Below are 205,624 nucleotides of genomic sequence, written 5' to 3'. Positions count from 1 at the left end.
TTTTCAGGTGGGGAAGTGTTCCGGGCCCGGGAGGGGAACACTGACCCCTGGATCTTCAAAAGTGACTGTTCTCCATAACTCGCTGTGGGGAGGCGCCCTCCCGCGGGAAGTCTGGGGTTGAAGGAGTCCTGCCGGGTTCATTCCGCCTCTGCGGGGGGGTGGAGGGGTGACGCTGCTGAGTGGGGAGATGTGCCCAGGGAGACACAGTGCTTTGTCCCCTCCGGGCCACTCTGAACCCTCACCCCCAACTTTTCTTGGAGTTGAGAGTGTGGCCCTGGGGTGGGGGGGGTCTCCATACTGGGCATGCCCAGGAGGGGCTGCTGCCTGCCTGAACCATAAGCGAATGGGACGCTGCGCGGGACTCACAGACCCGCGGGCCAAGGGTCTGAGTCGACCTGGAAAGGAAAGCAGGGTGGAGGTCGAAGGGCGGGGGCCCGGGCCGAGGAGGAGGTGGGCTGGGGTGGGGGGAGGAGCCAACCCCAGCCCCGGGATTCGTTGGGATCCTCCAGGGCTTTGTTTGGTTCTCCTGCGCCCCGCGAAGCTCGCCCCAGGCCCAAGGGGGCCTTGGCGGGGAAGAAGTTGGGTGAATGGACAGATGAATGAGAGCGAAAGGGGCCGCGGGCGGGGCGGAGCACGCGGGGTGGGGGAGGGGCGGCGGCCACTGGCGGGAGACTCGGAGGAGGGAGCCAGCAGGCTGGCCGGGCCTGCCGGTCTAGGATCCGGCACGGAGGCGGCGGGGAGGGGCCGAGCGGCCGCCCACCCCGACAGCCTGCCTTAGTCCCCGTTCCTCTCTGCACACGGTCTCCATCCAGGTCTCTCCACCTGGCGAGCCCTGGGGGCCGTAGGTCCTCCGAGGCCTAGTCCTCGCTGTGAATTGGTGGCCAGCTTCTTTTGCTTCCTTTCTTTATTACTTCCCAGCCACTAGAGGTCAGCGGCCTTGCCCTGCAGGACTTGAATTATCTGAGTGGCCCCGAGGGGGTGGGCATCTTCCCTCTGTTGGCAAACCCAGGCTTGAACCCTCCCTCACTCCCCTCCCCCCACTGTCGCCTTATCTCTGAGGCCTGGATGGTGGGACTGGCTCCTGGGATCAGGGCGGCAGGGATAAGTCTCTAGGCCTAGAGAAGTGAGCCCCTGAGCAGAGAAAACCTAAAGGCCTGCCTTGCTGGTAGCTGCCAGGGACTCCTGCCGAAAGCAGTGGAGCCCAGTGTGGGCAGTGCCAGGCAGGAGCTGCTGACAGCCAGGTTTCTGGGTCACCATCCAGGGTGCCCTGCCAGTTCCCAGGCTTTGGGGGTGGAGTGGCGTGAGGGCAGGTCTGCATCCGGAGCCCAGACCCTACTGCCTCCTTCCGGCACTTCTGGGCCCTGCTCCCATCCCCTGCTTCCAGCCCCACTGGGGCCTCAGCAGCCCTAGAGGTCCCCAGGGAGGGGCTGATTGTTGATCCTCAAGCTCCCTTTGGGCCTGGGGGTCTGCTCTCTTGGAGGAAGGGTATAAAGGTGATCCAGGACCCCTCCCGCCCACTCTCCACCCCTGTTCCCTGGGCTCTGTCCACAGTGCCTATGCATCCCCCTTTCTGGCAGTTTTGCTTTTCGTCAGACTTTGGCGGCAGGATGGCTTTCGTGGGCAGAAATCCTTCTAGTTTCTAAAGAAGGAAGTCATCTTCTCAGTATGGTAAGGTTGGCACCTGGTGCCCCACCATCTGGGCACTACCCTGGTTCAGGTTAAGGTGGTGGCTTGGTTCCCTGGAAGTCTTACAATACTTTACTCTCAAGAACTCAAGTACCCATCACAGAGTGAAATTGAGGTTGAAAGAGATTTCTGTGGCAAGGGGTAGAAATGGATAAAAGATGGAAGGTCTGGGGGTGGGGGGTGGGGGGTGGGGGGCTAGGAGGTCTTTGTAGCCATTAGGTGTTGGGAATGGAGGGGATGTGACTGGGATTGGGAGGCTCTGTGCTGGCCACTGTTACAGACGGCTGAGGGAGGCGGGGGACAAAAGTAATCTAAAGAATGTACATTACTCCAGTCCACACAGGAGGAATCATGTCCCCGTTTCATAGGTAAGGAAACAGGCCCATCCATGAGGTCAGGAGACTTGCCAAGGCCAGTGCAGAGCCAGGATTCAGAATATCTGCTATCTCACTTTTCTGAATCCTGCTCCACCCCGCCGGGCTCTCCCTGCTACCCTGCTCTACTTTTAAAACATTGAAAGGCCTTATCTGACATCTCGATTCTGCTGCCCACCATGTTACCAGTTGATACAGGTGGCAGCTGAGCACTTGATATATGATGAGTCCGAATTCAGATGTGATGGAAATATTATGAAGTCGTCACTGGCTTTCCAAGCCTAAGTATTTTTTAAAATGTAGAAATAGTAGTATTCTGTATATGGTAATATTTGGGTGTATTGGCTTAAAGGAAATCTATCATTAAAATTAATTTCATATGTTTCTTTTTACCATTGTAGTATCTTGCATTGTATGTGTGCCTCTCATTCTGTTTCTGTTGGACTGTGCTGGGCTAGATCATTTACTTATTTATTGTCTTCCTACCTCCCCAGAATGTCAGTTCTTGGAAGGCAGGAGTCCACATATTTTTGCTCACTGTTTTGTTCAGGGTTGTATTTCAGGTTTTCAGAGCCTGGCACTGGTTTTCTTTTTATTACAGGTGTTCAATAAGTATTTGTTTAATTGAATGGAACCGATCTAATTCCAGGTCAGTCTTGGAGGGTTAGTAGGGGAGCCTAAGGGAGGGGATCTTTCATCCTTGCAGGACCCCCCAGATTGCCCACCTCCCGTCTCCTTCTGCCACCCCAAGGGCTTCCACAAAAGGATCTGGTCGAGCCCGAAGGGGTCCTTCTTGACCCCGTGCCTCCCACTGCGTGTGGACAAATGAGTCTGGGGTCTGGCAGCAGACCAGCGGTGCTGGAAGCTAGGAGAGGGTCTGCCCAGTGGAGTAAACAGACCGAAAGGGCCCCTGGGACCCTAGATGCAGAGTCCCAGCCCGGAGCCGCGGGCCGGGCCCTCCCCTCGGTGGGCTGGGGGTGTGCGTGTTGTCGTCTGCGGAGAGGGTGTGTGGGTGTGTACAAACCGGGCTCACACAAGGTCACTGTGTCAGAGGCGCGTTCCGAACACTTTCTCTTTCCCCGGGATTCGACTGCGGCTCCGAAAGCCCCTTCCGTAGGGACTTCCCTCTGCGCCTGACTCACGCTGCCTCATGCGTGTGACTCAGGCCGGGCGCCGCGCCAGCCGCGCTCTCCCCGCCCCTCCCGCCGGCCCGGCCCCCGCGCCTGCCGCAGGGGCGGGCGGAGCGCCGGCGGCGGCAGCGCGGTGCGTCGGGGGCAGGGCCCGCCCGGAGAGCGGGGGACTGAGGCTCGGGCAGAGGTGGGGCGGAGGGACACTGAGGTGCGTCTGGAGGGGATGGTGGTGCAGAAACTAAGCTGGGGAAATGGGTGAGAGTCAGACTCCGCTGTAGGAGAGGCTGCCGGAGGGAGACCGAATAAATGGGAGGAGAGAGAGAGAAAGTGGAGAAGGTCAGAGACAGGATAGAGAGCGCCGAAAGCCTTCCCGTGGCCCAGGCCGACCGAAGGTGGGAGCATGGACAAGTGAGAGGAAGGGAGGGGAAAAGGAAGGGAGGGGAAAAGGGAGGGACCCAGAAGCGGTGGGAGCTGCCGCCCCGGGTCCTGGTAACCACCTGGGGGCCAGCGGCCTGTCCTGGGTGGCTGGGCCGAGGGACCACAGCCTTAGAGCCTCACTCTTCTCTCCCAGCCCCGCCTTCCCAGCTCTGTGCCAGCAGGCACGTTACTTCCTGTCTCTGGGCCTCCATCTTCTCATCCGCAAAATGGGAGGCGGTAGTGGAGCATAATCCTGCCTGTTACTCTCCTTCATCCACCCCTGCTCCGACCAGCCCAGTGCCTCGGAGGCTGACCGCTTGACCCTTGTCCCTGGGCCCCCTCCTCAGTTGGCTTTCTGTTAGGCAGTGCCCACTAGCAGGAGATGGAGAAGAAGAGAAGTTGGGGGTCCTTCTTCCTCTTCTTTGTCCCTGGTCTGGCTGCCCCTGTGTCTCTGAATAACCACAGCTCCAGGAAGTAGCATCTAGCCTTGCCCTTTCAGCCTTGGGAAGCGTAGGAATTCCTGCCATTGCTGGTCCCAGTGCCACATCCCCCTTCTCTGATCCCTTTCACCCGACAGCACCCTTGTAAAGAGCCCCTCTGCTGAAGTCTTGAAGCCCTTGGGTTGGGGTCCCCTTTCCTGCCAGGGCCCCAGCTACAGCATTGGAGGGTGAGCACTCAGTGAAGCCGCACCGTGCTTACTGTGCTTAGTCGCTTAGTTGTGTCGGACTCTCTGCGACCCCATGGACTGCAGCCCACCAGGCTCCTCTGTCCGTGGGATTCTCCAGGCGAGAATACTGGAGTGGGTTGCCATGCCCTCCGCCAGGGATCTTCCCAACCCAGGGGTCAAACCCAGGTCTCCTGCATTGCAGGCAGATTCTTTACCTTGTGAGCCACCAGGGAAGCCCCCAGTAAATCATAGCTCTTACCTTTTTCTGTTCCTTCCACAGTGGGGGCAGCCAGAGATGATAACCCTCAACAGAGTGGTGTGTGTGTGTGTGTGAGAGAGAGAGAGAGATTCACTCAGGCATGTCCAGGTCTTTTCAACCCCATGGACCGTAGCCCACCAGGCTCCACTGTCCATGGGATTCTCCAGACAAGAATACAGCAGTGGTTGCCATTCCTCTCTCCAGGGATCTTCCCAACCCAGGGGTTGAACCCAGGCCTCCCACATTGCAGACAGATTCTTTACCGTCTGAGCCACAGGGGAAGCAGAGTGATACACCCAATATTAAAAAACACTCAGCAAGAGGGAGGGGATATATGTATACATATAGCTGATTCACTTCATTGTACAGCAGAAACACAAATTTGTAAAGCAATTACACTGTAGTAATAAAATTTTTAAAAACTAAAAGAAAAAAATAGCACTCAGGGGACTTCTCTGGTGGTCCAGCAGTTAAGACTCTGTGCTTCCCCTGCAGGGGGCATGGGTTTGAGCCCTGGTCGGGGAACTATTATAATAGGATTTCACATACCTGAGGTGCGGCCAAAAGGTGAAAAAAAAAGCACTCAGATACCTCTTAGCTCTTTAAATCATCACCGTGAGTCTGTGAAACAGGGGTGAGGTTATTAGCTTCATTTAGGTGAGAAACATGCAGTTCATGCATTTAAGAAGCAACACAATGGAATAAGACTAGTGGCAGTGAGCTGTTTCCCATGGATGATAGACCAGGTTAGGGAGGGGGCAGCTATCCATAACAATAACAACAGTAGTAGCTAAGAGGTAGTAATACTTACCAAACCCCAGGTACAGTTGATGTACTCTTAATGAACTCATAATCCTTGCAGCAACCCTATGAGGTAGCTGCCTTCCTTACTGCCATTTTACTGTTGTGGTAATTGAGGCACAGAGAGGTTAAGTAACTTTCCATAGGTCACACAGCAGAGCTAGGCTGGAACACAGTCTGGTTCCAGATCCCCACTCTAAACTTCTTCTAGGTACCCCCTTGGTGAGGGGTAGGCTGGGCAAGCACACCTGCATTCCAGGCTGAGAAGACAACATGGGCAGGGCATTGGCGGGGAAAGAGCTTTTGTTGTGGGTTCTGGAAATAACCAGCCAAGTTGTAGTGCTTGGGGTAGAAGGAAGCAGTGAAATTTGACAATGGAGGGAGTGAATTGGAGCTAATTTGGGGAATCCACCTGTCAGCCTGGGGCATGGACTTTATTCTGAAGGTACTAGGGAGCCATGGAGGATTTTGAGCAGGGATGGTACAGGTGGGCATTTTAGAAAGGATTATTTTAAAATGCAAGGGAGATACTGTTTTTCTCCTGTCAAATGGCAGTGAGCTTTAAAGTGATAATTCCCGAAGTTGGCAATGTTTCAGAGCATTGAGTGCTCACAGGTGTAGCTGATGGGAAGCAGTTGGCTTGACCTTCCTGGAAAGCAGCTGAGCCCTACATATGCTTGAGGAGGGTTCAGCCCTTTGACCTGCTAATTCTATTTCTAGGAGTCTCACTCTGACATAATTAGAAAAGAGTGTTAGAGATTTATGTCCCAGAATCTGAAATTCATTCCATCGTTGATAATAATAGTAATAATAAAAGGAAACAATATAAATGTCCAACAGGAGGGAATTGCTAAAATAAATTAAGAATGAAGTATCACCGAATGTTTTATAGTCATTAATATAAATTTTTGAAGAGAGTAAGCACATCAGAAATGCTACAGATTTCTAGAACTCTTAGAAATAATAGCTGAGTTCATTGTGGCTGCAGGGTACAAGATTAATACACAAAAATCGATCGTATTTCTATATGCTAGCAGTGAACAACTGGAAACAAAAAGACAGTAAATACTATTTATAATGGCTCCAAAAAGAAAAAACAACAATAAAGAAATACTTGGGTATAAATCTAACAAAACATATGCAGGATGTCTATGCTGAAAACTGTAAAATGTTGATGACATAAATCAAAGATGATCTAAATACACGGAGAAACATACTGTGTTCATGGATTGGAAGATTCAGCAGAGTAAGGATGTCATTTCTGCCCAAACTAATATTTGCTGTAACAAAGTACTACAAACTGGGTAGCTTAAAACAATGGAAATTTATTGTCTCACAGCCCTGGAAGCTGGAGGTCTAAAATCAAGGTGTCAAGGGGATCATGCTGTCTTTGAAGCCTCCAGGGGAGGATCTTTCCCTGCAATCCTGAGTGTCCCTCAGCTGGCAGCTGCAGCACTTAAACATCTGCCTCTGTGGTCAACATAGTGTTCACCCTGTGTCTGTCTCTCTTATGGGGGCCTCAGACTGAGGACTCACCCTCCTCCACTGTGACCTCATCTTAATTATTTACATCTACAATGATTGTATCCAAATGAATTCACATTCTGAGATGATGTGTTGGGCTCCAGTTAGGACTTCAGTAGATCTTTTTGGAGGACACAATTCATAAAACTGATCTATAGACTTAACACAGTTCCCATCAGATCCCAGCAGGAATTCTTATAGATACAGACAAGCTGATTCTAAAGTTTACATGGAAAGGCCAAGAAACTAGAATAGCTAGAAACAATTCTGAAAAAGAATGAAGTTGGAGGAACAACATGATCTGATTTTAGGACAGAACAGGGCTTGCAGCATTAACCGAGAGTGTAGTGTGGTCAGAGGAGAGGACGCAGAGATCAGTAAAACAGAATAGAGAGCCCAGAAATAGATCCACGCAAATACAGCCAGTGGATTTTGACAAAGGTGCAGAGCAATTCACTGGAGAAAGGACAATCTTTTCAACAAATGGTGCTGGAACAGCTGGAGTTTTATATGAGAGAAAAGGGAATCTTGTCCTAAACTTCACACAGTATACTAAAATCAACTTAGAATGAGTTATAGATCTAAATCTGAAACTATAAAATGTCTAGAAGAAAACAGGAGAAAATCTTCATGACCTGGGATTAGTCAATGAGTTCCTAAAGCATGTCACTAAAACCGAAATCCATGAACGAAAAAAACTGATAAATTGGACTTTATCAGCTTATCAAAAGTGTCTGTAAAAGACACTGTTAAAAAGAACGAAAAGACAAAATTATTAAAGAGAACTAAAAGACAAGTTACAGGCTGAGAGACAATATCTGTAAATCATATTTGATGAAAGACGTATTCAAAATTCATTAAACACTCTTAGAACCGAACAGTAAGAACACAACCAATCAGTTTTAAACAGGCTAAAGATCTGAACAGACACTTCACCCGAGGGGGTATACAGATGGCAAATAAGCACACACAAAGATACTTAATGTCATTGAGAGGGTAACAGGTAGGAAGGCCAAGAGGTCCCCAAGTGGCAGGAGGAAATAAACTGCCAGTGACAGACATTCTTTTCCTTCTCTACACAAAATTAAAAGAGGCTTCTTTTAATTCTGTGTTGACAAAACCAGTTCTGCCTAAGACTAACCTTTATTTTTTCTTTTCTCAAACCTTGGACTGATAATGGCTCAACAAACCAGTATTTATGTTCATTGTTTTATGGCTGGGGATGATACACCTGTGCCACCCTATCTCAAAAATGCATAAGGTGGGAGAGGGGCCTGGTGAAACTCACTCAGCCTTGAGGTGTCTCTCTTATCTGATTAATAAGCTTGCTAACAAGACATAAAACACCTTGCTAAAAGCTAGCAAGGGGGCACTCTTCCTGTCCCCTTCAGATGTCTATGTCAGAAGCTTTCCCTATCTCTATTATATTTTAATAAAACTTTGCTGCATAAAGGCTCCAAGTGGTCAAGTCTCGTCTCTAGCTCCAGATCAAATTCTTCTCCTCTGGAGACCATGAATCCCGGTGTAGCACATGCCCAGCATAGCACAAGTCTCACAGCAGCAACCTTTCATCATTAGCCATTGGGTAGGTGCAAATTGAAACATCAATGACCCAGCAATTCCACTTCTAGATACTTACCCAGGACAAACAAAAACTTACATTCACACAAACACCTATACAAGAATGTTGAGGACTTCCCTGGTGGTCCAGTGGTTAAGAATCCACCTGCCAACGCAGGGGAAATGAGTTGGATCCCTGGTCCAGGAAGATTCCACATGCCAAGGGGCAACTAAGCCTGTGTACCACAACAACTGAGCCCATGCGCCTAGAGCCCAAGCCCCGCATCAAGAAAAGCCACCGCCATGAGAAGTCTGTGCACCGCAACTAGAGAGGAGCCCCCTCTAGCCACAATTAGAGAACACCCACAAGCAGCAACGAAGAACCAGTGCAGCCAAAAATAAATAAATTAAATTAAAAAAAAAAAAGAATGTTGATAGCAGCTGTATTCATAATCACCCAAAACGGGAAGCAACCCAAATTGGGAGAGTGGCTACATGAGCTATGGTTCATTTAGGGAACCCAGCAGTAAGAAGGAACAAAGTCTTGCTATACATAATAACGTGGGTGAAACCAATTTATGTGATGTTCTAGAAAAGACAAAACAATGGTGATGAGAATAGATCAGTGGTTCCCAGGCTAGGGTTGGGGAAAGGTGTGCCTACTTAGGGATGGCAAGAGGGAGTGTATTGGGGATGATGGCGCTGCTCTGAATCCTGATTGTGGTGGTGACATGCGTCTGTACATCTGAGATTCATAGACACGTGCACCAAAAGAGGTCTTTGTTTGAAAAGATAATTTGAAAAACTATATCTAGACGGATATTTTATATGATGATTTTTATGTGGTAAAGCAAGTATAGTACACTGTCAGTGGGAGAATCTGGGTGGTGGGTATGGGTTTTTGCTGAACAATTCATCTAGCTTTGCTGTCTGTTTGAAAATTTTCATAATACAATCTTGGAAAAAACTATATTCAGAGTGATCCTAAGTTTGTTTTTAGAATGTGTCTACCTATCTGTCTATCTCACATATACAAATATAGGAAAAAGATTGACGGCGTCATTTCAAACTATTAATGAGGATCTTTCTGAAGAGTAAAATCGTGAGTGATTAAACTGGTCTTTAGTTATTGGAAATTCCCTGGTGGTCCAGTGGTTGGGAGTAGAGTCTTTCATTGCCGGGAGCCTGGGTTCGATCCCTGGTCAGGGAACTAAGATCCCACAAGCTGCACAGTGTAGCCAAAAAAAATTTTTTTTAATTGTCTGTATAGTTCTGAGCACATACTGTTTTATTCAGGGAGAGTATAGACTATATTTATTTTAAATGCTTTTTTTTCAATTATGTGTGCAACTCTGACTTATTGTAAAGTTCAAATGGTACAGAAATATGTAACCCCACAGGGAAAGTCCCTCATACTCACTCCCAGCACTGCTAACATTCTGTGTATATCCAAAAGGCTAAATCTTAAATTCAAGTTCATTTTTTTCAGATTATGTCATCTTTAAAAAAATAAGCAACTCTATGGTTGCCAGGGAGAAGGGTAGGGGGAAGGGATAGTTAGGGAGTTTGGGATGGACAGTTACACACTGCTATATTTAAAATGGATAACAACAAGGACCTTCTATAGCACATGGAACTCTGCTCAATGTTATGTGGCAGCCTGGATGGGAGAGGAGTTTAAGGGAGAACGTGTACATGTGTATGTATCTTTGAGTCCCTTTGCTGTTCACCTGAAACTATCACAACATTATCAATCAGCTATACCTCAATAGAAAATAAAAAGTGACACTTCCAAAGTCGCCCAGTGGCTAAGAATCCTCCTGCCAATGCAGGGGACAGGGGTTCAATCCCTGGCGCAGGAAGATTCCACAAGTCAAAGATTAACTAAGTCTGTGGGCCATAATTACTGAGCCTGAGTGGTGCAACTACTGAGCCCACGCCTAGAGCCTGTGCTCCACAACAAGAGAAGCCACCACAATGAGATGTTCACGCATCACAATCCCCCGCCTGAGCACAGCAACGAAGACCCAGCGCAGCCAAAATAAATAAATACTTTTTAAAAGTCATAGTAAAACCTTATTACTAGGCGGCAGGGTGGAGAGTGCTGCAGAGACTGCTGGTTGTCTCACATGCCTGATCTCCCCTTCTTCCTTAGGATTAAACTTTTATGTTTTTAGCAGAGCACATGGTTACCCTCAGAAGAGACTGTTTCCTTGTTTTCCTTGCTAGATGTGATCAATAGAAAATAAGCAAAATGTCTTTAAAGAGAAGGGATGTTTTCTTTGTCTCCAATTACTCCTTTCTAATGACTGGAATGTGGACATGATGGCTGGAGCACAGCAGCTATTTTAGACCATGAATGAAAGCCACACACTGAGGAGCAACCAGGTAGAAAGAGGCCGGGTTCCTGGCACTGCGGTGCTCCATGCTAGCTTTCCACGACCTGCACTGGACTTCCTGAGTGTGAGAGAGAAATGGGCTTCTGTCTAGGAGAATTCACTGGTATCTTTTTTAATTGAATTGTAATTGACAAACAATATTATGTTAGTTTCAGGTGTACTACATAGTGATTCACTATTTTCATATATTATAATTACCACTGTAAGTCTAGTTACCATTTGTCATCATACAGAGTTATCACAGTATTACTGACTGTATTCCCCATGTTGTACATTACATCTCAGTGATTTATTTTATAGCTAGAAATTTGTACCTTTTAATCCCCTTCACCTGTTTCACCTGTGTGCCTAACTTACCTCCCATCCATTGGTATTGGGATTTTGTTATTTGCAGCCTTATACGCACAAGACAGGAGAATCAGGGAGGAGAATTTCTAGTTATTGAAGGGAGAGACAATGAGGACCTGAAGCATGGTGGGAAGTGGATTTAAGAGACATTTGTCAGACTTCCCTGGTGGTCCAATGGATAAGAATCTGCCTGCCAATGCAGGGGACATGGGTTGGACCCTGGTCAGAGAAGATCCCACATGCTTTGGAGCCACTAAGCCTGTGTGCCACAACTACTGAAGCTACTGTTGTGCTCAGCAACAAGAGAAGCCACTGCAATGAGAAGCCTATGCACCGCAACAAAGTGTAGCCCTCACTCACCGCAACTAGAGCAAGCCATACAGAGAAAGCCCATGCAGTGAAGACCCAGCGCAGCCAAAAATTTTTTTAAATTAAAAAAAATTTTTTTTTAAAGATACTCATCTAGGACATGCCCAAGTTCATGTGGCAAATTTTGGGATGGTGAGGGACAGGGAAGCCTGGCGTGCTGCAGTCCACGGGGTCACAAAGAGTTGGACATGACTTGGCAACTGAACAGCAATAACTGGGACATGCCAAGTTCCCATGCCTGAGAGAGGGAGCATTTAAAGGAGGCTGGACTGCACTGATCTAGAGTTGAGCAGAAAAGTGTAGCTGGAGGAAACTTAGAGAGATGAAGATGCCCAAGTCACACGGTTGGGAGGACCCTGAGCAGAGTGTGTACTAGTTATCTATGGGTGAGTGAAAAGCCACTCCATAGCTTAACAAGAGGGAGACGGGGGTCTGGGAGCTGGGTGGTTCTAGCTTGGGGTCTGTCTCCTTTGAGACTGCAGTTAAGTCACTGACCAGGGCTGCCGTCCCCTGAGGGCTTGATGGGGCTGGCAGAGCCATTTCCAAAGTGGCTGGCCCGTGCTGAGGGTCTGCCCAGTGCCTACCCTGTGTGGGAATATGACCTGAACAAAGATCACTTTTCGGGGTGGGAGAGAGAGGCAGTGTGACAGAGTGGTGGTCTCTGCTAAGTTCCAGCAAGGGCAGAGGGTATGAATAAGAGACATGCTGTCTCGAGGCTTATGGCCGTAGCAAGAGCTCATTACACCTTCGCTCCTGGAGGGTCTGGGGCCAGAAAAACTGCGATTCAAGTCCCAGCTCCGCCACCTAGTAGCTGTGGTCCCTAGAGTCCTCAGCCCTCAAATGGGACACTGATACCCTACAGAGGATTGTCATGAGGACTGGAGCTAAAGCCCGGCACATCATAATTGCTCAAATAAAGCTTTACGATGGCTAATTTCACTGCTCAGAATTCTCCCAGGGCTCGCCCATGCCACAGCACCAAAGCCGCTCAGAGCCTCTTCCATCAAGCCTTGCCAGCTGAGTTTCAGCCCCACCCCCAGGGTCTGGCCTCTGTCTTCCTTCACCCCTGACACCCCGTGCCTCCACATGCCACCACCCTGCCCAGCCCTTTCCTTCTGTTCATCTCCCTGTTTCTTCCTTCCTCAAGTCTTTCCTGGCAGAAGCTCCCAGACGGGCCTCGCCCTCCCCTGTGCTTTGCAGGGCACACCCCCTGCCTTGATCCCTGTGCCTGACATTATGCTGGGCACAGCCTGGGTGGGGAAAGATCCGCACTGCAACAGTTTCGTGAGAGGGGTGGCCAACTCAGCTGAGATGGAGGGTGTCCAGGGGGCCGACTGATGGGAAGCAGGGGGGACCAGGGGGTGGGCAGTGGGGAGGATGCTCTGAGCTGAGAGGGCTGCCACCTCCAGGAGGTCAGGCCCCTGTGGGTGGCGGTTGTGGCTTTATCATTTGCACACTCTAGGTGCTAAGAGTCGCTTTTAGACTTAACTGGAAGGAGCACCATCTGAGGACTTGAAAGGTGATAAAATCCCTGTTTCCCCCAAACACCTTCTATCAGTTTGTTCAAGGTACCTGAGAGCTTCCCACTAGAGTCATGTTTGACTTGAAAGGCAGTGACTCCAGGAGCTCCCGCTGAAATCTGCATCCTGCGTGTTCCGTGGGCGGGCAACAGAGTGGCCCATGAGTCCTGGTGAACCAATCTGACAGACCATCTGTCACCCGCACCCTTGAGCTACACTGTGAAACCACCGAATGTGTCACCCCAATTTGCTCTTCCTCATGGCTCCCCCTAATGCCCAAGTCACCCCCTGGTGGTCTGGACTCCCTCTGAGTAACCCCATCGCCCAAGGTTGTACAGGGGCCTTCATCAAAGCTTCCTCTGAGACCAGGCTCAGATCCTTGCTGGTCTTCCCTTGGTGAGGAATGTGAGGTAGACTAAGCTCCCAGGGGAGCCTGCAGGGGAGGTGGCCCCTGCCTCCCTCCCTCTCCCCATGGGAGGGTCCCTCCCTCGAGCCTTTTCCACGGAGTGTAGGAGCAGCTGTGCTGGGGCGGAGTGAGATGGCATCACACAGTCGCAGAGCTCAGGGCTGGCAGGGACCCCAGTGAGCCACCTGGTCCAGTCCTCTGTTGGTAGGCAGGCAAGGTACTGCTCTCCATGGTTTTAGATACAGAGAACTCCTAACAGCTATTTCACCCCATCCGCTGTTCTCCATGGTTTTAGATACAGAGAACTCCTAACTGAACTATTTCACCCCATCCACTGGATCTGGCCAGCTCTGTCTCTCATGGGGAAGCACTTTCCATCTGTGTTTTTGCACAGGACAATCTCACAACACTTCTAAGAGGGAGAGGTGTACCGTGCTGGAGCAAGATTCAGGATGCCTTAACCTGACACCTCCTTCAAATGGCTTCAACAATGAGGACATTTTTGCTGTCAGTAACAAGGTGACCAAAGGTGAAGTGGTTCCAGTGCTGGCTAACTGAGTGGCTCAGCAGTGTCACCCACCACAGAGGTTGGTTTCAACCTTCATCTCTCTGCCATTGCCAACGGGTTGGCCATGTTTTTCCTCATTGTCACAAGATGGCTGCCTATCACCAAGCATCATGTCTAGACATGACAAATGTACAGTCAAAGAAGAGAACTTTCCTGGAAGGTGCCAACAATTACTCTTTGTATCTCAGTGGCCATAATTACACCATTGCTCATTCAAAATCCAATATTAGTGCAACGTTGGGAGACAGTTCACGGGCCACTCGTGTTTCTTCACAGCTCTCAAAGATGCTTATGTAGTGAACAGCCTTTAAAAACAGAGCTTCCTCCAGATCAAAGGGCAGATTTGTTTAGTTCCTACTGAAAAAATTCAGGTTCCTTAAGCTCAGGGTTCCTCTCAGTAACACAGGTCATGCAGTCACACAACCACACCTTGCTGCAAAGGAGGCTGGGAAATGTAGTCTTTAGCCAGATAGTCAAGTGCTCAGCTGAAATTTCCATTTCTGCGGAAGAAGGGAGAATAGATACTGGGCAGTTGGCAGACTCTGCCATAGTGACTCCAATAAACTGAAGTTCTTTTAGGAAATTGGGAGGAAAGTGCTGGAGAAGTGATAATACTAGCATTGTAAGTGATGTCTTGGTCCTATTTTACAAACGAGGAATTGAGCTCCCATAAGGGAGGTGTCAGCACCTTCAGGGGTTCCCATCCTTTTCCTCCCTCTGCATCTGTACAGATCAGGTTAGGGTGGGGGCCTTCTCTTTCTTCTCAGTCACTCAGTTCCCCTGGCTTCCATAATCCTCTCCTTCCTGCTGTTTGTCTCTGGTCTTTCTGTCTCCTCCTCCACCTTCTCCTCTTCCCAGCCCATCATGGCCGAGTTCCCAGGCTCAGCTTTCTCATTTGTGCATGCGTGTGTCCACCTGGCCCATGGCATTAAATAGTGGCTCCTCGCCAAGACACTCTCACTCTGTCTGCATTTTGGACTGCTCTTTGTGATTTCTTTTTTTTTTTAATTATTTATTTGGCCGCTTTCTCATTGCAGTGCACAGGCTTAGCTGCCCCACGGCATATGGGATCTCAGTTCCTAAACCAGGGATCGAACCTGTGTCCCCTGCATTGGAAGGCAGATTCTTAACCACTGGACCTCCAGGGACATACAAGTGCTTTGGACTTGTTTATCCAACTGCCCGCCAACACTCCCATTTGAGAGTCTTGCAGGCACCTCCAACATCACAATCCAAAACTGAACTCATGACGTCACCCACAGGCTTGCTTCTCTTACATTCTGGCCAATCTCAGTAACTGTCCTGCACGCCAGCCAGCACTCTTGGCTTCTTTGCGACCTTCTTCTACTTCTTCTGCACACATTCCCCCTGCAATAACCATGCCTGGATCATTGCTGGAGCCTCCTCCTGCCGCCCTCAAGACACCTCGGCTCATTCTAGCCATTTCTTACATCTTGAAACGGAGGTGTATACTCACACCATTCTCGTTCTTAAAAACTTCAGTGGCTCACCATTGCTTTTAGGATAAAGACCAAAATTGTTTTCTAGTGAGGAGGAGGTTCTTGCCCCTCCCCCAATATCCATTATTTTCTTCTTTAGAAAGACAACTCTCTATTTGTAGCTGGGCACTTAAATCCTGGTCAGTTGGATGCAGATAGGTGTTGTGTTGTGTTGTGTTTTTATGTGGAGGTGGGGTGGAGCTTTCCTTGCTTTTCCTCATTTCTGCTGACAAGAATGCAGACGTGACACTCAGGCAGCCATCTTGGGAGGCAGCCATCTTGGGCCATGAGGAGGAAGCCCCTGCAGAGTTCGGTGGAGCAAGGAGACAGAATGGGCTTGGTCACTGACACTGATGCACACATCTGCTTGCCTTTGGACTTTTCTTATGGGAAACAGAAATAAACTGTGATCTAGTTTGTTACTACTTCTGCATTTTCTCACAGTCCAACCAAATTCCACCCTAATCACATGACTCCTGCTGCCTCTGGAGTCTCAGCTTGTGGTCCTTATTTGTGCTCATTCCACTGGAGCCACAATATTACTCTTGAGTTACTCTTACATCCCAAGCTCAGCCCTGACTCAGGGCCTTTGCATGTGCTGTCCTCTGCTTGGAGCACCTTTTTCCTGCCTTCCTACCTAGAGTATTCAATACCCAGGGAAAACAGTTATTTTTTTTAAAAAATACTCCTCCTCTACACATTGCTTTCAATAATAATCATGAGTCACCATAGTAATAGTAACCAATAAAATATACAGTGAAAAATTTTTTATTGAATTTCATATATATAATCATTATGGTAAAAAATAAAGTAAAACAAATACTATGGTGAAAAAAGAAATGGGTGGAGCCAGGTCTTGGTGCCAGAATAGTGGCTTCCAGGAGAGCTCATGCTGATGAATATTCCCCAGTACCTCTGCCACTGGTGTCCTTGTCCCCACAGTGAGCCACAGCTGTCCGCCCCCACTCCTCAGGAGACCCTTCAAGACCAGCAAATGCTACTGAACGAATGTGCCTGAGCCAGGGAACAGCTGAAGCACTGAATGCAGTTCATGGGTTCACTGCAGAAGAAATTTGAGAAATGCCCCCAAAATGTGGCCAAGACAACCATTCTAGAAGCTCAGATCACCATTAACCCAGATCGGATCAAAGAAACATTGCCATCTTCCCTAGCTACTACCAAGTCTTCTCCATCTGACCCCATGATCACTTCCAGAGCCAATCAGGTCCAGTGTCATTCCGTTATCTACACCACACTTTTCACGAGTGATTGCCAGCACACCGGAGAGAGAGAAACTGGTTGATTAAGGGTGTATTCATTCATTCACATATATGCACCATCAAAAGGCTCCTGAGAAAGAAGTATCAATTATTCCTAAAAATGTATATGCATTTTTACCTTTAGATAACAAAAATATATTCAGATGGTAGACTACTAGAATTTTGGATTTTCCCCTTAAAATTATGACTTTGTAGAGCTTTGAGGGTTATTTGTTGAGTTGATGTTTATAATTTCCCTTATTGTTTTTCCTCTAGGATTCTTTGTATGTAAGTTAAGGATATCATATATGTAAAAAATGTATAAATATGACTTACTAAGCAAAGGTATACCTTTAAATGTGAATACAGTTTTCTTTGCTTTTTTATTTCAAATATGCCTTATTGTGTAACAATTGTAAACATTTGATGAAGAACATTTCTAGCAATCTTAAAGTAACTGGAAATTGCTATCTGTGATAATTTTAATGCTGTTTAACAACTCAGGAAATGGTACTTCCTTAGAATTTAATATCATTTTCGTTGCTGGAGAGGCAAACTTTGCAATTAGAAATATGTCTTAGTTTGAGTTGATTGTTTTGGTACTGAATATTTGTAAGACATTCTTCAAAAATGCAGCTATTTTTGGCACATTTAAGGAAATAATCTAAAATATTTTGTGTAATTCACAGCCTTATGGTACTTTAACATGACAAATGTTGAAAAGTATATTTATTAAAATGATTAAACACACAAAAAAGAAAAGAGTCAAAGATTAATATTTTTAAATTATGTTACATACATTTTTTTTGACAAAAGAGAAAAATGCATGCTTACGTCGATGGCAGTAATGAATAACGTTATACTTTCTGTTTTCCAGCCTTCTGCACGTCTGTCAATGACTTTGTCAAAATTATCTTTGCATATGTTTAAGAAATATCTTAGGCAGATTTGTTAATTTATCTTTGATCATAACTGACCAATAAATATTTTTATTTGGAAATTTTTTTCTTGAATGAAGAAACAGATGCACAAATAGGGAAAGCCTTAACCATAAGGATAAATTTGGCAGAAATTTTGAAAAAATCCATTTCACAATAAATGGGAACCACAGTCCAGTTGACACACATTTCTTCAGGACTGATTCTAGCAGCTTTCAAATATCTTCTCAGTTGAAAAATTTTCGATAAATAAAAAGCCCAAATGATCACATAGAACTAGGCTATCTATGTTTATTTCAAACCCACAGTTTAAATGAAGGACAGTACAACAGGTATTCCAGACACAGCTTTCCTCCGAAGTGAATACGAACCATTCTGAGTCCACATGACCGTGGGTAGCTGGGTTCCCGTGTGTTGGGCATGGTGCTGAACAACTGGGAATTCTCCCGAGTAACTTCCAAATGGAATACAATGCTCCTTAAAGGATAAGTTATAAAAATGTGCTAATTTGAAACTTACACATATATTATGAAAAGTCAACAGCAACTGAAGCAATGGTTGAGGTCTTAAACCACAAGAAGAATTTTGGGGGAGGGTATCGCTTAGAATTGCTGGTACTCAGTGATAATGAAAAGCAGAGGGACTTTTAGTGGTTTCTGATTGTTTTACAGTTTGTTACTGAGGATACCCCGTCTTGCTTACATCAGGGCACATGCTCCTTCTGCCCCACCCTCAGCACGCCCTCCTTGCTACCAACTCCGCATATGTCCCCTGAGGCTCTTACCTTGATGACAGGTGTATCTGTGTCGTGACTTCTTTGTCGTCTTTCCCCCACTGACGTGTCTGCTCTCTGTGGTGGTCACTGCTCTGCTCACGCTGTGCACCCCAGCTCCCAGCAGAGTATCCAGCACCTACTAGGTCCACAGTATGTATCTGCTGAACAAGTGTAGGTGAAGAACTTGGCACACAGTATGCACTCACTAAAGGGGAGCTGTCATCACTGTTATCTGCAGCATGTTTATAGTCTGGAATGTAAGGAACATTGGAATGCCTCCACATTTAAATCAGCAAAATGCTGCCTGAATTTTGAAGCATGAATTTTTATCTTCCCCAAAGATCATTCCTGAAGGTCAGTAGTCTCATCTCGTTCATCTCTGGGGTCCCTTGAGCCCCAACAGAGGACCTGGCACAAAATGGGGGCCAGTAAATATTCGATAACCAGAGTTTACTGAGCATCCATTACCCACCAGGAATTTTCTTTCGCGTACATGGTTCCTCCAGGGTGAGTATGAGCACATTCATTTTACAGATGAGGAAAGTGAAACCCAGAAAGACTCGATGACTTGCCCAAGATAGATCACAGAATCTGTCAGTGTAGACAGCTTTTTATTTTTTTTTGGTCTGCCCCAGGGCATGGCATGTTACTGAGGATATCCCTCTTGGGGTTTCAGTTCCCAGATCAGAGATGGAACCCAAGTCCCCTGCATTGAAAGTGAGGAGTCGTAACCACTGGACCACCAGGGAAGCCCTCAGATGAGCTTTAATCCAGGTCTGCAGGGTTCCAAAGCCCCTCAGATCTTTCCAGGACTCCATGCTGCTCTCCCATGTGGGGTGTTGGGGAGATGACTCCAGTTCAGGGTGGGACTGGGTGGGGCTGGGGGTGGGGAGCCTGTCCTTGGGCCCCAGTTTCCTTAGGCTGGAGGAACCTGGGCTTGCGGTTAGGCACGTGTCAGGCTCCTGGGCTGACGCAGAGTGGTCAGCACCTGTGCACTTGCATGGGGTTGAAGCGCCCAGGTGTGGAGGGGGAGGCCTGGGGTTGGGGGTGTCAGACATGAGTTTCAGGGCAGGCAAGCTGCCGCCACCAAGAGCCGTGCAGTCTGCAAGGCACAGAACCTCTCCAGGCGGCGGAGAACGCCTTGTGACGAGAGCATCCTCATGCGGATGAGAGACAGTGACGGGGGCTGGCACAGGAGGTGCTCTGCCAGCGGCAACTTCTATTCCTCCTTCAAGTTCTCTTCCCGGCCGCTCCCTCTTGCAGTCCGGGAGGAGCACAGTTCACTGCGGGGGGCCTTGCAGGGAGGGGGCGCTGCACAGCCGCAGGGCACCTCCAGGACCCCGATGATGCTACCGCGGTCCAGCCTCCAGGTCGCGCTGGATGCAAGCGCTCCCGAGGCTCCTTCCAGAAGGATGTCGCGGCGGCCGCACCGCTGCGCTGATCGCTCTCCGGGCAGCCGCCCACAGCCTGCTCCCCTGTGAACCAGGGCCCCGCGCGGGCAGGGGCCTGTGCGGGGCCGGGCCTGCGGCCGCGGGCGGCTGAAAAGAGGAGGCTGGATGGGGGGCCCGGGCGGTCTGGGTCTGGCTGTCTCGGGCGGTGACCGGGCGCCGCCACGCGGTTGTGCCGGGCCTTGCCGCGCCTGCTCCGAAAGGGGCTGCGGGCGAGGGCGCGGGGGCTGGGGGCTGGGCCAGTTTGGACCCCTGGGCTGTGACGGTGCGACGACCCTCCCGCCCTTGTTCCTGTCTTTGGAGGGAAAACCAAGACTTGAGGGACCCTGAGGCCTAGGGCAGCGGGAAAGGCGGGGAAGGACGTGCCGAGAGGGACCCGTCCAGGGAGGTCGGAATGAAGGTGAGGACACCTCCCGAAGCTCAGGAAGAGAAAACCCCTCCAGTCTCCACACCGCGGCTTTCTTTACGCCGCCCGAGTCCCGCGGCCGTTCCAGATGTTCACCCGTGGTCAGAAGTGCCCATAGCATCATCCCCTCTCTCCTGATTATCGAGGACAGACGGCGCCAGCTGACAGTCGGGGGGACCTGCAACCTGAGTGCCTGTCGAAGAGAGGAGCTCCTCGGGCCAGCCCTGCTCACCCTGGGGCCTCCGGCTTCCGGGCAGCTCACCTGTGAGCCGTGCGGTGTCTGTCCATCTCCCTGAGACCTCTCCGGGCCAGTCAACAAGGGCAGCAGACAGCGGCATGGGGGACTCTGGGCCCCTCGGGATCCCCCGGGAGGCCCCAGGACCCTCATGATGGGAGGGGCCGCCATGTGGGATGTGAATCCAATAAGAGTATGCGGAGGGCAGGGGAGAGGGGGTGTGGCAAGGAAGTAGGTGTTTCAGCAGGAAACCAGAAGCAGGTGACCTCCAGGGATCCAGGCGGTGCCAACAAGGCCTATGGTCAGGTGGGGGCGGGGGGGCGGCTGAGGCCTCGGGACACTTCGCTGGGGTGGGGTGGGAGAGGGGTGTATCAGGGAGATAGAAGTCCAGGCAGGGATGCAAACAGTTACCTTTCACTGCCATTCAGCCCCCTCCCTGGCATCACTACACTATCATAGCACTCTTTTTGTTTTGCTCTAATTGCACGTAGTGCTTCCCTGGTGGCTCAGTCAGTAAAGAGTCTGTGTGCAATGCAGTAGACCCAGGTTCAATTCCTGGGTCAGGAAGATCCCCTGGAGAAGGGAATGGCAACCCACTCCAGTACTCTTGCCTGGAGAACCCCCATGGACAGAGGAGCCTGGTGGACTACAGTCCGTGGGGTCCCAAAGTGTTGGACACAACTGAGCAACTAACACACACATAACACACATTTAAAACTATTTGAAGCACACAGAAAAGTGCAGAAAATGATATAACAATTACCTATAACCCTCCGACAAGTTTATTTTGTTTGAAATATTTTATTTTTTTCAAAATATATATAATTTTTTTTCACCCTTGGCCTCCCTCTTTCTCCCTTCCCGGAAGTCTTTTTTCACTCCTGAACACATTTTAAAGTTTTTACCTAATAGCTATCTATCCATAAATAATAAATGGTATATTTTGTGTTCTAAAATTTTACATAAATGGTATCATAACATTAAATATCATTTTGCAAATTGCTCTATCTCAACATTATGCTTTTGAGATCTATCAGGGCTGATCTATGCAGATCTAATCCACTCATTGTAACCTCTGCATGTCTTTTATCTGCCAACGACAATTTATCACCCCTCCTGCTAAGAATAATATTTCATGATTATGATCCATAGGCACACAGAACTTTCTTGAACATGTCTCCTTGGACATGATCAGAAGAGTTTCTCGGCAGTTGTCAGCCAGAATGGAAATTCTGGGTCATAATGTTTACACATCTTCAGCTTTACTAAGTACTGTCAAATCTTTCTCTAAAGTGGTAGCACCGATTCACAGTCCCACGAACAAACCATACAAACAACTCAAGTTTCAGGTGTTCTGTTGAGGCCTATTACTTCTTGCCAATCTGTTGAATGTGAAATGGTTTTCCATTCTTGTTTGAATTTGCATTTCCCTACTTGTGAGACTAAACAGCTTCTCTTGGCCACGGGCAGCTGCTCTTCTTTAAAAGGTCAGTTTATCTTTTTCTTCCTAATTGTTGGTTGCACTGATTGCAAACACTGTCACAGCATTTTGGCTGTCTGATCCTGGACAGGGATTGAGGACTAATGCTGGGATGGATTAGTGATGTCTGCCACAGGTGTTTGGGCAGCCCCGGGGCTTTGTTAAGGCTACAATACTGGGGTTGCAGTAGGGAGGCCCAGTAATAAGACTGGGGCCAGTGAGGAAACTCCATGACAGGCACAAAGTTCAGTAATGAGGCCACAGCAGGTCTAGGCAAGTCAGGTCAGCAGGTGAGACCTGGTCCCCAAATTAGACCTCTGAAAATTGTTCTGAGAGGCCTCTGAGAAGCCCAGGGGGGGGTTGGCCCTGCTTGGATTTCTCTAGTTGAATTGTGGAATTATGTGTATCGCTAGTGAGGGACACTGCAGGAGACGGTCATTACATGCTGTGTGTTCAGCACCCACCTGGGCCCAGGTTCAATCCCTGGTGGCCGTGGCCACCTGGGACCTGTCGGACAAGAGGAAAAATGCAAACTCATGTGGCTCACAGAGCTTCGAGTACTAAATTCTTCTCTCTGACAAAAGCTCTCGTCTCTTCTGCCGAAACCTGTGAAATGGTGACCAGGTAGCTTGTTAGCTTTCAAGTAAGGCAAAACCTGGGACTCTTCACAGCCTTTCCCAGGGTCCTTATTAATACCATCTGTAGTGGCCCTTTGACATGTCTTGTGGCTGCTACAGCATTAAAAATAGTTTAAAATTGTGGCTAAAAAAATAATCCATGTTTTCTATGATAGGGTTTGTTTGAGTCTTCTCACACCTTCACCATTTAGTTTGCTCGCTATTCCTTCAGGCGTTTCAGACTTAACTTCTGTGATCTTTTGCCTTCCGCCTGAAGCTCGTCTTCTAGTGCAGGACTGATAGTGGTATGCACCTCCAGCTTTGTTTTATTTGCAACTTGTAAATAATTATAAACTATAACACATGTATTGAAAAGTGTGTAAGACACAAATAAATGGAATGAAGGACTTCCCTGGAGATGCGATGGTTAAGACTGAGCTTTCAGGGCAGAGGGCATGATCTCTGGTCTGGGAATGAAGACCCTGCATGCCACACTTCGTGATCAAAAATTAAAAATAAAAATGGACAGAGTTATTATGAAATGGACGCTAGACCCCCAAACCATTCCTTTTTCAATTATGCCTCAGGAACTATCCTTTTATGTTAATTACATCCTTGCTTCTTTTTTAATTCTACCTATATCTTTTTCAAATTCTTAATTTCCCCGTCAGTACTATTTGCCAGGTAATTTGAATATAGCTTGAGCTCACTAATTTTCTCTTCTACTGTGTCTAATGCGCCTTCATAAGGTTTTTAATTTTTCAAGAAATTTTTTATTTCTTGAATCCTATTTTATTTATTTTTGGCTGTGTGGATGGTGGGAACTTAGTTCCCTGACCAGGGATCAAAACTGTGTCCTCTGCAGTGAAAGTGCAGAGTCCTAGTCACTGGATGGCCAGGGAATTCTCTTGAATTCTATTTTAAAATCTATCTGTTCATTCTTAATAGCCTTTTGTTGAGTGGTTTCTTTATGACTGCACCTTTTATTTAAGTATTTCATAAATATATGTTCTATATTTTGTATCTGAAACCCTCCAATCTTCTGTCCTTAGGGATTTAAACCTGCAGTTCATTTTTTCCGCTGCCTCACAGACACAGGGGCTGCCTCCTATGTGCTGGCGATCTCTGTGTGTTCACTGGTTAAAATCGGTAGGAGTCTTGTGGGCCTTGGGTGGGTCTTGGGGAAGCAGTACTGCAGGCAGCCTTTGCTTTTCCACTTCTGCTTGTATCAGAAGCACCGCTGAGCTGAAGTAACTTCATCTCACCTTGAATGAGGGCCCCCAAGACTGCCCTTTCCCCATTTGGCCTGGCTTGAGCGTCAATTTCCCAGGGCATGTGTGTGTGCTAAGTCGGTTCAGTCGTGTCCGACTCTTTGTGACCCCCTGGACTGTAGCCCGCCAGGCTCCTCTGTCCATGGGATTCTCCAGGCAAGAGTACTGGAGTGGGTTGTCCTGCCCTCCTCCAGGGGATCCTCCCAAACCAGGGATTGAACCTTCATCTCTTGTGTCCCGGCATTGGCAGGCAGGCTCTTCCCTAGCACCACCCGGAAAGTCCTCAGTGTCCCAGTAATGGAGGGGAATGTATCAGCTGCTACTGCCCCAGCCCTGCCAGGCCCCTTCCAGGATGGGCTCTCCTTGGGGACATCCTGTATCTTTTGTCAGATCAGCCACATCACAAGTAAATATGTTTTTCAGAGTTTGTCTGCTCTCCTCAGGCATGATGCCTTAATTCCTGAAGCAGGAGACCATTTATATTTTCTAATCATTTCCTTCCTACTTAAGCCATCTTGCTTGGGTTCAGTTGCTTGCAGTAAAGACCAAATGTGAGGGTGGGGGTGTGTGTGGAAAGGGGGGCTGGGATCTCATTTCCCGGCTAGGCTGATCTCCCCGATGGCCACCAGAGCAGGGGAGAGGAGAGGAGGGAAGGTGGGGCGGGGGCATCAGGGGCCTCACTTGAGGGTTAATGGCAAATAGATGGGGAAACAATGAGACAGTGACAGACTTTATTTTTTGGGCTCCAAAATCACTGCAGATGGTGACTGTAGCCATGAAATTAAAAGTCGCTTGCTCCTTGGAAGAAAAGCTATGACCAATCTAGGCAGCATGTTAAAAAGCACAGACGTTACTTTGCCAACAAAGGTCCATCTAGTCAAGGCTATGGTTTTTCCAGTGGTCATGTATGGATGAGAGAGTTGGACTATAAAGACAGCCAAGCACCGAAGAATTGATGCTTTTGAACTGTGGTGTTGGAGAAGACTCTTGAGAGTCCCTTGGACTGCAAGGAGATCCTACCAGTCCATCCTAAAGGAGATCAGTCCTGAATATTCATTGGAAGGACTGATGCTGAAGCTGAAGCTCCTATACTTTGGCCACCTGATGCGAAGAACTGACTCATTAGAAAACACCCTGATGCTGGGAAAGATTGAAGGCAGGAGAAGGGGACAACAGAGGATGAGATGGTTGGATGGCATCACCAACTCAATGGACATGAGTTTGAGCAAGCTCCTGGAGTTGGTGATGGACAGGGAGGCCTGGCGTGCTGCAGTCCATGGGGTCGAAAGAGTTGGACATAACTGAGTGACTGAACTGAATTGAACTAGGGGTTCCCAGGGGAAGGGCTGGCTACTGGGCAAGGGACCTCAGCAATAGCAAAGGTGGGGTGGACCCTGGGGAGGGCGCTGAGGGGTGGTGGGATGGGTGGAGTCGCACAGGGCGCTGAACAGGCAGCGGACCCCGCCTGCCCACTGCCCACCCCGTGCGACGTCATTCGCAGCTGACACCCCAGGGAGGTGACGCGGGCAGCTCATCTCTGCCTCCCTCCTGCAGCCTGCTTGGCAGGGACGAGAGGTTAATGAGCAGGGAGCGACCCCTGTGAGGTGAGCTCCAGTTGGCTCTGGGCTTGTTTGTACCTGAACACCGCCAGGAAGCTGAGATGGTGGGAAGGAATGGGCAGGAGGGACAAAAGCTGGATTTGGGGGAGAGAAACAGAACGACTTGCGATAGAGCCGCCCCGAACTGAGCCGTCCTGGGGCCCAGGGACTAGTGCAGCCTCCTGGCAGGCACCCACTCAGTGCCCCGGTGGCCTGCTCCAGGGGCCCCTGGAGTGAGTGGCCCTGCTGTTGCCAGGCACGGTGTGGCCACCGCTGGTTTCCGGGGGAGGGGGCTCTCCCGGGTTGTCAGTCCCAGCCAGGGGCCAGTAGACTGAACCCCCACTGTCTAGGGAGCAGGCTCAGGCCAGGATCTGCTGACAACACAGGGCCCTGGAGGCCCAGAGGAGTGAAGTCCCTGGACGTTGGGCGCAGGCTGAGACCCCGGCTGGGGCTGTGAGACATGGCGGGGCTCCTGGTGTCCCTGAGCCCAGGCCTGGCTGTGGGCTTGGTCAGGGGGCAGCGGTAGGTGGGCCGCCTTGGGCCCTGCTGCCCCAAGAGGACAAAGCTGGAAGGACTAGGACCCAGCCTGGTCTGGGACCAGCTGACAGTGGGTTAGAGTGAAGGGGGTCCCAGACCTGGTTTCCTCGTTTCCAGCTCTTTGGTTGGGGCGGTTCCCTTACCACTGAGTTTGTAAGGAAGGCCTTTAGTTTAAGCCTCCAGTTTGCTGAGTGAACGAAGGTGGGCCCAGGTGTGTCCACCTGGTGGAAAATGCTTCCAAACGTAACCTTTCGGAGCCTCAGCTCCCTCCCCTGTAAAGGGGGTGATGCTATTTACCTGGAGGGGTCGTCGTGAGGGATCCGCAGGGCCCGGCCGCAGCAGGTGCTCGGTCAATGGCCGGTGGTTATTCCAGCTCCCTTCACGCCTGCCCGGGCCCCAGCGCGCTTAGGAAGGGGAAGCAGGTGCAAAGGAGAAATGCACAAAAGGGGTGTCGGCGCGCCCTCTGCTGGCCAACATCGGCCAGCGGCCGAGCTGGAAACGAAGGCCAGAAGAGGGGCCGCGCCGCCAGGGCCCCGCGTGGGGGCCGGCGGAGGACAGGGCTGCCCGGTGCGCTGTCCTGAGACCCCCTCACGGAGAGGAGGGGGCAGCTTCCGTTCCTGGAGATAACTGTGTGCATCTGCGTCGGCGGGGACACCCAGCCCCCAAACCTGATCCTGAGGGTCTCCTGGCTGCCAGCACTCACTGCGCTGTGGCTGGAGGGAGGGGCATCTGCGCAGGCCTGGAGCTCCCGGTCCCCTGTCTCAGGCCCACGGCTTCCCTCTCAGGTCGCTTCCTGCCCCGCGGGCCAAACGCTGCCAGCGCCACGTGAGGAGCAAAGTTTACCCTCAGCCTCTCGCTCCGTTCTTGGCAGCCAAGTGAGAGATTTTGGTTGCTGCCCAATGGCCACTTTTCAGAGAGCTCAAGTGACCGGGCCAAAGCCAGCTTTGTGGGGGAGTCCGGGATATCCGGTCCCGGTTCCAGCGTCACCTCTCACGGAGACCTGCCCCTGCGCCCACCGCCCGCTAACCACCCTGGTCTTGAACCCTCCTGAGTCCCTCCTCCCAGGTGCTCAGTTTGGCTTTGCCCTCTTTGCTCTGCAAAGGTGAAGACCTGGGCTGGAAGGAACAGAGCCCCCTTCAGCGGGAACAAAGGGGCACTGTGGTGAGCAGCAGGGAGGGACCTGGCCAGGCTGCAGAAAGCCTCATTTTCTTCCTCGCATCTGTGGCTGGGGGATTTTCCTTCTCACTCAGGCCAGGGGCAGTTTGTGATTTTTCTAAAAAAAAAAAATTTTTTTTTTTTTTTGCCATGGCACATAGCATGTGGGATCCTAGCTCCCCAACCAGGGGGGAACCTGTACCCCTGCACTGGAAGCATGGAGCTTTAACCACTGACGTCCTCCGGTTTGTGATTTTCCATCCAGGCACATTGTCATCTCTCTTTTTCTCTTGTGCAAGATCCTGGGGGGAAAAACCATCCAGCTGGGTGTGCACGCTGCTGTGTGGGGCAGGGGTGAGGCGCAGCAGCCCCGGAGCACCCACCACCATAGGCTTCTCTGAGACCTGGAGCTGCCTGCCTCGCTGTCTGTCTGGGCAACTCCCCCCTTCCTCCAGCTTCCAGCTCCCAGCTTCCCTGACTTACTGGGGTCAAGCCTGGTTCTTTTCCTCCAGGGCCCCTAGGTATTCTTGAGTTCACCCTGTGCAGTGGTCAAGGTCGACTTGGAACCCCCTTCTCTAGGAATTCCCCCCATAACGTATATAGCAACCATATTCTTGTATGGCCTCAGGTCCTTGGCCATGGCTGATCGGATGAGGAGGAGTCATGTGATTGGGATGGGGCCAATTGTGTTACCACAACCCTGGCCAGAGCCAACTGGATCAAGGAAAAGAGAATTAATCCCTTCCCTGCAGATTTTTCGAAAATGGGATCCAAGGAGTAGTGGCCAATTCTTTTCTCATGTGGAAAGCAGCATGATTTCAAATTCAGAGACTCTGGAGGCCCTGGAGGTAGAACATTTGTGCTTTTTCCCCCTCATCCCTGAATGATAGCCTCCTGATTTTTTGGGGGATGCTCCCTCCTCCCTGTGGTCTGATAGGGTGGACAGACAAAGGGGTGGGCCCATCAACTGGGCTGGACCAGTGGGATTCTCTCCTTGGATTTGGACCTTGTGCAGAAGCTCGCAGGGAGGTGAGATGGTTGAGGCTCGGCTTCCACAGCAAGTCCCGGAAGACGAAGATCGCTGAAGCTCCACTTCCTCTCTTGTCCTCCCTGAGACCTGGTTAGTATTTGGTGTTAGTCGCTCAGTCGTGTCTGAGACTTTGCGACCTGGTTAGTCAAGTGTGTTTTTTCCCAGTTCTATAAGCTGGGCGTTTCCAGTAAAGTCTGCCTCTCTTTCTGTTCTCCAATGCCCCCAGCCCACCATGTGCCTACTGGAAATTCTAGAAAGTTGCAAGGTTGGAAGAATAGTGCAGTGAAATTCTTACTGCCTTCACTTAGGTTCACATATTTCGCCACTTTGTTCACATACATCCTCAAACTTTTTTCTTTTTCTTTTCTTTTTGTCTGCATCATGCAGCCTGCCGGGTCTTAGTTCTCCAATGAGGGATGGAACCTGTGCCCCCTGCAGTGAAAGTGTGGACCCCTAACCACTAGCCCCATTTCTTGATTGGAGGAATGTCTAGGAGTTTGGGGGAATATTTTAAAAACTAACACACAAGCACATAATCCACTTCCCTGGTTCTTTTCCTCTAGGTCTCCCTCGTGGTCCAGTGGTTAAGAATTCGCCTTCCAGCACTGGAGATGCAGGTTTGAATCCTGGTGAGGGGACTAAGATCCCACATGCCACAGGGCAACTAACTCTGAGCACCACAATTACTGAGCCCAAATGCTCTAAAGGCCATGCGTCACAACTAGAGAGAAGCCTGCATGCCCCAACTAAGACCCGGCATAGCCAAATAAATAAATTAATGAGTTAAAAAACACACAAACAGAAAAAGCTAACACACAACCCCATAAATTCAGTGCTGACACAATGTTGTTCAGTCGCTTAGTTGTGTCCAGCTCTTTGCGACCCCATGGACTGCAGCATACCAGGCCTCCCTGTCCATCACCAACCCCCAGAGCTTGCTCAAAGTCATGTCCATTGAGTTGGTGATGCTATCCAACCATCTCATCCTCTGCCATCCCCTTCTCCTCCCACCTTCAATCTTTCCCAGCATCAGGGTCTTTTCTAATGAGTCATCTCTTTGCATCAGGTGGCTGAAGTATAGGAGCTTCAGCTTCAGCATCAGTCCTTCCAATGAATTTTCAGGATTGATTTCCTTTAGGATTGACACAGACACAATAATATTATCTAAAACACAGTCAACACTTAAACTTGTCCCAGTGATGTCCTTGATACCTATTTAAACAAATCCAGGATTCAATCCAAGTTATACACTGCATTTAATTGTCATGATTCTTCAGTATCCTAGAACAATCCCCCTGAATGTTGTCTTTCAGGACATTGCCATCTTTAATGGAATCCAGTTGTCTTGCAGAATATCCTACAATTCATATTTGCCTGGTAGTGTCTGCATGATTTCTTTCAACATTTTTGGCAAGAATACTACTGAGATGGCATTGTATACTTTCTGCAGCACATTTGGGCCACATATCATTAAATCAAAAGACATATAAACTCTCTCCCCAGAAAACATGTCATTCATTGATTTATTAAAAGCTTCACCGCTCTACCAATAGAACAGGGTGCTCTAGATCTAAGAACTCTAATAAGTCACCCAAACCTCTCATCCTATCCACCAACGCCTATTATTGCTGGTCAAGGGAAACAGAAGATAGTTCAAAATAAATTAAAAAAATCAGACAATGTACATTCAAAGAAAAAAAAAAGGAAGATAAGAATCAAAACATTTCAGCTGATGAAGATTCTCCTCCAGAAGAACACTACCAGGCAGAGGAAAAGTTGAACACAACACTCCAAACTGCACTAAATATTCTTAAACAAGCTTTTGTAGGTATGAAAAAAAACCACTGTAAATCAGAAATTTTAAGATATCATACAGAAATGGACCTAAAAATGAGAAACGGGAAATGAGAGTTAGCAAAAATCAAGAAAGAAATAGAAGAAAAAGTCAACATCATCTCACAAGCAAAGATTAAATTGCAATGTACTCAACTGAAAATATCATGAGAGGCATTCACATCATAAAAGGAATGAAAAAAATCCAAGAGAACAAAAAATCAATATCAAAGTAAAAATGTGTCAGAGAGAAAGAGATGGTTAAAGATAAGCAAAGAGGGACTTCCCTGGTGGTCCAGGGGCTAAGCCTCTGCACTCCCAATGCAGCGGGGCCTGGGTTCAATCCCTGGTCAGAGAGCTAGAGCCCATGCACGCTGCAATGAAGAGCAAAGATCTCACGTGCTGCAACTTAGAACCAACACAGCCACATAAATAAATATTTTTTAAAAAGATAAGTAACGATGATCCAATATACCCATAATTGGAGTGCCCAGAGACCAAAAAAACAAAAGAATAGAGAAGAACTGAGATCACACAAAAGTGTAACTTTCCACAGAAAAAAGAAACTTTCCAGGAATAAACAATATGAACATGAAAGGCCCTATCAAGTACGTAGAAAAACTGTCCTGGAACGGTCAACTCTGGAAAATTTTGATAAACCTAGGAAAAATAGAAGGGTGTCCTGGTCATGCTGATGGTGGGGGTGGGGCAGGGGGCATGGTAATGTTTACTCTCCCTGTTGTTCTGAATGGCTTTGGGAGGATGTGTGGAGAGATTTGGATTTTGGCAGCTGCCGTTATCTTAAGGGAACCTGGAACCCAGCTTGCGTCCTTTTGATGACCTGGCAGAGACCACTGGGAAGTTACACGTGAGTTGTCAATTCAGTTCCTGTTACTTTTTAAAAATGTTTTGCTTCAGTCGGGCAGAGTCATCTTGTTGCTTGCAACCAAAGGTTCCCAGCTGTAGCATCACGTTTCCTGCCTTCTGGATGAGCTGGGTGGCAGAGAGAAGCAGATGTGAGCTGGAGAGAAAGGTGAAGGAGCTTTGGAGCCCTCATTTCAACCCACTCAGAATTCTGTGTATTTATTGAAATTTTTGCTGCAGAAAAAACTGACTCTGACAGAATGAACACAGCCATATTGTTAGTGTCCAGATAAAAGGGGGAACATACAAACCCGAGAGGCCTCTCACACTCCTTTAGGTCGCTGCCCCCTCAAGGGCAGCCAATATTGACTTCTGTCACTACAGGTTACTGTGACCTGTTCTTATACTCTGCGTGAATGGAATCACAGAGTCACCCAACATGTATATTTGGTCTGGTTTCTTTTGCTCAGTATGACATCTGTGCATTTCATCCATGTTGTTGTAGATTTAGGATTCATTTTGGAGGTGGAACAGACAGGACTTGCGGATTCATTTGTCCAGTGCCCTTGGACAAAGCATATCACCCTTTTGAACTCAGTCCTCTCATCTGTCAAATGGGACCGAAATGCTAATTTACAGCTGTTAGTGATTCGCTTTCCTCACTGAGCTCCTTCAAAGGGTCTGGAATAGAGCAAAGGTCCCAGGAGCCTTCTCCCTCCTCTCGTCTGAAAGAGTGTAGCTGGGATGTCGGTGGGAAGGTAAGTTGGTGGAGCCACTGTGGCAAATAGTCTCAGGATTCCTCAGAAAACTAAAAATAGAGTTACCATATGATCCAGCAATCCCACTCCTGGGCATATATCCAGACAAAACTATAATTCAAATAGATACATGCACCCCTCTGTTTATAGCAGCAACCCTCATAATAGCCAAAACATGGAAACAACCGAAGTGTCTGCCGACAGAGGAATGGATAAAGCAGATGTGGCACATATATGCAATGGAATACTATTCAGCCATAAAAGGAAGGAAATAATGGCATTTGCAGCAACATGGATGCAACTACAGACTATCATACTAAGTATGTCAGAAAGAGAAAAACAAATACCATGTGATATCACTTATATGTGGAATCTAAAATATGACACCGATGGACTTGTATACAAGACAGACACAGAATTAGGGACATGGAGAACAGATTGGTGGTTTCCAAGGGGGAGGGATTTGGGGGAGGGCTGGGTGGGGGTGGGGTCAGCAGATGTAAGCTTTATATGCAGAATGGATAAACAGTAAGTCCTACTGTATAATAACACAAGGAACTGTATTCAGTATCCTGTGATAAACCATAATGGAAAAGAATGTATATATAAAAAGAATGTATATGTGTGTGTGTGTGTGAGTGTGTATAACTGAATCACTTCATTGTACAGCAGTAATTAACACAGCATTGTAAATCAACTATACTTCAATTAAGAAAAAAAGTCTAGCTGTGGCTGCCAGCACTGAGGCTCGGTGGGGTCCCAGTGGGCACTGCCCTCCCCCCCACCCTCCCCCACTGCACTTTCCACCCTCCCCCACTGCACTTTCCAATTTGGAAAAAGCTCTTTCCCTGGGTTTCCCGCTCGTCCCATCTCTCTGCTCTGTCCTCAGTCCCCAGCCCGTGGGCGGAGGCGGCTGTACTCTCAGTAAACATGCTGGCCCAGTGCCGATGCCTGTTGGGGCTGACTTTCAGTTGAGGAAGCCTCAGTTTGCACAGGCTTGTCTAGGGAGCTGAATGCTTGCTCAGCTCCAGGAGTCTCTGTGATGAGCAGCCCTGTACCTCTCAGGGCTGTGATGAGGGTGACAGGGTGACCCCGGGACAGAGCCCTCCGACCCTGCACCTGTCATGCCGGCCCCGCGGGATCTGATGCAGCTGCAAGATGCATCCCCGGGTGACCGCCCCTGGTGGTCCCACAGGTTCTAGTTTGACTGGTTTGAGGTGCGGAGTTTTGAAAGCTCCCTAGGTGACTCTTAATGAGCTATGAAGTTGGCGACCAGGGCCAGGCGCACAGTAGGAGCACAAAAATGTTGACCTGGGGAGAGAAGCCAGAGCTGGTTGGGAAGGCTGGAGGGGGCGGCTTCAGCTGCAGGGTTCTCCTCACTGCAGCCCACCCCCTTCACTCGGCCTTCCTTGAACCCGGGAATCTAGGACACCCCTCACCTGATACCTCCTGTCCCTCTGCACTTGGGAGAAGTGCCTCCCCCACCCCTCTCTGCCTTCAGCGCAGGTGAGCCCCGCCGCCTCAGGAATCCGAATCCGAGGCGGCGGTGGCCCAGCCAGGAGGGAGCCCCGAAATAGACCTCATCCCCCACCGCCCCCGCTGCCTCCTCCCAGGATCTGTTCCAGCGAAAAACAGCCCTCTAGATCCGAGTGTTTCTCCAGGCGTCGGAGCGCGGAGGGCTCCGAGTCCTGGGCAGCGTAGAACCGGGCCCGGGTCGGGCTCAGACGCGCGGACCCTCCCGGGCCGGGCCGGCGCGCAGTGCGGGCGCTCGGCCACCCGGCGGCGCTGCTGGTCCGCGATGGGAGCCGCGTGGCGGCGGAGGCTCCGCGCGCGCCGGTTCGGGAGGGGGCCGGCGCCCGGCCTCTCAGAGAGCAGGCCCCTCAGGACCCTTCGCGGCCCGGGGGCGTCCCTGTATTTCGGGGGTGGGGCGTGGCCGACGGGGTTCCTCATCCTGAGGAGGTCGGGGCGGGGTTGCTGGCGCTCCACCCCCCTGGGATAGAAACCGGGCCACCATCTCCATTCTCCGCATTCTTTCATTTTTTTTGGTCTCACATTTCCCACGTGCTTCCTGAGGACTGAACTTTGGGAGGAGGGGCCGGGGGAGGTCAGGACCGTCAATCCATCTAACTAGTCATTCGGCTGGGTGTCCCTCTCGCTGGTACCCGAGTCTCTAAACCAACTTGCTGTTCAGTCGCTCAGTCGAGTCCGACTCTTTGCAACCCCATGGGAGGCAGCACGCCAGGCTTCCCTGTCTTTCACCATCTCCAGGAGTTTGCTCAAACTCATGTCCATCCAACCATCTCATCCTCTGTCATCCCCTTCTCCTCCTGCCTTCTATCTTTCCCAGCATCAGGGTCTTTTCCAATGAGTCAGCTCTTTGCACTAGGTGGCCAAAGTATTGGAGCTTCAGCTTCAGCATAATTCCTTCCAATGAATATTCTGGGTTGATTTCCTTTAGGATTGACTGGTTTGATCTCCTTGCTGTCCAAGGGACTCTCAAGAGTCTTCTCCAACACCACAGACTGAAGCAATGGGAGCTGGGAAGAAGACCCTCCCCCCGCCAGTCTGGGGAACTGGGTGTCCTGGAATTCTGGACCCGGGGTGACGGTGAAGCTGGGCCTTGAAGGTCAAGGAGGGGTTTCTGGGTGAGAAGAGTAGGTGATTCAGCCACAGAGCTGAGAGGGACCTTGGAGGACGCAGGGTCTCTGGCTGGAGGGAGCCAGGAGCTGCATACATGATCTCCCCTGGCCATCCACTGGGACCACCCTGGTGGGGAGGCCTCCTCCTGATCAGTGAGGAAATGAGGCTGCAGAGGTCAAGGGGCTGACCGTGGCCCCTCTGGTGGTGAGTGTTCAGTTGGGGATGAATGCAGGTGTATTAGGCTCAAGTGGAGAAAGAACTGGACTTTAACCACAGAGCACGTTAACCGGGTGCGGGGGCTGGGGTCGGGCCTCCCAGGGGGTGTCAGTGGTGGAGAACCCTCCTGCCAGCGCAGGAGACGCAGGAGACGTAAGAAATGCAGGTTTGCTCCCTCGATCGCGGAGATCCCCTGGAGGAGGACACGGCAACCCACTCCAGTATTCTTGCCTGGAGAATCCCACAGACAGAGGAGCCTGGCGGGCTATGGCCATAGGGTCCCAAAGAGTTGGACACGACTGAAGGGACTTAGCGTGCACGCGCGCACAGGCCAGGTCAGCCCTGGTCAGCTCGCGGTCCTCAACACCCCGACACCGGCCTCCTGGGAACACAGTGGGCCTCTCCTGCTCCCGGCTTCCACTCTGCGCCCCGGAGGTTTCTCCTCCTCTGCTCTCCTCCCTACTCACCTCCTGCTCTTGGAGGGGTCTGTCTGCCATCAGCTGTGACCTCTGCAGTTGTGGGCAAAGTCTTTGCCCCTGGGAAGGCAATTCAGGCCCTGCCAGCAGGTTGGGGACGCTGGGTGGGGTGGAGCCAATGCTTCAGGAGCCCTGCTCCTCCTGTAACCACCATGCGCTGGGGCCAGAGAAACCGTGGGCCGAGCGACCTTGGGCTCGGAGCTGGGGCCGTGCAGAACGGGGGCCAGGGGCAGGGGTCAGACTGAGCGCTGAAGTGATGTTGCTGTGCAACCCTGGCCTGTGGCTCCCCCTCTCTGGGCCTCAGTTCCTCATCTGTACCCTCATGGGCTGGTACAGGTCTCTGAGGTGGGGAGGGCGGGGTGCCCCAGGTCTGGGATGTGGGTGGGTGGGGGGCAGGTGGAGTGGGGCAGGAGGCCCTGGTCCTCTGGGCTGGGCGTGGCCCATCCTCCATCTGGCCCTCTCCCACCTTTCTCCTGCTGGTCCTCCGTGTCTCCAGGTGTGGGGGGCCTCATATCCCACTCCAGCCGGTTGGAGTTCTATTAATATTTCAGTTGGATGAATTAAAGATTCTTTCTCCCCTCCTCCTTCTGATGTCCCAGGAGGGAATTAAAAGCACATCCGATCCAATCAAATGCCATTACAATGCAGCCCATAAGAGTAGGAGCTGGTGGGTGGGTGAGGGCTTTTCCTTCTTGGCACCCCTTCGTCCCCCTTGGGGTGTCTAGGTGATGGTTGGTCTTCGTGGGTACAGGAGGCAAGAGCAAGCTGAGGTGGAGGAAGGTGAGGGGTGGCTAGCTAACTATTGCTGCCTTAGAGGGAGCAGAGCCCCTGAGTGTGTGGCTCAGCTTTCCTGGATAAGTGAGGCTGTGGGGATGGGCAGGGCAGTGACCTGACCATGACTCCCCCCCGCCCCCCGCCGCCATGCAGTATTTTCTGGGTCAGCCCCGCTGCCCTGACTCTGCGTGAGGGGTGCTGTGGGCAGCCGGCTGTGAGGATGAAAGCCCTGGAGACAGCAGGGCTTGGGGATCCACCCTCCTTGAGGCGCCACTAACAGAAGGGCCTGGGAGTCCTTTCCAGCTTTCTGTCCTGTTCGCTGTCTGACTCCACCTTAGGAAGCAAACGCTGGGCCTTCCTTCCCTGCTGCCCAGGGGGTCCCTGAGGAGGAGGGCCGAGGCTGGGGTGTGTGTGTGTTGTGGGGGGCGGTTGATGGAGGGGCCTGCCAGGGATTCCCAGCCCTGCCGTCAGTCGGCCAGCTGGGCGGTGGGGCCTTTGCCCCAACCCAAGGACCTGGGGCCTGTTTGGAGGACAAGCTAAAGCTTCGATCATAGGGATCGCTTAGACCTGAAAAGTTCTTCTCAGCCCCATCCTTTCCTTTCATCCCGGAAGAGCCCCGAGTGGCCGCAGCATCATGGTCCATATTTGCTGGAGGAGGGAGCAGAGGCTCAAAGGAGGGGCGCGTCATAGGACACGTGCCCTCTAGCACAGGTGCTGGGAACAGTGTTTGAGGCGGGGCTGCTCTGTGTGTGATGATCAAGGAGGTGTGGTGGGCTAGAGGGAAGGGATTGGGAGGATGTGGGGAAGGCAGGGCGCAGAGAGGGGTGCAGCCAGGAGGAGAGGCATCCCCCTTCCGGGCTGCCTGCCCCCCACCCCCCTGCCCTGTTCCCTCCCCCGCTTCCTGCCAGCCTCCTCTCTAGGTCTGCTGGGTGGCAGCCCCTCCTGCCCTGGCCCCTGGCTGCTCTCCTGACGCTCAGAGCCCCGCCATCAGGGGGAGGTGCAGGCCAGCCACAGGCCCAGGGCGGGGCGGGAGGGGCTTTTCAACGTTAATTGTATTTTGACATCCTGGCTGTGACATTCATCCTAATGACACTGGGCTCACAGCTGACAGCCCCCGGAGGACGCGTGGAGCGAGAGGGATGATAAGTAGTTTTAAATTGCAGCCTGGCAAAGAGGCCGGAAAATCCAGAGTCTTAAGAAAAAGGAGGCAGAGGGAGGAGGAGGAGAGAGTGAAAATCAAGGAGGAGGGAACTCCTGCGATGGTCCAGTGGCTAAGACTCCACGCTCCCTAAGCAGGGGGCCTGGGTTTGGTCACTGGGCGGTCAGGAAGCTAGATCTAGAATGCCACAGCTAAGACTGAAGATCCTGCGTGCCACATCTAAGACCCAGCATGGCCAAACAAATAAAAAAATAAAGATTAAAAAATCTAGGAGGAGGAAGCGTCCTTCTCTCTGGGGCGGGGATCAATCATTCGTTTAACAAGTGCACATTTACTGGGGACCCACTGCATGCTTGGCACAGGCTCAGCCCATGGAGGGTCAGGTGCCCAGTCAGGCTGTGTACCCCATTCCTCCACAACCTGGGTGCTCAGCCCTTCCAAAGCCTAATCCTCTTTCAGGGTCTAAGAGATGCCTCCTCTGGGGCCCTGAGCCCCAGGCCTCCCTTCCCGGGCACTGAAGAGCTTGGGGCGGCCGCAGAGCACCCCCCTGCTCTTCCTTTTCCATGTCTCCTCTCTCTGTGGCTGACTGTCCCCTCAGTCCTCACCTGCCAGGTCAGGTCCCCTGCGCTGGGGTTTAGCAGAACCGTGTTCAGAACCTGCTCTCTGCTCCCTCTGGTCTCTTTCCTCTTTCCATATGTCCGGGTCGGGGGTGGTGGGTGGGAGGGTGTAGACAGAGCTGTGCTGCGGACCTTGGAGAGTCTTTGGTCCAAATGGGATGATTCCAGCTGCATAGGTCCCGGGGGGCTGGGTGGTTTTGGAATTGAGAGAGATAATATGGCACAAATATGATGTAGTGTGCAACATCCCCAGGGGGCCTGGGGTAGGACCCCCAAAACAAATATGCTGGCCCGGGTGCCCGAGGTAAAAGAGACTCTCCCACCAAGGCAGCAAGAGAGGGAACAATGACTCAATTTCACATCAGGTTTTGCAGCCAAATGAGTATGCTGAAAATTTATGGACAAACTGCTTTACAGAGCCTGTGGGATTTTGGAATTGTGGAAAGGGTTAGCTTTAGCCAGCTCATTAGTCCAAGTCAAAGACCTGAGAAAGTTCCAGGGGGTGTGGGAAGATTCCTGAGGTTGGACCCATCCCAGCCTCAAGGGTTGGGCGTGGTCACTCCCCGGCCTGTCCGGGAGCCTGGCCTGGGGGAATTTCCAGGTACCCCATGCCCTTGAGACTCAGTATCTCTGTGGGGCAGAGGGGGAGGGCTGGGCTGGCCTGGAGGCACAGCAGGGATTTCTTACCCCAAGATACTTGACCCAGGGCCTCCCCTCTGACCCCAGCTCTCCTCAACCCCGTTGAGCCTGCAGGGTGACTCAGGACTCTCTGCAGAGCCTGGGGCTGGGCCTTCTCTTGCAGTCAGCTCTTCATCCTGAAAATGACCTACCAGGGCACAGTGATTGTTTAAATAACACCCGCCCCCCCAGCAGGGACATCTCCATCTCATGGCCTGGTTGTGGGGAAACCAAGATTGAAATCCGTCAGACACGGTGGGTGAGGTGATGGCTCAGTCCACTCCACAGGAGATCATTTCTCAGGTGTTCCAGGCCTGCCAGTCTCTCCACAGACCCCTGCACCCTCAAGCTCACTTTGATCTATTTCAACAAATTCTAAACTTCAGGATTTTCCAAGACAATTGTTCTCTTAAAAAAGTTTTTTTTGGGGGGGGACATACTATACAGCATGTGGGGTCTCCGTTGCCTGATCAGGGATCAAATGTGCACTCTCTGCATTGGCAGGCAGAGTCTTAACCACTGATCACCCGGGAAGTCCCAAGATTCTTCTGAAATGGAGAGGTCCTAGAGCAGCTTGGTGAGTTTGAGTTGCCAACCCAGTGGGTGGGAAAAGGCAGTCAAGGTGTTTTCCCTTGCCTGGGAGGCCAGAGTGAGAGCAGGAAGAACGAGTCTGCTGCAGCAGGAGGGAGTGAGGTCAGACCTCGGGAAGAACTTCCAGGGCATAATGTGCAGAACTTTGTGTGATTCTTTCCTCTAGGACTACCTTCCCCTTTCTCTCCCCTCTAAGCTGCCTGTCCTTCGTGCTGAGATGGTGTCTCCTCTTCCCTAGGGAGGCCTGTGCATGCAGGACTGGTGGATTAGAATGCCCCCCACCCCCACCAAGGACCCCACCAGTGTGAGTCAGGTCAGCTTTCTTTAGAGGTTTCAGAATAAGACCCAACACCAAATCCCAGCATCTTAGAGAGACCGTGGCCCAGCGCGTCATGTCACTGATGAGGAAACCAATGCCCAGAGAGGTTGGGCAGCTCCCCCAGGTCACATAGCCTTAGCACGGGGAACCTGCCCTCCTGCTTTCAGCCCTGTGCCCCGCTCCCAGTTAGAGCACAGCTCTGAGGAATGGGATGACTCGCTGAAGAGCAGTTTGGAATTCACGCCCTCGTGGCTGGCCCAGGCCAGGGCCTTGCCACGCGATTTGAGGTCACTTGTACTCACCCTTCTCCTGGCTCTGTAGTTCCTTTTTCTCCAGAAAGGAGATCCCACATGACATTCCTAGAGGTATGCATGATGGTTTCTGTATGTGTGTCTGAGGGTCTGTCTGTGTGTCTGTGTCACTTTGTGGCAGGGGTGTGTCTGTGTGTTTGTGTGTGTGAGTCTGTGTGTCTCTGTGTGTCTGTAGTTATGATACGTCAAGTCAGCCATGAGGCAGCATGAAGGTGGTGTCCCCGCTGGACCAGGCTGGGGGTCCCAGGTGAGGGCTGGCTGGCTGACCACATGCGGTGGGGCTGGAGACCTGGAAGCCTGCGATGGCCCAGGACAGCTGCCCGGAGCGCTAGGCCTCAGGCTGGGAAACTTCAAACTGGACGAGTCCACAAACTCAGCCATCTGCCAGCCAACAGCGTTTCTTTTTTTAACCCCTGAAAAATATAGCCTGCCCAGCCTTCCGCGACACAGCTGGTGGGGGGTTGGGGGTGGGATAATTATGACCGGAGTCCAGGCAACGCTGAGGGCCAGGGGGTGGGGAGACCGACTGAGTTCCTTTGGTTCTCAATAAACCACGGCCCATTTATGTTCAGTTTCATTCATTCATTCATTCAACAAAAGGATATTGAGAACTATATTCTATGTTAACAATGGCAGTGGCTTCCATTTCTGGGCACCTAAATACAGGACTGGGTGCCCTGCATCCACTGTTTTATTCTTTCTTCATGATGGCCTTGCCAGTAGGGCCTGGGCGCTGGCCTTTGTGGACCTTGAAAGGAATCAGAAAAATAACTCCCATCTTTTCTGCAGACTTAGGCTCAAGACAGGATGTGTCATGTGTCAAGCCCAAAGCAGGTTGAACTTGAACCTCCCAGCACCCCTCCCTGGGTGCAGAGCATCCCAGCAGTCCTGCTGTGAGGCCAGCATTGTGGTCCTTGTTGTACAGGTAGGAAACTGAGGGAGCCTGGGCAGGAGGACCCAGCTACGCCTGGGGCTCGGTTGGAACCCATGCAGGCTGTTCCCATGGTTGTGGCCTCTCCTGGGGTGACTTGAGTTTCCTCCAACCCCAGAGCAGTGTACACTTGGCTGGGCAGAGCTGCCGGACAGTACAAGCTGTGGTGGCCTTAGCTCATTTGTGCCTCTGAAATGCGTCAGGCCGAGGTGCATGTGGCCATGGGTGCAGGCTTCAAGGGCAGCTTGCGGCGCTGTTCTCTGTGTATTTCTGGGACTGGGAATGGGGCAAAAAAAAAGGCATGAATGAGTCCATGATCTTGGCCCTTCCATCAGAGACTTCAGTCTGACTGGGTAAATGAGACATGTATTTAGGGCTATCACATGCGAGATTTACAAAGACAGTTCATGCTTTGCCAACATGTATTCATTCACCAGACATTCATTGAGCTTTCTCTATGGGCCAGGCACAGTGCCAGGCCCTGGATGAACCATGGTGAGCAAGATGTGGTTCTGGCCGGGTGGTGTCTGGAATTCTGGAGGAGGGGGTGCCTGAGTGGGTCTTTGGGGAGACACAGGGGTATTGGATGGGGAGCAGGGAGGGAGAAAGAGCAGACCCGTGGGGCAGAGTCAGGCCCTCCCAGACATTCCCCTGATCTAGAAGAAGAAATCAGCTGTGGAAATGAGGGGTGGGGCTGTGGGGGCACCGAGTCCCCCAGGTCTGGGCACGCTGGAGCCCAGTGGCACCACGCAGGTCAGCCAGAATGACTGAGGCACCGACATCGGGGAGGGAGGAGGCTGGTCAGCTGCTCCCCGCTCTGCATGCACCCCCAGCTCCCCGGCACTGTGCTTAGCACCCTCCCTGGGACAAGGACAGTCACACACGTCACAGCTCTAATTGAAGACACTTCTGCAGTCTGGGACGAGATGCTCTTGCAATCCTAAGAGGCTGCAAGGCTCCCTCCTGCTCTTCCTCCCCTGCCTGTCTCTAAGGCCAGCCTTCTCCTGGCATTTTTCACAGCCCCCCCACCACCCGGGGCCGAGGGGTTGGAGGGGTGGGTGGAGCGGAAGGAGAACTAGGGCTCCAGCTTCTCCCTGCCTGAGGGCTTCTTCCCCAGGCTCCCTCCTGCCGGCTGGCCGGCCCACCTGTTACACTTTGCAGGCCAGTGCTGGACAGAGACCAGTGGGCTGTGGGCCACGGGGTTCTCCTAGGCTGGTGGAGTTCTGGGGTGGGGCCGGCCTCAGTAGGAAGGCGCCCCTGAAGGCTGTGTGACCAGAGTCAAATGGAATCCCCGCCCCCTCCCGTCCTGTGTCATTTGCTCAAACCAGGAGCAGTGGGGTGTGCAAATGAACATGCCACTTGGGGGCACACGCCACGTGTGTGGTGCAGATGCTTGAGAAGCTGGCCCAAGGTGGGGGGTCTCAGTGATGCTCTCAGGGGGTGGGAGTGGGGAGCAGTGTGACCCCGTGGCATCAGTGTGTTTGTTGTACTTCTCAGGGAGTGTGTCAGGAGGCTCTGTTCCTTGACCCTCGACCTTTGGGGTCAGGAGGGGTCCCTGCCAGGTCCTCCGAGTCGAGGTGCAGACATCCGCCCCTGGGGGGAGGCGGGAGAAGGGGGCTTCCAGGAGAGGGCGCCAGTGGGGCGAGGTGGGAGAGGGAGCAGAAGGAGGGGCGGGTGCTGAGGGGCGGCAGGGCGCGAGGTAAGCCCCAGCCTTGCGGCGGAGAGGTGCGCGGTCGGGGGTGGGCCCCAGGCAGCTCTCTCTTTAAAAGGCCGGCGGAAGCCGCGCACTCGGTCCCCACTGCCGCGCAAACTTGGCGGGCCGGGCCCGCGCCTTCCCCAGCGCGGCCGCGGCCGTGGGCGCGGGGCTGAGCCGCCGCGGCCCCCTCGGCCCTCGAGCTCCCGGAGCCCGCCCCTCTCGCGTCTTCCTTGCTCTCCGGTCTCCCGCTCCCTCTCTCGCTCGCTCGCTCGCTCGCTCTCCAGCGCGCTCTCTCGCTCGCTCTCCTTTTTCTCCTGCTGCCGTGCGGCTGCCGCGGCGCCGCCGGGCGCCCGCATCTCGGCCGGCGGCGCTCGCGGCTCGGCTCCCGCTCCACTGCCTTCCCAGCGCGAAGCCCTCGGCCGGACGCCGCTCCCGGAGCCGCTCCCTCTCTCCCTCGCGCTCGGACGCCGGGCTCCGCGGCGGACGGAGCCGAGCTGCCCGCCGCTCCCTAGCTCGCCGGCTCGCTCTCGCCGGAGAAGCAGCCGCCCGCCGCGCGCTCGGAGGCAGCCCGGGCCGGGCGGCCGCCAGCTCCTCCGCTCTGCGTCCCGGACTCCGGGCGGCTCCTCGCCGGGCTCGGTTCGCAGCGTCAGAGCCGCCCGCCGCGGCCCGGGCTCCGGCCACCGCAAGCCGCCAGCCTCCAGCCGCCGCCTCCCTGCGCCCCCGAACGCTCGCCCGCGCGCGGTGAGTTGTGGCCCGCGGGGAACGGGCGGAGGGGACTGCGCCCTCCGGCCTCGGGGGCGCGAGCTGCGGCGGGGACTCCGGGGCTCCGGGAGGTGGCCTCTGGCTGGCTCCCGCGTTCGGCGCTGCCCAGAGAAGGGCCGGTGGACCGGAGCTCTCGGGGCTGGAGGACGCGGGACCCAGGTTAGAGGGTCTCCCCTCGGGGCAGGGACGGGGAGCGGGGCAACGGCTCTTCCGCGGGTCCGGGGGAAAGTAGCCCTGAGCCTGGGGTTGTGTCGGGTTTCCCCGGCTGGGGGGTCGAGCCCGCGCTCAGGTGGGGACGGTGGCGTCAGTGCGCCCCCTCTGTGGAGAGGCAGGGCCGGCGGGGGCGCGGGCCGTTCTGTTCCCCGGTCCCCGCGGTCTCCGGGCGGGAGGGCAGCGCCAGCCGTGCGAGCTCCTTCCCGCGGGCCGGCCCCCGGTGCCCGCTGGCGCTCGGCGGAGGCGGGATGGGACGGCACCCCAGGGTCTGGGGTCTCCCCAGGGCCCCGGGACTTCAGGGTCAGGTGCTTCTCAGACACCCGGGACCGACCCTCTCTCGGACACTGATGAACCTTTGCTTCTACGCGACCGCCCGGCGGGCAGCCGGCCGAGTTGTGTGTGTGTGTGTGTGTGTGTGTGTGTGTGTGTTGGGGGGTCCCCTCCGGGGTCGGGTCGAGTGTGTGTGTGTGTGTGTTGGGGGGGTCCCCTCCGGGTCGGGCCGAATGTGTGTGTGTGTTGGGGGGTCTCTTCCGGGGTCGGGCCGAGTGTGTGTGTGTGTGTTGGGGGGTCCCCTCCGGGGTCGGGCTTCCCGGTCGCCCTGGAGCTGGAGGCGTCCCCTCCCCGCGCGGGGGCGGGGCTGGAGGTGGAGGCCCGACAGCGCGAGGCGCCCCCGCACCGGGGCGGTCTGAGGCTGTTTGTGCTGAAATGGGGCGGCAGTGGCGGCGCAGGGAGTCCTGAGGCCCAACCTGGGAGCGCCCCTCCCCCAGGCCGCGAGTGACACCCCTGCCTTCAGACTTTCGGCCCTTGTTGAGGAGGCTCCTTGTTTCTTTCCGCACTCTGGCCACCCTCCTTGCCCTGGTGCGGGAGAAAGCTGCTTTGCGGGACTGCGCCGGGCTCGCCTAACGGGGTGCCCCGAGCCACGTGTCTGTTGGAGCCTTGGTGAGTCTGTCTGCTCCTCTGTCAGTCTGGCAGAAAGCCCGATGATGGTGGAGGGAGGATCGTGTGTATTTGTGATCCTCATATTCCTCCCCACTCCATTCCAGGGTGAGGGTGCAGGCTGAGGGCTGCCGGGGAGGGGAGGGGGGGCAGCTCTGTACCTACGGGTCTCCATACAGGGCACCCCATTCCCACAGCCTCCCTTCGCTTGGCCAGCTCATGGTGGAAGTGAGGAATATTCTAGTCCCCACCTCCCCTTCCCTAGGAGACGCCCTGGTCCCCACTTTCTCCGTGGCTCCACTTGGGGTCCTGGGCGTCATGCTCTGGGTGGGCGCCTCTGCTCTTCAAAGCCTCAGGGCCTGAGGTGGGGGGAGAACTTCCATGAGAAGGTGAGGACTTGCAGGAGCTTTTCTAGGGCCTCTCCTGATGTTGCAGAGAAGTCCCACAGAACAGTCTGGAGGCCCCTGGGTGTGGTCACCCGCCGGTCAGGGCAGGGGCTTATTTCCTCTCCTGGGCAGGCCCTGGGGCTAGTGGCAAGGAGGCTACAGTGGGGAGTAGGGATCAGAGTCCCTGCCCCTGCCCTGGGCCGGAGGAGGACCGCTTCCCGGAGGGCCTTCCCAGTGCCTCGAGTCCTGGCTTTGGGGTGGGTGGAACCTTTGGTGATGGTGCCTCTGAGCCTCTGCCCACCCACCTGTGAATTTGGTGACCGCGGCCTTCATCTCCCCCCAACTTCTGTCATTCTAGCCCTCAGTCTCCCCGTAGCTGTCAACACCTTCACCCCTGTCAGGGACAAAAATATCAAAAAGTTCTCCTCTTCTGAGGTCTGAGTCGCTTCTAGGGCTCCCCTCCCAGGGGCATTTGGTTTTCAAGAGTCCAGAGGAGGAAGGCAGTGCTTAACCCACTGGAGTGCTCTACCGGTGGTGGATTTCTAGGAGAGCGGTGAATGGGGTGTTCGAGGGGGGCTTGCAGTACATCCCGTAAAACAGGGCCTGAGCTGGCCAAGGGGGAGGAGGGCGCGTGCCAGGGGTTGTGCTAGTCTCTTGGCCTCTACTCCCACCTGCCTCCTCCTCTCGCCTTCCTCTGTGTGGCTTCCTCCTCTCAGAGGCTGGGTATCTCCAGGAGGGAGCCTTGGCAAGCAAGCCTGTGAGAGAGCAGTGTGCTGGCCGGGAGGGTCAGGGGGCAGCCCCCACCTGCTTCCTGAGGGGTCCTCTGCCCAGCTTATGGGGTGCTCGGACACACGCAGACCCGCCCCGCTGCAGGGGGACAGCTGGCAGGAAACGGTGGGACCAGGACCAGCCTTTATAAAGGCTTCTGAGCTTTATAATTACAGCCCCTAGACATATCCTCTTCCCCAGATCAGTGTGGAGCCAGCAGCCCCTAATTACCACCCACCCCAAGACATCTGCCCACCCCGGCTGTCCTCCTCTGCTCAGCCTAGCACCCCATTTTCCAGTGGGCAGGCCCCGCTGGCAGCCTGGGCAGCTGGGCCCGCCGGCCGCCGGCTGGAAGGTTATCTCACTCCTGCAGAGTGCGGCTGCCTGTGCCACCCGGAGGAGGCGTGGGGGCGCTGGCATCTGGGCGCTGGCCCAGCTCGCTGGGGCTGGCGGAGCTGCCAACGGCCTAGGCTGACCTGAGGGAGGAGGCCGGGGGGCTTCCCCTGGTGGGCAGCGGGCCCGAGCGGAGGGCACCAGCTTCCAGTGTCTCCTGCCCCCGCCCCCCCCCCCCCCAGCTCCCCCAGCCTGGTGCTGGCTCCTGGAAAGAGCAGGGAGGTCCACTCTGCCCTAGTTAGCAGGGGACTATCAAAAATTAATTTCGAGATCTCACTGCCTTTTGGCCTTGGCTCCTGGGCACTCTGCTTCTTTCCCTGCTGTGCAGCTTCTGGCTTCCCTCTGTCTTCTGCCAAACCCCGGGCTGCAGCTCTGCTTTCCCAATGCACTTCCTTCTCCCCACCAGGCCTGGAGTCAAGCTCTGGTCTTCTGTCTCGAGCCCACCCCTCTCTTTCCTGCCAGAGCCTTATAGGAAGGCTTAGGAACTTAGGGACTTGCTCAGGGAAGGACGCAGCCCGCACCCCCCAGCCGCCAGCCCGCAGGCCTGTCTGAGTTTCTGTTGGCTTCTTCGGAAAAAACGAGCACCAGAAGAATAGTGAAAATCACCCTTTAAATTAAAGCTGATGACTCCCTTCGAAATGTTTTATTAGCAGGCTCACCATTGAGCAATCTCATGGCAGCAGCGAGGCATAAATATATGTGTACACACATATATTAAATAAATTGGGGAATGTGGTGCATAATGACATTATCTGGACCCCATTCAATTAAGGCAGATATTATCTGTGGTAACTGGGAAATGCCAGCCTATGATGACAGTCGGGCCATTCTGGGCCTAGCCTGGCTGACGGGCAGGAGCCTCCCTCTTCTCCTGGAGAAAGCCTCGGCCACCTGGGGGCTCTGATGTCACCCCCAGAGAACTCAGCTGGCTGCTCATCCCAGGCTGGGCCACCCGCGTGGGGATCAGGAGGTTTGGGTCCTGCCCCGTCCCCCACACTCAACCCGCCCAGCCGCCACCTTGTCCCTCAGGGGGACAGAAACTAGCCTGTGGACCTGCTTCCTGGCTGGGCCGTGACTTCTAGTAAACACATTTCATCACTACTGGGTTATTTTTAGATTTGGATATAGAAATAAAGACTGGGGACTTGACCTGGATTCTGACGTTTCTGGCGGGTGATCACTGCTCAGATGTCATGGCCCCTTCTTCGTGCCCGGCCTCAGGGTGGCTTAGGATGGGAAGTCTCCCCCACAACTGTGGTTCTGCTCGTGGCTGTGCAAGGCAGGAGGAGTTGGATGTGGACTCACCAAGCTCGTGGGCCCCAGCTTCCCAGGACAGTGCTGGGGTTCAGGAGCAGGGACAGGAAGGAGGAGGAGAGAGGAAGAAACAGCTTTAGCTGGAAGCCCTCGATAGCAACAGCTGCAAACAAAGCCACTTGCTCCTTTGGGCGCTGGGCTAGAAAGCTGCATGGTCCTGGCAAGAGGAGGTGGGGTGAGTTGAGGTGGGAAGGAGAGGTCTGAGGGCTTGCATGGAGGTGGGGGCCACTGCAGTAGGAGACACTGAGCCAGCAGGAGCTGGTGGTTAGCCCCTCTGCCCTGGGAGAGGGGGACGGCCAAGGCTGGGCATTTTCTGGGGCCTCCCAGGGTGGTCCAGTGGTTAAGACTCTGCATTTTTAAAGCAGGAGGTGCAGGTTCGATTCCTGGTCGGGAAACTGAGATCCCACATGCTGCACAGCATAGCCAAAAATATTTTCTAAAAAAGATTGGGCATATTCTGGGCTGAACTGGTGGTCCCCAGTGCCAAAGAGATATGCTTGCTTAGCCCTCCAGCTGATGCGAACCGCTGTGGCCTTAGCAGGGGGCTGGCGTGGAGCCTCTGGTTTCTCGTGTCCCGAGTCCCTGCCTGCTGTGCTCAAAGTGGGCCCTGCTTCCTGCATCCATACCGTGGCCCACCAGGCCTTGCTTGGTTTTGTGCTTGGAGCCCCCCGACCTCCTCTCCTGCTTCTCTCCCTTCCTACTGCCCTCCAGTCATACTGACCTCCTTGCTGTTCCTTGAACAATGATTGCTAATTGTATGCCCACCTCAGGGCCTTTGCACTTGCTGTACTCTACGTGGGATCCTTTTCTCCCAGAAACATGACTCATGCCCTTCCTGTTTTTAATCTCCACTCGAATGCCACCTCCTCTGAGAAGCCTTCCCTGACTATCTTTTCCTTCACAAAGCCCCCGCCCCGCCATCCCCTTTCTTCTCACCTGCTTTGTGTCTCTTCCAAAGCCCTTGGTCCCCATCTGTGTGTAGATGTATCTGTTGTCTCTCCTGCACCGCCCCTGGGATGTGGGCTTCCCAGGGCAGGAGTCTGTATCTGTTGTCACTCCCAGCATTTCCCCGGTTCCCAGAGCAGAGTCAGGCACACAGCGGGAACTCAGTACACACTCGGATGGCACGTCGTGTAACTGAAGGGTCAGGGATTATGTTTCACGCCCGATCATATAAGCGAGTTGCAAGAATTCAGTGCAAGGTCTGAGCCCGCTCTGTGGACCTGGAGTGCTGCTGCCGCCCCCGCCCCCTGCCCTGGGTCCTCAGTGGTGAGGGTGACGCTACGCTGGCTCAGGGCAGGGACCTCCCTTTGGTTGTTGATGGAGAATTGCCTGTGTTCTGAGCCTTGAGCCAGGCCCTGGGGATGCAGAGATGAGGGTGATGCTGTCCACGTGGCCCCAGACGGGCTCCCAGGCTCATCAGTGCCAGATAACCGCGTACAGAGAGAGGTTTTACGGCATTAATCGTGGAGGAAAAGGGCCCCCGCCCCACTGTGGCCTCCTTCTTGCTCTTAGAACATGGCTCAGGCTGGGCGAGTGCCTGCGAGCAGGGCTACCCTTTCTATTCATCTAGAAATAGATCACCTGGGAGAGGAGGGTGGGCAGGGCCCAGGGATCATCAGTTCATGTCCCCACACCCTGGTGGGGGACGCCAGGCGTGGTGCAGGCCGGGGTGCAGAGACATCAAGGTGAGGATGACATGGTCCCCCCAGATGTGGTCCAGGTGGGGAGAGGGTTGTGCTGCTGGGGTTTGAGGATGCTAACAGAGCATCCCCCTCTCCCAGGGACACAAACAGGTGGAGGTTTGTTGCTGGTGCCGCTGGGGTGGAACGGACTTCTGATGACCTGCTCCCTGGGTCTAGGCGTTGTTCATTTGAGAGGAGACTGTCTGGCAAACCTCACCTCTGCCCAGCTATTGCAGCTCCCCGGGGAGACAGGAGAGAGGGGGGCCTCAGAGGTGGCCTGCAGTGCAGTGTTTTGGGCCGGACACCCTGGAGGTGGGGCTGCAGGTGGTGGAGGAAGGAGGGGGAGGCCTCAGGTTCCCTGGAGGTGGGGCTGCGGGTGGTGGAGGAAGGAGGGGGAGGCCTCAGGTTCTCTCGCGGTTGCCCCAGCCCCTCCTTCCATGGAAATGTGAGATGTGGGTGACAAGGCATCTAAACTTCAAACCCAATCCCACATATCCATTCACAGCCCCTGAGTTCTCCAGGCACCTGGGCTGGGCCAGGCACTGCAGAGATCAAGGTGAATACAGCCCAGGCAGGTGCTGGAGGGAACTGGGGCAATCGGAGAGCGAGTGGCCGCCGCAGGTCCGGAGGTTCAGGAAGGTGAAGAGGGGGCACTGGGGGCCCAGGGGAGCCTGCGGGACCCTCTCTGGACCTTGCTCTCCTGGCTCTCCGAACTCAACGCTGGGGGCTGGTCTGCTGGCCTGCAGACCAGAAGCCTGAGCGTGTCGGGGAGGAGCGGGGAGGGAGGAAGATGCTCCCCACCCCTGGGAGCCAAGTGCAGGGCCCTTCCCTGCGCTGCTGTCCTTTATTTCATGTTTGGGAGAAGTCTGTTTCTTCTTTTGCTTCGGGAGAAGCAGAAGCAGCTTGGTGAAAACCAAATTGGAGTTGAGTAAATCGCAGCAGCTCTTTGGTTGTCGGTTTGAGGTTTGTGGTTCTTTCTGGCCCAGGCCCTGGCTGGAGATGGACTGAGGCTAGGCAGGAGAAAAGCCTGGAGTCCTGCTTGCTGAGGTCTGGAAGAGGTGGGGGTGGCCAGTTCCTCAGATGTCTGAGAGACCCTCGGGTTGTGGGGTGGCTGGGCTGGAGTGGGGTAGACTACAACCATCTGCCGAGCACCCCCCACGCCCCTTTCACTGGAGAGAATGTTCTGGAAAATGCCCACTGGCCAGAGAACTATTGCTTTACCCTGCGCCCCTCCTCCCTCCCTGCCTGGTTCTGTCCTCCCTGCAGAATCCAGCAGGTGCCACAGAAGGAGGTGCTCCAGCGGTTGGGGAGGGGGAGTGAGACTGAGCCCCCAGAGGAGGCTCACCTGGGGGTGGGCGGTGCACCTGCCCATCCTGGTGATTTCACCTGGGAGGACCCTCCCAGCTGCCCCAGAGGTGAGCTTTCCTGGCTGTTTTGGACCTGGTTAGGGGGGTGGTCTGAGGGCTCCCCCCTCCCCTGCGGAGGGAAGCGCCTGGCCCTGGGGGGGAGGGCGGATCAGCCTGGCTCCCCGCCCACCCGGCCTCTGTTCTGGCTCCTTTCACTCAGGTATTTTTACTTTTCCCTGGTGCCTGTTATGCAGGATCAAAGGAAGGAGGGCAGGCTGACAGGCGATGGTGTGCCGGGTCTTGGAAAAGCTCAGAAAAGGCAGGCCTGGTGGGACAGAGGGCCTGCTGCAGGCGGCCTGGGGCTTCTGACCAGCCGGGCGCCGGGCCTGGGGCCTCAACTCTCATCTCGCAAGGATTTGCCTTTCTCCTCACTGAGGCCTCCATTCCGCGTGTGCCTCCTTTCTCCTGCCTGTGGGGTGTGTGTGTGTGTCTATTTGCTTATGTTTGGGCTCTGCTCAGCCCAGAAGTGCTCGGGTTTCAAGAAGAAGCCAGTGTTGATCCCTCATGAAGGATCTGGAAGCCTGAGAAGGCCCGACCGGCAGAAGATGTTGTGCACTGGATCTTGCAGCCTGAATCTGCCCTGCTGCAGCCTCGTTCACTGCCTGTCCCTATGCCCCAAATCCCTCTATTGAAATTAAAGAAAACCACCCCTGACCTCCCAGGATGCCAGAACTGAGAGACCCTCTGGCAGGCCAGCGTGGTGGGGCGGTCAGGGCTGGATGCTACACAAGCTCTGTGTCTCTGGGCTGTGTCACCACGTGAGGCTTGGTGCCTCAGCTTCAGCATCTGCAATGGGGATAAAAGTCCCACCTGCTCAAAGGGATGTGTTACCTGAGACGATGTAGGCAGAGTGCTTGCCCAGTGCCTGGCGTACGGTGCTGTGTTGTCCTTTGCTGTTATTTCTCCGTGGGGCACCCTTGGCGTTTGGACAAGACCGTGTTTCATTGTGGGCTGTCCCGCCCACGTTCCTGCCTAGATGCAGGCTAGTAGGTGACTCCCTCCCTTCATGGTGATGACTGAAATGCCCCCACAGGGCCAGGATGGCCTCTGGACTGCGTCTTTCTCCAGCCTGTCCATTTTACAGATGTTGAAACTGAGGACTCCCTGGGGGACAAGCATGGCCTCCAGCAGGGCAGCAGTAGGACTGTAGGGTGGTCCGGGACTCCTGCTCTTTCTCGTCTGAATTGCCTAGAACCGGCCTTGGCAGCCAGCACCCCACACCACCCCTCACTCCTCCGAGCCTCCTGGGAGAGACCTCAGATTACTGACACAGAGGTGTGAGTGCTCTTGAGGGGTCCACACACGTGTAGCTCCCCCTCACCTGTACATTAACAGCTCTTCAGCCCTCCCCAAAGCGCTGACCCCCAGCCCTAGATCACTGGGTCCCGGCTTCCTGCTGGCCTCCCCAGGCGCTCTCGGCGTGACCAGTGCTGGATTTGAGTCCTCACTCGCCTTGAGTGGAGAGTCACCTGGTCCCTCCGGGTGACCGCTTCACCGGCAGAAGGCTGCTGAGGAGAATTACGAGCCGTCCTCTTGGCCTCTGAGGAGCTAATGGAGGGGGCAGCATTTGGATGAGGGGTGAGATGTGAGGTGAGCGTCCAGAAGGCGCTCACTGGAGAAGCCCAGGAGCCAAGGCTGGATCCTGGGGCACGGGCCCCCCACGCCCCCCTGCCCCTTCCAGAGACCTGGAAGCCTCTGGGGGGTATGGTGGCTCTGAGCCCTCCCACTTAGTCTTCTTGGAGGGACCAGGTCTCCAGAGAAGCCTCCCAACCCAAACACAAGCTCCTTCACATGGTCAGGGAGACCGAGGCACAGATCGGGAGAGTGGCTGCTGGTCTTCATTTGACGGGTGCACAGGGAAGGGGGCCTTGAGGTCGCCCCCCTCGGACCCGCCCTGACTCCGCTTTCAGCCTGTCTCCCTGGGGCCTCCTAAGTCGAGGGGAGGGAAATTGCTGGCACTGAGGGAAGGCTGGGCCCGGGGAAGGAAGCCCTGGGGAAATTAGCCCAGATTAGCAATGAGAATGAGGAAGAGCTGGTGTTCTCTCCTCTCCCCTCACAGATAAATATTTAATCACAACAACAATAATAATGACGGTCATCATAATAATGTGCACTAGCTCAGGCCAGAACCTGAGCCCGCTCTCCGAGGAAGTGGCAAAGAGAGAAGGAGCAAAGAGAAATGGAGAGATAAAGACCCCTGAGGTGGGGCGGGGCACCCAGCAAGGGCAAAGGAGCCCCCGCTGGGTTGACCCTCTGGTGGGGTAGCAGGGTGGCTGGGGTGGAAATGGAGGGTCCACCCGGCCCTCCCCAACTCCGCCAGCCCCACCTTCTCTTGGCCTTCAGACCGATTGGCTCCCAGCCTGACTTCTTCTGAGGCCCTGTTTTCTTTCCTCATCTCCGAGTCCTCAAGGAGCCTAAGTGTGTCTGGTTCCAGAACTGGGGTCCGGGCATTGGGTTCCAGGCGGCGTTCTGCTGTTCACCCCCTCTGTGACGTGGGGCAAGTGCTCTCCTGCTCTGGGCCTCAGTGTCCTCATCTCTGAAATGGGTTGTGTCCAGTGGGGCCGGTTCTTGCCCGCTTGCTCCTTCCTGTGGGTGACTTTTGAGAGGAGACCCCTCTTCTTCCTGAGCCTCCAGGGGTTCCCTGGGGAGTGCATTCTCTGAGGCCTCTGGTCTGACAGCAGTGGGCACCAGGAACCTTCAGACATGACCCAGTTTCTGCCTTAAGTTCTCTCATTTGCACCAAAGTCGAGTGGCAGCGGAGAGGAAGCCAAATTCAGGAGGTCTGTGGCATCTTTGACCACAACCTCCAGCATCTCCTGCTCCCAGGCTCCTGATGAGAGATGCGATTAGCTAATGTCTTCTCAGACTTCTCTGATTCTCTCTCTCTCTTTCTCAGGTTGGTAAAAGGAGAGCACTGGAGCTGTTTTCTCCTTGATGCCAAGATCTGCCCAGCTAGGAGCACTCTCCACCTTTCACCGTCATCCACCGAGAACAGGCCTGTGGGGACCAAGACCAGAGCTTTGCTGCACCCCAGCTACTCCCTGCTGTCTGAGTGCAGCCTGTTCTGCAACTGAGCGTCGCCGGAGCCGAGGAGCACCAGCATGGTTCTGCCCGTTGGCTGCCCTCAGCCACCCTGCTGCTGAAGCTGCCCTGAAGAGACTGGTGGGGGCCGCTGTGCCCATGCTTGTCCCAGCCGTGGGGCCTGGGGCCCGCCAAGGCTAGGAGCCTGCCGTTCATGGGTCTCTAGGGATTTCCGAGATGCCTGGGAAGAGGAGCTGGGGCTGGTGGTGGGCCCAGCTGCCCCTTTGCCTGTTCCTCAGCCTTTCCGGGCCCTGGGTGACTTCCTCCCTGGGGAAGCCCAAAGGCCACCCCCACATGAATTCCATCCGCATAGATGGGGACATCACTCTGGGAGGCCTGTTCCCAGTGCACGGCCGGGGCTCGGAGGGCAAGGCCTGCGGAGAACTCAAGAAGGAGAAGGGCATCCACCGGCTGGAGGCCATGCTGTTTGCTCTGGATCGCATCAACAATGACCCGGACCTGCTGCCCAACATCACGCTGGGCGCCCGCATTCTGGACACCTGCTCCAGGGACACCCATGCCCTGGAGCAGTCGCTGACCTTTGTGCAGGCGCTCATCGAGAAGGACGGCACGGAGGTCCGCTGTGGCAGTGGCGGCCCGCCCATCATCACCAAACCGGAGCGCGTGGTGGGCGTCATTGGTGCTTCCGGGAGTTCCGTCTCCATCATGGTGGCCAACATCCTTCGCCTCTTCAAGGTTAGTGCCTGCTCAGCTCCTTTCTCCTCTTCTCTTCCCGAATCCCAGGGAGAAAGTGTGTTCCCCCCCCCCAATACCCACAGTGGTGTGTGAGAATTTGGGGCTGACCTGAGTGTGGTCAGAGAGAAGGTCCCAGCTCCGTGGTGCTGACCGTGGTGCTGAAACAGCACCTGCTGCAGGCAGCTTTTTGATCAACTCTGCTCCTCTGCGGGGAATTCTGAACCAGGAGGGAAACGAAGTGCTGGTGAACAACAGGAAGGAGGAGGAGATGGGCGGACAGAGATATAAAAAAGACCCAGACAGATGGATGGACAGAAATATAGGTAGACAGAAAGGTACACAGGTTAAAAGATAGACATAGACTGGAAATGTGGATGTTGGAGATTGCCAGGGAGAAAAAGTAAGACTTTTGTTTTGACATTGTTTTCCAATAATTGCAGTTCCCAAGAAAGATCTGTTTTTTTCTTCTGGGTAGTTGAGAAAGCCCCGTGTGGCCCTCCCGCTCCACCTCAGGATTATAGTTAGAAAGTGTGTCCTGGTTTTTTTGCATGAGGCATTAGCTCCTCAGCTCACAGCGACTGGAACTGTGGACGAGAAGGCCTGGAGGAGCGGGTGGTCCCTGTCTCTGGTGCCCTGGGTCCCCAACGGAGCTTCCCCGGCTCATTATTTTTCTTCTGCCCCTCTTCCTCGCACACCTTTCTCGCTTCTGGAGTCCCTCCCTGCCCCCTCTCTGCCGCCCCCCTTCCTCTCTTCCTGGGGCAGGAGCTGCTGATTTGCAATTCAATTGGAGCCAAGTGCTTCGCTAAGCTGCTAAAACAACTGAAAGCTACCGGGTAGAGAGAAAAACATTACAAGCATTTTACCAATAATTATATGCCCGCTCCTCTCTGGGAGCCTCCTCGTTTGCTCTGTGTGTGTGTGAGAGAGAGAGAGAGAGACAGAGAGAGAGAGTGAGACAAAGAGAGAGAGACAGAGAGAGAGAGAAAGAGAGGGAAAGAGGACAGGGTGAGGGAGGAGGAAGGGAGGCGCAAAGGGAGCCTCTGTGTCCCTCCTCCACCCTCATGTTAGATTCTTGGCCTCTGGAGTTGGCTCATTGTCTCCTCAAAGTCTCCAGAGTTAGGGAGTTGACAGAAAGGCTGCTTGGCCTCATTGCAGGGTGGGAAGTGCTGAGTCTGGAACCCTCTCTCCTGGGCCTTTTCTGGAACCCATTTGCCCAGTCCCATGATGCATTAGTATTTGGGGGCATTTCTGGGGAGGCCGGGGTAAAAGTGGGGGTGAATGGTGTGAGTGTCCCCGTGTTGGCTGTCCTGTCTAATGGGGCGGGGTTGGAACTTTGCCATGGGCTGGTCTGGGCCACGGGTGCTGTGCAGCCCTTGACTTTGGGCCTTCTTCCTAGAGTGCTGGTTTTGCTTAATGATCCGGATGAAAACACTATTTTAATTTTAAAAACAAATGCATCATGAAGGATGCAAAATCACGATGCAGTAGGAGACTTGAAGGAAACTTTGCCTTGGCAGTGGACAGTTTGAACAACCCCTGGGGAGCAGTGTTGCCCGTGGTCATTTGTTGGTGGAGAGGGGTGGGGAATGGGAACCTGGTCCAGCCCCTCTGCCCAATTCTGTAGTGGGGAGGACAGACCCGGGGGGGGGGGGCAGGGCCCTGTGGTCCCAGCCCTGGGCCTACTGATGGTTTGGGCCAGCTGAGTCATCATTTCAGCCTGCCTACCGTGGGGTTGGGAGGGGAGATGACCTGGGCCAGCAGATGTCATGGAGCAGAGTTCTGCCTATCTGAGGGGGCATGACCCCCCTGCCTATGAGAAGGCCAGACCACAGGCGGGGCTGCTGCAGTGTCCTCTTCTGAGCTTTTTACTAAACACCTTGGTGACTCTGGGTGTTTTAGAATGTGTTTTATAAGGACTTCCCTGGTGGTCCAGTGGCTAAGACTCTGAGTTCTCTATGCAGGGGGCCTGAGTTTCATCCCTGGTCAGGGAACTAGATCCCATATGCTACAACTAAGAGTTCACAAGTTGAAACTGAAGATCCTGCATGCTGCAAAGACGATGGAAGATTCCATGTGCCGCAACCCAAACCTGGCGCAGCCAAATGAAATAAAAGATAAAAATAAATATTAAAAAGCGTTTTGTAAAAATGTTAAAACAACGTGATCAGGCCCTTGGAGCTAGGACATTGGTGAGGGTCCCTCCCCACCGTCTCCCGGAGGGGAGCCAGTATCCACTTTGTAGGGAGATGGGAGAGACCAAAGGAGCTGAGAGGTGTCACTGGACAAAGGCTCTAAGAAGGGCTGCTGTCAGCATCAGGCCTGGAAATGGGTTCTGGGAGGTCCCCTGCGGGAGTGGGCTGCGGCTTCTGAGCTGACCCCTCTCAGAATGGAAAGGTCTCGGTGAGGAGGCCTGGGGCCAAAGGGCCTCACCTGCCGAGGGACCTCGGGTGTTCGTTTTCCCTGGCCCACATGGTCACACATGAGTGTGACTGTGGCCTTGGTTTTCTCTGTACCTCCTGAGATCACAGGGAGATGAGCGGGTGGGGGTGGGAGTCAGGAGACCCCCAGGCTCACAGAGAATGAGATGGGACTGGGAGGGAGAGGCTTGGAGACGGGAGAAGGAAGGGGGTGGAACAGAAGGGGGCTCTTGGGAAAGGAAAGTGGGGGAGTGGTGGGGGGGGATGGCTAGAGAGCCAGAAGGAGACAGCTGGCTGTGGTCTGAAGTCCCTGGGTCCCTTTTAACAGCGTTAATGTTCCAGGCTGGCGACAAGAGGGCTCCTCAATAATTAAACTGATAGAAATGAGAGGCTGGGCGAGAAACTGAAAAGCCATTTACAGAGGCAAAAAGATTGAACTCTGGGGAGGGGGGTCAGGAGCAGAGCCTCAAGCAGGAAAGGGTGAGGGAGGGGCCTCTCGGGGCTGGGGAAGCTGCGGGCTCGGGTGTCCGTTTCAGAGGGCAGCACCGTGCCCAGCCAGCTCCGCCAAGGCTGTTAGTGGGGCCTGCTGGGACCTCCCCGAGGCTGTAGTTACAGCTCTCTCCTTCCTCCACCAGGTAGGCTTCTGGTGCACAGCTCAGAGAGGGTGATTTCCTGCTGGGAGAATGCTAATGGGGTTCCATCAAGGCCAGGATATGAACAAAACTCACACCTGCCAAAGCTTGGAAGGGCAACCTCCGTCCGACGGCAGTGGACACGGAGCCCTGATTGAGTGACAGGCCAGGGCTGGGGGTCAGGTCCCAGACCGCCTGTGCAGAGCCACAGGGTTGGACGTGGGCCTCAAACCTAGGCCTTCATTCGGGATCAGAAGCCCTGACGTTGGGGAGTTGTGGGTCTGACATCTTGTATCCTTTACCCTCCTATTCCCACCCCCTCCTTCATCTTCATTTTGGCTCCATTCTCTTAGGACAGGGAATATTGACGGAGGTAAGGAATACATTTTAGAGGAGAGCCTAACCCAGAGGAAGTGGCTTGTGTGGTATAATGTTGTGGGGACAGCCCAGGTTCTGAAAGCAGTCAGGTCTGGGTTTGAATCTCTGTGCCACCAGAGTTACCTCACCATGTCCACCACACCTAATCACTGTATCAGTCATTTACACCATAGTATGAACTAGCCAATCTGGTCTTTTCCTGAAAGGAATATTTCTGTGGGTAGAAAGAACATAGGAAGTGCCCTGGAAGAAAGCAGTTTTCAAATCCTTGCCCTATAAGAGCTCAGAAGGATCCAGAAATAATTGCACTGAGTCCCTCATTTTTGAAGTGGAGAAAAACAAACAAACCGAGGCTTGAAGATGGGAATATGAGCTAGCATGGTGATTAAGAAATTGGACACTGGAGGGACTTCCCCGGTGGTCCAGTGGCTAAGACTCTGCACCCCTCATGTGGGAGCCCCGGTTTGATCCCTGGTTGTGGCCCTAGATACTGAGTGCTGCAACTAAGATCTAGCATAGCCAAATAAGTGAATAAATTTAAGAAAAAGAATTTGGACACTGGGACCAGACAACTTTTGCTACCTTGGCAAATCATTTAGCCTGTTTTTGCCTCAATTTCCTCCTTTGTAAAATTGGGGTGATAGTGGTCTCCTCTTCCAGGTGTGGGAATTAAGGGTTAATGTCTAGAAAAGCCTTGCCTGGTTGGTACCTGGCACACAGTCAGCCCGCAGGAAATGTCACTGCACAGCTTGTAGCCGGACTTTAAGTCAGCATGAGGGACTCCATCGATGTGGAAGAGGCTGGACCGGGTGGGCAGGGACAGACGGTGACCTTTGAGGCTGGTCCTGGAGAGGCCCCACCATCTGCCAGGCCTCGTGCAGTGTGGAGACTGAGTGGCCAACTTAACTTGCAGATAATGAAGGTTTTCTGCTGTCACCACAGGGGGGCCTGAGCACTAGGGATGGGCTGGAGTGGAGGGAGGGCAGGAAGGGGCCGGCAGGAGAGAGGGTGGAGGGGATGCCAGCCAGCAGGTGGGGGCAGGTGCCCGGCTTCCTAGGAGAGGCCGGGCCAGGATCACTGACGCGAGTCGTTGGCTCTCTGTGTGCCTCGACAGCCTGGCCTGCAAGGGCCTGTCCCTCTTGGGGATGGAAGTGCTGTGAGGGTTTGGGGTGCTTGGGCTTCCCAGGTGGCACAGTGGTAAAGAATCTACTCACCGACATAGGAGACGTGGGTTCAACCCCTGAGTTGGGAAGATCCCTTGGAGGAGGAAATGGCAACCCACTCCAGTATTCTTGCCTGGAAAATCCCCGGACCGAGGAGCCCGGTGGGCTACAGTGCATGGGGTCGCGAAAGAGTCGGACACGACTGAGATACAACACAACAGTGTGTTAGAGAAAGCGACCTGCCTGGTACTTGGCTGAGCAGGTCAGCCAAGGGGAAACGTGGCTCAGCTGATACCGATGTTCTGCTGAGGACGCGGCTTTTGTGTTTTCAAAATGTTTTCAGTGCACAAGCAGGAGTAACTTTGGACAGGGCCCACCCCCTCTCCCATGGCCTGCCTGTCTGCTGTGAAGACAGCTTCATCTTTCTGGGGCCCAGGCAGAAACCCTGATGGCGTGTTGACCTCCTTCTGTTTGCTTGTCAGCACACCCTGCGGGCTCTCCTTTTGAACGTGTCCTGGGGACTCCCCGCCACCGTGGCCTGTGCTCTCTCCCCTGGACCCTGCTGAAACCTCTCTCTCCTTTCCCTGCTTCCAAACAGGTCTTTCCACAGCCAAACCTTTGCTCAGTGGCCAGAATGATCTTCCTCAAGGTCAAATCCAGCCAGCTCACCCCCCAGCTACACTTTTTCTTGGCTTTGTGTTGCTCTTTGATTAAAAGGCAAACTCCCACACTGCTGGCCACTCTGAGAGACCTGTGATACCTGGTGCCCTGACCACATCTTTTAGCCTCTCCTGGGTGCACTCTGCACCAGTCCTACTGATTTCTTTATGTTCCTTCAAAACACCATGCTGTTTTCCCACCACAGGGCCTTTGCACCTGCTTTCCCCTCTACAGCGGGACATTGGAATGTCCTCCTCCTACTCTGATGCTGGATCCTTCTTCTTCAACCTAAAGTTTAAATGGACTGTCTTCATAGGAACACCCTCCACTCCCCATTTATTCTATCTTATTTTCACATCTTCCCCTTCATGACCCTCACCAGTTTGTAGTCATGTCCGTATTTCTTTGTTTTTTTGTTTCTCTTGGCTTCTCCTCTGGCCTGCTGCCTGTTTTTGTATGACCCATGAGCTGAGCATGGTTTCCGTGTTTCAAATGGTTGAAAAAAAAAAATAAAAGCAATATGTCATGACACAAGAAAATTATGTGAAATTCAAATTTCAGTGTCCGTAAAGTTTTATGGACGCATAGCCGTGCCTGTTGATGTACGCAATGTCTAGGACTGCTCTCAAGCTACACCCTCGGAACTGAGTAGATGCGACAGATGCCATCAGCTGAGCCCTGCTGGCCTGTAAGCAGCACCTGTGGACCCCAGTGGAGGCCAGGCCCGTGGGGGGCCCTCGGGAAATCTTAGCTGAATGGACTCATGGAGAGCAGGGCACATGCAGCCCCCAGGTCTCGCCAGACTCTGCGATGACAGCAGGGTGGCCCGGGCTGCAGAGCCTGCATGAGCCTCTGGCTGTGGGGGTGAGTGCAGCTGAGCTCACCTTGCCGTGGGGTCCAGTCACTGCCCACCCTTGCCTACCAGTGCCCACCACTATGGTGACCCCTGGGCCACCTAGATGTGTTTGTTATTGTTCAGTCACTCAGTTGTGTCCGACTCTTTGCGACCCCATGGACCGCAGCACGCCAGGCCTCCCTGTCCTTCACCAACTCCCGGAGCTTGCTCAAACTCATGTCCATCGTGTCAGTGATGCCATCCAACCATCTCATCCTCTGCCATCCCCTTCTCCTCCTGCCTTCAGTCTTTTCCAGCATCAGGGGCTTTTCCACCCTCCAAATACCTCCAGCTCCTCTATGGAATCCCTTTCACTTAAGGTTTTGTTCCCTGTTAAAAGGCACCTCCATGTTCTACTGTTGGCTGTTATTAGAGATTTGTCCCAAGAAGTCTCGTTCAGCAAATGTGTGAGGAGTGAATGAGGGGTTCTCCTGAAGAGGTTGTTGGGGTACCGTAATCCCAGCATACACACGGCACATTTCCTGCATCAGGATGTGCCCCAGTCCTCACAGCACGTACCCAGGGTAGGCCTGTGGTGGAGGTCTGAGGCACAGAGAAACTAAGCGGCTTCCCCGAGGTCACCCGTCTGGTCAGTGGGGGAGCTGGGAGAGGAGCCCCCGCGGCTGCATCTTTTTACCACTTTTACCTTTTTACCGCTCTGCTCTCCTTTCTCTTGGCCATCAGGTAGGCTGGGTGAGACCTGGCCCCATGCTCTCTGTGCAGCCTTTGCTGAGCCTCAGTCTATGCGTCTGTAAAGGAGTCTGCCAGTCCTCCTCTGGCAGCAGGGATCCTGTGGACAAAGCCTTTAGCAGGTGCTTAGGGGGTGCTGGTGTTCCCAGAGCAGGTGGGACGACACTGAGGGGTGAGACGTGGAGGCGGGGTGGGAAGTGGTATTGCTGAGGGTGACCGTCAGGGGTTGTTCCCCTGGGGAAGGACCAGCCCTCCCACTGCTGTTACAGACTCTCCTTCCCCCAAACCCTAGGTGTCCCTTTGTGGTGGGAGTCTGGGGAGGGGGCCTCAAGACCCAGGCTCAGGCCCAGGCCTGAACCGAGCCGGGGGGCTGGGTGAGGAAGGGAAACGTGGCCCCGGGGAGCGGGTTAGTTCCGCCAGTTCTCTCGCCCCGTGGCGGGGGCGGGGGGGGGGTCACTGCGGTCCAAGGTGCGTTGCCCTGGTAGCGCTCGAGCACAGGACTCCTGGGCCTCCAGCTGGTGAGGAGCCCGGGGCCCGGTCTGCATCTGCAGACCTGTTGGGAGGCTCGGCAGGCTGCTGGACAGACGCTCTGAGCCCTGCTCAGTGTCCAGGATTCCTGTCCTGTCTGGCTTCTCCAGGGAGCTCTCCCGCCCACCCCGCAGTCCTCTGGAGCCCACTTCCTCCCCGGTGCGCCCTTGAGTTGCAAAACCTGTCTGAATACAGGAAGTTTGGGGGTGGAAGCAGGACGGTTTCAGCCTGGTCACTGGACCAGCAAACAGGCTCATTACAAGGACTAGAAAGGAGGAGGTGGGGGCTTTTCAGGGCATCTGGGTCGACTTCCTGGAGATGGGCTGGAAGGCGGTGAGTGACTCTGTGGAGGGGCTGAACCTGGGGACACTCGAGTTGATGACCGCCGGTTTCTGGCTCCCTGCTCCTGACCTGGACCTTGGTTGACCCACGTGTGAGAGTCCATTCACTGGGGACTTCCCTGGTGGTCCAGGGTCAAAGACTCCTTGCTCCCAATGCAGGGGGCCTGGGATGATCCCTGGGCAGAGAACTAGATCCCACATGCCACAACTACAGATTCCTCATGCCACGACTGAAAAAAAAGATTCTGCATGCCCCAGCGAAGAGTGAAGATCCTGAGTGCTGCAGCTAAGACCTGGCATGGCTAAATAAATAAATAATGCATATTTTTTAAAAAAGAATCCATTCATTCACTCATTCATTCATTGACTCACTCACTGAATCTGTACTGAACATCTCCTCTGGGCCTCGCTCTGCTGGTCTCCATCTGGCTGCACGTTGGAATCAGCCGGGGAGTGTGAAATACCCGGGTATCCGAGCCTCACTGGAGGAATTCACATTTAATTGATTTGAGGTGGGGCCTGGGCTCCCCAGCTGATGCTCATGTGCAACCCAGGTGGAGAACCACCACGCTAAGCAACTTGATCCACCAGGAAACAAAGCAGATGAGGTCTGGCCCTTGAGGGTTTCCATGTTTGAAGGGAAGGCAGGCAGTGAACAGGTAAAACACGTACATGTGTAACTGTCATAGGGGAGCAGTTCCCTGCAGGACAAAGCCAGGAAGTGGCTAGAGAGCCATGGCGGGTGGGAGTGCCCATTGAGAGAGGATGGCTGGAGGTGAACTTTTTTTTTCTTTAAACTTTTTATTTTGTATTGGGGTATAGCTGATTAACAATGTTGTGATAGTTTCAGATGAACGGCAAAGAGATTCAGTCATTCTCCCCAAACCCTCCCTCCCATCCAAGCTGCCACATATCATTAAGCAGAGTTCCATGTGCTATACAGTAGGTCCTTGTTGGTTATCCATTTTAAATATAGCAGTGTGTACATGAGGAGGTGGACTTTTTGAAGAGGGAACATTTGTGCATACACTGGAGTGAAGAGGGTTGTCCTCTGGCTATCTGGAGAAAGAGTGGTGCAGGGAACAGCAAGTGCAAAGGCCCTGGGGCCAGATGTGCTTTGTTGTTGACCCAGGAGCTCAAGCAGGAGGACCCAGTGAGCCAGGGGGCACGGAGGGGAGGACCAAGGGGTCTCCAAAACCCACATCCTGTTTCTTCTATTTACAAAGGGTATTGTGGGAGGCGGGGCACCAGGATTTTGGTGACGACCTTGGCAAGTTACTGGTTTTCTCAGGAATTCAGTTCCCTTACCTGTAAAATAGGAAGGTGGTTCCTGACCAGTCCTTGTGAAGCTGCAGAGGCGATGAGGAGGAGACCTAAGGACAGGGCCCTCTGTGTGAGAGGTATGTCTTCCCTGGGGCTCTCCCTGGCTGGCCTCTGGCCACCCACTGCCAAGTCCCCGGCACCTCTTCCAACTTCTCCCCCTTCATTTCCCTGCTCTCCCCACCCACCCCCTGCTGGCCTGAGGGGGAACAGAGCTGGAGACTAGAGGGAGGAGGTGGGGACCCTCAGGGGAAGTAGCAGTGGTTAAAGCCTGTGCCTGGGCCGGATGGCCTGGTTCATACTCCTGCCCTGCCATTCATTACGTGAGAGGCCCCTCTTTGTGCATCAGTTTCCTTGTCTCTAAGGTGGAGACCCTTGTTGCCCCCACCTCATAGGGCCTTGTGAGGGCTACACAAGGAATACACAGAAAGTGTTCAGGGAGGTGCCTGGCACGGAGACTCTGGATACTAGCTGAGTCTCTGGTCATGAGGGGCAGCCCACAGCAACGGCCTTAGAGGGAGCCACACAGTAGGTCCCTCAGATCCTGGCCCCCAGATCACTCAGCCTCTCTGGACCTCACCATCCATCTGTAAAATGGGTAGAGTCACTACCTTTCAGGGTGCACATGTTGAGTGATAAGAACAGGCAGCTGAAAGCATGGTGGGCGCATAGTAGGGTCAATAATTTTGTTCTCTTCTGCTGTCAGCATCCAAGGGGCCTTTGGTGGGTGTGTGGTCTGAGCCACAGCAGGGTGGGGGCTCCGTGGGGTGGAGGGGTGGGTCACTGGCTTTTGGCTGAGGAATGACTGGTGAGTGCACCCAGGTCTCCCCACGAGATGGTCCTGGGGTCCTCCCGATTCCCACACTGTTAGGTGAGGGGGATGGTAGGGCGTCTCTGGCTCCTCCCTTGTGGGAGGGCGGAGGGTCCCCTTACCAGAAGCCTTCCACGGCTCAGGGGCCTGCGTCCTGGGCCTGGCTCTGCTGCTGACTCACTGTGTGACCTTGGGTGGCTGGCTGCCCTCTGTGAGCCGAGGGCGTGTGATTAAGTGGGCTCCGACCCTGGTCCCTTACCTGGAGCCTTCCCTGCAGGTGCCCTCAGCTTACTCCCCAGGGTCCAGGCTGCCACCCTGGGCCTTCCTGGATCGTGGGCCAGGCTTTCCAAAACCCACCTCTGTGACTATGCCTGGACCTGGGCCCTCCTCCTCAAATGCCCTTCTTGAGGTCTGATGGGCAGAGTCGGACACCTCCAAGCCCTGACTCAACATTCAAGACTTTCCTGATTCCCCCAAGGGCTGAAATCCTGGGGTACACGGGGGGATCTCTCGTGTGGCACTTGTGGTCTCCCCGAAGTTCACCAGCATGTTGAGGGCAGGATTAGGGTGGTTCTCTCTTGGTCATCCCCTCATCCCCAGCGCCTGGCCTGAAGAGAGACAGACAGACAGACAAATTACGGAGTCTGCCATTCTTGGGACCAGGTGTTGGGGAACTGACCCTGCCCCAGGGGCAGGGGCGGGGCTCACAGGGCTGGGGGTTAAATCTGCCACACTTCACCCTTCCTATCCTGGAATGAACTGTGTGCTTTTGTTCCCCCCAGTTTATTAAACTAGCATTTTTATGACTGAGACATGTTGGAAATGAAAAGAAGGCAAATTCTACTTTATATTCCCATTGACCTTTACGCTTGCCCCTGGCTCAGAGGCCCTGGGCTGGGCGGCATGCAGGCCCCGTGGTCGCCGGGAAAGGAGCAGGGGCGCCCTTAGTCTGAGGCCCTCTCCCTGTCCCTGTGTGCGGCTCTCTGCCTCATTCTGTCTGTCCTTCTGTTTTCCTCCCATGTCCTCCTCCTCTCCCTCCGGGTCCCTTCTGGACTCTCTTTGGCTCTGTCTGGCTCTCTAACCAGGGGACCTGGGGCGGCCTCCTTCCGGGCCGTGTGGGTCAGGCAGGAGCTGGAAGCGGCTGCCAAGCCCACCTCCTGGCCGCGCGCCCCCCAGCCTTGCGCCCACCCTGGACGCCCGCCCACCTCACGCCGGACCCACGCAGGCGCCCCTCCCCTGACGCAGAGCGCCCCCGACAGAGCTCCAGAAAGTCCCTTGGAAGTAGGCCTGGCCACGGTCAGGGTTCCACTTCGCCCGCCTGCGGCGACTAGGGCTGCCTCGGCGTCCTTCCCAGGGCTGTGCGGAGACCAGGCCAGGCACAGGCGTGTGGGCCTGCTTCCGAAGGGGAATATCCCGGCTCGGCCACAGACCGCTCTGTGACCTTTGGCAGGGCACATAACCTCTCCGAGCCTAGTTTCCGGTCTGTGCGATGAGTTGGAAGGCTGTAGGGCGGCCAGCACGGGGCCTTGTACCCAGAGGTGCTGGAAGGACGGTAGCCGTTGGGAGGGTGCCCTGTGCGCATGCGTGAGGCGGAGGCCGGCGGCTCTCCCAGCCCCTCCCCCTCCCCTCCCCTCCCCCCTCCCCCCCTCCCTGGGCTAGGCCTTCTCCCTGCGGTGCCAAGAAGGGCCCCAGGGTGCTCTGCTCAGCGCCGTCCCAGCGCAGGGGCAGTGATAGGGCCACAAGGCCAGGACCCAGGGAGGTGTAAACCATCACAGCTGAGCTGTATGGAGGGCGGGAGCCCTGTGAGCCCCACCCCCGCCCGGGGCAGAGCGAGGAGGGCCCCGACGGTCCTCCGCGCCTCCTGTCAGGGCTGCGGAGTCAAGACAGGCGACCTCGTCCTCTGTGCCCCCCACACCCCGGCCTGTGGCAGGACTGAGGGGCGATAAGGGTGCCTGCGGTCAGTGCCTTCCCCCCGCTAGGCCGAGCAGCGCCCCCGCTCCGGAGTCAGGTCCTGGAAGCTGCCGGAGTATCCAGGGTGGTCCCTCCCTCAGAGGGGCAGGAAGATGGCAATGCTTAACCCTTAGGAGTGAATTCAAGGTGGGAGATTTGAGGTTTAGGCTTGGGCGGTGGGGCTCTGAGGGATGTGGCTTTCTGGGTTAGCTCAGTTCAGAGAGGAGACCTGCGGAAAGTGGGGTGCAGGGAAGTGGGGTGCCCCCAGCTCTCACAAAGAGCCCCGTTTATTTCATTAAACATGAATGGCATCCTTCATGTGGGTCTGACAGGAAGGGATTTCCTTCTTTCACCAGGCATCATATATTTTAATAATGTACTCTTTCAAGCATATGGGAAATTATAGAGAATAAAATAAGGAACTGCCCCTGGCTTGGTCAAATATTGATATTTTACTCTAATTGTGTCAAAACGTTTCTTTTTAAGAAAGAAAACATTGCAAATATAATCAGAGGCCCCACGCTTACGCCTCCTCCCACTCCTCTTCTTTCTCCTCAGAGATAGCCCCCAACCTTCTCCTGGATGAGTTGTTCTTAATTCCTTTAATTCCTGTGCACTTGAAAAAATATATATATACACATGTGTGCTTAGTCACTCAGTCGTGTCTGACTCTACAGCCCATGGACTGTAGCCCACAGGCTCCTTTGTCTGTGGGGATTCTCCAGGCCCGAATATTGGAGTGGGTAGCCTTTCCCTTCTCCAGGGGATCTTCCCAACCCAGAGGTTGAACCCACGTCTCCCGCTTTGCAGGCAGATTCTTTACCGTCTGAGCCATCAGGGAAACCCATGAATACTAGAGTGGGTAGCCTATCCCTTCTCCAGGGGATCTTCCCAACCCAGGAATCGAACCAGGGTCTCCTGCATTGCAGGCAGATTCTTGACCAGCTGAGCCACCAGGGAAGCCCATATATACGTATGTGAAGTGAAGTGAAGTTGCTCAGTCACATCCCACTCTTTGCAACCCCATGGACTGTAGCCTACCAGGCTCCTCCATCCATGGGATTTTCCAGGCAAGAGTACTGGAGTGGGTTGCCATTTCCTTCTCCAGGGGATCTTCCCGACCCAGGGATCGTGACCCAGGGATCGAACCCGGATCTCCGGCATTATAGGCAGATGCTTTACAGTCTGAGCTACCAGGGAAGCCCATATATATATATATATATATATCTCTCCATAAATGATACTTGGTTCTGTTTTGCATGTGGTAAGGATGATGGATACAGGATCATACTGTGTGTGTTCTGTGGGTGAGTAATGTCACACTGCTCCACGGTTTACCTGTTTTTAAAAATGTTTATTTGGCTGTGTCCTGCAGGGTCTTTTGTTGAGGCACACGGACTCTCTAGTTGTGGTTCAAGGGCTCTAGAGCACACAGGCTCAGTCGCCCCTGACATGTGGGGTCTTAGTTCTCTGACCGGGGATCGAACCTGCGTCCCCTGCATTGGAAGACAGATTCTTAACCACTGGACCACCAGGGAAGACCCTCTGAGGTTTGCTTTGTTCTCCTTTGCCCCGTAGCTCTCCACTGTGACAGTGCCCACTGTCTGTTCCGTGTGGTCACCTCGGCAAGTTCCCTGATGGTCTCTCTGTGTGACTGTCTTTGCCAGTGTCTCCTTGTGCTCTTGGAGAGTTTCTCGTGGGTCTCACCCAGGAGCGGAATTACAGATTCATGGGTAACGCGCTGTCACATTGCTCCCCACATTCTGTGCCAGGACACTGGTTTCCTTACCTGTCTCACCACTGGGATCCCCAGGGCCTTGTTAGCACAGGTGTTCCCAGGGTGCCTGGGCCTGAGCCAGCCCTGTTAGGAGACACTCAGGGTGTGGAGTCTTAGTTTATCAAGTCCCTGGGGGCTTCCTGGACCTGCATTTAGAGCTGCCCTTCCTGGGTCTGCCGTATTCTCACTGTGTGACTTTGGGCCAGTTGCTGGATCTCTCTGAGCTGGGGTACCCTCATGTATAAAATGGGGGTGACGGTGACGGTGAGGAATCAGTCAGGCTGGCCCTTTCCCCCTAGGGTGCAGCCTGTGGTGTTTCCAGGGTGGCCGCAGCCCGGCTGGGCTCCGGCTTCATCCAGAGGAGGAGTGTCCCCTCTGATGCCACCTGTGAAGTCATGCTTGGATTCATTGTTTTGCTCAGCAAACATCAGCCCTCCCCCCTGCTTTGTGCAGACTGTGCCATGCTCTAGAAACACGAAGTCTGGGCAGAGAACCCTGAGCTTGGGAGTTAAATGGGCAATGACTCAATGACAGACTCAAGTGCTCTAATGGGGGCGGGCTAGGTCCCCTGAGGGTGGGTGAGAGGGGCCCCTTGACTGGCCTGGGGGGAGGAATCAGGGAAGGCTTCCTGTAGGAGGACAACTAGCTGAGGCGCACCAGCCAGGACTCAATTAGCTAGGTTGAGGGGCGTGCTCGTGGGCAGGGGAGGGCATTCCAAACAGAGGCATCTGTGTCCAGAGACCTGGTGGTGAGACTGAGAGGTGGGGCGGGGGAGCCCGGCGTGCCTGTCGGGGGTCGGCTGTCCTGCCCCCCTGGGCTGCGGGGCTGGGGCCTGACCAGGCATCTGCCTTCCCTGCAGGGGCCACTCTTGACTGCGGGGTTGGGGGGGGCGGCCCTTGGTCGCAGCTGGAAGGGGTTTATGGGAAGCCTGAAGTGTGAGGAAATGTTAAGTGCCTTCTAAGTACTTTGATTATTTTAAATTGCTTAAGTGGTTTCTAAGAAAGTCCTAAGTACCCTGGTGACACAGACACAAAATCAATTAGGAGAGCACACCACACTCACGGCAGCGGGGTTGGGGGGGAAGATCCCCTCCCCGGCCTCCCCCCTCCCCTGGGCCTGGACCCAGACCCCTCCTCTCTCCTCCCAGCACCAGACCAGGGACCCCCGCCCCCCAGTGCTGGGCTCCCCTGACTTTGAGTCCTGGCCTCTTTCCCAAGCATCTCAGGTGGGGTGAGCAGGGTGGAGGAGGGGAGAGGGGGTGCAGGGGGTCCTGAGAGGGTCTCCTGTAAAGATGCTTCTCTCTCCTGAGTGAGGCTTTGTCTGGCTGTGGGGCACCTGAAGCACCCTCGGGGTGGCCTCCTTGTCAGCGAGTGCATCACTGTGTGAGCGCGTCCAGTCTCCCCTCGGTGCCCAAGCTGGACCCCAGCCCCGGCCTCTCCCGGGGGCCCCACCCCTCCCTGTGAGCCTCCCAGAGAGCGCTCAGCCTGGGCGTGGCTGCCCTGTCAGCCTGTTCCGGGCACCGTTCACCAACGTGCGGGGTGTGTGTGCACACACATGTTCTCCCCTCCATTTTCACGCCCCCACAGCCCCCACTGGGTGAGCTCATGGCGTGTGGCTCCCAGGACTGACTGCCTGCTTCCCGTCTCCTCAAGCCTGACCCTTGGTAGTCTCTGATCTTGTACTTTTATTAAACAGCCTCGATGGGGGACTTCGTGATTGGCCCCTTCGCACATCTCTGTAGGGGGATTCCTGCTAACGAGTGCTGGGCCAGAGGGCAAGTGTGTGTGTAACTTCTTGCACTCTTGTCAGCAAGGGGTGAGGGCTGGACTCAGCTGTGCCCGTGGCCAGGAGCGTGGCCCCAGAGGCGGCCCTGTGGCCGGTTCTGACTTGGCATCCACACAGCCTCGGGTAGCAGGTTGTGGGAGGCAGGGCCGAGCTGGACCCTGGCCCCCAGCTCAGGAGCTGCCCAGAGGAGCCAGTGGGCTTGTGTCACGTGGGCTTGTGTGGCTGGGTGGGGGCGTGAGGTTTCTGAGCCACCTCCTCGGCCATGTCTGTGCACGTCCAGTGGACCCTCTTTACCAGGAGACGTGGCGGGGAAGGCTGGGGTGCCGGGTGGTGGGGTGCAGGAGGGGGAAGGGCCCTCCTGAATTGGAGCAGTTATCCTGGGAGTGACAGGTGCGCAGGTGCTCTCTGGGGGGGGCGGGTGGAAAGGTGGACGTGGCAGGTGGAGCGTAGGAGGCAGAACCACGTGTCCTCTGAGATACTGTGGGCGTAGGACTCAGGGGTGGGGAGAGGGGCCCAGCTGGACTGCAGGCCTGAGGCTGGGGGACTGTGGCTTCACTTGATTCCTGCTCAGGATAAAAACCCCCAAAGCCCAGGAAATTCAGCTCTGGGATTGCAATCCAGTGTGGTGGCTGAGGGAGGGGGTGGGCAGGGGGCCAGGCCGACAGGGAGGGGAGATGACCTCACTGGCACCATTTGCTGTGGACATGAGGGATGCATGGGGAAGGAGGCAGGAGCCCTGGGCTCCCAGGGTGGCATTGCTTTGGCAGCCGGTCTTGTCCACCTTGACTCCAGCGCCTGCCACTGCCAGTCCACTTCTCCTGGGTCCCTCCCTGATTCCCCCACCATGTACAATCTGCTAGCCTCTGCTTCTGATGTTCCCTCAGCCCCTGAAGAATGCTCTGTCCATCTTTTCTTTACATTAAAAAAAAATGAGGTATAACTTATACACAGTAAAGTACAAACATCAGGACACTAGTTGATGAGCGTCTATAAATGTATTAATGCACACCTGTATGGCATCAAGATACAGAAAGATTCAGGACATTTTCAGTTCTCTAGAATATTCCTCTGAGCCCCTCCCAGTCCACATCCCTTTCTCCCCAAGGCTAATCAATAGCCTGATTTCTAACAGCGTAGATTAGTTTTGCTTGGTTTTGGGCTTCACACAACCAGAATCATACAGTCAGTCTTTTGTTTGTGGCTTCTTTCACTCACATTATCTGTGAGATTCCCCCACATAGTTGGACATTTTTGGTGATTTTCTCTTCTTCATTACTCTGTACTATTCCACTGTGTTGGAACTATCACAAACAGTAGTTCGTTTTTACAACAGTTCAACATTCATTTACCCATTCTGCTCCTGCTGGGCGTCTGGGCTGAAGCCAGTGTTTGGCTATCAGGAATAAAACTCTCTTGAACATTTGTGTATATGTCTTTGAGTGGACGTAAGTGTTCATTTATATTTATAAATGTTGGTATATATGACTGCTGACTCTTTGGCTACATGAATGATTAGATTTAGGAGGAACTGCCAAACATTTCCCCAAAGAGATGATACCTTCTGGCTACATTTTATTTTGCTTTGGAAATTCCACCTTTGCTTCGAAGGTCTGTCTCAAATGCCAACTCTCTCGACATCCCGATGGATAACAGCGCTGGTCACTCGGGTGTCAGCTCTGAAGACCTCTTCTTCTCTGTTCTATCTGTAGGGCCTGGAACCTCATAGGTGCTTCATAAAATGAATAGTTGAATTTATGTGCCTGGCCCTGTGTCCAGAATTTCACATAGGTTATCTGATGTAAGTCGCTGGCTGGGAAGTCAGTAGTACTGGCCCTGTTCTACAGGTGAGGAAACAGGCTTGTCCAGAAAGGAGGGGATGCCCGCGGCGCTGTCTGTCCCGGAAGCCTCTGCTCATTCCACAGCTCTTGGCGGCATGTGTTTGGAATTTCTTGCTCTTTTTCAGCTCGCCCACTTTGATTTCACTTGGCCTCATATTCTAGTCTGGGGGTTGTTGAATTAAATCTCGTGGATGACCTAGTTAGCTTGTGACCCAGCCAGCTCCTGAAGGATCTGTCAGCTTTTTCTCTATCCTGAGTCTGTGCCCTAGAATCAGGGCTTTCCAGGTTGGGATGGGGTGGGAAGGCCAAAGAAACCCACCCGTATGAAGTTAAAGCCCTCTTCTGGCATGGCCAACATTTGTACCTTGTCAAAATTCCTTTCCATTGATTGTGACAATCCCTGAGACCACAGGCTGGCCACCGTCACTCACATTTTCCAAGTGAAATAACTGGAGCCCAGGGAGGTGATGTGACCTGCTTAGAGTTGTCATGGAGCCTGGGGTGAGGGCCTTGGCCTTGCAGGCAGGCATGTGCTGTAGAGGGCCTTGGCCTTCCAGGCATGTGCTGTAGTGTTGTAGGGGTGGTCTGAGAGCTGATGGAGAATGGGTGTTTGGCTGAGAATCCAGCAAGGCTTGTCACAGGGCCACTTTGGGGAGCTGGAAAGGCTCTTTCAGGTCATTGATTTACTAAGTGCTCCTTTAGAGCCCCGAAAGCTCTGCTGGGTGTTTCAGGGGCAGATCCCCAGAGGAGTCTGGAGGCCACTGTCCGTGGTCCTGAAATTGGACTTGGCTGTTGGGGAGCAGAGGAGGGCGGTCAAGCTGGCCTTGGGGGCGCTGTGGTGTCCCAGGAGGGGTTATCCTGCCAGTTTTGGTGGGAGGTGGGCATGTGGCTGGGCAGACGGTGCGGGTGCCTTGATATTTTAATTGAATCCTGTAGACACGGTTACTCTCTCTGCTGTGCTAACAATGTACAGAATAAATAATTCAGTGGTGGCTGTGTTGTGCCTGCTGTTCCCACCCGTGGGGGTGGCCACACGTATGCCCAACATGCAAGCTGCTGGCCCATCCAAGTGGGCCAGGAGCTGCTATTATGGGCTGGTGGCTGGGCCAGAGGTGGCATCTTGCCATTTTAACAGGGCCCTGGTCACCTCTCAACCCCTGAGAATCGGTTTCCTCCCAGGCAACTCCTGAGGAGAGGCGAGTGGAATGCGGGGCCAGCTGCTCCTATGTGCTGCAGTTAAGTGGCACTTAAAGGTCCGTTTGTCCTCAGAGCAGCCTGAAATGGCAGCAACCTGGAGGAAAAGCCCCTCTTAATGGGCATTCTCCCTGGGCTGTGTTTGAACGGATTCCATTGGATTCAGCAAATATTTATGGAGCTCTAAGTTTGTGCAAGATACTGGAGCAGGTGGTGGGGATGGAAGAGAGTGCCAGTGAATAAATCTGGGTCCTTCCTGGATGGGGTGGTATGACATGCCTCTGATTTGTCACAGCTCAAGTGGGAGGAGTGGGAGGGCTGTGGTGGAGGTGCAGGTGAAGGTGTGGGGGGTGCTCAGAGGAGGGAGAAGTCAGTTCTGACAGGGCATGCATAGGTGGCTGCCTGGAGGAGGTGTCCTGCAGGCAGAGAGGGAGCCATGGTGGTGCTCCAGTGGAAAGGGCAGGTATGGCTGGAACTTCAGGTGTGTCTGGTATGGATGCAGCAGGGCTTGTGACCCGGGAGAGGGTCACTGGAGAGAGTTGGGAAGGATTAGGGGCTGAGGCCAAGAGTGTGGACTTGATCCAGTAGAATGGTGCCTTGGTCCAGTATGGGGTTAAAATATTCCTTTGGGTGTGGAGTGGAGGGTTGGTTGCAGGTTAAGACCTGAGGCGGAGAGACAGGTTAGGAGATCAATGGAACATTTCAGACTGGAGGTTATGGTGGCCTTAAACGTAGTGTTATTCATTCACTGATTCATTCCTTCGTTTACCAATCAGTGAGTCATATGTTAGACTAGGTTAGGAATAGAGAAGGGAACAAAAACACATGTGATCCTTGCCCACATGGAGCTGACCTTCTAGCAGGAGAGAAAGACAGTAAACAAGCCACAACTCACGTGGCGACAGGTGCCGTGGAGGAAAGCTGCAGAGGGCCAGAGGTTTCGAGAGTGACGGGGGAGGCGAAGGACTCTTCTGTATACAGTGGTCAGTGAAGGGGCCTTTGAATCTAGACCGAGGCAAGTGAGGAAGGGAGCCAGGAGCCTGGCTGGTGTCGGAGTGAAGGGCATGGCCGGAGTCAGGGCCCTGACGCTGGAGCAGTCATGGTCCATCTGAGGAATGAGGAGACTGCTCGGAAAGGAGGAGAGTACTGCTGAGCTGGGTCGGCAGGAGCCCTGGGTCCCGGGACAGAGAGTGACTGTCCACTCCAGGGGCATGAGTGGCCTTTGGAGGGTCTTAAGCAGAAAGTGATGGGATCAGATTTATGGCTTCGGAGGCTTCCGTGTGTGGACTGGACATGTCGCTGGAGACAGGCACGGAGGAGTTTGTGTGCAATAACCCTCCCTCCCTTTCTCCCTTCCTGCCAGGGACAATCAGCCCCCAGTCCCCCTCCCCAGAAGGCCCCCAAGGGGGCTACCCGGAGGCCTGGCAATTCCACAGAGCCCTGTTCTTCCTGCCCCCTACCCCACACCCTTGGTCCCCAAACCTGAGCCACCATAGCTGGGACCCCCAGCCTGCCTGGATGGACCTGGTCCAGGGCCCTCTCTGAGCCCCGGGCACCATGCATTGAGCATCATGGCAAATGTCTCCCTCATAGAGCTGGTGTGAGGTTTAAGTGGGAGAATGTCTGTGGGAGCTGTAGAGGGAAGGCCGTGATTATTACAGGTTTCAGAGCTGGAGGGCAGAGCAAAAGGGGATGGTCCAGGAGGCCCCGAGAGTAGTTATTTAGGAACCTGTGACTCCAGCCCTGGCTGGAACATACGTGAGTTCAAAGCCTGCAGGGAAGAGGTGTTTAAGGAAGCGGATGCTGGACCCACTGCTGAGGAGGTGGAGGGTGCGGGGTGCACCCTGGCCCTGAGGGTGAGGCAGTGACCCCTGATGCCTGTGCCCTAAGCTGAGGACTGAGTCCCATCCTCGCAGAAGTTACTTTCTCAGTTTCCCCTGTACTCTGAGTGCCCTCCAGGCCCTTCCCACCAAGAGGTGGGAGCCAGGAGGGTGTTTCCTTCTGCAGCCTGCTGTGGGCATCGGGAGGGGCAGAGTGGTCCCTCCAGTCAGGCCTGAGCTGACTGGGGGCTGGGGACTTCCCAGTTTCTCTGTGGGGTGGAAGATGGGGAGCGTGAGCAACCCCCCAAAAATGAAGACACTCCGATGCACACAGTAGGCTCCGTCCCTCCTTGGGATGGTGGTTGAGTTGACTGTCGCTCATATTTTTGGCCCCTGGAGGAGGGCATGGCAACCCACTCCAGTGTTCTTGCCTGGAGAATCCCCATGGACAGAGGAGCCTGGCGGGCTACAGTCCGTGGGGTTGCAAAGAGTCAGACATGACTGAGCAACTTAAGTACCCAGCACAAGTTTTTGGTAGAGAGCTGGCAGTGAGGCCCAGACTGGGAGTGCATTCATCACAGGGTTTCTTGTGGGGAAAGCCCTCCAACTGCCGTGGGGAATCGCGGACCTGCTGAGGTCCTCCAGGCGCCGCTGATAGAGCTGTGTGCAGGGAGACACTGCCTCCCTGGGGTGGGGGGAGAGGACTAAAAGAAAGGGCCCGTTTAATTTAATTCTGTGTTTTATTGCTCGTTGGATAAATAACCTTCATTAAGATGGAAGGTGGAGGATGGACCGGGAAGTTTGATTAATTTCGAGCTGGTTTCTCATTTGTTAATTTTCTCCCAGTTCAGCAGGATTATTAAAACAAATTACAGACACTGCTCTCTCCTCCCTGGGCTGGAGGGGAGCTTGGTTCACAGCGGGGATCCTGCCCCCCTTTTCTACTATAGTTATTTGGGTACAATTTGGGGTGAGGGACAAGGCCTTCTCCATCTCAAGGTCTCTAGACAAGGGCCTCGTTTCCTGTTGGGGGTCTTCGTGTCCCTCAGCCTCATGGAAGAGCTGGATATGGAGGGAATGGCAGGAGGTGCTATCCAGGGCACCCCTCCTCCAGCAGGGCCTCCTGGGGTGAGGCACAGACCTGCCGAGTCCAGCCCCCACCCATGGTATTCAGGGGAGCAGGGCAGGTCTGATGGCGGTTGGACATACAGCCTCTGGGTGCCCCCTGCTGGTGCCCAGTCCTTTGGTCCCCCTCCACCCCCACTGACCCTGTCTAGGCCCCTTAGGCCTTGCCCACCTTGAGCTCTGGCCCTGCCAGACTGGATCTCCCATTGGCTGGATCGGCCCGCAGAGAAATTGCCCCTTGCTGGGTGGTAACGGGAGACAGTGGTCAGCTCTTCCCTGCTCACTGTGGGCAGTTGAGAATTCCGGCTGCTTGATGGGCGGCTGAGCAGGTGGTGATGTATGGGGTTATGTTATGAACATTCTTTTGTGCTCCCCAAAATGTACAGTTAAGGCTGCCCCTGCCAGTCCTGATTACACTGGAGTGTGAGTGTGTATGTACGTGCACACACATTCAGGTTTATTTATCACCATGAGCCACTGTCAGCGTGTGTGTGCTTGTGTGTCCAGGATGTGTGTGTGTGAGCGACTCAGGGTGTGCCCGTGTGAGCTTGTGCTCCTGAGCATGGAGCGGGTGTGTCAGGGACCCTCAGGTAGACTGAGTGTGCGTGGCTGGCTCGGAGCATGCCGTGTGTCTCTAGGTGTATCTGTGTGTGACTCAGGTGTATTGATACTTCTGTGCGTGTCGTGTGTGTGCACCGCTGTGTACCTGGTGTATGTGGGGTGGACTGGGGTGAGCGCCTCTGTGTGTGTGTGTGTGTGCACATGAGCGGGCCCTTGGGTTTGGGTGGACTGACTGAGCCTCCCCGTCCCTGGCAGGCCTGTGGGTGTGCGCGAGTCTGTGTGTGCTCCCTCCTTCCTGCCCCTGCTCCCATCAGCTGATACTCTGCAGCGTGAGGCTGGATTATCTGGACTGTCCACCTGGCCCCCGCCGCCCTGGGGGTGACCGAGGGGAGACCTGTCTCCGCTTACCGTCTTGTGGCCTGGGGACCACAAGAGTCCCCTGGAGAGAGGCTGCTCCAGGCTCGCTCCTGAGCCTCCACTCCCTGAGCGCGGCCTGGAGGGCCACCCAGCCGTCTCAGCTGCAGGCCTGAGCTGGAGGAAGGTGCGGGTGCAGGAGAGCTGCCAGGCAGGGCAGATGGCCCTCCAGCTGGGGCCAGGGTGGGCGCCAGCCTGACCTCTGACTCCTGAGCTGAGGAGCGGGTGAGATGCCTCTGTCCCCGTGACTCACAGGTGGTGGGGGCTGCCAGCACCTCACTTCAGACGCCTCCTGCTCCGAGAGGAGTTATGTTAAGATGGTGAGAAGGGCCGAGGGTCAGGGGACAAGGAGGGGGTGGGGCTGCTTCAGGTGAGCTGTTCCGTGACAGCCTGTCTGAGAAGGTGATATTTGATCAGAGATGTGAAGGAGTGAATGGGTGCGCCCTGTGTGTGAGAGGGGTGGGAGCCAGCAGGAAGGCGGGTGCAGCAGGTGCAAAGGCCCTGAGGCCAGACCACGCTGGGGCTCAGGGACTGTTCGGGGAGATCATTGTGGCCGGAGGGAAGTGAGTCAGGGGAGGGGGTTGGTAAGAGCTGAAGTCGGCGAGGCCACAGGTGTGGAGGAGGTGCGTGGGGGACTTTATGAATTAGGTGCCTGTGCCCTGCTGGCCCCTAGGAAAGGCCTGGATGCACTGGAGGCAGGATCCCTTTTCGGGCTGTGCTCCCAGCGGGACCTGCTGGGGCCTGGCTTCATGAGCACTTCCCTGGTGGCCCCGTGGCTAAGACTCCACACTCCCAATGCAGGGGCCAGGGTTCGATCCTTGGTCGGGGAGCTAGATCCTGTGTGTGTTAGTGACTCAGTTTTGTCCAACTCTTTGTGGCATCATGAACTGTGGCCCCACAGGCTCCTCCGTCCATGGGATTCTCCAGGTAAGAATATTGGAGTGGGTTGCCATTTCCTACTCCAGGGGATCTTCCCAACCCAGGGATTGAACCCAGGTCTCCTGCATTGCAGACAGATTGTTTACCATCTGAGCCACCAGGGAAGCCCCAGATTCTGCATGCCGCAACTAAGAGTTCACGTGCCGCAGTGAGGATCAAAGATGCCACGTACCACAACTAAGACCCAGTGCAGCCAAATAGATGAGTAAGTCCATATTAATAAAAAGTGGGCAGACCTTTGCCGACTCTCTGGAGATTCTGGGGCAGGGGCCCAGGTTGTGGACGTGGTGGGAGGGACCAAGATCCACTCCCGGCTTCCCTCTCAGAGAGAAGTGTCAGCTCAAATCACCAGTTGCTGGAGACTGGACGCATGGACTGGGACAGGGGCGCCTGTGGGCATGTCCTGCCTGTCTCCTCATGGTCTGGACAGGCCCCAGACGTGCTGGTGGCTCTTGCCGTGGGCTCGGAGGGAGGCTGGGCAGCAGAGTGGAAGGATTCTCACCTCTGGCATCAGTGGACCTGGGTTTCCATCAGTAGCTGAGGAATTGAGGCCAACGACTTCTTTCCCGTCTGCAGGTCATTGCCTATAAAATGCAGAGAGTGATGTCCCCTTGGAAGGGGTGTTGTCAGGAGTAAAGGAGCGAGGCTGAAAGGCACAGTCGCAGGTCAGAACCCAGAGCAGACCTGGGATGAGCATGGTGGGCGGTTTTCCTGAGAGGTGCCCTTGGGATGGGGGAGAGGTTAGGAGGGAAGTTCTGGGGCCAGTGCGTCCGTGAGCTGGCCCCTTGCTGGCTGCCTGGGGCCCGCCCCCTGGGGGTGCTGGGGGACAGCCGAGAGCAGGTCCTCAGTGCTGGGCAGGGCCCTGCTGTCCCCACCCTGTCCTGGTACCAGGCACTCTGGGAGCAGGAAGGATGTGATCCCTGAGTGGAATCAGACGTTTGCAGGTTTCTGCAGTAGATGGAGCGTCTGGGGAGAGATTCCTCCCCCGCCCCAATCATACCTTGGGCCCTTCTAGGGTGAGGCTGAATTTCTGGACGAGCATCACAGAGGCAGCACAATGGAGCTGAGGGTGTCAGAGGTGAATCAGTCCCTCCTTGTTTCCCCGGGGAGGTGGCAGAGCGCAGTGGCAGAGGCAGCCTGGCGATGGTTCAGATGCAGGTCTTCGGGCAAGTGATTCAACTCCTCTGGGCCTCAGTTCCCTCACCTGTACAATAGGCTGAATGCTACCCTGGTGACAGGTGTCTGGTGAGGAAAATGAGAGCCGAGACTAGAGCCTGGCACACAGGAGGCACTCACTCAATGTTAGGTATTACTGAGATTGTTATTTCACGATTTTTAGGTGAGAAACCCGGGGCATAGGATGGCAGAGGGTCTGGTTTGAGGTTACATGGTGCCTTAGTGACAGGCCAGAACTCAGGCTCTTCCATCAGGCCAGCTTCCAGAGCAGCAGAGGGTGCTGGCAATATGGCTGAGAGTTGGGGTGGCCTCCCCTCTGCCCTGGGCTGAATCCCTGGCCCCTCCTCACTCTGCTGTGTCACTGGGGCAGATGTAGAACCCCTAGAGCCTGGGTACCTTGAAGGAATGGGCTTGGCCCAGAGGGCAAGCAGGCAGCTGGCCCTGGAGGACTTGGTTGCCTGGGTCCCAGGTCCGGACTCTTCCTCTGGTCTTGGCTGGACTCAGAGTTTAGGGGAGGGAGGGAGGGAAACACTTGGAGCTGGAGGGCTTTTCGGGGAAGTATTGTACGTCTCTCTATCTTCACATACACCTGCAGGACAGGCCACCCTCACCTCTCCCCCGGATGAGGGCAGGAAACCTCCCTCTGTACTTGGCGGTTCCCGTCTTAACCTTGGATCTGTTTTTGGTACAGCTGTGCCTCATGCTGTGTTCTCCCATCCTCTTTGTGTTTTTGCCTTTCCTTGAACCAGCCATGGGCTCCTGGCCACAGGGCCTTTGCACCTGCCTCATCTTCTGTCTGGGTTGTTTTTCTTTCTTCCTCTGGGTGTTGCCTACCTCTTCTTCGGGTGTCACCTCATGCCTCCTCCTCAGGGGGCCCTCCTTGGGTGCCCTAGCCAGATTCAGGGCCTTATTCCAGGTTCTCACGGGCCCCAGACCTTTTGCCAGCACATCTCAGAGGCTGGATGTGTTGCTATGCGTATCCAGTTAGAGACCACCTCTCCTGCAGGACTCCTTTCTGGGAGGACAGGGGTTGGTCTGCATTTGCTCACTGTGGCCTCTCCGCTTCCTACCCTGGGGTTGGGCACAGAGTGAGTGCTCAGTAAATATATTCTGAATGAATGTGCAAAGGGATGAGAGGCCCGTATCACCTCCGTCCTTGCCGGGGCCCAGGAAAGATGGAGGTGGAGGTGGAGATGGGACTTCCACAGCAAACGTCCCCCAAGAGGGGCCCCTGGGGTGGCATAGCCTCCTTCCTGAGGGAGCTGGTGAGAGATGGGTCAGCGCCAGGGGCCCCCAGAGCCTGAGGACAGCAGCGGGGGGTGGGTGGGGTGGGCAGCAGAAATGGGGGGATACTTGGAGGTAGGTGGCGCTCTGCAGGCTGGGTTCTCAGCAGCTGGCTCTGCCCCAGGGCCTGATGGGGAGGCAGTGCTGGGTCTGTGCTGGGGACAGACAGCAGGGAGCAGGGAGAGGTGATGCTCTGTGAGTGGCTGCTGCTGGCCTGCCTGTGGTCTTGGCTGAATGGCCGCACTTGGCCGGCCCCTTCCCTGCTCTGCCTGGTACTCAGGCCCCCTTGCTCCAGTGGGACCTTCTCCCTGCCAGCCTGGCGGTGGCCGGGCTATGACATAAATTACCTGGAGCGATGGCGCTGTGACTTTTATTGGCTCGCATGTTCAATAACGTTCACACCTCCCATTATATCATATTATATTAATACAGAGCCCTATATTCCATGCAGCGCAGCACATTAACCTGACTTGGTAGAACACTGGGCAGACACCGTGGTTAACTTCTCCCCCCTGGCGACTCCCCCATCACTGGGTGCCAGAAGGGTCCTCCCAGATGCTCCAGAGGCATCCTGTTCGCGAGGTTGTCCCGGCCCTGCCCCTGACTCCCGCAGCTTGGGGGGTTGCTCAGCGGGTTCTGTGGACCAGGCTTCTGGATGTCACCCCCACATTATGGAAGCCCTGCCCTCTGCCCTTACCTTGCAAGCCCAAGGGGTCATTAAACCTCCATGGAACAGATGTGGAAACTGAGACTCAGAGATGGGAGGTGTTGGGATCTAGAGATGTGACGAGGAAAGGCCCAGAGCGAGGACTCTTGGCTCCCTGTCCTGGCTGCTTCCCAGGGGCGTGGGGACGGTGTGAGCAGAGGGCAGGAGGCTGGCAACGAAAGCGGAGTGCGTGCCAGGGGCGAGAGAACCCACATGCTAGAGTCAGACAGACTCGAGTTCAAATCGCACTTTGCCACTTGCTGTGTGATTTTCTTTCATTTTTGGCTGCACTGGGTCTTCATTGCAGCATGCGATTTCCTTGTTGCGGCACACGGGCTTTCTCTCCTTGCAGAGCATGGGCTTAGTCGCTCCCTGGCATGTGGGATCTTAGTTCCCTGACCAGGGATTGAAGCCCGTGTCCTCTGCATCGGAAGGCGGATTCTTAACCACAGAACCACCAGGGAAGTCCTCTTGCTGTGTGATTTTGTCTCCGTATTTCCTTGGGCCCCAGTTGTCTCATCTGAAAAATGGAGGTAATGATAGCCTTTGCTTCATGGGGTTGTGGTGTGCACAGTAAATGAGAAAGTCTCTGTGGGGTGCTTGGTGTGGAATGGGTGCTCCTGAAATGGTAGCCCCTGGGCCTGTTTGGATTCCACTCACACCTGTGCAGCCTCCGCCCGCTGCTGCCCTGCCCGGCGTGCAGGACTCCCGGTTCTGGCCCAGTTGTTCCAGGTGTCAGGTCCCTGCTGAGCCTCACCCTCAGCTTGGCCCCCGGGGTACAGCAGCACCTTGGGCTGGTCCCAAGCGCCAGCCCCTTGGTCACGTGGGCATGGCCTGGTGCCCAGTGCTGCCCAGCTCCCTGGCTCACAGGCAGCCTCGTGGCACAGAGAGAGCCCCGCTTGGCTGTCAGGTGGGCCAGGGTGGGATGTGGCCAGTGACCCTGGGCACAGGCCTCGGCTCTGAGCCGTGGCCTCTCATGTCAATCAGGGCGAAGGTTTCCTCTCTCTGGGTGTGGGGAGAACCGACAGGAGTGTCTGTGTCAGTAGCTGCTGCACCGTCTAACTCAGATGCATAATAGTGGCTTCCGGCAGCTTGGATACTTGTGTCTGTTTCATGTCTTTCATGTTTCAGGCTTTCATGTCTGTTCACTCATGTGAGCCCCACAAGGAGGTTGACAGAGGCCAAGGTCTCACCGCTGTGCCCACTTGACAGATGAGGAAACTGAGGCTCACAGGGGCGGTGACTGGCCTGTGGTCATGCAGTGAGGTGGTGGGTAGAGGGTGAGGCGGCCTGCTTCTCACCTCTGGAAGCCTGGGCCTTGGACCCTTCTAGGCGAAGGGGGTGTAGGTGCTGTGACCCCACGGAGCTCCCCCTCAGTCCCCACCCCTGTTCCCCGGCCTCTGGGCTCCTCTGTCCCTCCGCCTCCCCCCACATATGGCTCTCGACAAGGTTACAGAGTCAGCATGTAAGACCTGCAGAAGTGAGTGTAATTTATTGATCTACATTTCGCTTATGAAATAGGACAAGTGCTGATTTGAGGATCTTGTTTGCTCTCGCCCTTGCGCCGCCCGCTGCCCCGCCCGCTCCCTGGGTGCTCTTATCTGCGGCAATTCCTCCGAGCCTGCATCAGAACCCGCTTCTTTGTCAGCCCTTTGAGGCTCTCCACTCCACGCCCTCTATTCTTCTCCAGCCTCCACGCCTTATTGGCCTCCCCCCCCTTTTTCCTGGGCTCCTAAGAAAACATATAATGTTTAAAAGGGTGAGACAAGGGACTGAATAAAGCGCTTTCTGGGGAAATATTTGTTCAAAGGCCTGTTGCCTGCATCTGTCTGGTTCTCTCCTGGAAAATGTAATTCAGAGCAGGCCTGGGAATTAGTCCAAGTGTCCTCTTGCTTTCCTGATAAGAGGCTGGGTGGGTCCTGGGGAGGGGAGACAGGCGGGTGTGGGATGGACCCCCGCGTGATTGCCTTCTCGGATATCAGTGTGAAATCAGGGGGACAGGACACAGCAGGCCCCGGGAGATGCCGGAGCTGAGCCCTGGGGTGGGAGGAGGGAGACCTCAGCTCTGTGAGCAGGGTGCTGCTGTGGAGCGGCCCCTTTCTGCAGAGCAGTGCCCTTCAGTTGCTCAGAAGAGGCACTGGACCACGTGAGAGTCAGAACTTGGCTGTGTCTCTGTGACCTTGGCAAGGCCCTGAGGTTCTGAGCCTCGGTTTCCTCACTCATCTAGGGTGCTCAGGGGTCTGCTGAGCTTGTCCTCAGGTTGGTGTGGAGGGAGTGAAGTGTTCCCTGTGTTCAATGGGCCCGATGATGTGCCAGGCGTCCAAGGACACAGTAGGGAATAAAGAAGGGCCCCTGGATTCACGGAGCTGACTTTTTAGGGGGAGATGGATAATAACTGAAATAAGGGACTTCCCTGGTAGTCCAGTGGCTAAGACTTTGTGCTCCCAATGCAGGGGACCCAGGTTCGATCCCTGGTCAGGGAACTAGCTCCCGCATGCCACAACTAAACATCCCACATGCCACAGTGAAGATGGAAGATCCTCCGTGCTGGAACTGAGACCCGCACAGCCAAATACATAAATAAAATACTTAAAAATAAATGAAATAAGCAAGTAAGTATAGAGCATGTTAGAGAGTGCTCATCATCTTGGGGGAAACCAAGCCGGGCTTCCCTGGTAGCTCAGCTGGTAAAGAATCTGCCTGCACCCTGGTTCTATTCCTGGGTTGGGAAGATCCCCTGGAGAAGGGATAGGCTACCCACTCTAGTATTCATGGGTTTCCCTTGTGGCTCAGACGGTAAAGAATCCGCCCACAATGCAGGAGACCTGGGTTCATATCCCTGGGTTGGGAAGATCCCCTGGAGAAGGAAATGACAACCTACTCCAGTTTTCTTGCCTGGAGAAGTCCATGGACAGAGGAGCCTGGCAGGCTACCTGTAGTCCATGGGGTCGCAAAGAGTCGGATGCGACTTTCACTTTTTCAAGCAGGGGAGGTGGAGATAGGGTGCAGGGGAGGGGAAAGCCAGATTGGTGTTAAATAGGGGGGGTCTGAGAAGGTGATGTCTGAGTAACCTTGAAGGGAAAGATGTGAGCGAGTGGGCCACATGCCTATCTGGGGGGATTGCGGCCAGGCAGTGGGAACGGCCAGTGCAAAGGCTGTGAGGCAGAGTGTGCCTGGCGTGTTCAAGGGAACAGCAAGGAGGCCAGGGTGGCTGCGGCCGTGTGAGCCAGGCCGAGGTAGGAGGCCCGGATGGGAGCTAGGGATGGAGTCAGAGGTAATGTGTTGAAAATGCTTTGTTCAAATGCCAAGTGTTGTTGATCATTTTGACAGCTGGCCCTAGGCTGAGCTGTAAAGGGCATTTTATTAGTACCCGGTAGGGGCTCCCTGAAGAAGGCTGCTGTGTGAATTTCGCAGGAAGAAGGGAGGGCTGTGATGTCTCCTGTCTTCCGCCACCTTAAACATTTCAGTCCTTCCGGCTGCAAGATGATACGAACTCTTTCCAAGCTATTTCCCTATTATGGTGCCTGCAGGAAAAAGAGACCCATTGTGACTGTGGTGCCATGCTGCAGGGGTGGGAGGTGGGTGAGGGGCCCTGACCTGGCCAGTGGGGTCCTGGTGACAGTGGAGGGACCTGCACATGCTGGCTGTGTCTGGGGTCTCCAGGGGGGGATGTCAGGGGCCGTGAACCCACTCTTTGACAGCCACGGGTGGGGTTGGTGATCCTAATTAAAAGCTTGGATCCAAAAGGCTTGATGAGGGAATTTCTAATTAAATAAATTTCATCTCATCTGGGAAACAGTGGTTTGCATATGATAAGCATGAAATTAATAATTACATTTAGAAATTAGCTGTTGCGCAAAGCCAAGCCATTTACACAACCCTCAGGGGCCCCTGGCCCCGACCCCTGCCCAATCCTTTGTAATGGAGACGGATGGATTGCTTCAGCCCACGTTGTGACATGTGACGTGTGACGGTGTGACGGTCCGGAGTGGGGGCGGTGGCTGAGCAGAGGCGAAGCGGGGCTGGTCCTCCCTTCTGTGGCCACCGGCAATGCGGGGAGCCCTCCGAGTCCCTGGAGGCTGCCGCCGTCACCATCAAATTCTTTGTGTGTGCACATGTGTGTGTAGGCCCACTTGTGAAGCGGGGAGGCTGAGGTTTCACCTGACAGTAAAATGGGCTCTGGAGCTTGTCCCTCTGGGTTTAAATCATGGCTGTGTGTCCTGGAGCAAGTTCCTTGACCTTTCTGTACCCAAGTGTAGGGGAAATGAGGAGAAGAAGGGAGCCTCCTTCACACGGGTATCATAAGGATAAAGGTGTTAGTCCTATAAGACCCCTTGGCACAGTTCTTGGCACACAGTAAGCACTCAATAAATGCTCATCCTCAGGAAGATGATGATTACGTGTGTGTGTGTGTGTGTGTGAATTTAATTCAGTTCAGCCCAAGCCAGCCTGTGATGGGCGTGAACATGACGTATCCCGGCTTTTGAGGTAGAGAAAAATAAAGCTCATCCCTTGGTCTCGGGAAGCTAGCGCTTGTGCCCCTGTGTCCATCAGCATCAGGAGGAGACGCTGCAAGAACAAACAGCCCCTGCATCTCTGCGGCTTTAAACATGTAGACTGAATATACTTGCCATGTTATGTGTCCATGTGGCTTGGCTGGGTGCTCTGCCCATCTCTTCAGGGACCAGGCTGGCTGGGAACGCTACCAGTCATGGTAGCAGGGGGAACACATACCCTGTAGGGTCTCACACTGGTGATGAGACGCCCTGACTCTGAATTGATACCATTTCCTGCTCGCAGCTCAGGGGCCAGAACACGTCAGGTGGCTCCGGCCAAGCATGAGGGGCGCGTTGTTGGATTTGCCAGGTGCCGGGGAGTGAGGGGGTGGACGTGTCTCTAAGGACTGGCACCCTCGTTAGTCATGTGTGGACTCACTGAGCACAGTCTCTCTCACTAAAATGTCAGCTCCACGAAGGCAGGGATTGGGCTCTGTGGGTTCGCCCCAGGGTCAAACATTCTGCAAAGCGCTTAGTAGGTGCTCAGGGAAGCACTGAGTCAGTCCCATCGCTCAGTCGTGTCCCACTCTTTGTGACTCCATGGACTGCAGCACGCCAGGCCTCCCTGTCCATCACCAGCTCCTGGAGTTTACACAAACTCGTGTCCATCGGGTCGATAATGCCTTCCAATCATCTCATTCTCTGTCATTTCCTTCTCCTCCTGCCTTCAATCTTTCCCAGCATCAGGGTCTTTTCCACAGCCTTGTCTCACTCAATGAAACCATGAGCCATGCCGTGCAGGGCCACCCAAGGTGGACAGGTCATGGTGGAGAGTTCTGACAAATCGTGGTCCACTGGAGAAGGGAATGGCAAACCACCTCAGTATTCTTGCCTTGAGAACCCCATGAACAGTATGAAAAAGTACCGAGTAAGTGAATTCATAATGGAATCAACAGAGTTTCTGGGGATGGGCTGGGGTCCTCTGGGGGGAGGGGAGACTGGTGGCCCTGGAGCAGCCCAGGTGAAGGGGCCACGTGGTATTGTGGGCAGAGTTCACTGCCATGTGGTATGTGGGATCTTAGTTCTCCGACCAGGGATTGAATCCTCGTCCCCTGCATTGGAAGCCTGGAATCTTAACCACTGGACTGCCAGGGAAGTCCCAGATCTCACTGTCTTTTAGCATAGCACTTGCTGCCTTGGAGACTGATGTCTACTTCTCAGTCAAGGAGGGGAAAGGCTGCCAGCCTGAGGGGCCTGTGTGACCCCGGCAGAGGTGACCACTCTGTGTCCAGGCCTGGGGCGAGGGCAGAGAGGGGAGCAGAAGGCCGAGTCCCGGAGCACCGTGCTGGTTGATGGATTGCCTTGGGGCACAGGGCGGCGGGCCCCCAGTGACCCGACGCTCGACGCGTGGGGGTCCGGAGCCAGTGGTGGGGCTGTGTCTGCAGGGGAGTGAGGTCTGATTAATGAGGGCGCCCTGAAGTGAGTCCCCCAGGCTGGCCTGGCCTGGGTTCCCTCAGGGTCTGTGGGGCAGCGGCTGGTGGCCCCCAGCTGGCCCAGTGGGTGGGGGGTGGAAGGTGGTCGTTTAGGGGGAAGGCCCCAGTCTATGGCCTGGGACAAGGCCCAGTGGAGGGGGCAGACCCTGGCCCTTCCGCAGACCACCCCTCCCCCAACGGCCTCCCCCACTTTCCAGGCTCTGGAAGCCTGCTTCTCTGCTCCTGAACCCTGGGGCCCCTCTCGGAGACGGGCCGGTCAGGACTGAAGGCAGGTGCCCCTCTGTGTGCCCCCGCTGCGCCCCTCTGCCGTCCCCCAATTCCGCCCCCTAACCACCCTCCCCGGGCACCCTGAACGCCCCCTGCCTCCCCTCTCTGTGTGCCCCGTTTCTCCTCCTCAATCCGTCTGCACCCTTGACCCACCCTGCCAGCCTCCACGCTCTCCTTGGGGTCCACAGTCTTACTCTTCCCCCCGCCCCACCCCGTGAATCCCCGTGGCCTCTGACCCAGCCCGGAGCTTCAGCCTGGAGGCATCTCACTCTGGGGAGCTCCTTTCTGGCTCCTCCGGTGGCTGGAGCTCTGAAGGTGAGTTATTTAAATCCATGTCCTCTGCACCTGGCTGAGAGGAGGTGGTGGCCGATCCGTGAGGGTGTGGGGGGTGCCCGCTGTGTGCTCGGCTCTCAGTGAGACGCCCTCTGCCCCCAGGCTCCAGGGAGGGGGAGGCAGACAAGGGCATCTCTGCTCCTCCCGGTGCTGGCTCCGCAGCAAAGGCCTCAGGGAGGGTGCGCGGCTCAGCTGGCGAGGGAGGTCAGGGTGGAAGCCGGGCCCCGAGCCTTTGGAAGCTGGCCTTCCCTCTCGCCGGCTCTCTGAACCACACTTTCCTGCCTGAGCAGCTTTCATGTACCCAGAGTCCTGGCTGCCTTTTTATCTGTGAAGGAAACAGCTGATGCTGAGAGCCGGGCAGTGGAGGCACCGTGCAGCCAAGATCAGAAGGGCAGGGAGCAGGCGGCCGCCCCGGGGTCTGACCGGCCTCATGCAGCGTCTCCCTCATCCCAAGTGAGAGGCACGGTGGCCAGGCAGGTGGGGGTCCCCAGGTCGACCTGGGTCCTGGCCTGGACTGTGCTGGCGGCCAGAGGGGGCTGCAGCCCCCATCAGTGGCTGCCCGGCCTGGCTTGTGGGCGGAACAGAAAGAGGAGAGTCAGCTGGGAGGGTGGGCAGGGCCCCAGGCCAGGAGCTGGGTATGGGGACTTCCTCGGCGGTCCAGTGGCTGAGACCTCAGAGGAGTCTTAGGATTTGATGCCAAAGGCCCGGGTTCAGTCCTTGGGGAACTCGATTCCACACGCCGCAAGTAAGAGTTCACACGCAGCGTGGAGATCCCACATGCTGTGACGAAGGCCCAGTGCAGCCAAATAAAAAAAAAAAGCAGCTGGGTCTGCATCTTCTTTCTGATTTCTCCTGATGGCTCTGCTGCTCATTGGGCACTTTTTCCTCTCTGTGCCTCAGTTTCCTCACTTAAAAAATGGGCACAATGGTCCTAGTCTTGCTTCCCTGTAATAATATCTAGCATTTGCCGAGGGCCCCTGTGTGCCAGGCACAGTTTTCAGCCCTGTGTGTGTTCTCTCCAGCGTGGTCCTCTCTGTTGTTATTTGGGCCACTTTTTAGGGGTGGGGAGGCTGCTTGCTTGTCTAAGGTGGCACAGCTGGGTGGCAGAGCTCGGTAGCACAGCTCTGGGCAGGTTGGCTCCAGAGAGAGAGGTCTGAGGCCAGGGCTAGGGAGGCAGAGGGAGGGAGAGGGGCACTGATGCAGATACACTCAGGGGAGGAGGGCTGGGGTTCCTGGGAGGTGGCCCTGGGTTCCATGGTGATGGCCCCCGGACCTCCCGCTGCGTCACTCAGGCTTCCCCAGATCAGAGTGGGGCACTGACTGCTCTGAACAAAGCGCTGGCCTTGACAGGGCCCCAGCCTGCAGAGGCCATGGGGCCTGGGTCCCTGGTGGGCTCTGAGATGCTGGGCAGCCTGTTCACCCCCTCGTCCTCCTTGGGATGGGAGGGGGCTCTGGCAGGGACCTACCACTCTCAGGGGGTCCTCAGGCGATGCTGGTTTGGGAGCCAGTGGCCGCGTCTGAGCGGTTGGCACCTGGGCACCGCTCACATCCTGGCTGGGGCTGCCATGCCCGGGTGGGTGTGTGGGGCTGCTGGCTGGGCCTGGGGCAAGCTCAGAAGCGATTCAGGTTCCAGCACACAGACACGCATGCCTGTACCTGGTCCCTCACATGTGCACACAAATACACACATGTTCCCTCTGCCTGAAAAGCCCTCCTTCACTTACGTGGCCCCTCCTTCACCACCTTGGGGTCCTGACTCAGTGTCGCCCTGCCAGAGGGGCACCTCCGGCCCTTCTCCCTCACACCCCCTACATGCCCTGCTTTCCTCTTCCTCCTGGCCCCCTGGCCCCGTCTCCCCGCTCTGCATCATCTGCCCCCATCCACACGGGGAGCCCCACGGGGCAGTGTTCACCACCCACCCACCCCTGCTCTCGGAGCTGGGCCTGGCGGGCTGTTGGTGCTCAGTGACTTGGTAGGAGGAATAAACCAATGAGGGTGCTGTGTGTGGTGTGCTCAGGGCATATGCTCCAGCACATGCTCACACGCGCACAGACACACACACATGCGCATGCTTGACATTCATCTTTATTGTTGCTCAAGCCCGGAAACAGCCTTTGGCTTCCCCGTGTGGCAGGGACCTCCTTGTCACTCCAGAAGCCAGAGAGAGGGAGAGCAAAGGGGAGTGTTTATTCAAGTGCTGCCCCCTTCAGTCCTTCAGCCCGTCTGTACTTTCATAAGGGTGAGACTTGGCTGGGTGCCAGCTGCAGACACACTGTGTGCCACTCCTGGTCGTCCCACCTGCCTCCTCCCCCTGAAGGGCGACCCCCAGATGCAGTGAGTGTGGGGTTTGCGGGTGGGATGAGCCCAGTTCCCTTGGCATCTCCCCAGTGACCTTGCCCAGCACAAGGGGGGAGCCTCAGTATACTTGTTCAATTGTTGGTCAGGCATCCTAACACCCGGGAGGTTGTGCTCGGTGCCCCAGAGTAGCCCGAGTGCCCACAGAGCTTGGCGCTGTGGGAGGTCTGAGCAGGCTGTCTGGAGGATGAGGGCTCCTGAGGGGCTGCCTGGAGGAGGTGACACAAGCTGGGCCTTGCTGCGCTAGGAAGATTTGGATGTGGGGAGATGAGGTCATGGGCTTTGTGGGCAGAGGAAGACAGGCAGAGAGGAGGGAGAAACAGGCGGACAAATGGCCCCAGGGTAGGACAGCCGTGGTTGTCAGCTGCTGCTGAAATCTGGCTTCTTGCTGACTCTTGCCCCAGGAGGGTGAGACAGGAGCGTGTGGCGTCCCCAGTGCCTAGGACAGTGCTCAATACACAGTAGGTGCACAGGGTGTTAGGTGAGAGGAGGAGGGAGGCAGGGAGAGGGGAGCGCTGGTGGTGGGGTGGGAGTGGCTGTCATGAAGGAGAGGAATGTGCTCAGCTGCAGGGCAGGGCTTCCCGGGTGGTGCTAACAGAACCTGCCTGCCAGTGCAGGAGACTTGAGATGTGATCCCTGGGTCAGGAAGATCCCCTAGAGAAGGGCGTGGAAATCCACTCCAGCATTCCTGCCTGGGGAATCCCATGGACAGAGGAGCCTGGTGGGCTACTGTCCACGGGTCGCAAAGAGTTGGATGCGACCAAAGCGACTTTGCACACACCGGCTGCAGGGCAGTGAGAGCTGGGGAGACGCCAGAAGCCCACTGGGCCAAATTGTCACCGGCCCCTGCCTATGCGGTGCTCCTTGCCTTTGCCACCCAACTCCAGGCTTGGGGTGGGGATGAGAGGGAGGGGGCTTGGAGGGCCAGCCAGTCCCAGGAGGTCTCCCCATTAAGCACAGCAGTAACTCTGTGACCTCAGAGAGAGAGAGAGCTGGGGGTGGGGGGAGGCCCTGGGGACAGTCCAGGGGTGAGAAACAGTCAGAGAGGGAGCTGTCCCGAGGAAGGGCAAGGGGACAGACGACCGCCCTCATCAGCGCCGACCCTCGAGTGCTGACTGCCCGCCAGGCGCTGCCCTGAGTTTCTCCCGTGAATTCCCGCATGTGCCCCTTACAGCCTCAAGAGAAAGGGATTGGAATTATTTCCATTTTGCAGCTGAGGAAACTGAGGTCCAGAGAGGTGAAGTTACCTGCACCCAGGTTTCACACACCTGGGATTTGCACCTGAGCACTTTAGCTCCCAAATTACTGCTTGAACCCATCCTCCTGGGAACCTCAGGAGGGTCTGCAGCCGAGGGAGGGAGTCTGCGAGAGAGGGCAGAGGCGACCACGTGTAAGAGGATGCTTATCCCCTGGACCCCGGTTGGGTCACTGTCTCTACCCCATTTTCTCAGTGCAGGCTCCCTATTCCAGGCTTGTAGGAGGGTCACAGGCAGAGCAGGGGCCCTTCCTGGGCTCCTGAAATCAGGGGCCCTGAGCCTTCGTGCAGGCTGGTACACACACCCTGCGGGGACCCCACACTTGGTCCTCCGCCCTTTATGGGAAGCGGTGTGTGTGCAGGGGCAGGGCCGGGGCTCCCTAGGGGAGGCTCCGAGTCCTGGCACCTGGACAGCTATCTGCACACCCGCTGGCCTGGCCCAAGCCGAGTGCCCAGCCAGGGGAGAGAGGGGAGCAGGTTGCAAGCGGGACTGAGCCTCCTAAGAGCGGCTCTGGCCTGTTCTGTCAGTAGCCCCCTGACCTCCTGGCCCTCCTCTGGGCTGGCGCTGTTGACTCCAGCCCCGGGGCCCTGTGTTGGGAGAAGACATCAAAAGCAGGAGACAAGCTGCTTCTAATTAGGAGGCAAGTGCGTTTCTGGGTGTGTGATCAGGGCCGGCAGAGGTGAGCTGGCAAACAAACAGTGCCGTCCTCTCTCGGGGACCTGCTGTGATGGCCCCGCGTCTCTGCTATCAGCTCCAGATTCAGGGCGCGTCTCTTCAGAGCGATGACCCTGGGGGTGATGTTTATTTTGTTCTGTTTTATTGTCCAAAAATTTTCAATGTGGCCACTTCAGACGCGCACAAAAGTACAACAGGGCAGCGCGCCTTCATCACATCCATGTCACCGGACAGCCGTCGGCTCTGGGCCAGCGTTATTTCTTCTTCCACACGTTCCTGCCTCGGTTCTTTTGAAGGAAATCCCAGGCTTCATCACATCATGTCATCCCTAAGTGTTTTAGTACATGCCCCTGAAACAGTGGGTCTCAACTGGGGACAGTTCTGCCCCCAGCATATTTGGCAATGTCTCGAGACATTTCTGGTTGTTACTGGGGGAGGATGAGCTACTGGCATCAGTGGGTAGGGGACAGGGGTGCTGCTCAACACCCTACTGTGCACAGGACAGCCTCCCAACAAAGAAAGCATCGCAGCCCCTTCCCTCCACAAGCGTTAATAGTGCTGAGACCGAGAAACCACGCTAAGAGCTAGGGACTCTTAAAAACCAACCAAGCAACCACAACTATAACGCCATCGTCAGACCTTAAAAATGACGATACTTTTTGAATTAATCATCAAGTGTCCAGCCAGAGTCCGCCTTGCAGGGGGTGCTGCGTCCATGCTAAGTGCTCTCTAGGGCTGCGAGGACTGGGCTAGTTTTCAGACTCTGCTGACTCAGGCAGGCAGAGGGACCCATGTGCTCTGGAACATTCCCGTGGGGTTTGCTTTCTAAACACGTGCTGTATTTGCATGGTTCCACACGGAAAATTGAAGTAGGAGATGGCAACCCATTTCAATATCCTTGCCTGGAAAATCCTGTGGACAGAGGAGCCTGGTGGGCTGCGGTCCACGGGGGTCACAAAGAGTCGGACATGACTGAGCAACCGACCAACAACATGGAAAAAACGCAGAGCGTGTAAGGTGGAGTGTCCCCTCCAGCCCTGCCCCCGGTCCCTGCTCTCTCCAGGGAGGCAGTGCTGCCCTGCGGAGTTTCAGGGCAGTTTGAGGATGTTCTGCCATGGAAGCTGGGCCCCCACTGTCCCTGGGGATGGGCACCCCTAGGCAGAGGCCAGGTGGGCAAACCTATGTGCAGGGGCCTCCCTGAGTCCTCCTGTTCTCGAATGTTCCCACCCCCAGTTGCCATGTGGACTAAAGTTCTGGCCATGAGGTTTTTCCAGCCAGGATTGAGTCTTCATGATTCCCTCGGGGGATCAGTCTTGGATGTGACATCCGCCCAGAGCGGTATGCCCACCCTTTCATCCTGTCACTGTGGCCAGCTGAAGGCAGAGCAGAGGGTACACAGGAAGGGTACGCGCTGGTGTGGACCAAGCCAGGGAGTGGACAGCGGGGGCCACTGGCAGGCCCTGGGAGCTGGGGGCAGGTGAGGACCCTGCGAGGAGGGCACAGGGCAGTGAGCAGAGGCAGAGGGGGGCCCGGGAGAGTCCACGCAGCCCCTTCCAGCCCCTGTGGACGCTGGATGTCCGCCATGGAGGAAGGGCGGCTTTGGGCCTCTGTGTCCCACCTTTGCCTAGGGGGCCAGGTGGGAAGCCTGGAGGCAGGAAGGTGCCCTGTGACTGGGGGGAGCTCGGCGAGGACCACGAGGCCCGGAATCTGCTGGAGTGGCTGTGGCCCTGGGCAGGCCCTGCCCCTGGGGGGTCTGGGTCCCAGGCTGTGGAGAGAGGCCCCACTCCCTCTGGCCTTCAGGGAGTCCATCCTGGGGTGGGGAAGGGGCAGGGGGAGCTGGAACTGGGCTCTGTGCCCTCTGAGCTGGGCAGGAGGAAGGAGCCGGGGCCCAGAGGGAGCTGTGAGGACATAGGAGCTTCCTGGGGGGCAGGGGGTGGACCGGAGAAGCTTCAGGTCCCTCATCCCCACTCCATCCCCGGGCCAACGCTCACCCATCCGGGGTTGCTCCCCAGCCGGGATCTCCCAGCTCTTTATGTCAGCTGAGGCCCCTAGAGGGACCCGTGGTGTGTGTGTGTGTGTGTGTGTGTGTGTGTGTGTACGCATGTGTGTGCTATCCATGATGGCTCTGGGGTGTGTATGTGTGGGTGACGAGGGCCCACCAGCCCCAGGACTCGGTTGAGGCAAATTGGGAGACTTTCTGGAGGAGGAGGGCTTGATGCTTACCAGCCACTCCCTTCTCACCCCGGTGCCAGCCACACTCCTGCTGGGAGTTGGGGGGAGGTCTGGGGAGACACAGGATCTGGGGAGCTGACCGGTGGGGGGGGCAGGCATCGAGACCCTGAGCAGAGCCGGGGGGGCCAGGGCTGACCAACAGCTGGCCCAGCTCTCAGCCGCAGTTTCCTCCTCTGTCGGGTGGGGCTGGGACCTGCTCATCCCACATCAAGACGGCTCCCCTGGGTCGAGAGGAGGCCATGCCCGTGGGAAGGGCCAGGATGGTCCCCAGGTGATGGGCGGGAGGCCAGTTGGGGTGTAGGGGCTGACACTGGCCCGGCAGGGTGGGGTGCCAGCCGCCCCCATCAGCGGCCCCTCTTACTCCCCAGATCCCCCAGATCAGCTACGCCTCCACAGCCCCCGACCTGAGTGACAACAGCCGCTACGACTTCTTCTCCCGCGTGGTCCCCTCGGACACGTACCAGGCCCAGGCCATGGTGGACATCGTGCGCGCCCTCAAGTGGAACTACGTGTCCACGCTGGCCTCGGAGGGCAGCTACGGTGAGAGCGGCGTGGAGGCCTTCATGCAGAAGTCCCGAGAGGACGGTGAGTCTGCCCGCGGGGTCCCGCTCAGGGCCGGGGCGGGGTGTCTCCGCGGGGGCCGCTCCCCGGTCCTGTCGTGGGCTCTCCTCCTGCCCCGGGGCCCCCCTCATGGGCCTGAGCCTGTGGCCTCGTGGGCGGGCGGCTGGGTGGCTCCTGGAGGCGGCGGGTGGGCGCGAATGGCTCCTGCAGACACGGCCAGGCAGATGGAGGAACCGTCCATATTCCGGGCACGAGAGCCGATGGAACAGCCCCTGTTCTTGGGCAGAGAGGAGGGGAAGGAGGTGGGCATGGAGGGGGCCTTTTCACGGGGGTCTCAGGGACCCCGGAGCCAGGGCCGTCCTGGGAGCAAGGGTTTGTTTGTCGGACTGAGAACTCAAGACTCCTTAGAACTGAGCCATCCGCGGGGCTGAGTGGCGGGGGTTGCGGGTGGGGCCGTGTGGCCTCAGCGCCGTGTGCGCCCCGTGGGTGGGATTTGGGGGGAGGATGGGACAGTGGCTTGCTCCCCTCGGATCCTCCCGACTCACCGCCAGTCCCCCTTCCCCCACGGAGCTCCCTGCGCTCCCAAATTGCTGTCCTCAAAGTGATAACGGTTTTAGTTATCAGCGAGTAATGAGAGGCTAAGATGAGGCTTAGCTCCACGGCAGGCCGGCACTTGGGCCTCTGACCGGGCCTTTCTGATGGCCCTGCGGGGAGGGCAGCCGTGTGGGACAGAGGTGGGGGGTGCGTCCAGGGCGGCAGACTGGCCCCTGGGTTGGGGGCTCCCGCTGGGTTGGCTGACTCAGGGCAGCGGGCTGGAAGGACGGCTCCCATAGTGCGTGGGGCGTGGAGGGAAGCAGGGAGCCCCTCCCTTCATGGCCCCCCCTCCCCGCAGAGGGAGCCCCTCCGCCTCCTCTCCCAAGGCCCTGTCTCTAAATAGCTCGCTGTGGAGCCCTCGACCTTGGGGATGGCGTCTATATATTTATACCGGATAACCCCGGGACTCTAATTGCTTCTCCTAAGGACCACAGAGCGTCCAGAGGCAGGCGTCGGTAACACCCTGCGGGTATAATCCTGCTATAAATCTCAGATAAGCCCCTTTAATTGTACAGCCGAAGCCTCGAGGGTGGTTGTAACCTGGCGGAGAGGGCGGCAGGGTGGTGGAAGTGGGGCAGGGCTGACGGATGGCTGTGGCTCCAGGATCCCTCCGCCCCGCCGCCCTCCGCTCCAGCAGCTGGGCCCCCGCGGAAGGAAGCACGGCTGGACAGAGCCCACTCCCGTCTGCAGGCAGGCCGGGCAGCGTCAGCCCCCAGACCCTCCCGCTGAGGGCCCGCCATTCCTTGGTTCCTTTGCTCAGACTTGGGCTCCTCCCCAGCAGGCTCCTCTCCTCCTTGATGGCTTAAATCCTTTCCCGAACAAGCTCATCCCATGGGCTGTTTCAGCTGCAGCCTCGGTCAGATTTGGGGACAGAGGTGCTGGACGGGAGTGGGATGGAGATCCAGAATCTTGGTGTCCAGCGGTACCGGGAAGACAACCCAGACTCACATGGCCCTCCTTCTGCCCCTGGCACGTGCTCAGCCCCCGTTTACACCCGGTGTCCTGAGTCACCCACCCTACCTGGTGAAGTAGGTATCCCCGTTGTACCCGGGAGGAAGCTGAGGCGCAGAGAGACCACATAATAACTGGCAACAGGTCACAGAGCAAGTCAGAGGTGGAGAAGGGATGTGAACCCAGGCGAGCTGGCTCCAGGACTACAGGTTTTAGCTGTTTCCTAGTTTTGTCACTCTGTCTTCTGCCCATTTCCCAGCTGCATAAACTGAGACCTGTGTGGATCAGCCCTGTGCAGAGCATGGGGGTATGACAGTTAGGCACACACACACACACACACACACACACACGCATGCACACACACCCCTTCGGCCTGGAGGGACACATGCTGTTGTGGGAGAGGCTTGGGATTGGGGTGAGGTCTGGGCATGGGGTTTTGGCTGAAGCTAAGGCTATTGTCTGAAGTTTCTGTGAGCATCTAATCAAGCGCTGAGTATTTTCTAGAAAATAGAAAGTCTGCTCAAGATGTTTTAGAGGACTTCTAGAAAAATAAGAGCTCAGGGCCACAGCTGCACCCTTACAGCGCCCCTGCCCTCTGCACTCCATCCCATCACCAAAGGTCCGGCTTCCCACCGAGCAGGACCTCCCGTGTCCACAGACCCCCGCAGCCCCAGTGGGTCTCCCTGCCCTGCCTGCCAAATGAAATTTGATTTGGAGAACTGTCTTTAGCGAGTGAAAAGAAAAGGGGAGAAAAAGCCGCGCTTCAGCAGCCCAAATTGAAATCAGAATTGAGCATCCAGTAGAAAGGGGCCGCTGTACCTTGTAGCCTAATCCCTGTGAAAGATTAAAGATGTCTTTGGCTGTATATTGTATTGATTTGTCCTCTGAAGTATAAATCATCTTTGAGTTGCTCAGAGGTGCGCCAGGGGGTGGGGTGGTGGGGCGGGGTGGTGGGGCGGGCTGAGGGTGCACGTCAGAGCCCTGGTGAGAGCTGGGCCAGCAAGCCCTGAGCGCCGACCGTGTGCTGGGCTCTGGGTCCTGCAGGGAGCATAATTATGCCCATTTTATAGATGAGGAAACTGAGGCCAGAGAGGGTAGGCGGCTCTCCCAAGACCACAAAACCAGAATGTGGAGGAGCTGGGTTTGGAACCAGCTCTGCCCTCTGGGTGCGGTGCTCCTGAGCACCCAGCCCTGATGGGGCCTTTGGCAGGGGCCTTAGAGAAAGCCCCGATGTTGCACCTCCTGGTCCCCATGAACAGCGCCCTCCTACCCCAATCACTGTGTCGTGTGAATTCCGCCCTGAGCCAGCCAGTGGCCCTAGACTGAAGTCTGCCCTGTGGCAGGCACACTCATTGCGCGAATCCTGGTGACAACCTTGTGGACCTGATGGTTTATCCTCTTTTACAGGTGAGGACACCGAGGCTCAGACAGGTGAGCTGGCTTGCCTAGGCTCATATAGCGAGGTGCTGGAGCAACTTGGAGCCAGGCTGTCAGATCCGGTGCCCCCGCCCCAGGCTATCCATCTTCCCCACACGGCGGTAGCAGCATGGGGTTAGGAGAGTGGCCGTAACAGACAGACCTGGGCTCCAACTAGGCCACTCACTGGCCACACGAGCCTTGGAAAGGCGCTCAGCCTCTCTTGGTTTTGGTTTCCTCATCTGCAAAATGGGATAAAACTTGTTGTTATCAAAATGAAATGTGCTCCTGGCCCATGGAGGTGGGCACTCAGGAACTCACATTGGAGGGTTGTTATAATTAGGGGTCCTCCCTGGTGCCGGGCATTCTGGGGGAGGCCTGGGAGTGTTGGAAGGCCTGAGGGGTCATGCTAGGCCCTGTGCGGGGCTGCAGGCCGTGTCCAGGGACAGGACGAGGGACAAGACCACAGGAGCCCAGGCCAGCCTGGTTCTTGAAGGAGAGCTGGTCTGGTGGTGAGCAGGCAGTGGAGCAAGCCCTAAAGGCAGCCAGGGCAGGACGTGTGTGTGTGTGTGTGTGCGCGCGCACTAGGTGATTCCCTAGGCTTGTGCCCGGCAGGCCTGCCCTGATAGCAGGGCCTGTGGCAGGTCACGGGCACGTACGTGCCTGTGTGGGGTGTGGGTGCATGCCCCCTCTGTGTGAGGGGCGCTGCCTTCTTGCTGCAGGGCTCCCCCCTCTCTGCCAGCTGGAGGCTGCCCGAGGGTGAGTTGAGTGGCAACAACCAGTCTTGGGATGAGGTATGCAGAGACCACGTGAGTCAGCCCTGGAGGGGGATGCAGGCTAGAGGTGGTGGCAGGTGGGGCCCCACCCTCGGTGCCTCCCACCACTGTCTGGGTGCTCCCAGGGGCTGGGCTCTGGAGTGTAAACTTCTATACACCCCAGCTTTTCTGCATCTGCAGGGGCCTGTGTGAGCCTGTTTACTTGTGCTGGAGCTCCATTTCACAGATAAGGACAACCGAGGCTCAGGAAAGTCCAGGAGACTGTCTAAGGTCACAGGGCAGTTGAGTGTCAGAGCCCAGGGCTCCTGTGTGGGTGACTGGTGAAGGGGTGATTAGTAGGTAACATGTATGAAGCCCCCCTGTGAACCAGACCCTGTTTTATGGGCTTCATAACTCATTTATCTTTCAGGACAATTCCGCTGTATGGAGGGCCATACTGAGGCTCAGAGAGGTTAAGTAACTCTCCTGAGGCTACACAGCTGGCAGGTAGCAGGAGGGGAATTTGAATCCAGCCAGGCCTCCCCATCTCTGGTGCGTGTGACAGTGAGGACACAGGTCAGCTCTCGGCAGGGGCCTCTCCGTGGGGTCCCCTGGGGAGTCTGGTACTCCAGCGAGTGATTCCAGCTCCCTGGGCACATCTAGGCCTGTGCTCCTAGGGTGGGAAGGAGATGGCCTTCCTGAGTGTGGCAGGAAGAGGCGTGGGGGCCTTAGGAGAATGCCTTGTCCCTCGCACGGTGGAAAATTCTAAAGCTTCCTCTCCCTGCTGTGTGCCCGCATCCCCTATTGGTATTCCGGAGATGCGGGTGCATCAAGCTGTTGCTGGTCTGACCTCCAGCTCCAACTCCCCGGGTGGAGCGTTGGACCTGCATTTAGATGGCCCCTGTCCGCGTGGCTGGCTGGCAGGGCTGGCTGCTGGAGGCCCAAGGCTGGGGCACCTCTTCCCTCTGGCTCTGCAGCAGAGGCTCTCTAGACTCTCTGGCTATAAACGGAGGCTCTGAGGGGCTAAGGGAAGATCTCGGCCACCTGGAAAGAGCTGTGCTGCCTGGGGGTGGGGTGACCTGGCGCTGTTCATTTTTCTGGGAGAGCAGAGAGGAGAGGTTTGCCCCAGGGCACCCCTAGGACCCAGAACCCCCAAAGGGGAGTCCACTGGAAGTGCCTGCTCCCCTTTCTGCTGCCCCCCTGGCCTTGTCTCCTTCCGCTCTACTTCCAGTCTCTGCTGCAGTCACACCAGCCTCCTCACAGCTCCTCTGACACTCCAGGCACATGCCGACCTCAGGGCCTTTGCACTGGCTGTTCCCTCGGCCCGGAAAGCTCTGTCCCCGGCTGTCTAGGCGGCCTCCTCCTCAGGGCATTTGGCTGCCTTCTCAGCTGTGCCCGCTTCAGAGGGGCCTCTCTGTGTCCCACTGTGTCCCCAGCTCAAAACCCTCTATTCCCTGTTTCCGGCTCTGTTTTTCTTTTTTAAAAGACTCGTTCTTTGTCTTCTTTCTTTCTTTTTTTCATTTGCCTGTGTTGGGTCTTAGTCCCGGCACACAGGATCTTCACTGTGTCATGGGAGATCTTTAGTTGCAAAGCATGGATTCTGATTTTGGCTCACGGACTTAGCTGCCCTGCAGCATGTGGGATCCTGGTTCCCTGACCAGGGATTGAACCCACATCCCTGGCATTGCAAGCCAGACTCTCAACCACTGGACCACCAGGAAGTCCCCTGTTTTTCTTTATAGCACTTGACAAGGACACGTTTATTTTTTTATGGTCCGTGACAGCAGAGCTTTCGTTTGTTTTTTTTTTGCCTGTTTTGTTCTCTGGTGCCTCCCCAGCCTCTAACACTGTCCCTGGCACATAGTATTCACTCAGTAAATGTTGGTGGGATGGGTAATTGATCATGAAATTCAGCCAGCTACTCACTTCGTAAGCCCTTCTTCCTAGCCAGGCCTGAAAGGTTGCTCTCCCAGTCCACAGAAAGGCAGACTGAGGCTGACAGAACACAGGCTTCTGGGGTCAGGCTGCTCTGGGACCCTCTCCTCCCCTCTGAGCTCCGGCTGCCCCCAACCCTATCCTGACCCACCAAGGACAGAAATCCTTCCCACTGCAGCGCCTGCCTTGGGATGCTTCATCGTGGCATGCTGCCTGCCCCAGAGGGCAAGAATGGGAAGAGACAGCCTTCCAGAGCCTGCTTGAGTCTCCCCGCTGGCCTGGACTTCATGGATACATTTCACAGCCGCTGGGTACTCAGCCCCTGTGCGAGGAGAGGAGAGCAGCTGTGGGCCCTGCCGGCTCCCAAGGGACGTGGGAAGAGCAGTGCCCAGTCAGACCTGGCACCTTGCCCTCCTGCAGGAGGGGCTGGGGAGAGTCTGGTTGAATAAGTGAGTGAAGGGATGTGATGATTCGTGTGTGGAGGTGAGATAAATTCCAGGGCCGCAGGGCGCCCCGCCCAGCAGGGCCTGGAGGAGGGGCACACTTGGATAAGTGGGGAGGAAGGAGGGGGCGTGCCAGGTGGGGGAACAGCGTGAGCACGGGCCTGGAGGAGGAGGGAGCAGGCAGATGGGACCCCAGTGAGGGGCCTGGCCTGGTCCTAGTGGCCGTGGAACATGGACCCATGTGAGGCGGAGCTGAGCAGTTTCTTTCAGGCCAACCCTGCCTTTAACAATTTTTTGGCCCTTGGAGTTGGTGTGTCCACCTGCTGTGTCCAAGTTCCTTAGGGCCCTGAGGAGTCTTCTCTGCCCTTCGCGGTGGCTCTGAGCCAAGGCCCCTCCTCCCTGCAGGCTTGCTGACCCACGGAGGCCTGTGATCTTCCCCTGGGGTTGGCCTCCTGGGAACCCCAGTCACCCCTGCCCCAGTGCCTGCTGAATTTCCCCTCTTCCTCTCCTACTTGGCTGGGCCCCTTGAGGCCGGGGAAGGGTAGGACCCCTCCCTCCTTGGCTGCGGGCCCCTGGCCCTCCCTCGTACATGGCGAGGCCTCAGCAGACGTTTGCAGGGTGAACAGATGAGCAGCCCTGTGCTCTTGGACAGGTCGCTGCCCTTCCGGGGCCTCCGCCTCTCATCTGTAACAGGAGCGGCGCGTCAGCTCACCTGCAGGGTTCAGCTCTGACAGCCAGCAGGCTGGGTGCCCCTAGTCCGAGGCCTCTGGCTCCAGGCATCCTTGTAAGTGAAGGCTCATCATGGGGGTGCTTTGGGCTTGGTCTTTTGGTTCAGGGATGATTGGGGCCAATTGCACGGAGACAGAGCCTGGAGCGTGTGACCTTCGCACCCTCAGTCAGGTGAAATGTGGTTGAGATTAGCTGAGGTTGGGGGGAAGCTGGAGGCAGGGAGGGGTCCTGCCACTGGCTTTTTGGGTTGGTGCATATGATGGCTGGTAGCAGCTTCCTGGGGTGAGAGCTCTGGGCCTTGCCGCCCAGGGACCTACAACTGGGGCCCAGCATCCCCTGCCCACTGACCATGCATTTTCCAAGGATGTGGGAGGGGGGCGGGCCCTTCTTTGGAGCCAGTTCCCACCATTCTAGCTTATCGACCAGGTTGCCCCACACCTGAAACCAATTGCATCTTCTGCCCGTCACCATACTGTGGGTGGAAATTAAGTGGACCTGGCTTGGGCACCCCGCTCTGAGCCACGTGGCCTCCCCTGTGCCAGCTCTGTCTCCTGGCCTCCTGGGAGATTGGCAAGGTGCTGGCACCAGTGTGACTGCTCTGTGATGGCCACGTCAGTCTCTGTCCTGCTGTGAGGATGAACGCTGAGCTGCCTGGCCTGCTGTGGGGACTTCGCCTGTCCACTTTAATTTCTCTGCCCTCTGGCCTTTGGTGCAGTGCTGGCACCTCTTGATTTTGTGAGTCCTGTGGGTTGGGTGTCACCAAGCCACCTCTCCTCTCTCTCTGACTCATCTCTGATGTTCACTTTGACTTATCACGATGGGGACATGCTCCCATCCGAGTTCACCTCTAAGCTTGATGGGATTGGCAGGAGAAAGGAGATGGTAGATGCCAAGCCCTTTTCGCTCCGAGTTTGCACCCCTTCCCTCTTGAACAGTTCAGTTCAGTTCAGTCGCTCAGTCATGTCCGACTCTTTGCGACCCATGGACTACAGCACACCAGGCCTCCCTGTCCATCGACAGGAAGCAGCTTTTTCTTTCCCTGGCCTTTTCCGTGGAACGTTTGAAGATTTCTTCTGGGTCTAACGTTTCCCTGTGCTGGTTGCAGCCCCTTTGTGACTTTGGCTTTCTTCATGCCGTCTGCCCTGGATGGTGCGGTAGGGTGGGGGCCTTAAGGGCCACCTTGAACAGTTACTTAGGGGCTCTGGGCCTCAGTTTCCACCTCATTCAATGGGAAAATTAATAGTGCTTCCCTTCTAGGTTGCCATGAGCATTTCATGAGTTAGTCCATGTAAAGCACTAGCTCAGTCAGGGCCCTGCACTGAGCGCTGAGCTGCTGGAGGTGTCACTGTCATGATTATTCATCAGAGAGTGGATTGTGGATCGGGTCCCAGTTCTAGTCCTGGCTCTGCCTTTGGGTGGCTGTGTAGCCCTGGGCTGGTTACTTTCCCTCTCTGAGCCTCTCAGCTGCATCCCCAGTGTGAAGAAGAAGTGTCAGGAGACTCCCGGGATCCGGGTCTTCGTGTGCCTTGCCCACCTCTCTTGGTTTTTCTGTCTCACCACGTGGATGTCTGGGTGCCACCAGTTTGGCCTCTGGCTTCCGCTCTGCCTGTGTTCTTGGGCCCAGACCTGAGCCCACAGAGGCCACACACGCAACCCCTGTTTCCTCAGCTCCTTTGGCCTCTTTGGTTGTGTTACCTCTGAGGCTTTTGACGAAGGAATCTCTCAGCCTGGTCTGAACCCCATTGTCTTTGAGTTCATTTCCTGCCCTTGCTTCCTCCTCCTCCCCTTCTCTGAGCCTCTGCACTGGGAGCTCACTGGGTTCTGTCCTCCCAGGCTCCTGTGTTTAGGGATCCCTTCTGACTTCTTCCCTTTGTTAAAGAGCAGGTGGCAAAGGCATTGACTTTTCCCTGCACCCCGCCAGTTTGGGCCTTGACTTCCAGAAAGCCCTCTTGACCTCCTTGCTGACTACTGAGTTTGAGCCTGTTTTCCTCTCTGAGGTCCCAGTACTCCCAGCCCCCTACTCTGGGCTTCTTAGGGATGTCATCAAAGCAAGCCCCAGCCCCATTTCCCTGCAGCCCCGGGACACTGTGAGCTTGTGGTTCCCTTCCCTCCTGTCCCGAAGCTCCTTCTTCAAGGGCTGCTGAGTGTCCCAGGAGGGCTCTGGTCTCAGCGTCACCCTCCATTCTTGTGTGGCCTTGGAGGAGTCACTGCCTCTCCCTGAGGTTCCAGTTCTTCATGAGACCAGGCAGGGGCTGTGCACCTTCTTCAGTGGGTGCGTGCACGTCGTGGACACACGGAGGGATGTCTGCAGTTATTTCTTCCCCTTGTTACCCTGTGTCATCCACCCGGCCCTCTTCCCAGAGCCTCTGAGCCCCAGTCTCTGCCTCCTGCTCCAGCCCCTCAGCCAGTGCAGCCCGGCCCATGTGAAGCCTCCTGGACCTCCTTGTGTTTTAAGATGCAATTTTCCAGGGAGCATTTCATTAACCACACCCACTGCAGCTGCCGTGCCCTGGCCCCAGCCCCCACACAGGTGCCCTGAGAATTGTCCCCGTTTTACTGAGGAAGTGGCCATGGCCCAGGCTGCCTGCGAGCTGGCCTTCACAGCATGTCAGAGGCAGAGCTTTGCATTCAGGTCTGTGTGACTCCAGAGCCCTAGGGAAGGGAAGAGGGTGAGGCCCTCCTTTTGATGGATGTCTTTCATCCAGCTTCTCCTGGGAAGCGCTGCTGGGTCAGTCAGATGGACGGACCTCGGAGGATGACCCCCCCTCAACACACACAGGCCAGAGGTTCCCTCAGGACCAGGGAAGGGGGGGAGCAGTTTCTGTGACACAGAATGTGAATGTGATGGAAGTTACTGAGTCACGAGTGGTTGTGGATGAGCCTGCGAGGGGCTCTGTCTAAAAGTGGGCATGGCAGGGCCTGGAGGTCAGGAGGAATGCATCCCCTGATGATCACCTTTTTAGTGATGGCTTTCCTCAGGCTCCTGGGGTTTTCAAAGACTCAGAAGAAGGGAGTCCAGGCCTCCAGATCATAGAGCCTGCTCTGTGGGGATGTGACTAGTGAGGAGGGCATTGGGGGCACTTCTTCACCCCTTTCACCCCTCACTCCTATACAATAATTTATTCACTTGCTGGAAAGATATTTATTGAGCCCCTACTGTGTGCAGGCATTGAGCCAGGTCATGGGGAGATACAGCAGTGAACTAAAAAGATGAGGATCCCTGATCTTGTGAGCCCACGTTTGGGGAGAGGGATACAGGCAACTTATCGTTAACAAGTGAAGACTTCACCGTATGATAGACTTTCAGATAAGAACCGATGGGCATTGCCATGAAGAAGAAGAAAGCCGCAGAAGTAGACAGAGCAGGCAGGAAGGGGAGACTGTCATATGGGTGTCAAGGAAGGCTTTTCTGCAGAGGCGAACTTTGGGCAGAGCCCTAAATACAGTGATGGAGTGAGCCACGCAGAGATGTGTGGGAAGAGTGCCCCAGGCAGGGCTATTGATGAGTGCAAAGGCCTTGAGAGCCTTCCTGGGACTTGGAGGGTAGCCAAGAGGCAAGAGCAGAGCGAGTGAGGGGCAGAGAAGTGGAAGAGGAAGGGAAGATCATGGGGGGAGTCTTCTGGCCTCTCTGGGGACTTTGGCTTTTGATTTGAGTGAGACGGGAGCTGTGGGAGGCTTGTGAACAGAGAAGAGATGTGGATGGGCTTGGGTTTACTAGGATCCCTCCGGCCATTATATAGGGAAGAGACTGTGGGCTTGAGGCAAGAAGGCCAGTGAGGAGGCTACTGCTGTCCTCCAGGCGAGATGTGATGATGACCAAGGGAGTGGGAGTGGTGAGAAGGGACAGGTCTGGGGTATGTGGTGAAGCACTAGCCCGCACGTCTTGCTCCCAGGTTGTGTGTGGGCAGAGGGGAGTAGAGTGGCCCAGGTGCCCCTGGCTTCAGCACCACGGACAGCGCCAGCACCAGACACGTTGGCGGGGGAGGGGGGCGGGGGTTCCCTGGTTGGCTCGGGTCCCCAAGAATGGCCAATCCCTGCATGCTAATCAGAGCCTCATATGTAAAGTGCTGGTCCCTTCCCCTCAGTTTTGTTATAAATGTCTCTTTTAGCCAAATATGTTTATTTCTGGGCACTGCTGTGAATCCTTTTTGTGATGAGGCAGGTCTGAATGCAGTTATATAGCTGGGATGAGGTTTGGAAGCAGTTGTTTCCAAAAATCTTTGCATCTGGCCAAATTGTTGTTGTACAGGGTGGGGAGTGGGGCGTGGGGGGGGGTGCAGAATGGGAACTGTGAGAAGGGGGAAGGGGAGCTTCCTTGAAGAGTGGATGGTAAGAGGAGAGTCTTGAAGAACCGTGGGCCTGCCCCAGAGGAGCAGCAAGGTGCTCTGGGTAGGGGAGCTGAGTGACTAAACTTGGTTCTTCATGATGCCTTCCTCTGAGAGTGAGGAGGGGGCTGCATTCTTGACAATAAGGCAGATGTGCTGACCCTCAGGCCCACCATGGACTTGCCGTGGATTAGCCATCAGAAAGGCCAACAAAGGGCTGGAAGGGTGAGGGGGTGCCTCTGCAGCCTCAGACCCCAAGGGTGAGCACTTGGCCTTTTGCTGGTTGGCTGCTCCCCAGCCCCTTGTGACCACCCTCCCTGTTCTCCCTGACTCACATGGTGCATTACATCTGTGCCCCATTTTGCTGTAGACAGAGTGATCATATGGATATTCTACGCAAATTCTCATTTTTAATGAGCCAGAAGGAAAGCTAACAACCATCTTGCAGATGTCTTGGGGCTCAAGGGAGGCCTTGGGATGGGGGGAAGAAGCAGGACAAAGTGACAAGTGAGAGGAGAGAGGAGGGAGGGAGGGGGAAGGGGGTGGAGCGGGGTGGGGGGAACGCAGCAGGGGCCGTGGGTGGCGGGAGGGGAGGGGATCAGGCCCTGTTTCCCATCTCTCGAAACTGCTCTGCCTGAAACAGGCTCAGAGAGAGGTGGCAACTCGCCAGACACCCCAGAAACTGGGAGAGAGAGACACACACAAAGGCAGGGGAGAGGGAACAGACAGGTTGGAGAAAGGGAAGGTGGAGACAGCCGGGACGAGGCTCTGGCTTACGGGGCTTGGTTTCCTCATCTGTATAATGGTCACAGAGCCTAAGTCGTGGGCTGATTGGGAGGAGCTAATGAGAGAACAGGTGCAGACATTGCATGACCGAAGAGTGCTGCCGGAATCCGCGGGCCATGGAGTCATGTGTGAGAGGGGGAGGAGGGGGCAGGGCACTGGGTGGGGAGACAGGGAAAGGAGGGCAGAGGGGCAGGAGCTGGAGATGGGGTACGAGGCCTTCTGCACAATAGGCCAGCTCCTAGTTAGTCCATTTACTCATTTGTACATTCATTCATTCATTCTTCAGCATCTGTGGTCTAATTCATAGATGGAAGTCAGCTCCCTGAGGGCAGGATTCTGGTCTGTCCTATCCATGGCTGTCCCCACAGCATCCAGGGCAGCACTGGGCACTGAGAGGACCTTAGTAAATCATTGCTGAATCAAAGTATGCTCTGTGTCCAGCAGTGGCCACTCCCTGGAGGCATCTAGTCCAATAAATTCCCTTCCCTGTGCTAAGTGCAGTACCTGAGTTATTGGGATGGTTACGAGCACCCAGCAGAGAAGGAGCCTGGGGACACCTACGAAGACTTCCTGGAGGAGGAGACCTGAGCTGAATCTTCAAGAACTGACAGGAGCTGACTTGAAGGAGTCGGGGACGGGGCACAGGAGACTGGAGCCTGAGAGGTCAGCTGGCTTCTGCCTCAGGGGAGGCTGGACCTGCCCTGGGGCATGGAGCCAGCCTGGAGAGGGGCTGGCGCAGCATCTCTGTGGCTGCCTTGAGCAGATCACGAGCCTCTCTGGGCTCTGGTTTAGGTTTAAAAAGGACCTCTCAACTGCGGGCAGTCCCACCCGGGCCAGAGTGCCTGGGGTGCATTTAAATGTCAGTGCAAATATCACAGTGGCTCAAGTCCCCTCTCATACTTAGTGCCCAGAGTCCCAGGATGTCCCTTTGTATTGCAACACGGGACCATCTCTTACTATGAAAAATGTCTAGCCCCAAACGCCTATTGAGAAAAATCAGTAGCCTGTCAGGTCCTCTGCCCCAGCTCTGGTGTTCCACAGAGAGGGCAAGATCAGCCAAGCAGCCCTCCTCATGTCCCCCCCTCAGATGCCCTCCTGAGACCCACTTAGCGCTGCTCCCGGGATCCAGGCTTGGAGTCCCCTTTCCATCGCAGATCTGGCCAAGCAGGCTCGCAGGCTATGGGGCCCCAAGCTTTTCCCCAACATCATAGGGAGAGCCTGGGACAGGTTTTCAGGGGGTGGAGTGAGCACTTCTCCAGCTCAGGGCCACATCTGGGCCTCTGCCCCTGACCTTTGTCCATCAGCTCTTGCTAACCCGAGTCACAGGCTGCTCAGAGCCTAAGGAAAGCCTCCGATGGTCCACAGGGCCTGGCTGGTGTCTGCTCTGTCCTCGCCACAGCCCTCCACCACGGCCCGTCTCGGGAGCACACTCACACCCACTGTCTCTGTCCTTCTTCCCAGTTGAGGGGTAAGCAGCCCTGTTTTCTGGCTGAGGAAGCTGGAGCCTCACCCCCGGTACATCCAGAGCTGAGGCTGGGCTCAGCCCCCCGTTCCTTCCACATCCTGCTGTTCTGCCATCAGAAGGGTTGGCTTGAAGAGCCTGAGTCAGGCTCCTGTCTGGGAGGGGGCGAGGGCTGGTGTGGGAAGGTCCGGGAGGACTTCATTACCCAGTGCCTGCTTGGGGCACATTGGGAGGGCCCGAGCCCGCCGCCGGCAGGGAGACATGCTTGGCCTGCCTGGGTAATTACATCTCAACATTTCATTTTGCCTGTCAGTTTCCACTTCCTGGGGATGTGGGCTCCTAAATATTTCATCCCAGTCTGCAGCCTCCTGTTTCTCTCCCACCAAACCGCAGACCCGGCTACTGGGCTAGAGCTGGCCAGAGGTCATCTTCTCCATGCCCCTGCCTCTCAACAGGTGTCTCCACCACCAGCCCAGAGCCAGCTCCTGTTCCCAAGGGGCCTGGGGTGAAGAGGCCAGGCAGACAGCATTGCCAGGATCTAGAGTCGGTTCAACCAACACTGAACACCTGCTGTGCTGGAAACCAGAGAGTGAGGAAAGAGAAGCAGAGTCTGCCCTTGAAGGGGTTTATGGGCTGGTGGAGAAAGCGGTCAACAGTGTTACAAGAGCAAATGTTTATTGAGTAGTTATGTGCCAGGCACTGCTACATATATTAATTCAGTTGTTCTTCATGCTTTATTACGAGGAGACGAAGCCCAGAGAGGTGAGTAACTTGTCCAGAGTCCCACAGCTAAGAAGTAGCAGAGCAGGATCTGAACTCGGGCAACCTGGCTGCAGCCCTCATGCCTTAAAGCGCAGGAGTTACTAAACCAGCAGCCTAGGCAGAGGATGGCAGGTTCCAGCGGAGAGGGGTGTGATGAGAGCCTGGGTGGGCAGGGGCACATCCCCACTGCGGGAGGATCTGGGGTGTGTCGTGGGGGAGAGGTGGAGACATGGAGCCCCGAGGCGGGGCTGGGCAGGTGGGAAAGCAGGAGGGGCTTTTCCTGCAGGGGGACCAGCAAAGGCTCCGGGATAGGAACGTTAGAGTTGCGATGGAGAAACTGGTCTCGCTGTGGAGTGTGGAGCTGTGAGGCCAAGAAACAGGCTGAAAAACTGCTCTGTGACCCCACCCTCTAGGTGTGCCGCTGGAGCTGGGGGTCTTGTTCTGAAAGGGGTTTTTCAGCAGAGGACTCTGGACTAACGCTCAGCAGTGCTGGGTCTGACTGTGACCAGCCCGACTTGCCATGTGAGCCTTGGGCAGACTCCTTTCCCTCTGGGGACCTCCCGGTGGTCCAGTGGCTACGACTCCATGCTCACAAACTAGGGGGACCCGGGTTTGATCCCTGGTCAGGGAGCTAGATCCTGCGTGCCACAACTGAGACTTATCACCGCCAAATACATAAATATTAAAAAGTTAATTATTATTGTATTAAACAAGAAACATGCCCGGGATGGCCCCTGAAAGTAGAGGAAGGTGGGCCCTAGGGGGCTGGGTTGGGGCAGGGGTCTCCCGGCTGGTGGGCTGGAGCGAGTTGGGCAGGAACCAGACACCTCTCTGTGCCTTCCCCCACAGCCCCCTCCCTCCAGCACCTGCCTCCAAACACCTTCGCTTCCTCCTCTCTCTCTCTCTTTCTTCTCCCAGCTTTTCTCGCTTCAAAGGTGTTTTGCTTAAATGGGTTTGTGTTAAGATATTAGGTCGATCACTCAGCAAATTTCCCTCTGCTCAGAGCTGCGCGCCATGAATAATGCAGCTCCAAGCAGCCCTCGATGCCCAGCCACCTCCCAGGGAGGGGGCGGCAGCGCTCAGCTCCAGGGCTCTGAGCCCCACAGCTGCCCTGGCTGGTCCCCCCCGCAGCCTGCCTCTTCCCTGTCCCCAAAATATCCTCCCAGGGGCCGGGCTGTCCACGGGTGATCCCTTTAATCCTCACAACACCCCTGCCGCGACTGGAGGGTGGCGAGCAGGCTGTCCCATTTTACAGATGTGGATGTGGAGGTTCAGAGGGGCTGGGCGACTAGGCTCTCATCATCATGTAGGGGCCAGACGTGGGACGAGGGCCCGTCTGCGCCCAGCCTCGGCCCCCCGCGTCACAGCAGGCCGGCTCTCTGATGGCGGTGTCCCTGCACCTGCAGGTCCAGCCCGAGTCTCCCCAGGGGCAGGTGGGTGTGAGTGGATGGCCTCGTTGCAGAGAGTAGATATGGATTTTGCCCAGAGGAGGGCACTGAGGTGGCCAGGTGAGTAGTTGCTGGATGACAGAGGTGCTGTCCCCCTCCACCCAGGGGCCACCCCAGCCCCCGCCAGCATCCCCCAGCTGGGTCCCTGAGCACCGGTAGCAAAGGTGAGGTGTTGATGGTGCTAAGGGTTGGCCGGTGGCTCCAAAGAGGTGTGGGCAGCTGACCCGTGTGTTTGGGTCTGCGGCTGTGTATAGGGTGTGACTTGTGGAGGTTAGGTGTGGTGAGTGTGGTTGTGTGAGGCGGTGTGGTTACTGTGAGCTTGTGTTGCTGTGATCTTGTGTGGGGTGGCAGTGATGTGTGGTTTGTGACTTTATGAGGGTGAGTGTTACCAGCTGAGAGTGTTCGGGAAAGGAGGGGTGTGTGTCCTGCCTCGGACAGTCCCTGGGCCTCTAGGCTCAGGCCGAAGGTTCTGCCCAGCAGGTTCTGTCCCTGGAGACAGTGCTCAGTGTCGCCTGGTGCCTCTGGCCCCCAGAGCATCCTCACAGCCCTGGGTCCTGACCTGAGGTCCTGACGAGGTCCCTGCCCCTCTGCCTTTGCAGCCCCACCCCCACTAGGACTCGCTTGCTCCCCAGAGGCTTTGGCTCCGGGAGGCTGACCCAGGCTTTCACAAATACCGTTGCATTTGACCCTCACTCTAGCCCCACCAGGTGGAGTTTTTTTTAAGTCCTGTCCTATTTTACTGATGGTTAGCCTGATGCTCAGAGAGGCTAAGTAACTTGTCCAAAGTCACACAGCCAAGGTCTTCCCTGGTGGTCCAGTGGCTAAGAAGCTGCCCTCCAGTGCAGGGGACACGGGTTTGATCCCTGGTTGGGAAACCAAGATCCCACATGCCTTGGTGCGTCTATGTCCACACACCGCAACTACTGAGCCTGTGCGCCGCAGTAAAGACCCAGCATAGCTGAAAAACAAGCAAAACCCAAAAAGAACAAAGTCACACAGCCAGGAAGCCGTGGAGTGGACATCTTCCCTTTTGTCTCACAATGGCGAGGAAGAGGAAGCTGAGAGCAGATGCGAGATCCACACTTTGTGCAAACCTTTGGTGGGGTGCATCATGGGGACCCTGCGGGTGGGGAAGCAGGATGACTGTGTCCCCTTCATTGTCCCTTGCTACCCGGGTCTTCCTGGCTCCAGCCAACTCTCTCCCAGTGAGCCCACTGCGTCCCCTCGGGCTGGAGTTGCCCTGCCCCCTTGGTCTTCTCTAGTAGTCCAGCTGTCTTTGGCCCTGGGCCTTTGGGGCCCTGCCAGTTTGCACAGCTATCTTACACTTTTCCACTTGATCTTTTGCACGTGCATTTCTTGAGCACTCATAACAAGGAGTTTGCATCCAGGTGGAAAGGTAAATTCCCAGCAGAAGGCAGGACTGAGAGAGAAGTCCCAGTGTGCATGACGCCCACATGGGCTTGGAACTTGCCAGCGCGTCCTACAGGGCAGGCCCTGTTGCTGGATGACCTTTGCAGCCCAGAGCCTGGCACAAAGTGGCTGCCCAGTGCCAGTAGACACGTAGACATCCGGGCACTCCGTGTGACCAGGTGGTGCTCAGAGGGGAGGTCACAGTGGGCTGCAGGGTTCAGGGAGGTTCCTAGAGGAACTGGGCAGGTTTAAGCAGGTGGCCACTTCAGATTCCTACAGCGCCTCCACCCCCATGCCAGTGCCAGCAGCTCCTGCCCCGCCGGCCCTCCCATCTCTGTAGTCGGGTGCTCGGTGGCCCATTCATGTGGCAAGCGTGGGTCACGGCCTGTTGCGAGCAAGCTCAGCATGTGTGCTGGGCACCGTGAGGGCCTGAGCAGAGACAGACTGGGAGGAGATAAGATAAGCAAGGGAGGCAGACTGAGGGGCGGCCTCTGCAGAGGAAGCCCTGATGTGGTGGGTTTTTACTGGGACCAGACCTGAGGGGGAGATGTGGGCCTTGCATGCACACGCATGCACTCACGCACACTGTGGGAGCCGTGTGTGAGAGGAAGGAGGCTGGAGTGGACACTGGATGGTGGGGAGAGGGCTGGGAGTGGGAGCAGAAAGGGGCGCTGGCAGTGAGCCAGGCTCACCCCCCCACCCCTGCCCCGGAGAGCCCTCGAGCCCTCACTGGAGCCAGAGCCGGCCCTCGCTGCCCGCCCCCAGCCCCAGCCCCCCAGACGGCCCCAGGGTAGGGGGCTTCTCCAGGGCCTGCATGTCTCCCCGACCTCAGATGCCCTTCTAGCCACAGCTCCGCTGCCTGGAATCTGCTGCAAGGCTCCGTTTCCTTAGACCAGGGCTTCGTTCCCCGTTGAAAGCAAAGGTAACACGATGTTGGTCACTGACGACTCTGAACAGCTCCCTCTCCTGAGAGCAGGTGTGGGGAGAGGGCTTGACTTTGGAGAGGGCGGGGGAGAAGAGAGGATGGGGGGGCGAAGAACTCCGTGTGTGTGTGTGTGTGTGTGTGTGTGTGTGTGTGTGTGTGTGTGTCTGTATGAGAGTGTGAGCCCATATAGTCCAGGGTCTCCCCCAGCCTCCCTCCTGCCTTTCCCTTTACCTCTCTCTCTACCAGGAACCCAGGGAAGCTGGAGAGGGGACCCCCTCCTTGGGTTGTTTAACAACCTCCATTTTCTCTGTGTTGTAATTTGCTGCCTTCACATTTTGCCTTAATGTAGATTTTTTCCACTTGATTTCCTAGCGTTGGTCTCTCATTGTTTTTCTCCACTTTTAAATTTGAAAGGCCAGAAAAAGAATGGGAAAGACAAGGGAAAGACAGAGAGAGGAGGCAAACCCAGTGTCCCTGGGCTCCTGTGCTGTTCAGCTGCGGGAATTTCTCAACTCTCTGGAGGGGGATTTTTCCCCAGCCTAGTCTGGAGCCCAGAGCCCGGGGTGCTGTTTAGGATGAGGGAGCAGCCTGGGTTGCAGAATGGCACCCCGGGCTCTGGGTGCCAGAGCAGGAGGGCACAGGTGCTGAGTCCCCCGGAATCTGTGGACATGATGCGTATCTCGGTCACCTCGCTGCCCACTGCCTATGGGCTGGCTGCTTAGCTGCTTCCTGGCAAGGGCGGGCCTCCTGGTGAGGGAGATAAGGAAGGAAGAGGGGGCGGTGAGAGGATTCCCAAGTCTGGAGGATGTGATGGACGGCTCTGGAGAGGCACAGGGGAGCCCAGGTCCTCAGCTGCCCCATACCTGGGGTGAACCTGGGCAGAAGCAGGCCACTCTGGGGGGAGGCCCTTTCTTTCTGCCTTCTCTGCGCCACCAGGGTAGTCCACAAGTTGGCGGGCCCTGAAGGCAGGGGGTCTGGGGGCTTCTTGGAGCGAGTAGGGAGGACTTATTCAGATGGGTGGTGTAGAGAGAGCCCTATCCTGTCGGGGGCAGGGAGGTGCCTAGAAAAGAAGGAAGCTGAGCCCAGTGAGTCAGTAATTAGACTTTGTATAGCCCATGTCCACTGGGGCATTAGGAGTGCAGTTGGAGGCAGACACTAACACACATATACCAGCTGGACCCAAAGAATACCAGGAAAGGTCACCAGACCACAAATAGAAAGGGCACAGAGACCACAAAATACAACAGGAAACCCGTATCAAGTTTCACTAGTGGAACTTCCATGTCACGTTCAAGTCAGGGCAGGTGTGTGGAGCCTGGCGGACGTGCAGGGTTCCAGCGCCAGGGGAGGGCTGGCCAGGGAAGAGCCTGTCCTCGGGCGGAGGCAGGGTTTCAGAACCAGGAGGCCGGCAGTGGGAGGGCGGCCCCATGCGCCTTCCCTCCAGTCCTGTGGAGGCCACCGGCCCGGGGGTGGCCCGGTGGCCCTGTGTCGTGGATGAACAGAGAGGCTCGGGGCGGCACATATGGGGACCAGGATGCCTTCACTGTCACTTGTGTCTGCACGTTTGGTCTGGCTTGGGTCCTGAGGTGCACTACATGTTGCTGTATTTGCTTCTGATTATTTCCAAGAAATAAAACAGGGGTCATGCCTGGGAGCCCTCCTCTGGAGCCCTCAGTCTTGTTCCATCCCTGCCTTCCTTGAGGTGCCCACACCTTGCAGGGGCTGAGTTCCCTTCTTGACTTAGTCATTCAGCAAGCATTTATGGAGCACTTAGTGTGTGCCAGGCACTGGGGAGATTGCAGTGCGTACAACAGGGAAAATCTCCTGCCTTCTTGCAGCTTTTGCTCATATCTATGTGTGTGTCCATATATAAGACATTGTATTATATGTGGCCTTTAATTTCCACATGAAAGGGACAGAGAGTGGTGCACTTTGCTTTATCAGTCCACTTTGTATTTTCAGGGTTTTGTCATGCTGATACATGAGAGCTGTTTTATGTATCTTAGCTACATAATATTCCGTTCTTCTGTTGGAAAGTATTTAGGTGGTTTCCATGTTTTCGCTGTTTCAAACAGTGCCGCAGTGATCATCTTTGGTTGTATTTCCTTGCACCCGTGTGTGAGTTTCTCTGGGAAGAATGTGGAAGGGGACATGCTGGCTTGTAGGGCTCTAGGCTCCCTGGCTTAGTCTGCCTTCAGTCTCCTCGCTCCCCTAGTGCTTGGGCCGGGAGCTCTCCAAGGTCCTGACTGCCCCCTTGAGCCCAGAAGCTGCTGGCATGAGCTTGTGGCTTCCTGCCCCTGACCCTGCGTGGAGGCACTGGCTGGGGGGACAGTGGAGCTTGCAGCTGGCACGGGGCAACCGGTGCCTGCCTCGGGGCTGGGGCTGTGTGTGGGGTGAGGGGCTTGCCAAGGATGACCCAGAAGGGCCTAAGTGGGCCATGGGGAGCACCAGAGTCCTCCATACCCCCCTTCTTAGGATCCTGTTCCTGGAGCCTGGGAGAGGTGAAAGGTTGCAGCCTCTGTGCAGAGATAGGGCTTGGGTGCATTCCTTGCTGCTTGGGTTTAATTTGATTACCTTTGCTCTCAGTACAGACTCACGGATTCTTATTTTATCCAAAGAGAGAGACCATGGGACAAAGGAGTGGGGGTGCAAAAAAGTGCCCCCACCCTGGTAGAGGGGTTTGGAGAGGACTTCCAAGGGATGTGCTAGCCATGGTCCCCACAGTGATGGGGCTTCAGAAGCAGGGGCTGGACACAGGAGGGAACCTTGGGGAAGTCACTTAACCACTCTGTGCCTCAGCGTCCTCATCTCTAAATTGGAACTGTGCTGGACTTCCCTCGCAGTCCAGTTGGCAGTTGGCGTGGGACTTGGGGTCTTCCCAGAAGTGGGGATGGGCTGCAGGGTATGGGGTTAACAGAGACCCAGTGACTGGAGCCTTCCCTTTCTCTGCCCAAGGGAGGCTCTCGACAGAGACCTGGATTACAGGCCCACCAACCAGCTATGTGACCTCCATCAGGCTACTTAGCACCTCTGAGCCTCAGTTTCTGCATCTGTAAGATGGGGCCATTAGCACCTGCCCCAGACACTCAATGAGTGCCAGGCATGCAGTGGGTGCTCAGTAAAAGTGGGTCTCGTTTGGGCCACCGCAGTCCTCTCTGGCTGTGGCAGGGGACAGGAGCTCTATGGAGCCGGATACTGTGCTACTTACTCCTGGAAGCTTGTGTCACCCTGGGAGAGCCTTGGTCTTGTGCTGCGGTCCCCTGAGCAGCCAAACTGACAATCAGGCAGTGACACCAAGGGGCCCGGAGGGTGCTTGGTTCCTGCTTGTGGGACCAGTGACACCACTGGGTACTTACCCCAGGGCAGGCCCTGCGCCCAGAGATGTACATGGGGCCCAGGTGTCCCCTGACCTGGTTGTGGCCGGTCGTGACACACTGGACTGGGTGAAAGGGTGACTTCTGGAGCCAGATGGCCCGCATTGAAACCCTACTCTGCCTGACTGTGTGACCTTGGGGAAGTCACTTAGCCGCTCTGTGCCTCAGCATCCTCATCTCTAAATTGGAACTGTGCTGGACTTCCCTCGCACCCCAGTGGTTAAGACCCTGTGCTTCCAATGCAGGGGATGTAGATTTGCTTCCTGGTTGGGAAAATAAGATCTCATACACTACATGGTGTGGTCAAAAAAAAAAATTAAGCTGGAGTTTTGCTGATGATACTGACTTCAGACGGGTGAATTTATGCAAAATGTGCAGTGTAATATTCAAAGGCACTAGACACTATAAACATTCACTGTTACTGAGCTCTATTTGAAACCCCCCAGACTCCCCTCAAGTCCCCCCACTCTTGCGGTTGTAAGAACATTGCTCCCCGCTTAGACTCTCTCTCATCTTGAGTACCTTGTGATTTGTTGACTGGGCAGTGATCACCTGAGTCTTCTTTCATTAGCTAAACGAAGCCTGCAGTATGTACCCCAGGGAGGGGAGCACCACCCAGAAATATGACTTATTGTTATTGAGAACAATTAACTCCCATTCTGTGCCTCCCTCCCCTCTGCCCTCTGGCCCCCTCCTCCCTCCTGGAGCCAGGTGGCTCGTCCTAACCCCCTGTCCAGCCTCCTCCTCTTGTCCATCTGTCTCCCCAGATGGGGGGGAGAAATGTAGCAATTGGCCCACTTTCTAACTGGAAAGGAACCATATGGAGGATTTAGCTGGAAGCTGAGTGTCTGCCCAGCCACTGTTAGGGCAGGGCCAGCGCTGGGGGCAGGAGACTGGCTTCCCCCGGTTCTCTTTGTGAGCTGGGACTGGGGGGCCCCAGTCCTGCCCCCAGACCCCCCTTCCCTCCCCCAAGAGCCCCTGTAGCCACGTTCTTCTTCTGTGCTTGGCGCCTCTGTGGGCATCCTAGGAGGACTGGAGGTTCTTGTTCTGCCTGCAAGTGGCAGAAAGTAAAGGAGGTGGGTGCTGGTCAGGGTGGGGGACAGAGGCCATGGCTGCCTCACCTGCTACACAGAACCAGGGGGTCCATTTCCTGGCGACGTGAGAGTGAGCCTATATCAGGTGGCTCTGGGCCTTGCAGCCCCCTTCTAGAGTGAGTACCTTGTTTCTTCAGCATGCCCCCTCCCCAACCCCGGCTGCTCGGGCCTCCTCCCACTAAAACTCAGCCACTCAGCTCAGGATCACCGCCTTTGGGCAGCCTTCCCTGATTGCCATCTATGCCCTTCCCTGGGCGGAGCTGATGCTGGCCCCTCTTCCTCTGGGTAAAATAGGTGGGTGCTGTCTCCCCACACTGGGAACCCTTGCAGCCCATCCTCCTCACAGAGGTGCATGGCGTCTGCTCAGAGGGCTCAGGTGACCCCAGCCTGGACTGAGAGGACATACAGAGGCTCGGGGGTGCCCAAGGGTGGCAGCCAGGTGCCCGGCCAAGGTGGGTAGTTTGGCTGCGACCCAATAGGATCCTGTGTGAGATGGAGCTGGGCTGAGACCCTTGAGTGGGACCCACAGGAAGGCAATGGTCTCAGATAAAGGATCTGCCTTCATCAAGAATACTCCCTCAGCCTTTTCCATCAACAGAGCCCTGACTCTGCCACCAGAGGTGCTGGATGTCTTATTCCCTGGGGTCCCCCACTCTGTATCCCAGTGGGGAAAAGGACTGTGTGGCTTTGGGCAAATCACTTCTCTTTTCTGAGCCTCAGTTTCCTCATCTGTCAAACGCGGTTGATACGAGAAACGGGTCCACAAGTGCTTTTGCAGCAGGAGATGAGGGGAGATTGAGATAACACGAATGATGCCGACCCCTCCGCCAGCCCTGGAGAGACGCAGCTGAGGCTGGGGACTGGCTGGCTGAGGTGGAGAGTGCTCCCAGGGTCTCTGTGAGCCACACGGCCTGGCTGCGAATCCTGGGGTGTGTTGACTGCATCCTGGTGGCGCCTGCAGGCTTGGGGGCATCTTGTCCTGGAATGAGCTTGAGAGGCAGGCAGGCCTTGGGTCCCCTCCCCCAGGATCCAGCCAGGTAGGCAGTGGCCAGAGAGAAAGGAATGACAGGAGAGCCCCTAAAGACCTTCCAATCCCAATCAGCTCCTCCAGGCCCTCCGCCAAAGCAGTCCCTTAAGAATGGCCTTCCTGGGCTCTTCTAAGCTCCCTGCTGGGAATTTGGCCATAAATAAGATGGAGGGGGGCTGGGTGTCATCGCACCCTGTTGGGTCAGGGTGGAAGCTGGAGAGCCTACATACTGAGTGGCCTGCGAGTGCCCAGAAGAGAGCTTAAGAATGCCCACGTATGGGCAGTAGCTGGGTTTACAGCATCACTGCCTTAGATGTGCGGGCACAAGTCAGCAACCCTGCATGCTGCCCTCACGAAGGGGCCTGATGGTGAACATGGGGCCCGGGATCAAGAGCCCTGGTAGGTGTGTGTGGATGTGGGTACCAGAGTCTCTAATGGCCCAAGGGGGGCAATTGGTTTTCATTCTCAGCATTGCTCCTCCGAAAAGTCTTATGAAGTAGTTTCATCAAAAAAGAACCAATATTTACTAAGCACTTACTGGGTGGCAGATGTTACTATATATGCACGAACTCACTTAGCTTTGTAACAACCCTATGAAATAGGTGGTATTATTATCTTTATAGATGATGTATTTGAGACAACAGAGAAGTTCAGTAACTAACCTGACATCACACAGCAGTAAGCAGCAGAACTGAGATCTGAACCCAGGCAGTCTAGCTTTAAGGCCGATACTATATTGCTTCTTGCTAGCAGCCTATTTTATAAAGAGGGGCGCAGAGAACTTAAGTAACGCGTCCAGGGTCACCCAGCTTTGTGGAGCCAACACTTGCCCTGTGGCTGTTCTGACTGCACAGCCCATGCCAGATCGGGACCTGGGAGCAAGGCAGGCCAGGGGACCGTGAGTAGCCCCCAGGGGGAGACCCTGTCCGCCCCAGGCCGACTGGTGCCCTTCCTGCAGGGGGCGTGTGCATCGCCCAGTCCGTCAAGATACCTCGGGAGCCCAAGCCTGGGGAGTTCGACAAGATCATCCGGCGGCTCCTGGAGACATCAAACGCCAGGGCGGTCATCATCTTTGCCAACGAGGATGACATCAGGTGAGGACAGGTAGCAGTGGGCCGGGGCTGGGGTGCCAGGGAGCCCTGCTGGTCAAGCCTGACCCGCCCTGGGGTCCAGAGAGGTGGGGTGAGCCAATGAGGGGGTTGTGGCTTTGGAGGCCTTAATGACCTTCCAGAACATTCCCCTCCATCCCCGCCAGCACCCAGCAATATCTCCTGGGAGAGAATCTGTTTTGCTGCAATTCAGGGGGAATTGCAGACCCCTCTGGCTGAGGCACAGGCTCCCTTCCTTTCCCCCTCCCTGTGTCCTACATCCATCTACCAACTCAGGATGGTTAGCAGGTCCTTTTACAGAGGGGCTAAGGCCGTGGGCCCAGGGTCAGAGCCCCTAGGTGGGAATCTTGCTTTCCCTCCGACTAGCTGTGTGACCTCAGGCAAGTTTCTCAGTCTCTCTGGGCTTCTTTTCTGCTTAAAAATAAATGGAGCTAATAAAGGCTGCTTGATAGTGTTGCTGGAGCACTGTGTGCAGGAATGTGCATAAAGGAAGGAGCAGAGGCTGGCAGGAGGTAGGGTTGGCCGTCTCTCAGCCCCTCCCTCCTCCCTTCTGTGAGCTCAGGGTAGTGGGAAGAGGCCTGGGCTGTGGTTCTAGTCCTGATCTGGGCACACACTCATGTGGGCAGTATCATTCCCTCCCTGGACCTCAGTCTCCACATTTGCAGAGTGGGGACAGGTGGACTCCAGGTGCCAGAACCATGTGGTACAGAAACCCTGGAGCAGTCTGCCCCCTGAGTCACAGGTCAGAGTCTCAGGTGCCCTTAAAAGATGACCCCTGAGCACCCTTCTTAATGTGCTTCTCTTCTTCCTGCTCTTTCTCTCCCTACCACCTCTTTAAGACTGGATGTCACGGCCAAGATGGACCAGCCTCCTTGATTCCCTAGACTGAGCGGGAGACACAGCCCCTGCTGAGAATCTGGTTGGGGAGGCACGCCCTGTGTTTACAGAGGAGACGTGGTCTCCCCAGATCGCCTCCCTCAGACAGCTGGCCCACCTGCCCACCTGCCCAGCCCAGCTTGCCCGGTCCACCCTGCCTCCATGCGGCCCCCTCCCCATTGCTCACCAGCATCCACTCTTCTTTCCAACACTCTTTCCTACTTGGAAAGACCTCATCCTGGACTCCTGAATTGCAGCAAAACAGATTCTCTCCCAGGAGATATTGCTGGGTGCTGGCGGGGATGGAGGGGAATGTTCTGGAAGGTCATTAAGGCCTCCAAAGCCACAAGCGCCAGCTCTAATGGGTGTTTCTCAGGCAGCAAAGCCCCAGGGTGCGGGAGTCCTCAGGGTCCGCCTGGCACCTCTGAGCTGCTCCTGGTCTCCACAAAGCTTTCAGGGTCCCTAAACTCTGGCCCTGGGTGGCCCTGTGTGGCCCTGTTGCTGCAGGTCAGCTGGCACGCGGGGCAGGAGGAGCTCCTTCTGAGCTCTTCGCCTCCCTCCAGTCACAGTCCCCGCCCCTGGCCCCCACTCCCGTGTCAGAGCCCAGCACTACTCAGGGCCCCCCCCCCCATCCAGGGACACACCCTACTCGCAGCCTCCTGAGCGGCTCTGATGGACCCACACGTGGGGAGGGGAGATGAGGGCGCCTGGCCGAGGGTCCCAGAGAAGGGTCGCCTGGGGGGCGGGGGGAGGCCTTAGACTGAGTCCCTGAGCAGCTGGGAGGGGTATGTGGTGGTGGTGGGGCTTTCTGGAAATCCACATGCGTTTTCAGAAGCAAAGAGAGGTAAAAATAAACCCAGGTGACTTTGCAGAGATGGAGCCTTGGGAGCTCTGGTCATCTCTGGCTGGCCGGATGCAGGCGGGTATTAATAGGGCTGCGGTGTGGGTTCTGAGAGCAGCCTTGCCTACAATTAGGGGGCCCTGTGGGGGCCGCAGCAGCCTTGGGGGCCTAGGAATGTCGAGAGTCAGGAGATGGTGAGGAGGGCAGATGTGGGCTCTGGGGTGAGGAAACACGTTTCTCCCTGGCAGCCCAAGGCTTCCTGCCCCAGCTGGCCACCTCCTGCACAGGTCTGGCAGTCGCCCCAAGCCCCAAGGCAGTCTGTCCTGGCCTTGTCCGTGGGATGGGCTGGCCAGTTTCTAGTATCCTGGCCTCTCACTTGCTGTGTGATCTTGGGCAAGTTGCTTGCCTCCTCTCTGCTCCCATCTGTCCCCATGGAATGAGATACCTGGGGGGAGTTCTGCCCAGTCCTTCCTGTTTTTCTCCTTCTAGAAGATGTCTCTGAGGGGGCCACTTAGTTCAAGCATCCATTAGCACTGACTGAGTGCTGTTGTGGGCTCGACCCTGCGCGGGGCTCCAGGGCCCCTGACTTGACTAGGACCACTGTCACTGTGGCCTGGGTGGTGGTGGGGAGCCCCTGGCTGCCCGCACCCTTTCATCCATCCACGAGGGCAGTGGGGGGTGGTTCTTTGAAGCACCTGGACCTTCGGCACAGAAGGAGGTGGGGTGCAGAGGGGGACAGGTGTTGGTGTGTGTGTGTGTGTGACAGTGGTTATAAATGTGACAAAGGGCCAGGGAGTGTGGGTCTGGGAGCCTCAGAGGACAGAGCTTGGGCAGATGTATTTCTGGGGACCTGAGTCAGACACGGGGCAGGTCCAACCAGAGGGAAACAGGCATGGCCTCGACGGGGACAGAGGTAGCCCCAGGAGTGGGAGTGGGTCTGGGAGACCACATGGGGCCTGTAGGCGGCTGTGAGCCCAGGGCACAGGCAGGTATAGGGGTGCAGTGTGGGTGAAGGGCAGCCGTGGGCCTATAGGCAGGTGTGGGTCAGGGCAGCAGGGAACCGGGGGCCTGGGGGTCCAGGCGTGGGTGCTGGGGTGGCTATGGGGCCCTGGGCTCCTGTGGTCGGGACGGGGGATCCAGGCACAGGCTGCGAGGGGGACAGGAATGAGCCTGGGGGAAGGGCAGGGGTGGCCAGGGTCGGGGAGCCCCTGGGCAGACATGGCTGGGCTGGGCTGGTGCGTGTCCCCACAGGCGTGTGCTGGAGGCGGCACGGAAGGCCAACCAGACCGGCCACTTCTTCTGGATGGGCTCGGACAGCTGGGGCTCCAAGATCGCCCCTGTGCTGCACCTGGAGGAGGTGGCCGAGGGCGCCGTCACCATCCTCCCCAAGAGGATGTCCGTGCGAGGTAGGCCCGGCAGCCGCAACGGCGCGCCCACCACCCTCCCCGGCTCCGTGCGCCCTGCTGCCAGCGTCACCCTGATGGGTCCTTCTTATCGTCCCCCTCACCGTCCCTCTCCGGCTCCTCGTCTTCCCGCACCCTGTCTCTCTTCATCCTTGGCTCCCAGCTTCTCTGTGCTCGGGCTCTGGGCTGGGAGGCCTTCCTGGCCACACTCGTCCCGGCGGGGTTAGAAGCCACGCTCGGGGTCTTTCTTTCTTCCATCTCAGATATTCCTGGGTGTTGAGGGTGGTGGCAAGTACAGGAGGCTCATTTATCAAGACTTCTCCTTCACCCCCATATACTCTCATCCCTTCTCCCCTCTGGGACAGAAGAAGTGAGACCCCTGCCCCACTGGGAGCGTGTCCTCTGCTAGAAGGGCCCTGGGAGCTGCCAGCAGGCTACCAGAAAAGGGTGCCAGGTTGGGGGCAGGGGCCTCCCTGCAGAGTCCTGGTGGGCCCTGAGCGGGCTGGGGGTGGGGGTGGGCCTTCCCTGCCTGGCATCCCTTCCTCCTGGGACAGAACTCAGTCACCCTGGGCAGGACAGATTGCTCTGGCTGGAGCCTCACTGTGAGTGAGGCGCGAAGTTCCTGTTAAAACGGCCCGGTTTGGCAGGGACCTCACTGTCCTCCCCACGGTGGAGGCAGGCTCCCAGGGGCTCCTCCCCTGCTCTCGCTGAGGTCAGCAGACATCAGCATTGATGGAGCTGGGAAGCCCACAGACATCTACCTCCACCAAACTTTCCAAGAGACCGAGGTCTGAGTAGGGGAGGGACATGGGTCACATGGCCATGTCCTCTATTCACCCTGAGGCAGAAGGAACACAGGTGCCAGAAGTTTCCACACTGCCCCTCTCAGCTTCAAGCCATAATAAACACAAAATAACAGAAACTATGGGTCTTGGTACCCACAAATGCCAGGCCCCATACAGACATCTCATTTAGTCTTTCCAGCAACCCCACATTTAGTAAGTGAATACATTAAGGCTCAGAGAGGTTAAGTGACATTTGGTGGCAGTAAGTCACACATACTTGCTATTCAGTGGCAGAACTAGGATCTGAACCCAGGACTTGCGAGACAAATCCCCTTTTTCTCTGGGGCACCAGAGAAACCACAAAAGCAGTGGTTCTCAGCAGGAGGTGATTTTGGTCCCCAGGGACATGTGGCACTGTTTGGAGACATTTTTAGTTGTCATGATCAGGGAGTGGTGCTTCTAGTGGGTGGAGGCCAGGGATGCCGCTCAACATCCTGCAATGCCCAGGACAGCCTCCCCCCACCCCGCACCGGCCCCCCACCACCAGCACAGAGTGAACTGGCCCAGTGTCAGTAGTGTCAAGGTTGAGAAACTCAGCATTCGACCAGTGCCAGCACCTCCCTGACAGCTCCAACAGACAGTCACTGAGCCTCCACTGGGCCCTGCCACCAGCAGGAACTCGTTGCTGGGTGAACTTTTAGGCTTTTGGGTCTGTTCCCAGCAGCTCGGGCAACTGTGAACGTGACACGGAATGGTCATGGTGCAGAAGGCTGGGGGAGGAGAAAAGGGCTTATTCACCCACCTGCCTGCCACCCTGGGCCCGGGTTTTCCGGGATTAGAGCAGAGTTGATAAGTCCTCTGGAGCATTCGGAGAAGGAGGCTGCCTCAGTGAGCGATGGGGAAGTTGTGGACTGGAAGGAGAACGATTCAGGCCCCTGTCTTGCTGTGTGACCTGGGCCAGTCCCTACACTCTCTGGTTCCGTCTCCTCTTCAGAACCAGAGCTCACGTACTCTCAGGACTGGGTGCCGACCCCCCGGCCCCACCAGCCTCTCTGCTCTCATCTCAGGACCTCCAGGTGGTTCCTTCTCCGAGAAGCCCCATATTAGCATTTCGGTAGTTAAGAAGCAGCGCAAACACCCTCATCCTGTACTTCTTCCGTAAAGGCAGCCGCTGTTCGATGACAGAGGCTCCCCCTGGAACTGAACCCAGCTCTTTTCACCAGGAAGAAAATGAAACGGCTCACGTTTCCCCCCCGGGTCCTGGATCAGAGGGTGCGCTCTTCCTCCCCACCTTGTCCGCCCGCGCCTCGTCTAAGCGTCTAAGCTGCGGGAAGAGCGAAGGGCTGGGGGCGGGTGGAAAGAGGGGCGCTGGGTCCTGACATCCTGGTTCCCCGCCAGGCTTCGACCGCTACTTCTCCAGCCGCACGCTGGACAACAACCGGCGCAACATATGGTTTGCCGAGTTCTGGGAGGACAATTTCCACTGCAAGCTCAGCCGCCACGCGCTCAAGAAAGGCAGCCACGTCAAGAAGTGCACCAGTGAGCACGCGCGGGGTGGGGGGGGCAGGGGCGGGGCCAGGTGGGCGGGGCCAGGGCCAGGGGCCGGGGGCGGGGCCAGGAGGAGGAGGCGGGGCCGGGGCGGGATTAGGAGGCGGAGCCAGGAGCGGGGCCGGAGGTGCAGGGTTAGGAGGGCGGGGCCTGGAGGGGGGGTCAGGGGCGGTGCCGGAAAGGGGCCAGGAGGGGCGGGGTCTGGGGCGGGGCCGGGGCGGGGCCGGGACCGATTCCAGGTCCGGTGGGTGGGCTCTCTCAAGCCCCCAGCCGTCGGTGGCGCTGCTTGTAGGGGAAGGGGCTCCTGGATTTGGGCAGAGCCGCTCTCTGGCTGACCGTCTTGGGCCTCATCCAGACGTCCCTCTGGCGAGCCCACAGAGCTGACTGGCCCCAGCTGCCGCGTGCACCCTGCCACTCACTGGTCTGAGCGTCTCTAACTCCTTGAGGGTCCCGCAGTCACTCCTCAGACATCAGTTTGACTCCCAGCGCCTGGCCTTTTTCTAAGCATCGTGGATATATCAGGGAATGAAAGCCAAAAAGCTCTTGGCGTTTTTATTCTAATGGAGAGGCAGACAATAAACAAGATTAAAAAAGTAAACTATAGACTATGTCAGAAGGAAGATGTGCAGTAGAAACAAAATAGGTAAGAGTCTGGCTTCGCTGCAAGGTAACCTTTCAGCAGAGTCCTGAAAAGGACAGGGGATGAGCCACGGGAGGATGGGACGACGGCTCTGTTTTACATACAGATCGGAAACAGAGGTTCAGAGAAGGGAAGTAAAGAGACCTGAGTTCCCACAGGTGGAAGGCAGTAGAGCAAGATGTGGATCCAGGTCTGAGCTCTCAGTCCTCGGCCCCCTACTGTAGCTGCCTTGGCGTGTCCACATTAGATATGGTTGGATGTGGGTCCTTGTGAGTTCTTGGTCTGGACAACTCTGCAGCAGGACCTGGTGTCAGGGACCTTGGGAGGGCTCTGGGTACCCCTCAACCTGAACTAGCTGTGCCCTCTCGGGGCCTTGACTTTCTCATCTGAAAGATGGGATAGATGATGAGCCAGCTCAGAGGGTGTCTGGGGATGCAGGTGAGAAGGCTGATGGGAGGCACTTTGTAAGATGGTGGCTCTCAACCCTGGCTGTGCATCAGCATCACCTGGAGCTTTAAAAACTCTCCCAGGCCAGAATGGCTGTCATCAAAGATCTACAGACAGTAAATGCTGGAGAGGGTGTGGAGAAAAGGGAACCCTTTTGCACTGTTGGTGGGAATGTAAGTTGATACAGCCACTATGGAGAACAGTATGGAGATTCCTTAAAAACAAAAACAAAAACAAAAAACTAGGAATGAAACTACTATATGACCCAGCAATCCCCCTACTGGGCATATACCCTGAGAAAACCACAGTTCAAAAAGACGCATGTACCCCAGTGTTCATTGAGGCACTATTTACAATAGTCAGGACATTGAGGCAACCTAGATGTTCATCAACAGATGAATGGATAAAGAAATTATGGTACATATGTAAAGTGGAATATTACTCAGCCATAAAAAGAACAAATTTGAGTCAGTTCTAGTGAGATGGATGAACCTAGAGCATGTTATTCAGAGTAGAGTAAGTCAGAAAAACAAATATCATACATTAACACATATATATGGAATATAGAAGAATGGTACTGATGAACCTATTTGCAGGGCAGGAATAGAGATGCAAACATAGAGAACAGACTTGTGGACACAGCAGGGGAAGGAGAGGGTGGGACAAATTGAGAGTAGCATTGAAACATATACATTATCATATGTAAAATAGATAGCTAGTGGCAAGTTGCTGTATAACACAGGGAGCTCAACCCAGTGCTCTGTGACAACCTAGAGGGGTGGAGTGCAGGGTGGGAGGGAGGTTCAAGAGGCAGGGGATATATGTATACTTATGGTTGATTCACGTTGTATTGGCAGAAACCAACACAACATTGTAAAGCAATGATCCTCCAATTAAAAAAAAACAAACCTCTACCAGGGCCTCACCCCCAGACCCACTAAGCAGAACTTTGGGGATGGATTGTTTTTCAAGCTCTCCCAGTGTGTATTTAGGGCTGGAAATATCTGGCAAGAGCAGCTTTGTTCACATCCAATCACTTGGGGTTCTTTTCAAATGCTGGTGCTTGGCTTCTAGCCCCAGACATTCTGATGGAATTGGTCCTGTGTGCCACCATATATCCCCTGCCTCTTGAACCTCCCTCCCTCCCACCCTGCACTCCACCCCTCTAGGTTGTCACAGAGCACTGGGTTGACCAGGGCATTGGGATTTTTTAAAAGATGCACCAGGTGGTTTACTGTGCAGCCAAGTAGGGGAACCACTGGCTTGGAAGGAGAAGTGGGTGATAGGAGGGGGAGTGGCGTGCGCCCCAGGTGAGGGGAAGGCTTGAGCAAAGCATGAGAGCCTGGAGTGAACTCAGGGTGGCTAGGAAGGACTGAAGGACAGCATATTCCAGCTGACCTGGATCCTTCCTGCTGCCTCGGAAGCCCCAGCAGAGGCTGGTAAGGGTCTTTGTGTGGCCCCAGGCCAGGCACAGTGAACTCACCCATGTCTGGGTGACGTGAGGGGTGGGGTAGTTGTGGGAAATGTTTGTGGAAGCTGAGACCACCCTGGATGGGGGGTTGCAGCCCTGGCTTCCCATGGCCTCGCCCAGGTTTGAGCTGAGCTGGTCCCTTGGAAGAACACCTTAGGCCAGGAGGGTCAGGGTAACACCCGTGGACTATGGGCTTGGGACTCAGCACCTGTCCGTGCGTCAGGGACTGGGTCTGACTCTGCTTCCTTCTGGCTCTGTGACCTGGAACAAGTTATTTAACCTGTCTGAGTCCCAGAGAGGGCAGGGAAGCCACCACCCATCTCAACTGGTTGTTGGGAGGATAGGTGATGTGTTTGAAGGGTATGAAGAAGCTGGCTGAAAAATGATGCATATGGTAAGTGCTCATAAAATGGTGATTGTTGGGGACTTCCCTGGTGGTCCAGTGGTTAGGACTCTGCGTTACCAATGCAGGGGGCGAGGACTTGATCCCTGGTATGGGAACTAAGACCCTCTATGCCTCAGGTGGAGCCAAAAAAAATAAATAAAATAGCCTACTTCCAAACTTTCTTTAAAAAAAAAATGGTGGTAGTTGTTGATAGAGAGGAAAGGGGAGAGATGGGATTTAGATGCAATTGGGTAATATAACAGCTCAAGTCTGTCGTAGGATTCTGTTAGCTGTAGGATCCCCGATGACAGAGGACAGCATCATAATTGTTGCACCCATTTTACAGAAGAGAACATTGAGGTGACCGGTGAACATTGCAGTGCTAGAGAATTGGCAGAACTGGATTGGTACCCAGGCAGTTTGGGTCTCCTGCCCGCCTCTCCCACCGCTTTCCCTTCCATGGTCTGAGCCCCTCTCTCTCTGGCCCTCGGCCAGTCCTGTGTTCTCCACCTGCCTCACTCTCTCTCCTAAGCCTAGCTTCCTATCCACCTCTCCCAGGATGCTGGCTGTCCACGCTGGTGGCGTTGGGTGGGTCCCCTCTAGTCCCCTCAATGCTAACGGTTTTGATAGTCGGCCTCTGCCTGTCTCAGTCCCACGGGCCCTGCTGCCCTGCCCACGGTCTCCCTGGGAGCTCCTGTGTTCCCCTGCCCTGTGCTCTGCCAAGTCCACGCCTTCCCGCCCCAGGACAAGAACGGGCCTGGTGACCTTCCGAGAGGGTGAGAAGGACCATCTCATGCTGGGGTCTTACACTTGGAGAGATCTGATTCATCCTTCAGGATCTGAAGGTGTTAAATTGAATTCCCCTCCAGACTAGGATTTGACAGCCAGTTGTTTCTTTGGGAGGAAACTGGATGCGGAGGTAAGGCGGCCATCAAGGGTGTGATACCAAGCAGGTCACCTCCACCAACAGCTGGAGCTTTACTCCCCTGGGGTCTCTGGGGACAGGAGGAAGCACGACTGCCAGTCATTCCACTGGAGGTGTGAGGACCCGGGGTGTGTGCACACCAACTCTCGTCAACTGTTTTTTTAAAACTTGATCAATTTTAAATTATTTTTTGGCTTGTCACCATGTGACTTGTGGGCTCTTAGTTCCCCAACCAGAGATTGAACTTGAACCTGGGCCCTGGCAGTGAAAGTGCCAAGTCCTAAGCACCGGACCTGCCAAGGCATTCCCTCCTGTCAATCATTTTAAAAAAATTGATTATTTAATATTTTTTTGGCTGCACTGAGTGACTTGGGGGAATCTTAGTACTCCAACCAGGGACTGAACCTGGGCCCCAGCAGCAAAAGTGCCGAGTCCTAATCTGGCAGGGGAGCCCCTCCTGTCAGTCATTGCTGGCTCTCCCTGGAGGATGTTAATTCTTCAATGCCTCATCCAAATGGCAAAGGGGGCTTCTGTGGCCGGAGAGCCTCGGAAGAGCAGCAGATACTGGCAGTTGGAGATTGGGCTGTGTGTGTGTTAGACGCTTAGTAGTGTCCGACTCTTTGCAACCCCATGGACTGTAGCCCACCAGGCTCCTCTAGTCCATGGGGATTCTCCAGGCAAGAATACTGGAGTGGGTTGCTATTTCCTTCTCCAGGAGATTGGGCTAGTGTGTCTCAAAATGGCAAGGGGTCGTGGGCACCCATTCGTTCTCAAACGCACAGCTGTGAGAGTCGCCTTTAGCTGGGTGTGAATCCTAGTGCTGCCACTTTCCTAGCTGTGTGACCTTGGGCAGGTCACCTCTTGAGGCCTCAGTTTCCTCATCTGTATAATGGGAATTGTACTACCCACTCCCATCCCTTGATCCCCATCCCGAGCAGAGCTGCCTCGCTCACGGTTTCCTGGTGAAGGAGGGGGAAGTGGTCTGCAGGAAGTGTGGGAAGGTGGCCTGTGGCCTGCCCCAAACCTGAGCGAGACAGGGGTCACTGAGCGGGCGTCTCTGCAGCTGTCGGCCTGTGGGAGGGCCGCGCCTGCCTCCCTCCTCTTCCTCTGCCCCCGCCCCGGGAGCCTGCAGAACAGGATTTGGGGATTAAAGCTGTAAACAAGGCAGATGTGGCATCTGTCTTCTTGACAGCTCTGCCAGCCAGGTGATGGCTGAGCGGAGGAAGGTCTGGCTTATGAGGAGATAGGAGAATTTACTGCCTGCTGCTCCTAGCGGCTGGGAGCTATGAGAGGGAGGGCGGCTGCGTGGCCGCTGGGGATGTGTGGGGAGATGCCGATCACCCAGCCTGTGTTAGCAGCAGTAACAATAGTAACAGCTGATATTTATATAGCATGTGTTACATGTCAATTTCTGTTCTAATTTTTTGCATTTACTCTTCACAGCAACCCATTTTACAGATGAGGAAAGTGAAAGTGAAAAGTGAAAATGTAGCCGCTCAGTTGTGTCCGCCTCTGTGACCCCATGGACTATAGCCCGCCAGGGTCCTCTGTCCATGGGATTCTCTAGGCAAGAATACTGGAGTGGATTGCCATTCCCTTCTCCAGGGGATCTTTCCAACCCAGCTATCGAACCTGGGCCTCCCACACTGCAGACAGATTCTTCACCATTTGAGCCACAGTGGAAGCAAAGGAAAACTGAGGTGCAGAGAGGCTAAAGATTTTCCCAAGATCATTCAGCAGTAAAGAGCAGAGCTGGGATTTGAACCCTGGCCATCTGGCTCCAGGGATGTCCTGCCTCAGGCCAGCTGATGTCCCATCCCCGGGGCCCTCCTAGCTATTCCAGCCTGGCTTTGACAGTTCTTTTCACCTATACACTCCTAAGGGAGCTGGGGAGAGGAAGGAAGACCCACATTTGGGATTACCTACTATGCGCCAGGCTGTGTCAAGCACTAGGGGAGCTCACGTTTGCTGGAGCCATCAGCCACATGGTGGCCAGAGGGGTCCTGAGCCCTTCCCCTCACTGCTGTTTCTTACTCGTTCAACTGGCATTTACTCAGGCTGGCTGTGTCCCCAGCCCTGTGCTGGGCTCTGGGAGGGGAACAGACCGGCCCCGCGGAGCTCCCCCTGCAGGTGGGAGACTGTGTGACCTTGTGGACAAGATGGTACATGATGGTGTGGTCCCAGTAGTCAGAGCCGAGGGCCTTCGGAGAGCTTAATCCTGAGACAGGAGAAGACAGATCCAGGAGGCCTCCTCCTGGAGAGAAGTTGAGAGTGCTGGGAGACCAGGGATGTGGCACTTTTAAATCAGGAGGTCCGAAGTCCTCACTGAGAAAGTGACTGGGAAAGAACGTGCCAGGCAGAAGGTACAGCATGTGCAAAGGCCCTGAGGTAGGCTCAGGCCTGGCAGATCGGGGGAGCAGTGAGGAGGCCCACGCGGCTAAAACAGAGAGCAACAGGTAGCAGCTGAGGTCCGAGGGGTAGGGTGGGGTGACACAGGGTGTGTGTGGGGCCTGGTTGGCCATTAGTAAGGATTTAGTCATTATTAACACAGAATGAGACAAAGCCATGGCAGGGTTTGAAAAGGGATTAACGCGATAAGATTTATGTAATAATGGGCTCATTCTGGCTGCCTTCTGGAGCAGAGCCAGAGATGAGTTAGGGGCTGTAGGCTGGGGTGGGAGGTGATGGGAACCTGGAGCAGGTGGTGGCCATGGAGATGGTGAGGAATCTGATTCTTTATCAGTTTTGCAGTGTGGCTGCAGAATTTGCTAAAGGATTTGCGGTGAGAGAAAGATGACAAAATTAAGGAGGACTCTGAGGTGGGGGGGAGCATGGAGAGTCAGGCTGAGTCATGGGAAGATTCCTTGGAGAGGTGGGTGCAAAACCCAGGCTGAAGTTGGTCAGGAAGAAAATGGAGGAGAGAAATTGATGACGAGTAAGTGAGTAAGGACCGCTCTTCTGAGAAGTTTTGTTGTAAACAGAGAGAGAGAGATGCTAGCTGGGGAAAAAGTGGGGTCAGAAGAGGGTTTTGTTTGTTTAAATGGGAGAAATTAGAGCATATTTGTATGTTGCCAGCAAAGATCCAGCAGAGGAAAAGCTAGAAGCTGCTGGCAGGAGAGGGAGCATGGCTGGGTGATGGGGGAGAAGGGACATCCACGTGAGGGGCTGGCTGTGACTGTGGCCCCTTCCCTGGAGAGCTTTTGGGCTGGGGGTGGGCTGGGGTCTCAGAAGCAGTGAGGGGCAGAGAAGGGCCTTCCCTGGGAGCTGGCCTGTTCAGGTGCCAAGTGTGGCCTCGGCTACACATGTCACTCTATTCTAATGGTCCCTGGTGCTACCCTCATTTCAGACAAGTCAACTGAAGCCCAGAGATATTATGCAACTCAGCACGTAAGAGGCTGTTGGAGTGGAGAGGGGGACAGTGTTTCGAGCTGCTCCCTCTGGCGGGACATCCACATCCTATTTCTCGAACTTGGGTCTGTGGACATCTGGGGGTACATTCTTTGTTTGTTTGCTTTTTAAAAGTCATTTATTTGGTGGTGCTGGGTCTTAGTTGTGGTAGGTGGGGTCCTTTAGTTGCAGCACGTGGGATCCAGTTCCCCGACCGAGGATAGAACCTGGGCCCCTCCACTGGGAGCTCTGAGTCTTGACCACTGGACCACCAGGGAAGACCCTGGGGAGACATTCTTGAGGTCAGACTCTCAGGGACCCAGGAGTTCCTTGACGATTCCCAAACTTTGCATTTTCATTCAATGGCCATCCAGAAGTAATCTTTACTGATTGTGAAGACAGCTTCTCTGCTCCTGTGATTATTTGCAGTTGGAAGCCAATGTCACTGCCAGGATTTCAGCTTCTGATGTCTTTTCACCCTGGGATCTTCCTGGGACAGAACCACCTTCCCTCAGAAGGGGACTGGGGCTGGCTCAAGGTCGGGGAGCCCTGAGCTGTACCACCCGTGAGAGCCCAAAGGGGAGCACCTCCCTCCCCCTTCACTTCCCTGCCCCCGAGGTGCTGATCGTTAAGGGCCCTCGCCAGTAACCCTGTGAGGCCCTGGGGCTAGCTCAGGGTTCCCCGGGACGAGAGCTGACACAGAGCTGAGGCCAGGTTTGGGAGAACAGACCTGGGGTGGAAGGGACCAGGCTGAGTTGTTTAGAGGTCCCCTAACCAGAAAGTCCCTTTGACAGCAAGGAGATCAAACCAGCCAATCTTAAGGGAGATCAACCTTGAATATTCACTGGAAGGACTGATGCTGAAACTGAAATTCCAGTATTTTGGTCATCTGATTACAACAGACAACTCATTGGGAAAACCCCTGATGCTGGGAAAGATTGAGAGCAGAAGGAGAGGAGGTTGTCAGGATGAGATGTTTGGACAGCATCACCGATGCAATGAACATGAAGTTGGGCAAACTCTGGGAGATGGTGAGGGACAGGAAGGCCTTGCGTGCTGCAGTCCGTGGGGCTGCAAAGAGTTGGGCATGATTGGGCGACTGAACAACAACAACCGGGAAAGCAGGTGGCTTGATGGAGGTTGAAAATTCAAGTGGAGGGGCTGGCAGACACGGTGGGGTGGGTGGGGCTGAAGAACAGGACGAGGACGGGGAGGCTGCCATGTGACTTGGGGGCGTCAAGCAGCCCCGGGTGATGGAGTAGGACATGGGGGTGGGATTTGGGGACCCTAAGAAAAACCTGTGCGTTCCAGGGAGGTGGCTCAACCACAGGTGGAGTCAGGAAAGGGGGGCAGTGACCAGAAAGGACAGGTGTCAGCTTCCTCCCCTACCCCTGTATCAGTGGGCAAGCTGACCTGAGCCCTGTCCGTGCGGTGGGCACCCCATGCTCGTCTTGTGAGGGGGGCGGGGAGAGTCAGCACATGCCAGGCTGCATGCAGAGGGGCAGCCAGGCTGGGTGCAGGCCTCAGGCAGTGGGGAGTTATCCCTTGGGCGAGTGTTAGGGAAGAGAGGAAAGAGAAGCTTAGAGAACAGTACGTACATGGTATGATGTTGTGTGTCTTATTGATACATCTGTGCCTCCTTGAATCCTATCAGCAGCCCCACAAAGCAAACATAATTACCCTGGATTTTCATCTAGGGATGTAAGTGTTGCTTAATCCGGTCATAGGCCTGGTCCAGGGCAGAGCCACGCACCAGCTCTCCCTAGGGGGATCCTGGGACCCTCCTCTCCTGCTCCCTGGAAGTTTGCCCTACGGATGAAAACCGGTGTGGATATTGGCCTGTCTGTATGTAGATGCCAGTTTACAGATCTGTGGATACGTGCGGCATGCCCACACACCTATGTCAGTTACCTGCGTGCACGTGAACCTGGGGTGCGGACCCTGAGCTGTCCCCCCGGCGGCCCCCCAGCACCACTTTGCCCATGGGATGAACGCCCTGGGAGCAGCCTTCAGCCTTCAGCTGGCAGGGGTGGGCTGTGTGTTCCCTCAGATGGGCCGCCCTGAGGCCTCGGCCCGCCGGTCTCTGGAGCCCCCCGTGGGCGAGCCTCACACCTGGCATCAGTGCCTTCCCTGCTCGTCTCACTTCCTTACCCCTGACGCGTGCTTTCAGCGTCACCTCCAGATAAAAGGCCTGTGCTCACATCCTTGTCAGGACCTGTTTGTGGGGCTTCTCCGCCCGGCAGTGAATCTGAATAACCACCCGCGTGTACAAGTGCTATGCTAATTGTGTAGCTGTGTGTATAGAACATGTGTTTATGTGGCCACTTGTGTTTCCATATGTTTGGACATGCATGTGTGTATAGAGATGTGTATAAATGCAGGCACTTTTGTGTTGTGATTCTACATGTGCAGATGTGAAAATATGTGAGTGTATATGTGGTTGATTTTCCATACCTTTCTGTGAGGAAAGTGTGTGTGTGTGTGTGTGTGTGTGTGTGTGTGTGTGTGTGTGTATACACGTGAGCCTAGAACTCAGGAGGAACGTGGCTGGGTGGGGTGAGTTTTGAGGAGGTGAAGGGGGAGACCGGAAGGAGCTATGATTATTTCAACCTTGAAAACTCACTTCAATTGCAATTTACAACCTGCAGACAAAGGCTGCAGTCGCCGTAGTAACAGCAGCTGCGGGGGTTTTGACAGGGGAAAATCCTTTCACTGATGGTTCCAGGACTGGCTGTCACCCGTGGCCGAGCCAAATGCATCTCTGGCTTACTGCGCCTCGGGACACAATTAGGACATCTTCAAACTGTTGCTGCTGTCATTGCTGCCACGTGTCCGGAATTGATCTCCTCCAGGAGCTCTCGGAAATCTGTGTCTTGCTTCCTCCCAGAACTGCGATTCCTCTGCCTTGGCCTGGGGGTCCCTCCCTCCAACGAGAGGGGTTTCTCTGACCCTGGCTTCCCTCCACGGCCCCCTGCCTCCTCTAGCCCTGCAGACGGAGATGCTTAGCTCCTGGTTAGTCCTGGCCAGACGCCCCAGAGAAGAGGAAGGAGGCAAATCAGGGTGGATGGAGGGAGAAGAAGGAGGGGACAGTTCAGGGTGGCAGAAACTCTGGGAGCAGGAGAGATCTAGGTTCCAATCCCAGCCACTCACCGGCCAGGCCCATCCACAGGTGTGTAGGAGCACCTGCCGGTGGTCAGGATTCCGCAAGCCTCGGTACTGCACACGACTACCTGCGAACCTCCTCCTCCGAGAGGGCGGCTGGTCCGGTCTGCCTCTCAGAGGCTCAGGGCAAAGGAAGCATCGGCCACGCTGCAGGGTTATTTGCTGGAGTCAAGGGTGTACAGAGAGCCTCACTGGTTACGGGCGCAGCTTCCAACATTCAGGACAGCGTGTCTTGACCTTGTTTAGCTTGTGTTTGTGACCCCTGCCCCCTCCCCCAAAGGGAGCACACTGAGGCTGTGTCATTGCTGCTTCTTGTGGGGCTTAGGGGAGGAGCCTTGTGTGTGTGACACGGAGTGTGTGTAGGGGGCAGACTCAAGGCCTGCTACTCCCTTAGAAATAAAGACCCTTTGCAGGGCGCCTCACTGCCCTATTACCTCATTGGTCATTGGGGGCAGACTTGAGACAAAAGTCAACCATGTGAAAGTGTGTTGGGGAATCTCCAGAAACTGACGGCTGGCCCTGTGGCAACTCTGGGGGCATGGATCCTGAGGGGCTGTGCTCCAGGGCCGCTGACAGCCCACAGGACCCCGGAGCCAGGCAGAGGTGGGCCCCCCTGGTGAGGGGCTCCCGTGAGGTCTGCACTCCATGTGTGACCCCAGTGAGATCACGTGGTCCTGGACCCGCGTGGCCCAGGGATGCATACTTCAGCTGGACTGCTAAGGGGGACCCCTGGGACGCTGGAAGCAGAGAGGCCAAGGGCAGCTCTGTCAGGGTGCCTTGCCCGACGTGTCCTTGGCCTGGGGAGAGCCCTGCCCCCTCTCTGCAGTGGCCGCAGCCGCCCCCTCGATCCCGGGTAATAATTCAGTCTCTCACCCATATGAAATGAGGGCATGATGGGAGCTTTGGGGGCGTGGAACAGCGGGATGCAGACAGAGGACAGGACCTGTGGGCTGGGGGTGAGGGAGGGGCCGGCAGCTGGGGCTTTCCTCACAACCCTGCCCCAGCCTCTTCTGTCACCCTCTGGGAGCAAGACTGTCTCTTGAGCTTCTCTCCTGACTACCAGAACCTGTGATCAGAAGCCTTGAACAGGAGGGCAGGCTGCTGAGGCTGGAGAACCTGCCTCTCCCGTCCATTCACCTGTTGTGCCATGGCTGAGAGACAGCTTTGCCTGTTGGCAAAGCTCTGCCTTCCCAGGAGCTCCGAGGCAGGCGGGGCTTGGACCTCTCTCTGCCCTCGTGTTTAACACGCTTCTGCATCACTTGGCAAGCACCGGGCCTCTCTGTGACCTGTCGTGAATGTAAACCCGTTTATCCTCACGGGGGCCCTATCCCGACCCTATGAGCTAAGTACCATCAGCATCCTCACCTTGCAGTCTAGGAAACGGAAGCCCACAGGCTGAGGTGGCAGGCCCAGGGTCATAGCTAGATGATGTGTTAGAGCTGGGGTCCCGCCCAGACAGTCTGCTGCGAGTGCAGCGCGGTGCGTAGCCAAGGGCTCAGCCTTGAAGACCACCCCGTCTCCAGCCCCAAGGCCATGCTGCAGAAGCTGTGGTATGTCTGGAGCCAGCAGTTCCCCCAGAGCCAACTGTCCAGTCTGGGGACTGGGGGCCTCTGATCTGTGACCCTGAGGTTAGGGTACTGGAATCAGGTTCTGACCTTGGTCACAGTGTCTTGGTGGCCAACATAGGGATATGAGATGTGCCACCAGCTCCATGGGAGCCCTGGGCAGCAGGGCACAGTGACCATGAATTAGCTAAAAGTAGAGGAACTTAGGGGTGATCTGTGGATCCCTGAGGCCTCAACCTGGCTCCCACATGACACCCGTTGAAGTCCCAGGCCCGTGGGATGCCACTCACCCTGCTGGCCGCTGGGGAATTACCTCTGTCAGGTGTGGCCCGGGCTCTCTAGCAGGGAGGCATGGGTGTGTGTCTGTGTGTGTTTAAGGGTTAATTTCATCGTCCTGGCGGTCGAGGGAGGAGGCTGCCAGGCAGGCTGTGTGCAGGGCTGTGGGCTTGGGAGTGGAAGCTGGGGTCCCCAGAACTCTGCCCATCCTCCCCCTTCCTCTCCTCTGCCATCCCCCTGTCCTCAGCTCAGAGCTCCTGCCCCTCCACCACGCTCCTGCCCTCCCACTTTCCTGCCCTCCCCACTGCGATCCGCCTCTTACAGTCACTGAGGTGTACAGGCTGGGGGCTGGGGCACCTGGTCACATCCAGCTCTGCGTGGTCCTGGAATGCCAGGGCGCTTTTCTGTGCCTCAGTGTTTTCATCTCTATAGAAATGAATAGGGATCATTACCTCATAGCATTGCTGTGATTATCTGATGACTTACATACATAAAGAGCTTAGAACAGCACCTGACACAGAGTACATGCTCTTTAGAAGTTATTCTCCATCATCATTATGACCCAGGCCTGGGGCTCCTCCTCCTCCAGAAGGTCTTGCCGGCCTGCTCTAGCCCCACGGCCTCTGTAGCCCAGCTTAGAAACCCTCTCTTCTGAGCACTTAGGCACCGTAATTGTGTGGTTTGCTCAGCTCCTCTGTGCCACGTGTTTCCTGTAGCTCATCTCATATACAGAAGTTCTGTGGGGCAAGAGGATGATCTTTTTACTGACAAGACATCGAGACCTCAGGCAGCCAGAGAGTTTGTATAGGACCCAGAGCAGGGGGCTTGGGTGTGTGCAGAGCCCAGGGGGTGAGGATGGGAGGCCATGGTGCCCTAGGGAGCCACTGCTGTTTGCAGTGAGGAGGCAGTGCAGGGGGTTCCCCATGTTGCAAAGCTCACTCACCCTGGCTAAGGAGGGGGTCACTGACAAGGGGGAGGGTTGGGGGGGGTCACTGACAAGGGGGAGGGGGGTCACTGACAAGGGGGAGGGTTGGGGGGGTCACTGACAAGGGGGAGGGGGTGGGTGGGGTCAGGGGGAGGGGGGTCACTGACAAGGGGGAGGGGTGGGTGGCGATGATGGTGACTTCTGATGTCTGGGGCATCTGGAAGCCACTGAGGGCATTGGATCCTGAAGCCTGAGGGACCTGCGGCCAGTCCCTCACCCTCTCTGGGCCTCAGTTTCCCCCCCTCACCCTGTGGTGGGGCAGCAGCCCCTGGCTGGTGGTTGCCCATGGCTGAGTTGCTGTAGGGCATCTCTGCCCTCATCCACAGATGCAGTTTCTACCCTGGCGACTTCCCAGCTCACACAGGGTCCAGCTGTACAGTCGCGAGGGCAGTGGGCCTTTCAGGACCATGTCCCAGGCGCCCCCATGAGATCGTCGCCTGGGGTGATGAAGCTAACCCTGGGCCTGGGGCTGGGAGACCCGGGTGAATCCCAGGGGGGCCGCTGTGGTTCCTGCCGCGTTCCCATCTGTGAGCGCTCATGGGCCTCGTGGGCACTCCCGCCCTGAACGTTTTCGTTGCAGACCGGGAGCGCATCGGGCAGGACTCAGCATATGAGCAGGAGGGGAAGGTGCAATTTGTGATCGACGCTGTGTACGCCATGGGCCACGCGCTTCACGCCATGCACCGAGACCTGTGTCCGGGCCGCGTGGGGCTCTGCCCGCGCATGGACCCCGTAGACGGGACCCAGCTGCTCAAGTACATCCGCAATGTCAATTTCTCAGGTGGGGGCACCACCCAACCCCGGGGAAAGGGTCCCGGGGCTCCATTGGGTGGGAGTGGGGGAACCTCTTCAGATGCTTCCAGGGAGTAAAACCTCCTGAGACGTTCCATGCAGAGGTGTTGCCGCCCAGGGCTCACGCTCCACCCTGTCTCTGGGCAAAGGCTCAGCAAACAGTGTGTGACCCCCATGGGCCCCCTCAGGCATTGCGGGGAACCCTGTGACTTTCAATGAGAATGGAGACGCACCTGGGCGCTACGACATCTACCAGTACCAGCTGCGTAACGGCTCGGCTGAGTACAAGGTCATCGGCTCCTGGACGGACCACCTGCACCTCCGAGTAAGTGCCCGGAGGGAGGGCAGGGCGGGGTGGGCGGGGGAGAGGGCACCCGGCCCTGGGAGGGGAGCCCTGACGCCTGGGTTTGGTGCTGCCGAGTTGGGGCTTCTGTCAGAGGGCCCTGAGCCCCCAAACTCCGGAACAGAAGAGCAGGGCAGCTGCGCTCCCACTCTCCCTGCCCCTGTCCTCCCCGGGGCCCTCCTGCCTGCTCCCCTCGCAGGGCAAACCCTGTGGACAGATGAATTCATACTGGGGTGCGGGGGCTCAGAGTCTTGGGGGTGGGGAGTGGGGATGGGGAGGAAAGGTGAGGAGGGAGAGGGCTGTGTCTGGACAGAGGATGACAAAGCTCACAGTCGTGCAGTGGGGTTCTGCCGGTGGGTAGCTGTTTGAGAATGACTCCATCAAACCACACGGGAAGGCCATCATTTTTCTCGGTGGCGTGAAGGAGCTTCTCCTGGGTCCCCTAGCCATGCTGTTCGAAGTCATGGCTGTCCCAGGGACTCGGGACTCCCAGGGACTCCCTCCTGCTCTCGATGTCCCCGGCTATGAATAATGCCATGTTTTGGGGATAAAAGGGACCTGTGGTTGGTCCCCCGAGGAGGTGCCTGTGGACTGGTCCCCTTGCAGGGTGGAGGGTGAGCTGTGCACGGGGTGGGCACAGCGTGACTTCGAGCTGGACCGGACAGGCTCAGGAGGCCCAGATTCTGGGAGAGTCTCCCCACGTCCCTGCTGTTCCCTCCTGTAAGCATCTCTTCTGGCCGCAAGCACTGGAGCTTTTCAGGGCACTCTCTGCCCATGATCTCGTTTATCCCCAACAATCTTCCAAATCAGAAGGAACATCCCAGGAAACCCAGCCCTAGGGATGTTCCAAAGGCCACACAGCGTGGCGGGGATAGAGCCCATTCCTACAGTGATGCTCCCTGGGTTGCTGGGTGGGTCGGAGCAAGGTGGGCAGTGTGGGACCCAGCCCGGATGGAGGCCTGTCTCATTCAGATCCAGCATAGCGGGGAGGGGCAGGGCCTCCAATCACTGGCAGGCAGCTCATCCTTACAGACCACCCGCTGTGACGGCTCCTATTCTCAGCAAGTTACCTTACTGTGGGGATGCCAGCCCTGCAGGGCTGGCACTGTTATCATCCCATTCTGCAGGTGTGGTAAGTGAAGGCAGGCTTGGGGGGTGGGACAAATAACAGTCCCCTCCCAGGAATACAAGCCCCTCCACCAGCATGGAGCTGGGGGAAGGGAGGAGGTGGTGCAGGACTGGTCCTCAACCGCCACACCTGCCCTGTCCCTCCCGAGGGCTCTCGCTCCAGTGGCCAGACCTCACTGCTGCTTGTAGACTCCACCATGATTCACTGGCCCCACCTTGGGCCAGCCCTGGGCTGGGGGCTGCAGACAGCAGGAAAGTAACTCAAAGGCGCTGTCTTCCTGGGGCTGATGCTTTGGAGAAGCAGACAGAGCTTCCAAGTGGAAGCCACCGTAAGTCACAGAGGGCCCTGGTGGGTTTGTATCTGCTATCTTTGGATCAGGCAGGACAACAAAGGCTCAGAGAGGCTGAGGTGTTTGCTGAAGGCTGCATAGCCAGCTAGCAACAGAACTGTGACCCCAACATTTGACCTCATTCGCTGCTCTTTCCACTGGAGCCACAGTTTCCCAGAAGACCCCCATCCCCCTGGACCCCTGGGCCCCGCTGCACCGTCACAGGTCTGGTGCCCAGAGATTGTCCTGCCCCCTTGTTCCTGCAGGATGGTAGTTGGCCCTGGTCACTGCTGTGCTCTTTGGCTTCTAGGGGGACGGTCATGCCCAGAGCCATAAGGCAAGCTCCCTCCTTGAGATTTTTGTCCCCATCCACCATGAAGCCATCTTTGGATGCTCCACCCTGCCTACTCCAGCCCGCCTCACTCACCCTTTTTCTCAGCTCTAAAACCCTCCCTTCAGCCCCAAACCTTCTCCTGGAGTGAGCTCCCAGCACAAAGGGCCTGCTGTTCTCTCAGCATGAAAGTGAAAGTGTTCGTCGTTCAGTCGTGTCCGACTCTGTGACCCTGTGGACTGTAGCCCTCCAGGCTCCTCAGTCCATGGGATTCTCCAGGCAAGAATGCTGGATTGGGTTGCTGTGCCCTCATCCGGGGGTCTTCCCAACCGAGGGATCGAACCCAGGTCTCCTGCATTGCAGACAGATACTTTACCTTCTGAGCCACAGGGGAAGCCCCAAAGCCATGCTCTAAGCATGACCCTTCCTAAGAGCTGATGCTTGGAATATGCTCCCAAGTGTGGCCAGGCTGCCTTTGCCCAGAGCCTGGAGCTCTTGGGGGCTCTCACTTACTTCCCAGAACTTCGTGACACACTCAGTAGGGCATGCCAGCTTCTGGGGCTCCTTTGCTTGCAGCCACTGTGTCTTCAGAGGCATGTAACAGAACACACTCATTCAAAGCAAGACGCAAAGGAACACTCACCCCTGGGCACACATTGCAGGTTCTCTGATCGAACCTTTGTTCATTGTTCTCTGCTGAACCTGACTCCTGTGCCACCCGGAGGAGGCCCTGGGGGCTGAGCCATCGGGCAGTGCGTCTCCCCTTTGTGTGTGCACACCAGTCACCTGTGGGGTTTTGTTAAAACTCAAATTCTGGGACTTCCCCAGCTGTCCAGTGGTTAAGATTTCACTTTCCAACGCAGGGGATGAGGGTGCAGTCCCTGGTCAGGGAGCTAAGATCCTGCATGCCTCACGGCCAAAAAAACCAGGACATGAAACAACAGAAGCAACTGTAACAAATTCAATAAAGACTTTACAAATGGTCCACATTAAAAAAAAAACAACACCTCAGATTCTGAGTCAGTAGGTCTCGGGTGGCCAAACATTTACATTTCCAACCAGCTCCGGGGTGACGCTGATGCGGCTGGTCGGGGGACCACCGTGAGGAGCGAGGCCTCTCAGGGCTGGGAGTCCAGGCTGTGGGCTCTCTGCGCTCTCCCCTGTGACTCTAGGTTGTCACTGCTGGTCTCTGTATGACCCTTGGGGGTTTTGTATTGGAGCAGGATCCCCAACAGGTCATCTGGGTCTGAATCGTGCCCGGGAGCTTATCTAAACGCAGCTGTTGGATTCGGTTGATCCTGGCAGGGCCAGCCGGGCAGCTGGATTTTAGCCATCCGATGGAGCGATTCAGATGCGAGGTTCCAGGGTGCCAGCCAGGGGGGCGGTCCAGGGCCCTGGGCGGCGTGTCCTGAGGCCGGCTCCCCTGCGCTGTCGTTGACAGATAGAGCGGATGCTCTGGCCGGGGAGCGGCCAGCAGCTGCCCCGCTCCGTCTGCAGCCTGCCCTGCCAGCCGGGCGAGCGGAAGAAGACAGTGAAGGGCATGCCCTGCTGCTGGCACTGCGAGCCCTGCACGGGGTACCAGTACCAGGTGGACCGCTACACCTGCAAGACTTGTCCCTACGACATGCGGCCCACGGAGAACCGCACGGGCTGCCGGCCCATCCCCATCATCAAGCTTGAGTGGGACTCGCCCTGGGCCGTGCTGCCCCTCTTCCTGGCCGTGGCGGGCATCGCCGCCACGCTCTTTGTGGTGGTCACCTTCGTGCGCTACAACGACACGCCCATCGTCAAGGCCTCGGGCCGCGAGCTGAGCTACGTGCTGCTGGCGGGCATCTTCCTGTGCTACGCCACCACCTTCCTCATGATCGCCGAGCCCGACTTGGGTACCTGCTCTCTGCGTAGGATCTTCCTGGGGCTCGGCATGAGCATCAGCTACGCGGCCCTGCTCACCAAGACCAACCGCATCTACCGCATCTTCGAGCAGGGCAAGCGGTCGGTCAGCACCCCGCGCTTCATCAGCCCCGCCTCGCAGCTGGCCATCACCTTCAGCCTCATCTCCCTGCAGCTGCTGGGCATCTGCGTGTGGTTCGTGGTGGACCCGTCCCACTCGGTGGTGGACTTCCAGGACCAGCGGACACTGGACCCCCGCTTCGCCAGGGGGGTGCTCAAGTGTGACATCTCGGACCTGTCCCTCATCTGCCTGCTGGGCTACAGCATGCTGCTCATGGTCACGTGCACCGTGTACGCCATCAAGACGCGCGGCGTGCCCGAGACCTTCAACGAGGCCAAGCCCATTGGCTTCACCATGTACACCACCTGCATCGTCTGGCTCGCCTTCATCCCCATCTTCTTTGGCACCTCTCAGTCGGCCGACAAGGTGAGTCACGGGGCAGGCCGGGGGGCGGGGGGCGAGCCGGGGGGCGAGCCGGGGGCAGCCTCCCGGGGCTGGCCAGCCCCTCTGGACCCCCGCTCAGTTTCCTCTCCAGCTTTTGCGTCTCTCTTGCCTCCCGCCCTTCTCTTCTCCTGTCCCCTCCCTTTTCTCTCTGCGCCCCCCACCCCTTCTCGTCTCTGTCCCTCCTGCTCCTTCCCACCCTCTCTCCACTCTCCACTTCCCCGTCTCTTCATCCCTGCCTCTCCTGCCCCGTCCTTTTCTCCTCCCCACCTCATTCCCGTCTTCCTCTCTCCTCCCTGCCCCACTGGAATGCTGCCTGCTCTTTCATTCTTCATTTTCTTTCTTTTTTTTTTCTCTGGCCGTGCCACGTGGCTTATGGGATTTTAGTTCCCTGACCGGGGATTGAACCCAGGCCCTTGGCAGTGAGATTGTGGAGTTCTGACCATTGGACGCTCAGGGGATTCACACTCTTTTTTAGGCTCTCCCTTTCCTCTTTCCCTGCTCAGCCCTTCTTCCTTTCTGTCCACGCCTCTCTTCTTCCCCTTCTCTCCGCCCTCCTTGCTGCCCTTGAGGAGCCCCAGGGGTCCCTGGGGTGGGTGGTGTAAGGGGCACTTGCTCCCTCCCTTTCCAGCCCCAAAGCCACCCCGAAGCCGGGATTGGGAGGCCTGGCAGCGTCAGCTCAGGGCCCTCGCTCCTACTGCTGGAGCTGCGAAGGGCCGCCGTCTGCTGCCTCTGCCAGGCCTGAGGTTCAGACACACACACCCCAAGGGCCCTGTGGACTCTGCCCACATCACAGCCCCAGTGCTGCCTGGGTTCTGGGGTTTTATCTTGGAGGACTGAGAGTCACTGAAGTCAGAGGCCAGAGATGGGGCGGATCGGGGGGACCGAGGACCCGAGCTCCATGTCTGACTGTGGGCTCCTGGGCAAGCCAGCTGGCCTCCACCTCAGCATCTTCATCGTAGAGTGGGCCATGACCCCCACCCTGCAGTCCTCACAGGTGCTGTAATAATCACTCAGCACGAGGGGTGTAGGAGCCACTCGCCTGTTGTAAGGACGCTGGGGCTGGGAAGTCGGGGGGAGGGTGGAGGGGACAAGGTCGTGGGGAAACGGTGCAGATGGCCTAGGACCCAGAGGCCCAAGCATGCTGGCTTTTCCAGGGAGTGAGAAGGGAGCCGCTGGGGGGCGGGAGGGCCGTGGTGGGATGTAGGACCCCTCTGGGGGCTGGGTGAGCCCTGCAGAGGGCGAGCGGGAAGCAGGGCGGTGTGACGGTGCCCGCAGGAGGTGAGGAGCGGGGGGCGCCGGCCGCGTCCGGGGGGCTTGGGGGCTGGGATGCTGGTGGAGTGTGCGTGAGTGAGAAGCACAGAGGGGGTCCAGGTATTGGTGTGAGCAGTGGGAAGGGAGGAGCGTCTACACTCGGGGGCAGGGTTGGGGAGGCAGCGAAGGCGCCTCTGGGGCAGAGACGGGGAATTCCTGCGGACGGGCTGAGTTTAGGAGGCCCGTGAGACAGCCCGGCGCAGCGGCACTGGGCAGTGGTTGACTCAGTGTTTGACTGTGTGAGTCTGGGGTTCAGGGGCGAGGGCCAGGCTCGACCTGCACCCGGGGAAGTCCCCATCCTGTGGACAGCATTTAAAGGGTGAGCCTGAATTTGAGTTCCGAGGGAGGCTGGGCCCCAGTGAGGCTGTGGTCAGAGCCACCATGGCTGGTTGCTTGTCATGTGCCAGGCACTTGGCGTGGTGGTCAGCAGGTGCCACACAACAGGCCAGGGTACCTTCACCACCCATGTTTACAGATGAGGCGGAGGAAGCTGGAGCGACTTGTCTAAGGTCACCCAGCCGGCAGGAAGCACGGCTGCACGTGAAGGTGCTCTAGCTCAGGAGCCCCTCCCCACCCCTGCAGCTCTGCGGCAGCTCCCCGACCCTGGGCCTCCCTCGGGATGTGCCCTCCTTTTTTCCAGCAGCTCCTTGAAGGCAGGAGCCGCACCCTCTGCCCTGCGTCCCTTGGGCCTGGTGCAGGGAGGCCTGTGGCCCTTCTTCTAACAGTGGCCCTGGGGGCTGGGGGTTCTGAGACGCAGACCCTGAAGCTGGCAGTGAGCACCCCGAGGCCCAGGACCAGGCCTGGCTCCTGGCCATCCCGCATACTTGAGCCAAAGCCGCTGCCGCTGAGGAACAGCTCACACTGTGGGCCGGGTCTGGATCTCCCCCGCCTCCAGGCCTGCAGGAGGCCCCCCCGACTACGGGCAGGTGCAGGCAGAGGCCCCCGAGCTCTGCAGCGCCCAGGGAGAACGTGGAGCCAGCAGGGGAGGCCGCCCACACCCCAGGAAGCTGGCAGCTTGAGAAATTACCCTCAACAATCCCAGGAGGCCCCTTCCCTCACCTCCCTGGGGAGTAAGGCACGCAGCTGGGAGGCTGATGCAGGGTGGTCTGGGCCCCGACTCTGCCTTCCTGTAACTCCCCGCGTGTTCCTGTCCTCCTCCTGGTCCCGGCCCCTCCACCACCCAGCCCTCTCTCAGCACCCCGGGCCAGCCCGAAGGCCTCTGACTTCTTCCTTTGTAGGAGGCGCCCCTCAGTACTGATTGTGAAGAGGAGCCCCTGAGATGATCTCCTCTGAGGCCCAGAGAGGGACAGGGACCTGCCCAGGGTCACACAGCAGGCTGGCCCACGCCAACGTGTGGCCGTGACACCCAGGTCTGCCCCTGATGGCATCGATGTGGGATACGCCCCCTCCTCCTCTGAGCTTTTGAATGAGGCTGGGGACATGAGCGCTGAAGTCCATCCAGCTCAGAACACCAGGCTTCTCAGAGGCTCAGGCAACCTGGGTTTGGATCTGTGCTGTGTCACGTCTCAGCTACAAATGGCCCCAATGAAAGCTGCAGGTCCGGCTGCTGGGCACCGGGTGTGTGCGCGTGTGTGTGTGTTTGTGTGCACGCACACGTGTAGATGGAGCGGAGTGGAGTGAGGCTACTATGGGGACTTGTGTTATGGGTATATGGGTACAGAAATGTGTATGTTCAGAAGTGTGTTTGTATAGTGTGTATGTATATATGCACTTCTGTACCCATAACACAGCTCCCACAGTCCCCCACTCCACTGTGCCCCCTGCCTTTTTGTGCACATTGAGCGGTGAATGGCAGTGTGTGTGTGTGTGTGTGTGTATGCTCACAGATTGAGTGGGGATGAGCAGGTGTATGTACCGAGGGTTCGTGGCTGTATGAATGTGTCTGAGTGTGCAGATAAAGTGTGCATGGTCACTGGTATGTGTGCAGGTGCAGGTGTGTGTTTAGGTGTGTGTACAGATTATGTGAGTACATTGTGTGTGTACACGGGTGTGTACCCAGGTACATGAAGGAGTGTGTGTGTGAGAGCCCAGGTGTATCTGAGTCAGGAATGTGTGGCTGTGAGTTCAGATGTGTGAATGAATGCGAAGTCGTTTGGGAACATGGGTGTGGATCTGTGAGTCTCTGTGTGTCCAGTAGTGTGCGCACTCACAGATGCTTGGCTGCGCCCATCCCCCAGGCTACTGGTGTTGCTCTGGTGAGCAGGCGGCCGGGTTTCCGGAGCTCACCTCCACAGCCATGCGCCGTTCCCCTGAGCTGACTGGGGTGTGGTCTCTTCAACTGGTGGGGTTACTGCTCCAGCCAGGTCAGGGTGGCCCTTAGAGGCCGGCCAGGTGGCCAGGTGGTGGGGAAGCTCATTTGTCTGGTTCATAGATTCTGGCAATCTCAGGACCCACCAGGGTCCAAAGTGGGAGGAACTCCCCGGAGCCTGCCACCAGGCTGAGGGCAAAACCAGGAAACTCACCGTCCACCTCCACAGCGGCTCCTGTCCACACCCTTTGCCCCACCCCAGGTGACTCCTGTCCTCCCCCATCAGACCCGGCTCCGACAGCCTCGTTCACTCCGGGAGCAGGGACCTGGGAGGCCGGTGCAGGGTTCCTTGCAGAGGATCGAGAGGAGCAAGGGCCTGACCAAAGTCGAAGAGGGGAGCAGGAAGGGGGGCAGCTTGGGCTGGGGGCTGGGTGGAGGGGAGAGAAGGTGCCAGAACATCCTGGAAGCCTCCTCTCACTCTGCCTGCCTTGGAGACCTGCATCTGTGCCGGGCCCCAGCCCTGCAGGCTAGAGGTTCAGAGGACCGCTGCTTTTCTGATAGGGTTAACACGCCACTGCCTCCTGGTGACCATGTTTTACCTTCACCTGGGGGGCTCCCCATCGATGCTGGAGCCAGGGTGGGGTGCCAACCCCACTTTTGTGCACAGGGCCGGCCACCCCCAGCCTGGGGATGGCTAGAGGAGCCCCCAGAGGAGGGACTCCAACAGATAGGGGCAGCTTTGTTCAAGTTTGGTCTCTTTCTACCCCTTCTTGTATTTTGTGTGCCCAAAGGCTCCTAGGCTGAAAACCCTGAGGCCTGTGTGCAGGGCTGGCTCCATAGTTTTTAAGGCCTGGTGCCAAATGAGAATGAAGGCCTCTTGTTCAAAAATTACTCGGAACTCAAGGTGTTAAACCGAGTGACATGCCCATGGAGCAAGCTCTGCCTGTGTTGGTGGAGAACCCAGCATCCCTCAGTGGGTCAGGGCGGAGTGGAGTCTGGAACCCAGTCCCTGGACCCCCACACAGTACTGTGTCCACTGCAGGCCTCACTCCACCCAGAGAGGGGTCCTTGAGCCCTGTCCCACCAACCTCGTTTCGGCCCAACCGTACCTCCCCCCATCACCAAGGTGGGGGCAAATGACCTAAGATGAATCTACCCTGGAAATACACCCAAGAATCAATCCCCAGTGTGAAAGAAGAGACACCCCTGCCCTTAGGGATCCCCAAATCTAATGACAGAGGTATGCCTTGTCCCCAGGGAACCCCCAGGCAATGGTGAAGACCCAGATAACATGCCTGTTCTCGCTGAATTCAGACCTCTACTATCTTCTACAAGGGTCTGTTATGATACTCTGGAGCCTGGACCCCTCCACCCTGGGGCCCCAATGCCATCTCAGGGGTGGGAGAGGTGGCTGGCACCCTCCACTGGCTTGTCAAGACCTTTCTCGTCCGCATGCTAGGGGGCAGTGCTTGCCCCTGGGTGAGAGTGTGGGTTGTGTGTGAGGACAGAGGCATGTGTGCTCACTGGGGAACAGGCTCTTATTTCCCTGGGTCTGTGACACCTTCTGAATGGTGGCCTCTCCGCACTCCCAGCCTCCTCCCTGCACCCTTTCAGTGCTGTAAGTTTCACGTGGCCTCATAGTCTGTGCTTGGGTGTCCTCATGGTTTGGGTGAAGTTGGTGCTATCATCCCATTGTGCTGATGAGAACATTGAGGGCTGGAGAGGGGATGAGGCTTCCCCAGGGTCACACAGCTCTCTCCTCTCAGACCCTCCAGCTTCTCCAGCCTCCTTCCAAAGGCAAGAACCCCAGGGAAGGGTGGCTGAGGTGAAGTCCTTTAGATTCAGGTCATGAGGTATTTATGGAGAGGGGCAGGGGATGGGGAGAATATGAGAACAAGAGGACCTGGCCCCTCCCTTCAGGAGACTTTCCAATGAGGCCCCTGTGACCTCAGAACTCAAGTCTAGACCCGGGTCCCCCACTGCTGGGCTGGGTGCAAGGAGTGAAGGCTGTCTTGGGGGATTGGCTAGGATCTGGGAGTCAGGGAGGGCTTCCTGGAGGAGGTGGTACATTAATCAGGCCCCAGGGGAGGGATCCCAGGCTCAGAAACAGCAGATATAGGAGGCAGAGGGCATTTTCAGCTTTTCGATACCCAGACCTGGGGGCCACAGCCCGGGCTTCCCCTGGCCCCCCCCTGGCTGAGGGGGCCAGAGAAGCTGCTGAGACCTGGAGGCCCAGGAGGGAAGGAGGGGGTGAGGAGCGGATCCCAGGCTGGGGCAGTGGGAATAGTCGGGCCCTGCCTGGAAGGCCCCACTATTGAAGAATGGATTACCCGACACCCAGATTAATGGGCTTTCATTTTGCTAAACATCTGTCACTGTTAGTGCTGGCGAGTGAGCGTGAAATGAGCTTTGACTGGGCTGCCATCAGTGGATCACGACGGGTGCCATGGCTCCTGTGCCAGCCGCCTGCTCTGTACAGAGTGGCGGGGGGATGGGGACAGTCACTGACTGAGGGTCCTGGCCACGGCACTGTTCCATAGCCACTGGGAGCTACTACAAGGCACCCGCTGATGTTCACCTCACTCCCAGCTCTGTGCAGGGGGCTGCTTCAGGGGAACGTCAGCTGTCCCCCGAGAGCCCTGCCCTTGGGCGTCTACCAAATAGCACATAACAGTGCTACACTTGTGTGCACCGACCACATACCAGATATTATTTTACATGGCTTTGCCATTTATTAAGTCATTTCAAACTCACAACAACCCTATGAGGTAAGGACTAGAACTCTCATGCCCGAGCAAACTGAGGCCCAAAGGATGTGGCTTGTCCAAGATCACGTAGTGACAGTGGTGGAGCCAGGCTGAATCCAAGCTATATACCATGGCTCCCTTTCGCCCGAAACCACCAAGACACAGGGCGGAGTCCCCAGCTGTGTCTGTCTGAGGGTTGGGCTTCGGACAGGGCCCCCCGCGAGCCCCGGGCAGAGCGCGCCCTGACGCCGCCCCCGGCCCGCCCCCAGCTGTACATCCAGACGACGACGCTGACGGTCTCGGTGAGTCTGAGCGCCTCGGTGTCCCTGGGGATGCTCTACATGCCCAAGGTCTACATCATCCTCTTCCACCCGGAGCAGAACGTGCCCAAGCGCAAGCGCAGCCTCAAAGCCGTCGTCACCGCCGCCACCATGTCCAACAAGTTCACGCAGAAAGGCAGCTTCCGGCCCAACGGCGAGGCCAAGTCCGAGCTCTGCGAGAACCTGGAAGCCCCCGGTGAGTGCCGGCCCCGTCCCTCTTCCGCTAGGCCAGCCCGGGCCCCGCCCCTCTCCTCTGGACCAGCCCAGGCCCCGCCCCTCTCCCGCTGGACCAGCCCAGGCCCCGCCCCTCTCCCGCTGGACCAGCCTGGGCCCCGCCTTCTTCCTGGAGCAGGTCCGCGCTTCACTGCTTCCAACCAAGTTTGGTCCAGTGGGGTCACTGGGAGAGCCCCGAGGCCAACTTGCGAGGTTCCCACCCAGAGGAGAGCCTTGAGGCACCAGCTTAGCCCGCTCTGCCCTGCCCCGTCCTGGGAGGGGGACCCTTGTCTCTCCCTTCCAGGGAACTAGGCCCACCTAGGAAGAGGCTGTGGGGGGTCTGGTTCAGGCAGTGTGACCTGAGACTCTGGGATTTCTCCACCTTGGCGTCCACATCCGGGCCTGTGCCCTTTCAGTCTCCCTGGGGAGGGGAGCACTGTCTGGAAGGTCACTGCTCTCTGGCCCTCTGGTGCCAGAGCAGTTGAAATCCCTCAGCTTGGCTTTGTCCAGCTGCCCCAAGGCAGGGTCCTGAGAGAGTGGGACTCAGGACAGGGTCCTGGGATGGGTAAGTGAGGCCTTGGATGGGGAGCAGGGCCTGAAGAGTGGTTCTCAGGGGGATGTCCAAGGAGAGAGAGGTAGGGCATGTGAGAGACAGGTTGGGCCTCCAGGGACCAGTAACAGTGGTGACCATTTCTTGAACCCTGACTGTGGGCCACATCTGCCAGGAACCAGTTTCCATCTTCACAGCAACCTTGAAAGCAGTGCTTTTTAATTATTTGAGGTTATAGATGAGGAAGGGCTTCCCTGGTGGCTCAGATGGTAAAGAATCCGCCTACAATGCAGGAGACCCAGGTTCGATCCCTGGGTGGGGAAGATCCCCTGGAGAAGGAAATGGCAACCCACTCCAGTATTCTGGCCTGGGAAATCCCATGGAGAGAGGAGCCTGGAGGGCTACAGCCCATGGGATCACAAAAGAGCTGGACACAACTGAGTGATTAAACAACAGATGAGAAAAGGAAGGTTCAGATAGGCAAGGGACTCCCCGGGACCACATGGCAGCAGGTGATGTCCCGCTGCCTCTATGTAGAGACCGAGTCCTCTGGCCCGTGGGCTGGGACTGTATGGGCCTCACTTTTGACTGCTCCTGGGTGGACAGGGTGGAGGGGAACTGCAGACCTTAACTCCCTCCCTGGACCCCCTGTAAATGTCCGAATGGTTAAAATAGCAGCCCCTCCTGCCCCCCCCCCCCGAAAGTCTTGGAGAGGCTTCCGTTGGTGGCAGAAGAGACGAAGAGCCCCTTTCCCAGGAGAGTTTCAGATCCTGGTGGCCCCTTGGGTCAGCACTCTGCTTCCTCCCTCTAGTCCTGGGGAAAAGGCCGCAAGTGGACACTATGGGGAGCAGCAGGAGGGAGATGGCGAGCACAAGCTCCAGAGAGGGGCCCCTTTGTCACCCACCAAGAGATCAGGAGAAACAGGAGACCTCCCTAGCAGGTCTTTGGGCTGGGATAGCCCCTCCTACAGGCTCCCCGCCCTGGGGCTCTGGCTGAAGCATCTTCCGTTATCAGTCATTCCCACCTGTAGAAACAGTATCAGCCGTAGAAAGGAGGAAAGTCCCTCCCCACATTCAAACAGGACTTTTCAATTCCCAGAGATCTCTCCCCTTTGAGTGTCTTCATAGCAGTTCTGTGAGGCCTGGATTGGGCTGGATCCCCCTCTGAGGCCCAGAGAGGGTGAGTGATTCTCCTGAGGTCACACAGCAAGCTAGTGACTACCTAGCCCCACTCAGTGTTTTTCTCCTGACTCTGACTCCGTCTGGCTTCCCGTCTCTCTGTGCAGAGCCGAGTACCTGGCTTCCAGCACGTCCCTCCTTTGCTTGACACTCCTGATAACTCTTGGCCACACCCTCCACCAAATGACATTTTATTCTCTACTCTTCTTTCCAGGGCACCAACTTCCCTGTACCTACACACAGCCTGGGGCTCCCTTCAGATGCCACGTGGACCCTCTGCCTGTGATGGGAAGGGGCGGTGTCCTCATGGGCCTTCCCACCTCTGGTCTTTCGTGTCCACTCAGATGTGCAGAAACCCCCAGTGTAGCCCCTAACTAGGTCCTTCTGTCCTGAGCAGGGACCCCTCGCTGCTTCCCAGCCCACACTCCTGACTTCCTTTTCCTCCTTCCCAGGGAGACTCACCCTTCTTGGGTCCCATCCCCTCAGGCCCCGCTTTGCTCCAGGGCTCATGAGAGCAAGTGGTATCAGCCTGCTCAGACCCCTGTGTCTAACAGGAGAGGGCACCCTGACCCTGGAGGGTGGCGTGCGTAGTGCTGTGACAGGCCAGAGGGAACCCCATGGGTAGGACTGATGGCATCTCGTTGATACTGTTGCCTGCACAAGGCTGGCACCTGAGGACTGGGGACAAGGAGGGGTCCCTGTGTGGGCCAGGCAAGGAAGACTCAGCTTTCCCAGCCTCCTGCTTCCCAAGAGGGCAGGGTGAGAGCTGGTCCTCCCCACGGCCCCCTGCACTGAGACCCGGAGGCCGGCACCCTCGCCCCCACCTTCTCAGCTCGGGGGCAACAGCAGCCATGGAGGCGCTGGGCAGGAGCTGGATGATTAATTCTGGGAACAGCCAGATTGTGAGGGTGTGAGCCGGAGGAGTGGGGAGGTGTCATTCCGTGGAGCAGGGACATTTTTCACTCTGTCACTGGCAGGCCACGTATCTTTAAACAAACAACAGAATAAATAATTCAGGGGCCCGATTGCAGGCAGATTAGGCGAGAAAACACGGGGACGACAAATGGGGGCTGACAGCCTGTGCCGCCACCGCCCAGCTAATTGTTGGCTGAGGCTGCGGGACTGAAAGCCAGCGGCCGGGCGTCGGCAGCTAGGGACGGGCTGGGGCCCTTGGTCCACAACCCCCCGCCCCTCCCCCACCACGCCAATGCTGCCTCTGGAGTGTCGCTAGCCCCATCCTGTCCTCACTGATATCTTAGCCCGGCCCCTTCACCTACCATTTTTCAGGATTTAGGGAGTATTTCTATCTATCCAGTTTCTGAGAGCAGGCAGACAAGGGTTTATGATCACCCCATTTTACAGATGAAAGAGTTGAGGTTCTGAGAGGTTCAATTTGTTAGAAAATCCACGTGGCAGGGGCAGAGATCCCCTACACCAGTGAGGGCAGGGCTGGACCTCAAGTGTCCTGACTCATGGCCAGAGCTCTTCCTTTTGAGCCTCAGCTCCTGGGGGCCGTGGGTAGAATCATTGCTCCCATTTTCCAGATGGTCAGACTGAGGCTCCGTTGAAGGACTCTGGGGCTGCTGGCTTATAGCGGAGGGCTGAAGGTGCTTCCAGGTCCTGAAACCCACGGATTGGGTTTTCTTAGAGGAGGCAGCTCTGGTCTTGGAGGGAGAGGAGGGGCCCAGCTGTCCCTCCCTTCCCCCCCCCCACTTTCTCTGTCCCTGCTGCTCTCCCCGCGCCCCCATTGCCACCACCTTGGGTTCCGTGTCCCTGCAGTCAGTGGCAACCTTGCTGTTGAGCTTTTCCTTCACCTCTGAGCCAGGAGCTGCTGATGGGTTTACAGGTTTGGAAATTCAGTTTTATCAGTTCACCCAAGGGGTGATGGAGCCCTAGGGAATTGATTCTCAGTAGCTTGTCCCGCAGACATGAGACTCACAGTCAGCGGCCGGCTCTTTTTCTGAGGTTGGGGGAGAGAGTGGGTGGAGAGGTGGGGGCAGCTGAAGGGAAGGAAGTCTCAGCAAAAAGGGCTGCTCCTCTCCTGCTGTAGGCCCGGAGACCTCGCAGGGCAGGGGAGGAACTGCCTGAGGTCACATCGTGCTCCTTCTCCACCCTTGGTCCTCCAGCCTCGCGGAGGGACGTAGGCCGTTTTAGAAATGAAGGTGGGTGTCCCTCACACACTGTGCGGTGCTGTGCTGGGTTCTTAATGCTGTCCTGGGTGTCGTGGACACCACTGCCTTCCAGTAGCACCTGTCCAGGTGGCACCTAAAACCTGAAATTCCCTGCCCCTGCCCAGTGATGGTTAATCTTCTGCTTGGATATTTCTGCTGACAGGGACTGGTTCAGCTCACCTACCTCACAAGGCCACGTACTCCACTCTCAGCCCGGGTCAGGAGAGAGTTCTTCCTTTAGCCTCCCCACTGGTCCCCTGGTGTCCCCCCTGCACACCCCATCCTGGCAACTTTGCTTCTTTCCACACCCGAGGGACCCTCTGAGAGAGGGTCGCAGCAGTCCCGCCTGTATGAGTGAGCTTCCGGTCACGCTGCTATGACAAAGAGGCCCCAGGACAGAGCGGCTCAAATCAGATTTGTTTCTCTCTGATCTTGTAGTGCATGGCGGGTAGGAGCAGAGACCTGGGTTCCTTCCGTCTGTCTTTCCGGTGGGTCCTAGAGGGTTGTCATCGTCCTCATGGCTGGGGCTACTCGACCTCAACGTCTCTTCTGGCCACAGAAGGGAAAAGAGAGGAAGTAGGGAGGAAACAATCTATTTTTTTTTTTCCCAAAGAATGAGCTTGATCATTTTATGGTAACAAATAATTCTGCCAAATCTCAGTGGTTTAAAACATAAAGGTCCATTTCCCACTCCTTGTGCGTGGGAACAGTCTATTTGCATCAGATGGTATGGACACTGCGCACAGCCCTTGACACTTGTCATTAGCAGGAATGTGGTCACACGAGACCACTCTGGGCTGCAAGGGAGTCTGGGAAATATGGTCCTAAACTTGGCAGTGAAAACTGGGAGACAGACGGCTGGGGGTGGTCACGGTGCCGCCCACCATCCTGCTGTCTTCCACACCACCTTATCCAGGCAGACACCCCTGGTTGTGCCTGGTAGATGCTCCCCGCTGTTGTGAGCTGTCAGGGTCCTGACGGAGTCAAGGCAATTATATGGCCAAGGGCACCGTGATGTCCCCCGTCTAGTCTACTCTCTTGGCGCCACAGACCAGCCTCCCTGACTCGCCCTGGGCTGTCTGCAGGCCGTGGAGGGAGACCCTGAACCCCAGGATTCGGGCTGGGCTCCTCACCCCTCTGGCCTCAGCTCCTCAGTGTTCCAAGGGGGTGATGCTTACCTGGCCTCTTCCCGAGGCTGCCGTGAGGTGTGAACTCCAGCGGGGTGGTGGTGGAGGCACTTGGGATGCCCGGTGTTGGGGTCGGGGGAGCTGGCATGGTCCCCTGGCCATGGGTAGGGGGAGGGGAGACACCCAGAGAGGCAACCCTGGCCCCCGTGGTGGGTGAGCGGGAGCCGGAGTGACGCATGCAGATAAGAGGGGCTCAGGGCTGGGATGAGACAGGACACAGGGTGGGGGTGGGGGGGTGGGGAACGAGGCTGCACGAGCATGAGGGGCCCCGAGGACTTCCATCTCCCCGGGCGTGGGAGTAGGGCCGAGTCAGGCACACGGCCCAGTGCCCAGCCCCCTGAGACCCCTCTCTGGTTCCGTTATCTCCTCTATCTGAATTTCTACTCATTCCCCCAAGGCGGTGTGTCTGTGTATATTCTTTACTTGTGCGTTTCCAAAGTGTGTGTTGCATGTCTGAAGAGCTCTCCTCTGGTCACACTCGAAGACTGTATCATATCACAGATAAAAACGATCCTCTTAAAGCCTGGTGGGATCAGGAGGACGCAGGGACTCCGTGGGGTAGGGGGTGGGGGGTGACACCCACAGAGGGATGGGGTCAGCAGGGAGAGCTCCAAGGACGGGTCCACCTAGGGGGACAAGGTGAAGACGGATGGGCCCGCCAGGCTGGCAGCCCGGGTGTGGGGGTGGGCGGGATGGGTCTGGGGGAAGTGCTCAGTGGGCAGGGTGGGGCCTGCGCCCCTCTGGGGGTGCTGATGCCCTGGGCAGGGCCATGCCTGTGGAAGGGGCGTCGGATGAAGACAGCCCCTGACTCCTCACTCCCCGGTCTCTCTCCTTCCAGCACTGGCCACCAAACAGACCTATGTCACCTACACCAACCATGCCATCTAGATCGGCCACCGGAGCCACCCAGGAGGAGGACGGAGACCCTTGTGGATGGTGCGTCGGGCCAGGGCCACGCCCAGGGGCCCAGCCGATGTCCTACCCGCCTGTGGGCGCCCGCGGACGTGGCTTGGTGCTGAGGACAGTGGGGACCCCGGCGGTCACTGCTGGGTTGCCTGGACAAGCCGGGCCGGTGCCAGGAGGAGGCTGGGGGGCTGGGGAAGCCTGCGCCCTGGACCACGGCCCCTTCCAGCCCCAAACCACCGAGGCTCAGGTTGGGAGGCACCCCCCGGCGCTGGCTTTCTCCCTCGTCTCTGCCTGTCCTGTTGGTGACTCTCAGTCTGCCTCCATCCCGGCCTTGAGTTCTCCTCTCTCTCCGCATCGCCTTTTCTCCCCGCGTCTGTGTGCGCTCTGCTCTTTCTGTATCTCCTCTCTCTCTGTCTCGGCCTTTCCTCTGCCGTCTCCAGCGCTCTCCCGTCTTTTCTCCTGTGCTCCGCCCATCTCTCCTCTGTGCATTTTTGTTTCCTGTCCTCAGCCCCCTCCTTGCCTTCATTTCCCTCCCCCTGCCATCTCTTGCCAATTCTTCGCCAAATCCTACATGTCGCTAAAGAGAAGGAAAGGAAAAAAAAAATCAAAACACAAAAAAAAGCCAAAACAAAAATCTCGAGTGTGTTGCCAAGTGCTGCGTCCTCCTGGTGGCCTCTGTGTGCGTCCCCGTGGCCCGCAGCCTGCCCGCCTGCCCCCCGCCCGTCTGCGTGTGTCCTGCCCGCCTGCCCGCCTGCCCGCCTGCCCCTCCTGCCGATGACACGGAGTTCAGTGCCTGGGTGTCTGGTGATGGTTATTGACGACAATGTGTAGCGCATGATTGTTTTTATACCAAGAACATTTCTAATAAAAATAAACACATGGTTTTGCACCCCGGCTCCACATCCACTGAGGGGCCTGCAGTTGGACCCCCGGCTCAGCTGGAAGCTGGAGGGCCTGCAGTTAGGGGGAAGGAGGAACTGAGTGACAGGGATGCGGGGCTGGAGGGCCATGGAGGCTGCTTCCTGGGTTGGCCTCAGGTGGGGTCTTGGAGAGAGTCCCTGGGCAGGGAGGAGCTGACCATAACCTGATCCGCTCCTTCCCTCCCAGCCAGGAAACTCTCCTCTTGAGACACTGGGTCCAGGGTTCCTAGCACCCAGAGCCCTCCCCTCCTGCCCGTCCTGGCTCCAGGTCACAGGCGCTGGGATGACGTGTGACTGTCCTGGAGATGAGTGTGTGGCACGTGGCCAGGTGGACCAGGTGCATGGCACAGGTGTATATGTGTGTCTCCCCCCAACCCTGTGCGTCTGTCTGTCTTGTCTGTGTGTGTGTGTGTGTGTGTGCACTCCTGTACCCCCATAGGCACGCTTATTTGTCTTGCGGGAGTGTCTGTCTGCTTAGGCTCCAGTGGGTGTGTGTCCGCATCACACCCATGTCACGAGGATGCTGTCCCCAGCAAGCGGGAGCGTGTGTTCACAGCAGCTGGCGTCCGTGGCAGGTTGGGAGGTGGGGAGCGAGCCGCTCAAGGGCTGGGCCCTGCAGGGGTAAATTACAGAGCCTGCGACACAGCAGGGGCCCCAGGCAGCAGCTGCCTGAGCCGCCCCTTCCTGCCTGCCCCCTGCCGCCTCCTCTGATACCTGTCGGGGCGCTGGAGGGGCCCGGGTGGGGGCTTGTGGGGCCAAGTGTGGAGCAGGTGTGGGCGTGTGTGAGAGGTGAGGTGGGGCGTTCAGTCACACATCAGGCCCCTCTGTCTGCCTGGGGGGCTACTGCTGGGGGCCGGGCTGTGCTTGGGAGTCTGTTCTCCTGGGGGGTCCATGTGAGACTGTGCGTGTGTATAGCACCTACTATGTGCTCAATAGATATGTGTGGAAAGGAGGGAGAGGGGGAAGGAGGTCTCACACCAATCATCTTGCTTTCGCAGGGTGGTCCCTGAGACTGCCACCCGGAATACATTCTACTCAGTGCCTAGTGTAATCAGGTAAAACTAGGCTATCAGTCCAAGAGTGCCTTCCAGAAGCTTCTAGGCAGTGCATGTAGGGGTGGAGTGAGGGAGCTGGATGTGAAAGGGGGGGTGCCAGCTCCCTGACTGCACCGCCTTCTTGGGGACCTTGTCCCCTCAGTGGTCTGGGTTCCTCTACGGTGATTGCCGGGCTGGGTCTGGACAGAGGGCCTGGCCTGGAACCCAGGGGCTTGACACTCAGCCCGGGACTTCCCCAGGTGCCCCCCATATCTGTGGAGCCCCCTTCTAGGTTCCTGGGAGAGTCATGTTCCTTCCAAGGCGAGTGCTGCCCGCTCTGTCCCCCTAGCACTCAGGAGAGGGCAGTGGGGCCCAAGGGCAGTTCAAGGCCTCCCAGAGGGAGGAGGGGGCTGAGGCTCAGAGGCGGGTGGGCTCTGCGTGGGGCTTAGGCCGGCCTGCCTGGGGCTCTAGAAATGCTGATGATCCAAAGAAACATGGCAATGTGGGTGAGTGGGTTAAGTGGGGAAGCCTTGGGTGGGGTGTACATTCCCAGCGGCGGGGTCTGGTGTACAGAGGAGAGGTGAGTAGGCTCCGTGGTCCAGAGATGAGGAGGAAGGACCCGCTCCCAGCAGGACTTTTGGAAGGCAGGCCTGCTGCAGCTCTGTGGGATGGTGGGCATCCCAGGGGCCCATCACGATGGAGGCCTAGGCCCGAGGCTGAGGCTGGGGTCCCACAGGTGCATGCAGATGGGACCTGCCCTGACACACATGGTGGGTGAGACCTTCCCGGGCCAGCTGGCTGCTCATCTTTGCTCTCCCTCCCTTATCACTTCCCCAGGCTCAAGGGACACCCAAGAAATGTGGACAGATATTTGTATCTTCAGAATTTTCTATTTCAATAAGATAGGGGGATTGGCAGTGTCCTTGACCCCCTAGAGACCTTTGCTCTCCTCTGTGCTCAGCCCTTCCCTAGGGCCTCAGCGTCTGAGAGGCCCTGGGGTGAGGTCAGAGGCAGCCCCCGCCCTGCCCAGGGCTGGGCAAGATAACAGGATTACCTAGTGGAGATTCTACCCCCACCAGAACTTTAGACCATGGAGATGGTGGATGGTCGTTCAGAGGGACTCTATCTGAGGTCCCGTGGGTGGGGCTGGCACAGGTCTGCTTTACAAGCTCCCCAGGGGATCAGGGACAGCTCAGAGGGCCAGGTAAATCAGTGTTCCCTCAGCAGAATCTTAAATCAGCGTCAGTATCTCTGAGAACTTGTCAGAAAATCAAATTATGGGGGACTTCCCTGGTGGTCCAGTGGCTAAGACTCCGTGCTCCCAATGCAGGGGGCATGGGTTCGATCCCTGGTCGGGGAACTAAGATCCCACCTGCTGCGTGGCATGGCCATGGGCAAAAAAAAGGAGGAAATCAAATTATGGGTTTCTCCCCACCCCAGGCTGGCTGGACCAGAAGCTCTGGGGGTAGGATCCTTAAGTCCATTTACAAGCCCTAGAGTTCACTCCAGTGCAAGGCCAAGCTACCTAACACTAGCTGTGTGTTAAAAGGCCAACATGCGGTATTGAAATATGTTTATGTGGGGCAGATGGAGGGTGGAGTTCAGACCTAAGGTTTCTGGGGTCTCAGGGAGTTCCTGGGCTGCTGGACTTTCAGTGCTAAAGCCAAGACAGTCTGGGGAAAACTAGACAAATCTGGTAAGAACCCTTTCCTTATTCATTCAACAGATATTAAGTAACTACTATGTATTATGTGGGCTTCCCTGGTGGCTCAGACAGTAAAGAATCTGCCTACAATGGGGGAGACCTGGGTTTGATCCCTGAGTTGGGAAGATCCCCTGGAGGAGGGCATGGGAACCCACTCCAGTATTCTTGCCTGGAGAATATCATGGACAGAGGAGCCTGGGGGGCTACAGTCCACGGGGTCATAAAGAGTCAGACACGACTGAAGTGACTTAGTATGCATGGACCAATAAAGACCAAAAAGTCTTTATTGACCAACCTAGACAGCATATTAAAAAGCAGAGACATGTCTTTGCCGACAAAGGTCTGTCTAGTCAAAGCTATGGTTTTTCCAGTAGTCATGTATGGATGTGAGAGTTGGACCATAAAGTAAGCTGAGCATTGAAGAATTGATACTTTCGAACTGTGGTGTTGGAGAAGACTCTTGAGAGTCCTTTGGACTGCAAGGAGATCCAACCAGCCCATCCTAAAGGAAATCAGTCCTGAATATTCATTGGAAGGACTGATGCTGAAGCTGAAACTACAATACTTTGGCCACCTGATGCGAAGAGCTGATTCATTTGAAAAGACCCTGATGCTGGGAAAGATTGAAGGTGGGAGAAGAGGACAACAGAGGATGAGATGGTTGGATGCCATCACCGACTCAATGGACATAAGTTTGAGCAAGCTCTGGAAGTTGGTGATGGACAGGGAAGCCTGGCTTGCTGCAGTCCATGGGGTTGCAGCGTCAGACATGACTGAGTGACTGAACTGACTGAATTGAGTTTGTTACAGTGTTGTTTGTGTTTTTTTGGGCCATGAGGCACGTGGGATCTTAGTTTCCTGACCAGGGATCAAACCCGCACCCCCCACATCAGGAAGAAAACTCTTAACCACTGGACCCCCAGGGAAGTCCTGTGGGTCCTTTTCTGTTTTCGGTGCCCTGCCCCCAGCCTGGGGTTTCCATCCAGCCACTGACCATTGAGGGGAGACTGAGGGGCTGTCCGTGGCATGAGAGCCCCACCCCCACCCCTGTGCCTGCCCTGCCCTGCCCCGATGCCCCACAGGCCTTGGCCCTGGCACTCTGAGCTTCCCAGGGTTTGGACCTCTCTGCAGACACCCCAGGGCTGAATGGTGCACAGTGCCAAAATCTCACTTCAGTTGGCAAAAGCAGCAATTAGCATCTAATGAGGCTTCTTGCTTTATTTTTAGGTAACCTCCAGGGCCCTGCCTGTGTAATTCAGCCCGCCATTGCTTGGCAGATAATTAAAGCATGTCACCATAATTTGCCTTTTTTTTTTTATAAAGCCCATAATTATGTTTTTATCGTGAGTGAGGGGGAAAAGAGGAGGGAAAGAAAACAAAGAGATGAAGTTGGGGCAGGAAATGGGACTTGGCTCCCTCGGTCAGGACCCTCTGCTCCATCAGCAGGACTAGGAGCCCTATCCTCAGGGCAGGTCCCCTAGGGGCCCCCCTAACTTCATGGTCTGCCCTGACTACTCTGCCCAAGACTCCCCGCTTGTTGGCTGCACACACCCCCACTTCTGGAGTCCTCCTCTTTCAGGTTAGGTTTGGGGAAGGGGAGCTTCCTATTCTTCCACTTCTTTCCTTATAAAACCAGTCCCAGTATTCCAGAAAAACTGGGGGTTTCCAGCAGGCAGAAAGGGCGTGGAGCTGAAACCAGAGTGACCCTGAGTTGACAATTTTTGGGGGCTGCTCTGGGTCTTCATTGCTGCACGCGTGGGCTCTTTCTGTGTGATCAGTCGTGTCCGCCTCTTTGTAACCCCATGGACTGTAGCCCACCAGGCTCCTCTGTCTATGGAATTTTCCAGGCAAGAATACTGGAGTGGGCTGCCATTTCCTACTCCAGGGGATGTTCCCGACCCAGGGATTGAACCTGCGTCTCTTGCATCTCCTGCATTGGCAGGCAGATTCTTTACCACAGCGCCACCTGGGAAGCCCCTTAATTCCCTAACCAGATATCAAACCTGTGTGTCCCTTGCATTGAAAAGCGGATTCTTAACCACTTGGACCACCAGAGTAATCCCGAGTTGATGATTCTTGAGCTGTGCTCAGGCATCTGAGAGTTCATGATACTATTCTCCTGCTACGTATGTTTGAAAATTTCCTTAATAAATCAACAAAACTCCTTCCCCAGAAAGGGGTCGACCAGCCAAGCTGGGCACCTGGTTCTCTTTCCGGAACTTGTGGCTTGGTGTTCTCTCTAGCTCTGAGCTCTTTATACTCCATTTACTGCACTTTAGTCATTATTTTGGTGCCAGTGAGTGGTGGGGGGTGATCCTTTCTAGGCATCTGAAATCAGACTCTGGAGCCTGCAGGCCATGCTGGGAACAGGCTGCTCAGGTCGTTTCAGGGAGGCCCCTGTCCCCAAGTGTCTTCCAGCCTGTCATCTGTGCTACCTCCAAGTCTACCGCTAAAGCCTCAGGCTTCTGGGTCAAAGCACGTTCTCCCCAAACACGGCAATGATCGCTCATCATATAGGAGTCATGTTTCAAAACATCAGCTGCTCTGAAGGTGTGGAATGCGGACAGGTAGGTTTTGAAAGGACTTCCCCAATTACCCTCAGTCAAGTAGCAAGCATTGCCTCCGCTGCTTTATCTCGGACATCATTCTAACGTGCCTGTGGCCTGTTCCTTGTCTTCATCCTCCCGCCAGAAGGTCAGCCCCACCAGGGGAGGGGTTTTTTGTTAGCTTGATCACAAATCACAAATGTCAGTTTAAGCTGAATCTAGTACAGTCCCTGACACACAGCATATAATGAGTATTGTTGAATGAGTGGACTGGGGTAGGGGGTTGGACCGGAGACCCAGAGGGACCTGTTTAGCTGAGTCGCCACCTGCACAGCCTCACCCCCACCCCCGGCACTGACTTCTGTCACCGACTCTCTGCCCAAAGTCCAACGGCTCATTTCCTCGTTGCAGCTTCCCGGGGTCTTCCCTGGAGGCCCGAGGGGAGCATGGATGTAGCGTTCTGGTCAGTGGATAGGGGATTGGCCCCCATCTGCCCTATTACCCACCCCCCGACCCCAGGGTGATGGGCAGCTTGAATTTGGAACCTGGAGACCTGGGTTCTAAGTACAGGCTTGGCTGCTAACTCGATGTGTACCACTGGGCGAGTTGCTTTCCCTCTCTGGGCCTCAGTTTCTTCATTCATTAACGGAAGTACTGAGCTCTGAGCCCTCAGAGCCTGGGTAGGCAGCCAGCATTCCAGCGGTACAGAAAGGAGAGGCAACTGCAAAGAAGAGTCTTTTGGGGCTGGTTGCTATGGCAACTGTGCACACACTAAGGGTGGGGGAGGGGCTTGAGTATGCAAATCAGGCCCTTGGTTGGCATCCCCAGCCCCTGGCGGGCCTGTGTGTGATTGGAGGAAGAGGTTTTATTGGTGTTGGGGGGCAGTGGAAGGGGATGGAGAAATGATGGGGGTGGCTGGGGAGCCGGGCACCAGTCCTGGGTGGGCCTGCCCGCCCTGCCCTCTGTCACAGGGTGGGAGATGGACTCACTGGTGAAGTAGGTATAGAACTGATGTCTAAGTGGGGCAGGACCCCAGCAACCATCCACTCTGCTCCCCCACGCATACAGTGGCTGAGGAGGAAACTGAGGCCTGGAGAGTCAAGAGGTTTGTCGAGATTTGAAAGGCCCCAGAAAGACCCTCCCCACCAGCATCCTGGTCAACCTAGGAAGTTAGGGGAGGTGTGGTTTTCCGAGAGCCCCGTAAACCATCTGTTCCTTCTGAGCTTGTACTTGGGAAAGTTGGGGCGGGGGGTGGGGTGCTAAGCTCAGAGGGCAGGGGCAGTCTGTGCACACCTTCCAGGGAGGTGGACAGCTGTGCCCAGCCCTGGCAGGGGCAGGGGGTGAACACAGGCCTACAGGAGAGGGGTCTGGAGCTAGAATCCTGGCTTCGGCCTCTGTGACGCAGGTGCCCAAGTCACTCAGCTCTCCCAACTTTAGGGTCTGCACCTGTGAAATGGAGAGAATGTCTCCTGAAGGTGGTTTCAGGACGACAAAAGCATCGGGAAAGCACGGGCCGTCAGGAGGGGACACGGGCCCCCGCCCGGGAGCCTGGGCTGCCTCGCCCTCCAGGACTACACGCCCTCCTCTCCTTCTCCGCCCACCCGCCCACCCTCCTCTGGGGCTTCCTTTCTTCCACCCGCTCCTCAAATGCTAGGGCTCCAGGCCGGGGTCCATGCGCTGCTTTCTTCTTCCTCCTCCTCAGCACTTTCCCAACACGCCGCATCCTCCCCTGCACACCCCAGCCGCCCTTGCAGTTGGGTCGAGGCCACGTGACCAGTTCTGGTCAATGAACTGTGGGCAGCAACTGTGCCTGTCGCTTCCGGAAGCTCACAGGTGTACCTCCCCCGGGCCTTCCTTCTCTTGCTGCGGCAACCTTACAAGTTGCGGGTTGAGATGGTGGCAGGTAAGATGGAGGTCACCTAGGTCTCTGAATCACTGGTTGGGGGAGAGCCTCTGCCGTCCCATGGTGAACTTTGTATGCACAGGAGATAAATCTCCTTTTTTTGCTAGGATGCTGGGATATCAAGATTGGTTTCTTTCCCTTTTTTTGGGGTGGGGGGCCATGCCGTGTGTGAGTTTCCCAACTGGGGATCGAACCTGTGCCCCCTGCATTGGAAGCATGGAGTCTTAACCACTAGACTCCCAGAGAAGCCCCAAGAGTGCTTTCTAAGTTATAGCTTTTCCTATCCTGCCTAATAGATCATCAGATAGATGCCAAATGTATCTCTCTTTTAGCTTCCAAACCTCCTTCTGAGCACCCCATGCAGCCCTACAGGGGTCTCTCTTTGTGAGTGGTCCACAGTGGGGCTCACAGTCTTCTCCTAAACGTGGTCTGCTTCCTTGCTCCCCATTTTGGTGATCAGCAGCCGGCACCTTCCCCTAGACTTCCCCTTCCCACCTTTCATCTGTGGCTGAGTTCTCACCGCCCTCTCTGCCCTCTCCTCCATGCCCGCTGCCACCTCTGGACCTCACTTCCTCACCACCTGTCACCCCTGGCTGGCGAGCACAGTCTCCCAGCTTTCCGCCTTTATCTTTGTTCTTTAAAGATGTTGCTCCCTGTCTTCTGGTTCCTGTTGTTTTCAAGGAGAATGAGCCATCATCCTTTCTTTGTCCCTTTGTATATAATGTCACTTTCTTCTGGCTGCTTTTACTTTTTCCCTTTATCACTGGTTTTAAGCTATTTGATTATGACGTGCCCCGATGTGGTTTTCTTTGCATTTCTTGTGCTTGCATTTTGTTGAAATTCCTGGATCTGTACGTTAATAGTCTTTGTGTTTTTTTTTTTGAAAGATTTTGGTCATTATTTCTTCAGAACTGTTTCTGTCCTCCTTGCATCTTCTCTCTTGGGGGACTTCTATTACATGTATGTGAGACCTTGTTCCAATAACTCAGGGATGCTCTATTCTTTCTTTTTTTCCAATCTTTTTTCTCTTTGTGTTTCATTTTGTATAGTTTCTATTTTTTTAACTTAAAATTATTTATTTAAGTAAAATTGAAACTTACAACATTTTTTAGTTTCAGGCATACAACATAGTGAGTTGATATTTTTAAACATTACAAAATGATCACCATGATATCTCTAGTTACCATCTGTCACCATACAAAGTTATTATAACATTATTAACTACACTCTGTATGCTGTGTATTGCACCCCTATGGCTTAGTTATTCTATTACTGGAAGTTTGTACCTCTTAATCTTCCTCACCTATTTCACTCATCCCCTGATCCCTCTCCACCAATCACCAGTTTGTTCTCTGTATCTGTGAGTGTGGTTCTGTTATGTGCAATCATTTGTTTTATATTTTTAGATTCCACATACATGTGAAATCATACAGTATTTGTCTTTCTGTCTGACTTTTCTTATTTAGTTTAATACACTCTAGGTCCATCCACTTGTCTCAGATGGCAAGAGGTCATTCCTTTTTATGGCTAAGTAATATTCCATTATATATATACCACATCTTCTTTATCCATTCATCCTTCGATGGGCACTTTAGTTGCTTCTAAGTCTTGGCTTTAGTACACAATACAGCAATGATATATGGGTGCATATATATTTTCATATTAATGTTTTTTTTTTTTCCTTTGGAAAAATACCCAGAAGTGGAATTACTAGATTGTATGGTAGCTCTATTTTTAATTTTTTGAGGAACTTCCATACTGTTTTCCATAGTGGTTGCACCAGTTGGCATATACACCAATAGTACATGAGGGTTCCCTTTTCTCTCTCTGCTTTTACAAGTGTCTCTTGTTTGGGACTCTGTGATTCCTACACCTGGATGTCTGTTTCCTTCTCCAGGCTAGGGAAGTTTTCAGCTATTATTTCTTTGAATAAATTCTTTGCCGCTTTCTTACTCTTTGCTCCTTCTGGGACCCCCATAATTCAAATGTTAGTATACTTCATGTTGTCCCAGAGGTCTCCTAAGCTATCCTCATTGAAAAAAGTGTTAGTCGATCAGTCGTTTCTGACTCTTTGTGACTCCATGGACTGTAGCCCACCAGGTTCCTCTGACCATGGGATTTCCCAGGCAAGAACACTCAGTCGTTTCTGACTCTTTGTGACTCCATGGACTGTAGCCCACCAGGTTCCTCTGACCATGGGATTTCCCAGGCAAGAACACTGAAGTGGGTTGCCATTCCCTTCTCCAGAGGATCTTCCCAACCCAGGGATCGAACCTGGGTCTCCTGCACTGCAGGCAGATTCTTTACCATCTGAGCCATTCCTTCAAATGTATTTTTTATTTCAGTTATTGTATTCTTCACCTCTGTTTGGTTCTACTTTATATTTTTTAACTCTTTGTTAGGGTTCTCATTGTATTCATCCATTCTTCTCCCGAGTTCTTTGAGCATCTTTATTTATTTATTGGCCGTGCTGTGTGGCATGTGGGATCTTAGTTCCCTGACCAGGGACTGAACCTGTGTCCCCTGCAGTGGAAGTGTGAAGCCCTAACTCCTGGACCACCCGAGAAGTCCCTTTTGAGCATCTTTGTAATGATTACCTTGAACTCTTTATCAGGTGAATTGCTTATCTCCCCTTTGCTTAGTTCTTCTAGGATTTTGTCTTGTTCCTTCATTTGGAACATATTCCTCTGTTTCCTCATTTTGCCTAGTTTTCTGTTTCTGTAGTAGGTAGGTCAGTTACACTTCCTAATCTTGGAAAAGTGGCTTTATATAGGAAATGTCCAATGAGGCCCAGCAGCATACCTCCCCTCTGGTCACCAGACCTATATGCTCAAGGGGTGCCGCCTATGTGGACCTTCTCTTGTGGCAGAGCTGGTTTTGTGGGTGCACAAGTAGGTGGGGCTGATCCCTGGCCTGGTTGACTGCTGCCTGCTGGTGGGCAGGGCCAGGTCCTGGAGCTGGGCCGGCCCACTGATGGGGTGGGGTGGGCGGGGCCAGGTCTTGGAGCTGGGCCGGCCCATTGATGGGGGCGGGGCCAGGTCCTGGAGCTGGGCCGACCCATTGATGGGGTGGGGTGGCGTGGGGTGGGGTGGCGTGGGGTGGGGTGGCGTGGGCGGGGCCAGGCCCTGGAGCTGGGCCAGCCCACTGACGGGGTGGGGTGGGTCGGCGGGTCCCAGTGTGGCTGTCTCTTTGGTTCAGGGGGGCCTAGAACTAGCGATGGCCAGCTGGTTGGTAGGTAAACTCCTGGCACTAATAGATTAGATGGAAGACTCCAAAATGGTGCTTGCCAGCACCAGTGCCCTTGAGCTAGAACAAGCCCCCCCCAAATGACTTGTACAGTTATAAGAGCTAGTTGAATATCCTTGTCTACTAATTCTGTCATTGTGTCATTTTGTGGTTTCAACCGATTGATTCATTTTCTTATTATGCATCGCATTTTCCTCTGTCTTTGTATACCTGGTAATTTCTCATTGGATGCCAGATATTGTGAATTTTACCTCCTAGGGTGCTGGTGATTTTTGTATACATAGAAATATTCTTGAGGTTTGTCCAGAATGTGGTTAAGTTACTTGGAAACGGTTCAATCTTTTTGTCTTGCCTTTAGGCTTTGTTAAACAAGACCAGAGCAGCATTCAGTCAGAGACCCCAAGTGGAGATCATCCAGGACCTGGCAGCATGCAGCCAGAGGGCCACTGGGAAGCTTTAAGCAGGATGGGGCCCCGCTAATGACCTCTGGATGTTTGTGTGTCCAGGGCTCAGACCGCAGACTCCCTTACTTCTCTGGCTGTACCCTCTCCCTAGAGGGTTGTTTTGTGGCTTTGACTCCCTGACGTGCGTCTCCAGCTTTCTGCTCTTGCACCTGAACTTGACTTGTGTGGCCCCCTCCCCAGTCCCCAGTTTTGCTAGGAGAGGGAAGGGAAAAGTTTTCCGTGACCCTCTTAGGACCCTGGCTGTGTCTGACAATTAAGGTGACAGATTCCCAGGAGAAAAGTATACACATTTAATTCACATAAGTTTTACATGATGACGCAGGAGCCTTCATAAGGAGCAAAAAACTGAAGAGACAGTTAGACCTGAGTGTTTTGTGCTAGGTTTGATGAAGAGTAGCCAGTTGCATAGAAATATGACAGGTTAGAGTGAAAGGTAAGTGTAATTAACTAGGGGAACTTGGCAAGGCCCATTTCTTAGATTCCATCTTGTCATCATTTTGTCTTTGGAGATGAGGAAGCTCCTTTCCTCCGGGTGACTTTCCTGCTTCTGCTATTTTTAAACACACTCAGCTTAAAATATTTACTATCCAAGGTGCCAAATTTTGGGGGTAGCACATTCTGAACTCCATCACCAGGCAGCTCCACCTTAGCGTGTACAGATCCAGACGTTTGACCACCCCCTAACCTGCCCTCTCTCCTCTCAATAAGAGGCCCCACCAGCCTCATGGTCAGAAACCATGGGATCAACTTTGATCCCTAATTGCCACCCTGCATCCAGTGTGTCAGCCAGTCCTTGGTGACTGGCCTGTAGGAGTTTCAAAATCCAACTGCTTCTTCCCACCTGGTGCAAACCACCATTATCCTTATGAACCTGCACAGCTCAGATGGGACTCGAACCCAGCCAAAAACCAGACTTGAACTCACAGGCTGGGACATGGACCTACTGTCTTTTGAGATTGCACACCTGGTCTCAGGAGGTTAATGGTTAACTTAATGACGCTCAGGTTCTTTACATCTCAGCGCAGAAGGAATTCAGCGAGAGGCAAAGGGATAGGTAAGTGGATTTATTTAGAGAGATACACATCCCATAGACAGAAAGCAGTCCATCTCGGAAGGTGAGAGCGGCTTTGGGAGAAACATGCTCCGTAGACAGAACGTGCACCATCTTAGAAGGCAGGAGGCCCTGAAATACGGTGTGCTTAGTTTTTATGGGCTGGGTATTTGCATAGGCTAATGAGTGGGAGGATTATTCCAACTATTTCAAGGAAGGGGTGGGGACTTCCAGGAATTGGGCCACTGCCTACATTTTGGTCTTTTATGGTCGGCCTTGGAACTGTCCTGGTGCTTGCGGGCGTTTAGCTAATTGTGTTACAATCAGTGTATAATGAGGCTCAAGGTCTACCGGAAGGCGAATCTTCCGCCATCTTGGACCTCATTGGTTCTAACTAGTTTATGTTGTATCTGTGATGGCTATGTCATTCTTAAAGAGTTGTGCCCTGGCCCCCTTCCCTCCTACTTCACTTAACCTGGGTTATTTAGAACCCCCCTCCTGCCCCCACTCCCTCATATAGGTCTGATGCTTCAGCCAAAGGGACCTTGTGAACATGTAAATTACAATCTTTCAGGTCCCTGCTTTAAACCCTCCAGGTTTCCCATCAGATCTCTAGCCAAGGCCTGTGAGTCTCAATGGGGCAGCCCTCTGATGTTTGTCCAGTCCTCTTTCCTTCCTTTCTTTCCCTTTCTCTTCCCAATCCTCTCTCCCCTCCCCCAATTCTGGCTCACTTGCTTTCAATGAAAGTGGCCTTCCCAGAGAGGCATTTCCTGACCGCTCCTCAAACAGAAACCCCCATTTGCAACCCTGCCGTCTCTCCAGCCACTGACTCACCTCATTTTCCTTCACAGATCTTACACCCCCTCCCCTTCCCATCCCATAGTATATTGATCATGTCTGTCCCAGAACAAAAGTGCCGAGTGGGCTGGGGCTTTATTTTCTACTAAATTTCAAATGCTTCAAACAGTGCACATGGAGTTATCCTACAAATATTTATTGGAAAAAAAAAATGGAGTGAATGACCTTGGAATTCCAGGGGCCGCTTGGGTCACAAAGACCTTGCCTTGCTGTTTCCAGGGTGAGGCAAGTTGGGGTGGCAGCAGTTTGGGTTTCCACAGGTGGAGAACTAAGGCTTTGGAACAGGCTGCCTTGGCTTTTTCTCCATCTCAGGCTGGGCCCTGTAGTTACAAACAAGCAAAAATCCGCCCTATTTGTTCTTGGAGGAAACTGTAAAGTCACTACAAATTGGAGCACAGATGCTGCAGTTTGCAAGGTTAAGTGTGCTATTTAGTTATGGAGATCAGGAGCTCCTCTAGCCTGGCTGTGCCCTTGAAGCTTTAGAGAAATGTTTTTTCTAAATGTGCATTTAGATCAAAGCTGTGGCTGTCCTAACATGCTGTCATGTAGAAGCTGAATGACCCAGAAGCCAGGAAATATGCGTACACTTAGTATGATTGCCTTGCCAGACCTGGAAGCAGGGCCTCATCCATTCATTCAACTAGTCAACACTGAGCACCTCCTGTAGGCCCAGCTCTGGATTCCAGAGTGGACAAGCCTGATGCAGATTCCAAGGGATGGGATGCATATTCTTGCTGCAGGAATGGCTTGAGTCTTGGGTTGAAGGGAGGAAATGACATTCTTTTTGAGGTTGTGGGTGAGGGTGATGAGAGATCTGGAGATTTGGGGGGGAGGGAAGCTGTGGAACAGTAACTGCTGCTGGTGGGGACATTATCATACCCTCTCAGGGCTCTTTCAGTTGTCTCCCAAACCCTCAGTAACATTCTTGGTGTTTCCAGGTGCGCCCTGGTGCAGGGCGAAGGAGTGAAACAGAGAAGGTAAGAGGTGAGCGGGAGCAGCAAGCAGTAGAGAGGTGGACGCAGGCGGGAGTGACAAGCGGATATCCCGAGGCATCTCCACGACAGAGCACCCAGAGGTGCTCTATAAGAGACAATGATTTTTTAAGACACAATTATTTTTTAAATGCATGTCTGTGTTTGCAGAATGAATGAATGTGAGGAAAATCTTTAGGCTATCAAACAAAAAGAGGGTGCTGGAAGCCTGAGTGTTAGAAAGCCCTGAAGCTTTGGGGAGACCTCAGGTCCTTTGCACATACATTTCCATGACCAAGATCAGAGTTTCTCAATAGTAGCACTGTTGACATTTTGGGCCAGATTATTTTGGGTTGCGGAGGGGCTGTCCTGTGCATTGTAGGATATTTGGCAGCAACCTTGGCCTCTACCCACTAGATGCCAAAGCAACTCCCTTCCCCAGTTGTGACAACCAGAAATGTCTCCTGGGGGACACAGTTGTCCAGGCCCAGAAATAAAGGCCTAGAGGCTTGGGTGTTGAAGGCTCCATGAGGAAGAAAGAGATAGGTTGTGAGCACTCATGGTAGGGAGTCATTGCTGCTGCTGCTGCTGCTGCTGCTGAGTTGCTTCAGTCGTGTCCGACTCTGTGCGACCCCATAGATGGCAGCCCACCAGGCTCCCCCGTCCCTGGGATTCTCCAGGCAAGAATACTGGAGTGGGTTGCCATTTCCTTCTCCAATGCATGAAAATGGAAAGTGAAAGTGAAGTCGCTCAGTTGTGTATGACTCCTAACGACCCCATGGACTGCAGCCTACCAGGCTCCTCTGTCCATGGGATTTTCCAGGCAAGAGTACTGGAGTGGGTTGCCATTGCCTTCTCTGAGGGAGTCATAATTGAGACCTCTATAGAAACAAAACAAAACATAAAACAGGGCTCTCAAAGCTACACCTCTTCTGAAAGAATAGAGAAAAAAATTCACCAGTGGCAAAGAGAAATGATAAGAACTTTGTCTATTTCAGCTTGTGTTCTAGGTAGAAAGAAAAGCCTTTACGTTTATAACCACAGGCCGGCCCACACAGAGGTTTAGGGGAAACATTTGTATGTTCAAGGAAACTTCAAGTAGTGAAATTAACTCCAAATGTGTTGGTAGCCCGGGAGGCACCTGGCTAAAGCAAAGGCAAAAGCAAATTCTCTTGGGAAGGACACACTCCTGCTGTGCAGGTTTTGTATGGGTAGAACCCAGCAAAGCTTGAATCTGCAATACAAAATTACAAAGTACATGAGGAAAAAAACTGCTCATGAGTGAGTCAGTAAAACAACAAATGGCCAAATTAGACCTTCAAGATTTAAGATACTGGAATGGTCAGATCCAGAATATTAAAAAAAAATAATTGTTTAAACTATTTAGAGAAATAAAAATGTGGCCAGGAAAAGCAGGCAAATATGAAAGTGAACACATAGACTCAGAAATGAAAATGATAATGTTGAAATGTAAAACCTAATGGACAGGTTAAATAGCAGATTAAATACAATTGAAGAGATAGTTAGCGAACTGGAAAATGGATGTGAAGAAATCATTAGCCATAACAGCACAGAGAGAAAAATATGAACAAGAGGGAAAAAAAGACATGGGATATAGAATAAGGAATTTAACAAATGCCATCCAGGAATTCCAGAGGAGATAATTGAGGGGATTGAGCAAGGTAACACTTAATAATGTTGATTAGGAATTTTCCAGAAACTGTTAAAAAGATAAATCCTGGGAAGGAAGCATGAAGAATTCAAGCAGAGTAAGTAAAGAGAAACCCAGACCTAGAAACACTGTAGCAAAACTGTAGAAATCCACAGAGACCTAAAAAGAAGCTGGAGAGAAAAAAAAAAATCATATAACAAATGACTCCAGGATAAAACTGTGAAACATGAACACTTGTCCTTGGGAACCCCAGAAATTACCTAGGGAAAAGGTAACTCAGGAGAAATCCTGACTACTGCATGAGCGGGTTGAGCCTCAGACTGTTTCTGGTAAATATTAAAAGAAATATGACCTTAGTGTTCTCTCAAGCCGAGCGGTGGTTTCACAGCCCAGTGCGTTGTGTAGGGGTGGAGTGGACATACTCAGTACTCTCTGGACAGTCCATAGACTGTGAGAGGTTACTTTTTCCTGTAGCGGGCAGAGAGCAATCTTTGGAACACTTTCTGGACACCGTCTGGGGGGTGGGCAGTGAACATGAGGCAGTGTGAGAATTAGTGGGCCTGGAGTGGGCTCTGGGGGCAATAGAGATGGCCAAGGAACTATCTCCGGACCTCCCACCCTGTGTGCGGCCACTGCCTTCATCTGGAGGATGTGAGGGGCCACTTTTCCAATCCACAAAGGCTTCCTGGAGGAGGTGATGGGCTGCAAGAGGAAGCTGAGAATGGTAGTTTGGGGGAAAGGAGAGGCGGGTCTGAGTGTGTGCAGTGGGGAGGGAGATAGATGTGGAGAGGGCTGCGGGGACTCCTGGGAACTGCCTCTATTTCTAGCTAAGTGCACCCACTTCACACACACACCTCATACACACACATCCCCTTTTCCATTCTTGCTATTAATTTCTCACCAAACAAGCTTCATTAATCGTCTAATAACCAGATTAATTAAGGACGCTGAAAGTAAACAGCAAGAAGGTAATTTGCTCCTGATTACTGCTGTAATTGCGGGAGGATGAATTCATTTGCATATGCAAGGAAGCCTCCACTCACAGCAAGGACAACGGAGAGAAGTAAAGGGGTATCTGACCCGCATCCCTCCGTCCCTCCCTTCTACTTCCTGACCCCACCAGCCCCCTCCTCACCTCTTTTGAATGCTAATGGAGAGGCCGGCTGTGTTCCCCACCTGCAGCAGGCAATCCTTCCTTGCTCCCCAAGGCCCGGGACCCAGGCCTGCTCCTGCAGCTCCTTCCCCTCCCCGAGATGTGGGTCTCACAAAACAGGGATGGGGAATTCTAGCCAGCCTGGGCCCTTCCTGAGTGATACTGGCAACACACCTGCCCCGCATTGATTTTCTCACCTGTGAAATGGGTTCGCAATCTGCTCTCCGTAGCCCTTAGGAGGACTCAAGTAAGGAAGAGCTAGCAGGGAAATTTTTATGCATTCTAAAGCGCTGGGCCAAAGCTTGCTGGGCCTTATTTTTCGCCTGAGCCTGGCATCTGCTGAAGGTGAATTTTCAAAGGCCCCTCAGAATCCTGCCTCATCCAGGAAGACTTCCAGGATTGTGCCCTTCACGAGAAGTGGCTTCCCTCTGGGGCCCGCAATTTACTCTTTTCTGCAGAAGAGCTGCCCCTTGTCTCCCGCTAGAACCCCTTATCCTGGGGGTTGGGCAGAGGTAACAGCCGCTGGGTACCTCCTCCCTTCCCCCTCGCCAAGACTTAAGCTCCGGCTTGAGGGGTGGGTACCTCGTTCTGGGGTGCCCCCTGCCCCCCAGGGCCTCAGACGCCAAATTGTTTTCTGCCGGTGGCCTCCATCTCTCCTGAACTCAATTTGCGTTTTCAAAGCAGCTAATAGACGCATTAAAAAATCCATTTTCACTCTGGATTGAATCTGACTGAAGCGAGATCAATGCTCAGCGGCTGCTCTCCTCCCCCACCGTCTCCCCCCTTTCCCACCCTGCTCACGTTGCCATGGTGACCGCGGAAGGCACCGCGCCCCGACTCCGACGGATCTGCGGGGGGCGGGGGGGGGTGCCCTCTACTCCCAACACCCTTCCAGCGCCTCCCCGCTCGCCCCTTCCCGGCAGTCGCGGTCAGCTTGGCTACTTGGGTCTGAATCCTGTCTCCGCCATTCAGTACTGTGTGGTCTTGGGCAGGTTAGTTAACATCTCTGTGCCTCGGTTATCTCATCTGTAAAGTGGGGCTAATAATTGTACTGACCTCAGAGCCCTGTAGAGAAGGAAATGGCAACCCACTCCAGTACTCTTGCCTGGAAAATCCCATGGATGGAGGAGCCTGGTGGGCTGCAGTCCATGGGGTCACTGAGAGTCGGACATGACTGAGCGACTTCCCTTTCACTTTTCACTTTCATGCACTGGAGAAGGAAATGGCAACCCACTCCAGTGTTCTTGCCTGGAGAATCCCAGGGACGGGGGAGCCTGGAGGGCTGCCGTTTATGGGGTCGCACAGAGTCGGACACGACTGAAGCGACTTAGCAGCAGCAGCAGCAGAGCACTGTCCTGGGGATTAAATGATTCAAGCGTACAGGGGTGGCATGCAAGGAGTGGCACACAGGGTGTCCTCCAGAAGCGTCAGCTCTTATGTCCCAAGCCTTCTGCCGCAGTCTCTGTGGAGGGGGAGGCCTCCCCAAGCCTGTCTCTCCTTTTCACTCCGAGAGCAGCCCCAGCCCAGGAGCTCCTGGGCCCTCCAGATCTCCCTGCCAGAAGCAGGGGCAGGGCAGACCTTGCTTATGTTTTCCTTCTGTGCTCCAGCCTTTGTGAAACAGGACACCTGTGCAGGCAGGGAGGTGACCTCTCATCACCATTCCCTGACTGCTCTCTGGCCTGACTGCCATCCTCTGGCCCCAGTGCCCCTTGGTTTTGCCCTCAAGCCCTCCGGCTGCCTCTGAAGCCTCTTGCCTTTGCTCTGGTCTCCAGAGAGATCCTTAGCGGACACGGGGTGGGGTGGGGAATAATTGGCCTGGACTGGCTTTTGGATGAAGCAGACTCTGAAGCTGAAGAGACCTGGGGGCCCAGGCTACACCCCTCCTGCCAGCAGCTCCTCATTAGCGTGCACCTTTAGTTCTGTGTGGCTTGGCCCAGCAACGCAACAGTGCAGTATCCCTCTGCAGAAAACATGGGCTTTGAAGTCACAGGAAGCTGTTCAGTTCTCAGGGTCTCCCCAAGCTGGCTGGAGCTCCCAGGCCCTCTCAACAGGAAGGTCTGCCTCTTACACACACACACACACACACACACACACACACACACACACACACACACACACACACACACACACACACACACACACACACACACACACACACACACACACACACACACACACACACACACACACACACACACACACACACACACACACCCATAAGACCAGCCCCTCTCACCAAAAGCGGGGAGTCCCCTCCCCCAATTATCTCCTTTCTCAGCCTCCTACCCACCTCTGGTGCCCAACATGGGGCCAGGCTTGTTGGAGGCACAGAGAAAATCCTTTCTCCACTGAATTGCACTGGTGTCTTTGTCCTGAATCAATTGACCATGTATGGGTGGGTCTATTTTTGGGTTTTTTCTGTTCTCATCTGTTGGTCTGTTTTTTACCCTGAAACCATTATCACAGTGTCTTAATTGCTGTAGCTGTATAGAAAGTTTTAAGTCCTCCATCTTTGCTGTTCTTCATAATCTGCATGCATGCTCACACTCAGTCGTGTCCAACTCTTTGCAACCCCATGAACTGTAGCCCTCCAGGCTCCTCTGGCCATGGAGTTTTTCAGGAAAGAATACTGGCGTGGGTTGCCATTTCCTTCTCTAGGGAATCTTCCCGATCCAAGGATCGAACCCACGTCTCTTGGGTCTCCTGCATCGGCAGGCGGACTCTTTTACCACTGTGCCACCTGGGAAGCCATCTTGACTATTTTGGGTCTTTTGCATTTTCATATATATTTTAGAATAGGCTTGTCAATTTCCACAAAAAACTTGCTGGAACTTTGACTGGGATTGTGCTGAATCTACAGATCATTTTGGGGAGAACTGACACTATCAATATTGAGTCATCTAGTCCAGGAACACGGTGTAGCTCTCCATTTACGAATGTCTTCCTTAATTTCTCTCGGCATCCTGCTTTCTGTTTTAAACCCCACTGCCTTCTGGCACTTGGTGGAAATTAACTTCCGTCCCTGTGACTGCTGTTGCTTGAAGGGAGTTTGTTGTCTTGTTGCAGCTCTTCAGAGAGAAACCCAGGGACGGACAAGGTCCTGGGAGAGGGAGAGGGGCAGATAGAGAGATCTAAGGAGGGAAGGGGGCACCTGGGACCCCAGCCTCAGTCCTGATCCCTGAACACCCCTCTGCCCTGTGGGAAGTCTCCAAGCTCAGCAATTTCCCGAGCACTTCATTTCAGTTTTCCTATCTGTGAAATGGGAGTGTTGTCTCAGTGTGAGACAGCAGATGTGAGGAGTGAAGATTATGTATTGCAGGGCACTTATTAGGTGCTTGAGAAATATTGGTGTTTGTTTCTGCCGTCAAGGGAAGACCGATGCCACCAACGTGGACAGAGAACTGGAAAGGACCAGGCTCATGACCACCTCCCTCCAGTGGTGCTTTTTTTTCCTTTTAAGGACAAACTGAGAGTGTGCCTTAGTAATCAAAGAGATGGAAAAAGAACGATGATACGTGTGCAGTAAGTTTGACTAGACAGTGGACGAGGCCTGGTTCAAGTAGCTTGCAGACTTTTTGTTTATTTGGCTGAGTAATAGCTATGGTATGTGGGATCTTTGATCCTTTAGTGGGGGCTTGAGGCTTCTATTGAACTCAGGCCCCCTGTGTTGGGAGTGTAGCTTCTTAGCCACTGGACACCAGGGAAGTCCTGATGCTAACTTTTTACTCCTCTTGTTACCACTAGACTGTTTATTCTTTCAATTCACTTGCATTCCTTCCTTCCTTCCATCCATCCATCCATCCATCCAGTCTCTGGTATGCGTGGTGAAGTCCTTGGGCCTAGAAAAGAAAACAGCGGTCTCAAAGGCCCTTGCTGAGTCATCTAATTTTGGGGAAAACAAAACTTTAAGTCCTGCCCTGATGCTCCGGGCTGGTTGCATCTATGTGGGACTTATCACCCCCTGCCCAAAACCTCCCACCCCCTGTTCAACTACAAATGCCACTTCAACTAAAGATTACCCAAAATGTCCCGGCTGACTAATGTTTCCCTTATCGCTTCCACAAACCTCCCTTTAAATATGAAGCCTCCCTGATCCCTCGTGCGCTCAGCCTGGTCGATAGGCCGACTGTCGCCCCTCCTTGCCTGAGTAAAGGTAACCTACCTCCGTTGAGGTCGTCTCTCCTTTTCTGCCTCGGCTCAGCTCAGCTCGAACTATACCTTACATTCTTGGTGCCGAAACCTGAAACCCGGGAGAGGGGGAGGCACTCATGTCTGTCTGTCTCTCTCTCTCTCTCTCTCTCTCTCTCTCTCTCTCTCTCTCTCTCTCTCTCTCTCTCTCTCTCTCTCTCTCTCCCTCTCACTGTTTTCCCTTTCCCTTTTCCTGGAGTCTGGGAGCGTGAACACCCGCTGAGCTCACTTTCTGCTAGGGCTCATAAGTTCCCCTCGGGGATGCCTAGTGCCTTCGTGAGCGGTGCAAGCCTTGTGCTAAGGCTTTATTGGTGGTTTGCGTACCCCAGGCCTCGGCTCTACCCCCTTTCCCTCTCTCTGACGACCTCCGGAACAGGGAACTCTTGCCATTCGACTGCTCGACATACAACCCTCCACTCAAGCCAGGCCCCTAGATTAAGGTAAGATCCGGAGTGTTCTAGAGGCGCCCTAGAACCCAGTCCTCTCCGGGTCCCGGGGACCCCTGGCCTAAGGCCCCTCTGTAGGCGACGGTGGGAGACGCTCCACCTCGACACAGAACTCTCTTCTCATAACTCCTATCATGACTACGGGTGACAACTCGAGCTCCCAATAGGAGTTTGCCTTTCATTTATGGGGTCTGGCCAGTCGGCCCCAAAAGATTCCCCCCGACCTGTGTTCTCAAAAATCTCAAACCACTCTCACTCACTGAACTCAAAGCTAACTGCTTAAAACAACTCTGTACACAGATCTGGCCTCAATACCAATTGGACAATCAAGACCGCTGGCCTGAAGCCGGCACATTTGACTTTAACAGTCTTCAAAATCTCACCAGCTTCCTTAAACAGAATGGCAAGTGGTTGGAGGTCCCATATGCCCAAGCCTTTTGGGCCCTTCGGAGCAGGTCCTCCCTATGCCAGGCCTGCTCCACCTACGAGGTCCTTCTATGCACCTTGCCTCCCAAGCAAAAGGGCTCTTTTTCCTCAACTAATGCCGATGGTGACCTTCCGCACCCTGGGAGTTCAACCCCGTGGACGAGGCCCCTCCCTACCTGCCACCCCGCCAACCCTCTCCTTCCCCCTCATCCAACTCACCTGCTGACTCTGAAACCTCTCCTGACTCCCCCTTGACCCCACTACCCCATCTCCCCCTCCCCCCATCCCTCCCCCCCTGCCACAGGGTCACATACCCAACACGTTTCCCTGGGAGAGATGGCAGGACCAGAGGGCCCCACCCGAGTCCATGTGCCATTTTCATGGTCAGACATGAGCCAGATAGAAGAAAAGTTAGGATCATTTTATGAAAGTCCTATCAGATACAGAAGAGAATTCCTGATACTCTCCCAGGCCTATAACCTCACATGGAGTGACGTGTATTATATCCTAAATGCCACTCTCACCCCAGATGAGAAAGACCGTATCTGGCAAGTGGCAAAAGCCCATGCTGATCACTTCCATAACTGAGACCGGGATATCCCAGTTGCTGATGAGGTGGTGCCTCAATTAGATCCCCACTGGACGTACCAGCCCAGTGACCCAGGTATCGGGAGACTCAATCATATTCCTTCTAGAAGGAATGCAGAAAAATACTCATATCAATGTCAGTTATGATAAAATCAGGGAAATCACCCAAGGGGCAGACGAAAATCCAGCCTTATTCTTGGCACACCTCACAGAGGCAGTCCAGAAGTCTACCAACCTAGATGTCACCACCCCTGCTGGGTTACTCTACCCCCGTGTTCAATTCATCAGCCAGTCCGCCCCTGACATTAGACGCAAGCTTCGACAACTAGAGAAGGGCCCTGAGACCCTCCAAAAAGACCTTCTAGAAGTAGCCTTCAAGGTGTTCAATAATAGAGAAGAGGAGGTTAAGAGAGAAAAACACCGTGAGAGGAAAGCTAAATATGCCTTGTTGATGGCAGCAATTAAGGGAAGAGATCAGCCTGGGACAAGTCATCCCAGACCAGGGCTTAAGAGTCCCCGGGATCCTGCTTCTGATGCAACCATTCGGGACACTGGGCAAAGGCATGCCCGAACCCACGGCCCCCCCCCAAAAATTGTGCCCAACCTGTGGTCAGTGGGGACACTGGAAGATGGACTGTCCCCAGGGACACCCTGGCACCCCTGAGGAGGTCCCCACCTCCCAGACCTGGAGAGTGGAATGTCCACAGGGACGCCCTGGTGCCCCTGGGGAGATCCCCACTTCTCCCCGGAACCCCAGCCCAACACTATGAGAGTTGCTCCAATGATGGGGCCTGGGTTCCAGCCCTCTGGCCTGTGTCCTGGACACAAGCTCGGAACTTAGGGTAGATGGGGTAGTGGCTGGGAGAAAGACTTCCTTTATAGTAGACACTGGAGCCGCTTTCTCTCTCTTAACTTCCTACTCTGGCCCAACTCAAGACTCAGAACTCACAATCAAGGGGGTCTCTGGAGTTCCCTTAAGGCCAAAACTCAGTCCCCCATTAGTCTGTCAATTTGGAAAATCGACCCTCATACACTCATTCCTCATAAGGCCTCGGTGCCTGATGGCACTCCAAGGGAGAGATTTGTTATCCAAACTGGGGGTCTTTATTACCATACCCCCCGATACAGTCTCTATATTCTGCATGCAGATGGCACCTGGACCACCTATCTCTCACCCCTGACTTTCTCTTGGATCTACCTGCCTTAGACCCCCAAGTCTGGGACACTGATCACCCATCCATAGCCAAACATCATCCCCCAGTCCACATTACCCAAGGCCCAAGTAATACAGACAGGTGTCACCTACCTGGGGCTCTCCATATCCCAACAACAGAGAACTATTCCCCCAGATGGAATCCAGGCCTTAATTAACTGTCCACTTCCAAAAACAGAAAAGAAACTCCTGTCTAACCTCGGCCTCCTAAACTTTTTCCGTATCTGGATCCCTTACTTCTCCCTCATTGCAAAGCTGCTCTGTGAGGCCACTAAAGGATGTCTGGATGAGCCCCTCTTTAACCCCTCCTCTCTGGCCAGTCCTATTCGCCAGCTCACCCAGAGCCTCCTCCGAGTGCCAACTCTCCAGCTGCCAGATCACACCAGACCATTCTTTCTCTTTGCCATTCCAACCAAGGACAGGCCCTGGGGCTTCTATGTCAGCGGGCTGGAGACACCTGGGCTCCCATAGCCTATCTGTCAAAACAGCTTGAAATGGTGACCAAGGGGTGGCCTCCCTGCATACAGGCCATGGTTACTATCGCAGCCCTCGTACCTGAAGCAAATAAACTCTCTAGGCATGCCCCTTTAACAGTCTGTTCTCCACACACCTTCCGAGACTTACTATCACATTGGGCTTTCCTCTCCCTTCCCCCTTCCAGGGTGCAGGTCCTACATGCCTTTCTCCTCGACCGTCAGCTCTTGTTCTCCCCCTGCTCTCCCCTTAACCCCGCCAGCTTATTACCCACGTCCTCTACAACAGACTCCCTCCTGCATTGCTGCAGCCTAACAGTAGATCTTACCCCAAACCCCTTCCAACATTTAACAGAGCAGCCCAGCCTAGACCCAGACACCCCACACTGGTTCATTGATGGCAGCTCTCAAAAATCCCCACCCTTTGCAGCAGGATATGCCATCATCCAGGGGACCTTCATCACAATCACGGGACCCAGACAATTGACGCTTCACCTCTGCCACCTCACACCACCTCCCAACAGGCAGAACCGATAGCTCTCACCAGAGCTTTGACTCTGGCTAAAAATCTAAGGATTAACATCCACACAGACTCCAAATATGCCTATTACTTCACTCAAACATCCTAATATGGAGAGAAAGAGGTTTCCGAACCCAAAAGGGATCCCCCATCATTAATTCAGACCTGATCCACAAACTTCTAGAGGCAGCACTCTAACCAAACAAAGCCTCCATCCTCCACTGTGCTGCTGCTGCTGCTGCTGCTAAGTCGCTTCAGTCGTGTCCGACTCTGTGCGACCCCATAGACGGCAGCCCACCAGGCTCCGCCGTCCCTAGGATTCTCCAGGCAAGAATACTGGAGTGGGTTGCCATTTCCTTCTCCAGTGCATGAAAGGGAAAAGTGAAAGTGAAGTCGCTTAGTCGTGTCCAACTCTTAGCGACCCCATGGACTGTAGCCTACCAGGCTCCTCCGTCCATGGGATTTTCCAGGCAAGAGTACTGGAGTGGGGTGCCACTGCCTTCTCCATCCTCCACTGTAGGCGACATCAAAAGAGAAGTCTCATATCAGCCTGCAACAATGCCGCAGACCAGAAGGCAAAGGAGATAGCCCTGTCCCATCCCTCCCTCCAGTCCCCTGTCATCTTAGCTCTGACTCCACCCGGCCCTCCCACCACCAGAGAAATCCTCTCTTATCTACACTCACTCTTTCATCCCTCCTCCAAAACACTCCAACAGTTCTTCTGTAACCACTTCCCCATATCCACTGCAGACCAACAATATTTAGATAACCTTACCTGCTCCTGTCAGACTTGTCAACGTATTAATCCCAATTCCAACCTTAAACATCCTTTCCAATCCATCAAATGTGAGGCAGCCTCCCAGCACAGGATTGGCAGATAGACTTGACTCATATGTCCCTGGAGAGTCAGATACCTCCTGGCACTTGTGGACACCTTTTCGGGATGGGTAGAAGCATTTCCCACTACAAACAAAAGAGCCCACTGCTGCTGCTGCTGCTGCTAAGTCGCTTCAGTCGTGTCCGACTCTGTGCGACCCCATAGACAGCAGCCCACCAGGCTCCCCCGTCCCTGGGATTCTCCAGGCAAGAATACTGGAGTGGGTTGCCATTTCCTTCTCCAGTGCATGAAAGGGAAAAGTGAAAGTGAAGTCGCTCAGTCGTGTACGACTCTTAGCGACCCCATGGACTGCAGCCCACCAGGCTCCTCTGTCCATGGGATTTTCCAGGCAAGAGTACTGGAGTGGGGTGCCATTGCCTTCTCCACACCACGGCCCAAATCCTCTTCGCAGAAATTATCCCCAGGTTTGGCCTGCCTTCATCCCTGCAGTCTGATAAGGGCCTGGAATTTACGTCCAAGGTCACCCAACAACTTGTCCAATTCTTGCAGATACCCTGGACATTTCACATTCCATGTCGCCCCCAGTCCTCAGGAAAGGTAGAAAGGATGAAGAGAATAATCAAAGAAACGCTTACCAAACTACCCCTCGAGGTACATCTGGATTGGACTAAACTTTTGCCAATTGTTCTCCTCAAAGTACAGGCTTTGCCCAGAAAGCCCATGGAGCTGAGCCCCTTTGAGGTGATGTACGGAAGGCCCATGCTCCCTCCTGGACTCCCCCCTGAACCTCCTCCCATACCAAGCTCCCTACACTCCCCTCTGCTGGCGGAACTCCGCGATGCCCTCTGGAAATACATCAACCACAACTTGCCCGCCCCTGACCCCCAAGCCCCATTGCCCCAAAGTGGCAGGGACCATTCAAAATCATCCTCCTTACCCCAACCGCAGCTAAACTCGAGAAGGACACCTCCTGGGTACACGTCTCTCGCCTAAACGGGTCACCTCTGATCCTGCGCTGCCCTCCTTAACTGACCCCTATCAGGTGTCCCTCACAGGACCTACCTCCTAAAAAATCACCCGGCGACAACCTCTGTCGACCATCCAAGAAGACACTGAATGACCTGGACACTCTTCAACCAACAACTGTTCCCGACCCAACAACCACAAGACCTCTGGACCAGCGCCCCGACAGAAACCTCCTTCAAAGACCTGACTACACTGGTGTCTCAACTGTGGCTTCGGGGAATCTTCTATAACCTGTCTCCAGACAAAATTGATTTCTTCACTCTCATTCTCTACATCATTCTACGTCCTTATGAACATGCTTCCTTTTCAGATTCAAGCTACCACAAAACTCGAGGCCTTCCGCCCCTCGCCCTGACTGGCCTCTCCCCGTCTAACTATGACTGCACCCTTGACCTTCGTCCTTGCTATAAGCCTAGTAGCTGTCTCCCCTCAGGACTGGTCCCCTATCCTTCGTCTCTTCGTTGGTATCGCCTACGTTGTTAGCTGTGTTCTACTCCTAGGGTGCTATTTCCTCCGCACTGCCTAACTAACAGCCCCACGACGCCGACATTTATTCCTCGGTTCATTCCTCATGTTATAATACGGCTCTAAGACCATGCATCATGAACCTCGGCGGGGGGCGGAGGGGGGAGTCCAAATCCCTACTCACTGTTAAACTACAAAAGAGGGAGTTTCCTGAGCACCTGCCAGAAGCCAAATGGAAGAAACATGTGTTTCTATCCCATTACCCACTGCTGGTACTCAGACGGGGGCGGGGTACTAGATCAAAATCGGAAAAAGAAACAAGAACAAGTCATAAAGAACATACTTTCCCGGTTACAGGCGACCCCCGAGCCTTATAAACGCCTAGCCCTCCTTTCCCAATTACGGCCTCTCCTAAAACCTCCCTCTGGCAACCAACACCTTACCCGCCTTCTCAACTCTTCCTTCCAATTCTTCCAGTACACACAACACACATCCCAGTGTTGGATATGCATGGCACTGTCTCCCTCACTGCGCAAAGCAATTCCTTTACCCTCAACCTGGCTGTCACAGGGCAACTATACCTCCCCTCCCAACAAAAAACTACACAACTCATTGGGCCAGTCTCTGGCAATGTCCTTCTCTCAGCCTCCTCAAACCTAACCTGTATCAACTACTCTAGTCCCAACTACACTGCTCTTACAAACTCCGCTCCCTCCTTCTGTTCCACTTGGGTTCTCTGGAACAGCACAAATAATTGCACCAACCCAGGAATCTTCATTCTCTGTGGGACCTACGCATATTCATGTCTCCCCCTGGAAACCCCTGGACCTTGAATCTTGGTCTTCCTGACCCCGGGTCTAACATTCCTCAAAGAGGTAGAACAAATAGTCTACCCCCAAGGGGAACTTTCGCACAGGAAAAGATGAGCCGTCATAGCCCGCCTCCTGATTGGGACTGGCATAGCAGCAGCCCTAGGCACCGGGATTGGGGGCATCTCGATCTCGGCCCATTTCTACTACAAGCTGTCCCGAGAACTTAATGAGGATACGGAGCAGGTAGTGGAGTCCTTCGTTTCGGTCCAAAGACAAATTAACTCATTAGCTTCTGTGGCCCTACAAAATAGGCGAGCCTTGGACCTTCTCACCTCGGAAAAGGGAGGGACCTGCAATTTCCTAGGAGAGGACAGCTGCTACTTTGTTAATGAAATGGGCATAGTCCAGGGCAGAGTCAAAGAACTTAGAGACAGAATCCAACACCACAGAAAAGAGTTACAAACGCCACAAAAAAGAGTTACAAAACCTTTCAGTTCAGTTCAGCTGCTCAGTCCTGCCCGACTCTTTGCGACCCCATGAATCACAACACTCCAGGCCTCCCTGTCCATCACCAACTCCTGGAGTTTATCCAAACTCATGTCCATCGAGTCGGTGATGCCATCCAGCCATCTCATCGTCTACAGTCCCCCAAACCCATTCTAACTGGCCCTCCCTTGGTTGCTCCCTTTCTTGGGACCATTGGTACTTACCATTTTATTCCTCTTATTTGGACCCGGTCGCTTCAATCTCTTTCAAAGGTTTCTCCAAGAACGAATTTGGGCCATCTCTCGAGACCAGGTCAAGACCATTCTTCTTTTTGAGAGCCTCACCCCAACTTCAGGAAAAGGAGACCCTGGGCCCTAGGACGATCCTCCGTTCCAGACCCCAGAACCGTCGCCCCCATCCAGCAGGAAGTAGCCAGAGAGATATGGCATCCTTTTTCCCATTTTTTATGATTTCAGGGCCTGGAATGAAGGAGTCCTTGGGCCTAGAAAAGAAAACAATGGTTTCAAAGGCCCTTGCTGAGTCATCTAACTTCGGGGAAAACAAAACTTTAAGTCCTGCCCTGATGCTCTGGGCTGGTTGCCTGTACCTGGGTCTTATCACCTTCTGCCCGGAAACCTCCCACCCCCTGTTCAACTACAAATGCCATCTCAACTAAAGATTACCCAAAACGTCCCTTATCGCTTCCACAAACCTCCCTTTAAATATGAAGCCTCCCTGATCCCTTGTGTGCTCAGCCTGGCTGTTAGTTAGGCTGACTCTCACCCCTCCTTGCCTGAATAAAGGTAACCTACCTGCGTTGAGGTCGTCTCTCCTTTTCTGCCTTGGCCTGAACTATACCTTACACATGGTCCCTCTAACCTTGAACTTCCTTGGCTGTTGAGGGTCAGATGCCTACTGGCTGAGCCCTGGGCTCTGCCATTCAACTCAGCTTGTCTGCCGAGGGGGCCTGGTGCTCCCAAACCAGGGTGTGCTGGCCAACCCAGGCTTGTCTCCACTCCCACCTGCAGGCCTCTGGGTTTGGCCTGAAGTGCTAAAAGGAACTAACTAAACCCTTGGCAACTCTTGCCTTGTTTCGTAATCACTGACTTTGTGCTGACAAAAGCAGTTTATTCCAGATTATTCTTAAAGGGGGCAAACCCTTTTCCTACCGAACATTTTAAATACAATTACATGGAAGAGAGTGATTTTAAAATACACTTCACTAAGGACTTCCCTTTTTACTTAAAAAACACTTTTATAGCACTTGTTACAGGCTAAGAACCTTACAGACATGATCTCATTTAGACCTCACACTCACCCTGTTGTTACCACCCCCATTTTTTAGTGAGAGGCGCCCACAGGGTAATCAACCTGCTGGCGGGCAGCTAGTGGGGGACAGAGCCAGGATTCAAGCCCAGGCCACCTAGCTCCACAGCCTTGGGGTTCAACCCTAGCGCCAGTGGCCCCCTTGGAGACCTCACCCTTGGGCAGCTGGCCTCAGAGTGGATCCCACCCTGTGACTCTCTACTGGGCCTTTAGTCACAAGCTCCAGGCCCTCTGTAGGAACGAGACTTTCCCCAGTCTGGTTTCTGGCCCACCAGATCCAAGCTGGGGAGCCCCATAACAGGCAGTTAGGTATTATGGCATTTGGCTTTGAGTGAAAAAATCAGGGGACTTGGCAGGCAAAGAAGGCAATGCTCTTGATTCCTGGCACAAAGCAGTTTATGTGCCTACCTATTAACTAGGGCTGGCAGGCGGGGCTGGCGGAGAGTCCAGGGCTGTGGGGTGGGGGGCGCTCAATCAGAGGAGGTCCCAGGGCAGCCTGCTTGATTCACTCCCTTTGAACCTAGTTCAGCACTGTCCTTCTCCCGAGCTGCTGGAGAGGGTGAGAAGGAGTGAGAGACCCAGGCGGACTCAGGATTCAGGATGCACATCGGGTGCTAACTAGACTCCTACCTCACGGCCTTTGCATTTGCTGTCCCTTCTGTCTGGACCACCCTTGCCCCAGATACCCATATGGCTCACCCTTTCACTCCCTTCTAGTCTCTGCTTAAAGGTCACTTCCTCAGAGAGGAGCTGCCCTAGCCTCCCTATTTAGAATAAGACACATGCCCCAGGTCTCTAGCCTCTGGCGTTGCTTTTTCTTCATAAATGCCATGAGAACATTATATGCTTCGGTTGCTTCTTTGTTAATTGTCTCTTTCCCTCTAGACTATGAGCTCCACGAGGGCAGGGACTGTCACCCCTTCTTCATTACTGTATCCTCGGTGCCTTGAACACGTCTGACATAGTGTATGCTCAGCGGACACTTGTGGCGTGGTTGACTGCTGAGTGCTGGGAGGCGGCTGTGCCACCCTGTGTCTCTGTGCCCACATATCCTCGGCTGTGTGAAGGGGAGGTGGTGGCTGTTCTCCTATCTGATGGGGGAGTGTGCGTAGTTGTCAGGATAGGTTGGGTCATGCTGCAGTAACAAACAAGCCCAGAACCTCAGTGCTGAACTCTGATTTTCCTGGATCTTGCCTGCATCTCATCTTTCATGATGTTTCAGGTGTCTTTCACCTCTCTGCATTCTAAGGAAATGCTGAGAGAGGCTAATGGGGTGGTAACGTGCCACTGGTCTTTTCAGTGAGTCCCATCAGATCTAACCTCCTCCCTCCACAAAGTGCACCGTCTTCTTAGAACCTTCCTGCCACCTCTGGGCCTTAAGGAGCCCAGCTGGTTCCTTCCCAGTAACTCTCTCTGTAGGTTGTGAGTTCTTGAATTTGTCCCTGATCATCCCATCTTCCCAAATCTGACTTCTAGAAACTGAATCCAACCATTTGTTCTACTTGAGTCTTTGCACCTGGGCTTCTGACAGCTGTGTTCTCTTTTATAGGAGGCACAGAGACAGACGTTTTCACCAACAGGTGCAAATGCATGTTGATGATGAATACTTATCAGTGAACTTAGGGCCTGATTGGAAAGACAGGCCACTTCCCCCACCCCCGAGACACACTCACACACTCACACTCTCTCACAAACACACACACACACACACACACACGCAGCACACAGGGATAGGTTGGGGTGGAGCAGAGTGGGAGTACAGAGAAGACGCTTCTCACTCTGGGGCAGGGGTTCAGGTAGGGCTTCCTGGAGGAGGTGGTACCTGGGCTGAAGCTCAGAGGTTGCAGCTGTGAGCCTGGTGAAGGGCAGGAAGCTGCAGAATGAGGAGGGGAGGGAGGGAGAGGCAGAGAGACTGGGGCTTGGAGCTGTGGCCCTGGCGACCCGAGGATTGAAGGATTGAGCGAGGCTTCTCTGCGAACCTGCTGGGGGAAAATCAATACCTAGTCGCGTCCCCAGGCTCAGCATCTGAGCACCATGTTCAGAAACTCCAGAACAAAGCAGGCTTCTCAAACCTCACTGAGGGAGCAGGAGGCTGCCACGACCCCCGCGGAGGGGAATTAGCAATGCCTTTCAAAATTAAAAATGGCTTTCCCTCCAATCTCGAATGCCACATTTCCCTGCGGGACCGGGGTGGCTCTGTCTTCTTCAGCCTCGGATGGGGTGGACGCCCTCCGCAGTAACTGTCCTCGCTTGCTTGCCTGCCCGCAGGGCGTCAAGTCCCCAGTCTCCCTCCCTCTGTGGCCTCCTGTCTGTCTGCTTCTTCCTCCTCCACCCTGCGGCCACCCCAGCCACCCCGTTTCCTGACGGCACCTCTCACTCCCACCCGTACCCTTGACCCGGACCCATCCATTCCCCACCTGCCAGAGCCCTGCTCCCCATTCAAGCCCCCCCAAGCCATTCCCTCCCTGCAGCCTCCGGTCAGAGCCTCGCCTCTGGAATGCTCACCAGGAGGGCCGACTAGAAAAAGTGGCAAGGAAGTGCATGGGCTGAGAGCCTAGAAGAGGGAAGTTCCCTGGCGCTCCAGTGGCTAAGACGCCACACTCCCAGGGCAGGGCGCCCGGGTTCGATTCCTGGTCAAGGAACTATTAATAGATTCCACATGCTGCAACTAAGACCCGGTGCAAATAAATAAAGAACCTGAAAGAAAGGTCTGGACCAAGAGGACCAACGGACCACGGAGAGCGCAGGGGGGTACCTCCCAGCCCTGTCTGTCCTCATGTTTGGGGGAGCAGGGGAAAGGGGTGAAGGAGAGGGGCTGGAGCTACTGGGAAGGAGTCAGCTGGGCCCCATAAGGCCTGGAGGTGGCAGGAAGGTTCTAAGAAGATGGTGCACTTTGTGGAGGGAGGAGGTTAAATCTGACAGGACCCACTGAGCAGGTGGGGTGTGGATCAGAGCAGCGGGGAAGCTAGTGGGATGCTGAGGTGATGAGGGGAAGTCCCTAGAGCGGACTTCTTTGATTGCCTGGGCCAGCTCCAGTGGCTCCCAGGGGTGGGGATTTTTGATCAAGGGATTTCTCCCAATCAAGGAGCAGGTTAGCACTGTGTATGCAGCTTGTTAACACTCAGATGACTGTCGGGTTTCCCAGGTGGCTCAGTGGTAAAGAACCCGCCTGCCAATGCAGGAGACGTAAGAGACTTGGGTTTGATCCCTGGGTGGGGAAGATTCCCTGGAGGAGGTCATGGCAACCTGCTCCAGTATTCTTGCCTGGAGAATCCCATGGAAAGGAGCCTGGTGGGCTATGGTCTGTAGGGTCACACAGAGTTGGACACGACTGAGTGACTTAGCGCGCAGGCATAGACCGCAGTCAGTGGGACACACAGAAGCTGCCAGGAGGATTCGGGTGGCTAGAGGAAGGGATGGAGGCCAAGGAGGCTTTTTTGGGCCATGTTGCACAGCTTGGGTTGCAGGATCTTAGTTCCCCAATCAGGGATTGAACCCATGCCACCTACAGTGAAAGCACGGAGTCCTAACCACTGGACCCCCAGAGAATTCCCCCAAGGAGCCTTCTTAACAAACATTTTATTATAAAGCTTTTCAAGTGTGTACGGAAAGGGTGAAAGAATTCGATGGAGAACGCCCATCTATCCACCACGTAAATTCTGCAATTAATGTCTCCCTAGGTTGACTTTATCTCACATCTTTCTGCTCACCCAACCATCTTATTTTTAGCTGCATTTCCGAGTTGCAAACTTCAGTATACTTCACCCCTTACACTTGTGCTTGAGCATCGTTAACAAGAGCTCAGTATTTGTTTACAGTTTTTTTGTGTGTCTTTGTTAGCAATGTTTAGAGAGAATATTTACATAAAGTGAAACTCACAAATCTTAAGTGGATCATTCCTTGAGCTCTGAGAAATGTATGCACCTGTGTAATCCAGTCTCTATCAAGATAAAGAACATTACATCGCCCTAGAAAGTTCGCTCGTGCCTGGCCCAGAGAATCTCCAGAGACTCTTCACCGTAGGTCTCGTGTATGACTGATGTTCACCATTCTCTGTTTCTCCCTGGGGCACGTGGCTGCCCAGGAGAAGGCTACGTTCCCCAATCTTTCTTGTAAATTGGTGTGGTTATGTGATGAAGTTCTGGCCTGTGGAGTGTGAATAGAAACATCATGAGGCAGCTTCTAAAAAAACCTTCCTTATGGGACTTCCCCGGTGGTCCATTGGTTAAGACTCCACCTTCCAATGCAGGGGACTCTGGTTCCATCCCCGGTCAGGGAAGTAAGGTCCCACATGCCTTAAAATTAAAACAAAACAAAAAACCTCCCTCAAAAGACAGCTGCTGTGTCCTTGGCCCCTTGCTTGGTCTTCTCCACCTCCTTCCTGTTGCCTGGAACAGAGCTATCATGGCTACCATGTGGACCACGGAGGAGGGGACACACCCAGGATGCTGGAGCTGAGAGCTGGAAGGAGCCTGGGTCCCTGAACTCTCCTGGATTGCTTGCTTCCTTTGACTTCCACTCAAGAAAGAAACGCCTACCTTGTTTCAGCCACAGTCAAATGACAATCTCTGTTACAGTCAAACCTAGTCTTAAATGGCAAGCTTTTGTGCCTTTTAAATGTTGTATTGTGCATTTATTTTCTATTAAAAAAAAATCACAGGGACTTCCCTGGTGGTCCAGTGGCAAAGACTCTGTGCCTCCAATGCAGGGGGCTGGGGTTTGATCCCTGGTCAGGGAACTAGATTCCACATGCTGCAACTAAGACCCAGCACAGCTAAATAAATAAATATATATATTTTTAAAAGTAAATCAGAATACAAGACTAAGCAGAAAGTATTAAACAGAGATTGTGCTGTGACCAGTCCCTCACCCCGGCAGAGGGGTGATGCAGCTGCGGCTGGCTCTATTAGTTGCTACCGAGAATGGATGCTGTGGCAGAGGCCCAAATTAAAAGGGGCTTAAAAAGGTAGAAATGTATTTCTCTGTGTGTGAAATCCTGAACCAAGCCAATACTGGGCATTTGCGGCCAGCTCCCCCTTGCCGGGTATTCCACATCACGTAGGATGGCACAGGGCTTCGCACCTGAGGTGGCCACAGGGTGCTGGCACCTTCCAGGAGGCACAGGTCCCCCTCTGGTCCACATCCTGGGAAACCCTCCGGGCAGGGGCCTCTCCCGCCCGAAGCAGACCCTTCTGCATGTGGGCGCCTCCAGCACCCCACCTCTCAGGACCAGCTCCCCACCTGCGCTTGCGGGCTGGCTCCAGGCTGCCTCCTCCAACCCCAGACAACTCTCCCAGGCCTCCAGGGCCCTTGTCCTAGGGCTGCGGGGATGTGGGGGGACGTCTCCTTATCTGGTCCCCCAGCAGGCTATCGACTGGACTCCTGCCCTCCTCCTGCCATTTGGTGACGCTGACACATCGAACCTTAATCTTCCCAGGCCAGCCGCACTCGGAGCTATTGGATGCCGCGGATGCTGCCCCTGCAGACATCCCTGCGGTCCCCAGCTGTCACTGTCCCCCTGCCCCTCACTCCCCGGCCTAGCTGGAGCAGCCTGAACCTCGGCTAATGGCTTTCATGCCGGGGCCACGAGAGGGGCTGCCTGTCTGGCAAAACCAGCCCTTAAAAATCACTCTTGGGGGACTTGCCTGGTGGTCCAGTGGCTAGGGCTCCATGCTTCCAGGGCCGGGGGCCTGGGTTTGGTCCCCGGTCGGGGAACTTGATTCCACATGCCACAGCTAGGAGTTCACATGCCACAGCTAAGGACCCTATAGCCCACAAGGAAGACCGAAGATCCTGCGTGCTGCGACTACGACCCTGTGCGGCCAAATAAATACATATTTCAAAGGATTGCTCTTGGAACTGGGGACTGTCATCAGACAGGCTGGGACACAGCGACACGACAGAACCCCCCTCTGCTGTGCTGTGACCCTCCCGGCCGTCTGCTGTTCAGGGCAGGGCCTCCTCAGGGCCTGCATCCCCAGGGCCTGCGTGTTGATGGATAGACACCCCTTGGAGGGACCCAAAGGGGAAAGGGGGTGTCATGGAGGCTCCTTAGGGTGGAGTGGGGAGGAGGCCCAGGAGGTGAAAACACAGGCTGTGTGGTCATAGGGGACAGGACAGAACAGAGCTCTGAAGAAGCTGGAGTGGCAAGAAATTGGGGCAGAGAGGGGGGCAGTTTCCGAGCAGGGCAGAGGGCCCTGGCAGCCTTGAGGAGGTGACCCTGGGTGGCATGCCACCCAGCAGCAGGGGCCACAACACCGGGGCTCCCGTGTGAGCCTCTGTTTAGCAGGGGGTCTCCCGTCCTGGTGGGCAGCCGACGCCCTCACTTGCCTTCTCCACCACCCCAGGCTCCTCCCGTCCCTCCGCCGTGACAGCACGCAGGGTGGGGCAGGGGCGGCAGTGGGTGATGGGGACGCAGGGCCTGAATTACAGACAAACCTGTCTGCCCCCCGCGCCGCCTTCGGGCAGGGGGCAATTCGGAGAGCAAACTCTAGGCTGTTTACCCAGTGGAGCAGCTCCGGGAGCTTATTTACTCTGCAGTTCTGGGAGGGGGACAAAATGAGCACGAGGCCTCGAGGGGCCTCAGCAAACAGAGGAGAGGCGTGTGTGTGTTAACTGATTCTGTGGCGGGCTCGGCACCTCCCGAAGCGGTTGTCTCGCACGGCGGGTCTGGGGAGCCTGGGCAGCACCAGAGGGAAATGCGGAGTCAGGGAGGCTGGGCCACCGTCCCCCAGCCCACTCTGGAGGAGGAGACTGCGGTCCAGAGAGGGACGGTCACTCCTCTGAGGTCACACAGCACAGCCAGGGCTGTACCTGTCCATGCGGCTCAGGTCCCAGGATGGGGAGGAGGAGCATGGGGAAGAGGCATTTCTGGGTGAGGGGCCAGGACTGCTTAGCCTCTGGGCACTGCCGTGGGAGCCCTGGGCCCTCCTCCTGATGCTGTGCTGGCTCTGGTGTCCAGGACCCTCGCAGCCGTGGGCTCAAGCCCCAGACAAGCCCCTAAGTTCTCCACGTCTCTGTTTCTCTGACTGCTGCATAAGGATGAGAAGATTCGCCCACCGTCTTGAGGGGAGCCCGGTAGGTTCCCATGGCCGGATGGGGTTTTATAGAATTCCAAGAGCCAACAGAAACGTGGAATGTAATCATTTCCCAGCCTGTTTTGGGAGTTCTCTTCTGAACAGAGAGGTCCAGCTGTGCCTGAGTCCCCTTACCTCTGAAATGGGTACGATGCAAAAAGTACCCACCTCTAAGGCTGCTCTGAGGGTGATGAGTCAGCCCTGGGAAGGTTCCCGGAGAGCGCTCAGCACCGCTGAGTGTGACTATGCACCATCTCTGTGCTGAGGACCCAGGGACAAGGTGATACAGCTTCTACCTTCAGGGGCTCAGTCCTCAAGGTGTGATCCCAAGACCCTTTCAGGGGGCTGAGAGGTCCAAATTGTTTTCGTAGTAGTATGAAGACATGTTGTTCACTGTTTTCACTGCGTTGATATTTGCAACTGATGGTGCAAAAGCTATAGTGCCTAAAAACGTTGGTGCCTTCGCACAGACCTGGGTGGTGGTATCAGACCAGGCCAGCATCAGGGCGTCCTTCCCCAGCAAGCATGGCCAGAAGGAAGAAGCTAAAGCCAGTTTCACTGAGTGTCCTTGATGAGCCAATAAAAATCATTAGCTTTATTAAACCTGTGTCCCTGAGTATACACCTTTTTAACATTCTGTGTGATAGAATGGGAAGCACATAGAAAGCGTTGCTGCTGTACCCTGAAGTACAGTAGCCCCCAGTGGATGCCTGAAAGCACAGATAGTGCTGAACCCTGTATACACATAGTATGTTTCTTTCTTTCTTTTTTTAAAAAGGTATTTATTTATTTGGCTGTGTCTGGCCTTAGTTGTGGTGTACAAGCTTAGTTGCCCTGTGGCATGTGGAATCTTCCCATATCAGGGATCAAACCCTCATCCCCTGCATTCCGAGGCAGATTCTTTACCACTTGGCCACCAGGGAAGCCCCTCGTTCTCCATTGTTTAAGTTATGAAAGAATGATAACACTTTAGAGGAGACTTGGTAAATAAAGAACAAAGTCACATCGAGTTCCACTGTATATTACAATGAGTTTTTTAAATAGATAAATAATTTTTAGTTGGAGTCTCAATATCAGACTCTTTCTAATTAATAGAATGGGGACTTCCCTGGCGGTCCAGTGGCTAAGACTGTGTGCTCCCAATACCCAGGGCCTGGGTTCGATCCAGAGAAACCAAGATCCCACATGTCTCAACATGAGTTTGCATGCTGCAACTAAGATGCAGCACAGCCAAATAAATAAAATTATATATTTAAAAAAATTAATAGAATGAGTAGGCAGAAAAGTAGAAGGATATAGTAGACCTGAAAAGCACTATGAAGCAACTCAACATAATTAAGATTTATACAATTTTCACACAGCAGCAAGATACAAATTCTATTCAAATTCCCATAGACTCTAAATTGGGAGACTCTAGAACATATCCAGGGACATAAAACAAGGTGCAAAAGTTTCATGGTCTAAAGATATTGAAATCATTCAAAGTTTGTTCTCTTACTGTGGAATTTGTTAGAAATTCAAAGATATTTGAAAATAATCCACACATTTTCAAGTGCAATGTGACATTTGCCAAGAGAGATCTTTGACTTAGCCACTGAAAACCTCAATAGAGTTTAAAGACTGAAAAAACATAGTATATTTTTTCCTGTACAAACATACATATGATCAAGTTTATAAATTAGGCGCAGTAAGAGATGAGCAATAGTAATAAAATACAGCACATTATAAATGTGCTGTAATGTAAGTTATGTAAATACGGTCTGTCTCTTTCCAAATATCTTCGGGTGCAGACGTAATGCCTCTCCCATCTCAGCGTGCACTGTGGCTATAACTTGTATAGTTGGAGGTGCGACAGCAAAACTAGCATGAGGTTCTTTTTCCTTCATCACAACTTCACAGAACAAAGGTTCATTCTCATTGTGGATCTTAGCAACCTCAGCGTATGATTTTTTTCTTTCCTGATCCAGTTGAGAGGTTTCACCTTCTCACTTTTTAAAAAATATTATTTTTATTTATTTGGCTGTATCGGATCTTGTGGCAAGTGGGATCTTTAGTTCCCCGACCAGGGATTAAACCCAGGCCCCTGCTCTGGGAAGGAGTTAGCCACTGGGCCACGAAGGAAGCCCCTTACCTTTTCACTTTAAGGAAGCACTTTATGGCTGCTTTTTGATGTACCGAGTTGCCAGCATCACTGCCCTTGTGCTTTGGGGCCATTATTAAGTAAAATAAGGGTGACTTGAATACAAGTTCAAGGTGACTGATACCTTGACAGTCAATCTGGTAACTGAGAGGGCTACTAGGTGACTAACAGTGCAGAATGCTGGACAAAGGGATGATTTATGACCCAGCTGGAGGGAGTGGGATGGTGAGAGATTTCATCACACTGCTCAAAATGGTGAGCAATTTAAACTTACAAATTGTTATTTCTGTAATTTTCCATTTAATATTTTTGGACCGCAGTTGACTGTGGATAACTGAAACCCAGAAAAGCGAAACTGCGGATAAGGCAAGACTGTTGTATGGTAATTGTCTCAGAGAATAGCGCTTACTTGATTGAGTGGAAAGCTGATTCAGCCATCTTTTTCATGGATCACCAATTTTAAGAAAAAGAAAAAGTCTTGCTGTAGACAAATAGTAGTTTTTTAGTCTCTGGTATTTGACACACATGTACTTGAAAATGAATGAAGGGAACTTGTCACTTCAAGGAAAACAACTGACAGTCTTTTTTGCCAATGATAAAGTTCGAACTTTCAAGCAAAAATTTTGGATTTTGGACAACTTTTATCTACTACTATGAGGTTCCCAATGCTTCAAGACTTTTTATTTTCAAATAAATTTCAAATGATGAATGCATGATGTTACAAAATCATCTATGGGTCACAGATTCATTCAAAGTGCAAGATAGACCAATGGATTCAAATATAATAGAATTAGCCAATAGAAAATTTCAGATTCCAGAATCTACCACATGTCAAGGTTTGGTGTAGTATCAGAGAAGAATGCCCACAACAATGGGAAAGGCTACTAGAATTCTCTCCTTTTCCACTCCATGTCTAGAGGAGGCCAGATTTTCTTTATCTACTTCAACCAAAACAACATATTGCAGGAGGCTGAACGTGGAAGACGATACGAGGGGACCCAGCTGTCATCTATTAAGCCAGACATTTAAAAAGATCTGCAAAAATGTAAAACACGGCCACTCTTCTTTTATTTTGTCTTATCTTTTGCAAAAATATATTTCTTTGATTAGCGTGTGCTGAGTTTATGGGGGGAAACCCATATATTGAAATGAGTGTCAGAACTGTAATTTGGCACAGAATAGACAGTGGGTGGGCAACTAGCTCTGATGAGCACAGACATCTTCTCTTGGAGAACTCCTCTTTTCCTGCAGGCTCCTCCATGCCAATGCCTCCTAAATTGGTTTGAACCACCCGCTTCTGTCCTGATCAGTCATTCCAACTGCCTGGTCCGGTTTCACCTTTAGATTTGGTCCCAAGCTCAACGAATCAAGAAAAGCTTCTCTTTTTAAAAAAAAAATTATTTTTATTTATTTGGCTGTGCCGAATCACAGCACGTGGGATCTTTATTTGCAACATGTGAACGCTTTGTTGCAGCACGTGGGATCTAGTTCCCCAACCAGGGATCGAACCAGAGCCCCCTGCTTTGGGAGCACTGAGCCTTAGCCACTGGACCACCAGGGAAGTCCTGAAATAATTCTCTTTGTACTTCAACAATCCCGCGGTTCCTTTGGTTATGCAGATAGGAAATAGCGGCCCCCATCTCTGTCCACCACACCCAATGCCATCGACGCCCTCCCAGGGCAGCCAGCTCTGGTCCTGACTCTCCTGCTGCCCCATCCGAGCTCCTCTAGCCTCCCTCCACTCTGCCCAGGACCAGATGGGTCTAGGACACCCGCCTATCTGCTTGTGGTGCTTCTTGATGCTCTGGGCTCCCGTGACCCGGCACAGCCCACTCTTCTGGCCTCTCATCCCATTCTGTATCCTGACCTTCCACATCTTCACACCCCCCAGGGACACAGGCTCACATCTGTTGACGCGCCTGCTCACACACACATACACGTGTGCCCCCAAATACCCTGCTCTGCTCTCGCACGGGCGGGCCACTCTCCATCCCCATTCCGGGAACACCTCCTATATCTTCCTTGCCTTTGTATCTTTACCCATGTTGTGCCCACCACCAGCATGCCCTTTCTGCTCGAGTCCTAGTTCATGTATTTCGGTTCCAAACTGTTAAAAAGAAACAATAGGCTTCAAATGGAGTCACTTATGCTAAGTTCCATTAAGACTACAATAAAACCAACTTGATTGTGGTTACAGCCTCTCCCAGGAGTAGAATTTTAAGCCAATTAGTCTGGAAATTCCTGATCAACATTAGTGAGGTAATCTGTTTGATAAGCCCCCTCCCCCCAGCCCCCCTGCTCCAACCTCTGCCTTCCCTTAGGGGAAGGGGATCTTGCCTTTGCTCAGGGCACCAAGCGTATCCCACCGGCTCCATGCCACCCCTTCACTCATCCTCAGTACCTGCCGCTCTGCGGGAGCTGAGTTTTGAGCCCTGCTGGTTCCACCCGATCCTCTTACAGAGGACGCCGAGGCCCAGAGATCTCAGCCGAGGTCCGCTGCCTCACCTATGGAGGCCTGGCCCAGGACCCCTGACCCTCAGTGGAGACCTGCCAGCTCCCTGCTCTCCTTTCCCTCCCACCCCAGGGCTTGCTGATGGCTGGGGCTCTCTACCTCGGGAATGTGGCCCCCTTCCCCTCTTCCCAGCCGGCTCAGGACAGAATCCAGTAAATAACATGCTGCCCATCGATCGGAGGTCACTCAGGCCAGGGCCGATCGATGGCCCCAGACAGCTGGGCAGGCGGGTAATGAAGTGCCCTCTCCTTGGTGGGGGCTAGCCTGGCCCTGGGCTTTAATCCCCTCACCTCCTTGACAAGGCTCCAGCTCTGTGACAGGAGGGAAGACAGATGAGGCTCTGAGGCTGGTGTGGGGGTGTGGGGCCCTGGGATGGGTGGGGGTGAAGCTCCCCGCGAGCCTGGGCCCGCTTCCCTCCTCTTCAGCGGCCCCCTCCGCAGGCACACTTCCCTTGGGGAAGTCAAAGAGGAAAGCCTACTCCCCAGCCCCACCGCTGCCTACACTGCAAGGCATATTCCACACCGTGGACCTGACCTGTGGGTGTGAGGCTGTCTGCAATTCTAAAATGAAGGTGGGGGATTTCCTCGGCAGTACAGTGGTAGAGACTTCACCTTGCAATGCAGGGGATGCAAGTTCGATCCCTGGTTGGGGAGCTCAGATCCCATACGCCACAAGGCAAGTAAACCTGGATACCACAACTAGAGAGACCATGTGCTGCAACTGCAGAGCCTGAGGACCACATCTAGTCTGTGTGCGATGAAAGAGCCTGCGAGTTGCAACTAAGGCCTGACACAGCCAAATAAAGATATGCTTAAAAAAATACAATGAGTGTGCGTTGAAGGCTGCGAGTACATGGGAGACAGTACATGCCAGATCAGTGTCACCTTATTCAGTCTTCCCAGCAGTCAGTCTTGATAAATATTAGGCCCATTCTACAGGAAGCAGGCTCAGAGAGGAAGAGATGTTTAACAATTAGAGCTGATCCATCATGGACCAGACTGGACCAGGCAGCCTCAGAATATGGTGAGTTCTCCATCGCTTTAGGCACTCAAGCAGAGACTGGAGGACTAGCTGTTGGGCCACTATGGAGGAATGACTGCAGGAGGATTTTGGGCCCCATAGCCCTGGGGTTCTTCCCAACTCTGAGCCCGTTTGACTCTTTGGGAATCAAGGAATGTGCTGGATTCTGGGGGGCAGGGCCCTGGCCCCAAGAGGAGAGATCACTAAGTGAGATGTGGCTGTGAAGGCCGTGGCTTCCACACCAAGTCTGCAGACCCCTGGGGTACTCTGGAGGCACTGAAGAGTCCACAAATGTTTGACTCAAGTTCATTTTCAATACCATTTTTATGATAAGACAGTAATTCAAAACAAATATAGGCTGGCAATTATGTTACCCAACTTTTAACCCATGCAAAATCACCAGAAAGGTTGCTTTGAGTGAATCTGGGACTTTAAGATGCTCCTGCATCTGTATTTAACTGAAAAGCATTTCAAGGAGGGATAATAAAGAAACCAAACCCTCTTTAACTTGCAATTACTTATCTGTATGAATAAGTAATAATGTACAACAGAAAGAAAATGTGGAAACAGGTTGGTGGCTTAGGATAGAAACCATCACTGATAATCCCTTATTTTTATCTTATATTCAACCAAACAGCCTTATTCTCATCTTATCTAATCTTACTGTAATTGTTCTCTGTCACTACAATCAGAATATGGCATCCACATGAGCATATCAAACACATTTGTATTAACAAAATAAGACTTTTATCTGTTTTGCACATGGTGACTCTACTTAGATTTCCTTTGAGAAAAGAACTCTGCTTTGAAAATAGCAGAGTGTCACCATAGCAAAGTGACCAGGCTGCCACCCTTGCCAAGCAAGGTGGGATGAGGGTTTGTAGCCCCTGATTCTCCTGACACACAGGCCACAGCCTCAGTGAGCCTGGCCCTTTGGCACTCTCGGTGGACACCTGACTCTTAGCCCCAAGCCCATGGCTAGTGGCTGGGGAGGAGACTGACCTGTCCACCATGAATGCAGGGAGGCATGGAGACAGGGTGCTGCTTGACCTACAACCTTTCCTGGGAGGGAGGGCTAGGACAGAGGCAGTGGGGGTGGAGAAAGCTCTGTCACCCACAGAGAAAGCTGAGTGCTTCTTCCTGCCATAGTGGGCAAGTGTGAGCAGAAAAGATGCTCTGAGCAGAAGCCACAGGAGGGTTTTCGAACGGTGGTGAGAGTTTGAGTTGGTGAAGGCAGAACAGAACAGCAACTTAGAGATGGAGCAAGTGAAGGCGAAGCTGTTGGACCGAGCGGGCAGCATCAGGGTAGGGTGTCTAGGCTGACGCGCTGGCTGGGAGGAAGCCTGCGGGGTTGGGGTAAGGATGGAGAAGCAGGGGACAGCAGGTTCCAGGGAGCCAGTGCTTTGCCAGGTGATGGAGACGTTGCGGGGGCTCAGGCAGGGGTGGCGTGGGAGCTGTGGGAGGCCAGGGCCCAGAGGGGCTGACAGCCACGTGTTTCCTATGCCCACCTCGCCTCCTCCAACAGAGCCATCGTTTCATCCGGGCTCACCCCGCCCACCTCCCCACTTCTAATCTCGTTTAGCACGGCAATTAAATTTTAAAGGCTCATCAGCACAGTCCCTCGCAGGCCAGGTTCTTCCCAGATAGAATTATTTAATAGACTGGATGGCAACTCTGCAGGCTCCGGCAGGGACTGCAGACCCACTGAGGCAGAAAATTAATACACACGGCTGCCGCCTCCGGCCGCCCTCTGGTGGTTGGGCCTGGCCTGCCTCTGCTCACTCTCCCCTGCCATGCAGGGGCCAGCAGGGAAGTTATCCTGGGCAGGGGACCGCAGGGTTTGTGGGAGGAGGGACGGGAAAGCCTCAGGAACTTGGCAGATCATCTCTGGGTACTGGAGCCGTTCTGGAAGCCCCATCTGCCACTTATTAGCTGAGCAGCGTGGGACAGGTTACTTAACCTCCCTGGCCTCTGTCCACTCATCTGTGTAATGGGGTCACAGCAGGGCTCATGGAGTGATGTATGTAAAACATTCAGCACGATAACCAGCCTAAAGCTTCTTCCTTTTCCCTCAAATAATCACCGTTGCTCTGCTGAGGTCCGGTCACCTGGCTAGGTGTAGGGGCCAGTGGGAAGCAATGACCACACTAGTAACCGGGTGGCTCTTCACTTAAGCTAAGGGCTCACAGGTCTGTGGGCAGACTGGAATTTGGTCCAGTGGCATCAGGAAATGAGGCCCCCATATCCAACACCATGCATGGGGATCTCACTCATTGTATATCCTTGGATAGGTCACTTAAGCCTCTTGGGCCTCAATTTCCTCACCTGTAAAATGGGCACTGGTACCAACTTCGTGGAGTACTGTTGTCAGACTTGGTGAGTTGACAAGGCTGAGCACCTGGCACAGCAGTAGGTACCCTGGTGATTCTGTTCGTCCCACCTACAAGGTGCCAGGTGGCCCCCACATGGGGAACCCCCAGGGGTGAAGGGGGGGCCGGGAGAGGGGGAGGCACATTCCTGAGGAAATGTGTAGTGTGCTTCTGGGGGACAAGGGCCTGACCTGAATCCCAAGCTTGCGTCTAGGGGCAGTGGCTCACCCTCTGGTTGCCTCTCCATCTTATTATACATCCAACCTCCCTCCTTGATGGGTGGTGGGTGAGGTGTGATGAGGAGGGTGAGAGGGAGCCGAATTGTATGTGGGGGAGTCCTGATCCGGGGTCCTCCTCATATTTATCTAACAATTATGGATTGACCACCTCCTGTGGTTCAGGCACTGCTCTTCGTGCTGCGGACACAGCAGTGTTTGCAGGTCCTCAAGGGGCTGATGTTGAACAAAGGCTTCGGTGATGATCAGCACCATGGACAGCAAGGTGTGGGGGTGGGGGTGACATTAAAGGTGCAGGAGGGGGTTGCTGCTTTCCACGTGGGGCCATTCCAGAGGGCAGAGCCCTGAAGGAGGTAAGGGAGCCTTGTGGAGATCTGGGGGAAGGGCATCCAGCAGTGGGAACAGCCAGTGCCAAGGCCGGAGGTTGGTCTGTCTGAGCAGGAAAGAGGCTGAGAAAGTGGAAGTGCAGTGCTTAGGGGAGACGGGGGTGGAGACAGAGATGGAGAAGACAGAAGCGGGGGCACTCACTGGGGAGGCCTGGGGAGCAGGGGAGGGGTCTGAGTAGGAGAGGCACAGGCCCTGGCAAGGTTTTGCCAGGTTTCTGTAGCTTCTGAGGGCAGTGGAGAGGGCAGGCCAAGAGGCCAGCGGCCAGTGAGGAGGCCACGTGGAGTGCAGTGGTGGGAGGTGATGCGGCTTGGACGAGGGTGGGGACTGTGGAGGTGAGAGCAGGGCTGGGATTCTGCGCGCGCGCGCGCGCACACACACACACACACACACACACACACACACACACACACACACATTTGGATTGAGATACAGGTGATGTACAACTTGATGTGTTTTGAGAGTAGAACTGACCGGAAGCACAGACCCAGGGTTGAGTTGGAGGGTGGGTTGAGCGGGGGGCAGAGTGTCTGTGTCCCTCTTGCCTCTCACCCCAGGCCTCCCATCCCTTCCTTGGTGCCTTGACTCCCTACCGGATGACTGGCCCCTCTGCCCCCTCCAGGAACCTTCTAGGGCCTTCTGGAAGCAGCCTGTGGTCTGGGAGACTCTCCTACTGGGGTCTTTCCGTTCTTCATTGCCCACCCCAGGCCCTGCCCCCCGGCCCCCAGTGGACACCCAGGGCTCTGAAGCCTTGGAGGGGCCGGGAGGAAGGCTCGGGTGTCGGAAGCTCTTTAAGGCTGGGCGGGGGCTGGGCATAAAGGAAGAGGCGCCCCCCGCCTGCGGGGCCCTCACAGTCTCCTGACCCCCACCCTTCAGTGGGGTGCCCCATCCGGAGTGTCCACAGCCTGGACGCCGCCCCCGGCCCCGCGTCCACAGCCTGGCTCCCGACCTCAGGCTGGGAGGGAGGTGGGGCTGCGGCCGCCCTGAAATCCGGCCCATCGCCTCCGTGCTCTGTCTGCCGTTTCCTGGGCTCTCCCGCGCCCCGGACGGTTACGTGGAGAGAAATCAGCCTTGTTTTCCTTCTTCCTCACAAGGAAGAAATGAAAAGATTTCCAGATTGCTTTCAAACAGGGGGCTTCTCGAGCCCACGAGGGGGCCTTTCAGAGGCCGCCCCCCTCCCCGGCCACGTGGGCCCCCACCTGGAGGGAAGAGGGAGGTGGGGCAGCGCCCCCACGAGATCCCAAGACCACCAGAGGCGTCCGGTGTCTCGCTGAAATGCCGATTCCTCCCCTGCCCCCAGCCTCCTGGGTTACATGCTCTGTATCTGCATTCATCAGCATCTCCCCCACCCCAACCCCCGCTGTGTTTGAAGATCATTGGTGAGGGGTGTGTTCTGAGGTTTACTTCACAATCTGCATTTTAAACTCATGGTCCTTGGGGTCCTTGACAAGTTCTGGGGGGAATTGGAGGAAAGAAGGGGAGGGTGAATCAGGTAGACTGGGGAGGAGCCATTCACCAGTTTGGGGGTGCTTGGGAAGAGGTTAGAGTGGGCCTCTCCACGCCCTCCCTTCCTGCAACTCACAACTGCTGGCTGCAGAGAAGCAGAAGGAAGCCTCCAGGCAAGGGTACCCAGCATGGGCAAAGGCCCTGAGGCAGGAGTTATCTTCAAAGAACTGAGGAAGGGCTGGTGTGCCAGAGAGAGGAAGGTGCCGAGTGAAGGGTTGCTGGTGGGAAAGGAGGCTGGCAGATGGGCTGCAGACCCTGTCTATGAGGAGCCTGGCTTTTGTCCAAAACCACTGGGAAGCCATGAAAGATTTTCAGCAGATTAATGACAGGGTCAAATTAAAACATTGAAAAGAAGATTAATGTACCATAAAGAATGGACTTGGGGTGGGGGGTGTACTGTTCTATGAGTTTTCATTCATATTATATTTTGGTAACCACCACCACAGTTAGGATTCTGAACAATTCCATCGGTTCCTAAAGTCCCTTATGTTGACCCTTTGTCATCACCCATCTTCTGTTCCTACCCCCTGAAACCACTGATCTGTTCTCCATTGCTGTAGTTTTGCCTTTTTCAGAATATCATAGAAATGGAATCTACATATGTAACCTTTTGAGATTGGTTTCTGTCACTTGGCAAAATGCCTTTGAGCTTACCCAAGTTGTTGAATCAAGAGTCTCTCTCTTTTCTTAAAAAAAAATAATTTATTATTTTGTTTGTGGTTATGTCGGGTCTTGGCTGCTGCACAAGGGCTTTCTCCAGCTGTGTCAGGTGGGAGCTATTCTTTGTCTCTGTGCACGGAATCTAGGCGCGGGGACTTGAGTAGCTGCCGCATGCAGGCTCAGTAGCTGTGGCACACCGTCTCCGTTGCTCTGTGGTGTATGGAATCTTCCCGGACTGGGGATTAAACCCATGTCCCCTGAATTGGTAGGCGGGTTCTTATTCACTGTACCACCAGGGAAGTCCTCAACAGTCTCTCTTTATTGCTGAGTAGTATTCAATTGGATAGTAGTATTCAATCTCTAGTGTTTAGCGATTTACCAGTTAACTTTTTCATTATTAACTTTTAATTTAATCCTGTTATGATCAGGGAACATACTTTGTATAACTTCAATTTTTAAAATGTTAAGGTCTGTTTTATGACCCAGGATATGGTCTGTATTGGTGAATGTTCTATATGCACTTGAAAAGAATGTGTATTCTGTTGTCAACAGGTAGAGTGTTGTATAGATGTTAATGAGATTCAGTTTGTTAAGGATATTGTTCAGTTCTATATCCTTACTTATCTACTTCTTCTATCAATTGCTGAAAGAAGAGTGTTGAAATTTCCAACTATAATTGTAGGTCTTTATTTCTCCGCTCACTTCTATCAGTTTTTGCTTCATGCATTTTGAAGCTCTGCTGCTAGTACATACACTTTCAGATGTATAAAATGTCCCTCTTTGTTCTTGGTAATTTTACTTACTCTGAAACCTACCTTGTCTGTTATTAACATAGCCACTCTAGCTTTCTTTGATTACTGTACGCAAGGTATATCTTTTCCCAACCTTTTACTATTACATTGTAAAGTGGATTTCTTTGTAGGCAAAAAATTATTGTCTTGTTAGTTTTTATATTCATTCCAATAATTCTGATTTTTTAATTGGTAAGTCTATACCATTTATGTTTAATGTAATTACTGATATGCTTGGATTAGAACTTCCATTTTATGATTCAATTTCCATTTGTAACTTCTGTTATCCGTTACAGTTCTGTTTCCTCCTTTCTGTTTTTTTTTGGGGGGTGGGTTATTTGACTATTTTTCTGTATTAAGTTTTTTAATTTATATTTTATTAAAGTATAGTTGAATTATGGTGTTGCTTGTTTTACTTTAGGAAGTCTGAGTAGATTCTAAACTATTAAGTTTTCAATAGCTTCTTGAGACAATACAAACTGCCTCCTTGGTCTATCAAAGAATCTGTCTAGATTCTCATTTTTTGGACATCTCAGAGAAGCACAAGCTACCACTGGAAAACATGCTGTTTTGTTTTACTGTCTGCATGCTATTGAGGAACTGGATTTCCCAGAGCTGGGAGGAAGGTGCTCTCCTTAAAAGAACTATGTGAACTTCCTCCAGACTTTGGTATCCATTTTGCAGATCTTGACTTCAACACGTTGTGAAGATTTTCCACAGGGACCTTTGCCCTGGGAATTAGGGATCTAGTGTCTGCTCTGTCCTTGATTTCTGAAAGTGAAAGTCGCTCAGTTGTGTCCGAGTCTCTGAGACCCCTTCGACTATACAGTCCATGGAATTCTCCAGGCCACAATACTGGAGTGGGTAGCCGTTCCCTTCTCCAGGGGATCTTCCCAACCCAGAGATCAAACCCAGGTCTCCCACATTGCAGGTGGATTCTTTACCAGCTGAGCCACAAGGGAAGCCCAAGAATACTGGAGTGGGTAGCCTCTTCCATCTCCAGTGGATCTTCTCGGCCCAGGAATCAAATCGGGGTCTCCTGCATTGCAGGTGGATTCTTTACCAACTGAGCTATCAGGGAAGCCCTTTGGATTTCTGGGGACTCTATAAAAATTTCTTAATCCATTTCCATCCTTACAGAATCATACTACATTGACCACATTTTTTCTACTCCAATGATGATGAATCTTTTCCTCTCAGAGATATGAAGTTAAGAACTTTTTCATTTTTATAGAAGTACAGTAAAAACTACTATATTCAGCATTCTCTCAACAGAAGCACCATTAGCCAGCATTTCTTCAATCTATCACACTCTAAGTTAATTGAATCAGAGCCAAA

At 54.8% G+C, this 205,624-nt stretch overlaps 1 protein-coding gene, 3 long non-coding RNA genes and 1 other non-coding gene across 11 annotated transcripts; all 5 read left to right on the top strand.

The window, feature by feature from the left end:
- The first annotated feature begins 27,268 nt into the window (after nt 1–27,268).
- Nucleotides 27,269–32,316, top strand: LOC145517489 (uncharacterized). The gene is made up of 2 exons (XR_014062067.1): nt 27,269–28,366; nt 28,840–32,316. It is a non-coding gene; the product is annotated as an uncharacterized LOC145517489 (long non-coding RNA).
- Nucleotides 32,317–42,088: 9,772 nt separating this feature from the next.
- GRM4 (glutamate metabotropic receptor 4) lies at nt 42,089–156,151 on the top strand. 7 transcript variants are annotated; one of them, XM_081520019.1, is made up of 12 exons: nt 42,234–42,880; nt 52,899–53,779; nt 93,659–93,875; nt 118,246–118,381; nt 121,365–121,519; nt 123,700–123,840; nt 137,673–137,873; nt 138,073–138,209; nt 141,457–142,392; nt 149,007–149,039; nt 149,118–149,253; nt 155,195–156,151. In XM_081520019.1, the coding sequence occupies exons 2-12, from the start codon at nt 53,261–53,263 to the stop codon at nt 155,242–155,244; spliced, it is 2,661 nt and encodes an 886-aa protein (XP_081376145.1). In that variant the 5' UTR covers nt 42,234–42,880; nt 52,899–53,260; the 3' UTR covers nt 155,245–156,151. The 7 variants fall into 7 exon arrangements, with proteins under 7 accessions (XP_081376146.1, XP_081376144.1, XP_081376142.1 ...); XM_081520020.1 differs by lacking the exons at nt 42,234–42,880; nt 149,007–149,039 and adding an exon at nt 42,089–42,142; XM_081520018.1 differs by lacking the exon at nt 42,234–42,880 and adding an exon at nt 42,089–42,142 and having other exon boundaries at nt 149,007–149,253.
- On the top strand, nt 82,594–82,666 carry TRNAG-CCC (transfer RNA glycine (anticodon CCC)). The gene has a single exon. It is a non-coding gene; the product is annotated as a tRNA-Gly (tRNA).
- Nucleotides 156,152–169,245: 13,094 nt separating the features above from the next.
- LOC145517010 (uncharacterized) lies at nt 169,246–173,507 on the top strand. Its single transcript, XR_014061924.1, has 2 exons — nt 169,246–169,404; nt 169,928–173,507. It is a non-coding gene; the product is annotated as an uncharacterized LOC145517010 (long non-coding RNA).
- A 113-nt stretch (nt 173,508–173,620) lies between these two features.
- LOC145517011 (uncharacterized) lies at nt 173,621–185,087 on the top strand. Its single transcript, XR_014061925.1, has 2 exons — nt 173,621–173,777; nt 182,027–185,087. It is a non-coding gene; the product is annotated as an uncharacterized LOC145517011 (long non-coding RNA).
- The last annotated feature ends 20,537 nt before the right edge of the window (nt 185,088–205,624 follow it).

Source organism: Giraffa tippelskirchi, chromosome 8 (assembly GCF_054371585.1).
Source record: "Giraffa tippelskirchi isolate mGirTip1 chromosome 8, T2T-mGirTip1v1.2.pri, whole genome shotgun sequence".
Taxonomy (NCBI): domain Eukaryota; kingdom Metazoa; phylum Chordata; class Mammalia; order Artiodactyla; family Giraffidae; genus Giraffa; species Giraffa tippelskirchi.
The sequence above is the reverse complement of the archived record's forward strand: the minus strand, read 5'-3'. Positions and strand labels throughout refer to the sequence as shown.

Excerpts from the sequence above, each read along its gene's own strand:
- GRM4 (XM_081520018.1), top strand. The coding sequence starts at position 53,261 with ATGCCTGGGAAGAGGAGCTGGGGCTGGTGGTGGGCCCAGCTGCCCCTT. Across the intron at positions 123,841-137,672 it reads CCACGTCAAGAAGTGCACCA|ACCGGGAGCGCATCGGGCAG; the intron begins GTGAGCACGCGC and ends TTTTCGTTGCAG. Across the intron at positions 149,254-155,194 it reads CGAGAACCTGGAAGCCCCCG|CACTGGCCACCAAACAGACC; the intron begins GTGAGTGCCGGC and ends CTCTCCTTCCAG.